The following is a 288358-nucleotide window of genomic DNA, read 5'->3' as shown; positions in this document are numbered from 1 at the left end:
CTGATGAATGAATGAAGGTCTTGTAATAGCTCAAGGCCTATAAAAGGCCTTGTACAAAATAATAATAAATAATAATAAAAAAACTTTATTTTTATCCCGCCCTTCTCCCAAAAAGGGACCCAGGGCGGCTAACAACATATAAAACAAATTAAAACATAATTTCACAGATAAAAACATATTAAAAAACACATTAGCAGAACCCATAAAAACAGTAGTCAGAAGAGTCAGAATAAAAGAGCATAAAACAGCAGTTCTTAGAGGAATCGGGCCTGTAAAAAAGCAACTAAAAGATATATAAAAGATGTTAAAAAGGCCAGAACGTCAGAAGGCTTGGTTAAACAACAAGGTCTTCAGGCCTCGCCGAAAGGACTCAAGAGAGGGAGCCATTCTCAAGTCAAGGGGAAGGGAGTTCCACAACGTTGGTGCCACTACTGAGAAGGCCCTATTTCTTGCCGCCGCCCCACGTACCTCCTTAGGCGGCGGCACTTGTAAAAAGGCCTTCTCTGATGACCTGAGAGGACGAGCCGGATTGTATGGGAGTAGGCGATCTCTAAGATAACCTGGCCCAGAGCAGTATAGGGCTTTAAAGGTCAAAACCAGCACCTTGAATTGGGCCCGGAAACGAATGGGCAGCCAATGTAGCCCCCGGAGAAGCGGGCTGACAGAGTCAAACCGCCTAGCTCCAGTGACCACACGGGCCGCCGCATTCTGCACTAATTGCAGTTTCCGAACCGTCTTCAGGGGCAGCCCCACATAAAGCGCGTTACAATAATCTAACCTCGATGTCACCGTAGCATGGATCACCGTGGCCAGGTCTGCACGATCCAAGTACGGACGCAGCTGGCGCACCAGCCGAAGCTGAGCAAAGGCCCCCCTAGCCACAGCCGCCACCTGGGAATCCAGGAGCAGCTGCGAGTCCAGGTGGACCCCCAAGCTGCGGACCTGCTCCTTCAGAGGGAGTGCAACCCCATTCAGAGCAAGCTGATAATCCAGCACCTGCATCGAGGATTTCCGAACCAGGAGAGCCTCTGTCTTATCCGGATTTAATTTCAGCTTGTTAGCCCCCATCCAGATCCTCACTGCTTCCAGACAGCGCTCCAGGCCCTCAACCGCCACCCTGGAGTCTGGAGGAAAGGAGAGATAAAGCTGGGTGTCATCAGCATATTGATGACACCCCACTCCAAACCCCCGGATGACCTCTCCCAGCGGTTTCATGTAGATATTAAATAGCACGGGGGACAGAATTGAGCCCTGCGGCACCCCGCACCTCAATGGCCAGGGTGTCGAACAGGCATCCCCCAGCACCACCATCTGGGACCGACCTTCCAAGTAGGAGCGGAACCACCGGAAAACAGTGCCTCCAACTCCCAACTCGGCCAATCGGCCCAGAAGGATACCATGGTCGATGGTATCGAAAGCCGCCGAGAGGTCCAGCAGGACCAACAGGGACGCACTCCCCCTGTCCAGTTCCCGGCGTAGGTCATCCACCAAGGCGACCAAGGCAGTTTCCGTCCCAAAGCCCGGCCTGAAGCCAGATTGAAAAGGATCCAGATAATCCGCTTCATCCAAGACCCTCTGGAGTTGGGCCGCCACCACCCGCTCAATTACCTTGCCCAGAAACGGGATGTTGGAGACTGGCCGATAGTTGTTCAACACATTGGAATCCAGGGAGGGCTTCTTCAGGAGGGGGCGAACCACCGCCCGCTTCAAAGCAAGGCTGGCCTTTCCTTTGCTGCTACTACTGCATCATAGATGTGAAACAGCAAGCAGTGGAGGAAGCCCTCATCCCACAGCTTACGCGAGGGGTCAAACAGTCGCTCTCACGCTGAGAGCAGTTGCGTCGGGCCAGTGCGGGCTCCAACACATCTCTGGAGGGCCAGAGCCTCATTGGAGACTGGGGTCTCCCTGAGGGCCGCATTGAGAGGCCTCGAGGGCCGCATGTGGCCCCAGGGCCAGGGTTTGGGCACCCCTACTCCAGACCCTACCAGAGCTGAGCTCCAGTCACTCTGGAGGCTCTTCTGAAGCCAGCAGAGGCCATGAGCACATGCCCACAGCCTCTGCAGGCTTCAGAATTAAGCCCAGACCCATTTAAAGGTGAAAACTTCTGTTGCCTTTAAATACTCCATTCTGAAGTCCACAGAGCAGTGGTTCTCACACATTTAGCACCGGGACCCACCGGGTCAGAATGGGAATCTGTTGGGACCCACCGGAAGTGATGTCTTGACTGGAAGTGACATCATCAAGCAGGAAAATTGTCGCCTCTTACGACAAGTACAGCCAAACTGAGGGCCTGTTCTTCTGTTTAATACACAGTGCATGTCAATTCTGTCATTCCAGCTGGTGTGATGTAGTGGCTAAGAGACTGAATTGTGAATCGAGGTCTCCTTGGTTTGAATCTGACTGCTGCCCTGAAGTCACTCCGTAGCCATCAGCAGGTTGCTCCACCTCAGTTCCCCAGCTGCAATGCAGGGATTAGAATGCCTATGGGAGTAGTGCATTCTGGGCCAATCAGCTCCTTTTTCCTGCCTTTTAGTTAAACAATATATTGTATAGCACTGTTCTACACAGTGCTTGACTTTCTGGAATGGATCTTCTTGTTTACAAGTGATATACTGTACTTAGATGTGGCTTACCTGGACTGAAGTTGGCCCAGTCCTTAGGTTACTAGCATAACCATGGATAAGCCAGTGCCTAAGTTTCTTCTTTGAAAAGTATCAATAACAAGCATAGCAGCCTACCTCACAGGGTGGTTGTCAGCTCAGGATGAGTGTAATTTGAATGTAAAAGACCACTGATTAATAGCCATAGTTTGACAAAGGAGGTTCTGAATTAGGGCACTTGCATGAAAAAATCTCTTCAGCTCATGACTCAGTTTCTTGTTTTAATTATTTTATAATCTTTGGAGCAACATGAAATGTGTCTATTTTAAGTGGTACATTTTAGATTGGATTTTAATTGGGACATATTAATTCAGCAACAAGATGGCTTTTCAGGAACCATCTGGAAAGGGTACGCCCAGTTCTCCTTTTGACATCTGTTTAGTGGCAAAGAAAAAAAAATATGCCTGTGAATCATTACCATGCTACAGATCCAGCCATCCTGGTTCCCACCTCTTTCATTACATAGTGAATGGAGTCAGCAGTTGTTTAGAGTTCCGAACGGACAGACCTTGAGAAGGATGTTGAAGGTGGGGTTGGGAAAATGGAAGGACGATATACAGACTGAGGAGAATGAAAGATTTGAACAACTTCTTGTATATGTCTGTCACTGGTTTCACGGCAGTGAGAAATGTCTTGGCATTTGTCCATCTTTGGAGGATGATGGATCTGCAATGTCCCTTCTTGAAGGCTTTATTATTTTATGCTTCATTTCCTCTAGTGTACAAAAAGACTGAACCTGGCCTGAGAGGCCTGTCGTAAGAAAGTCACCTCTATAACTCCCTGTGGATGAATCATGATTGGCACTTCCAAATTTTATATTCATGCTTGTTCCACAGTTTTGGAAGCAAAACTCATAGCTTATGTGCTGTTCATGGTCATAGATGCACCTGTAATTTACTGTGAATTTCCCCACTCACTGATACCCATGTCAGTCTGCCAGTCACGTTTGCAAGCATTTTTTAACACTTTGATTGACTCTCCCAATGCTGGGCATTCATTATAAAACATGTCATTTGCTATGCATCCATCTTGCATCCTATTTATGTGCCCAATGTAGCAAGGACAAGATGCCTGGGCCAATCTCCCAAGCAATGACTTGTGCAATAGTGACTAAAAGTCTACTTGTGTGTTGCCCTGTGGGTTTGGCTATAGTCAAAATTGCAGACTCTGTGGGTCCTTCTCTAGGCAATTGTTTCCTGCTAACCCTTTTATTAATTTTATTTGGATGTGTGACATGTTTGACTACCCGTGTATGTTGCACTCGGCGCCTGCCGGGAGAGCATGGTTCAGGCTATTACTGTACTTTGGACAGATGGAAGAGGCGTCAGATCCCAAAGGCCTTGAGGAAGGCCATGCTTCTAATTTGTCAAGGCAATCACCTCCGTTTTGCCTCAAGCTGACCTGGGAGAAGCCTTGCCTGCCTTCTTGTTTTTTTTTGGAAAAATGAGTGGCATTGTACGCCTTGCTTGTACATGTTTGTGCTTAAACAGGTTGCTCCACCTTGGTTCCCCAACTGCAATGCAAGAATGATAATGTGTATCCCACATCCTGGGAGTTTCCTGAGTGTCATTAGTGTCATCCTGGGAGTTTCCTGAGTGTCATTAGTGTCATCCTGGGAGTTTCCTGAGTGTTAACAGGAACAGCAACACAAGAGTCCCCAACCATAGCTGCCTTCACCAACCGCATGGCTAAATTCAGTGAAGGTTGTATTGGCAACCTTCAGTCTCGAAAGACTATGGTATCGCGCTCTGAAAGGTGGTTCTGGCACAGCGTCTAGTGTGGCTGAAAAGGCCAATCCGGGAGTGACAATCCCTTCCACACCGGGAGCAAGTGCAGTCTGTCCCTGTTCTGTCTCCCTGGCTGTGGGCCTTGCCTCTTTGCCTCAGACTGTTGGCCAAGTGTCTCTTCAAACTGGGAAAGGCCATGCTGCACAGCCTGCCTCCAAGCGGGCTGCTCAGAGGCCAGGGTGTCCCACTTGTTGAGGTCCATCCCTAAGGCCTTCAGATCCCTCATGCAGATGTCCTTGTATCGCAGCTGTGGTCTACCTGTAGGGCGCTTTCCTTGCATGAGTTCTCCATAGATGAGATCCTTTGGGATCCGGCCATCATCCATTCTCACGACATGACCGAGCCAACGCAGGCGTCTCTGTTTCAGCAGTGCATACATGCTAGGGATTCCAGCACGTTCCAGGACTGTGTTGTTAGGAACTTTGTCCTGCCAGGTGATGCCAAGGATGCGTCGGAGGCAGCGCATGTGGAAAGCGTTCAGTTTCCTCTCCTGTTGTGAGCGGAGAGTCCATACACTGCAATACAGAAGTGTACTCAGGACGCAAGCTCTGTAGACCTGGATCTTGGTATGTTCTGTCAGCTTCTTGTTGGACCTCCTTCAGTGAAGGAGTCCATGCTAATTGAGACAATGGCCTTCAGAGGTAGCTACAACACCCTTAGTGTAAGGTGCAATACAATAGAAGCATCCATGTAGGGCTGGGGATGACCAACCATCTGGAACATAACGCAGAGGGGATTTAATTGATCACATACTAAACATGAACTACTGGCAGGTATTTGCAACTCTCAGACCATGGTTGAGTAACGACCAGTATGCATCTGGAGAAGTTAATTGGAAAGGAGCAGATGCTACTGGGAAATAGGTCATTGATGGTACTGAGGCATTTGAAGAAATTTCTCTATGTCTCTTTTTTTTGTTGAGCAGCAGTGATTACTTTTATCTGCTCCAGTTCTGAAGATGTTAACCAAGTTTTAATAGCTGCCGTATGATGGATTGATGCTTCTGAAGGGCAAAGAGGTAAAAGTTGAACCCTGCAATTAAGCTTGTTCCACAGTGTCAGCCGCCTTGCATTATGGCAGCATAATTAGGGGTGTGTCTACTGTGTGGCAATTAAAAAAAACAAAACCAACACTGTGCTGTGAACAGCGGGATTCTGTGGCCCATATACAATATGTGAATTATACCAATATTATTAGTTTGTAGAATTTATCAAAATCATTCTAGATGAAGACTCAGCAGGCATTGCCTGCACACTCCCAAGCCTCTCTTTCCAACCGCAGGGGCTAGGAACCGAAATGAAATCAAATATTCTCAGCAAGCTGAATTATTTGCCCATGACCGCATTTTGAGCTCCTTGTGGCCTTTTGACTATTACAAATAAAATGTGACTTGACTTGACTTGGCATGTATACGGCCCAGCAAATAACCTTCACAGCACAGCTTGGCAGCCTCACTGGCACGCACCCAGGGTGGCTATTCTCTTTTAAATTTCAGGACAAGCGTTTCTGTGAGTGCCACCTTGGTGGCAAATGCCCAGCAGTGGCGATGCTAATTCACAGGCACCTCATCCGTCATTTCAAAGGAGAGGTCACGCAGATAAGAAAAATGAACAGCATGCAGTAGGCAAAGTGGTGACATTCGATGAGTTCTTGTCTGTGGCAGCCATTAGCATGCAAGTCGGTGTGGTTTATTTCTGAGCAGCAAGCGAATGTTCCTTGACCCAGGCAGTGAGCCTTTCAAGCGACTGATGTAGCAGCTAATATTGTCCAAGTTGTTTTGTTCTTCAGCGCCTTTTTAAAAAAAAACACAACTGCCATGGAGAAACTGCTCTGTTCCCTTTGTGCCTTTAAAATGTTTAAAGAGAATAAACAGATGTGTTACTTAGATGCAGGAGTAATGGAATGACTCAGTAGTATCTGTGCTGGGGGTGTTCCTGTCTCTGAGGCATGAGCTGATTGCGTACATATACTGGAACATTTTACCCAAGGGATACACAGGTAATTATCTTTTGCAACTGCAGGCTTGTGGACTCCTGGAGGATTCAAGCATTAACCCACAGTGCATTGAACTTGTGTTCATGTACATTGTTGCCACGGTTGGAACCACAGCAAGGAAACATAAATCTGTTCCCCCCCCCCACTGTCAGAGCAAACTACCTGTTACATAATTTTATGTGTTTTCAGAACATGAGAAATGTTCTGTAGGATCAGACCAATGACCCCATCTAGTCCAGTATCCTTGTTGCTAGCAGTGGCCGGCCAGAGACTTTGGGATGCTCCCAAGCAGGGCATAGGAGCCACAGCCTCCTCCATGACTCACAGTGTGATGAGAGACACAGACGTGTGTGTCTGTCTGTTTACTCCACCCCATCTTAATTTGTAAACCTTTTACTGAAGAGTGGCCTTGGAGGCTGCACTTGGGAACGGAAGAGTGGGGGGGGGGGAGAAAGGACTGCTCAGACATTTCCTGTTGTGGCATTTGTCTGCTCAACCACCTGGTGGCTGTCTTTCCCCTATGGGGAAAAAGTTACACGTTTCTGCATATCTTTTTCTGGTGAGAGAAGTGACTTGGTGAGGGGCAGTTTTGGATTGATTCACAACTTGTGGGGGAGAATTAAGCACCACTTCTCTGCTACTGCTGTTCTGCTCAAGACTGTAGTTTCCTCCAGATTTACCTTAAAAAGAAAAATGCAACATGTTAGGTGAAAGTTACCAGTACATGAAACTGCCCAGGAGATGTGCAAAGACAAGTTTTCAGGATCGCCTCAAAGAATTCATGTGAAACTAGGCATTTGTTTGTTCTAGAAATTCTGTCTTATGTTGGAAGAAGAAAGAAAGTTTAATGGTGTAGGAAGGGCCAGTTAATGCGCTCTTTATCGGCCAACACAGTTCTGCAAATCTATTCTTGGTCCCATTGAACTTAAAAGTTGGCAAGTGCCATGGTGAGAGAGGAACATTTGTCTCTTTTGATATGTTATATGTTTGAAAATGAACTCTAAGATGTGTACTATAGGCATTTCAAAGAGAATATAAACTGAGGAGGGATTCTTTTTATCCCTTTCAGTTGCGCATATATCTGCTTCTCATGCATCAAGCCTGTCTCTATAAGCTTTTTCAAGTAGGACGTTGTGCCTTAGTAGGAGTGCTCAAGTAGGAGTTGTGCTCAAGTAGGAGTGTTGTCTTCAGCACTCAACCCCCAAATTATTCTGAATTCTTATTTTGAAAAACATTCTCTAATGGTGCCAAGTTCTGAGTTCAGTGTCAGGTACATGCATCAATTACATGCATGCCATCAGTCCTGATCAGAATTGGTTTGAAAGGCTACAAACAGTTCATACAAAAAACAAGAGGATGGACTTCTCCTATATTCTGATACTGGAATCACTCAAATAACATCTTTTAAACCTTTTTATGGCAGTGATTCCCACAAATTAGAGAAGATACGATCCATTGACCCCTGTGATCTTGGTGCCACAACTCTTCAGTATGGATGAGAGGTAACCACTTGCCCTTGGCTACCAGCAGGTCTTTGGTTGAGTGAGGCTTTGAGTCTGATTTCCCATGCAGAGCCCAATATTCACTGTACAGTGCTGACCCCTGAAAGGACTATTACTTGGGCATTTCCTCAAATTGCCGTGTGTTATGCAACCTGGTTTTCTGAACACAGCCCTGTTGATACCTATTTTAGGTATCAAGGTATTGGTTATGTTGATACCTGTTGATAGACCCATGTCTGTTTTCCCCATTCATAGTAAAAAAAAACTGTTAAAACTCTCCAGGTGGTAGAGAGTCCATTCTCCATGCTACTGTGTGGTCAAGTTTTAGTGGCCATTGGTACTGTTCTGATTTTACCCTTAAATATGCTTCTGTTGTAGGTCAGCTGTTGGCTATCTAAACTGGGATTCCATGTTTTCATCTCAGTAACCTGCTGTTTTGGGTGCATGCTATTAGGTGTAGCTCTGACCATTTTAGCATGCTTTGGATGGGTATAGCATTTGGCTGACATACACAGTGTACTCTTTTTAGCAGTGAAAGAGGGAGCATGAAGAGCTGACTTGCTGATCAGTTTGTATGTTTTTATGGGGTGTTTTGCCCATTCTGTGAACGCTGCCCCTTCATACACAATCTCCCTTTCAGATGTATTCTCATGAGCCCTTGTTTGTTCTCCCTGCGCTCCTACATTTTGGTTCACTTCAGTTCATATATTCTGCTCAACTTTCCATGCTGTCTGGTTAGTGGTTGGCTTCCATTGAGGTGTACTTTGCAGAGGAGTCTCTGATTCTTGTTTGCATTTCTCAGGGCAGCATTCGTGAAGGTGAAAAAACACTGATACATATTTTTTAAAACCCGTTTAAAAAAAGCTGCTGAAAAGGAAAAATGAAACAAAACATTTGTTTTTGTGTATTTTTAAAACTATCTTCACTCTCCTCCCTTTCCCTTGAGATAGTTGTTGTTCTTCACTCTGTGTTCTGTTTCCTTATTATTAGTTCATTCTGTGAGTGCTAATTACTTAGGTTGGATGGGAATTACTGGGGAGTATCTCATACCATAGTTTGTATTTGAATGTTTTTTAAGAAGTATGAAACCATTTTCTTGACATGTTAAATGCACTTTACTTTTATTGCATCCACTTCCCTGCGTAGTTTTTCCTGCATGCAGTTTGTCTCTTGTTTATGTTCCACCACTTCCTCGACACATCTCATGACATAAGCGGCAGCTGAAAACCTGCTGCTTTTAATCAGTGGAGTACTTGAGATCTTTCAGCAAATGTGATGCTGGCTGGCCATTTCACCGAAGAGCAGTGACTCTCCATGATTTCAGAGGCCTTTGTGTTGCACAAAATCCTTTTAGTGGGATGCCAATTAGTAAACCTTCTACATGCATATGTACATGTAACCTTTTACCTACAAAGTGTATGCTCTATCACTGTGGTAACATGGAGAATCTCTGTTAAGGAATGATGTGCAAGCTTTCCATCATCCAGTTTCCAAAGGCTGTGAGAGCCATAGCAGTCAGGATTAAGATTCAGTGTGAATTCTAGGTCACGCTCTTTGGTCATATCTTCTTGGACAGGGAAGCATGCACCTTGGAAATACAACTTTGGGGATGTAGGGGATAGAAAGTGTCACCAAGTCCGTGTTGAGCGTTCCAGATTTCACAGTATATGGTAGCTTGGGGTGAACAATATGTTCACTATATTGAAGTAAACAAATCACAGTCCTCTTAGGATCCAGTATAACACTATGGATAGAAAGTTCGCCTGATGTGAAATATTGGGTTTGAAGCCTTGCTCAGCCAGAAACTCACAGTTGCCCTTGGACAAGTTACAATCTTTAGTCTGACCTTCTTCAAAGCATTAGTGCAAGGATATAAAAAGCTAAAATGTGTAAAACATTCCACTCTGATAGCTTTTTTCAATTATTAATCATACTAATGGCCTATTACAGATTTTCCCCTTCTTGTCAAGAGCAAAAGGATTAATGTTCCTAGAGAGAGTTTCTGGAGCAAGACCCTGACAATATTAGTTTAGGACTAGCTGTCGCTTCACACTCCTGAAATCTTTCAAAGAATGGACCACACATTATTGACCCTTAGCATGTGAGAGAGGTATTGATCCAATTCACAAGTTACAATTTGATTCTCAGTAAGCACTTGGAAAGTCTTGCTGAGTGACACTTGCCGAAACAAGTGTCACTCAGCAATACAATTTTACCCTTGGTTTTTGGACTTAGATTTTATGCAGGTAATTCATTTAGAATCCAAGTCAGTTTGTCACTTGTACAGGTGATGATCCCTTTCTATCAATATCATAGCTGTTTGTAGCCCGGTATTTACACCATGCTATGTTCGCTGCATTAGAATTCTTGGAAGTTGCCTTTTTAAAAATGGTTCATTTTGTATTGTAAATCTACTGTAAATAAATTTGACAGTGCTCCTTTAATCTCTGCAGGCCTTTAAAATCACTTCTGTTTTCAAACGCATATTATTACCCTTCTCTGAAAGCTTGTTAAGAATGATTCGTTATGCTTTCCTTGCAATAACATAAAAGAAATTAATGTAATAGACTTGCAGATTTATTTAGAAGTTGGGAAGAATGCTCCCATCATCGTACGACTTTAAAAGTTAATAGGAATACAATGATGATAATAATTAAACATTACAAAAGAGTTAACTGTTCAAGTTGATTGGCATAAGAAGATACAAAAATATTCCCAGGAGCTATTTGTTACAGAACTTGTGGCCAGTTCCACAACGGGAACGGGAACCAGAGCTTTAACTGAAGGAGGATGAGTCTGTCTTTCAGGTATTCAGCTGCCAGTGAAACCATGATCCACTTGACTCTTGTCATGATCCACTTAGAAATCAGTGTAATCTTATGCATGTCTACTTAGAAGTATGCCCCATTATATTCACACAGGCTTACTCCCTGGAAAGTGTTAGTCTTGTCATATGACAGTAGGAGCCCCAATTTTTGTCCCTTTTTTTTGTAGTTTAAATGCCTTTAAACCTGGACCCCAGTACCTTTAGAATCCGATATTTGCATGGGGTTCTGGAACGGAACCCCCATGGATACTGAGCTTCCACTGTAATCTTGTATGCATTGTTATATTAAAATATGCTTTGGTTCAATTGGTCCATTAAGTCATGTGCAATTTTGATAGCTTTCCATTCTACCGTAGGGATGTAAACTCTACAGTAAAGTTTATTTATATCTCTAAGAGGCTATAGACCTTGCCTGTGAAGCTGGGGCCCCACAAAAATGTTTCAAATTGGGCCCCACAGCTCCTGAGGCCGACCCTGCATTAGGTATGTGAGCTCTCTGCAGCCTACAGTGGTATAGCCCAGACACAAGTTTACCATCACATCTGCCATTTGTGAGAAGAACACAAGCCTGTAAAGACTCCTTGCTCATCCATCTTTCAGGCCTCAATTATTTACCACTCAACTAATTAGCTGTGTTTATTAACTTCCATTCCCTGACCCAAAATCTTTGAAACACAAGCCTGCCAAAGGTGGTGAGTGAGGCAGCACTGGCTTCATTTCTGTTCTCCATCCCTCAGCAGAACCCATTCCACAGATGCCGAAATATTGTGGCTATTTATTAAATAATCTTAGTAGCTCAAGTGAGCAGGCTCGCTCGTCTATGTAAGTGCAGCCACATGCTGTTTGATAAGTCACTCCTACAGAAAACTACTTAAAGACTGCGGTAAGAACAAAAGTTTGTTTTGTTTCTATTGCCAGTTAAAATGCTTCTTTCATTGCCCTCTATTTCAACATATTTGTGTTGTTAGAAACATCATCGTAGTTTCTTCCTTCACGACTGATGAATAGAAATAGGAATGAAGAGCAGGTGATGAGAGCCATTTCTTTATGGAGTTTCATTTGCCACAATGTGCTGCATCTTTCCAAAGTGATTCTAGTATCTATATCCTCTATGATAGCCATTTTCAACCACTGTGCTGTGGCACACTGGTGTGCCGTGAATGGTCTGCAAATGTGCCATAGGAGTTTGAAGGAGGGTCATTTATTAGTAGAGCCATTGGGAGATGTAGCCCCCCACCAACAGCATGGTGTGCCTTGTCAATTGTCAAAAAACCGATGGTGTGCCCTGAAAATTTTAGTACCTTTTCAGTGTGCCGTGAGAAGGAAAAGGTTGAAAATCACTGCTCTACGATCTCTGTACCAAACAGGATGTCATCTGCTCTGTTGACACAAGTTCATACATGTATTTACCAGCTTATTCATTGGGAACATGTTGCTGAGTTGAGTTACTGCTGTTTGCAATTCCCAATTTTTTTCTCCGTTGCCTGTGATCCAGAATAAAGTACTAACATTTCAAGCATATATTTTTTTGCTTGGAGTTTCCCATTGTACACAAATTAAGTTTTTGCAATTAAAATGCTGTTATATTTGCCAATAGGGAAGCATCTTCCTTGGTGGAATAAGATTTTCTTCATCCTGCAACTGCTGCTTGATGATTTATTAAGGTACTAGGAGAAATATTGATCAGGCTAATAGCGTCTGCCTTGCTGCATAATGCCTTACATTTTACTCAGCTGAAAGGGCCCCATATTCTTTCTCTCATATTCTGATTGACCATAAATGTTTTGGCCTTTTCCCTAGCAATTATCACATTTAACAAAGTAGTCAGTAAAAGTCAAGTATTTATAGACTAATTAGAGAGAGTCAACATGTCCAAAAAGTGTCCTTTGCGTAAGTAGGATCCCTTGTAAGAGCATTTCCGTAGGGTGTTAAAAACCAAAATGTAGTATAACCTCACTTTCTTCTCCAGCACAGTCTGCTTATGGGAGAAACAACTGGGATTTGACTTCAGCTGTAACAGACTGGCAGAGGGAATAATACCAAGGTGCAAACTTGAATATGCAGTGCCTGCAATCCACTAACTCCATATTCCTTGGAACATAGTAGCGAAATTAGTAGGTAACTTTAAAATAAGAACAGCATAGTGAACCCTCAATTTAATGGACTGCTGTGGAACTAACTTTGAAAATAGTGGACAGTGACTTCTTTCCTTGTTAAAGTAGTTCTGTTAAAAGATCCTTCCTACCCATTGAACCCACTTCCACATTTGGGGCCCAGTTGAAAGCTTCCCTGGTGCCCAAGAAGACAGCAATGCTGAAATGGCCAGCACTGTATCCTGTAGGGCCAGGGAAACTGCTGGATGTCTCCTCGGGGTAAGGGGACAGCCCTTACCCCATGTTGAGCCCTGGAGCCCAGATGGATCTACTTGTATCTGCACCTTCTATGTAGTGGGCACAATTCAGAGTAGACCCATGTTGATGTCCATGGTTCAGGAGGGGGTACTGGATGCAGTGGCAGCCTCTGCATCCCCACCCCTACTGGGCCGGATCCTCCCCTCGTTCCACCCTCTGCCTCATTCCACCCCCTCTTTGCCTTCCCCCTCATACCAAAAGTGGCGCTGACTGGGTTTGGGATCAGGCTGCCTACTACCTTACAGCAGTGGTTCTCAAATGTTGAGGGAGCTTTAGTCCCTCAGTAAGTTCTTGTGGGGGAGGGGCTAGGGCAGCAACATGATCCCCAGGATTGCATCACTAAGGGGGGGCGAGGGGGGTGCTTGTGACTTTGTACAATGTAGGACTGCAGCAGGCTGCGGGAGGTGTGGGGAGCCCTGCACAGCCCTCCGCAGCGCTCCCCGACGCTTGGAACCTGCAATAGAAGTGGGTGCAAAGCACTTCCGTTTTGCAGGAGGTACTTTGCGCCCACTTATATTGCAGGTTCCAAGTGTCGGGGTGTGCTGTGCAGTGCTGAACAGGACTTCCCAGTCCCCACACCTCCTGCAGCCTGCTGCAGCCCTACATTGTACAAAGTAAGTCACAAGCGCCCCCCCTTAGTGACGCAATTCTGGGGATTGCGTCGCTGCCACCCACTCCTTAAAGGGATGAGGGAAGTGTTACACAAACTGGTGGGTTGCTACCCACCAGTTTAAGAACCACTCTCGTACAGGGTTCCCTTGGTGCTGTTGTTCCACACTCCACCTGGGCCTTCCAGGAAGGGAGGCACGTCTCTGTTCCTAGAATGTCCTGGTGGAGAGTGAAGTGGTCGCACCAAAGGAGCCTCTTTGACAGTTGGCAACCTTCAGTCTCGAAAGACTATGGTATCGCGCTCTGAAAGGTTGTTCTGGAACAGCGTCTAGTGTGGCTGAAAAGGCCGATTCGGGAGTGACAATCCCTTCCACACCGGGAGCAAGTGCAGTCTGTCCCTGGTCTGTCTCCCTGGCTATGGGCCTTCCTTCTTTGCCTCTTAGCCTCAGACTGTTGGCCAAGTGTCTCTTCAAACTGGGAAAGGCCATGTTGCACAGCCTGCCTCCAAGCGGGCCGCTCAGAGGCCAGGGTTTCCCACTTGTTGAGGTCCACTCCTAAGGCCTTCAGATCCCTCTTGCAGATGTCCTTGTATCGCAGCTGTGGTCTACCTGTAGGGTGCTTTCCTTGCACGAGTTCTCCATAGATGAGATCCTTTGGGATCCGGCCATCATCCATTCTCACGACATGACCGAGCCAACGCAGGCGTCTCTGTTTCAGTAGTGCATACATGCTAGGGATTCCAGCACGTTCCAGGACTGTGTTGTTTGGAACTTTGTCCTGCCAGGTGATGCCAAGAATACGTCGGAGGCAGCGCATGTGGAAAGCATTCAGTTTCCTCTTCTGTTGTGAGTGAAGAGTCCATGACTCGCTGCAGTACAGAAGTGTGCTCAGGACGCAAGCTCTGTAGACCTGGATCTTGGTATGTTCCGTCAGCTTCTTGTTGGACCAGACTCTCTTTGTGAGTCTGGAAAACGTGGTAGCTGCTTTACCGATGCGTTTGTTTAGCTCGGTATCGAGAGAAAGAGTGTCGGAGATTGTTGAGCCAAGGTACACAAAGTCATGGACAACCTCCAGTTCATGTGCAGAGATTGTAATGCAGGGAGGTGAGTCCACATCCTGAACCATGACCTGTGTTTTCTTCAGGCTGATTGTCAGTCCAAAATCTTGGCAGGCCTTGCTAAAACGATCCATGAGCTGCTGGAGATCTTTGGCAGAGTGGGTAGTGATAGCTGCATCGTCGGCAAAGAGGAAGTCACGCAGACATTTCAGCTGGACTTTGGACTTTGCTGTCAGTCTGGAGAGGTTGAAGAGCTTTCCGTCTGATCTGGTCCAGAGATAGATGCCTTCTGTTGTAGTTCCAAAGGCCTGCTTCAGCAGGACAGCGAATAAGATCCCAAACAAGGTTGGTGCAAGAACACAGCCCTGCTTCACGCTGCTTCGGATGTCAAAGGGGTCTGATGTGGAGCCATCAAAGACAACAGTGCCCTTCATGTCCTTGTGGAAGGATCTGATGATGCTGAGGAGCCTGGGTGGACATCCAATCTTGGGGAGAATCTTGAAGAGGCCATCCCTGCTGACCAGGTCGAAAGCCTTCGTGAGATCTATGAAGGCTATAAAGAGTGGCTGTCGTTGTTCCCTGCATTTCTCCTGCAGCTGTCTAAGGGAGAATACCATATCAGTGGTGGACCTGTTGGCTCGGAATCCGCACTGTGATTCTGAATAAATGCTCTCTGCAAGTACCTGGAGCCTCTTTTGTGCAACCTGGGCAAACAACTTTCCTACAACGCTAAGGAGAGAGATGCCACGGTAGTTGTTGCAGTCACCCCTGTCGCCTTTGTTCTTGTACAGCGTGATGATGTTTGCATCCCTCATGTCTTGAGGTACTCCACCTTCTCTCCAGCAGAGACAAAGGATTTCATGCAGCTCAGTGATGATGATCTCTTTGCAGCACTTTAGGACTTCAGCAGGGATGCTGTCTTTTCCAGGTGCCTTGCCAAAGGCAAGGGAGTCCAGGGCCACGTGAAGTTCTTCTAGGGTTGGTTCACTGTCAAGCTCTTCCAGCACAGGCAGGCACTCAGTGTTGTTCAGCGCTTCTTCGGTGACTACATTTTCTCTGGAATATAGCTCAGAGTAGTGCTGCACCCAGCGTTCCATCTGCTGCGCCCGATCCTGGATGACCTCGCCTGCAGCAGACTTCAGAGGGGCAATTTTCTTCTGCGTTGGACCTAGGGCCTGCTTGATACCATCATACATCCCCTTGATGTTGCCCGTGCCAGCTGCTATCTGTATCTCGGAACAGAGCTGGAGCCAGTAGTCGTTAGCACATCTCCTGGCAGTCTGCTGGACTTTGCTGCGAGCAGCTCGGAGGACCTGCAGGTTGCGCTCACTGGGACAGGCCTTGTATGCTGCTTGAGTTCTCCTCTTTTCCTCAATGACTGGTGTAGCCTCTTTAGGTATGTGAGTATAGAGATTAGGCTTGTAAGGAATGGGAGGGTTTTACAGACTAATGGGGGAAGGGATAGCCAGATTTAACAGACTTTTGGGATTAATCAATGCACTTCCCACTTCTCCCCATTAGTACTTAAATTGAGGGTTTACTGTAACTAGAATTTATTTAACAGGGAGGGAAACCAAACAAGGGGAACAATTTGAATGACACAATTTCAAGGGTGAATCTTTACACAAAACAACTATGAGAAGGCACCCCACAGGTTGGTAATCAACCAATGGGCAAAGAAGCAGATCTTTCAGACTTGTCTCCAGCTTTCAGACCTCAGGACCAAAATACACATCACAAAGTGTGGCCTCTCTCTCCATTTTCTCCTATAGTGCTTAGGGAAAACAGCAGGTGGAGATTGGGGGAATTTAACACTTTGCCCCCTCCACAGCTTTGATCCTGATCAGCCCCTCCAACGTATTATTTTAGTTAGGACATATTTCTGTTGGCTTTCAACAGAAGCTTGTTTTCTAATTAAAATAGTTGCAGCAGCACACATGGAACCATAGAACCATGGTGGGGGGAAAGTGTTAAAATTGTCCTACTCCCCTGTGGTTTTGTCCCATTTTGGATGTACCCAGCATTAAGAAAAAAAGGTCTAACAGACGTTGTTTTTGTGTGATGTGTAGTATGGTCCTGAGTGTCTCCCCTCTCCCCTTTGTGCTGACCCTGTTGTTGGAATGCATGCTATATTTGACAGGAGAAAGCAGCCCTTCTCTTCTCTCCCCAGCTACCTGAGGACTTTGTTTCTTAGTGTCTTCTCTTCTCAAATCCTCCCAGTCTTCTTCCAAATGTAACTTCTCCAGAATCTAGTCCTTTCCCCTCTCTCCTTCACCTGGAACTCTTCCTCAGTCCTCTTGGAATCTCATTTAACAACTTCCTGTAGCAGCTCCAAAGAGTTAAAAAGGGCTGAACCATACACAGGGATTACAGATAGTATATTTAGCTGAGAAGTGAAAAATTCAAATCTTTCTTGAGGTGTTCTGGTGGTATAGCAAAAAGGAATCACTGCAACCTCCCTATAAGTCGACCCCACAGATAAGTCAAGGGCGGGTTTTGAGCCAACAATCATGGAATTTTCTGTGACCCTCGGATAAGTCAGGGGTTAAACTTAGGGGGGTGTCTGACTATAGTTTTGTCTGATTTTACCTGAGACCAGATCCTGAAAAATAACCTACCACTAATTGTTACCTAAGAACTGTAGTCTCTAATTTATTAAAAACACAGTGAAAGATCATAAGATACATTTTTATTCTTTTTTAAATTCTGGTCTTCACCACCTTTTTGTAAACACTATCAGAATAAGTGCACTGTAAACAACATACCAGTGGTTCCCGACCTGGCATTCCTGTACTCCCAGGGACACTCAACAGGACCTTTAGGGGTACTTGAAAAAGAATGGAATAATAGCAGAAAGAGGCAGGCCATGCTCCAGAATGCACGACCTGGAAGGGAGGTAGCTAGTTGGCTGTGAAAGCCCTACCAATAGCTAGTTTTTTGTCATCAATTCATGTATGCACTAGTGATTGAAAACCAGCACATTAAAAAAGCTGAAACATAATATGGAAAGTGATCAATCACCCAGAATTTCTCACCACACTTCTGGTGCAAAACAGTGCAAAGGCAGAGTCTTCTGTTCCTCAAACAGATGAAAAGAGAAAATATGTGATGAATACATGAAGTCTGGGCTTTCACATGGAGGAGATGAAGGCTTGTCTTACTAATTACAAACAATTTGCTAATAGGAAGGGTACAATTTATGCCTGCCGCTTGAAAAAGGAAACTGTTCAGAGTTGAAAGGCTCTGCCCTCTGATTGACCCGGAGATCAGGCAAAGTGAGAATTGGAGCTTGATTACTTGGCAAAAATTTCACGTACTGTACCTGAATATCTACGGTATTGCCTGGTCAGTGGTACCTGTGCAAGTAAGGAATCTGATTGGAAGGGTTTTGTACATCTTGTAGTAATATACCAGACCATGCTGCAGGATGGCATAGTTCTCACTAAGTTTGGTAGACCTGTGACTAGGCCTAACACTTGCAGTGGGGGCTTAATATTTACAACGCCTTGTAATATTTTCTCATTTTAAAACACTGTCTCAAATGTGATCCAGTCAGACTGAAGTATTGAAATTGCCCCCACTTTTTCCCCCCTGTTGACTTCCAACCCCCTGTTTACCCTTGCTAATATGCATCCGATATTCTCTGGGAGAAAAACAGCTAGTGGGGTTATTTGGAAGCAGTTTCTTGCTAATCTTTTGCTCAGAATGCTTCCCAGCTGCTTTTCATTTCTTTAAATTAAAGTATCTTGGTTGCACGTGTTTGCATGCAATACATGGTTTGCCCCTAAGGAGGAACCAATTAAAAATTAGGATTCTTGACAAGTTTCATTTAAGCCTACAAACTGAACCTAGGAACTAACCAGGGTGCTGAAACAATAAAAATCCAGTAATCCGGGAACACAGCATTGACTGGCAATGCAGTGTGCCTGCTTTTATTTTATTTGTGGCTCCTGATTATTATCTCATTTATTTGTGGCTCCTGATTATTATCTCATTTATCTGTTCCTCCTCATGTTCCTGTAATAAATACTGTTGGTGAAATGATTTAATTTTGCAGAAATATTGGTGGTGGACATTGTCTTTTTATGTTTGAGCAAAAAGTTAGTATTTTAGGAGGAACAGTGAAGGAGTTTGTACAGTTATAGCTGACTCTCCCAACAAGGACTGGTTTTCTTACCAGAGATCATAGTTTATATAGCTCAAGTAGCAGTTAGTTAGGGCATGAATAACTGACTCTAGTTGTTCTAGAGTTCATGGTACCTTTGTTAAAGTGGTCTGACCCCATCCAGGGCTTGAGTTTGAAGAGATTCTCTTAAGACAGTGCTGACAATATAAATTCTTCAAATACTACTACTAATAATAATAATACAGGTATTTATGTACCGCCTTTCTTGGTCATCAGATTTCTCCTCAGACTTTAATTCAAGGCGGTTTACATAGGCAGGCTGTTTAAATCCCCGTAGGGATTTTTACAATTAAAGAAAGGTTCTATCTTTCAAGAACCACACAACATTCAGATGGAACTTTTGCAGTCTGTTATCACTGTGTGGCCTCCTCCCACACAGGCTGACAAGCGGCTCCTTCCAAAGAGCAGGTGGAATAACTTGGTTCAGCTTGTCAGCTGCTTCAAGGTCTCGCCATTCATGGTGCCGGTGGCCTCGAACTGGCGACCTTCGGATGTTACCTTCAGGCAAATGGAGGCTCAACCCTCTAGACCAGACCTCCTGCCCTAATTTGTGCAGTAGATAATTTTGATGTGATAAAATCCTGGACTATGCTGTAGGATGAGCTTGCTGAGACTGGGAGACTTGTGTTTAGGTTTTACCACTTTTGAATGTAGGGTGGGGCTCGCATTGCTTCTCCAGTCAAAACAAAACATTTCCTTCCATGTTGAAAAACTAGTGCATCATGGAGAAGGCTTTTAGCCTAGCTTTTGTCCCATCATGCTACTTTTCTATGTGCATGAACCATTTTACCTACAATTTGAAATGATATAGCCCACATATTTATCATCTTAGGGAAAGAACTAAGATATAATATTCATTTTATGTCATTTTATGAAAGCCAGTACTGATAGTTTCAGTGTAAAGGGACAACAAAGTCAGGGCATCACCAGTTAATCAGCTATTTCTTAAGTGCTAGACTGATTCATTGTGGCTGGTGCATTTTTGCATTATTTTATAGCATCAGGTCCTCAGTCCATGGATATTCCTCTGTGTGTCACTTCTGGCATACTTTGTTTTCTACAGAGTACTGAGACAGTCCTCCCTCCCCAATGTATACCTGTGATGCTTGGTTGTGCAGGAAACCAGTAGGAAAACTCACAAATAATATAAAAGTGTGGGGGTGATGATGTGCTTGGGGACATCATAAAGTCCCATAACCCTTTGAGGCTTTATCTCACCTTTTTTCTTGAATGATTCTATCCGTAGATTATATATATAATATGTATTGCCTCTGTTACATTTGAATTAGCTTGAAATATTTTCTTGGTGACCTTTGAAAATTCACCGGAGCAAAATCTGAGACTCAATCTTTGCAGGAAAATGTGCTCGAAATTGCATTCTGAGTTCTTCCCATATATCCACCCACGTACTGTTTCCCAACAAAAATTGCTTAATGGTGTTTTAAGCAGTGGAGGGACATGTGATATGTGCTGGAATGCAAGTAAATCAATTCCCCTAGCAGCAGATGTGATCATCGTTCCCGTCTACTCAATTGTCCAGTGTGGTGTTTTATGAATCGGATGTTTTGAATTTATCATTTAACTTCTGGGAGACGTTCTTTCTCAAAAAGTACAATGTGATAGGTTATCCTGTATACAGATTTTTTTTTAAAGTCAGATCAGAAGTTTTCTGTGAAAGAGGAAAAGAATAGAGCATAGTTCTGTGAAGACAACAACTCACATTTGCCCCTGCATTACACACTTTATTAACCAACAAGTACAGAAAGGAAAATTGAGAAATTATGAGACTTGCAACAGCGACTGCAATTAAGTGACAGTAGCAGAGACGCTGGAACACACCAGAGGCACCAGAAGACTAACCAGCCCCAGACTGGGCATTACCACCATGATTCAAAGCCACACCCCTTGTCAGGCCATACAGGCTTATCTCAATCAAGCGGCAGAGGCAGCCAGACTGCACAGGGCCATCCCGAGCCGCTGAACCTTGGAGATAGCCCCTGTGATCCAGGCCAGGGGCAGCCTGCTTAGCCCCTTGTGCTGCTGGGGCTAATTTGTATAAAAATAAAGACTTCTATTTTTTATAAGTCAGATTAGAAGCTTCCTGTGAAAGAGGAAACAAATAGAGTATAGTCCTGTGAAGATAGCAACTCAGTTTTACTGCTCTTTTCTGAGGTCTCACCATAGGCAAATGTCAACTGTCCTCCAAATGCATGCTGCACCTGCAAAGGGGCAACAAGAATGACCAGTCTTAACTGGAAAAAGAGAGAGAACAATTGCTATTCAGTGGTACACATTCTCTGAAATGTTAGGAATATTTACTTTTAAATGAATAACACTAAATGAAGATTTGGGTGTTCAAAGTCTACACAAGGCTTTCTTTGTTATCCCCTTAAGACTGAAACAAGAAATTGGATTTTCGTGTTTTTTCCCTTGTTTACAAGGCATTTAAAGGAGGATCCTGGTATCAGTTGTGAGTCAAATCAGTGGATAACGAAGCACGACCTATACCTGTACCTTTATTTCAGTGGTTTCTAATGGACCAACGCAATTATCAATTTTTGTAGTTAGAAAATAGTATTCTGTTGTAAGTGTTAAATGAAATGAAAAACCTTTACCTTCACTTTGGAAGTTTCTAAATCTCAGGTCCTTGTGACATATAACTGTGCGTGCAATTTTGACTAATATCAGCCGGTAGTATTGGGAAGGCATATTCAGATTTGTAAGAAATATTGCTGTGTATTGGCTTCTTGGTTCTTAAGTAATCCTTTAAACATGCTGTAAGCAATAGGGGCAGACAAAGGAAGCCTTAAATCTTCAGGAGTAAAGTCTGCTGTTCCTAATTGCCTCTAAGAAAAATCAGTCTATTCTTATTGTTCATAGTTGACCTAGCAAAAAACAACACTTAATTTTTCTAGTCAGATTGAAAGTGGCTTAGAGTTTGTTGTACCCAGCATCTTTTTAATGGACACAGACAGCCAAAAAGGCTTTTAGGCAGGTGTGCTTTGACCCAGAGGCCTTTGAGATTGGCTTCTAATGCATTTAGTGCATAACCTTCTACGTGACATTTTGATTTCAGTGAGCATTCAGAGGTGAGCCTGTCTCTCTGGTAACTGCAAGTAAACAAAAACATTTATTCTCTAAAGATTCGAAGTGCATAAAGATACTGGGCTTTGGGCATGGTCTGTCGTTTTGCATTCTTCCCTTGATTTAAAGGAGAGTTGTGCAGGAGAACTTCCTGGGGCAGTAATGTTGACTGTTCATATCTTGACCAGAAATGTTCTGCTTGCTAAAGGCAACTGCTATTGTGGTATAAAGCAAACCCTGGCCCTGGGGCCACTTGCGGCCCTCGAGGCCTCTCAATGCGGCCCTCAGGGAGCCCACAGTCTCCAATGAGACTCTGGTCCTCCGGAGATTTGTTGGAGCCCACACTGGCCAGACACAACTGCTCTCACCATGAGTGTGACTGTTTGACCTCTCATGTGAGCTGTGGGATGAGGGCTCCTTCCACTGCTTCTTGTTTCACGTCTGTGATGCAGTAGCAACAGCAAAGGAAAGGCCAACCTTGCTTTGTGCAAGGCCTTTTGTAGGCCTTGAGCTATTCATTCATTAATATAAGTTCATCTTTAATATATTCATTTATGTAAACTTATGTAAACTTATTCAAATTTTAAATGTAAATTAATTCTTTTTTTCCCCCTGCCCCCAACACAGTGTCAGAGAGATGATGTGGCCCTCCTGCCAAAAACTTTGTAGACCCGTGGTATAAAGCAACAAGTAAATGCTATGTGCTCTATAAAGTTCTAGTGTGTGTGTGTGTGTGTGTGTGTGTGTGTGTGTGTTTAGAAGGGGAACATGAACACTTTTCAATGTTTGCTTCATTCTGTGGATTTGAGTTGGGAATTTGGAAAGCTACATGTGCTATCTAATGTATCTTGATAACAGTACATGGTCACATTTTGGCTGCCAGGTGCCATGTCAGACCATTAGGTGATCTACAGTGCAGTCCTATGCATGTCTACTTAGAAGTAAGCTCCGCCGAGTTCAATAGGACTTGCTTCCAGGTAAGTGAGTATAGGATTGCAGCCATAGTCTAGAACTACTTGCTCTGGCAGTAGCTCTCCACTGTTTTAGGCTGGGATCTTTCCCAGTTCTGTTGCTTGAGATCCTTCAACTTTAGAAGACGGAGTTTGAAACAAGAACCTTAAGCATGCAAAGCATGTTTTCTCCCATGGTCCCTCCCTCCAGTTTTTACCGTATCATACTGTGGTGTGTCTCCCTCTTTGGGGTTGTCTCCACATTTCAAGGAGTCTTGACAAACTGACCTCTATGTACCTCCTGCTATCTGAGCGGGCCCCAAGAAAGCCACTCTACCACCATCACATGGACAACACAGATCCATCTCAGTGATCACCAGTTAGCCTTTCTAAGGTCCCTGGCTCATCAACAGCTATCCAATCATGCCAGTCTCTGATTTTGGCTGTGCCCTGCTTCCTAACAAAGCAGTGTCTTCATATCTGGTCTATAAGGTGGTGGCATTGGGAACAAAATAAGAACACTCAGCTGAACAAACTTTGCACTGTGTACACTTAGAGCAGCAATTTTCAAACTTTTTCATTTCATGACACACTGAGAAGGCACTAAAATTGTCAAGGCACACCATCAGTGTTTTTTTTTAGAATTCCCCAATGGCCCCACTAATAAATGACACCCCCCCCATAATCCCCAAGCACATCTGTGGACCAGTCGCAGAACAGTGGTTGAAAATCACTGCTTTTGAGACTTAGTGGAACCGTATCTCTTTCAATCTTTTCCTCTTGAAGAGAAAAATCTCAGTAATATGATTTTGTCCACCAAGAAAGCTATTGCTATCTGTTTTTCTTTGAAGGACTCAGGTTTTTTTGGGGTGGGGAGCAATGAGGATGCTTTTCCCTTGACACTAATACTTCTCTGAGAGAATCCAGATATTTTAGCAGTATTATTAAGGTATTACCTTAGTTCAGGGATTTTCAAACTCTCATGGAGAGTTTGCACCACTGTAAGTTCTTGCGGGGGAAGGCAGCGGGGGTGGGGCAGGCAGTGATGCGATCCCCTGGATCGCATAGCTCAGGGGGCTGCAGGGACTGGGATGCACTCACCAGTTCCTGCAGCAGCTGTTCTGGGGTGCAGGGAGTCCTGTGTGAGCATCTGCAGGCCTCCCCAGCTCGTTAGAAGTGAATGTGGAGCGATTGCGCTCCACTTCCACAAAACCGGAAAACCAGAAGTGGAGCCTGGTCACTCCACTTTCACTTCTAACGAGCTGGGGGGCGCTGCAGATGCTCACGCAGGGCTCCCCGCACCCCAGAACGGCTGCTGCAGGTACTGGTGAGTGCATCCCAGTCTCTACAGTCCCCTGAGCTACGCAATCCTGGGGATCGTGTCACTGCCTCCTCCCTGCCTCCGTCACTTAAGGGGAAAGACGCCAGGGCCTTCAGGCTGAGGCGTTGTGACGCCCCAGTTTGAAAACTACTGCCTTACTTGAAACTGAAGTACAGCAGTGAACCAGTTTCCCTTGCGTGGAGCTCAGAGACCTCTTACAGCACCCCTCTCTCTATCATACTGGGAACTTCAACTCTGCTGACCTTCTTTCCATTCATTTAGGGTATTTGTAATCCCAGATATGCATATCTGTCAGAGAGCATATTTTGCATGCAGCATCTTGATCAGTCCATATTTTGTAAGGAAGAGCAGGAAGCTCAAGGTGCATTGTATGTGACCACGATCAACAAGCAGCAAGCATAATGCTGGAGCAGAAGGTGGCAGAACAGTTCCCTTCACTTCTCTCTACCTCCCTGCTCATCGCCAAAGGGGTCCAGTTTCCTAGCTGCTGTAAAAAATCAAAAACATAAAAACCAAATGTTGTTGTTGGCAACCTTCACTATCGAAAGACTATGGCATTGCGCTCTGAATAAAAATCAAAACTCTGCACAATAATAGTGTTCAGAGGGCAGGAGTATTGCTTGCTTCTGCCTGTGTAGTTCCGTAGCAGGAGTAAACTAGCATTAATTAAGCAGGGGTTCTATATGCAGTCTTTAATATATGTGGTTCATGTTGGGAGCCAGTTGCAGAAGGTTAGATTAAGTAGCCTTTTTTAAACAAGCAAGCAGGAAACCACTGGTTTGAATCATAGAGAGTTAAAAAAAATTGAAGACCAGATACTATTTAAAATAGATATACACACACAGAAACCATTCTTTTTTTCCCCTTTGAAAGGCCATAAAATGCATCTTGGCCTCTAGCCACATTCATCAATGTCTTTATAGTGTAATTACAAATCCTGTGAATGTCGGGATTCCTAAATTGAAATACAGAGACACGTCTGGAAAATGGTGCCATGTCAGCACTGTTGGTGCAATAAATATGAGCCGCAAAGTAAACGCAGGCTTTGAAACTGTCTAACCAGGCATCATTTTTCTTTCTTCTTGACATATGGTTCTCTGCCCCTTTTCCTTTTCATTTCAAGGTTGTGGTTTGTCTTGAGTTTTGGAGAGTTGAAGAATTGCCACATCCCAAGGGCAATCTTTTCCCCCTTTTGTTCTGGAGCCATGTGCAGTTTTATTTCTCCTACAAATTCCTCATATAATCCATACCAACATATTGTCATCTCACCAGATATGCTTGACTGGTGGGGTAGACTTCTGGAACAGAAAAAGAGAAGATCACTTATTATAAGAAGTCATAGCCGTGATTCATAAATTGTGTGTGGGTTTTAAAGGGCAAAATTTGGCATGTGGCTCGCCTACATTTACAGTATAAGTCTATACATGTTTACTCAGAAGTAAATCCTTTAATGTTCAATGGCACTTACTCCCATGAAAGTGTGTATAGAATTATGCAGCGTAAGTGTTTTACTGTCAAATAGCTACCTCAGAAAGTTATGTGAGTAAAGGCAATTGAGCTCTCCTTCCTTATGTTGCCCTGCTCTCTTGATTCAGCTACTTTTGTCTCAGCACAATGCACTTCAGGTATTGAAACCAGGTTGTAAGAAAGGTTCTGATAGCAGTGGTTCCCCAACTGCTGGGTCGTGACCCACCAGCCATGTGTCCCTGCTCCTTTATGGAACAGGGAGGGGGGGAAGGCAGCAACGCAATTCCCAGGATCGTGCTGCTGCTGAGGATGGGAGGAGTTTTTCTACTTACCTGCAACCAGCGCTGCAGTCTTGAGGGATCCAGGGGGTCTGGGAGCACTCCGCAGGACTCCCTGTACCTGCAAAGTCTTAAATAAATAAATAACTAAATAAATAAATGGGCACTTCTGGTTTTGTCTCAAACTGGAAGTTCCTGTGGTTTTTAAAAAAAAAAGACTTTTGCAGGCAGGCGGAGCCCTGCAGAGGGCTCCCCCAGGCCCCCCAAGTCTGCAGCACTGGCTACAGGTAAAATAAAATAAAAAAAACCCTCCCATCCCTGACAGCAGCATGATCCTAGGGATTACTTTATTGCCCCCCCCCCCCCCACACACACACACAGTGCTTCCAACTCCCTTGTAGGAGTTTGGGAAGCACTGACTTATGGTGACTGAGCGAGGGAGGTAAAATGAGGCAGGACTCGAATTCTTTCATCAGTGCAAAACTTTTATCCTGAAAATGAGACCCCAACTCCCACTGGACAAACCTGGTACTTGATGAATCATTTCTAATTTGACATACCTAAAAAAAAAAAAAAAAAAAAAAAAAAAAAAGCAGAGATGGATTTTTGGCAACAAATCTATTCTTCAGTCCTTTGAGAATCTTGACCATCCTTAAGAGAAGCAGTATGATGACAGTGCATTGCACCGTTCACAGGGCAAAAGCAGAAAAATAAATTGTCTGTTTGATATCATGGGCATGCTAGTGTCCTGGATGCTTGGTGAACAGCTGCATGAACAGAGGCCGCATGCATCCACCCTCAGTTGGGTTCAGAATGACGATTAGATGCCAAAAAAAAAAAGCAACTTCAGGTTTTTGGCCTAAAGGCCAACAGTGATGTTTTTATGCCAACCACTTATTTGCCAAGATGACAGGAAACATGGGAAAGGGAGATTACAAGGGAAGATCAGGGGAAGGGTGTTTCATCCTTTCTCTATCTGCCCGTTCCTTTCTGCAAATAAGGCTTTCTTCTGTCAGGCACGCATTTCTAATTTAAGAACTAAACATCCAGCTGGTTTGCAAGGGGGTATCACTGGTGGAGAAAAGTGTTTCCTCATAAGGTCTCCCATGATGCTTAGTGTCTATGTTTGTAAGCGTTTCTTCTTTGTGAGCCTTCCTATGCTGGAGTGCATCAAACCTTACAAAAACACACACACACAAATGTGTGGGAAGCTGTCCAGTTATTACCCTGCTTATAGCAGGGTGACTCCCTCCATTATCCATAGATTTGGCAGTATTGCTAGTGGATTAGAACTTGCAGAGCTATCCCTTGAAAATGAAAATGGTCAAGCCTTAAGCGACTGGTTTCCGTTGTCAATATTTGGTCTGGAGAAGAGAATACATGGAAAGAAAGTGGAGCATTTCAGTTAGGATTAACCAAGTGTCCACTTCTTAGAATTTGATGCAAAGGTCACAAAGAAATGCATCTTTACTTCTGATCTGCTAATTACATGCAAAAGCAAACTCAAATAAGCATTTCTCTGTGTGATCTGTCATTCAAGAATGAGCTACCACTGATTTGAAATTATTGTATTTTCCTGAAAGGCATTTGAGCGTCAGTGCTGTTGGCAAGCTTTGCTGGCTAAAAAAGCTGGGAGGTCAGGGACTGTCAGCAGCAAAGAAATATCTTTTTCTGAAGGAAGCAGCATTGTTCCCCCAGAATCTTTTGGAAGTCAGAGAGTGAATTGCTTCTTTCCATTCTTCATATCTCTTCACTCTCACACAGCCTAGGCATTAATTTAAAAAAAAATTGTCATTTCTTTCCATTCTTATCCCTTCAGCCAGCTAGAAGTGCCTCGTGCAGAAAGGGCATGTTTTCAGAACCCTTCTGAAGAGAAAACCAACAATAGCCTTGTCTCATTTTCACACTCAGTCTAATTTTAGGTCTGTGGTGTTTTTTTTTTTTTATCACCTGGGTTTCAGCCTGGTCAGTAGAGATGAAATCATTTTCACACTAGACCTTTAATAAAGTTCTTCTGCTTTTTTATCTGCACACAAATAAAATATACAGGCAGAAAAGTAAAGCTAAATGAGGAACAGCAATTAGGTGTGATAGTTTTATTCTTTGGAAAAAAGTGCAGAAGTTACAGTATTGTTGGTGGGCAGTCAGGATGAATGACAGTCATTTAAAAGAGAACAAACATGACCTTTTTTTAATGGAGCAGGCTCTGTAGAGAGCTTATTCTGAGTCTTAGCAGAGAAGGTCTTTTTCTTTGTCCTTTTAAAAAAAAAAATGCCCTTAATGTTACTTACATGCTTTTGAAAGCTGGTGCGAGCCTACAAAATTGCAAGTAGCAAAAGCCATAGCCTGTTGTATTAATGCAGAATGGGAAATAACTAACACAGAAAGACAAAGCAGTTCACTTTTCTTAAAATAAAAAATTTAGAGGAGCAAGTTTCGCTTTGTTGACTTCAGTTTAGTTTGCCTAAAGATTGAATCCGTCCTTGCCCTATCTTAAAGTGTAGACCAGATGCTGACAAAATACATCACTATAAAAAACACAATTTTAAATTGTGAAGAAAATTAAAAATTAGCCCTCTCCAAAGAACAGTTTTTAAGGTATCAAGAACCATGAAACCAAGTGCATTTAACCTTAAGTTTTTTACATCCCACAATAAGTGTGCACACAAACATGTTTTAGAACCCAATCCTATCCAGTTTTCCAGTGCTGGTGCAGGTGTACCAGTGGGGTGTGCACTTCATCCTGTGATGAAGTCACTGGGGCCTTCTCAAAGTATGGGAACATGTGTTCCCTTACCATGGGGTTGCATTGTGGCTACACCAAAGCTGGAAAGTTGGATAGGATTGGGCCCTTAGTTGGCAATATATAATTGGCAAGTTCAATTAACTTGCAAAGGAATCTGGAACAGTGTCTTTTTGAGACTTGAAAAATCTCACCAAGAACTTGATAAGACACGGGCAAAATTGGCTTACAGGCTTTTTAAAAAAAACTTGCTGAAAATACAGTGTTATAGTATTAGGTTTAGGTTTCCTGGGGCTTGGTTAGATAAGCTCTGGGATTGCCTAAGTTTCTTTCCCCATGGTTTAGAAAGTGCTTTCTGCTTTGTTCAGAAATTCCTAAGATCTTAAAAGTGTATATTTTGCAGGGATGGGGAACTTTTTCTAACCTACAATTGTACCTAATATATATGCTAAAGAGTGTTGTTTTCTAGTTAAAGAACTATTACATTGTGTGTTCTCCTGTTTGTGGCTTCTTTTTTTTCTTTGTTGTTAAAATACTGATTTCATTGGGATGGATGGACTTCTCTGAGATGGAAAGAACTCTAGGGATTTAGAGAGCTTTTTTCCTCTTTTAAGCCAATCTTTTTCTAAAATCCAGTATTGTTTTCTAAACCCAACTTGAAGAAGTTCTCCAGTGTCAATATGGAAAAGGGACACAACCTAAAATATTTAATTGATTCTGGTTTCCTTAACTGTTTGTGTTGCATAGGTGGCAGAGCGGACTGTAGTGGAAGTCTTGTTAACCTTGATTCTTGTTCACAAGCTATCTTGTTCACAAGCACTCCAGCATCCAATGAAGAAACTAAACAATTACTAAACAAGGTCTTGCTAACCTTGATTCTTGTTCACAAGCTATTCTTGTTCACAAGCACTCCAGCATCCAATGAAGAAACTAAGCAATTACTATGCACTAGAACAGAGCCTCAGCAGTAAAGCGTAAATTCAGATGTAGTATAAGGCATTGTGTAAAGGCATTGTGTTCCTTCTGAGGAGACTTGTCAGTTTCAGTTGTAAAGTGTGCTCTAGAATGCTCCCTTGCACATATCCCTCCTGTGTTGAGATCTCGCGTACCATTTGAAAATGGTATAAAAAGTGACATTTTGATAAAGCAAAGACTTCCTGGAGTTCACTGTGCCCCACATCTAACAAAACAGCTCATTTTGTCTGATCAGTTCTGAGTAATTATTTGCAATGCTTCTTTTCAACAGAAGGGCCTGTTGCTACCAGCTGGGATTATTTGTCTTTAAAATGCTGGTGTTTTGAAAAACACAGAGAGAAATTAAGTATTCTTCTGTAAGCAGTGAATTGTGCTGGTCCATTTAGCTGCAAAATGATTGCATGTGATTTAGGCACTTGGGACCTCTGCATCCAACTTAGGCAACATAATGGCCAGTTTACACTTTACATGGCAAATTAGTTTGTTGCTCATCAACTACATATCTCTCCATATGCACCTATAACAGTTGAAGGGCAATCGTGTGTCTGTCTCATAGGGGTACAGAGCTGAACCTGAACCATTATTTAAATTCAGTAAGTTGAATTTGATCCGGAATGGAACTAGTAATAATAAGGTTACTGGTTCAGAACATAGGCTTAGTTTAAAACACTGATGAAGTGCTTCATAAATCCCATGAATAATAGCAGAACAAATATCTGGATGTATTATTAGTTTGTACTCTGTCCTCTTTGAGGGCTGGAAAGTAGCAGGCCGGCGAGAAGGCTCGCTGCTTTAAAACTGCTACGCAGAGCAGCAGATAGAAAATAAACAATCTGGTGGGGGGGGGAGTAAAGGGGTTGACTGTATTTCTGTGTATTGCAGAATGACTTTGCAATACTGAATAGTACTCAGCATGTCTCTCCCACCATGATAATTGTAGTTTAAACCTTTTATTCCCCATGGTTATAGCATTGTGTCCAAACGAAGTTAGTCATGATGAATTTGTTTCAGTTTGGTGGGGCTTAATTATGGCTAATTTCAGTCCTATTAATTTCAATGGGAATTATTCACGACTTGCTTTCTTTGAATGCAACCCCATATAATCAGATTCCTTACAAAATGAGTTCCTTAGAGACAGGTTATATTTGTTGTTTCTGGTCCTACAGAGTATAGCACTTTCCCAGATTTTGGTATCTCCAAATGACCTGCTCTACTGTGTTTCTTCAAATCAGTATGTCAGTTGTGGATGATATTTAAATTTTCCCACACGAACTGGAGCCGAGACAACTTTTGGTTCTGAATCAGTTTCTGAAGTGTTATTGGCCAGAACACAACCAGACTGGAACAACTGCATTAAGCGTTGAACCCAAGTCAGAACAGAACTAAACAGTATAATAGTACTGCCTCTGATGACTTCTTCAGATGGCCAAAAAAGTTGGGGATAGAAGGGCACTCACTTTTCATACGTGTCCCTTATGTGCATCTCTGGTGCTCATGCACCATGCAAAGGGTTCCCCTAATAAGCTCTGTAAACAAAATATTAATAAATTGTAGAAGTTGTCTTATCTTGACTGTATGGATGCCAAGACCCAAAGAGCTGTACCCATTTATAGAAAGAGTTCCACTGGTCTCAACAGAACCCTGATTTTTGCATCTTTCAGTAACACAAATGCATAGGCACATACAGATAACGCAAGAAGGCACTGCAGGGAATGGGAGGTCCGTGTGCATCTCCCATATCCTCATCTAACCCTTCCTTCTCTTCACCATATAATTGTGCTTTTTCCAGAGAATGAGTGATTTACATGGGGCTGCATGTTAATCAGGCAGGTAGGCATCTTCTCTGAAGGCCTGGTATCTGCACAAGGATTTCTCTTAGGTTTATACAAGGGCAGGCCAAAACGTTCTTACCTTCGCTATGATCCGGATGTGGGTAGGGATCTGAAATTTGGTGCAATGGTTCTTCCTTCTCTACGTATTCACCTCCTAGGGCCGCACACTTCTCTCATATGTGGAACAGTCCTTTAATATCATCATTGTAGAAGTCTGCAGATTTGGAGGCAAACCAGCTCTCCACAGCAGTAATGACCTCCTCATCACTGTGGAAGCTTCTTCCCTGTAAATGTTTCTTCATATTTGGAAACAGGAAGAAGTCTGAAGGTGCCAGGTTGGGAGAATATGAGAGATGGGGCAGGAGTTCCTAGTCACAATTGCACACAAAAGTGACTATTCTTGCAACCCGATGTGCAGGTGTATTGTCAGCTAGCACCAATGCACCTGTTGACAGCAAACTATGTCTTATTTCATTGATAACATCCCATAACTTTTGTACTGTGATATGCCCTGGTTATTGTCAGCCCCTTTTGTAAGTAATATTGCACCTTTGTTGTCCCAGAACACAGATAGCATGATCTTGCTGGTTGACCATTGCACCTCACCCTTTTTAAGGGGGGTAACGGGTGACGAGGCATGTTTCCATGTTTTGCTTATTTCTTTGGTTTCAGGATCATATAGGCATACCCAGCATTCATCCATGGATACTGCTCTGTTTTGAAAGGCCTCCTCATTCTTGTGATGTGAGTCTAAAATGCTATGTGCACAATCCACACATTGCTGTTTTTGGAAAGGCATCAGAACCTGGGAATGTACTGTGTGGCCACCTTGCTCCTGTGTAAGATGCCACACAGTATGTTGTAGACCGACTCCCCACTATTGTTAACCTCCCTAGCTAAGAAATTAATAGTCACATATATGTCTTTAAGCACTAGCTGCTCAACTTTGCCACCACAGTTGGTTCGTTAGCTGTCAATGGGTAGCCTTCTTTTGGGTCATCCTGTAGGCTGGTGCAACCACATTTGAATTCCTGTTTCCATCATTTGATAGTCTCATGATGGACATGATGGATAGTCTCTGATGGACATTTCTTGCCACACACAACTGGCATCTCTTTATGAATTGTTTGTGCAGATTTTCCTTGACGATGGAGGAACCCTATCACAGTACTCAATTTTGTCCAGCCTAACACCTTCTCCTACTCTCATGGTTTTAACTCTGGTTTAACAGGACCTGTAATACCAAAACCTGGCATGCATATTATGAAGGTTCCCACTTATAATTGTGTAGAATTACAGAACTCTAGCACACCTACAACATGGTGAGGGTAAGAACTTTTTGGCCTTCCCTCGTACAAGGTTTATTCTGTCCAAGCTTACCAGAGTGTTTTGAACTCAGTGAATGTAACAAATGTGAACATGATGTTTCTGTTCTGAAATGTGTGGCTACATTTTCAAAGATTTAACTTGCACAAAATTGCTTTTCCCTTTAGAGCTTTCTCTTTGAGTTTGGGATGTATTGAAAAACTTGGACTAAACGTGTATACATGGATAGAAGGTATTTTGCTGCTGTAGAGTCATTTGGAGACTTTTCTCCAAGTTCATCACCATATTTTTCAGCACTGTTCAGTTGGGTAGTGATCAGCTAGGTATCGTAAAGGGTGCTTTAAAGGTTGAAGGTGATAATAGGACATTATTCTCTTCTGGTTGGGGGGTACCTTCTGATTCAGCATTTGAAAAGAAGGTATGCACAGTTTCATCCACCTAACATACTTTGTTTTATGTCTCTGGTAAAGATGGTTGAGGGAGAGATGCTCCAATGGCTGCAGTAAATGCGCTGAATTGCTTTCACTTTGTGAGTGCATTGAGGGAAAACAACCCATTTCAGGAGGCCCCGTGCAAAACTCCCTTTGAATTTCTCATTCATTAGAAAAAATGTCCTGTGTTCCTTGCTCTTTTGCTCATACTTGCTAACCAAACTAAAATGTAAAATTCTTAGGTATGTATTGAACATAGTGTCTTGCACAGGAAACTGTACACTGTACTTCTTGCTGGCCATGCACTCATAGTATATAGTGTACACATTTCAGTGTCTCTACAATTAATTCTGGCTATTTTCTTTCACTTTGCTTCTGGGTCCCTTTTAAGCATATTTCTGCTGCCTTCTAGACTCTCCACTCCTGTGCCTGGAACCTATGACATTTTTCTGGAATTGATATTGGATGAACAAATTAGCCCGCACAGATTAGTTCAACAGTTCTTACACTGTTGTTGTTTTTCTGGCCTTGATAAGGAAACCAATTAAAAGCCACGAAGCATGTTTAATGACAGTGCTAAATGAGGCACATCTCAAATTAAAAATTCGCCATGCAAAGAGAAAGTTATTTACTGTGGTGGTTTTTTTTTTACTAGATTGCTTAAAGAAAACAGTATCCATTATTTTTTATTTCTGTTTTAAGGGTAGATTTATATTCAGTAGGAGGGTCAGTGGTCTGTACTAAGCAAACAAAACTGGAAGACAAGAGAATGTTGTCTGGGCAGTTTTTACCTTTTCTGCTTGATCTGTTTGGGTTGTTTTTTTTAATGCTGCCATTTGAAATATCTGAATTGTATCCACTATCTTCCAATGCAGAGGTTCCCCTGTTAGGTCTATGTAAGCAACAGAAGGGCTCAGCTGACAGGTCAATAAGCTCTTAATGATATGGCTGATGTTATTTGATCTGATTGTTTGATCCAGTGATGGTGCAGTAGTACTTTTCAAGGTAGAGATGCTGGTGAACTTCTTTAAGCTCTGATTTGGAAAAGAACTTTCGGACTTTGAAAACCCCGAGATCAAAGAAGGATCAAGCTCTTTAAATTCTCAGAGTTCTTTTAAACACAGATAAGGTCACTAACATTCTTTGCAATAAGCAAAAGGCGGAACATAGTAAAAGGAGGAAAATGCTACCACTGTATTAAGTCTTGATTCTAGATCTGCGTATTAGAACAAGCAGTGGCGCATAGCTAACGATCCTGCTGCACAGTGCAGAGCTCAAGGTGTTGCCCCAGCAGTGAAGTGACATCTGGGTTTTGATTTCACACCCACCTTTTTTAAAAAGTGAAAAATAAAAATTCTGCCACATTCACCAAGCCTCCCCCCAGCACCACCTCCCTCCTACTCACCGCCAAGCTTGCACTGGGCTGCTGCTGTAGCCCCGCCGGGCTCATGGGGGGGGGAAGCAGTCGCCACTATTGGCACATGCCCCACCAACCAGGCACATTGGGCCACAGGGGGCAATAGGCTACATTGAGGAGAGTCCTGTGCGTGTGAGGGGAGGTGGGGCATGCCCCCCGCCGCCGTTTTGTTTGGTGGCACAGCTTGGGTCCCGCCACTGCCTTGTTGGGGGGGAGGGGAGAGGAGGCTGTGGAGAAGCTGCCAGCCCGCTTGCTGGTTCACAGTGATTGTGGGGGAAGGAGAACTCAGGGCAGGCAAGGGGGAGGAAGTCGCACCTAACTGCCTGAGACTCCAATCCTATCCGCACTTACCTGGGAGTAAGCCTCATTGGCTATAATGGGACTTACTTCTGAGTTGACGTGCCAAGGATTAGCTCTGAGTGGGTGAGTGAAAGGAAGGCTTTCCTACTGCGGCTGGGGGGAGGAGGAGGACTTGGGGCAGGCAGGCAGGCAGGAGGAAGTTGTGCCTGACTGACTGAGGCTGCAATCCTGTCCACACTTTCCTGGGAGTAAGTCCCATTGGACACAGTGGGACTTACTTCAAAGTGGGCATACATAGGATTGTGCTCTGAGGCCATGCAGGAGGTGGCGGTGGTGGCTGCGACACACCTCCTCCTCCCTCCCTCCAGCTGCTGGCTCTGGTGGGCGGCTCAGACGGGGCTTTTCCAACCCCCCTCCAAGGACCTTCCCCGCTCCCTCCTGCCTACTGGAGGCTGCTCCAATGTCTTATGAGCATGTGCGGGGGGAGTTGCCCCGATGTTGCCCCCCAGCCCCTGACGTTGCCCCTTCAGCAGCTGTAACCTGATGCATTTGCTACCTCCTGCACTTATATAGCTACGCTACTGAGAACAAGGTAGTCAGAACAAATGTACTTTGAATATTTTAATGCAATTGTGTAGCAATTGCAATTGTTGAAAATTGTGTAGCCTCACTCTTGGACTCAGGTTTTTAAGAGATCCTTGGACAAGCAAAGAGACTCTTCTTAAACCATAGGAGAGGGAGGCCTATGCAGCCCCAGAACTTGGTTTATCACTTAATTTTATTCAGCGCTTACATTTTTAATACAGATTTTAAGGACCATTAAGTGCTCCCAATTATGGAAAATTAGTTAAACAACCAAAATATTTCACAAGTAAGATGCAAGGATTTGAGGGGAGTTCCAGTCCTTTCTCTTTCTCATTATATCCTGCCATCTCTGTTGTTTCAGTCCTTCACTCACAGCCTGCAATCTCCCCAGTACTACTCTTCTGCCCAGATAAGGCATTGTTGAATCTAAATAAGCAGGTCAGATGCCTTATTCATGGCATTGGACTTAATGGACAAAAGGCCATGGGCTCTTTTTCCTATTTCCTAATTTAACTACCACCACTAATATTGAAGTTGTTGCAGCACATGGAATAGTGGGTGGAACTAGGCTTTCTTTTGGATACCTGGCTCTGTCTATAAATCTGCCGAAAAGATCAGTGTAGTTTGCCAGAGAGAAAGAGAGAAAGTTAAGGCGTGCTTTGCACCCCTTCTCCAAGAATCAACGATATGGTTTTGGACAGGGAAACAAAGAATCAGAAATGCATATTCATAATCGCTGCCACTACCAGCACCGTGTTGGTGAGGGCCCTGGGGCTCATTGAGTGCTACCATTCCTACAAGGGTTCAGGGATTGACCAAATCCAGGTGGGCTGTCTGATGGGAGAGGGATTCAACCTGTGCCCCACCTGGTTGACCCATGTCATGCAGGAGCTGATTTCAGAAGTAGACTAAATTACTATGCTGTCTGATGCATTGCCTTTCTCCCTTCCGAATTCAGCTTGTAGGTTAGGGATGCTGGTGAACATATTGCCCTTCTGTTGCTTCTCCATCCCTAAGCTAGGTCCCAGGCTGGGGTGGAGGGAAGGTGTCTTTGACACATTACTCCCTTTTCCTTGCTCAGATAATGCTGAAAACTGATGTACTGTACATAACTAATATGTATAAACACTAGAGCCAAATAAATAAAAGATGTGTGCACATAGTGAAATGTTATTTAAATATTATCTCCAGGATAGGAAATAGGAGAGTTTTTGTTTATGTGTTCTTGCAAACAATTATATATTTGCTACCAGGGCTGGAACGTTATATGAAACATAGTGCCTATTTTCCTTCCGCGAGAAGTAGTTCAGTGAAATTTTTATTTTACGTGCGTTCACCTTTATTTTAATGAAAGTAAATCACCTGCTGATTGGATAAAAATACAAGTGACATTAAGATTCCTTGCACAAAGAATCAAATTACTAAGATGTGACCTAATTACTTCGTTCATTAAGGAGTGTCAATCTTTATAACATAAATTAGAAAAAAATATGAGCAACAGTTTCATACAGTTTCAAGTTGCTGTTGATTTATTTCTTTTGGTAATATTTTGATAGGAGAGAAGCCTTACTCCAGGTTATCAGGCTCTGAGACTGAACACTATCAACTGGGCAACTGGTTTTCTCTAAAAGCAGACCTCTGTTGTAGTTTTTATCTCATCCCATATTCTAAGGAGTGATGATTCTGTTGAATATGGCTTCAGCTTTTGTAGTAATACACATTAAATACCCTTTTCTGCTTAAGAACAAAAAAGGATTCAAAGGAGAGACAAAGAGATTGGGAAAGGCTATGATTATTGGTATTTCAGCTTGGTGAAATTCTCGTCCTTTTCAAATGTCTTTGAAGTCAAATTTAAAGAAAGTAAACAAAAAAAATACTGCTGGTTTTAAATATGCCAGAAACAAGCCCTGCATCTTGTTCTATATTTCTTTATTTAATTTATTTCAAATTGTCTGACTTGTATCACTTCAGTTTACAAGTGAGGGCTTTTATGAATGACTTTTTTTTTCTCAACCCCCCTCCCAAATCGATGCATGCAGAAAGTTAGAATATCGGAGAAGAAAACGTGACATGCTAGTTTTTAGAGTGTTGGAATTCTTTGGTACATTTGAGAATTTATTTTTAATTTGATTTTTCACTTTTAAAATATCAACTTTCCTTCAAGGAGCTCAGGGTAGTGTACATAGTTTCTCCCTTTCTTTTGTCCTCACAACAACCATGTGCAGGTGAGGGATTGTGACTGACCCAAGGTCACTGAGGAAGCTTCATGATGGAGCAGATTTTTCAACCTGGATCTTCCAGGTGTGAGTCCAACTCCAGAACCACTACCCGTCCTGGCTTTCAGCATACATTCCTGTTCCAGTGTGTATTGCATTCCAGATTCCGATTTACTACCTGAGTGAGAACAAGGTCTGTGGTTTTAACTAGAAACCCTCCTTGCATTGTACAGCCATTTCCCTTTTCGTAGTGCCCTCATTTTTGGGACGTCTCCTCTTTTGAGGTCAAAAGACTTCTGCGCTGGACTTGGCAATTGTTTACTTGCATATATGTTGAATGTAATAGCACTAGGGTCCCTGTTTTCTTGTACTAAACCCTGAGAACCACTTCAAATTAAGTCTAAGGTTGCATCCCCAACATCTAGAAATGTGGTCGCTCTGTTATGTCCCGAATATGAACATACACAGTGTATGTGAAGGTAATTGACGTTGCCCAGGATTACAACACTAATGTTGTTTATCCCAACAGTCTTACAATTGTAGATAAAGCATTGTACTGAAAGGTCAAGAAGATTATTTTTTAAACAGGTTCAGTGTATGGTTGTACATTTGAAATGGACAGTTTTCAGAATCCGTCTGCTTTATTTTAAGGGTTCAGAAGGCAGAGTGTTTTGTTTTTCAGCATTGCCCTTTTGTTTTTATCATGTGGTTAATCATTTGCGGAGCCTGGTTTACTAAGCCATTTTTTAATCTTACACACTCTTCTAATCTGATTACCTCAGCATATCCTGCACTCTGTGGCTATCGTTGTTGATTTTGATTCTTTGACAATGCAAGTCCTGCCTGCTTTTCTAAATGAACGTTCAAGACCCCTTTCACATGTGCTGCTAAAGGGTAGACTGTGCCCCTCCCTTCCTCACTGTGGCCATATTAACAGCTCTGTGAGTGACCTTGTGTGTGTGTGTGTGTGTGTGTATATAAATAAAGTAGAAAAATGTAAATATTATAAGCTGTTTTAGGCACCTCTTGAAGGGGAAAGGAAATATGGGATGTGAATATTTTAAATAAATAAGTACTATGATATCATTATGATGATTTTGGACTTGTATCTTGACTATAATTGAATGTGAGAAAAGTCAGGGATGTCACTGGCAGATTTGAGGTACATTCCAAGGATGGCAGGTTTTAAAATAATTTTTTAAAACTTGCCCACTCACTACTGCCACAGCTACTTGCTCTTTCTATCTCTCCAACTATTTTCTTCCAACTGGATGTGTGCTGCTGCTGCTGCTGCTACATCCTTGAGCCCACTTCGCAAGCTGGTTGGAGGAGATGAGTGGCAGAATGGAAAAGCACCAGCATGCTCTCGTTGTCCACTGCAAGAGGAGAAGCAGAGCAGTGGAGCAGCAGCTTGTAGCAGTATGTCCCCAGCAGGCTGGGATTCCTCACGGTCCTTAACTTTCACTGATGAAATATAAACTGATCATTCTGATTCTGCAAGTCATCAAGTTAGGCTGGTGATTTATTAACAAGTTATGCTCTCCCAGCATCCATAGAAGATGAATCCTGGGATTCTTTATATGCTTACAAGATCCTAAAGACTAACAATTTAATCGTAGGGTGCCATGCAGGGGTGCCTGAACTGAATGTTTCAAATCCATTTAAGCCATAGGATTCTTTGCTGAACCACAAGGAGACATAAGCTAGAATTAGGTTGCCAAAGCCTGTACCATCTGTACATGAAAATTACACTTTCACTTTGCTTTAGGAGCAAAAATTTTTTAGCTAATGCCTAAAGTCATTGCAATCCTATTAAACTGGCTGCAGCACTGTACTCCGTTCAATGGGAAGAGGGCCAGCACTGTTAATCATGATTAAGGCGCAATCCTAACCCCTTATGTCAGCGCTTTCCAGCACTGACTTAAGGGCAATGCAGCTCTGAAGTAAGGGAACAAACATTCCCTTAGAGGAGGCCTCTGTGAGTGATACCCAACTGCAGGATGCAGTGCTTGTCCCATTGGCACCGCTATGCCAGTGCTGGAAAGCACTGACATAAGGGGTTAGGATTGCATCCTAAAAGAAACTTTTGCAAATATTGCTCAATTTTTTACAGCAGAGCCAGTGGTTAGAGATCCAAATTCCCATCACTGTTGGCTTTTTGAAGGATGTGTGTCCTTATGGGGGAAAGTCAGAGCCTGTTAAGTGACTTGACTGAGCTGAGCTTTGAGGAGGGATGGGTAATTAAGGGCGCAATCCTAACCCCTTATGTCAGTGCTTTCCAGCACTGACATAAGGGCAATGCAGCTCTGAGGTAAGGGAACAAACATTCCCTGACTTTGAGGAGGCCTCCGTGAGTGCCACCCAACTTTAAGATGCAGCACATACCCCATTGGCACCGCTGTGCCAGTGCTGGAAAGCACTAACATAAGGGGTTAGGATTGCGCCCTAACTCATTTAATAAAAACAATGATGGGGATGAATTAGGGCATTACTATGATGGAAGTACGTCTGGACTTCAAAGTACAAGGTTCCAGGGCAGTGGTTCCCAGATGTTTTCAACTGGTGGCTCCCTTGACTCACTGAAGGAGTGCCCCTGTAGGGCTGCAGTCATGGTGCACCTGTAGGGCTGCAGTTCTATACTTTGTATACGGCAGCAGGTTTTTGCAAGAATTCTGCTGCTCCCCTGGCTGGTTTCTGCAGCTCCCTGGCGTGCCACAACTCACAGTTTGGGAACCACTGGTCCAGGGTTCCCAGATATAACAAAAGGAGAGTTATATCTTCCCCCTCTCATAAATGCTTCAATTTTTTAAATATTTTTTTGAGCATTTAAACATTTATTCTTCTCTCTTTCATTTCCGTTACAAATAACCTACATACCATCTTTACTAATTTCAAATTCTAATGATATAAACTAGGGAAAGGCTAAAGTGCAGGAAGCAGGAGGAGGGGTGCATGAAGAATGAGAAGGAGGTGAAAATGGGTGCTCTGGGAAGAGTTTTTCTTTAGTCAAATAGAGACAGGCTTCTGTGGAGTTTAGAGGTTGAATGACAAGTAAGATTTGTTTGGCAGTTTCTGTTGCATCCTTCCTGGTGAAGGTGATTGCTTCTTTAATGGACAAGCCCAAGATATTCCCTTGCCTATTGTTCAGTGCATGATATCAGTTCTTGACCTTCAGGTGCTGAAATGTCAGGCACTTAGCTGCCTGTTCTGCACACAGGAACTACTTACTGCTCCTAGTTAAGTACTGTAGTCCGTTATCAAGTTGTGAAACATAAAGCTGTGTGATATATTGTTGTTTAAACATAATTTTAAATGCCATAATAATCTAGTTCTCTTTTAGAGTTTGTTCTGAAGCTGTTCCATTATGTGAGCAGATACCACCTCAATGCAAATGCTAATACTATACTTCTAATTGGCTAGAGCCGGGGTGCCCAAACCCCAGCCCTGGGGCCACTTGCGGCCCTCGAGGCCTCTCAATGTGGCCCCAGTCTCCAATGAGCCTCTGGCCCTCTGGAGATTTGTTGGAGCCTGCACTGGCTCGACGCAACTGCTCTCAGCGTGAGGGTGACTGTTTGTCCTCTCGCATGAGCTGTGGGATGAGGGCTCCCTCCACTGCTTGTTGTTTCACGTCTGTGATGCATTAACAGCAGCAAAGGAAAGGCCAGCCTTACTTTGTGCAAGGCCTTTTATAGGCCTTGAGCTATTGCAAGACTTTCATTCATTCAAATAAGTTCATCTTTAATATATTCATTTATGTAAACGTATGTAAATTTATTCAAATTTTAAATGTAAATTAATTTTTTTCCCCCTGGCCCCTGACACAGTGTCAGAGAGATGATGTGGCCCTCCTGCCAAAAACTTTGGACACCCCTGGTGTATAGGACTGCAGCCTTGGCAGCTGCAGTACATGATTGCAACAAATATAGTGCAGGGAATCAGAGGCACTTGTATTCCCTCAACAGTGGCCCTATAGCCTTAAAAGCAGAGTTCATAGCTCAGTGGTAGAACACATGGTGCTCAAACTCTGGCACTTCAAAAGGGTATCATTTAGCAGGCTAGGGAAAGATGCTGCTGAAGACCTTGGAGAACCACTGCCAGTTATGGTAAACAATGTCAAGTTAGATGGATCAATAGTCCGATTCAAGGTCTGTCAGCTTACTATACTCATAAGATGGAATTTAGCAAAAGACTGACTTAAGCAGAAGATAATTATGTGGACAGACTGAGGGCAGTTTATTTTTGGATCATGTTTTGGATCTGACTAACACGGCAGAACAGAGGTTCTCAAACTGGTGGGTCGCAACCCACCATTTCGTGTAACACTTCTCCTGTCACTTTAAGGGGTGAGGGAAGGGGAGGGAGGCAGCGATGCGATCCCCAGGATCATGTTGCTAAGGGGGGCGAGGGGGGCACTTTGCACTTACTTTCAGAAGGCAGGGCTGCAGCAGGCTACAGGAGATGCAGAGAGCCCTGAGCAGCCCTGCAGAGTGCTCCCCAAGGTTTGGAACTTTCGCTAAAAGCGGGGGCAAAGCGCCTCCTGCAAAACGGAAGTGCTTTGCGCCCATTTTTAATGAAGGTTCCAAGCCTCGGGGAGTGCTGTGCAGGGCTCCCCGCACCTCCTGCAGCCCTGCCTTCTGAAAGTAAGTGCAAAGCGCCCCCTCTTAGCAACACCATTCTGGGGATTGCATCGCTGCCCTAGCCCCTCCCCTGCAAGAACTTATTGAGGGAGAAAAGCTCCCTCAAAGTTTGAAAAATGTTGGGGTAGAAGGAACCTGAATGTTTTTTTTAAAAAGGAAACTTTTTTTTAGCATGAACTTTATTAAACAAGTTTTTTTCCCCCAAGAAAAAAGATTAAAGAGAACACTGCAGATTTGGTATATGCTGATTCAGTTTCTCTGCAGTCCTACCACCCCCGCAGCTACCCTATGCCCGTTACCTTCATTTTTCTTCTTACCAGTGGCAACAGGCGAGCATGCCTCTCCTTTTAACAAGAAAGATATAAGAACACAAGTTTATAAAAAGATGAGCAGGCAGCCTGCCTGACATTTGAATGCTAGAGGGACACAGGCACTGAAACGTATCCCCTGTGCATATAGGGGATGCCTGTATAGATTTTGAGAAAGAAAGAGAGCTTGCGTGTGCACAAATACCCCTCTTACTGTAATTCTGCATTAAAATATCAAACAAATGATGGCTGCAGGTTGATAAAGTAAAAGGTAGAAGGATTTCTGTAGCTCTAGCCCAGGGGTGTCCAAAGTTTTTGGCAGGAGGGCTACATCTTCTCTCTGTCACTGTTTCGGGGGCCAGGGAAGAAAAGAATTAATTTACATTTAAAATTTGAATAAATTTACATAAGTTTACATAAATAAATATAGTAAAGATGAACATATATATGAATGCTTGCAATAGCTCAAGGCCTATAAAAGGGCTTGCACAAAGCAAGACTGGCCTTTCCTTTGCTGCCGCTAATGCATCACAGACATGAAACAACAAGCAGTGGAGGGAGCCCTCATCCCACAGCTCCTGCTAGAGGTCAAACAGTCACCTTCATGCTGAGAGCAGTTGCATCGGGCCAGTGCAGGCTCCAACAAATCTCTGGAGGGCCAGAGGCTCATTGGAGACTGGGGGTTCCCTGAGGGCCGCATTGAGAGGCCTCGAGGGCCACATGTGGCCCCAGGGCCGGGGTTTGGGCACCCCTGCTTTTGAGTAATCTACATATATAGGCAGAATCTACCCATGGTTCATGCAAAATATTGGAAAAGTTGCCATATTTTTACTTGCTTTCATAGTTCTGATATAGCTGGAATATTCTGTCATGCCTATTTGTTAGATTTAGAAGGGCACTGAATGTGCAGAAGAAATGCTTTTTGAATCTCAGAGATTTGATGGGTTTTTGGAAGAATCCAAACTGGAGAATTCAAGCCGAGAGTGATCCTGCTGCATCCCTGTTGAATTTATGCTGCTCATACTTCTTTTAGGAAGGCTTGATAATGAGTCTCTGCAAAGGAAGTTGTAAGATGCATTTTTTTTACATGCTAATCTAAAGGCTTTTGCATCACAGAGTAAGTTTAATAGCTTTAGGCAGCAATCCTCAAAATTCTTACTCTGGAGTAATTTCCTTTCACTTTGAAGGAAAAGGTTGGAGGATTGCAGCTTCATCGTCTCTATTGTGCTGCTTTTCATTAGAAAAAAAGACTATAGGAAGCTTTTCTGATTCACAAATTCAGTTTTTAGGCTTTTGTCAGAATAACTCCTTTGATGTGAACAAAACTCCAAATCCTTTTTTATATTAAATTTAAATAGGGACCATGTTTAGAAATGCTTATGTATTAGTTTTAGATTCTATAAAAACGAATGATAGCAAAAACTGTGATGTGGAAAGCTGCCTCAAAGGGTCTTGAGTGCCATGTCTTGCTTTTGATTTTTGCTGAACTGTACTTTTCAAAATCTAATGAAGTTTTATTTTTTTGTCCCAAGCTCGCCTTATAATTCATGAAAAGATTATGTGGAAGAATAGTATGAGCTGGTTCTTACTCTTTCTACTGCAATCCATCAACTACTTACAAACCCAAAGTAGTTAAATATTTGAGTCCAGAAACTCATGGAACTATGTACTATATGAACATTCTGAATTGGTATCTGGAGTCAGTGAAGGGCTGGCAAAAAGGACTGGCAGGATTAGCAAAATTAAATCTAGACAGGTTTTCCTGGTCAGGATAACTACCATGGCTGATGGTGTGTTAGCCTGATCTATTTGGGGCTGTACTCACTTTGAAAGAGCCGGATGCACAGTTTGAGAGCCTTCTTCCTGGATGTCCAAGTGGCTGTTGTGGCCCAGAGTGCTTTGTTTAATTTCACCCAGTGCACCAACTATGCCCAGTTTGGTCTCAAGCAGAATGACCATAGTTACCAGTGCCTGAGTTACTTCTCAACTGGATGACTGTAACAAGCTCTACGTAAGGCTGCTCTTGAAGACACTTGGAACCCTGGGTTTTGGCAGGTGGTGGACTGTACAGTCATGTCACAAAGTTGCTGTTATGGCTGCATTGGTTTCCAGGAATGATTCAAGGTGCTGATTATTACTTTTAAAGGCCTAAATGACTTGGGGTCAAGTTATATGGTCACCTTTCCCATAAAGAAGACATAAGGAGATGTCTGTCCCATAAAATTTTTCAGGGAGTTTGTCTTCTGGGTCCCAGCACCTTCTGATGCTCAGCTGGTTGTGATTCATGAGAAAGGACCTTCTCAGTGGTGGCTCCCACCATTTGGAGCTCCCTGCGATGCGAAGTGTTTCAGCACAAGCTAAAAACCCTACTGTTTCAGCATGCATTTTCACTTTATTTCAAATCGGTTTCTGCTGTATGTCCATCGGTATATGGGAGAGGGTTAAAAAATGTCTCAATAAAATAGGTACACCACATGTATAAAATCAAATCCCTGTTCTGTTTTTATTTGTATTCTATTTTAGCTTTGATTGATGAGACTGAAATAATGTGTGCATGACTCAACAAAAAGGTTCATTTTGAGGTATGTGAGAAAGAAAAACATTTTTGGGGAGATGGCAAAACAGTCAAATAAAATGCTTCTTTGACCTTCACTGTGGATGGTGTTTCATAACAATTCTTTTGAATAAATGAATTACAATGTGTAAATATAGCTTGGATTTCTGCAGTTACATTTGACATGATAATCACAATAGATATGTGCTAACCTGATTCTTTTTCATGGTTTTATCACATGCCAAATCTATCTTTGGTGCAGTGGAGAAGAAAGCGCAGCAGTAGTTGATCACTGTTAGGGAGTCAGAGGAACCTGTTGCTTTGCTTCTTTTTATCTCAAGACTCCTTTCCAGATCCCTCTTACAGGTTATTTTTATTTCCAGCTTGCAGTGCAAATCAAACCTGCTGAGAAGGAGAGTCTTTTGATACCACCATTTGGATACCATTGGGAGCTCAATGCAGTGCACATTAAATTACCAAGGGTCTTGAAGGAAATATTTTGGGAGATAAAAACATCTGACTAGAACCAAACTAGGAAAAAAAGGTTTGGGATGACTAGAAATCACACAAACTTTTGCCTCCCCCCCCCCCACAAATACTAAGTGAGGGTGGAGAATTATAATTTTCCCAGGGTGTCAGACAAATATTTTATGTACATCTTTTCCTCAAAAGAACTTTTTTGCTTTTTCTCAGTTATAATGAGAAAATTGTATTAATATGTATTTTCTTTCATATGTAAAACTTGTGTTTGATATGCCTGATCGTTTCTAATGAGTAAACTGTGCAGAAGAGCATCAGATCTAGTCTTTAACAGGAGTCCCAAATCTGTGCTGTAAAATGTCAGTAGAAAAGAAAATCATTGATGTATTACTTGATTTGAAATTTTTTTAAACAAACGTTTCAGTAAAATAATCCCAAAGCAGAGAATAGTTATCATTCTCTGTTAACTGTTGAGGCACAAAGTAATTTCAGCTCTGATTGGTGTGTTCTGTAATCCATAGCTAGCTAAAGTTTTTAGGACTGACTTAAACATACCAAGCTTCTGGGTCTGGGAGATTTCTTCTGGGAGATAATTTCATAATATCAGGGTTACAACAAAAAAATCCTCTTGACTGTTGCCACTAATTTCATTATGGTATTTGTTCTGGTTTTGGTTTAATTCATTCTAATCAAAGAGATTCAGCAGCTCCAATTCAGCTGTTGTAATGTACCTATATACAGATCCTGTAACTGAAAAATATGAAACTCTTTGGGTATAGTAACCTGTTCCTTTAATATTTGTTGTTGAGGTCCAAATGAGATGTTAATGGAGAATTGGTGACCATATCATGTCCCTATTGTGTGTTTCTTTGATTGCCTGTGCATTTCTGGGCAATATTCAAAGTGCTGGTTATTGCCCATAATGCCCCAAATGGCTTGAGACTTAGTTATTACCCTGTCCGCCAGGCTCCTGCATTCATTTGGGGAGGTTCTGTTGTAGGTGCCATTGCCATGGGAAATGAGATTGGTAGTAACTCATGACAGACCTTCCCAATAGTTACTGTTTAACAAATATTTTTTGTTTTGGCAAGCTTTTAATTGATTTACTTCTCAGCTGTAGTGTTTCTGAATATTCAATTGAATATTTGCTTTTTTGTTAATTATGGTTTTGTTGCACAGTTCATTGTTTTGTTACTTGATTTGTTTAGTTTGAAATGATTTGATAATGGTTTTTATTGCTGCCCAGATTGTAATCCACCTTGGGCTCTGCATATGGAAAGATGGTAAATTTTTTAACAAACAAATGCATTTCATGGATACTTGGGAATGTTCTGAATAGTGTCACTCCCCCCATTTCCAACTACATAGATCTGCAACCTACTCCTTAGGGATATTGACTGAGAGGAAGTATTTCCCATACATTCCTCTCAAGTCCCTTTCAGGACTGAGGTAAGTACTGAGGTAAGGTGATGCTGGTGGGAATTAGTCTTCAAGAACTTTCATGAGGTTCAAATGAGGTTTGGTGCAGTGCACTTTCATGAGGTTCACTTTCATGAGGTTCACTTTCATGAGTGCACTTTCATGAGGTTCAAAACCTGGTACAGGCTAATTTTCACACGTATGGTACCAGTAACAGTCAGGCATTAATAGGGTGATAGTAAATGTGCAAGGGGGAAGGGAAGCCTTCAGTCTGCTGTTGTTTTCCTGCAAAATATGGATGAAAATGAGACAGGTTGATGAAGGTATTCGCCCCTTTGTGATTTTGTAGAGCCAAGACCCCCCTTTTATTTCCTATTTATCTTCCCCAGACACATGTAAAAGAAGGCTTTCCGTCTTGATAGAAAAAAGTAAAACTGCAAGAAATACATCAGATGGACCCAAGATAATATGGTACTCACAGTGGAAAACCCAAATGGCATGACCCCGTCATTTTGGGGGAGGGTCCAGGTGGAGTTTGGCTTACTGATTCGATTCTAAGAGTCAGTATGGTTTGCCTGATTTCAGACTCCTTTAATAGCATCCGAAGTCTGCAGGCCCAAATACCCTTTCTGAAAGTAAAAGGAAAGTTATAATTGAAGATTGAAGATAATGTGACTTACTTCTGAAGAGACAAGTGTAGAATTGTGCTGAAAATCTACTTTTTGAGGCAGCCCACCTTCGTCTTGAGCAAGATGAGTATGGCTGTCTCTGCGTAGATTCTAGCTGTGCTGCTTTCTTAAAAATTTAACACTCTGACTGAACAAATGATGATCTGTGAGTACTGGAGGAGACTTCTGTCAACATCAAAGATATTAGAGTAGATCTTAGAGTGAGAGGACAATGGAGCACCTCCTCTCACACAACCTGCAAACCAGACCAAATTACTCAACAGAAGTGCAGTAGAGAAGAATGTTGGTTTACCTGAGGGAATAATTTTCATGATATGCAGCAATGAAACAAAATCCACCTTTCTAAATCTGTACTGGCCCTGTAACATGGAGAGAAATAAATAGCAGTTAAAGAACAGACTTATGCTTTCTAAGAGGCAGAGTTCCAAATACACTCAGGGGTTCGATCTGTTGAGTACAATGATGCCATATTTGCAACTGCTGCTCAGAAGAGAGCTGCACTTTAAGCAGTGCTTAGCAACAGACATCACATACTCTGCTGCTCCCATCAATTTGACTACTTTGCACACTGACTTTCCCTTTTAAGCACAAAGCAAAGAGCAACTCATTGCATACTTTACTGTATATGCCAGCGTGTGACTCCACAGGTAGAAAAGGAAGACAAAATGCTGTAAAGGCTTAGAACTCCTCTCATTAAATAACCAGTTCAGTACTTATGAACATGTAGGCCTCACTGTGCTTTCACGAAAAACCTGACTCTCAGCTGGGTGATTAGAGGCTACAGCCAATTATGGTCTTGCCCACATGTTCCAGCTGAGCAAACAGATGTTGTGGCTGTACTACAGTTCTTAGCATTACAACAGTACAGTTGGTCCTCATTAACAATAATAATAATAACTGGGTATTTATATACCGCCTTTCTGGTCATCTGATTACTCCTCTCACTTTATTCAAGGCGGTTTACATAGGCAGGCTGTTTCTAAATCCCTCGAGGGGATTTTTACAATCATAGGAAGGTTCTCTCTTTTAAGAACCGCACATTTCAGATGGATCTTTCTTGGTCTGGTATTACTTCTGGCCTCCAGTTGCCTCCCTCATCATATGCATGGGATCTGTTCCCAGACTCCCTGCAGATACCAAAACCCATGGATAAAGGAATTCGCAGGTGCAGACCACAAAGGACCTCCAGAAGTGACTGGATGTGCCTTCTGGTCACATCCATAAATGTTCCGAGGCCCAGAGAAGCTTCATGCAGCCTTTCAAGGCTACAGAACATCCCCCCTGGAGGTGATGGAAAGGCGCTTCTGGTTTTTCCGAAGTGCCTTTCCAACACCTCCGGGGAGCTTTCTGATGCCCTGAGAGGCCTCGCGCAGCCTTTCCGGGCCTCAGAAAGTCTTTGGGATACAACCAGGAGCAGCTTTCAGTCATGTTGAAAAAGTCAGGTGGGGCCCTTCAGTACAGGTTTGGAACCCATGTCAAGTAAAATCTACAGGTTCCAAACCCACAGATTAAAAGGGCTCACCTGCAGTTGGGTTTTTAAAAATGCATTTCAGGAATGGTGATGTAATGCTGACCATGTGCCTCCATTTGAAAATGCCATAAGTTTTAAAATAAGGCATAACTGACCCATATTGCCAAAGCATTATAAATGCTTGTGCAAAACTGGATCTTTAATAACATTTCCAAGAAATACATAAGAACATAAGAGCAGCCCCACTGGATCAGGCCATAGGCTCATCTAGTCCAGCTTCCTGTATCTCACAGCGGCCCACCAAATACCCCAGGGAGTACACCAGGTAACAAGAGACCTGCATCCTGGTGCCTTCCCTTGCATTGGCAGTCTGACATAGCCCATTTCTAAAATCAGGAGGTTGCATATGCGCATCATGGCTTGTAACCTGTAATGGATTTTTCCCCCAGCAACTTGTCCAATCCCCTTTTAAAGGCATCCAGGCCAGATGCCGTCACCACATCCTGTGGCAAGGAGTTCCACATTTCTTCATATGAGTCTCACTGCAGCAGTCCAGACTGAAGTTCCTAACAAGCAAACAGAACTGGGCACTGTTCATACTGCAGAAGAACATAGGAGTATAAAAAAGAAAACCCTTCAGTTTATGATGGGATGAGGTGCTTACAGTTTTCATTTCTGTACTAAAAAGTGTGGAAATCAAGTTAAAATTCTCAGGCTTTTGTGTCTATATAAAGTTGAGATGTCACTGAACATGGACCTCAACAACTTAAAAATGAATTGAACTTTACAGGTATTTTCTGAGTGGTGTTTTAATTTAGAACTGGACAAAAAACTCCTTCCTGCATAACCCACCTTCTTCCCTACTGTCTGTGTGATCTTGAATTGTTTTGCAAACTGCTCTGAGAATCCTTTTTAGATTGAAGAAGGGATATCAGGTTGGAAAATTAACTAAGGTTGCAGTCCTGTGGTTAATTGATTGGAAGTAAGTCCCCCCCACCCCGGGACATGGTCTGAGGCCACATGTGCAGCATCCTCATTGAAGCTAAGCAGGTCTTCCCTCGACTGGGAATCTCAGGTACATCGCCTTGATTTCCATGATAGAGGAAAGACGATGTAAATGAGATGAAGAAGACTAACTTACTGCTCTGGCATTGGTGTTTGCTGCTTCAGTGAGAGCAGTGGGAGGGAAATCTTGCTGTTTCAATCAGGGAATGCCCTTGGGAATGTTTCTTATCATTGCAGACACCAGGAACAGGGAATATGGGCAGGGTAAAATGAGAGAGGGGCAGAAGTGGGGACAGAGATCCCTACTGTCGCACCAGCACGTATGAGAAAGAAAGAGAGAGAGAGAGAGAGAGATGTACCAGCAACCACTACAGCAGCCCCCACTTAAGGGTGTGAGAGCTCAGAAGTGGCAGAATTTAGAATGCTCTAGTTAAAAACTCTTTCTCGCACGTTTGTTCTCTATTTTTGCTTCTAATTGCTGGTCCCAATCGATATCAAGCCTTAGGGAATTCCATTTCTAATAGTAAGATGTTTTGTCTTCATTGCCTTTCTAACTTAGGAATGAAAGAACTGTTAGGGTATTTCCAGACTAGATAGGCTGAATTTTGTCATGCATGTAGCTCCCAATACAGTCATTGTTTAAAACAAAAACCAATAAACCCGCAAATGGAATATTTAATCCCAGTGACTCTTGTGAAATCTGACTCATAGCAGCCAGCACTCCAGTCGGAAAACAATGCAATCCTCATGTACACACATCAGAACTGGTGCCCTGGGTTGTGGTGGTGCAGTGATAGCTAGGAACAGGTATGGGCAAGTCGTGTGCGACTTTATTTGAGTCGCAAGTCTCCACTCCCTGTGACTTGACTCAAAAACTAATACTAAAAAGTAAGCAAGCACACTCAGACTGACTCGAATCTGCATGCGTGGGGGCTGAGTGATGAGTCAGCGGCCTCAGACTCGAGTCAGTGCCCAAATTGTCGATGCAGGTGATTTGGGTCTGCACAAGTCAGCAAAAACACATGTTTTTGCAACTCTGACTGGAGTCATTTGACTCGAGTTCCCACCCCGTCTAGGAATGTAAGAACATAAGTATGTGTCTATATGTGCAGCATATAAGTTGTTTTTTATTAGCACTGAAAGCATTTCATTACAAAATCTCAGCAGTCTCAGCAACTGACCTCTCTAGGTTTAAAAAAAAATGCTGCTAGCATTATTAATAGGAGTTCCCTATTCTTGAATATGCTAGCTAGTTTTTTATTTCATTGCTATACTGACACAGATGATATCCTTTGTTGGATTTGGTTCTTGCAGGTAGCAAGAGATAATAAGCTGGTTGCTGGGAAGAAGTTGAGATCAAGTGATTATGATGTAATGCAGTCTTGTGCCTCTACCATCATGTGAGTAGATATTAGAGATGGTTAGGGAAAGGCTGGATAAATTATCTAAAGAGGTAGTGTTCCTGTGTGAGAACTGTCTTGGTATACCTGGCCCATGGATTTAAGTCTTCCGTTAAGTGGGAGCCCTTTTTACTGCCAAGAAAGGCAGTAAGATTTGTGGGTGAAGACACTTGGCCAGATATAGTACAATAGTTAGCCCAAATTTAACTGGAACTAGAACTGCAACAAAAGTGTCCAATTTTTAAAGACTGAATTACGGCAAGTGAAGGAGGTTAATTGGAAGGGGGAATTGGAGTTAAGGAATGTAGGCAGGATTAAAAAATTCTTTCAACTCATCCATGTGTAGATTATCTGCAATGTGCGCATCAAGCAAGGTGGGGAAATCATTTGCATGAAAAGGATCCACTTCTCACTGCTAACTAATATATGGGCAAATAAGCTATTTGAGCCAAAGCAGTACCTCATTAGATCTTGTGGGCAAATAAGCTATTTGATAACTAATATGTGGGCAAATAAGCTATTTGAGCCAAAGCAGTACCTCATTAGATCTTGTGGGCAAATAAGCTATTTGATAACTAATATGTGGGCAAATAAGCTATTTGAGCCAAAGCAGTACCTCATTAGATCTTGTGTATGGGTCCAGGTGCTGAGTCAGGAGTGTAGATAGATATAAAAATCTGTGGGTAAAATGGAATTGAAAAGGGGGGGGGGTAGAATTAATGGTAAAGCTTACTGGGATGCCTTCCAACCCTTAACAATGATTACCCTATCCAGGGGTCGGCAACCTTAAACATTCAAAGAGCCATTTGGACCTGTTTTCCGGAGAAAAGAAAACCTTGGGAGCCACAAAAGCCTCTTGACATCTAAAATGAAGATAACACTGCATATATAGTTTTTTTTACCTTTATGCTATGTATAAAAAAACTATAGTGTGTTAAAATCAATGGGATTTCATTTGACTCCAAAGTGGAGTCAGGGGAGGGGAAAAAAAACCGATAGATGCTGCTTTGCGCTGAATCGAAGCAATGGGAAGACTTATGCAGGCTTACTCAGAAGTAAGCGCCTCTCTGATTTCCATGGGGCTTCCTCCTTAGTCAGTGTGTGTAGTATTAGGATCGCATCCTCCACCCTCAGACTTCTTTTGGGAAGTCTGCCTTGTCGGTTTCAGAGGGACTGACTTCCATGCTCAGGTGCACTGACCAGGAGAGAAATCGCACGAAGGCCAGAGGGGCTGATTCCAGAGTCGGCTCCCAATCCTAAGCATGCCTACTCAGAAGTAAGTCCCAGTCAGTTCAATGGGGTTTACTCCCAGGAAAGTGTGCACTCCCTGCAGGCGCACTCCAGGGAACTCCAGGGTTGGTCACCCCATCTATTCTGCAGTTGGGGGAGGGGCAACATTAAGGCAAAGGGCGTCACGAAGCCTGCCAGATTCAGAGGGATGGAGCCGAAGGATCCCCCTGCCTGCTCTGTGCCGGGGGGGGGGGAACGGCACCAGGGTGAGAAGAGCCCAGCCCGGGCGCAGGGGAGGTGCACGCGCACCTCGGGCTAAGCACTCCAAGTTGCGGGGAGGGGTCGGAGGAGGCTTCGGAGTGCAGCTTATCTGCCTTGGAAATGCCTTTGTATTTTTACATAGTAATTAGTTTAGCAAAGGGGGTGACAGAGAGGCGCTCTGTCACCCCCTTTGCCACTTTCACCCACTTTCACCCACCCTTCCCTGCTGAGCCCATGCGCCACCAGCTCTCCCTGCCCGGCCACAGGGGTCCCTGCAAAGCGCCCCCCAAACCTGCCACCAGCGGCCCTGTCCCGCGGTTCAGCCCCCTGCCTGCTGCAGGGAGAAGGAAGGAAGGGCGCAGGGAAGAGGTGCCCGGCTGCCCCCCGCGCCTGCTCGCAGAGCCCATGCGTGGCCGTGCCAGCGCTGCCAGCTCTCCCTGCCCGGCCACAGGGGTCCCTGCAAAGCGCCCCCCGCGCCCGCCATCAGCGGCCCTGTCCCGCGGCACCTGCTTGCAGTGGGGCGCAGAGAGCAGGTGCGGGAGAGCGCCGTTGCCCCTGCCTGCCGAAGGAGCTGCTGTGGGCAAGGGCGGCACCCCGACCCCACACTCACCAGCAGCCAACGCCCGCAGCACATCGTGCCGGAGAGAGGCGCCCTCGGGGCTGGGCTGGCTGGGCGGCAGCCACGGAGAACGCACCCCGCTTCCAGCCCCCACTTGGGAGCCGCAGCAGACCGCTGAAAGAGCCGCATGCGGCTCTAAAAACACAGGTTGCAGACCCCAGCCCTATACCATTGGTTTCTAAACTGCGAGCTGTGCATCCTGGGGAGCCATAGAAACCAGCCGGGGGAGCCGCGGAATCCTCGCGAAAAACCTGCTGCCCTATACAATGAATAGGATTGTAGCCCTAATGGGGGGCTGCAGCCAATGGCCCAGTAGGTCAAGGGAGCCACCAGTAAAAAAAGTTTAGAAGCCAGTGCTCTAAACTCTGGGGAAGGCGACAGTAGCTTCTTCCTACTCATCTGAAACATCTTTTGTGAAAAAGAATAGACACAAATATCACTCAGGGACAGACACTTGTGTGGTTGCTGGAAGCCCCTTTTCTCTGTAGGAGGGAAGGAAGGGCATTTGTCAAGACATCAGTTGCCCCTCCTCTGCTCAAGGCTGGGCCGGACTAGTTTTGGGTTCCACCACCAGAGGGCGCATCCCATCCTTCCCAGTCTGGCCCTGCCTTGTACAGAACTAGGCCATGACTGGGCTGAGTTCCTGGGCTCAGCTTCTTTTCACCTTCTTTTTATTTCTCCTTTTCTCCCCCTTCCGCCCCCCCCCCCGAAGTGCAGCCCAGGATATGAATTGTGGGGACATCTCAAGCACTAAGCCACCTACTGCACCACCAGGGTTTCCCAGCCCCTCCCAATGTTAGGGTCCATGTATCTAGTGCCCATTCCTTTGGCTCCCCCCTTGGGGGTGTGGTTATTAGGAAAAGGTATTTCCACTCCAAATGAGGACCCCATGCCCCATTTCGTGTCTTCCTTCCTGGGTAGTCTTGCCTCCGTGTTTCTTGCTTCTCCTGGTGGGCCCAGGCATCCCCTGATAGTTCTGCTTTCCTTTTCTCCCATTTCCTACTCCAGGGCCCCTTGTTTCTCCCTGCTGTCTTCCTCAGCCTCTTCTGCCTCCCTACCCCCCCTTCCTCCTCTCATCTGAGTCTGATCTGCTTCCTCCTATGTTCCTCCTTTCTTCTGTCTTTTTTCTTCCTCCATACGCCATTCCCCCTTCTCCCTTTTGAAGGGATAAGCACAGCTCCCCTATTCAGCCATTCCCCCCTCCAGACTAATATGGATAGTGACTTGATGGCATCACCAGCTGTCGTTACCTGCCCTGTCTGTCAGTCAGTAGCATTGTGTGGGCAACTCCCTAGCCAACTGGTGGCATTGCACAGGGCCTGCTCCCTCTCCTTGCTGTCTTGTCAGGCTTTCTAGAGGCTCACAGGGTAGCAGAGAGAATGAAGGGCAACTACTTTTGGTAACTACTATTTGGAATGAATTTTCACTACTTTTTAACTATTTTAGAACCAATTTTGAAAGAATATAATGTGGCATTTGTGTCTGGGTATTGAAGTAGCATTCTTGGAGAAAAAGAACAAAGAAAAAGATGTCCATTTCTCCTGACTAGTGAGCTGGACTTTCTAACCTAAACTTTAGAGAACACACGAACACATTTACTGCTTCATAATGTCTTGTATAGTCAGTGTTAAAAGTTGGTATCAGATGATGTCATTTCTCATTGCACCAGTGACTGTTCTGACTCACTGTTCCTTTTTATAAAAATAAAAGGCATTTGATAAATGTTTTAAATATCTCTACCCTGCTTCAGTGGGAAGCACAGCATTTTGTTCTGTAATAATTACTGTGTATTATTATTTCACAAAATTCGCCCTGTCATTGGGCTGCATCCACAGTTGTACAGTGTACATATGATTTTCCAAACTACTTGCAGGAAAGTGTGTTTAACTTGTTATACATCCATTTCCCAAAGGAAAAACAGGAATAAATATTAGCTTTATGTGAGTTTTTTTTTAAGTAGCTGAAAAATGCCATGTAATAAATAGATGAATATAAGTAAGATTTAAAATTATAGACAAATATTTTCTTTCCTTATGCACATCTATTTAGTCAAGATGTCATAGCAGCTGGGCTAGATGATACTCATTTGGCTCATAACTCATTTTGTGGCCATGGTATGTATTGTTTGCTGTTTGCTGCTGCCTGTATAATTTAAATGACTAAAGGAGCTTCAAAGGTTTTCAAACGTATTTTTCTCAGAGGAAAAGGAGATAGTTGAGTGTGCTAACCGGTGACATTAGTTCCTCATCTCGATGCGTTATTACACTGATGAATACAGAATAATCATACCACTTTCCCTCTGACAGTCAAGGTTATTTATTGGGTGAAAGAACATAAACATGTATATTGTTAATATCTCACTCTAACGTGGCTGCCATTTGAAGGAAATAGCAACTAAAGACCCAGAACTTCCATTGCCAACGTATGCTTTTAAAAGATAGGGAATAGGAGGGGAATCAGTTACAAGAAGGGAAGAGAAAACTAAGAAAAAACTTGAAAGGGTAGAGAATTTGAAAATGAACTGGAAGAAGGAAAAAGTGCATAGAGACATTTTGTAGGGACACGGTTGTAGGATAAGGTTAATCTAGAATGTTCGTCTAATTCTAGTTTTCCACACTCAGAACTATTGTTGGCATCCTTCAGTCTTGGAAGACTATGGTGTCACGCTCTGAATGGTGGTTCTGGAACAGAGTGTCCTCTCCAGTGCGCGAAGCCTGGGTCAAGTAGGTATGGAGGATAGGCTGTTACCCATGCAGCAAATCCCCCCTCTCCACGTCGCTGGAATGGTCCAATGGAAAGGCAGAGGCCAATACGGTTGGTTCCAGCGACATCGCAGGAGTTGCCAGAACGTGACTGTGTTCAGCCATGAACTGCCTCAGGGACTCAGGCTCCAGATTTTGCCTCGAGGTTGACTCCTGAAGCCTTTTCCATAACTGGATGTAGCCACAAGGCAGTGAATTATTATTAGCCCCCAGGGGAAGGAGAACTATTAATGTCATGGCTTATTGTCTCCTTTTGAGGTGCTTACAGTCGCACAAAATACTGTTGTTTGAAAAGATCTGTTTGGGACTGATACCTTGGAAACCAGTCCACTTTTTCCTGTGAAGTCATAAATATAATTCCAGATGTACTTGGTTTCATTAACATGGTAACCAACATATACTAAAACAAAAAAGTAGAAAGGGTTGGCATAAAATTATAACCAGGCAAAAATTTTAATAAGAAAGTCCCAGATTTAGTCTCTGAGGTTTCCTTTATTTGTTTAAAGGAAAGGATCTTGGGGGCCAGGACTGCCCCACTTGTGAAGTCGGGTGAAGCAATAGCTTTCAGTGACAGACTGGGGAAGTTGGTGAACTAACAGGAGAAACTTGCATACCACACTTTCCTATTGCCTATGGCTTTCTGGCTGGTTGCTTAATGATGCCACCACCCCAATCCACTTTTCTCTCAAGTGAGCAAGAGGTTCAGCATGGCAAAATGCCCCTACCCATCTCCTTGAGCAATTATGGCAGCAGCACTAGAGAAGATGGTCACTGCAATTCTGTTGACAGCATTCTTATTCCAGGAGAGCAACCAACAGGCTTGCACTTAATACCGCCTCCGTTAACCTGGCCACTTCCTTCGACTGGGGAGTGAAAGAGGAATCCTAGGAAAAATTGCTGCTGTGGACATGGTGATGTTGATAGCAGAGGAAGTAGAAGGAAGTTGGAGTGTATGCACTTAAAACAGAAGGAATGGTAAATCCCATTGAGAATTGGTTTTGCTGATGGCAAAAATGTATGAAAATGTACCAAACAGATGTTGGAAGCGTACAAGACAGGAAGGAACGTTCTGTCACATGTGATGAACTTGTACAAAAGCGAAAAATATTGGACTTTGATACACCAGCAAATACAGTTGATATTTAAGGTAAATTTACAAATGAAACCAGAAGCTTTTTTGTTGGGAATATTGGATGACTCGATTCAGAAAGACTATGAAACTATATTTTTATATATGACATCTGCTGCAAGAATATTATAATCCAAATACTAGAAACTTCCGGAGATACCTGCACTGGAAGAATGGTGGCTAAAAGTATTGGATTTGGCAGAAATGGATAAACTTACAATTTTTCTTAAAGATAAGTCAATAAAAACTTTTATGGACAATTGGAAACCTTTCATGGACTTCCTGTGCATTGAGGGGAAAATAGGTCAAATCTATGGATTTGATGACTAGATAGGGGATTTAGCTTTTATGTTTTTCTCATTTTTCTTTGTGTTGAAAATGTACTTTCTAATAAGTGTAGATTGTTTAAGACTTCATAACTAGTTTTATGTATGCTTTTAGAACAAAGAAATGTAGTTTGAGATCTTTGTACTTGCCACGCAACTTGTAATATCTTTATTTTTTAATTTTTTATTTGCTTTTAATAAAACAAAAGTATAAAAATTTTTTTGTTGAGAAGCAGATATTAATATTCAATCAATCAATCAATTAATTGGTAGGAACAATTAATTTCTGGTGGTTGTTACTGAAACTTATACAGTATAAGTATATATAGTATAATAAAATGATTTTCCTCTTTATGGAAGTACGTGCTGAATAGTATCCTTTTTCAAGTAGACTAATAGATGAAAGTTCACTTGTCTCTTATAGGGGGAAATTTGAGTCCAGTAAGAGTCTTAGGCTATGTTCTTGTTCTTCTTATCATAGAAAATGGAGAGAGAAATGGTACCACACTGATTCTTTTCCTGCAGTAATTTCCTGGCCACCCAAACAAAGTTCTCTGTTCTTTCAGGGAGTGGGTTGCATGTTCAGGGAGATGTCTTGGTCATATAGCCAAGCTTGTTCCCTTGTTACTTTGCCTATGGGAATATGAGCATAAGAGTCTGAGGGCTTCTACCCAGGTGAACAAGATAAAACATCACCCTCTGTTGCAATTTTTACCAGTAAAATTTTGTCTGCTGTAGATAATAACTTACTGTGAAGTAGAATTCATCACATGAACCAGAAAGTGAGCCAGTGCAATGCAGAAGGAAATCTTGATTTTCAGGCTGCTGTCTCCAGGCTAACTTGTGAACTGGTGACCTATAAGCAGAAGACTTGAAGTGTAAAAAATGTGAACATCTGGATTTGACAAAGCATTTGATACTAACATATGGCAGTCGTGTCTGGCTGAAGAAAAAGTGACTCAAAATTACCATACTGCATATATTTCTAAATAGCTGGCACAGGTTTAAGTAGACCCATTGGAGACCATGCAGGAGCGGAGGAGGGTACATGAAAAATTCTTTCACTTTCTTCCCCACCCCCACATGGTCTCTGGCTGCCAGAGGATGCAGCTGCACCTGTGTCCATGCTGCTGTGCTCAGCAGAGAGCATTTCATTAGGATTGGGGCAGTTAAAGCATTAATTAACAGCTATATTATTCAAATGATCTTCAGCCCACATTTTAAACACAAAAAGAAGTAAGGGAGAAGCATAATTATTTAAGGTTTTTAAGGGTCCCTGGAAAAACCAAGAACATCTTTGGAAACCTTAGGAGAAAGAACCCTGTGTAACCCAGCAGGGCGTCTGAGAAGAATTTTATCAGGGGGTACAAAGTTTCTTCTGGGCCCCTTCCCAAAGAGGGAAGGGCTGAAACAGTGTGGGGAAAGGATGGTGATGGGGATTTGCAGAACAGAGGCAGGGAGAGGACAAAACAGTGTAGGGGGAGGGTGGCAGCAGCTGGAATAGTCTCTGGAGCCCAGGTCTGCTAGTCTTCCCAATACAGAGTTCAGGTCTATCTCCCTGCCTAACGCTGGCAACTAGATACAGTAATATGGAAAACCAAACACACTCCTGAGTCTCTTTAAAATCTTTCAAATATAGGAAATCATTGCAGGAAATTAGTATCATTGTACTTAGACTCACACTAGAATGGAAAGTGTCCTGTGTACACCAAAACTGACTTCTGCAGCAGCTGCAGTCTCACAGCTGTGTCCCTGAGCTCCTCTACACTTGTTCATGGTTAGCAGATCCACAAGCCAAAGAGCTACTGTAACAGGTCAGTTTCCTCCCAGATGCGACACTGTTAAGGAATGTATGCATTTCTGGGCCTGGTGTGTTTGGTTTGTGGCAGTAGTCGCCGCTACGTGCCCATGGTAATGCACCCAGCATCCTTTATGGGCAGTGAATCTGGTGAGATTGGAAAATGTAAGATCCCAGGAAATTTCTGGTTTCCCTCCTTTGGTTCCTGGGTTCCCTTTCTGACCCTGGGCCCAGGTACAAATTACCCCCTTTACCCCCTCTCCTAGGCCCTGAACCCCAGTACTGTTGGGAACTGGTAAACGCAGACAGCTTACTCTCACTGCCCAAGGTCTCACAGCTTGGCACAGTTCCCGGGGAGTGTGTGCAGCAGCCTTGCTGGAAAACTTGCAGGACAGAAACACAGCACAGACAGCAGGGTCCTTCACCAAATGTGTATTTACATCAGATACATAGCAGTTCAGTACAGGCATTCAGCGTTGGTCCCACGCAGGGAACCCAGAGCTACTCACTGCCACAATGTTTAGAGCACAGCAACAAAGTGCTCTGTAGCCGGCCATCCAACAACCCCACTGGTCCAGCAGTGGCTGCCTTGGCTTTATACAAAGGCTGGCCAATGGGTGCCTGTTTCAGGGCAGGCTTGAGCTGATCAGCCCCATCCATTTCCACCTGTGTCTGTCATCACTCTACAGGCAATCAACTAGCACCTGCTGAGTGACTCAGCACTTCTTGCCTGTAGCAGACCTCTGCTGGGGCCAAACTTTACACAGGCCTAGTGTGTCAAACCCAGGGGCATCCTCCAGCAACTCCCAGCCAAGGGATTGAGCACAAACCCTTGACAAGTACCTGTTTAGCCAAGTTCTGGAACAGCTCCCTCACTCATACAGGTCAACAGTCTTTCCAAGAACATTCAACTTCTAACCTCTCAAGTGTCTCTTGGCAGTTGGTCAGATGTCTTGAGTTGCCAAATATTTTCTCTAAAATCTCTTGACAGGATAAAGAGCTTTACAGTTGCACTGACCTTCCAAGGTACAGGAAGAGGGTTTCTTTTTCTCAGTGTTGTCTCCCAGAGCCCATTGCGAGTTTCATGACTATCACTATCAAGTTGATGTGTTTTAAAGTGCTTGTTTTGTTGTCTTTTTTAAAAAATGCAGCATTAATGCAAATCAAGGGTTAATCAAGGTTTAAAATCAAGGGTTAATGCAGTAGTGGTTTTTTTCCCTTGCCCCCCTCTTTTCTTAACTTTCTACTCTCTTTTTTTGCCTTTTTTTTACTTTCCTTGTCTTGTATTTTACTTAAGGGAGCATACGCTAGTGAATTTTTACAGGCATAAAGAAATGTTTGGAACTTAAAGAGTCTGGTTCTTCTTTTGGGATGGTTTTTTTTGATCCCCCTCAGAATCAGTTCTGTTCTGATTCTGAGCATTAAGAAGTTCACCAGTCTGGAGTTGTTAACTGAAGAAGCTGGTATATGTCTGAATAACATTTTCGTTCATAACTGCAGGTGTCACCATGCCTTGGTCTGAGAGCATGTCAACATGCTTAAAGCTTTGTGCCCACCTTCCCTCCCTTGCCTCTGTTTGGCTCCAAAATAAAGCCATTCTAAACGGGGGAGGGGGGTGACAGGTGCATGTATGGGGGTGACGTCACTACATTGCCCAGCCCCACGTGCCAAGAAGCTTTGGGATGTCACTGGTTTGAGTTGTTCCATTTTAATTATGAGTTATCAGATCTTTGAATACATAATTAATGCTACACCCCTGTCTGAGCATAGACAGATCTCCTTCTTTCTTTTCTAACCAAACTTTGCACTGTTTCCTTTGATTTCCATTCTGCTCTCCTTTGCTAACATTTAGTGCTAGGCTATATTCCCTGTAAGGGAACCGCACAGGTGCATGGTCTCAACTGTGTCATGACATCCTTTATGGACACTTGGCGATCACATCACACAAAATCGCCAAACTTCTGGGTTGCCAAACTCCATGCTATATGGCCGCACAGCTTTACAGGACTCCTGGTGTTGTGCCCATTTTTTTCAGCCACCATTTTCTGCCAGTATTCAATTTTCAGTCTCAACTCCCCCAGCTGAAAATAGCCCCAGATAATGGGTGAAAATGCTTGCCAATGTTGGGGGTCTTACCTATAGGTGGCAGGGGACCAATTTCTTTAAATTTCAAATAGTTACTTTTGAGAGCGATAAAGGTATGATTTCTTGGGATGGAGCCCCATCTGCTACTAGGTGCCATTTTCTGTCCTGGAATACACCAGGATTCGCATGATGCTCTGAAGCATTCCAAGATAGAAAATGCTGCCTGGCAACAGCCGGGCACCCTCTGGACAAGTGGTACTCTTGTTGCAGCTGCTGCCACTCTCAAAAGTAATAGAGAGTGAACCTTTTTAGAGTGAACAGGAATCTCCCAAGAAGGGAAAAAGCCTTAAAGCATTCTCCCTTAATGTAAATGTTTAAAAATACAGAACAAAACAGGAGGGCTTGACTTACATAAAGAGGAGGGGATAACTACCATCCAAATGCATTGTAAGTTTTGTGAAAAGGATGGAGTTAGTTGGATAAAGGGCTGCTCCTTATCACATTAGTCATAGTAGTCTTTAGCAGCAAAAGCAACAAAGAGGCTTGTGCCATCTTAAAGACAGACAAATTTGTTGTGGTCTGCAGTCCCCTTGAGAAATGAAAGTGGCCTAGTCTTGTGATGAGCTGAAAAGATATGCAAGGGGATAACAGACCACAACACTAAGCAGTAATAGATGACAGCAGCTTCCTCCATAAGAGGAGGATGTTGATTCTGCTTCAGGCACCTTTCCACCCAGTGGAGCCAGTGGCAGTCATTAAAAACAAAACAAAACAAAAAAAGCCAAGTTTGTACATCAACCATTTCTTCACAAGAATTTTTAAGGCGGAGAATCCTCCCGCAGAGTAAGATGGCCAAGCCCAGTGCTGTCATAGTGGTTTTCCACTTTGGTGTCTGTGGAAACAGTCTCAGCCAGGATGAAATTGGGTGGGTGGGTGGATGTGTTCAGTGAGAAATCTGCTGCAGTCTGTAAGTACATGTATGGACCGATGGCTTCATTAGCATCTTTGTGCCTCTGTGGGACCTGCTGTCTTTGTGGCATGGAGGAGGCTCAGGCTGTCATTAGCTTGGCACCTTCAGTGTCAGCAGTGGAAAGTTGGAGCACCCAATCTACATTCAGTATCCTCAGAAGCCATGAATGGCTCTGCTAAGCAGGCTTGATCTGACAGAACCACAGGAAATGTTTTCCCCATGGTACAGGCCTGCCAATGTCAGCAACAGCACTAACTTGGAAGTAATGACCCACACCATGCAGATTTAAGTCTACACAAAAGCCTCTTGCCTCTGTGTGGCTGGAATTTAGTGATAATCCAGCTTGTTAAGCTTCCTTCGTTCACAGCTCTTATGAAGGGTGTATTGTGTTTTTTGTCCAGTGGGCATCCTAAATACATAGCGTTGGATGAGCTGGAGAGGTGCCCTAACTCAGGAAGTAGTTTGCTAAAATTAACGTTTAGAAGCAGGCACCTCTACTTATTTCACACATTATTAACTTATATTACAATTCAAATAAGCTTACAGCTGGCAAAAATAGTCTCTTTTGTAAAGTGATCTCAAACATAATAGGCTTAATCAGAGATAAATTAAATTAGGCAGTCATGCATACTACCGCACATTAGCACTGAGTAATTATTAAATACACTTTCTGCTATCAGTTGCGCAAGCAGGGATTGTAAGCAAACAGAAGATAACAGGCACCAGTTAATAAAGTTTGTTACGGAAGCCCCATTCTTGATGGTTCCTTTCTTTTTTCTTTTTTTGGTCTTTCTCAATATGTTTCATGGTCTTTGCTATGAATACTGGCACCAGCTTCAATTTCCAGCCATGCCCTGACTCTTCTGTCCGGCAATTAGCCAAAAGCACAGCAGACAGAACTAATGAATACCTAGACAACAGATGTTCATTGTGGTTTCTGAGGGGAACTTTTTCTACAGCAATGTTTTAAAATGCATGAGTGAGTCATAGCTACTGAAGTGGAAGCCGGCGATGATGATTCATAATTGTTATAAAATGATACAGCATTTAAACCTTTACTGTGCATATATATGGCCCTAGGTTAGTTTACAGGTCTGTCCTCAATACAGGACGTACCAAACAATGTATGGATGTGTGAAATTAGCTTATCCTGCATCAAGCTATTGTCAGTCTTGGTTATACTATCTACTCAGGCTATTTATCTGATTTCTAGTCACTTTTCTCCCAAAAGGGCACCTGAAGCACTTAGACTAGCATTGGCTCCCTCTTTCCCAGTGTTCCTTCCCTTTACTGAAGATTTCAGAGATTAAACCTGGCTTCTTCTACATACCGGTACCTAGTATTTCTGGAACTATCACTATTTATTGTGCTGAGGACAAGCATCAGAAATCTAAGTACTCTGGGAGTCAAAGAGTTGCTGTTTTAAGTCACTATGCACCCTCTCACCCTTGTGTAACCTATGCTGAAGGCAGTTAAAAGAAGAGCTAAACATTTTTACATTTGTGATCATTCCGTGTTGATTTAAAAATCCGTGGGTAAAATGGAATGGAAAAGGAAAGTAGAATTAATGGTAAAGCTGATTGGGACATCTTCCAACCCTTAAGAATGATTACTCTGTACCACTGGTTCCCAAACTATGAGCCATGGCTTCCTGGGGAACCATGGAAACCAGCCGGGGAGCCATAAAACACCTGCCGCGCTATACAATGTATATGATTGTAGCCCTAATGGGGAGCTGTGGCCAGTGGCCCTGTAGGTCAAGGGAGCCACCAATAAAAAAAAAGTTTGGGAACCACTGCTCTAAACCCTGGTGAAGGTGGCAGTAGCTTTTTCCTGCTCAGCTGGAACATCTTTCATGAAAAAGAGTAGACATGAACATCACTCACGCCTTTTTGACAGGAAAAATACTGTGATGGGATTCAGGCAGCATGGCTTAGTTATTCATCCATCTCTTTAAAACCTATCAGTGCTGCACTCGGAGATGGTGTAAGTTCCTGAGCGTGACCCTAAAGTCTTCGGAACACATCTGACATTCTCTAATGCCATGCACATTTAAAACTCAATGTAAGGTGACAAGAACATTAAAGCTGCCCACGAAGCAAATTGTATAACTAATCTTTATCTGTTCTGAGCCACAGGTACAATAATTGGAAAATTAAACTGCTAGGCTGTGAACAGCTAGGCTGGCTGCCTCAAAATGCAACATTTTGAAATGATTAATGAAGACAAAGGCAAGCAACTATTTATGTGGACATTTGTTTCAGGCAGCCACAGGCTTCTGCTTGCCACTTACTTTCCTATCAAATCTACCTGCTTCCCACTTCAGCAGTGGCTATATTAAAATAGTTATATACTAAAAATAATGTAGGTGGTAGCCTGCCTTTTCTGACAATAACGCATTAGTACATCAGTTGGGAAACACTTGAAATGCCAGCAATAGTCTGTGAGCTGTCATTAAGTCAAGGTCAGATCTTTTCCATAGGCCTTTTAAGGCCTTTGCACAGGCGAAATCAATCAATAGCTGCTGACACCAGTGTAAGGCAAGTGGGCCTGGGGATTTCCCAGATTATGATGGCCTCCGTTGCTGTGCTGTTGATGACTATAAGCAGGCACTCCCAAGTAGTGCTATTAAATGTTTCAACATCAACCTGGTCTGAATGGAATGCCACAGGGCTCTGTCTTAGGCCCTATGCTATTCAATATTATTTATAAATGATTTAGATGGGGGGGAGAGAGGGAATGTTTATCAGTTTTGCAGATTAAATGAAGTCAGTGGAGGGAAGATAAACTCTAGAACAGGGCTTTTCAAACTGGGGCATCGTGATGCCCCAGCATGTAGGCCCTGGCCTCTGCCACTTTAAGGGGCGGGCGCAGCCAGGAGGCAGAGAGGAGGCAGCGGCACATTCCCCAGGTTCACGCTGCTCAGGGGCTGCAGGGGCTTGGGTGCACTTACCAGAGCTTCCTGCAGCCACCCAGGGGTGTGGGGAGCCCTGCGCAACCGTCTGCAGGGCTCCCCGATGCTTTAGAAGTGAAAGTGGCGCAATTGCGTTCCACTTCTGCTAAACCAGAAGTGGAGCGTGGTCACTCCACTTTCACAGCTTCGGGGAGCCCTGCAGACAGCCGTGCAAGGCTCCCTGCACCCCCTGGAGTGTGCAGGAGGCTCTGGTAAGTGCACCCAAGCCCCTGTGGTCCCCTGAGCGGTGCAATCCTGGGGATTGCACCACTGCCTTCCCCCTGCCCCCACAAGGACTTAAAGTGGTTTTCAAACTCCTGGAGAATTTGCATACCGCTTCTCTGGAAGGCCAAATCAGGATTCAATATAATCTTGGCAGGCTCAATAGTTGGTCCCATACCAACAAAATGGAGTTCAGCAGAGGCAAACGTCAAGCCTGCATGCAAGGACAAAAAAAAAAAATCAGAGGCAAAAGTACAGAATGGGGAAAGACTGGCAACTTATGTGGAAAAGCTTTAGTAGTATGGATCTAGGAATATCTACTTAGAAGTAAGTCTCACTGTGCTACATAAGTGTATATAAGATGGTCACCTAGGTGTCTTAGGACCCAGTCCCTTCTGTGCCTTACACTGGCAGACCACAAGGCCTGCCAGTATACTGTGTGTGGTGCAGCAACATCTCTGCCATTCTATGGGTCTCCCAACAGGCATTTCCTAAGTTCTCCTGATTTCTGATCTCTTTTATCCCCTCTGATTATTTTTGTTGATGATTTGCTCTTATGGCTTTTTTGCTGGTACTGGATTTTATTCTTTCTTCAATTGTTTTGTAAGCTGCTGCATCCCCAGAGGGAGAAAGATGGGGGCATACATTACAGTGTTTAAATAATAAGAATGCAGTGTCTTGTGCTTAAGAATAATCCTGGGAAACAGCAGAGGTTTTGGAAAGAGGCTAGGAAAAACAGGCAGGTAAAGATGAGGAGACTGTCAAGGGGCAACCAAGAGCATTTAAATTCAGAAAACTTTTTATTCTACTCATAGTTTGGCTGCCATGATAACAAGAATTATGAGACTAGGTTTTCAGGTTCACTGTTCTGGCAGGCTATTTCCATTTGTATAGTAGAACGCTTGTTCACACTCAGCTGTGTCTCAGACAATATATTTCCATTCTCACTATTGACAGGCTATCAAATTAGTCAAAGATTCTAAAGCAGCACCCAAACACCTCCAATTTCATTGTAACACAGTGCCACTTTGATGAATTTTGTGAGCTCTAATCCATGAAAGCTTTATGCCACAGTCAATCTGTTAGTCTTCAACAGGATTTGCCACAGGAATTGTGTTTTTGCTGGAACAGACAAATCTTATGCTTGCTTACCTGGCAGTAAGGGTTACAAAACACAACAGCACTTACTTCTGAGTAAAATGCACAGAACTGCATGAAATTACAGCCTTAGAGCACACTTACCTGGACTTCTGTGTAAACACACATGAGATATTTCCCAGCACTATTACTATAGCTCTGGAATTTAATTTCTTTATTATTCTTTGGTTGGAATAATGAATAAGAATCAGTTGCTGTAACTTAACTGAAGTGTTTATGTAAATTCCCCCTCCTTGCAAGGTAAGCAGCTGCAGTTTCCATTTACCGACAGTCTAACTAAAGCTGTTTGTCATGATATTTCTAGTTTCAGTTTGTGTAGCAGAATATTCTGTTTAACAAAGAGTCCTTTGGCACCTTAAAGACTAATCAATTTATTTCGGCATAAACTTTCATGAGCTACTGTAGTGCAGGAGAGGCACATGTAGAACTAAATGAGTTCATAAGGTCTCACAGGACTCACTTTTGCTGCACAGTTACTCCTCTGGAGCATAATCTGTTTCAGATTTTTGTTAATTCATTTTCTGCTACATCTTGGGCTCTTACTATTCTTTCTTCTTGAGCCCTTACTACTTTTACCCTGTAAAAGAGCTTATACCACATTTTCCCCCATTTGCTACATGCTCAGTGGAATGACTACTTCTTCAGTAAATTTGGATTCAGTTCATATGTCCTGTGCCCACATGCCTCACCAATCTGGGATAAATGTATGGCATGCTGAAATTTAAACATCAGTATCACACTCCTGAGGAGGCTGGTGATATTGACCATGTGATCTGCTTTCCCATGAGGTTTTGCCATTTCAGATCTCAACTAGACAGCGCGGAGTGTGTCCATAGGAAAACATACGAGGGTCGCACAGAAAGTAATGCACCACATTTTTTTTCTCAGCCTACAGTAATGGTACGAATGCAAAACTTTAGATATACATTATTTGAATTTTCAGGAGTGCGCACACAAATTTTTGGTTTCTTCAGACAGATAGCGTAGCTGCAGCAGTGTTTCGAAATGGTGTCTGTAAGTGATGTACGTTACAAGCAGCGTGTCGTCATTGAATTTCTCACTGCGGAGAAAGAAACTGTTGGGAACATTCACAAATGTTTGTGTACAGTTTATGGAGAATCTGCAGTCGACAGAAGTATGGTTAGTCGCTGGGCACAGAGGGTGAGGCCATTAGAAGGCGGTTCGGCAGAGCTCCAAGATTTGCAGCGTTCGGGGCGGCCATCCACAGCTGTCACACCTGACAAGACGCAGCTTGCTGATGTGCTCATTCGCGAGGACCGACGCATAACGACTAGGCAGTTGGTGCTGAAGCTGTCAATCAGCAAAGGAAGTGTGGATGCAATCATCCGTGCTCTTGATTACTCAAAAGTGTGTGCACGATGGGTTCTGCGCTGTCTTACGGTGGACCACAAATCTCTCAGAAAAAACATTTCTTCTGAGTTGCTGAAACGTTTTGAAGATGAGGGGGAAGCGTTCTTGTCCAGGATTGTGACAGGTGATGAAACCTGGGTTCACCATTTTGAGCCCGAAACAAAACGACAGTCGATGGAATGGTGTCATCCTCAATCTCCACAGAAGAAAAAATTCAAAGCAACTGCTTCCGCCGGTAAGGTCATGATCACTGTGTTTTGGGACTGTGAGGGCGTCATACTCATTGATGTGATGCCAAGAGGCAGCACCATTAATTCTGAAGCTTATGTGAAGACATTAACCAAACTCAAGAAGCGCTTCCAGCGACTTCGGCGCCATAACAACCCAGGTGAATGTTTGATTCAGCATGATAACGCTCGGCCTCACACAAGTTTGAGGACTTTGGAACACATCATTAAACAGGGTTGGACTGTGTTACCCCATCCACCCTACAGCCCTGACCTAGTTCCCTCAGACTTCCACTTGTTTGGGCCATTAAAGGATGCCATTCGCGGAAGACATTTTGAGGATGACGAAGAGGTGATTCGCACAGTGCAGATATGGCTTCGTGACCAGAACAAGGAGTGGTACCGACAGGGCATACGTGCCTTTGTGTCTCGCTGGAGGAAGGCCATAGAACTGGGCGGAGATTACGTGGAAAAATAGGGAGTGTAGAAGAAACATCATTCTTTCTTGTGTGTAAGTTTCATTGTGTTCAATAAATAATTGTTGAAGAAAAAAAATGTGGTGCATTACTTTCTGGGCGACCCTCGTACGTCATGTTGCTTTGGTGATGTATGAATCTGCTTCAGCTCACTTCTAATCATATAGTAGCCACTTAACAGCTTATCATGTGGCGGTTCTAACTATCTGTGTATGGATTTAAGTTTCAGGGTATGGTCTAAGGGCACATGATGCAGCCCCCCTCTCTGAAGCTGAGTAGGTATAGAACTAGTCAATGGCTGAATGGGAGAATGCTTGGTAACATATATATTCATCTTGGATTGCCATGTAGAACAAATACTAGGATCACAGAGTTTGAGTTCCACTATGACACAGGTGGCCCACTCATGAAGTACAGGTATAACCTAATTATCGATGGATTTTTTTATCTGAGGCTTTATCTCAACGAGATGATGAGGGCCCTTTAAATTAAAGGGGAAAAGTCATTTAACAATAGCCTTTTTAATGCGAGAGAGGGCAGCCAGCTGACAATCCATCAATCATTCTCTTTCCAGGCACTTAGAACAGCTTCACTCCAAGGCAAGCGATCCCTCCTTCCCACTGAGCATGTGAAAGAATGATAACACAGACCTACAAAATTGAGGGTCAGAAAAATTTTCCCCAAACTTTATGGTGGTTTGATATGAATTTGGGTTGCCGATTCAAAAAATGGCATCCGTTTTGCCCTCTCATGTCTAGTTTGGGAGATATAGTATAACTTCATTAGTGAATGGTTTAGTGAACCATTCACTAAAGAGGCTATGCAGTGTCTCCAAAACTTGATGTGATAGGGCAAAACGGATGCCATTTTTTGAATCATAACCCCAATTATACCCAGGAATTGATGTACATTTAAGGAAGCAAAGTGTGTTGGCCTGTGTAATACTCTTGGTGAAAGGAGGGGTTGCTAGCTCCGAGTGAAGCCTTTCTAAGCACCTGGAGGGAAACTGTTTGATGGATTGTCTGCTTAATGCTTCTGTCTTACATCACAAAGGTCAGCAAGGCTGTTTTTAAATTGCCTAGCAAAAGGACATTGTTTTTGAAATGGATTTGCTTTAATGCGATTTTTGCCATCTGCATGAGTTCTGGAAAGATAAGACTTAACCTGTAAATGATGCCGCTTGCATTGAGTGGTGGATTGCAATGAGTGGCAAGCCATCTCCAAGTGCCCTTTACCATGTATCTTCCACCACCTTCAGCTGTAGATGTAGCCACTGCGATCCTCTCTTTGCTTGCTTTGAGCCAGAAGTGGATTGGAAGGTGGCAGTCTGCTTTTTGATCCTGTGAATTGCTCTTTTCTCACAAGGTCCCTTAAAACAAAACAAAACAAGAAGTGTGCAGTTCTTGATTTGTTTAAAGGGACCATTTGAAGAAGAAGTGAAGGTAGGGAAGTGGATGACCAGGACCATTGCTATACAATTTTGGGGTGGGGGGTGGGGTGTCGCAGCAGCAGCACAGAATTTGCAGCCACTTCATGTGGTGCTTGAGCTTGTACTAGGCCTGCAATGTGATATAAATGGAAGACAGGAACAATAACTGGAGTAAATCATTTTAAGAAATGCATATAACTTTTGATTATGCAATAAGTCTACTGATTCCATTGCCTGCAGTTCCTCAGAAAGCTAAGGGAGTTCAGGGCATGGCAGCACCTGGCTTACTGTGTGGCTGGAAATTACAAATGGTAAGGAAACAAGACTACTGGATTTAAGAAGAATTTATTAATGTTCTAAATTTGTACATGCATGTTGAATATAGTCTTCTGCCTCGGGAGAAACTACTCAAAATATACATTAAGAAATAATATATTCTTCCTGAATTCAGTCTCCTCTCGTTAACTTCTGAATAAGTGTCTTATTCAACAGTTGCATAAAATAAAGTTGTTCAAATTCTTCGATCTTATAGAAGCAGAGTCCCACTCCACTAGGCTAATAATGATTTCTTAATTTGCATGTTAAATAGGTTTCTCTGAGGAAGAATATATTTGTGTTTGAAATACATTGGGAAAATTGGAAACCAACTTGTTAATAAAACATTCTTGCACCTGCTGATTTTCCATTTCATCATTGTCTTGCATAGCATGGTCTTCCTTCTGATTACATTGGAAGCTGCAGATTACTGCTTCTCCATACAGTGAGAGCTGCAAAATAGTATATTTGCATTAGCAACTACCGTATGGTTACCAGTTGTCTGTATTCACCCTAACCATCTGCCTTTCAATCGATTTTCCAACTCTTTCTCATTCCTCCTGCCAGTCTATGCTTCTTTTGCAAAATCATAAAACTGTAGAATCACGGAGTTGGAAAGGGCCTTCAAGGACATCTCATCCAACCCCTTACTTGAAGCTCAAAAATCCTCTCTGGAACACCTCCAAAAGGTGCCCATCAAGCTTCTGCTTGAAGGTCAGGGAGAGGGAGAACCCACCACTTCCCTTTCTAATTGGTTCCACTATCAAACCACTGTTGCTGCTTTAAACCCATTAGATCTAGTTCTACTCTCTGGCCAGCAGAGAACACATTTTTGCCATCTTCCATGTGACAGCCCTTCACGTATTTGAAGAGCCCTGTCATGTTCCCCGCCTTCTCTTTTTGAGGCTAAACATACTAAGTCCCCTCAACCATTCCTCACATGACTTGTTTTCTATATCCCTGATCCATCCTCATTGTCCTTTGAACCTGCTCCAATTTGGCTGCATGCTTCTTAAAGTGTGCCTCCCAAAATGGGACACATTTTGCTCGTTCTGCATTTTGCGACTTGAAAGCTGTGGTTCTACTAATGTAACCTAAAATCTCATTAGCCTTCTTTGCAGCTTCATCTCACTGCTGACTTACATTCAGGTTGTGATCCACTGCAGCATCAAGTTCACTTTCACATATTGCACTGCCAAGTCAGGTATTGTCCATTCTATACCTCTACCTTTGATTCCCCCCCCCCCAAATGTATGACCTTGCATTTGTCACTGTTCAACATCTTTTTGTTAGTATTCCATTATGTCAGGGTCCTCCTGAATGTGTCTGCTGTCCTCCATAGCATTGGCTTTTCCTCCCAGCTTAATGCCATCTGCAAATTTCCTTTTATTCCTTCAACCATTGATAAAAATGTTGAGGACAAACAAGCCCAAGACAGAGCCCAATAATTGTAATAATTACACCAGGTCCACAAAACAGTGTTGCTTGGAACAGCAAGAATCCTACAGCAATGTCTGTGTGATTGCTACGATCTTGGCTAGATACTGAATTGCAGACAAAACCCATCCAGCGTAATAATAATAAATTTGTAAGCAAGCTATTAAAAAGGTTGAACACCAGAACTGTATTAGTGCAATGATTAGTGTAATCATGAACTGTATTAGTGCAATCATGAACACCAGAACTGTATTAGTGCAATGATTAGTGCAATCATGAAATTCCTAGTGAGTTGACAAGATTTTGACCTAAAGTACTTTCTTTTTAAAAACACTTATTTTCAGTTCTAGTGTGCTCAGATAGCCTTTGTGGTCTAAAATAATAATATAAAAAAAAACTTCCAGTATTTATTCTATTAACCGTTCCATTTCAGTGCTTTCTATTTTCATCTTCCAAAATGGAACACCCTTCCTTTGCCTCTTCACTATCACCTTCTTGGGTGTGTCGTGTAGATTTCAAGAATGAGATTCTGTCCCATCCATATTCTGTACGGTGCCTAGCAGTGTTCAAATGTTAAATGTCATAAAAGATTAAAAGCATCCAAATCTTGTCTTACCATTTATATTCCATTTCATTCATGAGATTGGTAAGTGGCTTACAACAACAAAAGCATTTATTTAAAAATCACATGCAATTTGAAAGCTAAAAAGGCTATTTGCACAGCATATAGGACCATTCCAAAAGAGTACGAGAGATTAAGTGGTAACACTTCAGACACCATCTTAAAACTAAAAATGTTTGGATGGCGTCCGGACACTGCCAGTGGGAGAACTTGAGGAACTTTTCCCCCATAGAGCTCCATCAACTTGCATGTTACCACAGAGAAAACCCTTTCCCACATCACTACCAACCAAAACTTTGATGGTAGCAGAACAAAGAAAAGAGCCTTCTCAGTGATCAATGTGAACAGGCAACTTCATTTAGAAGTTCAGTTCTATCATTAAGTATTCAGGTCGTAAGCAGCATAGGGATTTAAAGGGTATTGAGAGGTGTTCATGTTCAAAAATGTAAACAAAATAGATTCTTATATCTGGAAGTACAACATTTTGCTGATGATAGAATCTAAAATACTGCCTTGGCTGAACAGTTATCTTGAAGTATAAAATGGGCCTCCTTAGGTTATGAGAAGGAGAGCAAGAAGTACATGAGTTAACAAGTCTGGAAGGCCACTGTTGTTGCAAGGAGTTAATGAATTTTCATAGTTTCCCAGTCTGTCTATTCATTGGCATGACCTAGGAGCTGCAGACCCAGAGCTTCTGTGTTCTCTCAGCATAGACATAGAGCTGTGCCCAGGACAGGTTATCACCACATAGCTGACAAGGCCCCAAATGGAAGAAAACGATACTTCGGGAAAATGCAGACCTTTCAATTACCAAAAAACTAGATCCTTCTAGAATTTTATTGGGGAAGGGGCTTTATAAACTCCAAGAATGTCAATACCCTTTGGATTTCACCAGTGGGCAAGAACTGCACAGCTGTGCTCTGGTACCTGCTTATTGCAGCCTGACTATTGTTGTCAAAAATCTCTGGTCAGCTGAAGGGATGCTGTTGTAAGCTTTCTTTCATCTAAGGCATTTTCTGTACATAAAAGCTTCCTTTTACCTAATACATCCTCTGTATATCATTCAATCTTACTCTTTCTAACCTGTATTGTGCTCTCTCTCTCTCTCTCTCTCTCTCTCTCTCTCTCTCTCTTTTACCTAGCCAAAGCAGAGTCTGGCTGAACCAGCCTCTGATAAGACAGGGAGATGAAGACAGAAAAAAGGATAAAAGAAAATGGAATAAAGCCAGGAAATGAAAGGGGAGACAGACAATACTAAGAACAATCCCTTGCACTCACTACCCTACTTTCAGGGCTGTTGATGCCCCTTTTTAAAAGAGCCCTGTTCCTTTAATTAAAACTTTCTGTAATGATAGGAAGAACTGTGCTGTTTCATATATGGGTACATGTGTGTCCAGAAGAAGCTACACAACAATGAGATGATTTGGATTTTTGTGCTCCATGTTCCTTGCGCTCTCACTTCTGCTTAAGCCCCCTTCTCTGAGTCGAAGGATAATTTAGTATGCATCCTGGATAGAAGCAATTGTGGGGAACATCAGAAGAGAATTAAAGCAAGGGCATCTGCCATCTGGAGTTAAGCTGCAGTGAGCCTTGCACTGTGTAAAGTAAAATTTGTTCCACACTCCATCCTCCTGTGGCATTATTTTATACAGTTCGAGATAGCATACTGTAATGTATTTCCTTTGCATTTAACATTTAATTTTCCAAAATGTGTATGAGAAATTACTTTTTGCAGTTACATCTTTAATGTCTTCACTGACTTTGTATGAGAAGTGCTTCATCCATGAGTAGAAAGAAATGTTTAACTCTAGTCTTGGAAATGAAGGTGGATCAAATTATTCCCCCCTTATGCATCATCAGGGTTAGTGTGGCGATACAAATCAGTCTTCATGATCTCCAGCTTGATAGTTCCACAAATGCTGTTTTTCAATTTCCAGAACAAAACTATGTGAGCATTAGGAAGCATGGACATGTATAATGGTGCACACGTTGTGTTGCATTTTTCACCCCCAATCCCATGGTCGTTTTTGTATTTTTCCATTGCACAATATGTTTGTTCACTTCTTCACTTTTATCCCACCTTTCACAAGTAGTCCCTAAGCAACTAACAAAGTCTAAAAAATGAACAATTCTGAAAACTTTATACAAAGTTAAAAAATACGTATTTTTAAAATGCATATCATGTTTGCTGACTATGCATAGGAAATTGTCACTGAAAGCAGGCTTGCTGAAGCAAAAGAAACATGCATGAGGGAATCTAGAAGTAGCTCGTGTAGGAGGGACACCCTAAGCAGCTTATAAGAATGGATCAGGTGAAGAGCTAGCAAGGCACTGTCTGTTGTGTTGGAATTGAACACTGCTGACTGGGAAGCCTCACTGCACCTGGATTCAGGTTCTAAAATAAGTGTCTATTTCTAGACAGGCAATGCGGCTATAGTTGAACTGATAATTCTTACTAACAAAGTTCTGTGAGCGACAAGAGCAGCTAAGAGTGAACCTAAGGTCTTTGAATGCTACGTGGACTATCATAGTAACCCCATGTTACTGTGCACAACTAGGGCAGTTGTTCTGCTCAGTACCCAAGCCTGTTTGAATGTGGAGCTAGCCTAGTGGGAAAAAGACTGTGGTGACTCCTAAGTTTGAGGGAGTGGGAGAGAAAGGGGGAACTGATATATTTGAATGAAAGGTGGCTAACACAAGTATCCTGTAAACAAAGGACACAGTGTTGGTTTGAGTGAAGCAGGATGTTGTGTACACTGATGAGAATATAATTATTTCTTTTCTAGGCTTCTCTTCAAAATCCAGAACATCATTTTGTCCTTCTAGGTGTATAATGATGAATTTCCGGAGTATTCAGGAACAAAAGAGTCAGTTCAGCTGGCAACCCTCGAAGTGAATTATAAAATGTTCTTAGACATTCCAAATTGTCTTTGAGTAGTACATGTGCTGGGAAACCAGAAATTACAAGACATAATATAAAGGTTGTCCTTGAATAAAATGCACTTCTGTTTTGACATGCACCTTCAGTTACTACCTCCTGTAAAGATAAAATATGTTTAACTTATTTCTAGCTTTGCAATTTAGGGAATTTATACTTAGTGGGCTGTTTGAATCTGCAGGTGGTATAAATAAAGCCCTGAGGCAGCACATAGTGTCCCATTTCCCTGCTACTTCAACTCCAGGGTTCCTGAAAAATAGGCTACTGTGAAACAGAACCATGTATTATCTGCTATTTTGGGAGAAAAAATGTTCTTGTCTTGATTTGATGCACTCTTGAAAAGCATTGATCTACAAAATGGTTAGGAATGTTCGACAGCAGAATCATAACAGAAAAAAGGTATCCAGAGGCATTTAATATTTATTAGAGTTTATATTGCAGAAGTTCCATAGTTCAAACATTATCATCCAGCCATCTGTCCTGGATATGTTCATGATCATCCTTAAAGAGGTAATTGACTGATGAGTGGGTATACTTTTGTAAAAGGATTAAGTCAATATGGACCATTTTAATCTCTAAAAAGGATTTAATATAGAGAACGTTTGTTTGCCTTCTTGGCAAACGCTACAGATCTTGAAAAGTTTGCAATCCCGGTCAGAGACAACAGTATCTTGAACTTGAAATGGATAAGATTTCCCTGTAAAAAATTTTCTGCTCATTCTGGAGAAAGCCAGGAACTTTACATATGGAATATCATAAACATCAGCAGCCACGGACCTCCGCAGTCCCACGCCCAGGGCAAAGCTCCACGATGGCGCCCCCCACAGGCTATTGCTGCCCCCCCACAGAAATCTGCCCACCCTCACCTGAGGCTCATGGAGCCTTGCACGACCTCCACCCACGCCAGAGAAACCCCAGTGAGGTTTCCCAGCGCTATAAACTGTACTTCTGGCAAACTGAAAGCACAGTTTCTGCCCCCGTCGGGAGCCTCAGAGAGGCATCTGTGGGGTCCTAGCGGCCTGCACCTGGGGCTTTTGCCCCATCTCACTCTATGGTAGGCACACAGCTGAACAGCGAGACCTCTCTATCGTAATAGCACTGCATTGCTGAACATCAGTGAATGAACTGATTGTGAATGTCATGTTCAAGGGATGAAAATGTGACAGGTGTGAAAAGTCATATGAAACATAATGTCTAAAAGAACTGTGTGTCTGTTTCAGACCTGACCAAGAATGTTAAAAGCAAGGGTTGTTTAATGTAGCAAAAAAATGCTTCAGGGTTTGAGTAAACCAGCCTCCAAATGGCATATACCAATTGCTACCAAATTTTCCAGCGGCGTGACCCACCTCATCTTTTGTGGTGGGTTGCAACCCAGTACTCCTCCATGTGCTGCAAATGTCTTCTTGGAAGGCCCTGGAGGCCTCTTCCAGGTTGCACCATGCCGGTGAGCTGCTCTATTGGCCTCTGTGGGTCTCAGAATGGCCCGCAAAAGTGTCTGGAAGTGACTTCTGGTCAAACCGTTGCTTCTAAAAACCAGAAGTTGCTTCCGGATGCTTCTGTGGGCCATTCCGAGGCCTGTGGAAGCAAATAGAGGAGGTTACCAGTTCTCTAAGACCCAGAAGACGCCTCTGGGACTTCCCAATACTTCCAGAATGGCTCCAGTTTAGAGCTGACTAGAAGCAAAGGCGGGCAGGGGACCAAACTCATGACACTGTCTATAATGTCTGAATAGAGTTTTTATCTTTCTCTCTCAACAGCAGCTGGAGTGGGATGAGATGACATTGTCATACGATGAATCTCTGCATACCACAGGGGTAGATAGGTGAGCTTGATTTTATCTCACTCTTTGGCTGTTCTTTGTGTTTCAGCTCATCCTCTCTGACTCGTAGCGGATCTGCAGCTCAGGTACAGAAAAACAGTAACAAAGCAGCCCTTGGTCATGAAACTCACCGACTGAGTTGAAAGCACATGGAAAGGCAGGCCACAGAAAAGGTAGAATTTTAAAGTCGTACCCTGGTGTCAATATATTTAACTGTATTTTATGTGCTTTCACATTTAGTTTGTAGAGTTGCATCTTCAGTACTGTTATAGATCTTATATGAAGCCTTCCTTTTTCAAGAGGAGTGTGTGCATGTGTGTGTGTGTGAGAGAGAGAGATTAATGAAGTGTGTGCAAAGCTCTGTATTTCATTAACTTGCTTTATTTTCATAATTTATTCAAGTTGCAGTGTATGTAATTTTGATGAATTTGACATTTTTTGGCAAGTTGAATTGGCAATGAGAGGTCTGTGACTGAAAATTATGGAGAAGACTGACACCCATACTGCATTTCATAGTCATCGCATTTTCGCGATTTCGAAATTTCGCATTTCGGAAATTACAGGATATTTGAATAGACCTGAACTTGAGTAGCTGCAGATTGGAAACCTGAGTTCTCTCTGACATTCAAAAATCATATATGTGATATATTCAGATGCTGGTTGTTTTGGATGGAAGAGATGCACTGTAAAACCTTACATGTAAAGAATGATAAAGGACTAAAATCCATGTTTATGTATTAAAATTCATTTTCATTAGATAAATGTGCAAGGTAAGGTCTTTGTTTTTGCAGTGTGGCAAAAAACACATGTATTGATTTTAATAGAATATTTTATTGATAGGACAGCTGTAGGGTTTTGAAGATAATACATCTTGTCATTCTCTCTGAATGCCATTGCACATCACATTCTGAGATATCGGAAAATGCAAATGGAGTTTGAGTGTATCTGTAAAAGAAATTGGAGATCTCAGAAGAAGCTCAGCAATCCACTAGACTTCTTTGGAGCTAACTACACCATACTCACAGATGCATCTTCTAATGGTTGATGAGGTGTTGTTTTTAAAAGAAAAGCTATTTCAGGAACCTGTGTGGGAGAAGAAGCAACAGGGCATAATTTTGAGTGGACGAACATACCAAGCGTTAAGCACCACCCCTCATACACACATGTACTCAAGATTTTTGTTAAAAGGGATCAATATGTACACAAATAACTGTGGAAAATATAGTTTCGTCTCTGCATGTCTTTTAAGACACTGGCTCCGAGAAAGTATAATATGAAAAAATTATCTTCATGCTTACTTTGTTAAATGTTTCTTTTCTGCTCCATGTGACTGGGCAGATCCTCAGTGTTTGGGGGAGAGTTTTACAGTGCAATCCTGTGTCCAAGCAGTGCAGGCATACTTGCTACATTGGTGCATGGTCCAAGCCATAACCATTGTATCCGAAAGCCAACAGCATCAGCAATACATGGTATCTGGATCAGTATACATATTCATTGTTTGAGAGAATGGTGCTGTCTGCACATGAAATAGTGCCCTGTTGGGGTGATGGCTTGGTGCCTGAGAGTATTACCTTTCACTCCTGTGATGGGGATTGCAGTGTCGCTGTGAGAGATGACTGTTCTGCCCCATGTGGCCATGCTGAACTTCTGAAAAGCTCCAGAAAGGCTCCAGATGAGTGTTTGGCCTGCAGTGGCCATGGTTGGAGTTCCTAGTATTCACCGAAAGAGAGGAGACGCTCACTGCCCTTCGTGTGGCAAAAGGAAAGAATGGTGAGACAACACAATTTCTGGCAAAGACACTTGACAGCGCTGAAGGACCTGGGTGGGGTAATGGAGACTTGAGACAGATGTGTAGGATCAATATATTTTTTCATGGGAGTCTCTCCCCTCTGTTGCTGACCTTTGTTGGGTTCATCGTTAATGTTCACCCTGTGATGGAGTGGAGGTTCCAGTTTGTGTATGGAGTACTCCTGGGGCAGTTTCTTGCAATAAGAAATCTGAGAAGGCAAAATGCACATGTTGTGAAGGCAGCAGACTGTGCAAAGTGACCCCTTTGTGTGCAAAGTGACCCCTTTGTGTGCAAAGTGCCTTTCCCCTTGGCTCCCACCACCAAGGTTTCTTTCTGAGTGGTGTAAGTGTGCATGCAATGAGATCAGAGAGGCTGAATAAGCTACTCACCTTATTGTCTGAGTTCTAGTCATCCTGCAGGGGCTTTAGTCCTCAGGTTGATGTGGTATGATCGGCTGCAGAGTGTACTTTATATCCTGTGTTACACTGTAGTAATAGTAATAATAATAATACTGGTATTTATATACCACCTTTCTGGTCATCATTACTCCTCTGACTTTATTCAAGGCGGTTCACATAGGCAGACTATCTCTAAACCCCCGAGGGGATTTTTACAATAACAGAAAAGTTCTATCTTTCAAGAACCGCACAACATTTCAGATGGATCTTTCACAGTCTGGTACCACTTCTGGCCTGCAGTTGCCTCCCATGCTGGCTGACAAGCAGCTCCTTCATCTCTCACTTGAAGGGCAGCCAAGACACTTCTTTGCTCACACCAAAGAGTAGGTGGAATAACTCCGCTCAGCTTGTTAGCTGCTTCAAGGTTTTGCCATTCACAGAGCCTGCTGGTGGCCTTGAACCAGCAACCTTCAGATGTTATCTTTGGGCTAAGGGAGGCTCTAACCTCTAGAGCAGACCTCTTGCCCTCTAGGCCAACTGTAGGCTGTTGTGTGTGACGGAAGGGGTAACAGGAATTTTTTGGGGTATTTTTTTCCTTCCCCGTTGTTTTCTATAGGGTTTTTTTTTTTGTTCCTTTGCTAGCTTCAACAAAGGGATAGCATTCCTCAGACATTTGGGGCATGTCCATTGTCCAGAGATGGAAGTTGTCTCTTCCACATCCTGCCCATGTCTCCATTCAATTTTGGGATTTATGTCAGCTGTAGTTGCACTAGCATTGAAGGTATGTTGGTGTGATGTGTGCTAGCAGCCATGGTGATTCATCTCCTCTGTGCTGCACTGGTGTCTGAGGGTGCACGTCATGTTGGTGTACATCAACAGCATTTCTGAGGTGTGGATTGGGCTGTCAGTGTCCTACTTCACCCTTGATTGTGCCCTCTGTCATCTTATCTCAGTTCTCTTTCCCCCCTGTTCACTGGAACCTTTTCAGCTGCCCAGTTGCAAGGTGTATACGTGGGATGAATTACACAGGTGGGATACACATACACTCTCACACACAGCTGGTATTGCATATTTTATTGTAATTCTAGATTATGAACTTCCTCGGTGCAGAATGTGGGCCTTTTTTCTGGATCAGAAAATCTACGACTCAAACTCTTTTATTATCTCACTATTCTGTTCTCTGCTTGTGACGATTTTTTGGCAGATCATTGCACATGACCACTATAAGTGCACAGTCCATCTGGTCTTCATTCAGAATGCTTCATTTGGGAAAGGCTGTTGTCACACTATGCTTTCTAGATCCTGGGTGATCTTTATGAATGATAACACAGATACAGGACAAATATATGGTGTGACTTCAGTCCTGCGCTGACATTTTTTCCCAGGAAAGAGCAGATAATAGAGAGAATCAAATAGGCAAGTTGCATTTGGGGATGACTTTATTATTCCTGTGCAATGTGGTATTGTCTTTACAACAGCATTCATTATTCTTTGAGTTTAAGGAGCCAGGCCTCGTGTAATTGGGATGCCTGAGGATTTGGGCCCCGTTCTTCTCTTCCAATGTGCTGGAAATTAGAATTGCTCAAATTATCTTGTTTTATCAGATGATTTCCTAGGACTATTTCTGCTGGTTCTTCTTTATCCAGAGTAGCAGTTCCTGCATGCCTTTCTGAACTTTTCACAGAGTAAATCTTATTGGCTTATGTACAGCAGGTTTATATATGGTAGGCCAAGAATATTTTGTTCGGTGTTGTTATGCACCTTCAAGATTGGGCCAGAAGGTTTTTAAATCCCAGGATTTGCTTTTTATCATCAACCTTCAAAAGACTCCATTTCTTTTATATATATTTATAAGGTTATTTCTTCTTAGGCAAACTTACATTGGTATAATGTCCTCCCACTACAGCATTTCGGAAGAAGGAATAATAATTTTAGAAAACATCATGATAAATGCAATGCTGTGTTAAACGTCCTGCTGTGCTTCAATGGATGTTGAGTTTTTCTGTCATTTAGGTTGTAAACAATGAAAAATAAGGTGTTGTGCAGGGATGAACATGTAGTTTGATGCAGTTCCTAGCAAACAGAGTGATGATCTGATTAATTGCATGGATGCACCGATTAATCTCTTTGAATCCAGAAGGTTTGTTAGTGAAACCTTAAGTGAACAAATACAGTTATGAATGTTACAACCCAACCCCGTGCATAAGGCTCATGAGTGGGAGACTCATAAGTCTCCCACTGAATTCCATATTATTTACTCCATTGTACGTAGGCTTACAATCTTAAGATGGACAAGACAAAGAACTTTTTTGTACAGCATATCATTAAACTTGTGAGTATTTGCTTCTGCAAGATGTGGTGATGGCCACTAGCTTGGATGGATTTAGAAGAAGATGAGACAAATTAAGGGAAGATTAGTTTTATTGAGGAGTAATAGTCATGATGACCATATTCTACCTCCAGATTCAAAGGCTGTATGTCTTGGAAATCCAGTTGTAGGGAAACAATGGTGGGAGAAGGGATTTGGCTTCATCTGCTGCTTGTTGACTCCAAAGGCACCATTGTGGGAACCAGGATGCTGGACTAAATTGTCCTTGGCCTGTTCCATCAGGGCTCTTCTTTCGTTCTTATATAGAATCCACATTGTCTTATGACATCTTAAAGATGAATTGATTTATTGTGTCATACTTTTTCATGGACTGAAGGCCTCTGTCAGATTCACAGTGTTTCCGTGGATAAATATCTATCTAGGTGCAGAAATGGCTATTGTCAGTGGTGCTGCAAAAAGACCAAAAGGCTTCAATAGGTCTGTCATAATGCAAAGTTTTAGACCCTGTTTCTGGCCGCCATCCCCTTCACCACTTTCAGTGATGGCACAACCAACAGGGTCCCTTCTCTTGACCTCAGAGAAAGGACCTGACTATACGGAAGAAGGCAGTCTCTTAAACACTCTGGTCCCAAGCCGTTTAGGGCTTTAAAGGTCATAACCAGCACCTTGAATTCAGCCCAGAAACTAATGGGCAGCCAGTGCAGCTGACAGAGCAATGGCGTGACAGAGTCAAACCGCCAACCTCCAGCAACTACACGAGCCGCCGCATTCTGCACTGGCTGTAGCTTCCGAACCATCTTCAGGGGCAGCCCCACATAGAGTGTGTTACAATCTAATCTTGATGTCACTATGGCATGGACCACCATGGCCAGATCTGCTCGAGACAGGTACTGCCACAGCTGGCGCACCAGCCAAAGCTGGGCAAAGGCACTCCTGGCCACAGCCGACACCTGGACATCCAGGAGGAGCTGTGAGTCCAGGAGAACCCCCAAGCTGTATTGACTGTGCAGTGCTTTGTTCTGCCACTGCTCCCACTGTGTTATCAACTGTTCTTTTGGTAGGCTTCCTTTGTCTCCTTAAACTTCAGCAAACATACTTTACTAACTTCTTTCAATTCTTCTTTTTTACTTTCTTTGATGCATTCCACTAGGCCTCTCACTTCCTGCTCAAGTGATTGACTTGTGGCGTTCTGCATCCACTTTCACTTTGTGGTAAGTGAAATCAATCAGTATTGCTTTGTGGGTGAAGTCCGTGGTTGATGGTAATTATTTTCCTTTTTTTGTGATCTAGCACATCTAGTTTGGCTTGCATCCAATCAATTATGCCTGCTGTGTATCAGATGACAGGCACTGCCCAAGTGTTTATGGCTCTGATGGTGTTTCTGCCACTGAACTTTGTTGTTAAAACTTTCCTAAACCTCCTGATGTATTGCTTGCTGATCCTCATTTTAACTTCGTCATGCTTGATGTTTTCCACCTGCAAGATGCCCAGATATCTGTAGCTTTCATCTGGTGGTAAACTCCTTATTTCACTACCATTGGGCATTTTGATTCCTTTGCCAATATTCCTTTGTTTATTACCAGTGTTGCACACTTTTCCAGTCCAAAGTCCATTTCAGTGCCAGTGCTATAAATTCACACTGTGTTCAGTAATGTCTCGATTTTGAATGCCAACTTTCCATAGAGCTTTAAATCATGCATGTACAACAAATTTTACAAACTCTTTGAAGAACTTGCAGTCTGATAACTATGCCTTCTTTTATTCAGAATTATTGACAGTGGGATCATTGAGATAATAAAGAGTTGAAATATTCTTCTGCAGATGTTGACTTGGCCCAACTTTTCACCATTTATTACTAATTCTATCTTCCACAACTACGTTGCTGTCTTGACAAATACCTTGATATGATCACAGATTTTAGTCATCTCCAAGCACTGTAGTGTCCACTGTAGTGTTGAACACTTTCTTGTAGCCAATCCAGGCAACATGCAAGTTTGCTTTCCTTTGCTGCAGTTTTCCGAAATCATCTTGTCTGTTTGTACTCACTATTTGTACTTCTTGTCTTCTGTCAGTTTCCTTTCTGTTTGACTGGCAACAAGCTGTTCTGTTCCAAGTGGTCTTCTATCGCATCTGATATTATTCGTGTCAGGAGTTTAAATCAGTGGTGTAGCTAAATAACCTGGCATCCGGGGTCTTTAAATTTCTCGTTCTCGTGCAAACCAGATGTCCTCATTTAAAGGCTCTGGGAGCTCTTCTGAATCCTGGGCAGCCCCCCCCCCCCGTAACTCAGAATACCTGCTGGAGCCTTTAAAAGGGGACTTCCAGGTTACCTGCTAACTACCACTGTGACATAATTACCACTGTGCCCCCCTCATCTCTGGGGAGGTTCATGTGACCATTTTTTTTTCACCACAAGAAACCTCATGGTGTTCTTGAAGACTGTTGTTGGACAGGGTCACATATTTGGCTTACTAGTCAATTGACATCAGTGTAGCCAGTCTTTGTTCACCGGAAGCATTCAGTGTTCAGTGTTTGCTTCAGCAACAGAAATTTATTGGAATTTGGACAGTTGTGAGGAAACACATCCTGTATATACTGCTGAGCTCCAGTGCTTCTTGATTAGCATGTACTAGGACTACAGTTAGGTATGTAGGAGGCTACCTTGTACTTAGTCAGACCATTCAACACATTGCTCAGTATGATTGGCACTGACTGGCAGTTAATTTTTTCTCTGCCATCCCTGGAGATTGTGGGGTTGAACCTGGGATCTTCTGCATGTAAAGCATGTGCATCTGCCTCTAAGCTATGACACTTCCCTTAGTGCAAAATGCAACTCTCCCCTAAATTTTGTCAGTCTGGTCCAGCTATAATCCCTTTATCCTGCTTCACCCCCTCCCTCCCTCATCCTATCCTATTACTGGAAACCCTGTCTTTTGAACCTCCTTGATCAAATGCCATCATCCTCTATAACTGTCACCATCTCTGATTGGCCTCCTGCTCCCATTCTGCGAGAACCGGCAAGGAAAGGGAGGGTGAAGCTGCTTCGTGGCCATTCTTGTCATCTGACAAGATCTTTTGACCCTTGAGGATGCTAATGTTAAACCTTCTTAGTTCTGTAAGTTCATAAAGACCATCTGTGATTTTCTATTATACAATTGTTCCCCAGGTTTAGATCAGTGTTACCCAACCTGGGGGTTGTGACCCCAAGGGCAGGTGTTCATGTTTGCTTTTGAGACACTTCCCCCTTAAGGAAGGATAGTGATCCAATTGGGGACCTGTAGGTGGTGTTAGTGCGGAACTTCTGGGTCTCACTTTCACCACCACCGAACACGGGTTTTTTAACTTATTCCCACTGAAACTTAACCCACTGAGAAGGGTTTTTTAACTTATTCATATTCAGTAGTGGCAATGGTGGCGAAACTCAGAAGTGCTGTACTAATATCATCTACGGTTCCCAGACAGATTGCTACCCTCCTTAAGGAGGTAGCACCTGACCAAGGGTTGGGAACTTCTGGTCTAGATAGTGGTGTTTGATTATGTACTGTGAGAAAATTATTTAGGTTCAGATACATGTTTTAAATGGAGGTTCTCTTATATTTAGGGAAAACAGAGGGAAAAGGGAAAGCAGAGGGAAAACAATTGCCTTTATGAACCTCAGCACAGTGGCTTCTGGTGGTTGTTTGCTGGTGTGCCTCTTGTTTTAGATCATGAGCCCTCTAGAACAGGTTTTTTTTTCTTTTCATTTATTTTGCTATGTAAACTGTCTACTTTTTTTGTTGAAACTCAGTATATAAATATTCATCATCATCATAATTTGCTGATGATCTCAGTTTAAAACAACAGTGAAGCCTGACTAGATATATTTAGAATTGTCTTAGCTGTCTTCCCCCTTTGTGTGTGAGTGGATGAATGCATGCCTTGTATGCTTTCTGAGGATGTTTGAGAGGGAACATGGTTTTATATTTTTTAATTATTGTAGCATATATTTGATAGCACTTAACAGCAACAACAAAAGCTGCCATAAACGCTTCAAGGAAACAAAGTTTAATGAGGTAGATGAAGGTAGTGTTGGGCAGCAACTGTATCCCCTGCATAGCAGCTGTTGGTAAAGATAAGAAGTATGAGTCGAATCGAAAGAGACAGGTTGGATTCCTGCTGTGGGTCCTGGCTGTTGCATCAAAGGATTATGGTAGATTTGTGGAGACGGGAGAAAATGGGAATGGGGAGAGCTAAATTAAACACATGGCGAAGTCAGGGTGTGTGGCCTGAAATCAAATCAGCCAATGTTTATAAAGTCTACCAATGTCAACTTTAGGTTTCCCTAAATGTATCTATTTATGAACATTTGTAAAAGAATCACATAGGCCAAAATGCATTAGGGATTTGGCATATGCAGATGAATTAATCTTTTTTTTTAAAGAGTGTAATGAACTGTAAAGTTGATTATATACCTATTGGTGAAATGTCTGCTATTTCTATAGACATTAGTATCCCATTTTTTTTCCAAGAAGTCAAGGCCCAAGAAGTCAGAGGACCCACCTGGCAAGGCCTTGAGCTGTCACTACTAGTGGCAATCGTGGCACTCAATGTGCCAATAGGGGGTCTTTGGATGTGCCATGAGGAGCCCAGTGCTAGGCCTGGACACATGGCCCCACCACTACGAGGCCCAGCCTGGACTATCTCAAAACTGTTCCTGCAAACTGCACATAACTGCAAGGTTGATTTTGCTATATTCAGAATGTACATGTTTAGGTGTATACAGGTGAGCACTGCTTAACCATGCTGGTGTGTTCTCCTGTCTCCATCGTTAAGTGATGCTGTCGTTAAACAATGTCACCTGTGAAGGTTTCCTGTGAAACATCCATAGCCGTGTTCCCCTTGCCTCCGGAGGCTTTTCTGAGCCCTTCAGAGGCTACTCAGGGCCATCTGCAGACTCTGCAGGGTTCAGAATGACCCTGTTTATTCAGTTTAAGCTGAATAAACGCTACTTTCAGTTTATGGAGGGAAACCAGAAATGATGTTTTTATGCCTTATAAGGCATTCTGAGGAAGTAGATTTTTGGGGGCCGAAATGGCCATTCTGAGCCCCACAGAGGCCACGGGCAAGTGTGCATGGCCTCTGCAAGGCTCAGAAAAGCCTCAAGTGGTGAGGGAAGCTCAACTCTCCTCACTCTAGAACAGTGTTTCTCACACTTTTAGCACCAGGACCCACTTTTTAGAATGAAAATCTGTCAGGACCCACCGGAAGTGACATCATCAAGCAGGAAAATGTTTAACAATTCTAGGTTGCAATCCTACCCACACTTATCCAGGAGTAAGTCCCATTTACTATCATTGTTAAAAGCATATACATAGTAGCTTGTTAAAAGTGCAGGTCTGTAACATTTCCCCAAATGCAGTCACATACCATGGTAGCATCAAGTCTAATAGATTAAAAATAAAATATTGAAATGAATGGGGACCAACTGGAAATTAGCTTGTGACCCACCTAGTGGATCCCGACCCACAGTTTAAGAAACACTGCTCTAGATGCTTCAGGTTGGGGAAGCAGGGATCAGTTACAGAACGTCATCTATGCAGTCTGTCATTGATTGGAACATCACTAAGCGATGTTTACTTATACTTTCAGATGTTAGGTGTACAACTAAAAATGTGACATATGAAGTTGCCTTGTGTGGAGATTTGAACATGGGTTTTCATATTGAATCCTACTTTCTGGCATCACATTGGCTGGCATAAACTAAATTAGAATTCTTTTTTTCTCCTCCTCCTTTCTTTAATGGAAAAGATAAAGGCTTTTTCCTATCGTGTTGACTTTGCTTTGACTCTAGTTACTCTCTATTCGAAACCCTGGGGGTTGCAACTAGTAATGTGTGAACCTTCTTAAGTTGTATTTGAGGCATGAATTTTCATCCCTGCACAACAGGAGGAGGAAGAATCCTTTGAAAGTTCACTAATACTAAATCAAAGTATAATTGTCTTGAAATGTTTTGCACATGCATGTTCTCTCAGTCTTCTTGAGAACTTTAGGTCAAAGGTTGAAAGGAAGCAGCATGTTGCTTAAGCAGCAGCTGCATGATAGTGCTGTGTTTCATGAGTCCTGACACTGGCCAGCTGCTGGAATACAGGGTGGTGGGGGGTGGCGTTGGATCTCCTGCCATCAGTGATGCCAATTTGATGCGCTGTTGTTTATATGACAGTCAATCACAGCATCAATTATCAGCATCACTACTTCCAACTTAAGAGCATTAGAAGATTCCTGCTGGATCAGGCCAAGGGCCCATCTAGTCCAGTTTCCTGACTTGTAAACGTATCCAATGCCACTCCCTTGCATCTGGCATTCTGAGATAAACTACCTCTAAAACCCAGAGGTTGTATATAGTCATCATAGCGTGTAACCTGTGATGGACTTTCCCTCCATAAAACTGTTCAATCGCCTTTTAAGCCATTTCTGCCCAATGCTGCATATGTGCAACAGATCAAATGTGTATACCTGTGGGCTGGACAAAATTGGGTTAAAGGCATCTAGCCCAGCTGCCATTATTTCCTTTTGTATGTTGCAAGTCTCCTGTCGGATGACTCCACTAAACACTGGTTTTGGTGTTGTGCACCGAAAAGAAATTCCCTCTAACCACTGTAACCATCCCATGCACAATTTTATGTCTCAATCATGTCCCCATTTAACCAAATCCATTTATTTGCTCTCTCATTGAATATTATCTATTTGTCCTAACTCAGTTAAACACCTGAAATGTCTCCTCCAAACACTGGCCGTTCTGTACGTTTTCATCTTTCAAACCCATCCAGAAAATCTCATTTCCCAAAGCCTTCATTTAATTTTAGCCAACCTCTCTTTCCCTTCTTGTTAATGTAGTTGTGCTGAGTGATTGTGGAAATGACATGTTAGACTCAGTTTCTTCTTTTCTTTTTTCTTTTTGAATGCCCCTAGCAGTGAGCTCTCACTGATGTCCACACTGGACATGTGGCTCCTTAACATTCATCTCAGTGTGGTTTGAGGAGAAGTGAGATCAGAAAGAACTGGTCTTTGGTTTTTATGTTTTCCTGTGCCTGCCTATAGGGAAAGATTGGAGATCCTGCCTTTATAAATGACAATTTGAGGTTTATTACCCCCATTCACAGATCCTTGTGTGTAGCAGTAGACTGTGGGCACAATCCTATGCATGTCTACGCAGAAGTAAGTCCCGTTGTATTCAGTGGGGCTTACTTCCAGGAAAGTGTTATAGGATTGCAACCTGTAAGTATGTATGCAAGCATCTCTATATACTGATTTATGGAACACATAGGGGCCCAGAAATACCAGGCATTTAGAAGTTCAAAAAAGTTTTAAAAAATAGTAGGTGACACTATTGCATAATATTAGTTATAAGTTACAGAAAGTTCATCACTTGCTGAAGGCTTTGCTGAACTAGCAAGCATCTTCCCACAAAATACGTATATTAATCAAGTCTACCTATGTATTACTAGGTAAGACGTGACATTTTCTAAGTCTTGCGGCAGTTAAGGAAAGGAATGCTTAAAATACCATTTAAGTTACTCCCTGTAGCGTAATTATAGCCTTTTCAGTAAGTGAAATAATTTTTAAATTATAGATTAGTCCAATCATTTAATTTGATAGGAATAATTGTGGTTAATTTAACAATTCCTTGTACTACCAAAAAAGTGACAAAAATTGTTTTCCATCTGTCTGTCTGTTCCAAAGTGTCTAATGTTGCAGTTGAAGAGTTTGGGTTTGTTTTTTAAAGCAAAAACATTGTTATCAAAGTTTTTTTGGTATTTTTGCTAAACTGATTAAGGAAGCATTGTGGTGGATGTGCAGCCCTGTAAAAACTGAGCAGCATATACAGCTTATCATGCTGACAAGAAACTGGCATTGTGATGATAGAATTGCTTCTATTTTAAAAGAGCAAAGCTCCTCTTCGAAGACCGGGCAGTTCTACTGGTATGTGTGCCCATCACCTGTGCAACAACTGAAGTGATCAGGTCAGATCCCCCCAAGAGGGGTCAGTTAACCATTTTATTTGTAGAATTCCCAAATTAAATGTTCAGTTTATATGAGGGCAATCATGACCAACTCAGTCCTCATTGGCCTAGGAATATTGCATCATGAACATCAGCCATATTGTTACCAAACCTGGACTTGGCTTGTTTAAAAAAAGATCAGCCATTCCATTTCCATTTTCTGCTCTCTTTGTACCTGATGTAGACATCAGAAGAAAGGTGAGCTGCTCCAGGCCTCAATTCAGACCAGCCTATGCATGAGGCCAACTGAAGTGGCTGTCTCAGCAGTAGATTGGTGGTGCAGGGGGCACTCATGTCTTTCCACTTGCCTCCATTCTTCTCTGTCCGCTTCCTGGATTGGAAAAGGAATGGGGGGAAGCGAAGAAAAGGAAATATGGAAGGGAGGAGAGTACTGAACTAGCGAGTGAGAGAAGCAGAGGCTGGCACGTCATCAAGTACGAGGGGGAAGGCAGCATTTGACATGCCGCCTGACGCATCAGTGGGTCTTGGGCCAGCCCTGGTCTCAGTAGCTAAGGGACCAGTTATTTCATGCCATATTGAACTTGCTTGATGGTGCCACCCATTATATCTCTTTTTAAAAAATTGAGTGTTATTTTTGTCTGTTGCTTCTGTCTAATGAACCAGTGGCTTTTTAACTTATTCATAAAGGATCTCAAGCAGAGCTGAATAGGGAGGTGGCCAGTTTCAGATGACATTCAAAGAATGTGGAACTGCAGTAAAATTAGATGTTATTGTAATCATATTTGGGGCTATCATATCTGCTTTGAATTAGTGAATAGCAACTTGGATCAGGTCTCCCACCCAGTGTATGGGACATTCTGCTCTGCCGTATTTTTCCCCACCTTGCATCTGCCCCTGCAAACAGGGTAAAGTCGTGGTTCTTTTAAATTTACAAGGAGAGAGCATCAGTCCCTGTTCATCCCAGCATAGGGCAAGGAATCCTCTTTTTGTTTGTTTTGCTATGTAAACTGCCTTGTGAATTTTTTGTTGTTGTAAAGTGGTATACAGTGGGCTCGGTATCCACAGGGGATCTGTTCTGGGATCCCCCATGGATTCCAAAATGTGCCAGTGCTGGAGTCTGCATGGGGTAGGGTCATAGCACTGCAATTAGTCATGTTAGGCCACACTGGGTCCGCCAGGGGCCACATTGGGTCCACAGCCCACTCCAGTGGCCTCCCTGCCTCATCGGAATGTCTTCAGAGCACAACTGGAAGCATCTTCCAGTTTGCGTCCTGAACTTCTGGTCACATATGGGAGGCCACTGGTGGGAGGCCACCATATGGGTCACATATGGTCACATATGCAAAGACTAGTAGAAAAGAGCTAGATCCTGTTTTAAGAGACTGAGATATTATTTTACTGCAGGAAACTTGGGCAATTAGACCTATTGAGTTTGATGGGTTTGTTTCTATATCTTTACCTGCATGGAAGAATGCAGTAAAAGGCCGCCCAGTTGGAGGCCTCGCTGTATTAGTGAAACCTGTTTTCAATCATGAATTGCTATTTATGGCTGATAGTTTTTGCAAAATACAAGTGATCAAGGTGAAGCTAATGCCCCAAAGCATAATGATAATTAACATATATATGCCTCCTTTAAAAGATAAATCTGCAACTGAAACGCAATGGGCATATCTTAGTGGTATAATCAATAACCTGACTGGTAAATTTCCCTCTTATAAGATTCTGATCGCAGGAGATTTCAATTCCAGGGTGGGGCATAATTCTGACATCTTTCATCAACTTTGGGACTTACCTACTGACATGATATTGCCAGAGACCTATCTATTCGAAAGGCAATCGAAAGATAGAACAATTAATGCTGCGGGGCTGCTTCTAGCCAAATTTTGTATTACTTATGGCCTCACTTGGCTAAACGGCTTAGACGCATTGGGGGATAATGGAGAATTCACTTACATCTCATCTAGAGGTGCAAGTGTCATTGATTATATCTTGGTTCCTCCTCAACTCCTTCCCCAGATAGCAAACTTTTGTGTTGGATACCCTCAGTCTAGTGACCATCTTCCTCTGCTGTGTGATTTAGACTATCTCCCAAATCATTATCATAACACTAACACCCAGGAGGAAGAAGGTTACCCAAACATAACAAAAATAATTAAATGGGACCCAGACTCTAAGGACTCATTTTATACATTAATACAAGCCAAGGAAATCCCTCAGTTATCCACTCTGGATCAACCAGGGATTGTCCACTTTTTCGAGGATTTAATATCTACTCTCTTGAAAGTATTAGGTAAGATCCCCTCATCCCGAAGAGCTGAGGGTGGGCAAGATGACTCTAAGATTGATCAGATCTGCTTATCTCTGAAAACTGCCGTTCGCAGCACTTACAAAAAATTTAGAGACTCTAACAGTAAAGCACTTCTACGCCAATATTTCAAGCTGACTGCCCACCTGAAGGAAGCTGTCCGAGTCTTGATCCATCGTATTGCAGAAGCAAGATGGTCACTGCTAATCAATGCTGTCAGATCAAAAAATGTTAAGAGTTTTTGGCAAATTATATCAGGCTGTTTTCATAAAGAGTCAATTGGTACTACCACAATCCCTGCCAAATTGTGGGAATCACACTTTAAATCAATTTTCTTTGATGAATCCAAATCAACCTCTGCTTTTCAGGCATCCATCCCGCCAGACCTCCCAGACTGGCCTCATCTCAGAGGATGAGATCATTTCAATTATTAACCAGCTAAAACAGGGTAAAGCAGCTGGCCCAGATGCAATCCCCTCAGATATCTATAAAGCAGCGCCAGACTGGTGGGCACCAATCATCGTGGAACTATTCACAAGAATCAATAAATTTGGAGTAATTCCAGAATCCTGGACCAGATCAATCTTGGTCTCTATTTTCAAAAAAGGAAATAAGAACTTTCCCTCTAGCTACAGGCCAATAAGCCTTTTGGATGTCGCAGGGAAAATGTATGCATCCCACTTATTGGAAAAACTTTCTTTCTGGATATCTGAGTATAACATCATAGGTCCAGAGCAAGCAGGTTTTAGACCAAACAAGTCCACAGTCAACCACTGTGTGATATTGTCCCACTTAATTTTCAAACAGGTGACTCAAAAGAAATCTCGACTCTATGTGGCATTCCTGGATTTAAAGTCTGCCTTTGACTCTATTGATAGGGACAGACTCTGGGAAAAACTTGAGAAGATGGGACTTGACAAAAGACTATTAGAATTAATTCGTGTCCTCCACCTAAACACTTCCTGTCAAGTGAAATTATCCCCACAGGGTGATCTTTCAGCTCCAATCCCGATCAACAAGGGGGTCAAGCAGGGTTGTGTGCTGGCACCCACTTTGTTCATCCTTTTCATCAATGATTTGGCCCCCTTCTTAACAAAGCTTGACTCGCATTGCCCCAAACTGGGATCGGTGGATGTCCCTTTACTTTTATATGCTGACGACATGGCTCTGATCTCATGTACAAAAATAGGCTTACGGAGACTGGTCAAAGCCTGCATTGAATATTTTACAACAAACTCTTTGCAGTTAAATTATGAAAAGTCTAAAATTGTAGTATTTGGGAACTCTTGGAAACCACAATCTTGGCTTTTCAGTGGAAAATTAATACAGCAGGTCAAGGAATTCCAGTACCTTGGTCTTCGATTTCATTACAAGCATTCCTGGTCCTCTCATTGATCAATTGCAATTAATTCATCTAAACCAGTTGTCCAAGCCATAACTCGCTTTTTCTTCTCCTGGGGCAACCGGTTTGTACCAGCTGCTTTACAAGCCTTTAATGCTAAAGTTATACCACAAATTTTATATGGCATCCCAGTATGGATGCCAGCATTAAATAACACAATTGAAAGGGTCCAATCCAAATTTCTTTACAAAATTCTCGGCTTACCGCATTGCGTTCCCTACGCAGCACTCTGCCTGGAATCAGGTCAACACAGGCTGGAGTTACATGCATGGTCACGTTTTTTAAAATACTGGGCCAAAGTCTTTTTTAGGGCTGATCACGACTTGCTGCTAAAGGGGCTGTTGACTGATTCAACGTGATCCCCTTGCCTAGTACTATTCTATAAAAAAACTCAACAGATGGGCCTTGAGGTCGATCTACAAGGAGCTCCTTCTCCTGAGGTTATCATCAGACTTGTGAAAACCAGACTATTTGATATAGAAAGGCAAGAGATTCTAGGCGCAGCACAGAAAAAATGTTCCCCTCTGAATTTTCAACTTAAAATCACAAGTGGTCAACAACCAAATTATCTGTCCCTCCTAATACACCCCCTGGAGAGAAAGGCTTTTACCTTGGCACACTGTAATGTGACCCCTTCTAATGACTTGCATGGCAGATTTAGAAACGCCTCCAGGGAAGAGCGTTTATGTTGCTGCAATTTAGGCGAAGTAGAATCATCCACACACATCATGTTGCACTGTCCCAGATATCAAGTACTAAGGCAGCAATTTCTCTCTCCCTTGCTCCATCCCAAAACGGCATTCTGAGAAAGATATAATTCAACTCCTTCTAGCAGGTGATGTAGAACATACAACCCACCCAGTCGCACAGTTCCTAAATTTGAGTATTCTGAATCGAGCCAAGCTTTCTGTACCAAGTAATCACTGAGTAGGCTACATACTGGCAAGATCTGCAGAGTAACTGATTGTTTCTGTCTTTTAAATAATTCATGTTTGTTTGTAAAATGTAATGTACGTTGTATCTGGGTGTACACATAGGTATGCACTTATTATACATATATTTGTGTACTATTTAGGTTTATACTCTCTACGATTTCTGCACAGAGTTCTCACCTATCAAATGTTTATGCCTAATAAAGGTTTTGTTGACTGTTGACTGACATATGGGAGGTGTTATAAGGCACAGGGAGGCCCATGAAGTGGGCCCCAGGCCTCATAACACTTCCTGGGCATGACAGCAAGTGGGGAAGACAGTGAGTTGGGGGGGGGTACCTTGAACCCATATGCTGCCCTCCCTACCTGCCATATCCATGGAGTCTGGACCTGCTTCATCCTCTTCTTGTGCAATATCTCACCTCTCTCCCTCAGAATCCAGCACCAATGTGTCTCCTGATGCCTGGTGGAGGGAATGCTGGGAGCTCACCATCACCACTAGAAAAAGTTATACAACAGCACTGGATAATGAGGGAGAGAGGTAAGTGAAGCTGGCAGTGGTCAAGGGGTCAATCTCTCTGTTACTCCAATGAACCACAACAACAACAATGCTGAAATTGACAATACTGGAATAAATAAGAAATGATACTTAACCTTTCTCCCAGATCCCTTTGCAAGTTAAACTTGCATTGTCAGGAAGAAATAGCAATTGAACTTGCAAAGAGGGACTTTCTGAGGCTCAGGGAAAAAAATCTCACTTTGAATTGAAGGGACTCAGGCAATATAGGCGCTGAATTGGCGACCGTGGCATCCAAAGGGTCTGGGAAGCACTGCCAGAGCTACTCAGATTAAGGGAGCTTATGCTCCCCTACCCCATGTAGCAATCAGGCAACCCTAATGGGTCTCCTCGGATCTGCACCTGCTATTGATCAGGCGCAGATTCAAGGAGACCCGTGTCAGGTCTCCTGGGCCCGGAGGGGGGTCAGGATATGGTGTCAGGGCCTGCGTCATCTCCCCCCCCTCCTGCCTTATTCCCTCCCCCTGTCAAACCTTCTCCCTGCCCTTCCCCTGCTCCAGAATGCTTCTCCCCATGCCCCCACTTACTTTGCTGCCCAACACTCATCCAGAACTCTGAGCAGCAGTTGCCCATCCTCCACCCAGTGTTGGCTCAGTGTGGGCTCTGTGCTGGCTGGGCAGTATGTGTCGCAGATGTGCCTTATGGCACATTTATGACACTGAATGCTAGTGGTGAGCTGGTGCACCAGATTTAGAATCACAGTACCAGACAAGTGAGCTAGATTGAGGATATGGCATGGGGAGGTGAGAAAACCCTGGTCCCTGCCCAAGCAGTTGGCCCCAAACCCCTGCAGATGCATTTGTGATTCAAATGATTTGACTGTATCCAACTACATTTATAGTACAGTCTGACCCTGTGTTTGCAAGCTATGATGCTATTTGAAAACAAGCATCAGTAACATGTTTATTTTTATTCTGCCTTTGTGACATGTTCGTACACATGTGCATGCTCACACACTTTCTTTTCCCCTCTCCAGCTATTTTCCTGTCCCTCCCTGTTGTATTCTCTTTTCTGATGCCAGCAGTGTCCATTCTGTGATGATAATACAAAGCTAACAGCAGGTGCCTTGTTTGTAGCCTGATTGCTTAAAGCGTAGGATGTAAATCTCCAATGTAAATTTTACTCACCAGGAATCCATTTCCACTGTATCTGCAATCTCATGAGGTGATAGTAATACCTGTTCAGACTACATCAGATGATAATTCCTGCTCTAAATCACCATCTGCTCTTCTATGGTACATTGAATGCTTGCTTTGCATCGTACTTTAATTGCAGTACATTTAACTTAAACATGACCTGGTTCAAGCCATTGCAGCCTTAAACCAATTAAAACGGCAGCACAATTTACCTACCTGTTTGTGCAGCCTGACATTTGCGGTGCTCCACGTCTGACTCTCCCCCAATTCCCTGAACTTTTACAACTGCAGCTTGTGTATAATGGGCTGAATTATGTTAGTGGAACAGAAGAAGAGCCCTACTGGTACAGACCTAGCTTTCATCTAAACCAGCATCCTGTTTGTAGCAGTGGCCTGCCATGTGACATTATGAGATGTTTACAGGCAGAGAGTACAGGGTGCAGCTCTGTCTTACTCTTTGTCCCTCAGCAGCTGAAATGCAGAGGTACACTGTCCTTGAGCATGGATGTTCAATTTAGCTGTGATTCATATCCTATCTTCTTCCTTGAATTGGCCTAATCCTTTCTTAAAGTAATTACTGCACCTTGTCACCGTGCATTCTGTAAGTTTAACTATGCATTGTGAAAAGAAGTACTTTTCTCCTGTCTGTCAGCCCTGTATAAGAAAGGTTACTAGTTGTGTTTTAAATAGATTTTTAGCTTTTATCTTCACAATGGCATCAAATTGAGCAAGGCATGAATGAAATATAATGATCTTTTTTAACGTTCAGAATTTGTTGGAGCAAAGAGGACATTTATGTAGAAGACATATTGGAAAGATAAGTTTGGCACTATTGAAATCTTTGCAGCCATGATACTTGCTATTGGCAACTGAAAAGTGCCTTTTCATGTCAGCAAGACAATTGCTCCTGGGATATGCCTAGGTGGCAGAAAGTGATAGCGGGAGTGAGATGGGACTGCTGGGAACACAGAATTGGATCTTTCCTCTGATATGCAAATCAGGCTGCTGTATAAACAGTTCACAGCGGAGGCAGCAAGAGGTAGCTTAAATCATTTAATCAAGTTCCAGGCACAAAATTTCATCACTATAAATGGGGGGGGGGGGAGGAAACACAGAGGAACTGTGAATTTCCGCCCTATTTATAACTGTTGAAATTGCATTCTAAGCCTAAGCTTTTAATTCTATTAAAGAATGCCTGACTGATGATTTATCAGATACGTTGAAATCTCAAGCTCAAAGCGATCCTCTGCATGTAATTTATACCTCCAGGAGCAGAGAAAATTCTTATGAAATTAAAAGGCATATTATCATAACTCAATATACCTACCCATCTGAATTATTGTGCAATCCAGTAAGAATAGGTGTGTCTCCACAAAGGATATGAGTTGGTGACATATGACCACTGGAACTGATTGAGGTTATGCAAATTTGTGGTTCTGTACAAGTGAATGTGGATCAAAGCAAAGCCATTGTGCAGCAGGAACTGCAGATTGTATCTTTGCAAGAGTCCACACCTGGCTATCAAACACATAATGGCCAAGCATTATGCAACTGTTACTTAGCACTCTGACATATCCTAGCCTAGGGAGGTGTTGGAGCTTATTCACATGATCAGTTTAGCACTTGGCAGGGATGGGAAAAGTCTATCTGCACTGCCTACTTGGCACAGCTGGAATGCCACACATTGAAATGGTCAGTATAAGCAACCTTATATCCTATTATGACAGCTTAGCCCCCCCTACATCCTTCTTCAGCTGTGTTTCTTTTCCCCATTTACTTTCTGGAGCAAATGTGTTTGTCCCCTAGAAAACAAAACAAACAGCACAATCTTCTGCATGTCTACTCAGAAGTAAGTCCCATTCAGTTCAGTTGACTTACTCCCAGGTAAGTGTGTATAGGATCACAGCCAAAGTTGAATCTCCAAAGAACAGAAGCTGTGTTTTGCTAAATTTGCTATCACAAAGTGTATGTCACTTTGCATTGGCATTAATACTTTGTTTTTTCTATTAACCAAAGTAGATTAAAATATTATAAAATTCATGTGGAATACATAGAGGTGTTTGAAAATGTTATTTATTTTACTGAGAAGTAAGCCCATTGTGTTCAGTAAGACTTGGGCTTTAATCCTATCTTACTCACTGGAAACAAGCACCTTAGGAATAAGTGCCTACCTCTGCAAGCATGCCTTGTGTATATGTCATTCCATTTCTTTGTGTGATGTTATATGAGCTTCAGGAAGAACATGATAAACATAGATCAAGAGTTTTCTTCCCTCTTAAAGGTGCCACTCAATTATGGATGACTCCCTTATTAGGCTGATCAGAGAGACAGTAACAAAACCAGGGCATGCTTTGTTTTGGGAAAAAAATAAAGGTATCAATGGTGAAGCTCAGACACTTGTATTCCCTCGTCTTCTTTTCTTTCATGTTCAAATTGAGGCTTTCAGTTTATAGAAAGGGCCTCAACCAGGATTCCAAACCATGTTTGGATTGTGGTTTGAGGTCTTATTTTGAAGCAAACTATTTGGACACAACAGAAAACTGTGGTTTACTATAATCTTCATTCATGCACACACAAGGAGACAAAGGGAGAAAGGAGCACTTGAGCCTGAGGCTTGTTGCTGCTCATTCATGTTCTGGCATTCCATGGCGTGTTGATGGACCAGATGAGACATCACCTGGAGCCATGGTTTATCTTAACTGTGGTTTGTTTAAGATATCAGGATTGGTGTCATGGACAAGAACTAGAAGCTCCATCCCCACCATCTATCCTCCTATATAGCTCCCAGATGAAATCCAAAGGTCCTTGTTTCTTCTCACCTGCTAGCAAACTAGGTCTCATCAGCTGTATGTTCTTGCTATTAGTGGGGAGAAGAAGGGAGCATTGTAAACCATTCAGTACCATCTATATACATTTCTGCACAAAGCACTGTTCTGCTTCCATCCTGCTTCCAAGAATAGCTAGCTGTTTCTGGCCTATTCCTGCAATGAATACATTAAAAGCATTCTGATGTTGATGTTAAAAGGAAAACTTTCTGATGTTCTCTCTACAACTTTATTTGCAAGCCATACCCTCTCATCACTTCTGCATCTGTTTGGTTTGAAAGAATAAGACTGGGGATGAGATGGCTTTGATCTCTGTCTGTGCTTGGCATTTGTTTGCTTGGTGAGGAACAGCAAAGCAGAGAAGCTGCCTGCCTTTGCATTTCAATGGGGGGGGGGAGATTATGAGCAAAGCTGTTGCCATGCAGAGAAAGAAGGCAGGGACTGTTCAATACCAACAGGAGTACCAACAGGAGTAGCTCTCAACCTACAGCCAGGGCTGGCTAGCCAATGACACAAGTCAAAACATTTGCATAGAGCTGCAGATTTCCTAGGTGGCAAATGCTGCTGCTGCTACTGGAGTAACAGGTGCTACTCGACCGCTGTTCCTGGCCTGGTCATGCTTGCTGAACAATGAAACAGTCCTGCGCCCCTCTGCAGCCAGATCCTCCTGGGAGCTCTGTGCAAGTCTCAAACCTGCCTGAAGGTGGCAGCACGAGAGAGCAGTGGCTGCCTTGCTCTGGGGCCTCCTTTGTATTGTTGTCCCCTTTTCCTCCAATGGACAGCAGACAGTCTGTGGCCTCTTTGCATCCCCAGACTAATTGCTGAGACCCAGCTGAGACTGGGTTCGATCCTTCAGCTGGTGAGTATGCGCTGATTTTCAAAGTGACTAGGCAGGAAGATGGAGTGTTGCTCTCCTTCTCTACTGCCTTGGCATATCAATTCTCAATTGCATTCCCACTATTGCAGTCTTCTCATCCCCCTTACCTGTACTCTCCCTTCTCCCCACAATTTGTTCAAGTGTTGCCCATTCTCTCCTCCCAAATTTGCCCCTCCTCACTTACCCCAAATTATAATCCAAATCAGTTTTGCTTCCTCTCCCCCGATCCCTGCATTGGTAAGAACCTATGTTTCAAGTTTGGAAAGGAGCCTGGACTGACAGTGCAATCCTGTTGTAAACCACGCCCCCAACACAATCCTGGATAGGATTGGGCTGTGATTCTCATTGAATTAAATGGGATTTCCTCCTAGGTGACTATAGGTTTGCAGCCTGAATTAACCTGCAGCCACAAAGTTTATATTTCAAGAATGGATAAGAGAAAGGCTTGACCACTGTTGAATTTCTTCCTTTGTCTAAGCCAGCAGTGTCTCAAACTGTGGGTCCGGGTCCTACCAATGGGTTGTGAACCCAATTTTTGGTGGTTCACAAAACTGACAGGGCAGATTAGGCTATGTGCATCCAGGGTTAAACAAGCTTTTACTTGGGAAAAGCACTCCTGCCTGTTATAGCCACACCCCCTGGCATTTATAAATCAGGCAGCGGCCTCTAAAATGTTTGAGAACCACTGGTCAAAACAGTCGTATTTTATATTAAAACTACGTCATGCCTTTTGGGGCTGATCCAAGACTACAAGTACTGCTTTTTATTTTACAGCCTGCAGACTATTGGGGCTCCTATTACATGTGCTCCCATTGTATTTTGCTAACCATCCGCCGCAGATGAAGAGTTGGTCATCTCAAAAGCTTTTTCTTGATACAGTACCTTGTTACTTTTTGTTAGTTCTAAATAAAAAGTTCTCCATTTAATTGTAGATACTTTTTCTTGTGGGCCAAGATGGTAATCTAGAATTTTATTTTGTACCCTGAGGGGGGCACCATCCTATCCTTCGCTTCAGATAGAAGAATGTTTTGGGCTGGCCCTGCCTTACAGAGACTTTATTTCACTGCTGATCTAGACTGATGTCTCCATAAATGTTGGCACGGGGAGAGCAGAACCTGCAAAAAAAAAAAAAAAAAGCAGGAATTCTCAGTTTGAACATGGGAACATCATTAAGGGCAAACATTGTTTAACAAAGCACTACTGCCAGAGGAAAGACTCAGTGTGTATAGTGAAAAGGTGGGCCCATTATTTTTGAACCAACCACCCTTTTAGCTGATTATTTGTTGTGCCTTTTCTTTGAGAAATCTTCCTTTTTCCCTTCCCAACTCATGTGGAGAATCAATTCTGCATTTACAGCTGAATGAATGGCAGGTGGCTCTCCAGCCTGAATCCAGTTTCACCCTCATCCTGAAATTTCCAGGAGATCATTCTTCTGAATAACCAATAATAAGAGTTGATTTGTATGAGACACTAAGAACAGACAAAGCACTTAAGCACGCAGGATTCTACATGACTCGGCTTCTGTTAAAAATGCTTTCTGTTCACAACATGCCAGTTCCTTTCCAAACACAGCAGCAAGCTGTGGCCCAGCAGGAAGCTGAGCTGAGGTACTTGCAAAGCTTGTGAAGGGGCTGGTGCATGGTTAAAATCTTTGTAAATGAAATGCCCTGATGTGTGGAGTTCTACCTGCATAAGGGCTTTGCCTGCTTTTTGCATCTCATATAAATCAGTTACATTTTTTCCTTTTCAGCCGCCTGGCACCATTTTGCCCAAAGGACTGCCATTTGCATTGAGGACTGAGATTATCAGCCTAGTCTAGATACCTGGCTGGAAGTGAGATAAGTGGTGACCAGGGCCAGGGCCTTTTTGGTAGTGACGCCTTCTCCCCAAAGATTTCCTCCTGCCTGCCTCACCCTTTATTCTTTCAAGTGAGCTCTGAGCTCAGAAAGCAGTTTTGCCCAAGCATGACTTTGAAGTATTGAGGAGAGGGCGGGGGAGTCTATCAGAACCTGTTTGTTGCTTTGCATTGATGTATTTTAATTGAAAATTAGTTTGTTGTTCCTTGTTATTTGGAATTAATTTTTGTTAGCTAACCTTGGGCACTTTCTGGTGCCAAAGTACTACACAGTAGGTTCCTGACTAACATAAGACTTAACTTACGTAACTTAAGTTTTATGTAAAGAGGAAACACTCGCAGCTCTCTACCCCTTGTCACTCATTTTGCTCTGTAAACTGGAATCGCTCCCAGGGTACTCCACATTTCCTCTTTCATTTAAAGAGCCTGGGTGGAAGAAGGGTGAGATCTCTGCATTCTGATCCTTGGAGCACAGTGATCCAGGCTTCTCATTTTGCACCTTCCTCTACCAGAAAGGCAATAGGCCAGATCACTGGGCTCCAAGGATCAGAACTCCGGGATCTCAGCCCTTCCTCTGCATATACTCTTGACTGAAAGAGGAGACATGGAGGATGCTGGCAGCAATCTCAGCTTGTTTACAAAGTGACAAATGTGAGTGGCTCTTCCTGCACAGCCCAGTTCTGACTTGCGTCAAAATTGACTTATGTAAGGATGCCTGGAATGAAACCCTTGCATAAGTTGGAGGCTGCCTGTATCAATAGTTGAAATAAATAACATGAAAAGGAGGCTTGGACAAACTTGTGTGAAAAAAGGAATAGAATGTAGCAAGGTGGGTGAGCCTTACAGATTGGACCATTGCGGGATGACTTGGAATATTATATTTCCAATTTATGAAGATGGGCAACTGAGAGGGTTAAGTTACAGAAGATAGTTGCATCTTCAAGTTTCTTCCTTGTTTTATGCTGGGATTGCCAACCGTTTGCCAGAAGTTTAGCAGCCTAGCGAAGCACCCTTCTCCCTACCTGTTGAAGCAATATTCTTGCTCCATATGAGAGGGCTATGGGATATATGGACCATTGAAGTACCTGCCTTGTCCTTTCTCACTATCAGTTGATAGACATTGCATGCTCCCTGGTTTTAGTTTTATTCTAAAGAGAGCTTTTTCCAAGACCTTTGTTTCCTGGCACTAAAAATCAGCAAGTCAAGAGGTATTGCTAGCTACAGGCCAAACACTTTATTCATAATACTTCAGTATGTTTGTTTAAAAAGTAACTAATATACTGCTTGTGGCACTCAAAATATATGTCTTAAATAGAACAAGACATTATAACCAGGCTTACGCTGGTTATATTCTGCAGTACATTCGCCTTGAAGGCAGTCTGACCCTGTGTGTGTGTGTGTGTGAAGTTCCATAATTGTAAAATGCAGGTAACTAATTTACCAAGGTTTCTCGTAGTTTACTTCAAGGCTAACAACTTATCCTTGTCAATTTAACATTTATATGAAGTTGGTTATCACCTCATTATTGATGCTGTGGTCTTGTTGCTGGTGTCTTTTGTAATAGAAAGATAGTAAGTGCATGTAGATTAAATTACTAGCATTGGAAAAACTAATTCTCCTTTGTTGTTGACCTTCCCCCCCCCCCCAACTCCAGCTGATCAGTTAACAAAGAACCAAGGACAATGGAACCTGTGTGATTTATAAGGCTGGCAAATATAGTGGTCCAGGTAACCAGCTTCTAGTAAGCAATTCCATTGGTTAAATAGGGTCCCCAGGGATGCAGGGGTACTGCTTAATCTCCAACAATCTCCTTAACTCACTGTCCAAGTCCCAAAATAATCCAACATATCTTGGACATAAGCTGTGATTCCTAAGAGGAGGACACTAGAAGTTCTGATTTGTGAGGAATAAAAGCTGCAATCCAGTCCCCACTTCCTTGGGAGTAAGTCCCATTGAATTTAATAGCACTTGCTTCTGAGTAAACATGCATAGGATTGTACTGCAAGATTCCATTTTCTCACTAGAGGACTGTATGCAATCAAATTCTACAAACAAACAAAAAGAAAACTTCCAATGCAAGTTGACTACCAGTGTAAGAAACTCAATTTTATAATAAATAAATTTAGTAGAGCGCTATATCAGAATATCTCAAATAAAACTCAACTATGCATCCTTGACCAGGCAGCTTCCATTTTACACAAAAGCCACAAAATCTCATATTCCTCCATTCAAGTGTCACCATTACTCTGTTCATACTTATTCATGCTTTTTCTGACTCAGAATTTTTGTTTCTGAATTGGGAATTGAGTTGTAAATCAGATGCATTTTTGTCCATCCACACTGTGTCCCTTTAAGGGGATATGCATTTTTATGCTCATTTGCATTCTGGTGTATCTAATCATATATAACTATGCATAACTAGAGCTGGATCAAAGATGTTTATTTATTTATTTGCTGCAAATTCAGTTATCTGTTTCTGTTGCTTGAGCTTTGTATTCGGCAAGCATGGATGTGCCATTCAGAACTTTGATGGAAAATATTTACATTTAGAAATGTAGAATCTCTCTCTCTCTCTCTCCCTCTCTCTCGGTTTATATTCCATAATAATTTTATTAAAAGAGTTTGGAATGGGAAGGGGAAAATGCATTATTCTACTTGGATTCTTTTGAGGGCTCTTTTGTTAAATGACAAAACAGTGTAATTTATTCAGTGAGCATCCTTTTCCTTCAAGATAGGAGAGTGATTCACATTTCAAAATCAACTTTTAGGCAGAATGAAAAATGGATACACAGTCTTTGAGATATGGTGGTACTCGTATGTGAGCAATGGGCAGATCTGGTTTTTATCGCCAGCGCAGCGCACCACAGCCTTGCAAACTTGCTTCTCTCTAGATGATTTTTCTGTAGTGCATATGCTTTTGTTATCACTCAGCTGGACTTTCATAATGCCTTACTTGTAATGCCTTGCTTTCCAGATTCTCTTTCTTGTAGATGTGGGTTACATCAAACTGTGGATGCCAGTACAATCTAAAAAAGAGCTAACCTTCTTGTACCTTCTTATAACCCTGCAGAGGTTCCAGGGTCCCCTCCACTCACATTTCTCAACCGTCACTCCTATGAGGAGTAGAACCATCACTCCTGTGAGGAGTAGAATAGTTTTGTGTGGACAAAACTGTTAAGAACATAATGTTGGTTGATCTGCATTCAGTGCAAAATACTGCTGGAATGTTTGACCCTCAACAGATCAGCTGTTTATCTTGCAGGTGCTTCTTGTTTTGAGATTTATATGCCTTTTTGTGTTCTTGAAGGATGTCTAACTTTTATGTACATTTTTTGTTACATTCAAAAACTGCTGGTGGTGCTGGGACACTAAAAAAAACAACAACTATGATTGCGGTCTGAGAGTTTCATTTTGAATTTTTGCTTCATCTGAACCTGCATCATCTCCTCTGTGTTTGCATGAGATTCCTGCTATGCAGTGTTATTAAAGCACTCCCCATAACTCAGCCAGTTTCTGTACTCTTGAATCATGCTGATGTCCTTTGAGGGAAACTTTGGTGCCCCCATGAACCCTCTTCTGTTTTTGGATTGCATCTGGCTCAGTCCCGCAGGGCTCAGCCTTCCTGGAATCTCAGCCAATGAGACTTTGAATTCCCCAACTCCCTCCAGCTCAGCATCTCCAGCCAGTCAGCAGTGCAAGGAAGGTGATTCTGTTTACCAGTCTGCTGTACCTCATTTCCAAGCATATCTGCCTCCCTTTCTACATTTAAACAACGCTCTGTACTTCACACTCATGATCAAAGGAGAAGGCAGGTTTTGCTTTGTCTTCTATCTACATCAATTGGATTTTTCTCCAACTTCCTTTTGGCTGACTTAAAGGAAGGGGACCCAGCTCTCCCCTGCTTCCAGGGACAGCAAATCTCTTCCCCTCTTCCTTCACTGCTTTGGTCAGCAGCAGAGCACAACCACTACCTTTACCTCTTCTTTGTCAATTGTAAAACTGGGGTGTTTTCTGAATTTATTGCTTTTGCTGAAACTGTATATAATCCTTCAATAAACTTGTTCAGTTCCTCAGTTAACCCCTTACATGCCAATACACAATGTTGGTGCACCATAGGCCAACAGCCAAAGACAGGAGTGAGAGGCATGTGTTTATATCTCCATACTTGTGCATCCTTAGTGGTCAACATTTTTCCCTGGAAGCTGTGTGGCCATGCAGCAAAAAACCAAGCAAAACTGAGCTCTACACAGCTTGGAGCTTGGTGTTCCTGGAAGGTGTTCCTAATAAAATACAACATCACTGAAATGCAGCCAAGCTGCTGCACAGATGGCAAAAAGGACTGCATGATGGCAAGGACTCCTTAGGGGGAATATTGATGGTATCAGAAGCCACTGAGAAGTTCAGCAGAACCAACAATGAATCATTTTCCCAGTCTAGTTTTGGGTATAGTTTATCAGCTAGGGCAGCCGTTTCTCAGTGTTGTTGAAACAATGTACCATTTAATGTGTGCCCTCCTATCTTGCGTACCAAGTAATCTCCAATTACTTCCTGGATGGGAGGCCTGCCACAATGCAACAAACACTGGTTAGAGGCTTGGAGCAGGCAGGAGGGCATTTTCAAGCATGTGAAATTCGCATGCTGGAGCTCTGCCCGCTGAGCTGAGCCTCCTACTGGTTTTTTGCTGTTTTGCATTCTGGTCTTGCTGCCAGGTGGCAGGTGGCTGCACATACCACTGGACACCCCCTCAAGTACCACCAATTGAGAAACACTGAGCTAGGGCAACCAAGGTTGTTTCAGTTTCAAACCAGACTTGAAACTGGATTGGAAAGGATTGAGGTCATCTGTGAACAATCTCTATATTAAAGTGGACAATCTTACATACCCTTATTGGCAGAAACTTGTGTTTTATTCAGAGTTAAGACTCCAATACAAATATAACGCTTCTAAATCCAAACCCACAAAAGGAATAAATGCAAGTGAAAGTTCGACTATTATTGTGCATTGCCTAGTCAGCTGCTGCTTATACACAATGGTGTTCATTAGTCTGCTTACTCTTGTGCTGCTAACTGCATGTCAATGGGAGCCTGCAAGCAGCCTTGCAATACAATTCTGAACTCATAATTAAACTGCTATTTTCTTTGGTCTCTTCAGACTGGGTTACTTGGTCTGGAATATTAAACCAGTTTTTTCACGTAGATCAATTTTGCTGAAATATTAAATGACTGTTCCATTTATATCATTAATGACTTGATTATTTCAAAGCTTTATTATGAAATTACAGTCAGTTCTTGTTATCTGCTAGGGTTAGGTTCCTGGAAAACCTAGTGAATACCGAATTAGCGGATACTGGATCATTGAGCCTATGGGAAAAACAGGGGAACCTCTTTACCATACACTCTATGAACTTTATGAACCTGAAACTTAACTTGAAGTCTATGAGGCTGGGTGATAGTGACGGATCATCAACATCTCCAACATCTGATGCTTCCTCCTCCTTGCTGGATATCCCTTGATTCATTGAAGGTTGCTGGCCCAACACCAAGGCCTCAGCAGTGGGGAAGAGATTGTTTCTCTCCTCCTCCTCCTCCACTGGTCTCTTGGCTCCTTCCCTGGGCTTGTTCAGCCCTCAGGTAGCCTTCCAGAGACCTCATCAGCCTCTCATTATCACCAGGATTGTGAAGGTTCAGTGGAGTCTCTGAGATGGTGCCCAAGTTGGTGGGGGCAAGTCTGGAAGAGGACACAGATATGTCAGATGATTCTCCGTGGGCCAATACCAATGTCCATTTGTTGTGGAAAATTTACCCAATCCAGACAACTTTCAGCTTACACTGGCAAAGAATTCATGGATAATGAGAACAGAGTCACAGATAATGAGAATAGGTGGCAATTCTGCTTATTCACAGATAAGCGAGTTTGCATATAAAGAAAGCTTAGCTGCTATGTTCTTGTACCAACAGCAGGTGAAGGTATAAATTGGGGAGGTAATAGTGGGAGTCCAGAACTCAAACAGACCAAATGTCCTGCTCTTTTGCTCAGGTCAGGTGAAAGCTTTGCTAGGAGACACACTTGGGGGAAGCAAAGAAAGTCAAGGACCAATTGGAAAAGGAAGTTCATTAGTTTCTCTGCCCAGCCAGGGAAAAGAAACAGTAGAAGAATCCCAAACCGACTGTCACTGTGTTCCTGGACAACCCTCATACTATATGTCATATTTGCAGTAGCACTCTTTGAGCACTGCTGATTTTGCCCGTGCCCCACTTGTGTGAGCTGAGACACAGTTCAGCTGAAACATAGCTCAACAAGCTGTGGGCTTGCAATCAAGTCCTCAGAATACTGAATTAGTGGATACTGTGGGGGGGGGGCATGGCTGGCTGCATAAAGGCGAGCACACATGCTCACCTTTTCAGTCCATCCACAGCTGGCAACCCCACGCACCCTTCCCAGTTTATAGTCGGAGACTAGCTGGTTGCTTGAATGGGTTGGGTAGGAATCTTTTTGCCATCAACCAGATTGGCCTGGGTTGTTGGGTTTTTTGCCTACCGCAGACTGTACAGGACAGTGGTGGAGGTTTCTTAATATGTTGGATTCGGTTAGTAAATGACATTATTGGTCACTTTATGCAGGTAGTGTATGGGTTGTGGCTAGCTAGGGTGTTTTGGTGTACACATGAGGCACAAGTCAGGTGGGCAAGCCAATATCACTCTAATGATGCCTGACCAGCTCGAGGAAACAGGCTGGTAAACCCTCTGGCTTGACTGGGATGACTAATTTTGCCAAGTGTTCTCACAGTCCAGCTGCCTCAACCCTTAAGGACAGGCAGTGACAGGTGCACCCCATCTCTGACAGAATGCTGCTTGGAGCCAGGTGGTACGCCATATACTTAATACGTATATACTTAAGGGGAGGTAGACAGCTAGAGCCGCTTCCCCCGTTTTAGTTACCTGCGTGCTTTTTAGATTTAAGATTAAAAAGTTTGTTGCTGTAGATGAGAGTTTAATAAAGTGACCCATTTCATCCCAAGCTTGTGTCTTGTGCTCATTTGAGTCTGCAGGGGTAATTGTGTATAATGTTTTGAGATTATGCCGAGTAACTTGCTAGTGATATAATTGCACGTGATGCTTCGGGTTGAGCATCTTGCATTTGTAACTGTTTTTTTGAAACCTGTTTGCAGGCATTCATTGAGGCATCAGCAGTGGTACAGAACTATTAGAACTTGCACTTCACTTTCAGCCTGCCTCTTAGAGGCACAGTGCATAACACTCTCCACCCAAGGAGACACTTCTACTACTACTTAAGAAAAAAGATTATTGCACTGCAGTGACTTTGCCATTACAGACCTGTCTTAGCAGGTAAAGTGTACGGTTGTAGGTCCAGCTCTGTATGATCCTGGATAAGACATTCTTCCATCCCTATCTATCTATCTGGCATGGCTTTGGGACCAAGACTTATTGGTGGCCCTGGTGGGGAAACAGCTCTTCATGAGTTATTCTTTTGACACTTTGTACTGCTGGATCTTATTAAATGTTAGGAAAACATGGACAGCTCCTGAGGGACAATTTCTCTCTTGGTGTAGCAAGAAACTGAAGTCCAGGTCATGAATAAGTGCAAGCCCAGTGGTCACACACTTATAGAGTTTGCAGTAAGAAAAGTGGCAAGGACTCAACTAATTCCTATTAAGTAATTTGGACAAGAGACGCCAGTTGTCTGCATCTGCTATAGTATTTGCTTTTTAAAAGGTAAAAAATGCACTGTTAAGAACACACCTTAATTCTTAAAAGTATAAAAAGATTTCTTAGCTTATTGCTTAATTATTAAAATTGTCCCAAGGTTGTTTTCCTTGCCAATCTCGTCTTCCTTTCAATGCATTTGGGAATGTATTTAACAAGCAACTGTTTTCTTCAAACTTACAGCATAAATTAATTTTTAACTTTTTAAAAAATTCATCTGCAGCCTCAAGTACGTCCTTCCAGTGTAAGCTAGTTTGCTAAGGCATCTGTGCAGGAGCTGATAAGACCTCAACTGCGAAGGTTGCTTAGCCCAAAGGCTAGGTATTAGCCAGGTTCCTATATGGCTCTGTTTATTTGCTATGGCACTGAATTTGTTCTCAATCAGCAAGAGCACTGGTTTGTTTAATTCCCTTTCCAATGCCTAGGGAATGCAAGACCCAACTGTGAGAGATGATTTATCATCAGAATTTTTGGGGGAAGTGGTATTTTAAAACAATGTTTTAAAATGGTGTTTGATTTCTGACTGTTTTTCTTTCAGAACAGAATGTGCTAAATGTGGATCCTACATCTAGCAATGGAGAGACCTACTCCCATTTCAAGATGTTCATACAGTAGCAAATGAATTTCTAGTCGAAGAAGTCAAAGGGTGACCAGAAAAATCTACTAGAACAATGACTGCAGGTGAATATCTGTCCTGTAGTTTTGATCACAAGTGATGCGCTTAATCAGTTTGTGTTAATTGTGGCAACACTGGTGTTGTGTGTGTCTTTTCTCAAACTGAATGTGGAATCTCTCTGAGATATGCCATATTGATCTTGTATCTTGCTAATGTCTTTGTTTCAGTGCTAAATTGAAATTCATTCTAAATTTGTTGCTATTGCAAATGTACAAATGTCCTTGGGAATTGGTTTCCATAGGAACCTTTGCCCCTTATTGGATTAGGTTTCTACAGATACTGTGTGTTGGATTTTTGTTTGTGAGCTGCTCTAAAGCAAGTTTTCCAACAGATGATCAGGAGAGAATGACACATCAAGTCATAAGACTCCTGTGCTTTAACCATTTAAGAGATTATTTCCTGTTTGTGTTTGTAATCCTTCCTTCATAAGCTTATAATGTGCTTCTTTTCCTACAGCAGCGGATGGCTTGGGAAGCATAGCGATAGATACTACGCAACTTAACATGTCGGTCACTGATCCAGCAGCTTGGGCAACTGCTATGAGTAACCTGGGTATGGTTCCAGTAGGATTAGCTGGACAACAGCTTGTGACGGGTAAGGTTCTGATTGAGACTGGTTGCACTGATGTATGGAGTTATATAGAATCCTCAGATAAACAACTTATGCTTGTTGCAGATGCATGAATTTTTTATTCTTTCAGAGGAAACTTTTTCCAGGTGCATATTCCCTTTATTAATCTTGGGTAGTAGGTATTAATCTCCTGGTATTACCAGGCATCTAATCCATAGTGTGTTTTACAGTCATGGAAGCAGCCAGAAATCCTTGGGGAAATTTGAGCTTTTAAAGTCACTGAATGATCTCTGCTGTGTTGAATCTGAAAAGGAGGTCTCATGACAGATACATTTAGACTTTTTTTAAACAAATGGTTTTTACCACAAGTATTTTCTGATATTCTTCTAAGGAGCAGCATGGGAACCTGCCTAAAGGATATGTTGTTTTGCTGACAAAGAAAGTACAGCTTTAAGTAGGCATGATTAAAAAAACAACAATAAAGTAAAACCCTGAATCCCAATTATATCATCTGCCAGCATCATCAGCTAACTGGACGTGGGAAACTTTCTTCTCATCTGCTCTCCCCTGGGATTGCACACATTATACATTACATAATATCCTTGATGTATCTCCTAAAGTTTGCTGCAGTAAATACAAAGCGCATCTCCTAACACATAGCACACAATTGCCAGGGACAGTGGCGTAGCTAATGATTGTGTAACCCGATCATATAGCCCAAGCTCCAGAAGTGACATTATGCCCGGAATTTTTAAAAAGTGAAAATGGGGGAAAATCCACCTCTTCCCCTTAGCAGATCACCCCCCACTTGCTCTGCCCCCAGCTAGTGGCTTAGCTAAACCATCTGTTACCGGGGATCATAGAAGATTTTTGTAGGCCCTCCCCCACGACGAAATCAAATTTAATTAAGTCAATTAAAAAAAGTGTGCCCCTAATTGGTTAGAGACACTGTGCTGGGGTGAAGAGGGACGGTTATTCTCTCCCTGCTGAATATAAGAGAAGCACCACTTGAAAAAGTGCCTCTTTGCCCAGTTAGCAGAAGTAACTGTATTATGATACATGGAAATGAGAGCTGACTCATATTAACTCCTTATTGGTTCCCTGCTGTATTATAGTAACATCTAATTGGCTCTTGGAACAATCAGTCTCATTGGTCACTATTCAGTTAAGAAAATCCAGTTTTTGTTACATGATACAGTTGTGTTTTTATTTTTATTTTTTGTTATTTGGCTATAACCTTTGATAGAATTATTCCAATAATTCCAATATTAATTCCAATATTCCATTAATAATATTGGAATAATATTGGAATAATAATATTCCAATAATAATTCCAATATTTTGGCTTGTTTCATTGCATTCTGCATTAAATTCTGCATCAATGGTATATACCAGGGGTGCCCAAACCCCGGCCCTGGGGCCACTTGCGGCCCTCGAGGCCTCTCAGTGTGGCCCTCAGGGAGCCCCCAGTCTCCAATGAGCCTCTGGCCCTCCAGAGATTTGTTGGAACCAGCACTGGCCCAACACAACTGCTCTCAGCGTGAGGGTGACTGTTTGACCTCTCGCATGAGCTGTGGGATGAGGGCTTCCCCCCACTGCTTGCGGTTTCACACCTGTGATGCAGTAGCGGCAGCAAAGGAAAGGCCAGCCTTGCTTTGTGCAAGGCCTTTTATAGGCCTTGAGCTATTGCAAGACCTTCATTCATTCACATAAGTTCATCTTTAATATATTCATTTATGTAAACTTATGTAAATTTATTCCAATTTTAAACGTAAATTAATTCTTTTTTTTCCCCCGGCCCTCGACACAGTGTCAGAGAGATGATGTGGCCCTCCTGCCAAAAACTTTGGACACCCCTGGTATATACTATGATTGTATAATTTGAAAATACCAAGGTTTTCACATTTTTGGCCACTAGTGTCAAGCTGAGGTTGTTGCCTCCCCAAAGTTTGTGGCTGGGTGCAACTGCTACTCTGTGCACTCTCTTAGCTACACCACTGTCCAGGGATCTGCAAGCAATCACCACTGCATTTGGCAATATGTGTCTCCTTCTTTACACTTGATACTACTACTGGAGCAAACAGCTGGTAGACAATGTGCATTCGTAGATTTTATCCAATAAAATATGAAGTGTTTCTGAACTTACTCTCAAAACAGGAAGTTTCAGAAGGGGATTTGCATTTTTTTGTTTGGTTGAAGTTCTCTGAAATAAGAAGCTCTGACTTTATGAACACTTGTGCTCTTGAGGATTATTTGTGGGAGGTTAAACATACATGCTCTGCATGCAGATTGTCTCAGGTGTAGTCCCTGGTAGAATCTCTGGCAACAGACCTGAGACCTTGGAGAGCTGCTAAAATGTTATCAGAGCTAGGCTAGATGGACCAAAATTCATATGGACAGCTTCATATGTTCCAATTAAGGCATGAACTATGTGGAAGTATGGAGGGGAGAAGGATGCTCAGGAAGTTTAAGCTTGAAGAGAATAGGATCCTTTTTGCTCAAACCTGCCTGTGTATTAATCCATACTATAACAGACTACTGGAGGGATCTGGTTTCATCAGCTGGCTGCATTTACCCTTTCCCTTGAGCCCTCCAGCGTGGGATAGCAGCAGTGGCACAGCGCATGCATTGTGTGGAGTTAGGACAAGCAGCTGACCACAGAATCAAGCAACCCACCCACCCAGTCTCCCAAAATGCACCCCCTGACCCTAGAGACATACTTGTGGAACCCAAATCTGTACCAATGACAGCTACTGAGAAGTTGTTCAGGGTTAATGCTCTAGCTTCTCTACATATCTGTTGTTTTTAAACTAGCCTAACAGAGCTTCCTTGTCCACCATTTGAAACTGACTGCCATATACTGGTGCCTTCCTCTTATGCAAATATTTTACATGCTTTCAAGAAACCAGGCCCATAGGATCTCAAAACACATAGACGAACAGGCCTTGCTGAGGGAGAGTCAGCATGGCTTCTGTAAGGGTAAGTCTTGCCTCACGAACCTTATAGAATTCTTTGAAAAGGTCAACAGGCATGTGGATGCGGGAGAACCCGTGGACATTATATATCTGGACTTTCAGAAGGCGTTTGACACGGTCCCTCACCAAAGGCTACTGAAAAAACTCCACAGTCAGGGAATTAGAGGACAGGTCCTCTCGTGGATTGAGAACTGGTTGGAGGCCAGGAAGCAGAGAGTGGGTGTCAATGGGCAATTTTCACAATGGAGAGAGGTGAAAAGCGGTGTGCCCCAAGGATCTGTGCTGGGACCGGTGCTTTTCAACCTCTTCATAAATGACCTGGAGACAGGGTTGAGCAGTGAAGTGGCTAAGTTTGCAGACGACACCAAACTTTTCCGAGTGGTAAAGACCAGAAGTGATTGTGAGGAGCTCCAGAAGGATCTCTCCAGACTGGCAGAATGGGCAGCAAAATGGCAGATGCGCTTCAATGTCAGTAAGTGTAAAGTCATGCACATTGGGGCAAAAAATCAAAACTTTAGATATAGGCTGATGGGTTCTGAGCTGTCTGTGACAGATCAAGAGAGAGATCTTGGGGTGGTGGTGGACAGGTCGATGAAAGTGTCGACCCAATGTGCGGTGGCAGTGAAGAAGGCCAATTCTATGCTTGGGATCATTAGGAAGGGTATTGAGAACAAAACGGTTAGTATTATAATGCCGTTGTACAAATCGATGGTAAGGCCACACCTGGAGTATTGTGTCCAGTTCTGGTCGCCGCATCTCAAAAAAGACATAGTGGAAATGGAAAAGGTGCAAAAGAGAGCGACTAAGATGATTACGGGGCTGGGGCACCTTCCTTATGAGGAAAGGCTACGGCGTTTGGGCCTCTTCAGCCTAGAAAAGAGACGCTTGAGGGGGGACATGATTGAGATATACAAAATTATGCAGGGGATGGACAGAGTGGATAGGGAGATGCTCTTTACACTCTCACATAATACCAGAACCAGGGGACATCCACTAAAATTGAGTGTTGGGCGGGTTAGGACAGACAAAAGAAAATATTTCTTTACTCAGCGTGTGGTCGGTCTGTGGAACTCCTTGCCACAGGATGTGGTGCTGGCGTCTAGCCTAGACGCCTTTAAAAGGGGATTGGACGAGTTTCTGGAGGAAAAATCCATTATGGGGTACAAGCCATGATGTGTATGCGCAACCTCCTGATTTTAGGAATGGGTTAAGTCAGAATGCCAGATGTAGGGGAGAGCACCAGGATGAGGTCTCTTGTTATCTGGTGTGCTCCCTGGGGCATTTGGTGGGCCGCTGTGAGATACAGGAAGCTGGACTAGATGGGCCTATGGCCTGATCCAGTGGGGCTGTTCTTATGTTCTTATGTTCTTATGTTCTTATGTTCTTATGTTCATTGACGCAAAATTATCAAATCCTTTTGACTCTAATTATGTTGCTCTTATTTTCTATACTTCTTAATTCTTGTTTCAGCAATGTCATTTGAGTTCTTGTTTTGCCTTCAATTCATTTGTACACATTATGTAAGGAACAAAAGAAGCCCTCTAAAACATTTTTACTTCACTTGTAATCCGTTTGCAATAGGGAAATAGCTACCCTTTGTTTTCGTCTTCTTGGAGTGCAGACCTACTGTACAGAGCTGCTGAGAAGATAGTATCATGGGGTTATGCCTTTGCTGGAGTCTCAGTAATACTCTTAAAACCCCATCTCTATTCACAATCAAAAGAAGCTTGGCTTGTTTGTTCTAAAATGTGCTGGTTCTTTCAACCCCATTGCAAGATCAAAAACCTGAGCTAACTATATACAGACTTGTAACTCACTGAATGTTGGAATGAAGCTTAAAACCATGTGCAGTGAAGAGACACCAAATTAACAGCAGCCATAATCCAACATTTAAGGCATACTCAAGGCTTGGATGTGCCTAGTGGGATTTTTCTTTACTTAAATAGCAAAGCCCAATGCAATATCACAAGCTGTTCTTGAAAGTTTTCTCTACTTTAAAAGTAACTTGTCGTGTACTGTTTAAGAGACATATTGCTGACTTGAACCAAGAGCCCTGTCAATCAGGAACCAGCTCTGTTACCTGTGCAACCAGCTGGGAAGGAAGTCCATCCATAGCATAAAATTCTCATAATTCTCTTGATCATAGTTGTCATGTGAGGCTGGAGTGGCAATCCAGTGCCAAAGGCTCTTAGGTCTGCTAATTGCCTCAGTCTGGGCCATATCATTGAGAGAGATAATTCAGTTTTCCTTCTGCACAATTAGTAGTAATAGGTGTTACCGCAAGCACTCTGATACCTGTATACCAATGATGCAGATTTTCCACAAGTCATGTGTCCTAAATGACCTTCAAACTGTTGGCTGTGATGTTAAGGGCAGAATGCTATGTGTGATACATGACCTACAGCTCTCAACAGAATGGAGACTGTAACAGGTTGATTACTTGATTGGACAGTGAACACAGTTCCATTGACTTCAGTGAGGCTTGCTCTCAGGAAAGTATTTATAGGATTGCAGCCTAAACAAATCTTCAGTGAGGTTTCACTGACTACCTAGTTGTGTTGAATCTGTTGTTCTATGTTATCCATTGGTTTTGCATACCATGTTTGCTACTCAGTAACATGGTAAGCAAGCCTTCTGTGTGTGTATCTTTTGGGATGCATGTAAGATTTCCTGTAAATATCTTACATAAGACATTTTACAAGTAAGTTTGAGAATAAAGGGGGACCCCCGTGTTCTAACCAGCAGTAAACATCCCCATTCTTTCAGACAAGCTTGAGAGGTACTTTTCTGGGTGCCCCCATCTGATTAGGGGTGAGGAAAGACATCTTAAGCAAGATTTGTCTTCTCGTTGTCCAAAACAGAGGTACTTATGCTAAAGAACAGAGGATAATGTTTATTATGTATCAGTTGCAACATGTCCCAAAACACCACATGATACTGCTTCAGGTCCTCCACCTCTATGCTTTTAGGAAAAAATATAGTAGCCATTTACCATGCTCCTCCTACAGATTTTTCAGTTGTCAAAAGTGCAGGACTTCCTCTTTGGTTTTAGAGACCCTGTGCTAATGAAGATGCTTGAGTAGTAGTTTGTAGTAGTAGTATTAGTTTGCACAGTCCTTGTAAATCTTACTGGAAGTCCTGAACTTCTGTTTTTGAAGAAACCATGTGAATTGCACAGTAAAGGAGGTAGGTGATCCACTTTCCACTTCCTGTTAGCAGGCGGAAAATGGATCAGTATGGGTTTCACCTGCAGCTGTCTGGAGGGAGGTGGCATTGGCAGCAGCAGACTCAAATCCCAAACCTAAACCCTGAATCTGCTGCCCTCTCTCCCCCCCCAACTCGCTTCAATATGCCACTGAGGCAACCTTCATCATTTTGCACTATGGTTGAGCCGCCCCAATATGTATACTGAATGGGTTTGGAAGTAAAGAATAGTATCAGGCTAGACTGTCCACTCTGAAAGGGTGAGAGGATAAAACATTCTCATTTCAGGAGGATAAAAACTGGAGTGAAGGAAGACTGAAAAGAAGAAAGCAAGACTGGGCAGAGGGAGTAATCTTTTATATAAGATGTTGAATGGCAAGCTACTCATGACTGGGATGACTCACAGTTGTAACCAGTATCCTGGGGGCAAGTCCAGAGAATAACCAGCAAGCTCCGGAGAGAACCCTACCACTTGCTTCCCTTTCCAAACAAGAGTATGAGAGCCCAATCCTGAGCTCGGCACTCCAGCTTTCCGCCCGAGCACACTGTCGCAAACATGCCATAAGGCACGCCTGCGAGGCTTACCGCCGGGCCAGCACCCGTGCTAGCCCAGCACTGGCTGGCGCTGGGCTAGTGCCGGGCAGGCACCTATCCTCTGCTGCTCAGCAGTCTCATGGACCGCTGAGCTGCGGCATAGTAAGCAGGGGCAGGGAGGGGGTGTTCCAGGGAGGGGGGAGGCAGGTGGGGAGCAGGTGTAATGGGGAGGCGGGAGGCAGAGAAAGGGTGGGCGGGACTTTTGTTCCCTTCTCCAGAGGCGCCGCCCACAGCAGGCTGAGGCATGCAGGATGCAGCGGGAGCAGTTCTTGGCAGCGCTGCAGCTGTGCGCCCTGGGCAGATCAGGATTGGGCTGTGAGTTGGGGGAATTGTGTGGACTGGAAACAGGCTAACATGTTACATAGGAAGAATGGCTTGACTGGTCAACCTGACACTGGCCAGGCTCTTTAGAAGACAGATAAGGGTGCCCTCCTGTTGTGGCCACATTGACCTAAGCTAAATGTTGCTAGTGTTTTTCAAGGAAGTTATTACTTTTTAAATCTAAACTTATGTTTCTGCTTCTTCCTTTCCCCATAGCATCAGCATTATTCTAATTGCTGCCTGCTCGCTCACCCCATGCTCTTGTGATGGTTTTGTAAAATGTTGTTGCCTCTGTACCATGATATAATCTATATTTTATAAATATATAGCAGTATATCCTGCTTTTTCATTATGTGCGCCTCAGATGGCTCTCAATATCAAAATTTGCTTTAGAATTATGCAGTTAACACCACCAAAGGCAGAAAACAATAAAACTCATATAACAATAACCAGTTTGTGAGGTTAAGTCATACACTAGCCCTACATGGTGCCCACATCTGCCCCCTGATGTCACATTGGGTGTTACCACTGCTGCTGGCACTAAGGGCTCAGGAGTCAGCCCAGTCAGATGGCTCTTCTTTTATATATGGATCCTTAGCCAGTACCTGACCTGCCTGATTTCTGAAGCAATATTCATAGTTGCCACATATGAAATTATATCCCTTACACTTTTTGTAAATACTTTGTTTGGCAGCTTTTGTGAACATTTTATTTTATTTTGTTGACAATAGGATTCTGGATTACATGGGCTTTTAGTATGATCCAGCAAGGCTACTGTTACTCTTTATTTTTAAAAAACTGTTTCATTAGTGGGACTAAGGGCACAATCCTGAGTGCACCTTGGGCCGGCGCAAGTCTCTTGTGCCAGCCCAGGAGGGTCGCAAAAGTGCCGTAAAGCACGTTTACTCCTCTAGAGTTGACTGGGCTGGTGCAGGGATGCATACTGCTGAATCCAGCCTCTGTGCCGGCTCTCACAGGGAGGTTTCTGTTGGCCGAGCTTGGCCGTTGCAAGGGTCTGGAGGAAGCAGGAGGGAGGTGTTCTGGGGCAGGTGGAGGGGAGTCTTGGGGGTGGGCAGGGAGCAGGAGGCAGGGCTGGGACCTGGCTTTTATGCCAGATCCCAACCCCTTTCCTCGAGTAGCGCAGAGCGACAGCAAACCGCTCCTCAAACGTATGCCACTTCCGGAGTGACCCATTGGGGCTGCGGTGGTTTACCCAGGGGTAAGAAAAAGAGTTTCTCCTTGCCTCTGGCTGAGCCACTTTGGGCCCCTATCTTGTGCTGGATACAGCGCAGGCCTCCTGGCTGTCTGTTCCAATGCAAGATAGGATTGCGCAGCACGAGGTTTTTCTCATTGCTTATAAAATCAGCACATTATTGAAATCACTGAGTTGCACATAGAGGTAAAAGATACATGGTTTCTTAATATTAAATTATTGTGTGCATTCATAATTCTGAAGTGCTAACTAATGAGACAGTTTTGAAAGTTGCCAAAAATTAGAGAAAATAGGAACATTATAGTAGTAAAACAGATTGTATGAAAACAAAAGAACAGCTTTTTGTACTTTAAATTGAAATATAGGGGTGTGGGTGCGTGTGTAATGTTACATTACCAAGTTTTGGCACTAACTGACGAAAAGCAAAACTAATTTTAAATTCTGTATCTCAGTTATGTTCTTTTAAAATATGCTGCTCAGTCATAAAGCGAATGGTTGTCCCTTTGAGAAGAATAAATAATGGAATTGTTCTTAGTTAAAATGACAAAACTGCTGCATTTTCAAGAGGAGATATCCTCCTTCTGGCTTACCTTTCAATTCCATTGAGGATCCTAAAATGTACTTTGGGTGAGTCATTCCCTATTTTTATAGACCATTATCAGTTTTCCTACGTAAAGGAAAAATGCTGTTTTTGTTCAACAGCAGATGATACGGATGGCCTCAGACCTCGTTTTTAAGATACAGAAGTGACGTTTCCTTTGTGGCGTCCATTCCTTGTCTTCACTAGTGCAGCCTCCTCCTTGCTGGCCCTCCCATCTGTCTCTCTCCTTTTCAGCCCATTCAAAGTGCTTGATGTGGCTTGTCATATTCCCACTCATAGGAAAATGTTTTTGCATACAGCACTGCATGAGCCTTTGTACTCATCCCCGACAATGCAAGGGCTGCTCTCAACTTGAGGTTAAAACGCCTTGCCACATTACAGTGGTGCCTCGCATAACGAATGCCTCGCGCACCGAAAAACTCGCAGAACGAAAGCGTTTTGCGATTTTTGGTGACTCGCACAACAAATTTTTATGACCCGTGCTTCGCAATACGAATTTGTTTTGTTTTGTTTTAAGGGGGGGATCTTCATGCCAGTTTATGCTCACATTCACCCTAAGGAAGGATGATGAGTTCTTGGGGTTTCCTTGTACAGCAGTGGGTCAGTCAGCATCCCTCCCTCTCACACACACACTTACGCTCTCTTCACCACCCCTAACTCACTCACTCACTCACTCACTTGGCCAGGCTCCTGAGTGCCTGTCAGGGGTTGCACGTTCTTGCTCCCGTCCGTTTTTGTGCCCCCCGCAAGCCTGGAGCATCACAGCCTCTCTCTTCCCCCCAAGCCTGGAGCATCGCAGCCTCTCTCTTTCCCCCCCCCAAGCCTGGAGCATCGCAGCCTCTCTCGTCCCCCCCAAGCCTGGAGCATCGCAGCCTCTCTCTTCCCCCCCAAGCCTGGAGCATCGCAGCCTCTCTCTTCCCCCCCAAGCCTGGCGCATCGCAGCCTCTCTCTTCCCCCCCCGCAAGCCTGGAGCATCCCAGCCTCTCTCCCCCCAAGCCTGGAGCATCGCAGCCTCTCTCTTCCCCCCCCCACAAGCCTGGAGCATCCCAGCCTCTCTTCCCCCCAAGCCTGGAGCATCGCAGCCTCTCTCTTCCCCCCCCCGCAAGCCTGGAGCATCCCAGCCTCTCTCCCCCCAAGCCTGGAGCATCGCAGCCTCTCTCTTCCCCCCCCCGCAAGCCTGGAGCATCACAGCCTTTCTCCCCCCAAGCCTGGAGCATCACAGCCTCTCTCCCCCCAAGCCTGGAGCATCCCAGCCTCTCTCTTCCCCCCCCCCCGCAAGCCTGGAGCATCCCAGCCTCTCTACCCCCAAGCCTGGAGCATCGCAGCCTCTCTCTTCCCCCCCCCCGCAAGCCTGGAGCATCCCAGCCTCTCTCCCCCCAAGCCTGGAGCATCGCAGCCTCTCTCTTCCCCCCCCCGCAAGCCTGGAGCATCCCAGCCTCTCTCCCCCCAAGCCTGGAGCATCGCAGCCTCTCTCTTCCCCCCCCCGCAAGCCTGGAGCATCCCAGCCTCTCTCCCCCCAAGCCTGGAGCATCGCAGCCTCTCTCTTCCCCCCCCCCCGCAAGCCTGGAGCATCACAGCCTTTCTCCCCCCAAGCCTGGAGCATCACAGCCTCTCTCCCCCCAAGCCTGGAGCATCCCAGCCTCTCTCTTCCCCCCCCCCGCAAGCCTGGAGCATCCCAGCCTCTCTACCCCCAAGCCTGGAGCATCGCAGCCTCTCTCTTCCCCCCCCCGCAAGCCTGGAGCATCCCAGCCTCTCTCCCCCCAAGCCTGGAGCATCGCAGCCTCTCTCTTCCCCCCCCCCGCAAGCCTGGAGCATCCCAGCCTCTCTCCCCCCAAGCCTGGAGCATCCCAGCCTCTCTCCCCCCAAGCCTGGAGCATCGCAGCCTCTCTCTTCCCCCCCCCGCAAGCCTGGAGCATCCCAGCCTCTCTCCCCCCAAGCCTGGAGCATCGCAGCCTCTCTCTTCCCCCCTCCCCCCGCAAGCCTGGAGCATCCCAGCCTCTCTCCCCCCAAGCCTGGAGCATCGCAGCCTCTCTCTTCCCCCCCCCCCGCAAGCCTGGAGCATCCCAGCCTCTCTCCCCCCAAGCCTGGAGCATCGCAGCCTCTCTCTTCCCCCCTCCCCCCGCAAGCCTGGAGCATCCCAGCCTCTCTCCCCGCAAGCCTGGAGCATCCCAGCCTCTCTCCCCCCAAGCCTGGAGCATCGCAGCCTCTCTCTTCCCCCCCCCCCCGCAAGCCTGGAGCATCCCAGCCTCTCTCCCCCCAAGCCTGGAGCATCGCAGCCTCTCTCTTCCCCCCTCCCCCCGCAAGCCTGGAGCATCCCAGCCTCTCTCCCCCCAAGCCTGGAGCATCGCAGCCTCTCTCTTCCCCCCCCCCCACAAGCCTGGAGCATCCCAGCCTCTCTCCCCCCAAGCCTGGAGCATCCCAGCCTCTCCCCCCCCAAGCCTGGAGCATCCCAGCCTCTCTCCCCCCCCCCTGCAAGCCTGGAGCATCACAGCCTCTCTTTCCCCCCACCCCAAGCCTGGAGCATCACAACTTCTCTGCAACACAAACACTTTCCCCCCTCTCTCACACACACAGGCTGCCCCCTTCTTTTACACACACAGATGCTCTGCCCCCCCCACACTCACACAGCAGGGGAGGGGTGCCTTCACTCACCTCATCCAGCACCTGAATGTAAGCCCCCCAGCAACCTGCCATCGCAGCCTCCCCCCCCCGCAAGCCTGATCCCATTCACCCTAATAAGGGGGGTTCTTCATATTAGTTTATGATCCCATTCACCCTAGTAAGGGGAGGATCTTCATGTCAGTTTATGACCCCGTCCACCCTAGTAAGGGGAGGATCTTCATGTCAGTTTATGATCCCGTTCACCCTAGTAAGGGGAGGATCTTCATGTCAGTTTATGATCCCGTCCACCCTAGTAAGGGGAGGATCTTCATGTCAGTTTATGATCCCGTCCACCCTAGCAAGGGGAGGGTCTTCATGTCAGTTTATGATCCCGTCCACCCTAGGGAGCGGGGGATCTTCATGCCAGTTTATGATCACATTCACCCTAAGGAAGGGGGAGGAAGACAGCGAAGAAAGTGATGTCAGTGATTGTGAGCAAATGAGCTTCATAAATTCTGACTCTAGTGATGATGAGTTCTTGGGGTTTCCAGAAAACTAGAGTATTCAAACCTTTAAGTCTCTCCATTTGTTAATGACAGTGATAATGGTTCTTAATGCCACTGTTGACTGCTGTTCACTTTACATGGAGCGAAAAATACGGTATGTCTTTAAAGAGCACTTAATAAACACTTTGTAAACCAAATTTGACTTTGTTCTGACTTTTTTTGCCCATAGGAACGCATTAATTAAATTTCAATGCATTCCTATGGGAAAACGCGCTTCGCAAAACGAAAAACTCGCATAACGACTCGCGGAACAAATTAATTTCGTTATGCGAGGCACCACTGTATTTAAAAGCCTCCTGAGCGAAAATGTTCTTGCTTTACAGGTTTGCTATTAGCCTACAGGCTTATAGCGATGCACAGACTAGAACGATGTTCACAAACTAAAAGGCTAGAATGATGTTAACAGGAAGCAGTTAGTTTCCACTTCCTGTTAATGAGGCAGCTTGCACGTCCCTATAAGTTTGTATGCTTATAGCAACCTATAAAGCAAGAACGTTTAAACTCCAGTAAGCATTTAAATAATGTTAATGGGCGTGTGGGCCATGGAAACAGGGTTCCCCATATCCATGGTTTTCTTATCTGCAGGGGTTCACTGGAATGGATCCCACATGGATATGGAAACACGCCTGTATGACTGGTCTCAAAAACATTCCCTCTCCCATCCCATATGTACTACTTAGTATTTTGACTAAAAATAAATGTCACCTGTAGCAGAAGTAACAGATCTAACTGCATTTAACTATTGGGTACTATTAGTTCTCAGTTCAGTTTCTGTCCAGCTATCATCTTAGTCTTGGGCCATATATTCTTCATCTGTATGCATTGCATTTTGCATTTGTCCTTGCTGAGTTTCACTTTTTTTGGGGGGGGGGGGCTACTGCTCAGTTCTCCAATTTATTGAATTACATTTTCAATTTTTAGCATATTCCTTCTAGTTGATGTAACTGTGTAGGCCCTTGGACAAGATCCAGGCCCATGAAAAGTATTCAGAGGTCTAGATAACCCAGGAAAAGCTCAAGACCTCTTGGTACCTGAGGCAGCATGCCAAATGGTGCCCCCTTTTACCCAGCGTTGTGCCAACCTCTGCTTCTTCCACTCTCCGATGTTATAGCTCAGCACTCTCCTTCCTCCACACCACCTCTCCCTCTCTTCCTTTTCCATTTCAGGGCATGGAATGTAGAGAAGGGGCTGTGTACACAAGTAGGTAGAAAGAGATGAGCCATCCCCACCAATCTGCTGCCTGAGAGCACAGCTTCAGTTGGCCTCATGGATGGGCCACCTCTGAAATAACCAGTTTCTGAGCTGCTCCTTCATGATGTATTTTTTTTTACTTCTAGGCCTTGTTGTGTTACCCAGAGGCAACTCCCAGGCATCATTACAAGTCTTATCAGCTGACTTAACACCCAGTCAGATGGCTCAGGAAGCCAATGCAGTGTCATGTGAGCCTATTATGCCCCAGTGCACTTTCTGTCACGCACAACCAATGTACAGCAACCAGTGACCTTGGATACAGATGTATATCCCCGTCCACAACACAAGACACATCCAGCCAGTTCATTTGTGGCATAAATGAGCATTGTGTAATGTGCCAGGTCTCTCAAACTGGGATTCTTGGTGGCCAAGCTCCAATGCTTTATTTTCTGCACCATCAAGTTAGAATATCTAATCGACCAAATGAATTCCAGGTCTTTCTGTGTTTTCCAGAAGCAGCATTTAGAGAGCGTTACGAACTTCACCAGCTAATTCAGCACCCAAGCAGAACCTTGTAGTTCCACCTGCATAAAGCCTCAACTCTGAAACTGCTTAGTGAGAAGATCTTGCCAGGGTAAACTGCTGCTTGCCACTCTTCAAGCACGCTGCCTCTTGAATCTGATCTTCAGACTTCGCTTCTTGCCTATGGGCCATTTGTTCATTAGTTTTCACCTCTAGAATTTGACCAGTTGCTTGCCTTGCACTGCACTGCACTACACTGCACTGCACTGCACTGCACCTAAATCTAACTTGCTCCCTCCTGATATTAAGGTTCTGATCCTGATGCCACTTGGGATGCAGATCCTTGACACATCATGATGCATTCTGATGTGACCATGTGCAAAAGCAGAAATGAAATCTAATTTCATTATATTGTGCAACTTCTGATTATTAATTTACCAGTATCTCTAGCCTGCATATATTTGGAAAAAAACGGTTCTTGGAATGTTGGAAACAACATCTAGAATTGAAGCTCTCAAGTTCTCAATCCAAAAACTGTAAATTGATTTGGATTCATAAAGAAGTTTCCAACAACACTGAACTAAATATCTTCATATCAAGAAACTGTAACAGTTGCAGAAGAAAACAATCAACCATCTGGAACTGAGCAGCTTAGAGTTTCCTTTGTTGTTTTTGAGTAGAAAATTCGTAGGCAACAATGTACTATAAGTACTAGCAAGACTGAGAATTTGCCATGTTGATATCTTTCTCAAATGAAAAGGAAACAGCCCACGTTATTTAATTGCTTGCTCAATATGTAGTTTTGCAAAATTATTGTTGGAGGAACACATATGGAATAGAAGGAAAAAGTTGGAGTTTATAATTAGAAACAATTGCAGATCAGATCAGAATGAGAAAGTTCTGAATGAGAAAGTACAGTAGGAGCTCAAACTGTGTTCTCAGTTCTGCCCCAAATGAACCCAAATTTTGCAATGCAAGTAAATTATACAAGTGAGTAAAATGCAATTGTGACTGATGTAAGAAGGTATACAGGTGTTGATCAGCAGATATCCTTCAGGCTGCTGCAGGATTTAAGGTTCAAATAGTTGGATTCTCCATAACAGCTCACAAATTGCTCAAGGTTGCTATGCATGTGTGAACTTGTGTTAGGCTTTGTAGGCCCCTTGATTTCTCCAAGTTTTAACCCTTGACTACATGAAGGGGAAGGGGGTTTTCTGCTATCAATAGTTCTTTCTCCCTGCTGCTGGTTTGACTTTTGGCCACTTCCTCTCCTGGAATCAAGGCCAGCACTCATCTGTCATCCTCTTTTACTGGTTTTTCTCTCCCAATCTCACAAGGTATCTAGGTTTTCTCTAGTATGGTGCAGCAACACCATAGTTATGGAAGTGCTCTGGTTGCCACTGTCACGTCCCCATGCCTTCTTCACTAGTGCAGATGATTGGATGAAGCCTGGCTGCAGATTTGAGGGAGGGTCCTGCAACTTTCCACCCCTTGAAGGGTACTCACATGGAGTCATTTTGGTTATCCAGGGTTTAAATTTGGCTGGGACCATTTGCTGACAATGAAGATGATTTTATTTGTTTGAGTAGAGATACTCAAGTGCAAAACATACATTGGGTACAATCCAACCAAAACTGGATTTGGTTCCATTGATTTCCTAGGGAGCATTAAATACCTACAGTGTTTAATCCCACAGATGTGCTTAATTCTGGCTGGATGTCCTTAATTCTGGCTGGATTGTGCCCAATGTATATTATGTCAGTTATGATAAGCACATTTGTGAGTAACTAATGACCCAGTCCTAATGGGCTGCTGGAACTCGCATTCTGGCAGTGCAGCATGCTTTGTGGCTTTTGCAAAAGGTGACGTGCCATATAGCAGTGGTGCCCAAAATGCTGACTGCTGGGCATCGAAAACGGCTTCCCCGGCATGACTAAGGCAAACCCTTCCACTGGGGAGCCTCTAATCTTCCATCCTGTTCTCCCCAAATGGTGTACCTTCCAGCCATATCTGCCACTCCAGGTGCACAGCCAACAGGCACAACACTACATAGAAGTGGCTGGCCAGCATGCAGTTTGGGGGAGATTGGGACAGAAGATTAGCAGCTCCCTGTAGAATGGTTTCCTCAATCACACAGTGGAGGGGCAAGCATGTGCGCTGGATCCAGCCCTCGGGTTGCGGTTTAACCTGCCCTGCCATATAGCACAGCCTAGCTGTGGCTGCAAGTGGTGAGTGTCCGGGGCTTCATGCCAGCATCTCATCCAGCACCAATAAGTCAGCAGGGGTAGGAGGGGCATCAGGGATGAGCAGAATGAGGCAGGGAGGGAGGAATGGGAAGGAGATTGGAGCAGAGAGGGAGGCAGATCAAGGTCGGGAAGTAGGAAGGTGTTGGTGGCAGCAGTGCTGCCAATATCTTCTCCTCTTTCCTGGTCTCAGTACCCCTACCTGGGTCCACTTGGACTTGTGCCAGCAAAGTAGCTGGTGCAGGTCCAAGTAGAGCTGTTGGGGCAGTGGAGGCTTACATCAGGCCAAGGGAACAAATGTTTCCTTTCCTCAAGGAGGCCTCCAGGTCTCAAAACCGCCGCACGGAATGCAGTGAGTGTCCCATTGGTGCTACTGTGTTGGCACAGAGGAAGTTAGGTAAGACTGAGCTATAAGGCTACCAATTCTTATAAGTACATGGAGTCCTTGTAACTATTTTGTTTAGTAGATTGTATAATGAAGAGGGTCAGGTTTTATTTGTAAACATGAATGCTGAGATTCAAGGCAGCATAGAAGGTTACATAAATATGAGAAATTAGAGCTGGAGGCAGATTGGCCACCAAGAGCTGGCTCCAGCTGTAGAAAGAGACTTAATCCTATTGTAAACTATTCAGAAAAAAAATGTTATGATTTTTCTGGGCAACTATGTAAATTGCTCACCAGCACAACATTATTCTCTGACTTGCAGATTGCATTGCTGCGTATTCCGGATCTGAACTTATAGTCAGATATTATATTTTCCGCTGTTATTAATTATGGGTTGTGCAATTTCAGAGCCACATAATTTTCTGTTCAGCTGGAATGAGACACAAAATCACAAAATGATTGTTTTAGCTCCCTTCTCAAATAGCCCTGTTAAAAAATAGGAGTCTGAGGCATAACAGACCCAAGGGGTGTTACTGTTTTTCCTAAACATTTTCCTGAAGTTTTACCCCTGCCCCAAATATGCTTCTCTCTATCAGTTGTGCTGCAAATAAAACAATGAATGTGGGGAGGTAATCCTTGTGCAGAGTTGAACTCAGTGGTCTGATATGGCTACAATTTATCGGATGATTTAAATAGAAAGGATACACACATAAACTGTTAATTAAAAGTTGTAGAGGGAAGCCAAGGTGGAGCAGAACTGACCAGAACTGTGCCGACACAATTATAGTGGATAAGAATTGCCCCCCAGCATAGTCCATGAAATTGGCTGTTTCCAGTGTGCATTAGGATTCAGCCTGAGTCTTCTGCCACTGGCATCCAGACACTTGTCCATCTGCATTAGGTCCAGGAATCCCATCACTGCTTTGGCAATGGTCAAGTTCCCTTGTGTAATGAAAGGCTCCAGGACATGAGGCAGAGCTGCAGGGAACTTGAGTGTAGAGTGTAGGAAAGCTATAGTACAGGTATAACTGTACATTCTTAACAGAGCAATAGTCATGTTAGCCAGCTACTGCAAAAGAAAACAAAACCCAAAGAGTTCTATAGCACCTGAAAGACTAAGCAGCTTATTTCAGCTGAAGCTTTTACTTGTGGGCTACAGTCTCAGAGCCCAATCCTGTGGTCGGCAGCATGGCTCCGTGCCGCAGAACACAGTTGCAAACATGCCGTAAGGCACATTCGCGAGGCTCACTGCCAGGCTCCCACCTGTGCTAGCCCAGCGCCATCCCGTGCTGGGCTAGTGCGGGGTAGTCACCCAGGTTCTGCGGCTTGGCGGTCTCACGGACTGCCAAGCTGCGGAACGGTAGGCAGGAGTGGGAAGGAGGCGTTCCAGGGAGGGGAGAGGCTGGTGGGGGGAGGAGAGAAGGTGGAGGTGTGGTAGGAGATGGGCGGGAGGCGTGCTGGGGGGAGGGAGGGAGGAGGATCCGCAGAGCTCTGCTCTGCAGGATCCAGGGTGCTCGTGGAGGGCTGTGTCCCCTACATGAGCGCCTTTTCCTTACCTCTGACCTTTTGGTTGGTGGTAAAGTGAGTAACCCCATTGCGGGACTGCTTACCTTACTTGGGGGAAGGGGATGAACGTCCCCTTCTCCCAAGGCACCTCCCGCAACAGCATGGGAGGCACTGGATTCAGCAGCAGCCCTCCTTGGTGCCGCCGAGCCTGGGCGCCCTGGACAGCTCAGGATTGGGCTGCCCTGTGATAAAGTGGACTGTGGGCCACAACAGCTTGTGCTGGAATGTATGGGTTAGTCTTTCAGGTACTGCAAAACCATTGGCTGCAAATTCTTAGTTGACCATTGGACAGGTAGGACTATCATGAAAACATAACATAATGTTCAACAAAATGCACCTGCAGTGGAAGGAAGAGTAGAGAAGAGGTCAAGACAGGCACGATGTCTACCATTTAATGATGGCCCTTTCTCTCAAGTCCTTCTCTCTTCCTTTCACCTGTCAAACTGGGCTTAATGGGAAATGGGTAGTAGGCATATTTCATTGCCATCATCCAAGGCTACAAGGAGATCTAAACAAGGACTTGTGTCGCTATATAAATGTATTTACTCTTGGTGCATCCTTCAATGCCTTGTTCGTGGAAGTGTCACTTTGTGCAGAATGCCATCCTTTTCCACTTTCTCCTGCTGTCCCTCATTCAGTAGGTATTTGAGGGTTTGGTGTCATATTGTGTAGAGATTTGGAGTGTGAAGCAATCAGTGACAATCATGCAGAGTGAAGCGAAGCGGAGTGGGCACCTGGAGCAACAGAGCATTTCATGGCTACAACATTGCCAGAAGCGATCCTTTTCTAAGAGTTAAGGAAATGCCAACCATGTTTAGTATGCTGGGCTGGCTGCCTCAAAAACTTCTGGCAGAAAATCACAAGTAGGAAAAATTTTGTCATTTTTTTGGGAGCGTGTCATACATAACTTGTTGACATACTCCTTTTTTCTGATTTTTTTAACATAGTCTGTGGGTTTATGGAAGCCTGAAGTGAGTTCAGGGTGATTTTTTAAAAAGCAGTCCTTGATTTGCTTCGATTTCCTTATAGGATATTCCATGTCTTTGCATATAACAAATATAAGAGAAGCCATATGGGATCAGATCTGTGATTAGAGGAAGACTATGAACTAAGGAGAGGGGAGGCAGTGGGAGCTGATTTCCTCACTGTCAAGACAATGGAAGTGGGGCTCTGCCTGTCACCAGATGATATTGATGTTGGCTTTCCCAGAAAGATGCTGGCTCAGATTATTAAGCGGAATTTCTGAGAATACTTAGGAACTGGTGGGGTGATTTCTGGGAGCCAGCATAAGTTTGTCAAGAATAAAACATACCAGACTAATCTCTTCTCTTGTTTATAGAGTGACTAATCTAGTGGATCATGGGAATGCTGTGAACATTGTGTACCTAGATACCAACAAAGCATTTGACAAAGTATCTCATGATATCCTTGTTGATAAAATGGTAAAATATGGGCTAGATGGTACTACTGTTAGGTGGGTTCAAAGCTGGTTGAACAGCTTTTCAACATTTTCATAAATGACCTGGAGGATTCGGAGGTGACAAGAATAACACCCTGAAAGTCAGATGATTCAAAATTATCTAGACAGGCTTGTTCATTGGGCCCATAGCAACAAGATGAAGTTTAATAGAGACAAATATAATGTCCTGAATACAGGTGAAAAAATCAGAGACACAAGTACAGCATGGGAGAGACATGGCTTGGCCACAATATGTGTGAAAAGAAGCTGGGTGTCTTATGGCCCAATCCTGTTCGAGTCCCAGCAGTGTAAACCCTTTATGGCTGTCAGCAAATGGGATATGCTATTCAGTGCAGCCTGGCTGCTGTTGCAATTGGCTAGTGGCTGGGTCCACACACCAGTGGATAAAAATCACATAACAGTGCCAGTAAGTCAGCTAAGTAGATGTGCTGAAGCATGAAGAAGGGCAGATCGGGACTGAAAAGGGGGCTATATCAGCAGCAGCAGCAGTGCACGCTGATATCTCCTTTCCAGCCATGACTCCCCAAGCAGAATTCGTGCAGACTTGTGCCAGTGATATCACTGGCACCGGTCTATGTAGACCCAGTGCGCCAGTGTGGGCTTACCCTGTGGCAAGGGAACAAATGTTCCCTTACCTTGAGGAGGCCTCCAGATGCTGAAACGCTCCCACGTGATACAACACGTACCATGTTGGTGCAGCTGCATTGCCACATGGGGAATTTAGTAGGATTCAGTTGTTAGTGGATCACAAGCTGCATGTAAACCAGAAGTGTGATGCAGTTGCAACAAAGGCTAATGCAATGCTGGACTCCATTAGCAAAGGCATAAATTCTAGATCACAAGAAGTAGTAATTTCACTCTATTCTGTACTAGTCATACCTCACTTGGAATCCTGCATCCAATATAAACACATTTTAAAAAAGATATTGATGAGCTAGAATGAGTTCCAGTGAGGACAGCTAAGATGGTGAGAGGTCTGGAAACAAAGTTTTACGAGGAATGAGGAAAGCTAGTGTGTTTAACCTGGAGCCAAGGGAACTAGAGGGAGATATGATAGCTACATATTGTAAAGTATTTGAAGGGCTGTCATGCAAAAGAAGTAGAAGACTTTCTGTGGTTTCTGAGGGCAGGACTAAAGCTACTGGATTAAAGCTGCAGGGAAGTAGATTCAGGCTATTCATGACGAAGAATTTGTTAACTGTAAGAGCTGTTACACTGGAAGAGCCTGCCTCATGCAGTATTTGACTCTCCCTTGTTGGAAGCTTTCAAGCAGAGGTTGGGTGGCCATCTGGATTCAGGATGCTTTTGCAGTTACCTATACTGAGCAGGGGGTTGGATTAGATGACCCCTAAATTGCTTCTGACTCTCATTCTATTTTTCTGTGGTTCAAGGCCATCCCATCTTGCAGCTCTGTGGAAGCTCTGACAACCCTTACCCCTACTAATTTCCAGTGAGGGAGGATGAGGGGGAATGCCCTAACCTTCTGTAATTTATTATCAAAAGAATGTTGGTTCTGTTTCTAGGCAACAGAGACATCATTGCCCTCGTCTTACAAGATGTGGCTGTCATGAGGGAGCAGAAAGTGACAGCTTGTAAAGGTTAGAAGCAATCAGGCCAGGGAGAATTCTTCCTGAGCTTAGCTGGAAGGTGGTTTGAGGAGGAAGAGAAGGAAAGGCAGCACTTTTTTATCCCCTTACTGAGGTCTATTATATGAGACATGAGAACTTAGCACTCCCTTCCAAGACATGCTCTGATACTCCACAGCAGGATTGTTGTGAGGGTGTAATAGAATAACCTCACTTATACCATCCTGAGCTGCTTACACAGAAGTAGTGGAGGCACATGTTCTCACTAGGAAAATATTTGTCTGCATGACTTGTCTTTTACTGGAGTTTGTATAAATGACTTGTATAACTGCAGCATGTCTGAATCATCTTGATACTTGTATTTTACTGAAATGGGTTAAGGAAGCATAACATTTTTTGTTGTATTTAAAAAATCATACCTGAATTATCTTGATACTAGCTTATGAAGCTGCTTATTATGGAGTCAGTCTGGCAGGAGCAGTCTTGAGTTTCAGGCAGTACCTGTTCCCAGTCTTACCTGGAGTTGCCAGGAATTAAACCTGGGACCTACTGCATTCAAAGCTTATGCTCTGACCCATGGCCACTGTGATAAATCTTAGGCTCATACAAGGTCAGGCAAGCAAAATCAGAACAAGTGCATATTCAAACCTTTCCCTTATCCCCTTCACACCTACGTTGTGCAATTAGGACAACTAAACACAACAGAAGACGGGCTCCTGTACCTTTTCTGTCTGCATCAAAGAGAGAATTTTTGCACAGTGCTGCACTGGCAAGAAAAGCTGCCTCTGCCAAAATTCTATCTTCTATAGAGTTGTTAAAGTTGCAGGAGGCCTGTCCTTGTTTGGTATGCATTTATCCAATGTGCAGATATTTGCTGCTAAATGAAGGAAGCTTTGGAAAGGTATGCTCATTACTCTTCTTCTGTTCAGTGCTGTTGAGAGTCCATCCCTGCTGCTTCTCTCTGCCTCCAACACCCTATAGCTGATACTTAGGCATGTGTGACCTAGCCCACGCTCACATCACATTAGCTGCTTAATGATAGAATCTTCAAAAGTGCAGGGGAGAAAAAAAACCAACCATTTAACAAGTGAAAGTGAAGCTTGGAAAATTCACCCTTTTAAAAAGACAGCCATAAAAACACATTTAAAAGTTTTAATGGTTATTAACGTCCACACTATTTAAGTTGTCTTTAGCCTGGGTTTTCAGCACAAAAGAGAAACCATGGCAGAGAGAAAAAGCACAGTAAGAATTTAGGTTTTTAGAATATTTGTGAACAAGTGAAGGAAAACTTTAACAAGGTGAACTTGCAAAAGGTTCTGGAAAGTTACATTTTGAGGCATAAGAACATAGGAACAGCCCCACTGGATCAGGCCATAGGCCCATCTACCTGTATCTCACAGCAGCCCACCAAATGCCCCAGGGAGCACACCAGATAACAAGAGACCTGCATCCTGTGCCCTCCCTTGCATCTGGCATTCTGACATAGCCCATTTCTAAAATCAGGAGGTTGCGCATACATATCATGGCTTGTAACCCATAATGGATTTTTCCTCCAGAAACTTGTTTAGTCCCCTTTTAAAGGCATCCAGGCTAGACGCCATCACCACATCCTATGGCAAGGAGTTCCACAGACCAACCACACGCTGAGTAAAGAAATATTTTCTTTTATCTGTCCTAACCTGCCCAACACTCAATTTTAGTGGATGTCCCCTGGTTCTGGTATTATGTGAGAGTGTAAAGAGCATCTCTCTATCCACTTTATCCTTCCCATGCATAATTTTGTATGTCTCAGTCATGTCCCCCCTCAGGCGTCTCTTTTCTAGGCTGAAGAGGCCCAAACGCCGTAGCCTTTCCTCATAAGGAAGGTGCCCCAGCCCCGTAATCATCTTAGTCGCTCTCTTTTGCTCCTTTTCCATTTCCACTATGTCCTTTTTGAGATGCGGCGACCAGAACTGGACACAATACTCCAGGTGTGGCCTTACCATAGATTTGTACAATGGCATTATAATATTAGCCATTTTGTTCTCAATACCTTTTCTAATGATCCCAAGCATAGAATTGGCCTTCTTTACTGCCACCGCACATTGGGTCGACACTTTCATCAACCTGTCCACCACTACCCCAAGACCTCTCTCCTGATCTGTCACAGACAGCTCAGAACCCATCAGCCTATATCTAAAGTTTTGATTTTTTGCCCCAATGTGCATGGTCCGGCTAGGCAGGCGGAGATCAGGGGTCTCAATGCGTGGATGAGACGGTGGTGTAGGGAGGAGGGGTTTAGATTCGTTAGGCACTGGGGAACTTTTTGGGACAAGCGGGGCCTGTACAAGAGGGACAGGCTCCATTTGAACCAGAATGGAACCAGACTGCTGGCGCATAACATTAAAAAGGTGGCAGAGCAGCTTTTAAACTGATCCCTGGGGGAAGGCTGACAGGAGCCGAGGGGCATCCGGTTCGGGACTCCTCATCCCTATGGGATGAGGATGGGGAGCTTAGAGAACAACAAGACAAAGGCAGGGTCGGAGAAGAAATTGGGAAAGGTAGGGTGATGGGATGTGATAGACGGTTTGGCACAATGAGAGGATGCGGGGACAAAGGAGCGAATAAGCAGCCCATCCTGGGGCATTCCGTGTATAAATGCTTTTATGCGAATGCCCGAAGTCTACGAGCAAAGGTGGGAGAACTGGAATGTCTGGTGACAAGGGAAAACATTGACATAGTGGGCATAACGGAAACCTGGTGGAATGCGGAGAATCAGTGGGATACCGCAATCCCGGGCTATAAACTCTACAGGAGGGACAGGCGGGGCGTGTTGGAGGTGGGGTGGCCGTTTATGTTAAGGAAGGGATAGAATCCAGCAAAGTAGAGATTGAAGGTGGGTCCGACTCCACCGTAGAATCTCTGTGGGTTAAATTACCAGGCTTGTGCAGCGATGTAATACTGGGGCGTGCTATCGTCCTCCAGACCAGAAATCGGATGGGGACCTTGAAATGAGGAAACAGATCAGGAAGGTGTCAAGGAGGGACAGGGTTGTAATCATGGGGGACTTCAATTATCCTCATATTGACTGGGTCAATTTGTGTTCTGGTCACGATAAGGAAACCGGATTTCTTGATGTGCTTGATGACTGTGGCTTAGATCAGCTAGTCACGGAGCCCACCAGAGGACAGGTGACTCTGGATTTAATATTGTGCGGTACGCAGGACCTGGTTAGAGATGTAAACGTTACTGAGCCATTGGGGAACAGTGATCATGCTGCGATCCGTTTTGACGTGCACGTTGGGGGAAGAATACCAGGCAAATCTCTAACAAAAACCCTTGACTTCCGACGGGCGGACTTCCCTCAGTTGAGGAGGCTGGTTAGAAGGAGGTTGAAAGGGAGGGTAAAAAGAGTCCAATCTCTCCAGAGTGCATGGAGGCTGCTTAAAACAACAGTAATAGAGGCCCAGCAGAGGTGTATACCGCAAAGAAAGAAGGGTTTCACTAAATCCAGGAGGGTGTCCGCATGGCTAACCAGCCCAGTTAGAGAGGCTGTGAAGGGCAAGGAAGCTTCCTTCCGTAAATGGAAGTCTTGCCCTAATGAGGAGAATAAAAAGGAACATAAACTGTGGCAAAAGAAATGTAAGAAGGTGATATGGGAGGCCAAGAGAGACTATGAGGAACGCATGGTCAGCAACATTAAGGGGAATAATAAAAGCTTCTTCAAATATGTTAGAAGCAGGAAACCCGCCAGAGAAGCGGTTGGCCCTCTGGATGGTGAGGGAGGGAAAGGGGAGATAAAAGGAGACTTAGAGATGGCAGAGAAATTAAATGAGTTCTTTGCATCTGTCTTCACGGCAGAAGACCTCGGGCAGATACCGCTGCCCGAACGGCCCCTCCTAACCGAGGAGTTAAGTCAGATAGAGGTTAAAAGAGAAGATGTTTCAGACCTCATTGATAAATTAAAGATCAATAAGTCACCGGGCCCTGATGGCATCCACCCAAGGGTTATTAAGGAATTGAAGAATGAAGTTGCTGATCTCTTGACTAAGGTATGCAACTTGTCCCTCAAAACGGCCACAGTGCCAGAAGATTGGAGGATAGCAAATGTCATGCCTATCTTTAAAAAGGGAAAGAGGGGGGACCCGGGAAACTATAGGCCGGTCAGCCTAACATCCATACCGGGTAAGATGGTGGAATGCCTCATCAAAGATAGGATCTCAAAACACATAGACGAACAGGCCTTGCTGAGGGAGAGTCAGCATGGCTTCTGTAAGGGTAAGTCTTGCCTCACGAACCTTATAGAATTCTTTGAAGAGGTCAACAGGCATGTGGATGCGGGACAACCCGTGCACATTATATATCTGGACTTTCAGAAGGCGTTTGACAAGGTCCCTCACCAAAGGCTACTGAAAAAACTCCATAGTCAGGGAATTAGAGGACAGGTCCTCTCGTGGATTGAGAACTGGTTGGAGGCCAGGAAGCAGAGAGTGGGTGTCAATGGGCAATTTTCACAATGGAGAGAGGTGAAAAGCGGTGTGCCCCAAGGATCAGTCCTGGGACCGGTGCTTTTCAACCTCTTCATAAATGACCTGGAGACAGGGTTGAGCAGTGAAGTGGCTAAGTTTGCAGACGACACCAAACTTTTCTGAGTGGTAAAGACCAGAAGTGATTGTGAGGAGCTCCAGAAGGATCTCTCCAGACTGGCAGAATGGGCAGCAAAATGGCAGATGCGCTTCAATGTCAGTAAGTGTAAAGTCATGCACATTGGGGCAAAAAATCAAAACTTTAGATATAGGCTGATGGGTTCTGAGCTGTCTGTGACAGATCAGGAGAGAGATCTTGGGGGGGGGGGTGGACAGGTCGATGAAAGTGTCGACCCAATGTGCGGCAGCAGTGAAGAAGGCCAATTCTATGCTTGGGATCATTAGGAAGGGTATTGAGAACAAAACGGCTAGTATTATAATGCCGTTGTACAAATCTATGGTAAGGCCACACCTGGAGTATTGTGTCCAGTTCTGGTCGCCGCATCTCAAAAAAGACATAGTGGAAATGGAAAAGGTGCAAAAGAGAGCGACTAAGATGATTACGGGGCTGGGGCACCTTCCTTATGAGGAAAGGCTACGGCGTTTGGGCCTCTTCAGCCTAGAAAAGAGACGCCTGAGGGGGGACATGATTGAGACATACAAAATTATGCAGGGAATGGACAGAGTGGATAGGGAGATGCTCTTTACACTCTCACATAATACCAGAACTAGGGAACATCCACTAAAATTGAGTGTTGGGCGGGTTAGGACAGACAAAAGAAAATATTTCTTTACTCAGCGTGTGGTCGGTCTGTGGAACTCCTTGCCACAGGATGTGGTGCTGGCGTCTAGCCTAGACGCCTTTAAAAGGGGATTGGACGAGTTTCTGGAGGAAAAATCCATTATGGGGTACAAGCCATGATGTGTATGCGCAACCTCCTGATTTTAGAAATGGGTTAAGTCAGAATGCCAGATGTAGGGGAGGGCACCAGGATGAGGTCTCTTGTTATCTGGTGTGCTCCCTGGGGCATTTGGTGGGCCGCTGTGAGATACAGGAAGCTGGACTAGATGGGCCTATGGCCTGATCCAGTGGGGCTGTTCTTATGTTCTTATGTTCTTATGTTCCCTTGTCTCAGGGCTACTTTGTGGCTGCATCAGTGCTGCAAAGTTGTATAGGATTGGGCCCTGAGTTGCCAGTCAGGATTTCCTGGTATGTCTTAACTCTGTCTGAATGTATTAGGTGAGGTTTTAGGCCAGTCTGTCACTCTCAGCCTCAGCTCTGGAGATAACAATACTTACCAGACAGGCTATTGCACAGTCAGCATCATGATCATACTGTACATACGTATACAAATACTAATATCGCCTAAGGTTTAAGAAGTTTCACTTGGCTTATCCAGGGATCTCTTTTACACCTTAAAAACCTGTTTGTGGCTAAGCTTTGGCAATAAGATTGGTAGTAATACTCACTACAACCTCTTAACTGTGTTTGTTTTGGTGTCTTTTTTTTTTTTACACACCAAAAAGTAAGGGTTAATGTGTAGTTGTCCTTTACTTTGTTCTGTGTTTTGCTTTGGGGAGAGAATGCCAGTGAAGATCTCCAAGCCTTAAAGAACCTTTGGGATTTGAAAAGCTCTGTTGTTCTTTGATCATAGTATTTTTGAACCTCCAAAGTTCTTTTTTTCCTAACACAAACTTGGAGAAATTCACCGGTATGTCTGCTGATGTGATCTGTGCAAATTGCTTGTAGAGCAAGGCTGTAGCGTACTTATGTGCACATGTGTACATATTTCACATGTCATGCACAATTGAATCAAATTGGGTGAATTAGCAATAAAGTACTTCTAGAGCAAATGGTAAAATTCAGCAGTATCTAACAGTTTTGGGATCATTTGGGAGCTTTATTCACCACACCCCAATCCTAACTATCCAGGAGTGATGCAGCTATATCAACAGGGCATGTGCTGCATCCTGCAGGGGGGTGAGATGAAGTCACAAAGGGCCTCCACAAGATAAGGAAATGTCTGTCTGTAGGGCTGCATTAAGATTGTATAGGCACTGGAAAGTTGGTTTAGATTGGCCTATCACTGATACAGTGGCTAACACAGATGGGGCAGCATCAGAGGTTAACCACATCAGACACTCTCTGTAGCCCAGGCCCACCTAGCTGGACTGACACCTAAATGCCCCCAGTGCTCATGGTAGCAGTGGTATGTGTCAGTCAGACAAGGTGGTAGCTGCTCTTCTTCTTCTGAGATTTCCTCACATTCCCACCATGTTGAATGGGTGGGAGGAACTGCCACCCACCAGTAAGCTTGGAAGCACCGGGGGTCATTGCAGGTTTTTTGTCCCAGGGCTCCCATCAACCTACTGCCAGCAAGGAACATGGGGTGTTTTTTGTTTTTTTGTTTTGTGGATTACTTAATGAAGCAGAACAATTTTGATCATGATAAATCCACCCTGAGTCAAAGGAAGGAAATCTTGAATCAAACCTATGCAGGCCAGGTGGGTAGAGTGGGAATACTTTCTGCATTTTGCAAGGGAGAGGCATACCAGCTGCCACAGATCTTTTTTTAAAGACAATTACTCCTGTTCTCAAAACAAGCTCTTACACTTTAAATGGAGGCTAACATGTTATAAATTAAAAAGTCTAAAAATCCTATGTGGGTGAAGCAGTCTTCTAGGTAGCCACATCACTGGCATCATCCTTACTCCAGCCTTGTTATAAAGCCACAAAATCCCAAATGATTTATCCATCTCTTGGAGGGGAGGGGCACAGACGAGGCCTATCCATGGTTATTCAGTACAAGCTTTATCATTGGATCACAAGGCACAAAAGCTTTGTGAAATGAAAGGCTTGGAAAACTTGTGTGTCAGCTCCCATAATTGGTGTAGAAGGATTCTGCCCTTAACTACCATATTATTTTGTTGTAATATATATTTTTTTCTCATTGTGGATTAGAAAGTGGGTGCAAGCTGCAGAGTGGAATTGTAAATTGGACAATTATATTTCAGAGAAGCACCAGTCCTCCTAGTGGAATGTTTTATGCTTCAATGTGCTCAGTCACACTAATATCTTAAATTATATAAAGTTTTCTTCTTTATGCATCATTTAATTTTTTTCCAGAAGGAAAGCTTGGCTGGAATGCAGATTTATTTATTCATTTTTGAACAGCAATGCCTAGAGCAAGACGATCTCTTCAAGAGGACAGTAACTGAAAGTTGTTCCAAGGCTTATAAACCCAAAATTGTCTTCTATGTTTACAGATTCAATCTGTGTTCAGGGCTTTGATCCAAACCTCAGCATGATGACAGGAATAACTTCACTTAACCCCATGTTGCCCAGCATGGGATTAGTACCTCAACCGCCACCAACAGAGGTGCCTGTCATCAAAGAAATAATTCACTGTAAAAGCTGTACACTCTTCCCTCCAAACCCAAGTAAGTTGAGGCTTGTTTGCTTGCTTATTTATTTTATTTCTCACACTTATAAGCAAAAGTTTACACATATCCTCTTGTCTTATTAGCCAAGCATCTGTTTGTTACCTAGCCCCACCATAAACCATGTCCAAGCTGCTTCCCAACTCCATCACATTCTTTAAGCAAACACATACCTACCCTAAACTTTTTCTGGAGCACACTGTCAACACTGCCACTTTCTAGGGCCCAGTCATTTTGTGATTTATGTTTCATTCCATGGAAATCAGGCCACTATGTCCCATTGCAAATTGCTTTTGCATGTCACCTCACTTTCAAATTCATCTTGCTATTCAGCATAAGGGGTTTCCTGAATGAGACACACAAGCCCAAAGTCCCCTTAGATTTACAAAACTAGTAGTGTGTTTCTTTGGATCCTGACCAGATCCAAAAGAACTATGGAAGCCAATGTCCATAGTTCCTGGAGGACACGATTGATGTATCAGTTATTCAGTTCTATATTTGCTTTTTAGAATTAGAATATTTTATTTTCTATCTGAAATGAATTATGAAGATAAATAAATAGGAAGATATCATCTACAGCATGCTTCTGTTTGTAGGGGCTGCACAAAAACTAAGAAATGCCTTTTTCCAGGCAAACCTGGTAAATTGCCAGAATAGCTCATTCACCTGTTACTAGACATAGAATTTTATGTGATATGGTTTTATTCCATTTTACTGAATTTTTGCTCTCTGTTTTTTGCTCATCATTAATTTTGATGAGCATTAGTTGAATAATAAATGCTTTGATTGACTGAAACTGATGAAACAAATAGCACTGACAGTAAAGTTAATATTTTAATGGCTCTGATAGACAAAACTCTGAAGTGTCAACTAACTAATATTTGAATACCAAACTGCAACTTTAATTTTCAGGACTGTCAGTGTTTAATGTGGGATCATGTGGAAGCCAGTGTCCGTAGTTCCTGGAGGACATGATTTGATGTATCAGTTATTTAGTTCTATATTTGCGTTTTAGAATTAGAATATTTTATTTTCTATCTGAAATGAATTATGGAGATAAATTAATAGAAAGGAAGCAAAGGTGAAGCTGCAGTGTCTACCCATGTGTACTTTCATTTTTCTTTTAGATCTTCCACCACCTTCAACAAGAGAGCGACCCCCTGGATGTAAAACTGTGTTTGTTGGAGGATTACCAGAAAATGCTACTGAGGAAATTATCCAGGAAGTCTTTGACCAGTGTGGTGACATCACGGCAATTCGGAAAAGCAAGAAGAATTTTTGTCACATTCGTTTTTCAGAAGAGTTTATGGTTGATAAAGCCATTTACCTTTCTGGTACTTATCATGTTCTTTAATAGATTTTCTTCACTGCTTCACTTTTCTGTTTTGCAATAGAAGCATTTCAGTTCAATATTTTATTTTTAATATATTAGACTTAATGCTACCGTGGTATGTGACTGCATTTGGAGAAATGTTACAGACCTGTACTTTTAACAAGCTACTCTGTATATTCATTTAACAATGATAGTAAATGGGTCTTACTCCTGGGTAAGTGTGTGTAGGATTGCAGCCTAGAATTGTTAAAAAGTATCCTGCTTGATGATGCCACTTCCGATCAGGACATCACTTCCGGTGGGTCCTGACAGATTTTCATTCTAAAAAGTGGGTCCTGGTGATAAATGTGTGAGAACCACTACTCTAATGTATTTATTTAAATTTTATATTTAATTTTTTTTTCCAGCCCTCGACACTGTGCCAGATATTTGATGCAGCCCTTTGGCCGAAAGGTTTATAGACCCCTGTGTTACAGCAATGTAATAATTCAGTGGAGACTGCAGTGTGCTACCAGGAAATATTTGTTTTCATATGGTTCCATATTCTGAACCTGTTCAGACAGAATCATTATTTTATGCGCAGCCCAACACAGATCAGAACAGTCTACATTAGTGAAAATGGCTATTTGGCCTATTTATCATGTATGCCCCTTGATCTTTTTCAACCATATTAATTTTATCTTCTTTGTTCTCAACTTACTGATTTCTTTCTATTAGAACAGGGTTGCATCAGTGAAGAGACTTCTTAGAAATAGGACCAGGCAAAATCTTTACAAGTGCTGTCTTAACAACGTCTAAGGGTGCAATCCTAACCCTTTATGTCAGTGCTTTCCAGCACTGACATAAGGGCAATGAAGCTCTGAGGTAAGGGAACAAACATCCCCTTACTTTGAGGAGGCCTCCGTGAGTGACACCCAACTGCAGGATGCAGCACATGTCCCAAGCACTAACATAAGGGTTTAGGATTGCGCCCTAAGAATACAGACTGTTCCAATACTGTGGCCAGTACTGATGTACATGTGTGTTTGGATTAACAACCTAGTTTTGATGTATTATCTGCTTTCTGTTTTTTATGTTCAGCTGAGAGCAGATAATATATCAGAATTAGCAACAGATAATACATTAGAACCCAAACGGACCCATAAGGACATAATAGAACATATTAGAACCATTAGAACCCATAAGGACATATGTACACAGTATTGGGGGAGGAACAGTTGACTAATCGTTGTGCTTGGAATAGACAAGACAACAGAAAAGATGAGACAAGGCTGGGACATAGTAGTTGGCAACCTTCAACCTCGAAAGACTATGGTATCGCACTCTGAATGGTGGTTCTGGAACAGCGTCAAATGTGGCTGAAAAGGCCGATTCGGGAGTGACAGTCCCTTCCGCACCAGGAGCAAGTGTAGTCTATCCCTGTTCTGTCTTCCTGGCTATGGGCCTTCCTTCTTTGCCTCTTTGCCTCAGTCTGTTGGCCAAGTGCCTCTTCAAACTGGGAAAGGCCATGCTGCACAGCCTGCCTCCAAGCGGGCCGCTCAGAGGCCAAGGTTTCCCACCTGTTAAGGTCCACTCCTAAGGCCTTCAGATCCCTCTTGGAGATGTCCTTGTATCGCAGATGTGGTCTACCTGTAGGGCGCTTTCCTTGCACGAGTTCTCCATAGAGGAGATCCTTTGGGATCGGCCATCATCCATTCTCACAACATGACTGAGCCAACGCAGGCGTCTCTGTTTCAGCAGTGCATACAAGCTAGGGATTCCAGCACATTCCAGGACTGTGTTGTTTGGAACTTTGTCCTGCCAGGTGATGCCGAGGATGCGTCGGAGGCAGCGCATGTGGAAAGCGCTCAGTTTCCTCTCCTGTTGTGAGCGAAGAGTCCATGAGTCACTGCAGTACAGAAGTGTACTCAGGACGCAAGCTCTGTAGACCTGGATCTTGGTATGTTCCGTCAGCTTCTTGTTGGACCAGACTCTCTTTGTGAGTCTGGAAAACGTGGTAGCTGCTTTACCGATGCGTTTGTTTAGCTTGATATCGAGAGAAAGAGTGTCGGAGATTGTTGAGCCAAGGTACACAAAGTCATGGACAACCTCCAGTTCATGCAAAGAGATTGTAATGCAGGGAGGTGAGTCCACATCCTGAACCATGACCTGTGTTTTCTTCAGGCTGATTGTCAGTCCAAAATCTTGGCAGGCCTTGCTAAAACGAATCATGAGCTGCTAGAGATCTTTGGCAGAGTGGGTAGTGACAGCTGCATCGTTGGCAAAGAAGCAGATATTTTAGCTGGACTTTGGACTTTGCTCTCGGTCTGGAGAGGTTGAAGAGCTTTCCATCTGATCTGGTCCGGAGATAGATGCCTTCTGTTGCAGTTCCAAAGGCCTGCTTCAGCAGGACAGTGAAGAAAATCCCAAACAAGGTTGGTGCAAGAACACAGCCCTGCTTCACTCCGCTTCGGGTGTCAAAGGGGTCTGATGTGGAGCCATCAAAGACAATAGTTCCCTTCATGCCCTCGTGGAAAGACCTGATGATGCTGAGGAGCCTGGGTGGACATCCGATCTTGGGGAGAATCTTGAAGAGACCATCCCTGCTGACCAGGTCGAAAGCCTTTGTAAGATCTATGAAGGCTATAAAGAGTGGCTGTCATTGTTCCCTGCATTTCTCCTGCAGCTGTCTAAGGAAGAATACCATATCAGTGGTGGACTTGTTGGCTCGGAATCCACACTGCAATTCTGGATAGACGCTCTCTGCAAGTACCTGGAGCCTCTTTAGTGCAACTCGGGCAAACAACTTTCCTACAACGCTAAGGAGAGAGATGCCGCGGTAGTTGTTGCAGTCACCCCTGTCACCTTTGTTCTTGTACAGCATGATGATGTTTGCATCCCTCGTGTCCTGAGGTACTCCACATTCTCTCCAGCAGACACAGAGGATTTCATGCAGCTCAATGACGATTATCTCCTTGCAGCACTTTAGGACTTCAGGGATACTGTCTTTTCCAGGTGCCTTGTCAAAGGCAAGGGAGTCCAGGGCCACGTGAAGTTCTTCTAGAGTTGGTTCACTGTCAAGCTCCTCCAGCAAAGGCAGGCACTCAGTGTTGTTCAGCGCTTCTTCGGTGACTACATTTTCTCTGGAATATAGCTCAGAGTAGTGCTGCACCCAGCATTCCATCTGCTACGTCCGATCCTGGATGACCTTGCCTGCAGCAGACTTCAGAGGGGCAATTTGCTTCTGCATTGGACCTAGGGCCTGCTTGATACCATCATACTTCCCCTTGATATTGCCCGTGTCAGCTGTTATCTGTATCTGGAAACAGAGCTGGAGCCAGTAGTCATTAGCACATCTCCTGGCAGTCTGCTGGACTTTGCTGCGAGCAGCTCGGAGGACCTGCAGGTTGCGCTCACTGGGACAGGTCTTGTATGCTGCTTGAGCTCTCCTCTTTTCCTCAATGACTGGTTGTAACTCCTCAGAGTGGGCTTCAAACCAGTCTGCTGTCTTGTTGGTTTTCTTGCCAAATATGGACAAGGCGTTGTTGTAAACGGCATTCTTGAAATGTTCCCATCTGTTGGATGTGTTTGCGTCAGCTGGGCCTGGAAGAGATTCCTCAAGTGCTTGTGCAAATTCCTCCACTTTTCTCTGATCCTGAGTCTTGCTGGTATCAATGCGTGGTCTTCCTTCCTTTTTCGTGTGGTACAGTCGCTTTGTTTGCAGTTTCACTCTGCTGCACACCAGGGAGTGGTCTTTGTCGCAGGCAGCACCCTGATAACTGTGTGTGATCTTGATGCTGGGAAGGCTGGAGTGTCTGGTGAGAATCAGGTTGGCCTGCTTTGATCTTGGGTGTCTCCAAGAGACTCTATGTTGAGGCTTCGTGTTGAAGAACATGTTGCTGACACAGAGACCATGATGACAGCAAAACTCTAGCAGGCGTTGGCCATTTTCATTCATCTTCCCAGTGTCGAACGGACCTAAGCAAGTGGGCCACAAACTGTTATCAGCACCGACTCTAGCATTGAAATAGCTGAGGATGAACAATGGCTCTTTTACGGGGATCTTCTTGATAGTGGTGGCCAGGTCATCGTAAAATTTGTCTTTGGCTTCTGCTGGAGATGACAGAGTCATATGCACTAATGAGAGGTCCTGCTGATGACTGGAGCTGCAGGGACAAAATTCTTTCACTTCCCACAGTAGGTGGGATGATGGATTCCAGCAGGGTATTTCTTACCGCAAAGCCAACGCCATGTTCCCTGGTTTTGTTTGGTGGTTTTCCCTGCCAGAAAAATGAGAAATTTCTCTCCTTGATAGATCTGGAATCCGGCAGCCTCGTCTCTTGAAGGGCGACGATGTCCATCTGCAGTCTGCTGAGCTCCATGTCGATGACAGCTGTTTTGCGTGCGTTGTCTATTTCTTGCAGGTCGTCAGAGAAGCCAGTTGTCATTGTCCTTACGTTCCAGGTGCCCAGCTTTAGGGCAGGAGTTTTCTGTTTTCTGTTGCATGGTGCAGAGTTGTCGATCCACTTGTTGGTTTTCACCCTAAACCCCACACACCCCGTGAGGTTAACGGACCGTGGCAAGGCAACACCTTACTGGCTGGGGACTGCCCAGCTTAAGGCGGGCGGTAGCTGCCCAATGAGATGCAATGATCTCTCCCACCGTCGGAAGCAGCCCCTGGCGTCACACTCTACGCCAATCAAGCGAAGACTTATAACCGGTAAACTGCTGCTTCCTGTGCTGTGCCGACGCCATATGGCGATATTGGAGTGTCCTCTCCAGTGCGCAAAGCCTGGGTAAAGAAGGTATGGAGGATAGGCTGTTACCAATGCAGCAAATCCCCCCTCTCCACATCACTGGAATGGTCCAATGGAAAGGCAGAAGCCAATACGGTTGGTTCCAGCGGCATCGCAGGAGTTGCCAGAGTGTGACTGTGTACATCCGCGAACTGCCTCAGGGACTCCGGCTCCGGATTTTTCCTCAAAGTTGATTCCTGAAGCCTTTTCCACAACTGGATGTAGTCACAAGGCAGTGGAGGTTTGAGGTCAGAGTTTCCTTCTCTTAGATGAGCTGCCTTCCCAGGCTGATGAGTCCTATCTATGTGATAGACAAGGCTGGGACGTAGTGGGCAAATATATAACCATTTTAGGATATATTTAGGAACAATATTTAATACTGCATCTGTTATTGTTTAATTGATTACCAAGAACATAATCCATTTTTTTACATGTGTTATTGATTGGGCTAAACTAGATAATGCATGAATGTGCAATACAGTAATACAGTCTAGTGGATGATTGCAAGGGCATGTGACGTTGAAAATGCACTGTGTACAGATAATATTTCCTAATGTCATAAAGACTGTTGCACAAATAGTTCTAGTTTTAATCTTGAGCTGTGCCTTTGCACACAAGGCACTTGGATACATTATGTTCTGGTGCTGACTTACGTAGTTGTAAAATGGAGGACTGATCAAAATTGCTCAGACTGAAAAAGCCTGAGCTGCAGCATACTCCCTGACAAGTTCCTTTATTGGATGTGAGGGCAGAGAAGGGGTTGTGGGAGCTTCCATAGAATTGCATGACAGGGTACACTTGAATCACATAACATAGAATGTAATAGTTGGAAGGTACTATGCAGGTAATCTAGTCCATGGGTGCCCAAACCCCGGCCCTGGGGCCACTTGTGGCCCTCGAGGACTCCTAATCCAGCCCCCAGTCTTCAATGAGTCTCTGGCCCTCTGGAGACTTGTTGGACCCCATGCTGGCCTGATGCAACTGCTCTCAGTATGATGGCCAACTGTTTGACTTGTTGCATGAGCTGTGGGACGATGGCTCCTGCCACCGCTTGCTGTTTCACATCTGTGATGCAGCAGTGGCAGCAAAGCAAAGGCCTTTATAGGCTTTGAGCTATTGCAAGACCTTCATTCATTCATTCATATAGGTTCCATCTCTAATATATTCATTTATGTAAATTTATTCAAATTTGAAATGTAAGTTAACTTTTTTTCAGGCCCCCAGCACAGTGTCAGAGAGATGACGTGGCCCTCCTGCCAGAAAGTTTGGACACCCCTGATCTAGTCCAACCTCCTGCTCAGTGCAAGCAATTGCCAGTGATAGGTGGCTATCCAGCCTTTTCTTGAAAAAACTAACAATGAAGAGAACATTCCTACATGAGGCAGGCTGTTCCAGTGCCAGACAGCTTTTAGGAAATGATTCCTCATGTCTAGCCTCAATTTACTTCCTTGCCCTGTAGTTTCAACCCATTTTTTTCTAGCCCTGCTCTCGAGAGCCAAAGAAAGTAATTTTCCATCTTCTTTTGTATGGTAGACTTTCAGATACTTACAACCTAAACCTGTTTCCCATGGCCAATGGTGTAACTGGTGTTGCATTGGTGGAGGCTACTTTACAGCAGTTGCAAAGCAGTCTCCACTGGCATGTACTACAGGGCCATTGCTAGGGAGACCATTATGATCTCTCACACACCAGTTGACAGTCAAAGAACCACCAGCCCAGGTAAGTCAGAGCAAGGGGTTGGAGGGAGTTGAAAAAGGTGGGGGTAGGCAGATCAGGGAGGATTGGGCCTGGGAGGGGCAGATTCAGCTGTGGTGGTGCACCCCAAATCCTGACCCCCTTCCTGGACCTAATCCACCTTCCCAGGTGAACTTCCCAATGTGAACTTGCAGTAACAATTGAGCTGGTGTTACTCCAAGTTAACCCATAGTGGCTGCTGGGGCTCAGAAGTAGAGCTAGAGGGGGGAAGCACTGTAAGTACAGCATGCTCTGCAACTTGCTGATTAAGTGCCCCCCCCCCCCTGGCATTGGAGTCATTCAGCGCAGTAATGGAGTCATTGGCATTGGAGTCATTCAGGTGCCGAGGGGGAGGGGTACTTTCACTGCATGTTGTGGAGCGTGCTGTACTTACTGTGCCGCCCCCTAGCTCCACTTCTACTGGGGCTTATCCCAGAGCAAGGGGACAAATTTCCCCTTACCCCAAGGAGACCTTCAGCAGCCAAAAATCCCTTTGTGGGATGCAGCAGAAGCCACACTGGCACTGCTGCATTGCCACATGGCAATTTAGGATTGGATTATTAGTCTGCAAATCCCCTTAGTCTTCTCTTTTCCAGGCTACACATACTTGGCTCTTTCAGCTGGTACTTGTGGGACTTTATTTCCAGTACCTCACTATCTTTGTTCTGCAAAAGAAGCCAAGCATTAGCTTTTTTGGCAACCACATCACACTACTGGCCCATGTTCATCTTGTGGTCCGCTAAAGCCCTAATACTATTGCGGCCTTGTGCTGCCAGAACGAGTGTACCAGAAGGCACAAAAACCGGGCTGCTGTTGTATGCTTCTGGGCTGTTGATGCAAAGGGACTGCAGTATGGTGCATGCCACAGTGGCTCCAGAAGTCTCTGTCAGTGCCAGTAAGTTAGTGGCAGAGGTGTGTCATGGGTAGGGGGGGCGATGGCAGAGGGAGTTTTGGGGAGGATTGGAGGGAGGAGGGGGAGGGGTGGAACTTTGGGGCATGGTTGTGCCCCAGATCTTATACCTTCTTTCTCAAGCCTCCCTGCCCCTTTTCTCTCCTCAGACATAGGTCAGCCAAATGGCTGGCATAGGTCCAAGAAGACCCATAGGTGACCCATAGGCTGCCTACTGAGCATAAGTAAAAAAATTAAATTTTTCTTTACCTCCTCCAGGCTGCCCAACTGCTGCTTTCACCATAGCATGTGGCGCAGCCTCCATTATCATGGCTGCATGATAATGTGGTGGGGAATAAGATTGGGCAATGTTTTTAATGGTTTTATTTAAATGTTTTTATTGTATTTTTTATTTTTTTATTGTACACTGCTTTGAGCATAGAAAAAGCATTATAGAAATCTTTTAAATAAATAAGAGCCTATGTCTTCACACATGCTGCTGCCAATGCAATCTTCTCCCCCCACCCCAATCCTGTACTTGTACCTCTGGTTTTTTATTCCTACATACATACATTCCTCCATTGAATTTCATCTTGTTGATATGGGATCACTAGCCTGTCAAATAATTTTGGATCCTAATTCAGTCTTCTAGGGTGTTAGCTATCCAACCACCCACCCAGATTAGTGTCATCTGCAAATCGATATGCATTCCCTCTACCTCCTTCATCCAGGTTATTTACTGTACAGTACTGTGAACAGCACAGGAAACAAGAGAGAGTCTTGTGGCACTCCACTCAGTGTCTCCCTCCAGTGATGTGAAGCTGTCTAATAGTGCTTGCTGGGAACAGTTGTTCAGCCAGCTTTGAATCCACCTAACAGTAGTAACATCTAGCCCACATTTTATCATCAAGGATATCTTGGGAGACTTTGTCAAATGCGTTGCTGAAATCTATGTACGCTTTATCCATGTGTACACAGAGTCTACCAGACTAATCTCTCTGTCAAAGAGAATATGAGATTAGTCTAGCACAACTTGCTCTTGACAAACCCACGCTGGCTCCTAGAAATCACCCCATTATTTTCTTAGTGCTCACAGACCTTCCTAGATTTTTCCAGGTATTGACATCAAGCTTACCGTAGTCTCCACACTGCCAGTGACCATTTCGTGTACATTACTGACACGGGGTAAGGTATTACAAAGCATGGGCATAAGAATTGTTGCCTAAAAGCTCTGACATGTGAAAGACAGCCAGCACACATGACAGCTACAGCCATGGGCACCAACATGTGGTAATATGATTGTGTATTTTAATCCACAGAGCTGAATGCATTGGAACAACTGATGCTGACTTATGTGATGAGTCAGATCATTTGTCCACGTGGCTCAATAGTGTCTACTCTGGCAGTGGCTCTTCAGGGTCCTTCCAGGAAAAAGCAAACTAGATGTGTGGTTTGTAAGTCAGAGTGCTTAGACTTGAGCTTACAGATGCTGCAAAATGCCCCCCCCCCCAATTTCAAACTGTGGACCACAAGAACATTCTGACTAGATAGGACAAAGGCACCTTTGTATAGACAGTATAGAAAAAAAATGACTTGAGGCAGGACATGATTAAAACATATAAAATTATGCAGGGCATGGGCAGAGTGGATAGCGCTGCATGCTGAGTGTTAGTCCCCTTCCCCTAGGTAAGGGTGCAGGCCCCGCAATGGGGCAACTCAAGTTTGCACCGGCTATTTTGCTGGCGCAGAGTAGAGAGTCCTGTGACAGGCCAGAAGTCCCAACACGGGATTCGGAATACGGTAGAACAGAGCTCTGCTCCCTCCAGCCCTCGTTCCAGCTGAGTCATGTTGTTGGAAATGACAGCATCCAGGGAGTGGAATTCCCTGCCCTTAAAGTGTCCCTTGCCTCCTCTTCAGTGGGCTTCTGTTGTCAGTTAAAGTGTGTGTGGTCTGGACTCAGTTAGATTTTATTGATCGCTGACTGGTATTTTAAATTGTTTGTTGGCTCTGTTGTTTTTGTTCAGTGTTTTATGGAATACTTTTATGTTATAAACCACCTTGAGTGCTCCATTTGAAGTGAAAAGGTAGGATAGCAAATTCATAATAAACAAATAAATAACGTCATCAGGATTCTCCCAGGATTCATTTTTGCGATAATCTGTAGTCAAGTTCTGCTCCAACTGTGTTTTAGCGCTGCAGAGGAGCTGCTTTCAGCTAGGTGGATGTTTTGTTTTAATTGCATTGATTTACTGTTTTTCTAGATGATCTTTATTATGTTCTCAAACATAAGGCACTCTGAAATGGCAATAGAAACACATAATTTTCCAAGCCCATAATAGACAAGAGACATAAAATTAGAATACATAATTTAATTTAATTTAATGGTATATCATGCCTCAGTCCTATCAGTGGTTTGTAGCACGTCCCACTCACTCCGCTGAGGTTTATGTGTTGTTAAAAGTGCTACATGGATAGAGCTTCCATTCCATCTGTTTTGTCTTCTTTGCCATTTTCTGCCTATGTACTGTATTTATTAATGCACTCTTCAGCAAACAAAGAATTGGAGATATTTCTCTAAGCAAGTTCCATTCCATCTCTTCGTACCCAAAGATTTAATGACTGGTCATCATATGGTGAAGGCGCTGTTGCTCATCTTCCTGAAAATTAAGAGGGACCCTGCCAACCCTGGTTTTAACTTAATATAAACATTAGGGGATAGGAGAATGGTATAACATAATGTAAATCTCCCCTTGATCACATAATTGTTCAGTCTGAGACAACTTGATTGCAAGCAATCCCAAAATCATTAAGAAACATGTTTTAGAAATATTGCAGTGGGGCTACCTTTTGGAGGTCAAAAATAAGTTGGCAGATGTGTTGAGAGAGACAAGTAATTTCAGGATTTTGAGACATAATAGATTGTGTTCTACATAAATAGATTTTGATGCTCTGTGTGTGTGTTGTGTTCCAGCCATTTTCAATCACTGTGCCATGCCACACTGGTGTGCTGCGAATGGTCCCCAGGTGTGCCGCAGGAATTTGGGAGAGGGTCATTTATCAATAGGACCATTGGGGGATGTGAGCCCCCATTGACAGCACAATTGTCAAAAAACTTGTCAAAAAACCGGTGATATGCTTTGACCATTTTAGTGCCTTGCCAGTGTGCCGTGTGATGAAAATGTTTGAAAATTACCATGTTAGGCTATATATAAATTTGGAGCTTTTGAATCTAGGACCTGACAAATCTGTGGAATCTGTTTTTGCATACTCGGATAATGTAATGCACCTTGCAAAACTTCTGTGAGTACCCTAAGCCTTACAATTCTTCATTTTGTTCCACCACTGACCTGAAGCACCATCTTTGATTCATCACAATGTTCTGATGCTCAGAATATGGATGCAAAATTTGTGAGGTTAATAGTTCTTTTGGCCCATAGAATGACGTGATCTGTGATTTAAAAATGTAAATGGTAAAGGTGTGAGTGACTTCTTTTTTCCGACAATAAGCAATGTTAGGTATGCTTCAAGTAACTGTACTGAATATCAATTAATTGATGTGATTGCTTTTGAAGGAGAAAAAAAACTGATTAAACTATTTTTCTAAGGTTGTAATCTTATACACACTTACCTGTGTGTATAAGATTATTAGTTCCCATTGAACTTAGAAAGACTGAGTGCATCTGGTGCACTGTAAAAATGTTAACATGAAGGAAAGAGGAGCTACCATGGCTTTGCTTGTTATTTTCAGGTTATCGCATGAGATTAGGATCTAGCACAGACAAAAAGGATTCAGGTCGCCTTCATGTTGATTTTGCACAAGCAAGAGACGATTTTTATGAATGGGAGTGCAAGCAAAGGATGTTGGCTAGAGAGGAACGTCACAGGCGCAAAATGGAAGAAGATCGAATGCGGCCTCTGTCTCCTCCGGCAATAATGCATTATTCCGAACATGAAGCAACTTTGCTGGCTGAAAAATTGAAAGGTAATGGAACATTTCCCAACTCTGTTTGTTGTCAGAACATTGATAAAGCCGCAACTCTATCACAATAGAGTTATTGATATTCACAGTAATGTGCAACTAAACAGTTCATTCCTTACTTCCATTTCTGGTGTATAACTTTGGCATGAGCTCCCTGAAATGTTGAGTGCACATCTGTCCTTTTTTACTTCAACAATTTGCTTTGAAACTTTACAAATGCTTTCTTGTTGTCCCTGAAACCTAAAGCATGTGAAAGCTCAAGGGATATTCAACTATTTGGCCTTATAGAGCAGTTCTACCTACCCCTTGTTCTCTGAACCATTAGTATTTCTATCACCTTTCTCTGCCATCAGTACTTCTGAAGACCTTGCTGCTGTTTGTGACTCTGCTCATGTATCCATGGTGTCTCAAGCAAAGGTGGGATCCGTTGGTTGTTCAGGAGGGAGTGATAATAAGAGGGCGAGATTGCCTAATCTGGGCTGCAGAGCACTGAGTGAAGAATTGGCTAATAAGGTTAATTGACCCTTCAGGATGAGACTCTACCTTTGAGAAGAGCTCTGAAGTCCATTTCACACATCATGCTTGGCTTTGCTGCTGAATGTACTAATCTAACATTTTTCACAAATGCACCTATAGAGTACACGTGTTTGTAATATGTGAAGTGGCCATTAATCTGGCTTTTCCCCATACAGATCTGTTTGGAATGTGGTTCCTCTCTAGAATAGGAAACAATGTTCTGACTATTTTTCTTTTAAGGAATTCTGCCACACTGTTTGTTAACGGTGTTGGCCTGTAATTTAAAACAGTAATATGTGGATCATTCTGTTTCAGCATTTTCTTTGCAATCTGTTCTGCCTCTATTCCTTTCTGTTTGCTTGAGTATATTGTATTCTGTAGCTACTATGTTATAGGATGTCCTAAATAACTGGAATTCTGCTACTGTGGTTTGGGTTGCATTGTCAGCCACAAGTTCATATGGAACTCCAAAGATAGTGGAAATATTCTTCAATTATACAACAATAGGTAGTAGGTAATAGTAGGTAATGTTAGGCAAAGGCAATTCTAGCTATACCTAAAGTATCAGCGTATGACAGGCCAAACGGTGTTGAACTTCGAATTCACTCATGTCTCCAAACACCCTATAATAGTTGTTCCCAAACTTTCCAGCACTGTGGCCCTCCACTGCAGTGGGTTGTGACGTGATGCTCCTGGTCGTGTCAGAATGCCTTATTGGGAGTCCCAGGAGGCCTCTTCTGAATCACACCAGGCCTGCAACCCATTCTGTTGGCCTCCACAGACCTCAGAATGGCCCACAGAAGCGACTTCCAGTCAAACAGGAAGTTGCACCCACAAACCAGAAGTTGCTTCCGGTCACTTCTGTGGGCTATTCTCAGGCCCAAAGTACATGTTTGGGAAGTGCTGCCCTACAACCTTTTCTGACTGATCTCATTAGCCTCAATGGCAGCCACATCACAATTGTATCAACGTAACAAAATTGTGCAGAAAAGTACATGATGTTTTGAAGTGTGAAGAAAAAAAAATATTGTGGAAGGTAACTGTGAGCCACAGTTCAGGGAAGTGTAAGCAGACTGATTTAAGAAACGAAAGAACTACTCCATGTGTGCTTTAGAAGTGACAGCTGCTGGCATTAGCTTTTGTGGAGCTTAGTCCCTTCATCTGACGCGTGAAGTGAAATCCTCCATAGACAGGTATATATATATTCACAGTTAGCTTCCACAATACATTTTTTTCCTCGCACTTTAAATGAGCAGCTGTTCATATTTTATGCACAATTTAGGTACACTGAAACTTAACACTTTGATTAATTCTGTTTGAATTAATTCAGTAGATTCTGACTTGGGGCTGAAGAATTGAATTAGGTGGCCCTAGAGATTTGCTCCATCTCCCAATTATACAGATTTGGATGTTCTCAGGTAGTTTTTGTGTTGCATAGACTGTAGTCTGCAGTCCTCCAGTGGTTGCTAGTGCAGTTTCAAGTTGCTTATGAGACTGTAACAAAATTAGAAGATAGTTCAGGCCTTTTCCAGGCCAGTGATAAATGCAGAAATAAAGCACAATTTTATTTTTGAATTGGTTTTGTATAAACCTAAAAGATTGAACTGCAAATCAGGACTTTATCAGTATCAGTAAGACCTTTATTGGCATAGAATACAGAGAAAGAAACAAAACAAGACACAAATATACAACGACATCACAAACATAACCATCAGGCCTCTCCTCACACACTGCCCAGAGTTCTGCCTGGCTATTACCCCAGATAAAAAGGAAGCAAACTTATCCAGGGACTCAGGTTCAGATGTGGAAAGGAGAAACTGGAGCATGGTTGAATCCTCCCAACCCTGCATCCTAGCAAACAATGGGCCTAGATATTTCATGCGTGAAGCATCATGTAAAGGGCAGTAGAAAAAGGTAGGTAGAAAAAGGTAGGTAGTAGAAAAAGATAGGTAGGTTGATGCAATCCCTACCACACTTGCATTTCCTCTCCGAGTAGGGGATACCACTAAACCTGCAAGTTAACAAGGCCGATGGAAGAGCATTACATCTTGCAAGCACCTGCGGGCATTCCAGGTGATAAAAGAAGGAGGCTGGTTTCCCAAAACTAACCAGAACATGGAGATAGAGTGGAGAGCATGTGGTTTTGGCAGCACTAAACAGCTCTTGTTGTTCAATATCAGGAATTCTTTCTTTGACAAGTCTGTAAGCTACATCACGGTGCATCATGCCTAGCCCTGCGGTGCCCAGCCCTATTGACTTAAGTTTAGTTAAAAGATCAGCGATCTTCAAAGGCAGGACTGAATCCGACAATAATTGGTCGTTAGACCAGTAGAGGTAGGGTTAAATAAAATCCTAAACCAAACTTTCAATAATCCTAGCCATGCAGTGGTCTTTAACTGAATTAACCCCACCTCAAGACACAGAACCAGGTAGGGAACGGACCTGGGTAAACCCAAAAACTTCCGCAAAAAAGAGACTTGAACGCGTTCTAACAATTGGTTAATAGCCTTATACCAGACAGGAGAGCCATGAAGAACCTGGGGAGGACTTTCTCAGTTGGCCCTTCACCACTGCTATGAATTCTCAATAGGTAGCTTAAGTAAGTTCCTTCCTCTCAGCCTCAGCTCCCAATTTCAACACAGGGATAATAATACTTGCTTACCTTACAGGGTTGTTGTAAGGATTCCATCAAGTTCCGGGATGGCCTGTCCATGAAGCGAAATGAAGCAGACACCTCAGTTAGCAGATAGGAGGGAGGGTGCTGATCTCTGCTGCCTCCACTGCTCCTGCTCCTCCTCCTCCTTCCACTCCCTGAATTGGAAAAAGAAGAGGAGGTTGGAGAGGCAGAGGAAATGTGAAGAGATGGAAAGTGCTAAGCTAGAACATCTGGGAGGAGCAGAAGCCAACACATCATCAGTTGGGAGGGAGCATTTAGTATCCTGTCTTGGGCTGGCCCTAATGAAGATAATAAATAAGAAGCACTTTGCACACTCAGAAAGAACTGTACAAATATTGAATATTAATTTCCTCAGAACATCACTGAAGCTGTACTAGGCGTTTTGGGAAGGTGGCGGAAAAGGGGAAGTGATAGCATTTCTCCCTTTGCACTTGCTAAATATAGCTGAGATTTTTTCATTAAAATATTATTATTCAGTTTTAGTGACTCAGAGCACGAATATTTGATATTGAACACCAACATTTCACATGATTCTGCAGCAACAGTTAAGCTCTGACAGTATTTGACAGCTGACATGCAGTTGCAGTCGGTGTTTGACTCTACTGGGCATAATAGTCAATGTTTGATAGTAAGTGAAGTCTGGCATGTAATGGCAGAATTTGACCCGTATCTGACGGCTGACTTCCCGTCATGTTTAGTGCAGATTTAATTCATTAATTTTGTCATTCAGGAAATAATTAACCTTTGACTGTGTGACAAAACCCAATACAGCTAGTTTTTAAATTTTTATTCTGAAACTTCATTTGGGGGAGGGGGGGACTTAGTAAGAATCATTGTTTTATATGGTGCTGACCCCAAACAATATACGTGTGTTTCATGAACATTAGTGCCCTCATGAACTGTGCTTCTCACTTTGGCAGATTTTTCACACCCCTTTGCAAAAGATATCCTAAGGCAACTGGGCCAACATTTCCATGCCCTGATCTAATCATACTTACAGCCCAATCCTATCATGGATTTGGCTGCTGTGTGGAGGGCTTTACAACAGTGGAATCCAGTTCCACTCTTGTAAGATTATCTTTTCCGGCAGGCATTTTAGGTGTGCTTCTGCACTGGGTAGCAGCACTGGAGGCTCGCTGTTGGACCTACAAAGGGAGTGGAGCGAGGTGGGGAGGGGTGGAACGGGGGGGTGGAGGGAGGCGAACCGGGGGTATCCGCAGATTTGTGTGTGCTGATATTCTATCCTCATCTGTCTCCCCTACTGCTGCCATTATACATCTCAAATCTATGCCTGCTAAACAGGTTTTTCCCAAGGCAAGTCGTCAAATGTTCACTTATCCAGAGGAGACCTTTCAAATAGCCCCCTCCCATAGATACAGCACACTCTCCATTAGCTCAGCTGTATCGACAGGGGTGGGTTTGGGTAGGATTGGGCTACCCTGTTGTAATCCTATGCACTTTGAATCTGACTCCTGAGTAAACATGCATGAAATTGCAGTGTGAGTTAATGAATTGTATATGTAAATGTTTAAATTCCAACTAGTCGTGTGTCATTTGCTGTGAAACATTGGGGGGCAGTGAAATTTCTAACACAACAGGGCAAGGTGAGTTCTGTTGACCAGGGCAGTTAAAATTTTATCTCCCCGTATACCCCGAACAGCAATGCAAAATGTGAAAAAGCATTGAAAGTAAAGTGCTTTCCCCCCAAGCATTCTCATACCTCCCTACTAAATGGCAAGCTCTACAGCAACAATTGTGAATGTTCAGCATAGCACTAGTTCTAAAGTTAAAGATGTAACTTCCAAAATTAGCAACAGACATTTCTTTTAAAATACTGTACCTGTCCTGTTTTTATTAGGTAATTACATTGTGGAACTATTTACTGAGGTTAAGTTACAGTGATGAATATGTGTGGTTCACTGCAATCCTCAGGGCTTTTAGGTTTGTAATTCTCAAACCATTTATTTCTGGAAGAGTCTCTTTGGCACAACTAACGGTGTTCTAGAAAATTGTTTATTTTTTAAGCTGCCACCTGTGAGATTTCAATCTTAATGTATTTTTATATTTTTAATATATAAAGTTCTGCAAGTTATTGCAAAGTCCTTCACGTTTATCTTTCTTTTTTATGAATTCCACAAAATACAGTAATCCAAAAGTGTACATTTTTACAACTCAGAACCTGTCTCTTTGCCAGATACTGTATTATCCCCTGAGGAGCGAACAGATTGGAAATTTAAATAAATAAATGGGAGCTACCATAAAATTAGCTATGGATATTGCTTATCTGCAAGATTCGTGTCACAGTAAGCTTGATGAGAGACACAGTTTGAAATTCAAACACTTGAAAGCCAGAGATACTCCAGTGTGGGTGATTTTGAGCAACCTATATGAAGCTGACATGGATTGATTTCCTTGATTCTCAGGAGTCATTCAGCATCTGTTGGTTAACATGTCAGGCTCTTTTCTATTTTTTTAATGGCTATTGGTGACCCAAATTTGTCTCACGTCAGGTAGAAAATAATGCCGTTCTTAACAGTGAATGGAATAGGCTGCAGGAAAAGAACCTAAGAAAAAATGTGATGAGGTATTCCTTCTCCCTCCTCCACACCACAGCCACCTGGTGTTTGGGATGGAAACCACAGGGGGCCTTATGTCCATACATGAATGGGGACCCTAAAAAAAAGCACAAGCGTCTGACACAGCCTATGTACCAACTGGGGCAGTGGTACTCAAACTTTTCTGACCTGTGGCTCCCTTGACCCCTGTGGCTGTTGGCCATGACTCCCCATCATATTCCTGAGGGCTGGAAGTGACATCATTAAACAGGAAGTGGCCAGAAATATTAACTATATTAATATTAATTATATTAATTATATCATTAATTAAATGCAGATCTTAAAAATATATTGTTAATACACAGCAATATACGTGCTTTATAAATGATCAGCTGCTGATCACTGCTGGAGACAGGATTCTCCTGACAGGAGAATCTCTCCTGACAGGAGAGTAGGTAGATTTTGTCTGGTCCAGGAGGACTTTTTTTTTTTTTTTTAACTTTGTAAGCATACCAATTGAATTGTTTTATCAAATGAACTTTGTGAACACCCAGTCTGACTAACATTACACATACACACCTCTGTGGACCCCAGTCCAACTAGTCATTTCTCCCATTCTCCATGGATAGGATTGAACTCTTATTAATTAAATTACATTAAATTTTTCCAGCAGCTGGGGGGGGGGGAAAATAAATTAAAAATAGACCATGAAAATATATCAGAGCTGATAAAGGTTTGGTTAGGAAGCTGATTTGTCTCCTATACTAGGAGATGCACAGCTCAATCCTATGAATGTCTATTCAGAAGTAAGTCCCATTACAGTCAATAGGGCTTACTCCCAGGAATAGGATTGGGCTGGCAATCACTCCATCAATGGCTGATAAGTATTCCCTTCAAGTAGCAAGATTCATCACTTTAAAAATACAGCCTCTCCTCTTCAGTCAAACAACAAGATTTATTGTTGTTTAAACAACACTTTAAAAACTGTTCCCTTTTTCTGCTCTTGGCCAAGTAAAGTGTGTGCTTGCCTTCCCCCCCTCCTTGCCAACTGCATGGAAACAACTTTAAGAGCCCTGGTGACTGGTAAAATAGGAAGCGTTTTATTTGGGGACGGAGGGGCTCGCATTCTGCCCAGGAAAGTTAGTGTGACTATATCGCTGTGAGAGGACATCTCGCGCCTCTCCTGTGTGTTCGTGGTGCTTTCCCAGGGAGCTGCGCCTCACAGTTTGAATAACACTGAACTGGGGATATGCAGCTAATCTTGGCTTCCTGATATATATAAAAGTGCAGTTTCACATTATTGCACACCATTTTGCATACACATAAACATAAAACATAGGGCAAGGCAAGAAAGGAGATAAGCTGGACAAGAAATACAGTTGGAGCTGGGCAGCTTAAATGGAAGCAGGCTAATCATGGAAGTGTCATGAAATTTGGAGAAATGAACATGCTGAATGTAAAAATGCATCAATTTTGCTCTGCTTGGCCTACAAAGGCCTCAATTATTTGTGTGTGTTCTAGTTAAACATGCAAGTTGCATTATCACAGCAACAGTCTATATTTTTGAGTAATTTTGGCTGCTGTGAGCTATGTGCAGCAGCTCCCGTTAGACTGAATTTTTCTTAGATGGCGTCATGAACCCACACCCCACAAAACCCCAATTGTCCCTGGGAATCCTGCTCCACTGAGGCCTGAAGTACCTACAGTTGCCGATGTTTGTTCTCCTTTCTCCAGGGTAAAGTTTTTGAGAGCTCTAGGATAGAGAAAAGCAGGGAGGTAACAGGGTGGCTGCTTTGCAAGTGGTCACTTGCTGCAGAGCTTCATGGCTTTGTGCATGTTCAGTTGGAACACATGCCAATCACTGGGGCGTGTTCAGGCCAAGCAGAACCAAACTTGTGTATCCCTATACAGTTGGCTCAGTTTCATACTTGTGGTTACGTTTTTTGTTTTTTTTTTACAAAAATAATTATTAAAAATAGACAGGGATAAGACCAGGTGAAATTGATCATCAACAAAGTAAGCAGAGTAAGATGATACAGCGGACTTGGAAATGTATTCAAGGGGGGGGGGGAACTAATACTCTACAGTATTTTCAACAAATAGAGCAGAATTAAAGAACTGAAATTAGATCAAGAGATAACAAATCATAATTAATGCTAAATGAACATTTAGTATAGTATACTAAATGTAAATACTTATAGTATTCCAATATTGAAAACCAATCTCGATAGAAACAGTCCCAAGGCAACAACATCTACTCCCATATTTGCTTATGTGCATTAATTTCATTCAAAAACACAGTATGTCAACTTTGAAAAAGCTAGTCATGCATAGTTGTTTGGAATTATTCCCACATTTTGGTAATTAAAAATCTGGCTGTAGTTCAAAGATCTCGCATGATCAGCTTATGCTCCTTTCTCACATCAAAACTCAAGTGAGCCTAATAGAATGGGAGACAGATTCAAAGCTAAAGAATGCCTCAGCATTCCATTCATATGAACCAAAATATCCTTCCAAATTCTTTAAGGCAGGGGTTGTCCAAATGATTTGGCAGGAGGGTCACATCATCTCTCTGACATTGTGTTGGGGACTGGGGGAAAAAAGAATTAATTTACATTTCAAATTTGAATAAATTTACTTAAATGTAAAGTACATAAGTGAATATATTAGAGCTGGAACTTACATGAATGAATGAAGGTTTTGCAATAGTTTAAGGCCTATAAAAGTAAGTAAAATAAAGTAAAGCCTTGCACAAAGTAAGGCCATTCATTACTTTGCTGCCACTGCTGCATCGCAGATGTGAAACCGCAAGCAGAGGAGGGAGCCCTTGGCCTACGGCTCACATGAGAGGTCGAACAGTTGCCCTCACTCTGAGAGCAATTGCATTGAGCCAGTGCAGGCACCAGCAAGTCTCCAGAGGGCCAGAGGCTCATTGGAGACTGGGGGCTCCTTGTGGGCCGTATTGGGGGTCCCTGAAGGCTGCAAATGGCCCCTGGGCCAGGGTTTGGGCATCCCTGGGCAAAGGAACCTCTACCTGCCTGGCATCTCCAGGACTGATAAGGGATGCAATTTCTTAGTTGGAATAAGTTACTATACATCATTTTACAGAAATTATCCCACAAGTTGGTGTCAAGAGTGTTATACAAATTGTTAATTGAGGCTTAAGGGTAGCATTCAGATTAAAATATATTCTCTACTTTTGTTTAACATTCAAATCCAAATCCTCTAGTTCAACAAGCATCCTACACATTTTTGTCAAGAGTTACTTATGATTGATAAGAATTGATAAATGTTTGAAAGAGGTTAACCATCTATAAATGTCATGACTTGAAGAGAGCAGTTGAATATAATGTCTGAATTGTAGATATTAAAACAAAGGACAGCACACAGTACAATATAACTGGTGTACTGTTGCTGGTGTAACTGTTAATAAGATGTTATGGCACTTTTGTGTTTTAATAAGATGTTATGGCACCCTGAGTCTAGAGAGACAGACTTCTAACTAAAGGCTAAAATCTCCCATCTCTTGAATGCTATCAAAATCAGGATTAAAAATGATAATGTGAATGGAGAAATGTTCAGGTGAAATGCAGTCTTATTCCATTCAATAGATATTGCTTTAGAAATAGAATTAAGTCTAAACTTCATCCCTCTGGTGTCATCCATAGCAATGTTGATGTAGGTTTATTACAATGAGATTTCAGTTACCCAGAAGGAAGATTCATGCACATTATTGAAGACATTGGGGGGGGGGGGGGGACAGACACAAAACAGCAGCATGATAATACTTAAGTGATGGATAGAGCAAACATTCTACCTCAAACCGCATGCTGTTGCAGCCCATTCATCTTAACCTGGACAGGCCTATATTTCCAGATAAAGTTTATTAGTCCTGCTTGTATTCTGTTCAATAATTTCTGGCAGATCAGCAAAGGAAGAGCAAGCATTAGAAAAAGCTATTAAGGCAATATTTTCCACTTTAACAGCAGCTATTCTTCCAGACCATGGAATTTGGTGTTCTGTCCATACTTCTTTTATATCCAACTGATTTTTGTGAATTGGGGTTCAATTCAGGGCAGTCTCAGGCACATCATCTGAAAGAATCACACTAAGTTATCTCATTCCTTTCTTTTGACATTGAGAATGGTTAGATGTCTCCCTTTCCATGGAGATATCTAACCATTCTCCATATCTACACTGTTATGAAGTAATTTGGATTTTGTCAGGTTAATTTTTTGTATATTCTTGAATATCTTGTTTCCCTTTAAGTTTCCTACTCCCAGCTAAACTGACTTAGTCTTGCCTTCTGTTTTAAGTACATCTTTAAAATTCTATGTAGGTATGCAGCTTGCATAGAGGTGAGGATGTACAGTTGCATCAAAACTCTACATTTTAAAGTTATATGCTGGTGTGACTTGTGTAGCAGCCAATCACTGGGCTTTCTCCCAGATGGCCCTGCAATAACACCGGGCCATGTGGGAGAAAACCTGATTAGCCAGCGTATGGGGAGGAGAGGAATTTCCTGCACAAGTTGACTCTCATGCAGACATTTCTTCCCCACTAGCCAAACAAACTTTCTCCCAGGTGTCCTTGCATAATTGCAGGTCCACCTTGGAGAAAATCAGCCATGACAGAAGTTCCTTTTCCACTGCCTGGGGGTGGATCACAGAGAGAGGATCAAAATTATTTCTACCTTTCTCTGAGTCCAGAAAGCCAGGGGCCTGGGTGGATGGATTGCACCCACACATGTGCAAGGGTTCAGATCCAACTCTTGTCTTAGGACCTGGCATAATATAGCGGTGACCCTAATGATTCCCATTCTGTATGACAGGAATTGTGGTCCACATCCTTACAGAGCACCGTTTTTCTTCACACTGGACTGGGACTACACATTATGTGTAGTGACATTATGGCCACTTTGGAAAAGGCTGCCAAGGATGCTGGGTTATACAGTCCCTGTTCAGTCCCTGGAAAGACAAGATACTCTTCTGGGGAGCAACCACAGCCATCTCTGTTGCCTTCCCTGTGCCTCAGGGTATGTTTTTGGGCACCTTGGGGATGGGAAAACTCCCTGCAGGTTTCAATGCCTTTGACCATTATATTCTTCTAGACTGCCTGATTGGGTTGGGACTGGGGAGTCCCATTTTGTGCTGGATCTGGTCCTACTTGGAGAGTAAATTCTAGAAGGTGGTGCTGAGAGTAAATTCTAGAAGGTGGTCTTTCTTTCTTTCTTTCTTTCTTTCTTTCTTTCTTTCTTTCTTTCTTTCTTTCTTTCTTTCTTTCTTTCTTTCTTTCTATTCAACAAACTGGGAAGATGTCTTCATGGGATTTGGAAGACGGTGCCATCAATATGCAGATGACGCACCTAGCTCTACACACCTCTCATTTCCATTGGATTCCAAAGATAACTTTTGTCTGGAGGTAGTGATCAGCTGGCCCTTGTCAGACACATATTACTCATATGCTGTTTAGACGACAGCAGTATGCTGCACATGGGTCTATCCTTAAAATGTCTTTGGAAACTACAGTAAGAATGCTGCTGCCAGATTACTGATGGGGGGTGGCTGTGCTGAACTTGTTGTTCTGTTCTTGCTTGATCTACACTAGCTTCTGCTTTGTTTCCAATTCCAATTCAAGGTGCTGGAAATCATCCTTTAAACCAGGGGTTTCCAAACCCCGACCCGGGGGCCAGATGCAGCCCGCAACAAGCCTCTGTCCAGCCCGTGGCAAGCCTCTGGTCCCCTTCAAACATCTGGCCCACTCAACCAAATGTGACCAGAGCTGTGCTCCAGTTCCATCTGGAGGGTGTTCTGAGGGCGGGGGGGGGCATGCACCTCCCCTCAGAATGCCTTCTAAAAGCCTAAAAGCATTCACTTCCTGGTTTTTCTGAAAAAGCAGAAGTGATGTTTTAGAGCCGTTGAAAGTCTTAGGCTTTCTAATGTATTTATTTAAATTTCATATTTAAAATTTATTTATTTTTCCGGTCCTCTACACCATGCCAGATATTTGATGTGGCTCTCTGGCCTAAAGGTTTAGAGACCCCTGCTTTAAACCCTAAATGGTTTGGTTACAACTTACTTGAGGGACCACTTTCCTTTACACATTTCTGCCCTCCCATCATTGGGAGGATCATTGGGGAGAATCATTGAGATCGTTGGGGAGGATCATTGAGGTCACGGGGGGGGGGGGCTCCCTGCCACCATATGAGTTGAGGTGTATGGAATACTCAGGACAGAGTTTCTCAGTAGTAATGTATAAGCTTTGGAACTCTGCCTTAGAAAATCCATCTAGCCCCTTCCTGCCTAGTTTTAGAAAGACAGTAAAAAGAGCTTTGTTTCTATAAGCCTTTGACCTGGCTTAACAGCTCCCTTGCAAGATTGGCCTCAGCGCTGTGGTTTTTCTGTATTGTATTTATTTTCTTTAAGGCAAAAAGGCAAAAAAGGAAAGCTCGTCAGCCTGGGAAGGCAGCTCATCTAAGAGAAGGAAAACTCTGATCCCAAACCTCCACTTCATTGCGGCTACATCCAGTTATGGAAAAGGCTTCAGGAGTCAACCTCGAGGCAAAATCAGGAGCCGGAGTCCCTGAGGCAGTTCGCGGCTGTACACAGCCACGCTCTGGCAACTCCTGCGACACCGCTGGAACCAACTGTATTGGCTTCTGCCTTTACACTGAACCATTTCAGTGACGTGGAGAGGGGGGATTTGCTGCGTGGGTAACAGCCTATCCTTCATACCTTCTTTACCCAGGCTTCGCACACTGGAGAGGACACTCCAACTTCACCATATGGCGTCGGCACAACATGGGAAGCAGCAGTTTACCAGTTATAAGTCTTCGCTCGATTGGCGTAGAGCGTGACGCCAGGGGCTGCTTCCGACGGTGGGAGAGATCATTGCATCTCATTGGGCAGCTACCGCCCGCCTTAAGCTGGGCAGTCCCCAGCCAGTAAGGTGTTGCCTCGCCACGGTCCGTTAACCTCACGGGGTGCATGGGGTTTAGGGTGAAAACTGACAAGCAGATTGACAACTCTGCACCATGCAACAGAAAACAGAAAACTCCTGCCCTAAAGTTGGGCACCTGGAACGTTAGGACAATGACACCTGGCTTCTCTGAACTGCAAGAAATAGACGACACACACAAAACAGTTGTCATTGACATGGAGCTGAGCAGACTGCAAATGGACATCGTTGCCCTTCAAGAGACAAGGCTGACAGATTCCGGATCTGTCGAGAGAAATTTCTCATTTTTCTGGCAGGGAAAACCACCAAACAAAACCAGGGAACATGGCATTGGCTTTGCGGTCAGAAATACCCTGCTGAAATCCATCATCCCACCTACTGTGGGAAGTGAAAGAATTTTGTCCCTGCAGCTCCAGTCATCAGCAGGACCTGTCACTCTCATCAGTGCTTATGCACCAACTCTGTTGTCTCCAGCAGAAGCCAAAGACAAATTTTACGATGACCTGGCCACCACTATCAAGAAGATCCCCATAAAAGAGCCATTGTTCATCTTCGGCGATTTCAATGCTAGAATTGGTGCTGATCACAGTTCATGGCCCACTTGCTTAGGTCAGTTCGACACTGGGAAGATGAATGAAAATGGCCAACGCCTGCTACAGTTTTGCTGTCATCACGGTCTCTGTTTCAGCAACACGTTCTTCAACACGAAGCCCCAACATAGAGTCTCTTGGAGACACCCAAGATCAAAGCACTGGCACCAGCTCGACCTGATTCTCACCAGACGCTCCAGCCTTCCCAGCATCAAGATCACACACAGCTATCAGGGTGCTGCCTGCGACACTGACCACTCCCTGGTGTGCAGCAGAGTGAAACTGCAAACAAAGCGACTGTACCACACGAAAAAGGAAGGAAGACCTCGCATTGATACCAGCAAGACCCAGGATCAGAGAAAAGTGGAGGAATTTGCACGAGCACTTGAGGAATCTCTTCCAGGCCCAGCTGACGCAAACGCATCCAACAGATGGGAACATTTCAAGAATGCCGTTTACAACAACACCTTGTCCATATTTGGCAAGAAGACCAACAAGACGGCAGACTGGTCTGAAGCCCACTCTGAGCAGTTGACACCAGTCATTGAGGAAAAGAGGAGAGCTCAAGCAGCATACAAGGCCTGTCCCAGTGAGCGCAACCTGCAGGTCCTCCGAGCTGCTCGCAGCAAAGCCCAGCAGACTGCCAGGAGATGTGCTAATGACTACTGGCTCCAGCTCTGTTTCCAGATACAGATAGCAGCTGACACGGGCAACATCAAGGGGATGTATGATGGTATCAAGCAGGCCCTAGGTCCAACGCAGAAGAAAATTGCCCTTCTGAAGTCTGACACAGGCGAGGTCATCCAGGATCGGGTGCAGCAGATGGAACACTGGGTGCAGCACTACTCTGAGCTATATTCCAGAGAAAATGTAGTCACCGAAGAAGCGCTGAACAACATTGAGTACCTGCCTGTGCTGGAGGAGCTTGATAGTGAACCAATCCTAGAAGAACTTCACGTGGCCCTGGACTCCCTTGCCTTTGGCAAGGCACCTGGAAAAGACAGCATCCCTGCGGAAGTCCTAAAGTGCTGCAAAGAGATCATCGTCACTGAGCTGCATGAAATCCTCTGTCTCTGCTGGAGAGAAGGTGGAGTACCTCAAGACATGAGGGATGCATACATCATCACGCTGTACAAGAACAAAGGCGACGGGTGACTGCAACAACTACCGCGGCATCTCTCTCCTTAGTGTTGTAGGAAAGTTGTTTGCCCAAGTTGCACTAAAGAGTCTCCATGTACTTGCAGAGAGCGTCTATCCAGAATCACAGTGTGGATTCCAAGTCAACAGGTCCACCACTGATATGGTATTCTCCCTTAGACAGCTGCAGGAGAAATGCAGAGAACAACGACAGCCACTCTTTATAGCCTTCATAGATCTCACGAAGGCTTTTGACCTGGTCAGTAGGGACGGCCTCTTCAAGATTCTCCCCAAGATTGGATGTCCACCCAGGCTCCTCAGCATCATCAGATCCTTCCACAAGGACATGAAGGGCACTGTTGTCTTTGATGGCTCCACATCAGACCCCTTTGACATCCGAAGCGGCGTGAAGCAGGGCTGTGTTCTTGCACCAACCTTGTTTGGGATTTTCTTCACTGTCCTATGGAAGCATGCCTTTGGAACTGCAACAGAAGTCATCTATCTCTGGACCAGATCAGATGGAAAGCTCTTCAACCTCTGCAGACTGACAGCAAAGTCCAAAGTCCAGCTGAAATGTCTGCGTGACTTCCTCTTTGCCGACAATGCAGCTGTTACAACCCACTCTGCCAAAGATCTCCAGCAGCTCATGGATCGTTTTTGCAAGGCCTGCCAAGATTTTGGACTGACTTCAGCCTGAAGAAAACACAGGTCATGGTTCAGGATGTGAACTCACCTCCCTGCATTACAATCTCTGCGCATGAACTGGAGGTTGTCCATGACTTTGTGTACCTTGGCTCAACGATCTCCGACACTCTTTCTCTCGATACTGAGCTAAACAAACACATCGGTAAAGCAGCTACCACGCTTTCCAGATCACAAAGAGAGTCTGGTCCAACAAGAAGCTGATGGAACATACCAAGATCCAGGTTTGCAGAGCTTGTGTCCTGAGTACACTTCTGTACTGCAGCGAGTCATGGACTCTTCGCTCACAACAGGAGAGGAAAATGAACGCTTTCCACATGCGCTGCCTCCGGCGCATTCTCGGCATCACCTGGCAGGACAAAGTTCCTAACAACACAGTCCTGGAACGTGCTGGAATCCCTAGCTTGTATGCACTGCTGAAACAGACGCATGCGTTGGCTCGGTCATGTTGTGAGAATGGATGATGGCCGGATCCCAAAGGATCTCCTCTATGGAGAACTCGTGCAAGGAAAGCACCCTACAGGTAGACCACAGCTGCGATACAAGGACATCTGCAAGAGGGATCTGAAGGCCTTAGGAGTGGACCTCAACAAATGGGAAACCCTGGCCTCTTAGTGGCCCGCTTGGAGGCAGGCTGTGCAGCATGGCCTTTCCCAGTTTGAAGAGACACTTGGCCAACAGACTGAGGCAAAGAGGCAAAGAAGGAAGGCCCATAGCCAGGGAGACAGACCAGGGACAGATTGCACTTGCTCCCAGTGCGGAAGGGATTGTCACTCCCGAATTGGCCTTTTCAGCCACACTAGACACTGTTCCAGAACCACCATTCAGAGCGCGATACCATAGTCTTTTGAGACTGAAGGTTGCCAATAACATTTATTTTCTCCACCATAAGTTTTTAGGTAGTGTGACTTTTAACGTTTCAATTTTTTTTTAGTTGTATATCTATTGTCAGTGACGTGCAATGCCCTGGAGGTCTTTTTTTGGCAAAAGGACAGCATGCTCATTTTGAAATGGATAAATAAATAATGTAAGTGTGAATGAGGTTAATATCTTCCTTGATTTCCTTGGTGTCTGTGCAAAGTGAGAGTGTCTATCTACAAATTTGAACAAACCCTCTGTATTTGTCGCCTTGAGGTACAAAAACTCATAAAGGTAATTTACAATGGATAGCCAGCTGGCTGACATTGATAAACGGATGGTGTTCAAAGGAATACATCACAGCTCTCAAGACAAATCCTGTTCTACAAGGTATAGTGCAGCTTCACATAAGTAGTGTGTATGTTTAAGTAATTGACGAGCTGTCATCGCAGTAGTAATTTCTTTAAAACACATTTTAAAGTTTTTTAAAACTGCAGGAAAGTGCTTCAGTGTGTACTGGATTTTTAAAGAGTAATTATGAAAAGAGACATAGCATAAAGACATAGCTCTTTATATTTTTATTGTTGTTTCCTCAAAGTAATACAAGGAAAGCCTTCAAAGGGCTGTAAACCAGCCTTGGTTTTTAAACTGGCTTATATTTGACTTCACCAGACAAGAGATAAATTTATTGGCTAGGATCCAGGTGAACTTGCAAATGTTTAGAAGTAATTCAATGTTCTGCTCTTGACAAAGAAGATGAATTTCAGCATGTAAGCCACTGGGCAGTTAGCTCATCAATTTAGAAAGCCAGAAGTGACAATGAAATTAGGATTTAAAAATAACCCACTGAGAGAGCATTATGATGAGTAAAACCTTTCTGCTGTGAAGAATTTCCCTGTAGCACATGTAAAATTGTTAGCCACTTGTATTTCCTAATTATACAACCAATGTAGTTGGTTGTAGAGAACCATCAATTAATATGCTGCTAATAGGCTCGTGCCACTCGTTGGAGTTTGTGATCTTGGTTTTTTTCATTCATGGAGGGAAACACCTGTCAACTGTAAGGAAAAACATTGTGATCCCAGATGTGTCCATTGAGGTCCAGACTTCTGCAATTCTGCCGTTCATGAACCTCAATGGACTTTATGCAGCCTAAGTGTGTACACAGCTGCAGCCAAAAACACAAACAAAAATCGTGTTTGCTCTTTCCCCTTGTGTCCTGTTTCCCAATTATTTACCTTTGGATGGATTGTAAGTCTGTGGGCACACTTGGTGGTGTTAGCATAGCACTTGATTGGGTAGGTACTTTATAAGAAGAAAAAGAAGAATTTTTTCTGTTTACCTGAACCTCACTCTCACTGTTAGCATGTTATTCTGTAGTGAAGATGACCCATTACATGAAATAAGTATGATAGAGCAGGATGGTTTTTTAATAATTTAAGTAACCTCAGGAGACTGTGATTTTGAGATGAGAAGGGCTCTTTGTTCATCTTCATCAACCATTCTCCAGTCAGAATTGCTCCCCAAACTGCTTTTATTCTCATAGGATTCCAGATGAATGTTTACAAGAGGCAGACCTCAGGGCAACACTGTGCCATCCAGTTTAACTATGACCTTGTTATTCCCTGCCAAATTTCAGTAAGATTGAATGGAGGATTCAGAATTTATAACTGATAGAATATTAAAATGGTGGGATTCTATTATTCTGCCTGTGTGTGGCTGTTATATGAAAGGCAGAAGATCTTCAGAAAATTTGGGGTGCGTGAGTGGGGATGCCATGTGTGTTTTGCTTTCTGCTGTGCTTACCTTAGCTTTTTCACTCTTGTATTGTGGCTAATTTTTGTGGCTAGGCTCAATAATTTCCTTTGCATAGGTTTTGATCAATGATTCCTTTTATTTAGAAAAGGTGTGACTTGGCTCACTTCTGTGTGCAACTTGTTTTATATGAATTAGAGCCCAATCCTATCCACACATTCCTGGGAGTAAGACTCATTGACCATAAAGTGATTTACTTCTGAGTAGATATGCATAGGATTGGGTTATCAGTTATTCTCTTCATGATCCCTCAATGTGACTTGGCTTGCTTCTTTGAACTTTATCCTAACTGAGTTGTCTCCGTAAACTGTAAACTTCTTAGTGGTCATTGTACCTCTTGAATTTCAACAAGCTTGAGTTTGAAATACTTGGACAGTAGAATGTCAGGCTAGGAACATGAAGATCTGGACCCACAAACACATTTAGGAATGAAGCTTACTGGACATTCTTGGTTCAGTGATGTCTGTATAATTCATCCATTAGTTGTATTTTTAGCAAATGATTGGGGAAGGTTTGGCTGTTGGATTTCTATATAGACACAACCCTCCCTGGTCCAGTGTCAACCTGGAACATCACGGCAAAGTGTGGGTGCATTGAACCTAATTGATAAAGCCACCATAATATGTGAAACTGTACAACATTTTTACAGCTAACTCGGGAAGGAAATGAAGGTAAACATCATAATTTCCCATTTTCCATGCTTTTTGGAGCATAAGGGAAAATTGTAAGCACCCTACTGATTTGAAAGTGAAGGGTTTTTTTTAAAAAAATATTTGAACAAATGGTTTATATTTAAAGGATTATTACTCTAGCTGTGCAGGGAAATGCCCTCAAAAATATTTATCATTTAATTATTCCCAGAGCAAAGTTGCTTCTTGTTGCTAGAACAGTATAAAGAGTAAATGAAAATTCAAGCCACTATGTTTTACAAGACTCTAAATAGTCAGACCTTTGGAAGCAATTTATAAAACTTCACGTAAGGGCGTTAAGTGAGGTCTAGTGTGCCATACATCATAAACATTGTTTATGAGACTATTAATTCATAAGAGCAGAGGTGCATTCATTGCAAACAAAAAAAAACCCTTGTGTTTTTAATTTAAACTTATTGGTTTGCTTGCTCTAGATGACAGCAAATTTTCAGAGGCCATAACAGTGTTGCTGACCTGGATAGAGCGAGGCGAGGTGAACCGTCGCACAGCCAACCAGTTCTACTCAATGGTGCAATCCGCAAATAGCCACGTCCGCCAGCTCATGAATGAAAAAGCAACGCATGAAGAAGAAATGGAGCAAGCCAAGGAAAAATTTAAAAATGCCTTAACAGGGATCCTCACTCAATGTAAGTAGCCATAGTTAGTCCTGCAGTGTTGTTTTTATATTAGTTAGAGGTGATGGTGTTTTTGTAACCCTGAGGGTAAGTAGTTGCAACGTAGTCACTTTCTATTCATATCCTATGGCACTTTGGAAGATCAAGGACCATTCTTAAGACTTTACTTTTCAAAGTGAGGTGAGTTGTAGCAGCGTTTGGTGTTTTTTTTTTCCCCCCAATAGACCAAAGCTATCTAAAACATAAGAAACAGACCAGTCAAGAACCTTCATCTGGTGTGAACAAGGCCAGTTGTTTTCACATTGGGATTCATTAATTGGGTTATTGGTATGCTGTACTATTGATCTGAAAAATTCTGGTTGTCCCTTGGGATTTCACTGCAAGCAGCCTGTGGTGTTAGTATTGTTTTGGGATTGTGACAAGATAGACATGAGTTACAACATATAAGTTGTGCCTTGTGTTCAACATACAAGTGTGCCTTGTGTATTAATTATCTGAGGCAAACACCAGCACATAAGCAGAATTTGCTGCAGAGCTTTTGGCAGGAGGACCATTCAGCTGATTTCCTGTAAATGCTCACGTGCAGATGAGCTGCCTCCTATAGTCAGCAGGGGCATTTTTAATTTGTAGATAATACAATCAGTCCCGTTACCTTAACGGGGTTTCAGTATAAAACAATAATTACATGATGGGTTTGTTTTTTGTAATAAAAATTATTTTTTACCAGTTTAGTCATGAAAGGGTACAGTACACATTCTTACAGTCAAGCTAAAAGAAAATAAAAGCCATCTTTACTTTACTCAGGCCATGTGGGAAATGGCTTGGATCCAGTAAATCACGAGCAATGATGATTAGAGCAGTTTTTTATGCCAGCTGAAGCATACATTTTAGAACCTAATGTGCAAAAATTGTACATGCCATGATTAAATATAAAATATTTACCAGTACCCAAGAACAGAATGTACACAAGAACATAAACTAACAACCAGATGAATAATAATCACCACTTTGAAAATACTAGGTGTCATAAATTTCCAAAATAGATGTCTTCTGTGCGTGTTAGAAATGCATATTTGGACAATTAGTTCTAATGCATTTCATAAGAAGTTAATTAACTGCTGATGTTGCTGAAAGACTGAAAATTCAAGGTACATAGACACAGATAGAGGTTCCCCTGCAGTCCTCCATAAGAAATGAGGAACATAGTTAAGTACAGATTGAGCCTACTTATCTGCGGATTTGGATCAACGTGGGTCCTTCTGACCCTTAATGAGCCACATTCAGCCCAACCTGAAGCCTCTGGTCCAGTTGCATCCAGAGGCTCTTCTGAGACATGTGGAGGCTGTGCACAGCCTCCACTTGGCTCAGAAAGGCCTCTGGAGGTCCTAGATGGGCACTTCGGGAAAACTCCAGAGATCCAGTCCCCCCTACTCAATTGCATTGTTAATCATATTTTATTATATAAATTGATTTTCATTTTTCTGTCCTTTATGTAAGCCATCTTGGATACCTTCCATAGAAAGTCAACCAACACATTATTTAAATAAGTAATAATTTATATGGTGCTTGTAAATCGTAACTAAAACATATATTTCCAAGCATAGTTCAAATTGGACTGGGTTATCGGGCACCTGTGACTCAGTCTATAGAACCAGAAAATAATCTTACACTGAGCCTCTGTATTACCAAACAGGGAAGGGGTCATCCAAGACCCTATGTGGAGGCTTGCCATGTTATCTGACAACCAAGGTTTTTCCCAGATTTTAGCTTTCCTGCCTGATGCCCCTTTAGTCAATTACAAGTCCTAGATTGCTAACTTTCATTTAAAAAAAATAAATATTAATCTTCTAGCTCTTGTACAAACTGAACTAGAAAACTCAGTGTGCAAGGAGCAAACAAAATCCCTGTACAGCTGCCTACTCTTTCTCCACATGACACACATGCCTGAAAGCACAGCACGTGCTAGCAGCAGCAGCAATGTGTGCACATGACATTCATGAGAGAAAGGGGGCCCAGGGTGAGATAGGTGTGCCCAAGTTGTTGCTAGCGGAGTATCTCTCTGTCTCTCCCACCCCTCTCTGTCTCTCTATGTGAGCAATGCTAGCCTCAGAGTTAGAACAGAGATGCTCCCTGAACTCTAGGGGAAACAGAAGAAAAAATGAAACCAGTCACCACCAGAGTAGCTTAGCACTATTGTGTTAAGGTATGTGGTTCCCAGAGACTTAATAAGAGATCATTGCAAAATGACCCTCCCAGCTGTGTTGCCTCTGCAAAGTGGGTGCATCGCTGTCAAAAGCTCCCTCAAACCTCATCTACTTAACTAACAGCATATCTGACCAATCACTGTGCTTGCTTGGCACCTTGGACAGCTCATGAAGGCAAACAGACAGTAAGCCCCTGCCTCCTATAGGCAGGAAGAGTCCTACTGTGACATAAACACAATAGTAACAGTGTGGGAAAGTTGGATTGGTGCTTGGCACTGTGCTCTGTTCCCTGTAGTGGATTTAGGCACCCAGTTTCCTGAGGAGGGGTTAATTAAGAAGAAACAGCCCCTGATGCCCACCTGCCTGCCTAGCTGTACCCCAACCATCTTTCCACTTGCCTACTGGAATGTAGCTCAGCACAGTCTTAGTGGACTTAAGTATCTTTTACTTGTAGCTCTTTTACTTATAGTTTTCCTATGTTCTCAGAGAATTTCACCTGTATTATCTCAGTAATCTTTACCACGTTCCTGCCAGATAGGCCAATGCTAGCTCTTCTTTACAGATTGGAGGCTGAGAAATTGTGACCCACCCAAGACCTTCCAGTAAGTTCATTACCGAGGCAAGATTTCAACTAGGTACTTCATAGCTCATGTTGTTAATCATCTTGCTACAGGACATATCTAGAAAGATTAATGATTCTCTTGGCATTCACTTAGAACTAGTTTAATAGCTATTAAGACATAAGTCCCAGTTGTACTAATGCATTCCGGTTTTAATTCAATATTGTTGCACATGTCTAATTAATGTACTTATCCAGGTCTGCATTACAATGCTGTACCTTATCTTTGTTCTTTGCATTGGTAAATGGAGAATTTTGTTTGATTTCTGCGTTCAGTGGATGATTCTTCTTCTGTAGTGTTGTAGACACTGTAAACAAATACAGCTATGTACAGTGAATGAGAGCCAATGACTGGGCAGACTCTTTTCCTTTGTTGCTTGGGGTCTATAGCTTCCTGGATGGGTGTGAAGTTCCAGGGAGGGAGATCAAGGCAGGTGGTACTTTTCTCTTCCACCAGCCAAGGCCTGGTAAATTGAATGCCAGCCCTGGCATTGGACCCAGATTGATCCACACAGAATTTGTAGGGAGTGGCTCCATCCTAACTGGTTGATCCATCCTTATATGAACTGGGGAAACAGAGCTCCTGTCAGAGCAGGCCCTTTCAAGAGACAAGATGCCTAAGGTAGTGAACACAGGGGAAACTGAGGCAGCTATCCCACTCCTGCTGCTGTGAGTACCATCCCACCTGCCTCCTCCCCAATCCACACTGGGTCATGCCTCCACTTCTTCCTTTCCTACCCATCACACCCACATTCTTGACCAGCCACCACTGTCCCTGCAGTGGCTCCTCTATATTTGCTCTAACTTCTGGCAAGTTGAAGAGGGCATAAGGGGGCAGCAGCTTGCTCACCTGTGTCTTGCCTTTTACTTCCTCTTTGGGAAGGAGGAGATTGCTGCTGCAGCTGTCTCAGCAGTGGAGAGGCTCTGGCAGCCCTGTCTTCTTGTCCTGCAAAGTCTGCAAGAGTTGAAATGGGAGCTCCAGATTTTACAAGGGAAGGAGCTGCCAATCACCTCCTCTTTCACCCTGAGTCCTCTTTAGAGCCTGGGTGGGGTGTGTTAGTGTTTGGTGCCTTGGGTCAGGCATATGAAGACCTTGAACGGTCCCTGGCTCCTTTGTGGTTTCCTTGTATATGAATTAGAAAGGGATTATCCGGTCCTATTTTTCTTTGAACGCAGTATCGTCATTAGTACCCTGATCCTCACACTGCACACCAGGATCTGCGCATTCACCTGTGGAGCAGATCACTGGTGGTGCATTGATGGTTCCCAGAAGTAAATAAGTTAACCCATTTTTGCCCGGCCCACAGGTGTACACATTTGGTCCCTGTTGCATATATGCAACGTTGGGCAGAAATGGCTTAAGAAGGTGGACCCAAACTCAGGAAACTTGAGCAACACTGACTTAACTGCAGTGTTGTGTCATATCAAACATCTGGGAGTAATTGCAGGCTTGGGATTTAAAACTTGCATATGCTCAGTCTATCACGAAATAATCTCTATTGCAAAGCAGTACTCTTTGGAAAACATCACCCTTTTGCCTCCCAACTTGACTCACAAACTCCAGCCCATTAATTATAACATCTTACCTTTACTATAATTCTTTCTGTCAAATCAATTGTCAGGTGTCTGCTTTTTCAGAACTTAGCTGCCAGGCTTCTGATCAGAATCACATTGGCCGTGTAAATCCTCCCTTTCATGGGGCTTGATTCTGTACTGCAAGGGAGACAAGAGCCTGAAACTGTACTAGGTGAATGGAGTGCTAACATTGCAACTGACTGTCATTCCATTTGAGTGAAGCCCTATTCCTTACTATGTCTTGAAGCATAGCTTAGAACAGAATAAAAACTGTGGTTAAAGCTTCGTAACAGAAAAAACAGCCTAATCGCACTTGAGTTTTATGCAGGAGCATGATTCCACTACCCAGTCTCAGATAAGCTTTGAACATTTAATCCCAAGACATCTGCAGTGTTTTGAGAGATTCTCTCCAACCCTCTTAATGAAATTCTGCAGAAATCTATATGCTACTGTTATGCACAATTAAATGAGCCTATGTACTAAGTATCCATACCAATTGCACAAATCCTTGTTTGTGCTGTACAGTATGCTTGATAATATTGTTATAGTTATGGTGAGGTTTAAAAAAATTACCTGCTCTCAATGTCCACAACTTTTTCTAGATATTCTTGAAAACATGTAAAAGAGAACCTTAGAAATTTGAAGTAAATTTAAACCTTTTACCATTGAAATCTCAATTCCAGCCTCATTTTTTGGGACAAAATATGCAGTTTTCCAGGATCAGGGAAGAAGACAAATCTTACCCATGTTTACTGCTTAACATCAACTAGAAATACTTTGTTGTCTGTTATTACAGGTAATCCCCAGCTTAAGGTTGCCATGTCATGCTTTCATACATGTGCAGCCTGTCCACTCTGAAGTGTTCATGCATGAACAATAATGCTGGTTTTGGATGCTGACTTTTTAGAGAACTTAACCCGTCCTTAAGCAAAGGGCTACCTTTCTGTTGATGTAACAGTGTGAACTCTGATAATATTTCAAAAATATGTACTTAATAAAATGTGTGAAAGGGTTTATTCATGTGTCTACCTCATTCATATAGAAAGTTTGCTGGGATGCCTGATTAGGGCCTTTGAGAGGAATTATATCAAGGGTACAAAGTTTCTTCTGGGCCTCTTCCAAGGGGAGGGGTTAAACAGAGTGGGGGGAAAAATGCTGATGGAGATTGGCAGAACAGAGGCAGGGGGGCAAAGTAAGGCGGGGTAGGGGCCACAAATAGTCTTTGGAACCCAGGTCTACCAGGCTTCTGATGCAGAGCCCAGGTTTACCCACCCATGTGGCCTCAGCAGCTAGTTACGGTAATACAGGTTCAACCTTATTATACACAAATTTTGTATACACGAATTTGACTCAACATGAATGGTCACTGCAAATGAGAAGGAATGTGCTGGTCCCTGAAGAAGGGGAAAAATACATTCCTTTAAAATCACAGTTTAAAAAAAAACTACTTTTCTTACTGTTGTAGGGAGACAGTCATGCAAGCAATTACAGGTATAACCTAATTATCCATGGATTTTTCACCTGTGGAAAAATCCATGGATTTTTCTATCTCAATGCAATGAGAAGGGCCCTTTAAATTAAAGGAAAACAGTTGTTTAACAATAGTTTGAGAGAGGGCAGCCTACTGACAATCCATCAATCATTCTCACTCCAGGCACTTAGAACAGCTTCCTTCCGGGGGGGGGGGGGGCAGAGTTAACATTCAGTGCAGTAGCAGGGAACCTTGGAGGACTCTGGGGGGGGGAACTGCTAAATAGATGTGTTTCCAGAGGACCTCAGCAATGAGGGACTCTTCATTGTCTAAGAAGAAGACATGAAGGCTGAGAGCTTGAACTCAGGAGGGACGGCGGTCGCAGAGGAAATCCCTAGATATCACTCTATGCTGGATCACATTGTATACCGGACGCCATCTTCGGAGAAGATTCGGAGAAGGCAGATTTGGATAGCTGGATCCCCCCCCCCCCATGGCTTAGATTCAACAACATGACAGCGAAAAAAGCTTTGAACTGTGAGTAACCAGTTCATTAAAAGGCTATAAAAAGAACTGCAATCAAGAAGTTCGAAGGAGGGAAAGATAACTTTAAGATTATTTACGTTGGCTTATAGCCACCCAGAGGGGAAAAGAGTGAACCTGGATTTAAAGAAGCCCCTGCTGGAGTCGTTTTTTCTTTTTTCTTTTATGTAATAAGGGTGACTGGAAGAAAAGGCGAGAGATAAGACAAGATAAATAAGGGAAGATAAAAGATCACCCTGCTGAAATGGTATGCATGGAAAAGGAATAAATAACTAACCTTTAACTGCTGCAATAACTTTCACTTTCGCTTTCCCAGCAAGAAGACGGAATAAGGCTGGACTCAGGCCTGGTCATTTAAAGGCATACTAACTTAATTTGACAGTGTTATTAACCTGAATTGGATTACTGATCCACCCCTTTTGGATATTAAAAATTAAGGATTACCTTGGACAAGAAGGGATGCAAGATAATAAAACTTGGATGACTCTTTAATTGTTGGACTGATTTGACATTGTTATTGACTGGAAGTGGAATATTGACTTACCCCTTTTGGATATAAAACTTGGAAATTAGCCTTACAAGAAGGTGAAGCAAGATAATGAGAGTTGGTTGATTTTTTAAAATTGCTAGACCATTTTATCTCTGTTTTTTATAGCCAGAGGTATATTGGCTTGATTTGTTATTGATAAGAATGGCATCCAAAAATTTAAAGGATGTTAGTAAAAGCCAGTCCTTATTAATGGATATGTTGTGGGATTTCAGAAGTGAAATGAAGCAAGAGGTCAGAAAATTATCTGAATAAATGATGCAAATAAACTCCTCCCTGACAAGCATGCAGGAACAGATTACAAATAACAGACAAGAAAAAAGAAGGGATCAAATGTCGGATGAAACTAAAGAAGTGGAGATTTTTGAAATGAGACAGGAGATGGAAAAAGCAACAGTTATTATCAGAACTAAGAATTTTTTTTTTTAAGGAAGAAAAAAGAGAGAACTTTCAGAGAAAGAGAGCACATCATTTCAAGAAGAAGAAGAATCTTTGGATTAAATCCAAAAAGAACAGAATGAAGAAAAAGAAAGAAGAAAAGAGAGGGATCAAGAAATACAAGAGAGTTAAGAAGAAAAAGAAGAAGTGGGAGGAGCAGTGGGAGGAGCAAGAAGGAAAACACCAACAAGACAGAGAACAAAGAAAGTACTAAGACAGAAAGTGAAAATGGCTGAACAACAAGTAGACATTTTCTTTGTAGATATTAATGCACTGAATTCTCCTTAGAAGTGAAGAGTATTCCATTAATTATATCAGATCAAAGGAGATGTAAATGAAAACAAATTTGGAACACAAATATTGCGATAATTAAAGTGGTATTAAGATAACAAAAAGAAAGAAAATCACTTAGCTCTGGCTGAAGGGAGGGGTCGCTGGCTCGGAGTGAAGCCTTTCTAAGCACCTGGACAGAGACTGATTAATGGATTGCCTACTTAATGACTCTCATCATAGAGGTCTGCAAGGCTGTTCATCATCTAGCAAAGGGACATTGGTTTTTAAATGAATTTGCTTTAATGCAATTTTTGCCATCCACATGAGTTCTGGGAACAGAACCCTTGCGAATAACGAGACTCAACCTGTATAGAAAACCAAACACACTCTTAAATCTCTCTAAAATCTTTGAAATATGGAAAATCATTGTGGAAAATTAGCATCATTGTATTTAGACTCACGCTAGAATGGGAAGTGTCCTGTGTGGACCAAAATGTACTCCTACATCTTTAGTTCTGCAGCAGTGTCCCTGAGCTCCTATATACTCCTCCATGGTAAGTGGATCCATAAACCAAAGAGCTACTGTAGCAGACCAGTTTTCTCCCAAATGTGATACTCTATCAAGGGAGTATCACGAATGCATTCCTTGGTCCGGTGCTTATGGTTTGCGGCAGCTCCCAGCTGCCCATGTGGGAACCAAGTTCGAGTGAGATCCCAGGGTGTAAGATCCCAGGAAATTTCTGGGCCCCCTCCTTTGACTCCTGGGCCCCCTTTTTGACACTGGGCATGGTTACAAATTGCCCCCTTTACCTCTCTCTCAAGGGCTCTGGGTCTGATCACAACTTTTTGAAAAGTCAAAGTAGAGATGTTTTAAATAAATGTTTTCGTTGAAAGTATGCATGCAGCTAAAGGATGGCTGCCTAAGTTTTGCCATCTTCCAGAGGAGCTGTGAAGATTGAGACCTTCATGAGGACTGATGAGCAGAAATGTACACAGTATTCCAAATGCAGCTGCACCATAGATATGTGCGGGGGCAATATAATAACAGTCCCATTTTTTAATCCCTTTCCTAATGACCCCAGCATGAAATTTGCCTTCTTTATCACTGCCATAGTACCTCCACTGTACTGGGTAGACTTTTTCATTGCACCAGGACTCATGACCCAACGATCTCTTTCTTAGTTCATTACCAGCAACTCAAACCTCATCAGTGTATATGTGAGGTTAAGATTTTTCTGCCTCGATGGACATCACTTTACATGCATCTCATCCCCCGCCTTCTCAGAATGCCCCACACCTTTGAGAAAATTGCTTTTTAATGCTTCTTCTATCGATGGCAAAAAGAAGATGGTTGCATCTGGCTAATGAAAATTTTATACAGCTTCAGATTAATCAACAGATGTTTGTTGATGAAGATGTAGCAATGCTTATTTCATAGCGCTTCTGCTGTACAGTGCTGTTCATCCACAGCTTTGCAAGAATGATTAAGCTCTTCTCAATTGTGAAACTTGCTTATGTTCATATATGTAGACATTTTCACTGCCAAGATACTCCCGGGATTTCTAACTGGTTCACATAGTGTGAGGATGTATTGTTATCTCACCCCTGCCAAAGTGTTATGTAGAACAGGTGCTACTGTGTATCACAATAGATACTGTGTATCACAATCACTGTAGTTTGAGAGGTAGCATTTGAAGAAGCGGGTGAGGCAATCAAGTTTCTCTGATAGAGGAAGGAGGGCATTCCTGATCCTTTGGGATTGCACCTTTTACTCAGTGAAGGCAGAGCCAATTAATGGAATTGTTTCCTTCTGGGTGGAAGGTCACCCAATCCTGGCTGGACCTGGCTTGATCCAGGAAGCAGTGTTTTTAGCCGAGATCCACAGAACTCATTTCTGACTTTAAAGTAGACCTTTATTTTTAACTTTTTCTCTCTTCTACCTTCCTCCCCCCCACATCCTGGCTAGGGCTTTTCAAAGATCAGGCCTAAGCCACTTTTCTCCCAACATCATAGACTAGCAAGGGGAAGTACCAGAACATTATTTTATTGTGTATGTCTATTACATTTTTTCATATTTTCATGTTGTAAACTGCCTTGAGCACCAGATTTTGTTACCCAGTGTAAGATAAGTAATCTTCAAATAAAATAAATAAACCATGCTGATTCCCAAGCTGATCTGATCCCAGCTGATCAGATACTAAGGCTGATCCCAACAAAAATGCCATGCTCATAACTCCAAGGTGACTAAGAAAAGCTTTTTTCCTAAACTGCTGGTATTGTTGACAAAAAAAACTACTGGTCTTACCAGGGCAAGGGAATCTGCTGTTAGTGTGTTCAATTATTCTGACTGACAGCATGGCACTGGCTAGAACACATAGGCTATTCTGACAAAGTGCTAAACACCCTGCTATCTTTGAGGCATCCATTCACATAGGAAATGTATGGTTCCACATGAAACTTTTCTACAAGGGTGCATGGATCTGGTATGTTTTTGATTTTTATTAAGATTCGTTGGACAAGGACTTGAGCATTAGCACACCAAAAAGGGAAGTGATAATGCTTAGTAGCATTGTAAGCATTGTAATCACAGGCATGCATTTTTCTCCCACTCACATTTAAAGCATTTCTTGAAAGGTGTTGCCTTACTAAATTAGCAACAGGTTTAAAGTTTCTCTAGCTTGAATTTTAACTGAGTGTTCACAGCATTCCTCAGACCTTCATTTGAGTCCATGACTAAGATACTAATTGTGTGAGCTGATCTTCAAAGACCGTTTTTCTTAGGGGCCATTATAAGTGAGATGGGAGTCCTCCCTTCTAATGTAGGGATGTGCATTCCTTAAAGAAAGGTGGTTCTGAGGCCAGACCCAGCATTCATGCCCATAGTCAATTTCAGTTCAGTGATCAGGAATGCCTCTTCATACCAGAATAATTTATGGAAAGGATTTCCCATTTTTTCAAGATGGATGACTTATTAGTAACAGAATATCAAAAGAAGCATTCCACAAGTATGACGACTGCTAAATAATTATGAATTGTTTGGCCACTCTTCATACTTAGGATTGAAAGTAGCATGATGAGCTGGATCCAATACAAACCTACTCTCCCAACCATGCAGTTTTCACAATAGGCACACTGCTGCTCTGGATGTTCTGTGATAGGCCATTATGTTGGGCTGAACCAGGAGAGGATCATTTTGCAGAAACACTGACTATATTCTCAGAGAAGGCCTTGGTTTTGCTTTTTTTGTGGGGGCTTTGTTGTAAGAGGGCTGCAAAAGTGTATTTGTGATCCCTGACTGGGTAGGAGCACAGTATGGTGTCTGTAGGAAGCATAAAAGGTAAAGGTTTCCCCCAGTGTTAAGCCTAGTCATGTGCGACTCTAGGGGCGGTGCTCATCTCCGTTTCTAAGCCAAAGAGCTGGCATTTGTCCATAGACAGTTTCCATGGTCATGTGGCTGGTATGACTAGATGCCTAAGTGCATGAAATGCCCACTGAGGTGGTACCTATTTATCTACTTGCATTTTTACATGCTTTTGAACTGCTAGGTTGGCAGTTGGAAGCATTGCATTCACCAAAATAAACCTCGTGTTTCATTAGTGATGCAAGCAAATAGTATAGTCTGATTGACATCATGATGTTGTGAGGGTTCATGTTCAGTATGTGATTTCTGATCGAATGAAACCATTTGAGAAGGAATGGGGAAAAGGTATGGTGCTCCAGCAATCAAGAATGGAAAGTGGATGTAAACAGCCATAGTAAAGGATGGGGGGGGGGGTATTCCCTGTTACTAATTGCTATTTTCAAACTAAAAAGCAAATTTGGAGAAATGTTGCATGAGGGACCCATATCAGAAAATAGGCAGTGTCTCAAATACTTAGGGACAGTTGAAGCAGCAAGAAAATGAAAAGAAGCAGAACATAAGACACTTGTATGCTTCATCTCCACAGTAGTCAGACATTTGCTTTAATATGGGGAATGTCAGTTTATTGTTTAAGTCTCAGAATGTATAGGTTCAAGGTCTATATATTGAAAGAGAAAATACCCTGCTGACCATTTGTAGCACCTTAGGCCCAAATCCTAACCAACTTTCCAGCACTGGCATAGCTGTCCCAATGGGATGTGTGCTGCATCCTGCAGTTGGGTGGCAGTCACGGAGGCCTCCTCAAGGTAAGGGAATGATTGTTCCCTTACCTTGGAGCTGCACTGCCCTTATGTGGGTACTGGAAAGTGGGTTAAGATTGCACCCATAGTAAAGGTGTTGTGGCCAGGCATCCATAAATTCGCTCTCCAGGGACAAGTATTCTTACCCCGCTGGTGGGAAAGATACCAAGGCTGCCTCTTGCTCTGAAGGCCAGAAACAGCACCTCTCTAGCTATTCCTTATAGCTATTCCTTATTCAAGCTGCCTGTATTCCCAGACTCTCTGAGTTCACCAGAGGGCTTCAGAGAGAGATGGAGCTTTCTATTGCTTGCAATGATCTTATTCTTTAAGATGAAGAAGAAACAGCAGGAATCTTTTCAACTGTCTTGGAGAAAACATACCTCTCCCTCAAGCCCTCTAGAAATGGGTTTAGGAGAGAGATAAAGATTTCCCTCCTTTTCACTGAATAGGGTTGCCTCCTTTGAAGCTGTTCCTAGAGATTTTTGCTTTGTTTGATCCCCATCAGGATGTAATTTTGGAAATTCCTGGAGGTCCTATTAAAATTTCCAAGAATACTTTCAGTAGGCACTGTGTCTAGAATCATGTAAATTCTCGGAGATTCCATGCCGATCCTCATGGGTTGCAACATTAGTATTGAGAACTGGAGAAGACAAAAGCAAGATTCTCTTATAGTCAGACCTCAGCACAAGTAAGATAAGATTCCATCTTTTGTCAGAGCACAGAAGTGGAGAGTGAGACAAAGGTAAAGATATGGCTGTGCTGGATGGAGTTCCTGGTTGTGACATACCTCAAGATATGCTGGTGCAGATGAATTCTGCCGCATCCTAAACCACCCCAAGAAGTATACATTCAGCATAGGATTGCTTCCTTAATTATTCTCATCTAATTGTAAGAATCCATTGCTTACATTCTGTATTCCATTCTGCATGTATAGAATTGCACAGACATTACCTTCAAATAACCAGCCTGCAGTCTTATGCTTGTTCAGTGCTTTCATTATTACATATTTGTTATTGTTTGTCATTCTTCTTTCAAAAATTTCATTTCCAGAATGCATGATTTCTGAGGACAATTAACAGCCCAGTCCAACCTAAATCCCCACATTGCAATGCAGTGGTTCCAGCAAGGATTCTGCTGCATCCTGCAGGAGATTTTTGGTTACTGGAGGTCAATCACAAGTTGGTCCAATATCATCTCACCCAACCTATCTCTCTTGTTCTTCAGGATAAGCATTAGCAATAACCACCTGTCTCTAGTAATTAGAATGCAAGCATATTTTTTTCTACTTTTCATGCACTGCATAAATCTTCCTGAGTGATCAGATAAGGATTATAATTAATGCTAGCACCTGTAGAAATAACTCTCAAACATTTTCACAAGCACACTTCAAAGTTCAAGGGTTTCAACAGAAGAATCCTAATGTACCTTTTTGTACCTTTTCAGTCTGAAGATGGTAAAATTCCATTTCCTTGCAACTCCAGGAATATTTTTGACTTGAGTTTTCTATCACTAATTTAATTAGACACTGATTGTTGATTAAGTTCAGTACTCTTTGCACTTGGGATTGGTTCAATAGAATGATTAGAATCTTAACTTCATTAATAAAATAGATTCATTAAATACAATGCTTCTATATTTGCCTATCCTTCCTCCAATTAACAAGGATATGAAATATAAACAAGTCTCTGAGTCTCCTAAATAGATGCTAATTGTTACACTTTTTAGCAGTTAAATTTACTCTGTCAAATTCTGCAAACATTTATTATTTGTTTAAAAGATTTATACTTTGCCTTTCAATCAAGTGGTCCCCAGGATGGCTTATACTGCATAAAAACAAGAGAGAACCCACCTAGTGCTCTTTTTTCTTTGAACAGTGAGAAAGGCAAAAGTCTTACAATGATTTTAATCGGACTCACTTCTAAGAAAGTGTGCATTTGATTGACACTTAATTTAGCTCTTTTCCTTAAAGGCATCTTAGATAAAACAAAGCAAAAACATCAAAAGAAAACAAAAAAAGCAGAAAGACAACACAGTAGTATTATTCAATACAAAACCACAGGCTGTAATGCTGATTTCAGATATTTGCCTCTGTGCCCTTGGTTTCAATGAAGGTTGTGTGATAATTAGTTCATATTTGACACTGTCCCCTATTCAAGCATCTCATAAATACGTGAGGTTGTCACTAGTCTCATGGCTGTTCCAAACTCACCCAGAAACACTGTTTGTGTTGACCAGCACTTCAGTGTGGGGATTGTGTACATAGTGAGATCACAAAAATGACATATCTTTATGAGCATGGCATGAAACAACCAACTGTATGTGTCCATATTGATAATTACTTCTGTGGTGATTACTTTAGCAGAAGCAATACAGTAGAAGCATGAGCTGTTAATCTATTTATTAATAGAAATTACCAAACATATATAGAGTCAGACTAGATGAGATAGTAAAAACATAGTTTTTCCTTGTGTTTTGTTTTGTAAACCACACAGGAGGGATCTCAACTAGGACCATGGTACAGGTGAAGGGTTCCTGTGCCATTTTCCCATTGAGAGTTATCCTCCAGTTAAACAAAAGGACTTTGATTTACTCCAGAGTGAGCCCCACTGATTTTAATATTTTGAATCCAAATATTTGAGATAACTTTCCTTAGTTAATAATCAGACCATAAGAAATGTGATTAAACCTGGAGACCTAGGCACACTTACTTGAAAGTGAGTCTCATTGAACTCAGTTAGACTTGCATCTGAGTAGAAATAAGTAACATTATACTGTAAATATAAGATGTCCTTCTGTTTTCTTTAATGGTGGAAGATTTTATATTACTGTTGCACTAATAATATATATTCTGATGCATTTGGTACAACTAAGAGACAATAAATTTTTTAAAAAAGAGATCAAGATCTTACATTTTCAAGATACAAGTTGATCCTCATGATGGATTTTTAAGCTTCATTACAAGTGCAAGCAATTTTGTGGCATGGTTGATATAAACAATGGTTTGCATCTCCAGTGCATCTGTGAATTGCAACATTCCGGAACTTGATTACCAGTATGTGTGTTTCGTTGGTAGCAAGTCATATATCGGCTCCAGCGACAATACATTTAATTATACACAATATTACTTAACATTTGCATAGCACTTTCCGAGTGCTTGATGTTTTTTACAGTAGTCCTTACAACACCCTTTTAAGGTAAGTATTATTATCCCCATATTGCAGATGGGGAGCTGAGGTTGAGAAGGAGTGGCTTGCCTAAGGCCACCTAGTGAGATTTATTGAAGAGGCAACATTTGAACCAGGGAAATGCTTAGCCACATTTACATTTGTTAGATAGGTACAATGTTATCCATTTATTGTAACATGTGAATTACCATAAAAGAAATGAGAAAGGAAATATGAGGAGGGGAGATTTACTTTCAAAACTGGAGATTTAGGAAAGCTTTTTGACTTTCATTTTTCCCAGTTCTACAAATGTCTCTTGTGTGAATTAGCAATACACACATTTGCTTCTTAATGTTACTGTGAAATTCCAAATTCATGAAATAGCTCTGCAATTGGTGAATTTCTTGTGTGGAATTATCAGTAAGGATGACTGTTCCACACAGGTTGTTGATATAAAAAACAAAGTAAGAAACCATTCTTCAGATGCACAAATAACAAAATGTTAGCATCTCAGGTTTCAGTGTAAAGGAAACACTTTTTGAAGAAATTTAGAATATACTCTAGTTGTTGGCTGATCATCTTTGCCCCTTGTGGAACCTTTCTCACATTAGAGACCCATCTACAAATGGTCATTTAACAGAGAATAATGAATGTACTTAGAAAAATCGCATGCAAAACTGTCAGTATTCAATGCATAACCTGTGTAAAGTTATGGAGACAGACTTGAAGGGGAGACATCTCCAACAATTCTAAAATGTAAGTATAGAAAGACACATGATTGGATGGATATTGATGATGTTTCGTCAGTGACATCATCCATAGATTCCTAGTGTCTTTGTTTTGATTTTCTCTAGTGATCACAACATAAATTGCTTGTCTTGTTTGACTTCCTTGTTCACCAAAGTTGAGCAGATTGTGGCCGTTTTCAACGCTTCCACCAGACAAAAAGCTTGGGACCATTTCTCGAAAGCTCAGCGCAAGAACATAGACATTTGGCGGAAGCACTCTGAGGTGGGTGAATTTCTTCTTTTATCCATCATACCACAGCTGGACTAAGAGGGAAAGCAAGTGTGTGTGTAGCTGGTCATGTTTTCTTCAGCGATACTTAATAGCTGCAATTTCAGAATTTAGAAGTAATTAAGTACTGTTTATGCAACCGCTATTGGAGTATATATGGTTCCCTTTTGCCCCATAATAATGCAAGTTGAACTGAAACTATGACGGCAAGCCATATGTGGTCTTCCCCCTCCAAGAACCTAGAGCTCCTTAGAGAAGCATATCCATTATACTAAAATATTGACATGATGGAATTAGCAAAGGCACTTTAAAATTCATGGATTGCATCTAAAGAAAGTTGGTCCTGATCTGAATACCGTTGAGATAAATGAGACAAGTTAGTCATGATTAACATCAGTCCCATTAACTTCAATGAAACTTAGTAATGTCTGACTTTCTTTGGATACAACCCCATATATACTGCCTTGTCTTCATGCTGACATATAAAGATAAAATTTTTTTTTGAGAAAACAGACTGGGATTTTTTCCCCCTGTCATTTTATCATCAACTTTTGTCCAAAAAAAAGAAAAAAAAAGAAAGGTTTTTGTAGCCCCGTTGAGGCATTCTAATAAACATCCACACTTTCAGCCTGAATAGGGGTATGCTGGTTACCCCACAACTCATGCCAGTGTGCTCTATAGGTCTGCCCGCCCCTGCTCTCTCCATGGATAGTGTTTGTCAGAAGAGGCAAATACTGTACCCAGGGCAGGTTTGCCCCCATGATGTGGAATGCTGGCTGCATTATTTGGGTAAGTTACCTCTCCCTGATGCTGAACAAGGCAAGGGAAAACTAGCTTTCCTGGATCCATCCAGTTTTCTTGTTCCCATTAATGTTGTCTATTTTTATTTTGTGTCTATGTGCGTTGTATATATATGTATGTGGGGCAAGGAGGAGCCTCAAAAAGGGTGTGTACGCATTGCACTAGCCCACGTGGACAATGTTAAACTAGCTACTTGTATCATGATCTGCCTGGGTGGGTCTCCTCATTGAAGAGGCACTGAGGTGAGGAGGAGTCTGACTGGCTGCCTCACTCACTTGGGTCAGTGACTTGAGCAGTGACAGGCATAGTGGAGATAGCAAAGGAGAAGGATAGGCAGTGAGGGAATGGGGAGGAGCCATAGCGGCCAGCTCTGCTCACTGAATCTTCACTATCATTAGATCAGCTTTGCTACCTTGACCACACCTTCCCCAAAGCCTGGCTGCCAGCCACAGCACCAAGCTGTTCATATGCCCAACTATCTGCATTGGCCTGTTACTATGATTGCAGGTTATACTTGACAGCCAGCAGGATAGAAGTGGCAGAAACAGTGGGGGAGGGGGGAACAGAGTCAATTGCAGCAGTGGGCTTCCCCAGCCCCGCGCCCAGGGCAGAGGTCCACAATGGCCCCCCCGTGGGCTGTCGCCGCCCCCTGGCAAAAATCCAGCCCCCCAACTCACCTGAGGCTCACGGAGCCTCACGCAATCCAGGATCATGTCGGGGAAACCTCTCTGAGGTTCCCCGATGTTCCCCGGGAAACCGAAAGCACAGTTTCCCCATTAGGAGCCTCAGAGAGGCTTCCATGGGATCCTAGTGGCCTGGGGCTTTTGCCCCATTGGACCTAAATGGTAGGTCTGCAACTGGTCAACTGTCTGTGTGAGGGTAGGGTCAGTCGTAAGCAGGATCACCTGGGTCCTGTCCTGTATGTGTGCATGATGAGAAACTGAGAGTGAGAGACCGTTTAGAGTTTCTTAAAGACAATACTTAACTCCGAGAGTTTGTATATAGTTACCTAGATTCCTTTGACCTAAATGTGTAAGTGGCTAACCTCAGTAGGTTATTTCCTGCTTTCTGATTGTAGTGCAGTGGTAGTCTGGATTGCGTTGTAATCTATTGAGGATTGATATCGTGTATGGATTGTATTGCTTCGGACAAAGAATTTCTCACACTATACACCTTGGATGAATAGAGCATTTTTTGTGGGCTGTCTCTGGGTGCGGGATCTAACTTTGCACCCATACTGGGTCCAGCTCTGTGCCATTCCTGCACTTCCAAATATTCTTACATCAAGAGTTTATCAATCCTTTTTTTTACCTGTGTCTATTGGGCATCTGAAGTTTTGAACATCCATGATAAATCTCTTCTGAAGCCATGCTTCATATGTGGATTGGAATGTGATAGAGCTGCTGTTGGCAAGAAGAGCCCAGTTAGGCAAGCCAAGTTGAGGTTGTGTTTTCTTATACAGGTTCATCCCTTGATGACTGTAATGTTCTGTGACATTACAGAGCAAACACTGCACACAGAACTTGCAAAAAGCTGTGGCACTGATTCACACATTCATCCGGCAGTCATCATGTGTAGAGAAATCAGTGATTGCATATGCATGAATAAACTAGTCCATATGGTTCCGTCTACTGTGGCTGAAATTGCATGGCTTTTAGAAGCAACAAACTCAGGTAAGTGTGTACAGTGGCATCCTGCGCCCCTGTGCCACCTGAATCCCTACCACATAATGCTGCCCCTGCCTAGCCCCGCCTTAGGTGAGGGATTTGATGAGTGAGCAAGTGAGTGGTTAGAAGGCATGCAAGTGGGCAGTTGGGTGACCAGGTAATTGAGCAGGCAGGGGCAAGTGAACAAGTGAACAGGCACAAGCAGTGGCAGCTTCCCCCCCCCTTTTGCTCCAGCGCTGGAGGAAGAAAAGAGAAGATAACAAAGCTGTCACAGCTCCAGATCTCTTCTCCTTGCACACCCGTTGCTTTTAAAGCACCATGTAGGAAGGAACAGGCTACCTGGAGCCTGCTCATCCCCTTCCATTCCCCTTACCAAGAGCACATTGCACATTCTCCCTTTTCTGCATCGCTTCTTTTTCAAATGAACAGAGGCAGTGCATGCTGAGAGCCCATTATATATTGCTTCTGTTCCTTGGAAAGAGAAGTGGCACGGATGAGAAGGTGCACACCATTGTTCTTGGTAAGTAAATCAAAGGAAAAGGAAAGGAAGGGTGTAAGTTCCAGATTGCCTCTCCATGCCCACATGGTGCTTCGTAAGTACCACATGGGCAGGGAAAAGTGGTTTGTAGCCGCAACAATTCTCTTCTGACTTGCTGAAAGCAACTCTGAAGATGGTTGGAGACCCCCATTGGAGTGGCAGGCTGGAGAGGGTGGTAGACAGGCTGGGGGCTTGTCCATTTACTGCCCCTCCAGTGGTACTGCTCCACACAACCATTTCATGTTGCTCCATGGCAAGTTTGACTCTGAGTTTCTATAGGACTTTAGACTTATGTTTTTATTTTGTTATTTCTGTAAGCCGTGCTATTATACACTTAACTGAGAGTAAGCCCCACAGAATACAATGGAACTTACATCTGAGTAAATATGTATAGGGTTGTACTATAAGATTTTGATCCTAAACACTTCTTTTTTTTCTGAAAGCAAGTTCCATTAAAATTAGTGGATCTGCTGGTAGAACCAAAGGAATGTCATTCATTCTCCTATAAGCCCCAAATTTAGCATTGCTTAAGGAAAAGTTCCAGTGAAACCTTTTTGGATACACATGGAGAGTAGTGCATGTGATGTGCACAGCTGAAGAGGCAAGTCACTTCATTAAAAATATGGCTCACCTTTTCAACACCATGATAGATTGAACTGTAAGCTTCAGATGAACTTCTGGCTGCAGACATGTTTGTGGGGCTATATCTTTAGTAGATAAGAAATCTGGTTTAACAAGTAATTTAATGGTGACACACACACCCTTTTGCTTTAAATTCAGTATGCAAACATTATGAAGGTTTTTGTATTGTAAAGTAAGTACAATTGTCTTTATTTTGTATCTTACTTTCCTTTTAAAATTTAAGTAGTACACATCCCTTTGTTGAGCATTCTGCTATTTCAGCTGATTGTTAACATCACAGTCCTCTTAATGTTCCCTTGCCTAACAACAAAAAAATCTTTTAGAAGGTAAGATGAATTTAATTAATTATTTTGTAGCATTCTTGTCAAAGGAGTGTTTGTATTCTGAAAAAGAACTACATTGTGCTGTGTTCTAAATAAACTGGATAACATTTTAAGTGCCCATTAACAAATGCTAAATTGAACAGCAATGGCCCTGGATGTAACATCTATGTGAATACCAAATGAATATTTTATTATCCCTTCTGTTATGGTGCATACCAGATTGCCTCATAATAATAGGGCCCTTTCAATATAATGTTAGTCTAATTTATTAGTAAGGGCAGCATTTTGTGGTTGACTCACAAATAGTTCACAGGAGTAGCAAAAAAGGCAAAAGATTGTGTTAATCTGAAAGATGTTGTTGGTTGTTTTTCTAATCTGCTACAGATACATAAACTTGACAGTGTGTTTGTATGTTTTTCATATTAGCTACATTGAAGATATTCAAGAGGGAACTAATTTGTTAGCGTTTGAATTTTTAATGTGGCAAAATGCACTGAAAAAGGTTTTCCATTAATGTAAATCTACAAAACATCTTTGCTTAACTAACAATTATTACTTTCCTGTCTTTTGCTTAAAAAAAATAAAAGCAATAGAGGATAGTAAAACTTATGGGCAGTGGGTCCCAAACTTTTTCAGCTGGCAGCTCCCTTGATCTACTGAGCCATTGGCCACAGCTCTCCATTAGGGCTACAAACCTATACATTGTATAGAGTGGCAGGTTTTTCATGAGGATTCCATGGCTCCCCTGTCTGGGAAGCCACAGCTAACAGTTTGGGAACCACTGTGTTAAGGTGAGCCAAAGGCTTTGATTCAAAGATCTCACTTGAGGAGTGGAAGGCATTTCTTTTCACATAAGTTGTAGCTCCCCCAGTCTTCTATGGCATCATCCCTTCTGAAAATCTGATCTGAAGGCACTGGACCCCCTATGCCCACCCTGTCCCTTGTTTTTAAGGCTTAATAGAGGGTGAAATTGTTGAACTCCCTCCCAAGTGAGCAAAAGTGCTTTCCAGTTACACAGTGCAATCTTTTAATGAGAAGCAGTGTCTCTGAGCTTTGTTTCAATTGATTATTCCTGACTTGCTGATATATCCATCAGTATCCTGTTTGTTATACTTTCCTTACTTTCTTCTCAGTATAAATGTTCATGGCCTAAGGTTGAGGCCAACTATACCAGTATATGATCCAGCAGATCTCCGTTTCCAATGAGGTCCTACCAGCTGCCACCTGATAACCCAGCCAGATTGAGGCGAACTCTGCCATACATTGTCTGTTCTCAATCATCACTAGGAAGTCATTGTTGGCAACATTTTGTTTTGCTATGTGGGCTGCATGAAATAGTTTATCCGTCTTAAACTCATCAAACACAATTTTTTTTTTTTAAAAAGTAGCTTACATTATATTTTTAGGACGGCTTCTGACATTAAATGGGTTCCAAAGTGAAATTTTGTTGAATAGCAGACCCCAATCCCAATGCTACAAACTGCTTCTCAAAAGTCTTTCCGTGGGAAAGATGGTGTGCCATTTGGCCTAGGGACTACAGGTGGAGTGTCGTTTTTCACAAGGGATTCCTGGAACCTGCGCAAATGCCAAATTTCATGTGAAACGAAATCACAAAGAAATTCAGGGCCCACCAAGCCCCGAACACGACCAGAGCCTTGCACGCAGTCTCCACCGGCCTCAGTATGGCCTTGGGAGGCCCTGGAGAGGCCCTTCCAGTTTTTGGCCGAAAACCAGAAGTGCCTCTCTAGGACCTCTGGAGGCCTTTCTGAGACTTGTGGAGGCTGTGCACGGCCTGCACCAGCCTCAGAAGAACCTCCAGAGGCGACTGGAGCATAGCTTTAGTCACCTCCAGAGGGCTCAGGTGGGGCCAGGTCTGGCTCCACGCAGGTCCTGGGGACCCACATTGAGCCAGATTCGCAAATAAAAATTTTGCAAATAAAGAGGCTCCACCTGTACTTTTCTGGGAAACTCCAGATTTTCTTTGGGGAGAGCTTCTAACAAGCAAAAAAACCTGTGTTCAGTCCCTAGCACAGCAATTTTCAAACTCTTTTCTTCTCACAGCACACTGACAAGACACTAAAATTGTCAAGGCACACCATCAGTTTTTTGACAATTGACAAGGCACGCCACACTGCCAGCGGGGGGGCACACACACCCTCCTCCAAAGTCCCTCGACACACTTGCGGACTGTTCGCAGCACACCAGTGTACCACAGCACAGTATTTGAAAATTGCTGCTCTAGCATCTCTCATTTAAAGATTTCAGTAAGGATTATACAGACCAGTGATTTTCAGCCTTTTTCGTCTCATGGCACACTGACAAAGTACTAAAATTGTCAAGGCACACCATCAGTTTTTTGACATTTGACAAGGCACACCGTGCTGTTGGTGGGAGGCTCACATCCCCATTGGCCTTATTAGCAAATGACCCTCTCCACGACTCTCACGGCACACCTGCAGACAATTTGCAGCACACCAGTGTGCCACGGCACATTGGTTGAAAATGGCTGATACAGACCCTTAGCTAAGACCTTGGAGACGCTGCTGCCTAATTGAGGAGACAGTATTGGCCTACCCAAATCAATTGTCTCACTCAGTACAAGGCAGCCTCAGATTATTAATTCCTGGACATGACACCATTATAAGGAGAGGGTTAATAGCTCAATGGCACAATATTATGGTAGTTACTCCCCTGGGGGATGGGGATAAGAATAGGCCCTCAGTTTGGCTGTACTTGTCGTAAGAGGCGACTAAACAGCCACCGGGTAGATGGGACTCATCAGCCTGGGAAGGCAGCTCATCTGAGAGAAGGAAAACTCTGATCCCAAACCTCCACTGCCTTGTGGTTACATCCAGTTATGGAAAAGGCTTCAGGAGTCAACCTCGAGGCAAAATCCGGAGCCAGAGTCCCTGAGGCAGTTCATGGCTGAACACAGTCACGTTCTGGCAACTCCTGCGACGCCGCTGGAACCAACCGTATTGGCCTCTGCCTTTCCATTGGACCATTTCAGCGATGTGGAGAGGGGGGATTTGCTGCATGGGTAACAGCCTATCCTCCATACCTACTTTACCCAGGCTTCGCGCACTGGAGAGGACACTCTGTTCCAGAACCACCATTCAGAGCGTGACACCATAGTCTTCCGAGACTGAAGGATGCCAACACATGGTAGTTAAATTATTGCGCACAATCTCCATTTAAGGAATCTTCGGGCTGGGAAAGATTCTGTTCATGAGAGTAGTGCAGAGTAGACAGCACTGACATAGGTGGCTCAATTATCCGCTGTAGTATAAGGTGCCTTATATTTTCTCTAGTCCAGATCCTTCTTGGGCATATGGAATTAGCTAAGTAGTTCTTTGAACCTAGGCTATTTTTATCAGATCTAGTGCCCTGCAAGTGTCAAACTCATTTTCTAAGAATATGTGTAGCTTAGCTATGATGAACGTTACTGTGGAGGTGCTTGCAAAATCTCTTTGAGATGCACAGAGCCCAGTCCTAGGTGTGTCTACTCAGAAGTAAGTCCCATTATAGTCAAAGGGGCTTACTCCCAGGTAAGTGTGGATAAGATTGCACCCACAGGTGTATTGCACTGAAAACGTTTACAGATCTTAGGAGACAGATACAGTTCATTAAAGCACCTCCCCCTACCCTCACAGTTGAAAAATGTGAGGAATATTCTTGAATTTCCAACAATTCTCATGTAAAACATGCATTAATCAACTTCAGTGCCTTTGCAGTGATTAAGGGCTGCATGCACCTTTATTATAATGGATTAGATTTATTGATGAACTCCGGGTGCATCTCTCAGAGGAATATTTTCAGTCTCTCATTAATTGCAAGGAATAAATACCATGTTCTTTCAGTAGCATTTATTCCTTGGAAGTGACTTCTTTCCATGTTTCAAAGATTTCAAACCACCTCTGTGGGAATTGAACTCTTTGTCGATAGAAAAATTAGCTGTCTGCAGACTCAAAAGCTCTACACTAATCACTGTGCTGCATCCTTGTGTTTCACCTGACAGTATTATTAGGATAAAATAGATTCCCTCCGTGCTACTGTTAAGAAAGGCAGCCATTACACTCTGCTTTTCTGTGAGAACAAAAACGATCAGAGCTTTTCTAAAGCCCACACATTTGCTGATTGCATTGCCTGGCTGCCTTCCTTCCAGTGATTTCTCTTAACGATTGGCTGTTCAGCCCCCACATTTATTTCCGAAATGCACGACTTTACACGGAGGTTTCACGCTCCGTCTTTCTCCTTGTGGCACAGTATAATCCGGCTAGTAAGGACTTATCTTGAGATATGCATTAGGTGTAAGATTGAATCCTGCTTCCTCAGTGTGGTGAATGTTCAAAAGTAGTAAGGAAATAGATTTAATTGTCAGAAGTGAATGCAAACTTTCCAGTTGCACAAAAGTTCCAGCTTATGCACAACTAAATTTTTGTGCATATACATGCATGCGCACATATACATTCACAAATAAAACTAAGAAATGAAGCTATGATATCTGACACCAAATGTGATAGCTGCCCCACAGTATGCTAAGACTTTTTTTTTTTTTTTTTTAGCAGAATTTGCAGCCTTCGTGCTGAGCTACACCTGAACTGCACTGGTCAATTTTACTTGAAAGTAAAAAGTTTCCATTTCTTCGCACACTCATCCACATTTAGGGTGGTTTGACTAAAGAACTGAAATAAATTATAATTTCAGATTGGCTACATAGGCAACCAAGCTGATTATTGACAACTGACTTGCACCCATACATAAATGCATACATGCTGCATAGGAAACCTCAGTGGGAGAATTGGCATAGAGGTCTTCCCCCCCCCCCTCAGGCATGCTTGAATTAAAGTCCACCAGCCACAATTCAAGCAGATATATCCGGTATAACCATTCACAGTCCCTCTTCTATTCAGGGCCCCATCTTCCAAGTTATTTCGGCTCCTATTTGGGAATGGTTTTTGCCCAATACTTTTGTAGCAGAAACCTATCAAAATAATTTTTTTCTCATTATCTCTCCAAATATTAAAATGTATTTGGTGTGTAGGCTTATGTATCTAAAACTTCTAAATGTATCATTGTTTGTGGTAACAATTAATATCTTCTTGAAATGAAAATAAATCAGCTTTCAACAGTATTGAAACGTTAAGACATAAAGCTACAAAACTAAGGCTGCAATCCTCATCACACTTTCCTGAGAGTAAGCCCCATTGAATGAAATAGGACTTACTTCTGAGTAGACCTGGTTAGGATTGTGCCCTAAAAGTTATTATCAGAAACCACTTATCTGTACTTATATTTCAATATAAACCATTAAAAGTGTTTACAAACAGCAAAACCTTCCTCTTCCTCTTCCTGCTCTTAATTAATGAATTGTTCTTCTGAAATCAATGCAGCTGTTTATAAATCAAGACTAACCAAGTGAGGGTTTGGTTTTTGTCATTTTCAGGAACTCAGGAATGCTCACAGTGAACAGCTCATGGGGATCCGGCGAGAAGAAGAAATGGAAATGTCTGATGACGACAGTACTGACAATCCCAGTAACAAAAAACTGAGAGTTGATGAATCAGGTAAAGCTGCTAAGCTCACCATTACACACCTGCTGTTGCTTACAATGCCAAAGGAATCTGTTCAAACTGCGGATGATTATCTTCAACTATTTAGTGATGTATTACTTTTACTGTGGTTACTGTATGTCACTGCTTTTATGAGGGTCCTGTTGCCCAGTGAAAACTTACTGGATTCATCACAATCTCACTCTGCAAAAGTACAGATTGTTGGCATTTTTTGGCCCAGTGCTTATGCCCATTGGTAAAAATCTAGAAATAAACAGATAAAAGGGACAGCTTTCTGAAAATGATCCTTTAATTTCCTGTGTATGATTGCAGTTGCACATTCACAGATGTGCAAACTAGAAAATGGATCTTGGGCCAGTCCATTTATTTATACTATTAATAATTATTATGAGCAGCTATTTGAAAGGAAAATGTCTTCATTCTTCTTCCTTAGGTTCCTGTACACTTGCACTTCATTGGCTCCCTGAGTTATGGACATCCTAGTTACGAACATCAGAGTTACAGATGGTTGTGTCAGCACGTTTGTGCAGGCACATTATTATTATTATTATTATTATTATTATTATTATTATTATTATTATTATTATTATAACAACAGTATTTATATACCACTTTTCAACAAATATACCACTTTTCAACAAAAAGTTCACAAAGTTTACAGAGAAAAATCAAATAACTAATGACTGCCTGTCTCAAAAGGGCTCACAATCTAAAAAGATGCAAAAGAACCAGCAGACAGCCACTAGAAAAGACACTGCTGGGGTGAGGAGGGCCAATTACTCTCCCCTTGCTAAATAAAAGAGGAGCACCCACTTGAAAAAGTCCCTCTTACCCAGTCCTTTATGGTGCTTTTGTGCAGGTACAATAGTGCTGGGCCAGCAAGGGCTGGCTTTTTTGAGGTATGTATGTTCCAACTTCCGACCAGACCTGCAGAACGGAACCAGTACATTTGTTCGGGACTTAGGGCGCAATCCTAACCAACTTTCCAGCACTGGCATAGCTGTGCCAGTGGGGCATATGCTGCATTCTGCTGTTGGGGGGCAGTCGTGCTCCTCAAGGTAAGGCAATGTTTGTTCCCTCACCTTGGAGTTTCATTGCCCTTACCTTGGAGCTGGAAAGTTGGTTAGGATTGCGGCCTTAGTGTATTATTTCTTTATTGGCTTGTAAGAGATTTACCAGTATATTGAGCCTTCTGTCTTTCAATAATAAAATATACTTAGCTGAAACTTATTTCTGTGCTTCCCATCAAGAACTGAGATGTGTTCAGGATTCCATTTTGCTGAAGGTGAAAACATAAAAGAACTTAGAGCAGTGCAATGCAGTCATCAGACAAATGCACCAAAGTAATTGAAAACTGTAAAGTGAAAACCATTATCTTAATAGATAGGTTTGGCTTATGTTTGACCTGCAATTCCATAATCCGATTAATTCTTCTGTAGTGAGAAAACATGCTTGTGCATACTTTCCTATATTCAATGAAAATCAGAAAATACTGTACAGCTGCCCTGGAATGGAGGTTTATAGATAATTGTTAAGAAAAGTGTTAGCGTGTTTGAAAAGCGTGTTAACGATGAACACATGATGAAGGGAGGAAAAACCTTTAGGTACTGGCTTAAGGTTTGTAGAAGTGAGCTTTAATTTCTGCTTAAGTTAACTGTTCTGATTTAGATGTTCAACAGTTTATTAACAGTTGAACCACTCTGATAGCTTCCCTTCAGGCAAAACACAGAAGGCAGTATTCTGGCCACATAGCAAATTTCTAGACTGTTTTTGTGGTAAGGAATATAATGAACAACCATGAGCTATTCTAAGAACATAAAAAGAGCCCCACTGGATCAGGCCAAAGTCCCATCTAGTTCAGCTTCCTGTATCTCAGAGTGCCCACCAAATGCCCCAGGGAGCACACAAGACAACAGACACAACCTGCATCCCTGTGCACTCCCCTGCATTTGGCAATCAGAGGCAGCCTGCCTCTAAAACCAAGAGCTTGCACATACCTACTATGACTTGTAACCCGTAATGAACTTTTCCTCCAGAAATTTGTCCAATCCCCTCTTAAAGGCATCCAGGCAAGTTTATTCTTACTGGATTAATACTATTTTCAAATTAATATGTAGTCCTATATTGACACTCAGGTTACTCCTGCAGTCATTTTTTCTCTATTTTTCTGTTTGCATTTTGTCATTTCTCTAAGGAAATTTACAGCACAATCCTGTGCATGTCTACTCAGATGTAAGCCCTGTTGTGTTCATTGAACTTATTTCCAGGAAAATGTGTATAGGATTGCAGCCTTAGCCTTATAACAGCCGTATAAGAAAGGGTGTGTGTGTGTGTGTGTGTGTGTGTGTGTGAGAGAGAGAGAGAGAGAGAGAGAGAGAGAGAGAGAGAGAGAGAGAGACTCTAGCTACTACACTGGACCATGTTTACTGGGTGTGCTTTTTTGAACATGCATAACATGCACACAGAGAAAAGTAGCTAATGGCATAGCTCAATGGATTGGCATATAAGAACGAGAGAGGTAAAGGTCTAAGAACAAAGTACTTTTGTTGTGAGAATAAATACAATAGCAAGACGGGGGAATCAAAAATAGAAAGTGATGCTATGTATTCACTCATCATTCATACAATTATGCCTTACATGTAAGTAGTTCCTAGGTAAAAGAAGAAAGACAAGAAAACAAAGGGGGAAGGAGGGATGTGATGGTGCAAGCCAGGAAGGGAAGAAATACATAGGGAAATCAGGAGGTTTACCCTAAGGGAACTGGGGCTAGAAAACTGAGTTTTGTGCTAGCAGGAATAGAAAGAACATAAGAAGAGCCCTGCTGGATCAGGCCAAGGCCATCTAGTCCAGCTTCTTGTATCGAACAGTGGTCCACCTGATGTGTCAGGGAGCGCGCAAGACACCAAGAAACTTGTATACTGTTGGCCCTACCTTGTACCTGGCATTCAGAGATAGGTTACTTCTAACACCTGCAGAGGGAGGTTCAAAAATTCTACTGTGGCAAAAGACTGTGGCTAAGTTTCAGCTCACTGAAACAAGATCTATACGTAACAAGTGAGTCCCACAGTGGACCACTTCATCTCCTCCTTTTCATATTTTCAGCTGTTGGTCCAGTAAAGGAAAAGCAGAGAGAAAAAAGGGATGTGCACATGTTGGCCACTAGGCATTACACCCTTCGGCCAGCCTGCCTTCCCAGTGCCCCTTTCTGAAGCTGTATAAACCACTTTGTGAAATTTTATTGAAAAGCAGTATATATAAATATTAATAATAAGAAATATTAATCTTGTTTGTGATATCCGATCTGACCATTACAATGGATGTATAATACGTAAAGGATACCAGATACAAACTAATATTATGTTTATTTAGAAAGAAAAAAATAGTAATAGTAACAGGCTACTTTGGATATACTAGTCTAGGGGGAAAATCTAATGTGGGGGAAATTCTTTCTGGATTTACCTATTTTCATTACTGATTTATAGAAGGATTCTTAACTATTTGATCTGGATTTAGCTACAGCACATGAGAGCCTTGTAAGACATTGCCAGATGGACAACTAAGGAGTAGCGACAGTACAACTTGGAGAATTAGGGCGCAATCCTAACCCCTTATGTCAGTGCTTTCCAGCACTGGCATAGGGGTCCCAATGGGACATGCACTGCATCCTGCAGTTGGGTGTCACTCACAGAGGCCTCCTCAAAGTCAGGGAATGTTTGTTCCCTTATCTCAGAGCTGCATTGCCCTTTTGTCAGTGCTGGAAAGCACTGACATAAGGGGTTAGGATTGCGCCCTTAGGGTGTTTCACTTACAGAGTAGGTAGGGCTTACAAGTCAGTAAGTTCCCTGAGGAAGAAAATTCCCAGAAGTTCCCAGAATGAATGAATGAATGAATGAATAATTAATTAATTGATTAATTAATTAATTAATTAATTGACAGTATTTATATACCGCTTTTCAACTGAACATTCACAAAGCGGTTTACAGAGAAAAATCAAATAACTAAATGGCTCCCTGTCCCAAAAGGGCTCACAATCTAAAAAGATGCCAAGGAATACCAGCAGACAGCCACTAGAATAGACAGTGCTGGGGTGAGGTGGGCCAGTTACTCTCCCCTTGCTAAAAAAAAGAAAAAGAAAATATTCCATTAATGGTATTTTTTTTTTAATTGCCATTGACTTAGGACACATCTAAAAGTGTGACTGTAGCAACACCAACATTCAACTCAAATGCTACCTTATTTGCATTACACTTGCTGGAATAAATAGAATGAAAAACAGAAACGTATTTTCTAAAGTAAAACCAAAAGAGGCTTTTTAAATGAATGGGCCAATGGCTACATTTAATAAAAATATGAAAATTAAAGTCTAGTCATTCAAGAGAGAAAAACCCATTCTCTTTGTAATATCTTTAGATCAAATACCATCTTGCAGGTTCTAACTCCCCTTCCTACTGGTACTGATAGCACAGACCTGGAAGTAAGAGACTGCAGTGATTTTAAAAATCATTGAAGTGCAGCTGTGTGCATGCAGCTAGCTGGAAAGATTTTTACCCCTAGGACATATTTGTAATTTCCCATGTAATGGAAGGGTGGTATTTTTATGCTCCTAATGCGGCAGTGGCACGCAGAGGTTCCCTATTACAGCTCCAGTGAGTTGAAGGCTTTTGCAGGCTGTGTATAAAAGGGAAAAAATGTCTTTCGTAACAATGGACCACAAAATGAAGGACCTTATAAGACCATGACTAGGTATGTGTTCACTTGATTTCTGTCAGATGTTTTGACATAAGCAGAATCCTATGTATCTACACTATTGTTCCATAATTTACTCATCTTGTTAAGTATAGATTCTGGCTAGAGCCTCTTTTTATACTCTGCGCCTTCAGCTGCGCATATGGCAGGGGCAGCATTACTGCAACAGGCTCTGTCTGTGCACATTTTGTTGCATATCTGCAATGTGCAGTACATTGCACAACACTGGCATGTCACTGAATGCTTGAACCTCAAGAGTGCCACCTGCTGGTGCCACCCCACATGTATTCCTTCAACATGCTGAGTCCCTTCCTGAACATGCTACTTTTCAAGTGAAAAGTATAACAAAAAAAACTGAAAGTGGCTTTTCTTATATACATCACTTGATAAGTCACATGTGTAGGTTCTGACTGTTGAGCATTCTCTCAGAGATGTGCAGAAGGGATTATGAACAAACATGCAAGGAAACAGGAATCAATAGCCCCCTCTCTCCATTTGTTCTCTGCTTAGCTTATCTCTCCTTTGGTGAGTACCTGCTCATGCAATTCCCTTTTTAATGTACGTTTTATTCAATTTTCAAAATAAGTTTAAAATGTTACAGTTAATCCCAACCTGCCCCCTTATTTCTACCCCTCCTTGTACTTAGAAAGTGATCCATCCACCACTTTCAACACTACAAAACATAACTCTTGCCAAATTTTAAAAAAAGGACAAGACAGAACAGAAACATATCTTTCCGTTTTCCTCCATACCTCCTCTCTCTATCCTGTTTCTCCTTGTTCTCTTCCTCATCTTTCTTAAGTCTCACTTCCTGTCCTGTCCCCATCCTCTCCTCATACAGAGATCAGCAAAGCCCTCCTTTCTCTGCTGGCATTCTTTGTCATGCCACATTAAAGAAACACATCACTCCTCAATGTTTCTAGGCACAGCAGAATGCCATGGCAGCGTGGGCCTCCATAGGACCCAATGAACCAGTCTGTCAAGATAATTTTGAATACTGATTCAGTCTTCTGTGGTATTAGCAGGGATGGGTACACATCTCTTGAGCACATCCCTGGGTAATAGCTATCCTCCCAAGCATCATGCCATCCACAAACTGCCCCCCCCCAAATCATTTTTAGGTGTAACCTAATTATCCACAGATTTTTTTTTTTTTTGCAGTTTTATCTCAATGCAATGAGAAGGCTCCTTTAAATTAAAGGGAAAAAGTCGTTTAAGAATAGCCTTGTTAATGCAAGAGAGGGCAGCTGGCTGTCAATCCATCAGTCATCAGTCATTCTCTCTCCAGTCACTTAGAACAGCTTCACTCCAAGGCAAGCAACCCCCCTTTCCCCTGAGCATGTGAAAGAATGCTAAATGGCAATGATTATCACCTCCTCCGTTCTTCCCCCCTATGCTGTGGCTCCTGCCGAAAAGAGGGATTTCTGCCTCCAAGTGAAGCCTTTCTAAGTACCTGGAGAGAGACCCATTGTCTGCTTGATGACAAAGGCATTGCTGACAAAGGTCAGCAAGGCTGTTTTTAAATCACTAAGCAAAGGGACATTGTTTTTTAAATAGATTTGCTTTAATGCAGTTTTTGCCACCCACATGAGTTCTGGGATCAGAACCCTTGCAAATAATGAGACTCAACCTGTATAAAAATGTTGAACATCTCAGGGCCCAAGACAGATCCCTATGACACTCCAATCAACACCTCCCTCCTGGTTGATCTACAGCTATAGTTTGTTGGGAATCGTCGTTCAGCCAGCTTTGAACGAACATAGAGGTAGTGTAATCTAGCCCACATTTTACCATTTTAACCACAAGAATATCATGGGATATTTTTCAAATGCCTCACTAAAATCTAGGTATGCTCTGTGTACTCACAGTCAGCCAGACTAGTCACTCTATCAAAGAAGGAGAAGAGATGACTTGATCTTGACAAAGTAATGATGGTTCCTGGAAATGGTCCTGTTATTTTCTGAGCGCACCAAGACATTTTATTTAATAATATCTTCCAGGATCTGATATCTATCTGGCCAGTCGGTAGATTCCCACGTCCTCCTTTTCCCCTGTTGTTTAGCTTCCTTTTCTGTGCTAGTGCATATGTTCCATATTGTATTTTCTTTCAAAATTGGTGCATTAGGGAGCATGATATTGCAGCAGTAAACATGAGATGATAAAACGTAGTAAGCAAATTCTTTTCTGCTGTAGTCTACCAAAACTTTAGTCAGCCAAAATGAAGAGGTGCATTTGCAAGCTATGGAAGGCATTTCCCCTTTCAGCAGTTGGAGAAAAGAATGTACATTCATTGCTGATTCAGCTAAGAGACATAGGGCCCAATCTTATCCAACTTTCCAGCACTGGTGCAGCTGCAGTTCAGCCACAAGGTAAGGACACAAATGTTCCCTTACCTTGAGGAGGGCTCCATGACTGCCTCCCCACCACAGGATGTAGCACACACCCCATTGGCATGACTGCACCGGCACTGGAAAATTAGATAGAATTGGGATCTTAGAGGCCAGTCCTATGTATGTCTACTCAAAAGTAAGTCCCATTATAGTCAGTGAAGCTTATTCCCAGGTAAGTTGGGATAGGATTGCAGCCTTACTTGCTTATCTAATATTTCTGTCCCACCTTTCCTCCACTGATATGGGCTGCTAACATATAATAGACCAGTGGTTCCCAAACTCCTATAGGGGAGTTGGGAACCAGGTACGTATTTGTAGAGGCAGGGAGGGGGGCAGCAATGGTGCTGTAACAATCACAGTGTTGCTGCTGCCAAGGGGTTTATTTCTTACACTGGGGGTTGAGCTGGCCTCCTGCAAGGTTCTGGAGGCTTGTAGCCCCTTTCGATGTCCCCTGAGGCTTCTGTAAAACAGTCCTTATCTCTGATCAGCAGCTACTTCCCTTTAGCTCCAAAATGGAAGTATCTACTGTTAGATAAGGACCGTTTACAGAAGCCTCAGAGGAGGGGTCTGAAATCCTCCAGGACTCTTCAGGAGGCCAGCTCCGCTCCAATAAATAAGCCTCTTGGCGGCGGCGGCGCTGCAATCTCTGCAGCACTGTCCTACCATCAGAGCAGGGCCACTCCCCTTAAGGAGGAATGCCTTGTTTCCAGTTCCCCTGGTGGGTCATGACCCACCAGTTTGGAAACCATTGAAATAGTAATAAAATAGAACAATAACACTACACATAAAATAGCCAGTCAGGAGCAACAGACAATATTAAACAAAATATATAGATACAAAAACAACATAGCATGAATAAAAAACATCAGCAATAAACAACAAAGAATCATAAAACAGTACACAGCATTAGCATCAGTAAAAAAAATAAAAAGCAATGAATGATAAAATAATAAAATAGCAGCAGAAATGTTAAAGCACAGTAAAAACAGCAATAAACAGTAAACAGCAAAAGTCTTTTTGAAACTTGATCAGCAAGCAATATATTCTGATAACTCTAAGGCGACTATACTGTTTCCCCATAGGACTCTATCATCTCAAATTCTACCAACAAATAAAGGCCTAGCCTAATTAGAGCCATTGTCCCTTAAAAAAGAAAAATCTTGATTGTGCTTCTGCTGATCAACTGGCAAAAACCTGGTATCATTCCATGAAAAGTTTGTCGTTTTTCCAGTATGGCAACTTAGACACACTAGCGAATCCTAATGAATGGTCAGGTACTAATACAAGCTCTTAAATAATATGGTTGCTTCAGGTGGTACGTTTCATTTCTCCGTTCCGCTTTCAAAAGTCAAAACTTGTTCAGTGAAGCAAGAAGGGCTCTGTTTGTCAGCTTTTGATCACTTTGCTCCACTCATGGGAATTGTGAACTCACAGAAGCTGCCTAATGAATCACACAGGAGCTCAGGGATATCAGCAGCAGCTATTTCCAGAATGGGAAAGTGACTCAGATCATGCTGTGATGGATCTGTGGGCTACTAGCGCCTGACATTCAGGAGGACTACTTTCCAAGTAGGACTACTCCCGGTATGAAGAAAGCAGCTAAATGTCAGTTGTGAATCACCTTATGTCATGTGAAAAAATAGGTATGTGCATCCTTAAACATGAGGTACTTTCTGTGGAGAACTATGCCACAAACCATGCCATCACTGAGCACTTGGTTTAAACATTTAGGGTTAAGCATGAAACATCTGGTCAGTAAAGTTCCTATATTGTCTAGCAAGGTTCCCCTGACGTCAGTTTATTAAAGGACATTGTCATGCTTCAGTTCCTCACAAAAATGAAAGGTTTATTAACTTTTGTTTTTTTAAACCTTTTTTTAAAGGGAATAAATTTTCAGTGAGACATTCTTAATAAGGGCTTTGGAAAAATGACTGGCTAACTACAAACTGTATGGAAATGTCTGTAGTGCTTTGATGCCTTTGAACTGCCAAAAAAGCCATTATCTAGATTACAGTTTATTATGTTTTCTGGTTTTTCATCCTGATAAGGTTTAATGTGGGATCATTACATATGAGAATAGATTTAATCCTGTTTTCTTAGTAGGCTTCAAGAACGCCGAGGGGATTATTTATATAATAAGATGCAAGGTTGCTATGGAAAACTCTATAGCAACCTAACATCTTCACAAAAGCAAGCAGCCACTTGTGACAGCAATCTAAATTTACATTTATTTTAGTGTCATTTTTATCGACACTCTTAGTCTCTCATTTTGACAACATGCTAAAATTTGTTTTGGGGCTTGCACTTGAACAGAATTATCAGTGTAGAGTTGGAATTAAATCAGTTTATAAAAAATATTGGAAAATAATGATACAGTTGTTTAGCCTGTACAAAATAACATTTTAAAGAAGTGAAAAAGAGCCAGTCTTTCCACAATAAAATATTGTTTCTTTCTTCGCAAACATTATTTTTTGATTTCGCAGTAGGATACTGTACTTGTACATTGAGACTTTTCTCTCAGTTGACATGCATAGGGTTGTGCTGTGAGAGCCCCAGTGGCTGGTGCACTGCTACAACTGAACATTTATTGATGCACGAAGCATTAGAATTGGCGTGTAAAAGTACATACACAGGGCATGATCCAATCAGAACATTGAAGGCCTATTGATGTCAAATGAGTTGCTAAATATATAAACATTCTTAAAGTTCACTGAATCATTCCCAAACTGAACAGCTTATATTAAAGCAAAACAGTAATAATCTAATGAAGAAGTGCGTTTAATATTGCAATGTATTTCACACACAATCCTTTTGAAAAATTCAAAGCTTTAAGTATTAAATACCATATTTTAAGTGTTCACACCTTCTTCCTTGTTCTGTGTTACTAGGTTTCCCAAAAAGTACATGGAGTTCTCTTGAGATTTTGATGCATTTTTGTTCCCTAGAGGCAAGTTCCCTCTCCTGTGGTGGAATGCAGTTAAACCTGGAATCTAACCAAAAGGAGTTTAGAACACGCCTGAGGCTATTCTGCACCTTCTTGCTGTGTGGAGATATTGTAGTGTTGGCAGTGGTGTAGTAGCAAAATTTTGAAGTGCAGACTTTCTTCATGACAGTCCCGGAGCCACATCAGGACCATGCCCCCATAACCACATCTCTCAATGTCAATACGCAAACACCACTTTAACATTTAAAATGCAGGGATCTCTCTAGTACTTTTACCATTCTCAGCCTGCCTCTGTGTACTGTCCATTTATACTCTTTATCCATCTATCTCGCAGACACAGACTGCTCTCCCCCTTCACCATCCATCAGTCATATACACACACATTCAGTCTGACATTATGACACACAAACATGGATCTTAAATAGTGAGTCCTCATGATTTTTACATGGAACAGAGTGGTGACAAACAGGCTGGATCGCTGTCTGATATCCCTATGTCCTTGTATGTCATCTCCCTTCTATTGTTTCTCTCACCTATGGATAGTGAATTCTAGAGGAGGGCATATTTTATTTTCTGCAGGTTGGTCTGGTCATAGGAACATTTCACCAAAATAAATAGGAGGAGGGTAATTTTGGCCTGCAATTCGCTTTCATGTAATTTACTTTCAGGGTAATATATTCCCTAACCATATTTGAGACCAGATTCTGAAATGTCCCTTTGAGGATTCACCACATAACTTAAATTGGCGGTAAATGCACCTTTGTTGTGCCTTTTTAGCTTCATTTTAGAACTTATTCCTTTCTTTTATCTCTGTCTGTTGTCTTTCTTCCTTCTTGCCCACCCTGAAAAAAACAGAACATCTTTATTATTGTGCCATCAGTGCATTTGGCACTTTAGCAAGAGTGAGAAGACTGGTCCTTGCCCTGAAGTAACTCAAAGGGTGAGAAAAAACTGAGAGAAGAAAAGAGAATGAGTGAGAATTTCTTGAATTCGGCCCCCATCCCTGGGATGACAAACCTCTTTTGAAATTGGGGGAAGTTTTATAAGCAAGTTGTGATATGGCTGGATGTGGGAGAGCTCTCCCTTTCAAAGGAAAAAAAACACAATTGGATTGATTGGTTAAGGTTTTGAGGGGAGACTGCTTCATGTGCTATCACTGAACAAGGCATGCAGGACAGAGCTTTCTGGGTGTCAGTCCCCTGAATGTGCAACTCCCTGCCTCAGTGTTCAGGAGTCTCCTCTGTCTTTTTGAAAAGGTACTCAAGGCACACTTGATCTGGCAATATTTTGGCTTGTGAGCTATTCCTACACTGCTGATGCTGGTGCATTGATGTTTTCTTTGTTTTGTTTTTTCTTTCTTTCTCTGATTATTACTTCATATTGTTTGAGTTTATTGGAAATTTTTCTAAATATTTTTATACCCTTGTTATCTGCCTTGGGACTGTCTAATGAAAGATGGGATAGAAATGAATAAATAGGTAAAGTAGCTTTAGCTCTCATATCTATGACTTTTGTGTAAAAAAAAATGGTCCTATTCAGATGGGTCAGAGCACTTTTTTTTCTCATGACAACTGTTTACAGCAGTTTAAGGCGTCTCCTGTCACACTTGGAGAACTATGGGCTTATGATAACAGAAATATAATAATTAAAGCAAAATATAATATAGGCTTTTTTGGTGCTGTTATTAATCACATCATGAGATGGCCCCAAACAGCTCCATTTCTCAGCTGAAGAGAGGCGAAGCACTTTGCGTTTGATTAATGGCACTTGAGAACTTGAGGAAAATGTTCATGTAATTTCAGGGCAAGAATAAAACATTCCCTTCTGATGAATTAACCTTTTACAGAATGTTTAAAATCATTATTAACAAGTGTGGGAAATCTCTGTCTCTCTCCCTTTCTTTTACTAATCATTGAAAATTATATCAATTATAAGGGACTAATGCTTCCATACTTAATATCCTGTCAAGTAATTTTATTACCCCCAGCTGTCTGATGTTCTCCACATGTAATCCCAAAAAAAGCAAGCAAACCATGGCAAAGAAGCAAAGTAGAAAAAGTCTAATGTACAAGCTCAGGCTTCTGTGGTCAGAATTGTCACCCTAAGAAGAATTCATTTGTGGGTTCTCAGGCCACATTCAAGGATAGTTTCCTGGTGTTTCACCCCAACTATGTGGGGCTTGCTCAAGGAAATGAAATAACTACACTGACACCCCAAAAACTCAGAACAAAGTATCATGCTCTACTGCCTCATAAACCAAAAAACTACAGCAAGTATCCTAGCCAAAAGCTCAAAGGAGCCTTAAGCATAGGTAAATGCACCTGCATTCAGCAGAGCTTACTCCTATCTGGAGGTAAGGACAAAAAATAAAGATTTTTATAGTGAGACTTCTTCAATCAACTAACTGCTGGTCTACTCCCAGCTCCAATTACCTCATCACCACATTCATCACCTGGTTGATCATGTCCAGCTTCCTTAAAGGCACCTATTCCTTCAGTCTGTTCCTTATTGAATCTTAAGTTCTTAGTTTTGCTGAGCACAGGAGTTCAGGTGTGGATGAGGCAAAGCATTTGCTCTTTTCATGTTATTACAATGCTTATAGATTTCGATGACTTCTATGGATTTTTGCTCAGTATTGTTGTTCCTTTCCAAGGCATGCGTCTGATCAAAGCTGATCCAATCTCCTGAATTGCAAGTATGCTCAGCTATTGCTGAATTATTAACCTGTCCCAGACTACAGTATGGTGTTCTTTTATTCCAATATTATCCAACCTCTTAGCGTTGCTGATGTAAATGTTGCCACACTTGCATAGGATCCTATAGAACTGCAGTAAGTTCTTGCAAGGGAGGGGAGGGAGGCAGAGGGGGTGGGGGGAAAGCAGCGACACGATCCCCAGGATAGCACCGCTCAGCGGGGCTGCAGGGACTGGGATGCACTCACGAGTCCCTGCAGCATTGTCCTGGGAGTGTGGGGAGCCCTGCGCGAGTACCTGCAGAGCTCCCCAGCTGGTTCGAAGTGAAAGTAGAGCAATTGTGCTCCACTTCCGCAAAACCAGAAATGGAGCGCGATCGCTCTACTTTCATTTCGAACCAGCTGGGGAGCCCTACAGGCACTCGCGCAGGGCTCCCTGCACCCCGGGAAGGCTGCTGCAGGGACTTGTGAGTACATCCCAGTCCCTGCAGCCCCGTTAGTGACGCGATCCTAGGGATCGCGTCGCTGCCTTCCCCCCTGCCCCCGCCCCTTAAGGGGGCAGAGGCCAGGGCCCTCAGGCACCCCAGTCTGAATACCACTGCTAGACCAATGGTTCTCACTCATTAGCACTGGGACCCACTTTTTAGAATGAGAATCTGTCAGGACTGGAAGTGACGTCATCGAGCAGGAAAATTTTTAACTATCCTAGGTTGCAATCCTACCCAGACTTGCCAGGAATAAGTTGCATTTACTATCATTGTTAAAATAATATACACAGTAGCTTGTTGGAAATACAGGTCTGTAACATTTCCCCAAATGCAGTCACATTCCATGGGAGCATCAGGTCTAATATATTAAAAAGTAAAATATTTAAATGAATGGGGACCCACCTGAAATTGGCTTGCGACCCACCTAGTGGGTCCTGACCCACAGTTTGAGAAACACTGCTATAGACATTTAGATGGGAGTAAGCTCTGCTGGAGACTGGTGCATTTACCTATGCTTAGGGCTCCTCTGAGCTTTTCGCTAGGATACTTGCTGTAGTTTTTGTTTATGAGGCAGCAGAGCGTGTTACGTTAGTCTGAGTTTTTGGAGTGTCAGTGTAGTTATTTAATTTCCTTGTGAAAGCCCCACGTAGTTGGGGCGAAACATCGGGAAGCTATTCAGACTTCTTGGCCTGAGAACCCACAAACGAATTCTTCTTTTGGTGAAATTAAAGAAAGTATCACATGAGAGAAGACTGGAAAATTGAACTTTAGGTTCAATTCTGGATTCAATTCCAGATTCAATTCAATTCTGAATCCAGAATTGTTGCATAGAACATACTGGGGAGGGGCAGCAGAGAACCTGGATACATTGCCTGCATACCTGCCTCTTCAATTAAAAAAACAAACAAACATGAGACAACATGGAAGTTGAGGTCAGAGTCAGCAGACTCCAGGTCATCCTTCATTCTACCAAAATGAATGCCTGAATGGGCTAGTGTAGTGTTGTACAAATAAACATTCCAGGTAGAATGAACATACATGATTTTGAACCTCCTGGATTCACTCCTGATTTCCATATATTCAAGGTAGAATTTGCACAGGAACCCTCAATGTTAATTATGCCTTCCATTTTTGTAAGGTTCATGTGTCTGCTGTTGTGCAAGCAATACCTTGGATACATGGAGTTTGGGATGGGAGAGTGTAGTGCTGATTCTCTCCTCTTTCATGAGTTCCTGTGTACCTACCATGAATATTCACACAAGTTCTGAACCAGAAATATGAGACACAGGGCATAGGGACAGTAGGGTGGTATTAGAAGAGAGTGGGCAAGGGAATATGAAGATTAAGGGCATTGTTGTCTGTGGGGTCAAAGAAGTGGTAGATGTGCTAATATCAAGTCACATATTGATTTGAAATAACCAGCCCAGCATAATTAACAACTCATATACAAATACAAGTAGTATTTAACACAAAAAAATGTGTGTATGTATTGCAGGATTAACCAGGAATGTCAGAATGCACCAGTGGTTCTTTTAGTTCTTTTCTTTTTACTATAACTCATCTTCTATATAGCATTTGTACCTGGATAGGACATCTCTGACCCATTGTTGTACATTATTTAGTACTCATCCTAGCACTGTAGATCAATTGCCTCTTCTGACACCATGTTACATGACATTATGACACTGTGTCTTTGTTGAGACTGCTATTGTATATTAAAGTGTCATCTCTGTAGTCACTATAAATATTTATGTATGTTAGCTTCTGGACATTTTCCCTTGACTGTTTTCTCATATTCTTTGCCTGTAAACACCTTCATTTCACTCTTTATTTATGGCCTAACTCTGATGTTATTTCACTGCTGTTCTAATCATAATAGAAGGTATAGTGCACATCCTTGGATATTTCTGGAGGAAATTGCTAAATCAGGGATTACTCTGGATGATGTTCATGAATATTTCAGCAGTCAGATCTCAGACCAATGGATCAGTCAAGTGGATTTTGTGCCCCTTTTACCTGCTCACATTACCTTGTCAGTGCAACTATTTGATGTACAATATGATGTCTCAGCCTGTCCCTGGGATAAAAACAAAAAATATCACCTCGGATCACCCTCATGCATCAGTCAGTCAAAGACTCTTTTATACATATTCTCCTGTGAGTAAATCAGTAAATGGAGCTGCTCTTCTCCCCCTTCAAAGTTCTTCCTGAACTCAAGTTCTCAGGAAATTGTCTGCTATTAATGAATTAAAATAAGGAGGAATAATTATGTTTAAAATAGTTTGAATCTTCACATTCACCTCTGTAAATAGCCGGGGGGGGGGGAACAGGGACTGAGAGGTGGTCCCTCTCGCACCTTCTGTTTTGCTGGGAACCTGCACGCCTCATCGCCGTACAGAGGACGAGGGGCTTCTCTGCATAAAAAAGGTGCCGGAACACCGTTCCGGTGCGTTCTATTGGAAAAAAAGCCGTGTGTGTGTGTGTATTTATTTATTTATTTATACTGAGTCAGGCCATTTGTCTATGTAGCCAAGTATTGCCTACTCTGACTGGCAGTGGATCTCCAAGGTGTTCACCAGGATGTCTCTTTATTCATATTAGAAACAGGAAATGAAGCAAGGAGATGGAATAAACTTTTTTCCCTAGTAGATTTGTCTAACAAGGAAAAGCAATTTGTATAGATTATATTGATTAGGCTTAATGACCCATTATCTGACCATGGAAGGAAGGCATAATAGATGTAGCAAGCACATTGATTTATTGACTGGACAGACTTGATCAAAGGCAAGGAATAGATTATTGGATCCGTCACATTGGCAGCTTAGCTAAATAAGGTCAAGCAGAACTAAAAAAATGGCTTTGTGGAATAGCAAAAAAGCCTTCAATGTCAGCTTGATACACAAATATTAATGCTACCAAAAGTTTCTGTCCATTTCCATCACAAGGGTTTGTGTGTTTGAAACAGATGTGTGCACCTGGTGTGAGCATCAGAACAACTTATTTTGTGCCTTTTTGTGACTCTGCCCATTTGCAGCCATTGTTTTCTGAGTTGCCTTCAGTGAATATGGGGAACTATCTTCTTATGCCTGGTGTTACATACTTATTGAATTTTGTTTAGTCTTTCTCCATTCCCCCACCTTCTTCTGCTCAAGCTGAATGCATGTAGTGTTGCCAACCTTCCATTCCACAGCCTGTCCTCAAGGGCTCCTCTTCAGCATTTCCAATTTGTCAGTCAATAGAAGATTGGATCAGCAAATATTTCAGCATCCAGACTTCATGATTTGCATGAAGAATGACTTTTCTTAAGTATGTTCAAGTTTGAAGTTCAGAGTGTCTATAATTTAACTATATTGCCCCTGTCAAGTGACAATTAAAAACTGCAGAAAATTGAACATGAAAATGATATAATCAGTAGTGTGAATGTAGCCTAGGTTACAAATGTTCACAAAGTTGGTTGTGGTTATGAATCTAATTACAGCTGGTTTTTTGTGGTATGATTTCATTATAGTACCAGAATAAATACTTTATCACATACCTGCTAAACCAAACAATTCTTGTTGTCAGAGCTAGGAACTAAGAAAAAAGTTTTCTATAGGACTATGTCAATGTGTCTAAATTGCTAGATTCCACGCTATTTATGTTCACATCATTTATTTAAATAATGTTGCCAATGTGGTCTTTATAACTTCCCACATTTTGCTACACAAATTTCAGCCTACATTGCAGACGGTGCAATTCATTTGCTAAATGTAATTTCCATCTCTGCATACTAATCGATTTCTCCACAAACACCTGCTATCAGTTATGATAATAAAACTGTCATTCTAAATTGAAAAGGGGCCAAATGGAGTTTCCTAAGGAAATGACTTAAGTATCTTTCAATGCTAGTAATGCAGTAATGTTTCTGTGGTGCCAACAGTTTTTCCAGGCATTTGCATTTTAGATCATTTTGTTCTACTCTCTCATTTCACTGCCTAACCATAACCAAAGCTGAGAAGTAATCCAGAGGGAACATCTTCATTCTACAAGCGTTTAGCATGATGAAATTAAAATGCTGGGAGGGGGGGGGGCAGGAATGTAAAAAATGGACCGTATTGACCTAGACAGGTGGGTCTGCTGAAATATAAATAATCGATTCAAACTGAAATATGCATCAATAGACTTGATGTTTACATTATGGCATCTTTGAGTAGCTTGCCAATATAAAGGAAGAGACCACAATTCAGAGAACCATGACTAGCTTAGCTCTGCATGGGATATGGGCCAAGCTTATGTAATGCATTAAGCAATCACTAGCTGATTGAGTTCTGCTTCTCATATTTGATTGATTTGTGGGAAGGGATGGGGGAAGATATTTTTTCAAGCTCTATCAGCTTCTACCCAGAGGAATTGGTATCATGGGGTAGCATATGACATTGGCAACTCTGTTTTGAACCATCATTCGTCATTTTTTCCCAATCTTATATTTTTTCTCCTAGAATCTCTTGCTAAATTCCAACATTGACATCAGACCATGGTTAAGGAATCTTAGTTGTGGTTTAGCACAGTGTCTTTTTGGAAGAGTTCTGTGCGCTAGATCTGTGCATTAATAGAGAGTGTGGATATGTATATTAATCTCCACCAATAGCAGGAGCTGTTACCTATTCAGTTCCTATTTTAAAGTCTTGTGGGTTGCTCTTTCCTACTTTGATTAGACTTTTCATTCAATTATTTTTCTGTCTTCTTGTTTTAAGTCACCGTGCCCAAATGACCATGACCAGTTGCTTCTCTTGTCTTGCATATATAAAACATGTAAAACAGGTCCACTGATGTAGTGAATGAGTTTGTTCTTTTCCACAGCTCTGCTAACTTGTCTGAGTTGAGAAACAGTGGTTTCTACCATCAGCCAGCAAACCAGGAACCAAACCTGTGATTTGAAATGAGTTTCTAAACCATGGATTGCGCTATGATTTTAGTCCAGTACAATTAGAAAAATGTTATGCCACACCAAAATATTTCAAATAGAGCCAAAAATTTTGAAATACATTCATTCGATAGTTGTGATAAACATACTGAAAGTTCAAATAACACCATTTTGGAAAATGACATTTATTTGTTTGGCTAAAAGTACCCATATCTCTGAAAATAATGAGACAAATCTGAAGCTAATCAATTGAATTACTGTAAATGTTTTTGAACTCAAAATAGTCAGAAGCTCTAAAAAAAAAAAGTTAGTTTTATAATCTAGGAATTTTGCTTTAATTTCCTGTGTCACTTTCATGACTACAAAATTAACATACCATGCAAATTTTAACATTTTATTCCACATATCCAGGTCAAACACAAATTTCATTAGACTAGGTAACTACCTTTAGTTTGAAAGCGAAGTGCACATTACTGAATTAAAGTACTGGATTCTTTCACCAAGTGCCTATACAGAATAATAAAATGACATAAGGACAGTTTTGTTTGTATCCTGCAGGGGGTGGTACAGAGAGTAATATCGCTGCCCAATCTTATAAGTTGGCTCTACTGCTGGAACTAGTAGCGGAACACATTTTATGGTGTTGCAAATGCTATTGCAACCAAGCATGTTGTTGTTCACTTCCAGGCTGTCACTAGAGATGGTATTCAGCAGTGGCCAGGAGAAGTTCTCCCAATTTCAGTCCATGGGGGGGGGGGGTGGAGAGCATTCCTAGCTAGACTGGAGGAAGGGGAGCATGGGATGCATCTCAGCATGAGCACTGTGCACTGGGATGCTATCTCCTCCTGATCCTCTGAACAAATCCTCCCTTTTTCTCCTCAGACTTGCACTAGCTATATAGCTGGCGAGATGCAAAGGCGATCAAGCGGCATTTGGAGGGGTAAGGGAAAATGTTTTTTCTTGTCCCTCCCATGCCTCCTGATCACCCCACCTCCACTATAGCATACAGCACTGTTTGTTTTGGTTTATCTGCATGCTATAGGCAGGGGCAGGATAGCACTGGGCTGTCAGTAAGTCACTGTTTTCTTATTATACTGCAATTTGACTTGTGATCATACATTTTACTACAACTAGATATTCTCTGTTTATGCATCATGCTGAAGGTTTCCACTCTCAAAAGTTTCCACTCCCAAAAGTCTGCATCACTTGTTAGTTAGCATCACAAGGTCACTGGCATCACCTTCACTACTGAGAGAATCAAGAAGCTACTGTTTAAATTGTTCATATCTGCAGATGTATGGTTGTTACAGCTAAGTCCAACATAGTACCCACACAAGGTGGACTCTTAATGCATTTGCAGTTCTGTTTGCATCCAGATAACAGATGCACACAAGGAGTTGCAGAAGGTGTTATGGTGCAAGGTCTTTCAGTTTTATGACTAGTTGTAGATTTTCTAATTTTGATCCCAGTCCTAAAGCCACCAAATTTACATTGCTTTCTGGCTCTGATAAAAGACTTCCTAGAGGAATGTTGTCATGCTGCAGCAGATGCTGGAGGAACTCTTGGATGCACAGGGTGCCCTGTGACTGTTTTCATGTATAGTTAGTGTCTCTTTGTGTCTTGCCTTTTCAGTTGTCTTATCTCCATATGTTACAAGGAGAAAAAGCTTTTACCTCTGCTGCTGTGTCATCTGCAGAGAAATTTGAATGGCTGACAATGTCACTCTCTTTGCAAAAGTATTCATTATTCTAGATTTTTTGGGGAGAATGGTAGTTTTTTGGCTTGTGTTGGGGATGCTGAAGTGGAATCACACCAGGTCTGCATACAGGAGGTGATGAGGTGGTGCATGTCTCCAAGGCTCTCCTGCATCATTCTATTGCTGTATAATACGTTTACATGGTTCTTACTGGGAATAAGCATGTGGATATGAAAATAATTTTAGGCAAGGGCCATCAGTAGGACAAGGAGGCCTGTATCCTATCCCATAATTACTGCATTTCAGCCAGGCTTAGCAAGCATAATCGCTTTTGATGTACCATTGTAACATCAGATGTGGAACACTATATTTCCCAAATCAGTGACAGGTAATGGCAGAAGTTTGATAAACTTTTTATTTGTGCTTGCCAAAAACTGCTGGTTTTTGGTTATTACCAGGACCAAGTAGTCAATAACCTCTGTTGATGAAAGAAACTTTTCCTGTTCATCTCAAGTATTCCTTGTAATCACCAAAATCACGCTTGATTGTTGCATATGTTGCTCACAAATTTGGCCGGATGTTTCTGGCCAAACTTACCCAATATGATGACGGAGGTTTCAGTAATCAAGAATGAATATCAAGCCAACAGGAAGATCACTTTCACATTTAAGAAATGTGTCAAGGGGCACAATCCTAACCAGGTCTACTCAGAAATAAGTCCTACTTTGTTAAATGGGGCTTACTTTCAGGAAAGTGTGGTTAGGATTGCAGCCATAGACACTTACCAGGGAGACACTGTTTTCCTTCCACGCAAGCATTGGCAAGGTTTGTCAAATGTATAGTGAAAATGCAGTCAGAACAGAATCTTCATGGTGTCCTCGTGGGACTGGTGGGATTCCTAAATCACTACAGTGCTTCAGTCATGAAGACACAACTCTAGCATCACCAACTATAGTTGAAGCAGGCATAGCGTGAACATAGTGTGTGATCATGGAGCTATAATGCCATCAAGTCATGCTTGCATCAATAGCCATATTGGACTTGTCTGACCTCCATATCATGAAACAGGTATTGTTGTTTCTGATTTCTTCATTTGCTATAGGCACACAGGTGCTGGTCTGACATAATTTAAATGATCTGCTGTGTGCTTTCAACATACTGAGACTGGTGTAACACTATGCTTATAAGCAAACTTCTTTTTGGTTTTGTTTGTTTGTTTACTATTCTTTGTTGTGATGATGGAGAGACATGCCATGTGAGATGATGTTTCTCATACACTCTCAGGTTCCTCAGTGAAAGACTGAGATATGACATAGCAACCTGTCCTGGTTGTTATGTCCCAGCCTGACACATTAGGAGGTAGACTGGCTGCTATCAGAGATGAGTTTCAAGGTTTCACCTCAAACCTTTCTTCCTGCCTGTGGCTCACTGATATAGGCATCTCACAGTGAGGAGAGAATGGGATACCATATGACCCCTATTCTGAGCTCCTACTCACACACTACTCCAGGATCTTGTAGCATCTGACCAAAGCCATCTGTCAAAAATCAAGAAGGCAAATAACTCTAAGCTTGTATCTGTTGGCAGGCAGGCAGGCAGGATGCTTTTGGAATAGAGGGTCTGTTGAAGAAAGAACAAGACAGAAAACAGGGACAAGAGAGAGTTGTGGTCAGAGGCAGAATACAGAAGAAATGAAAAACAGTTTCTAATGACATGGTCCATGCACTAAAATACAACGTTAGGCAGATTGAAAATGCAATCTCATGCCTCTATGTTTATCAGAGGGGTGTTCATCTTGAAGCAGTTCACCCTGCTCTCCAAAGCAAAGCAATTCTTCCAATTGACCCTCCCTTTTCATGGGTTGTTGCAGAATTGGGTTTCAGTCCATTGCATTAGCTAGTTTAGAGGTGAGAAAACCTAGCCCATCCCCTCTGCCTTCCCCTAACCCTGGCCAGGGGGGTAGACATAACCAAAAACCAGTGCAACAGATATCAGTAGTGTGTCAATTATATCATTCTCTCCTCTTATTATAGATGGTCTAGGTGCTAGACTGTTGTTATTTTGTAATCTGTTTTCCTGCTGGGCAATCTAATGGTGTTTTTGGGCGACCTGGTCTGAAAATATGGTTGTGAAGGCCAACAGAGTCATAATGTCAGTTACAAGCACCGAGCAGACACCCACCCACCCACCCACCCATTACACAGTGTGCCCATGAGCAAAGAAGGAAGGGGGGCTGTAGCTGTGTCCTTAAAACACCTCTGCTCCCCCCAGCCACAGCCCTCCACCAATCCCCTCGCAGGGGAAGGGGCTCGCGTGTTCCGGCCAGGCCATACAAACTCCGATCTCCCTGCTTGTAATTGGGCGATCAGGATTACCAAAGGGGAAACTATCCCATTCACCAGAACTAAAAATGCTTGAAAAACAGTCCTTTAATAACAATAATGGGCACTTTGTTTTCAAAGTAAAGCCAATTATATAATCCAGTGAAATTACCACTTGACTTTGGCAACTAGAATAAAAAGTTGAAAATTGCAGGAAATGTTCATTCATTTATTGCAGGGAGTGTTCATTTCTTTGTAATTTTGCACAAACAGCAGTTTGCTATGAAACGATCTTCTGTCATGGTGGAGTTTACATTCTTCTGTGCTGTGCTGACATTGTGCTAATATGAGATAATTTATGTTTCAGTAGCAATGGTGTCATCTTTGTTTTGGCTAAAACTAGGATGTTATCTGTTGGTTCTATCATATTAATTCCCAGAATATTCTCTTTTTCTCAGCTTTGGCTGTCCAAGCTTATACCCTTAAGGAAGAGAATGACAGTCTCCGATGGCAGTTGGATGCATACCGAAATGAGCTGGAACTCCTAAAACAAGAGAAAGGACAGTCCTTTCGAACAGAAGAAAGCCTTACCAAGGACCAGCAGCTGCAGTTCCTGCAGCAGACGCTACAAGGCATGCAGCAGGTACCACAATCCAAATCGTAATGCCCTGGAGCTCAATAACTAATGGTTAAAATTGTTGTTGCTGTTGAAAAAAAAAATCAACAGCACAAGAACTGTAATTTTGGGGTTTCCTGGGTGGACACAAAAGAAAGAAGATTGGATTTTGCTAGGCTCAGAGCCCAATCCTAACTCCCCAAGTGCTGATGCCACTGTGCCAGTGAGGAACACACTTCATCCTGCAGTGGGAGGGAGAGGCAGTCACATAAGTCTTCACAGTTTAAGGGAACTTTTGTTCCCTTACCTTAGGGAAAGCATCCACATCCCTGATGTGTCTTCTCAGACCTATATCAGCTCAAGAGCTGGCATAAGTCTGAAGACCGTGAGGGAGACGGAACAGGCAAAGGGATGTAAAGGATCCTGGCATATGCCAGTGCTGCCAGGATCCACCCCATTCCTCCCCAAACCACCTTGGAGCCCAGAAACTCCTTCATTCCTTCCCCTGCCCGCCCACTGACTGTCTCCTTTGCCACATTGCCAGTGCCAAGAGATCTGGGACAGCTGCCACTGCTTGGCCACAGCAGTCCGCCATTTGCATCAGTGGCTCCAAAATGGCCACCAATGTAAAGGCATTTATGACTGCGGAACTCTGTTCCTCTGTCATACACAGCCCATAGGATTGGGCTGCCAGTTATATTGATGAGCATTGACCACAGGTCAGTGGCAGACCATAGGCTTTGCATACAGAAAATCCTAGGCTCAGCTAGCTCTAGCTGAAGTATCTCAGGAGTGGGAATAGCCCTGGCCTGCCTGCGAAGAGACATTGTATGAGTATTCACAAAGCTGGGAAAGCTGAATGATTACTTTCCTCTTGATTAAACAAGCAAAGTTAGTAAAGAATGTGATTAAGGCTGCAATCCTATCCACACTTACCTGGGAGTAAGCCTCATTGACTATAAATTGACTTACTTCACAGTAGACATGCATAGGATTGGGCTGTAATTTATTGAACTCAATATACACCAGATTAATCTTGAGTTACACTATTTGAAATCCATAGCATGTAGAACTTTGAAACCAAGTGGCTCCTGAAACAGTCTCAATTTTAAAACAGTCCTTATAATTAAAATATGCTGGGAGACATGTGCAGATACTAGACAACTAATCTATGGCTCCTCCCACCATGTGTGGAATACATGAACTTATCAAGGCCATGCTCTGATAAAAAGCTTATTACCTCCCCGCCAAAGCCCAGTGAAGATGCTGCATATGCTCATTGTCTCTAATACAATTATAAACCTGTTTGACAATCCCTCCTCCACATATAGATAGCCCAATATCATGCAATGTTGCCTTTAAAAATTGCAGAGCCTGCAGGTGACAGCTCTGAAGTGCGTGGCAATGACTTCATCATCATTGCTGAACTCCAGAGTGCCCTAATGGACTGCACTGAGTTCTAGTTTCAGCCATGTGGCCAGGCGGCTTAGACAGAACAGTGCCCACATGCATTGATTCACTCAGAAAACCACCAGAGCAGTTGGTGTGGGCAAAACCCTCAAGTTTGAAAAAAACCAACAAAAATAGCAATGTGCATGGGGCCAGCTGACTCCCTCACACCAAACCCACAGCATAAGATTTAGCTGGCTAGGTGTGAAATATCTTTGCACCATTTAATGCAACATCAGAATGTTCAGTCTTGCTGTAGGCATCTAACTATAGTTGCCAAAAACAACTGTGTAACCATGTTCTGAATGGCAATTTCAAATGCAATGGCAAACTGGCTTGAGAGCAGGGGGAGAATTCTACTTTTCCAAAAACAAAATATTGAGGCTTGAGTTCAAGAAAAATGTGGTTTTCCCTGCAGTCAAAGTGCTAGCTAGGCTAAATACATTTTAATTCCTCTACATTGGGTATGCTGGGGAAAATATGTGTTGATCTACTGAAACAACTGAGTAATGACTGCACAAGGAATATGCATTGAATTAATCTTTGGAAAAGCCCTATATGAGAGAATGAAATCTGTCACAGAAAATAAGTACGTTTTCTCCACTGAAAAAATAATGTAAATAGTACAACACTAATATGTTTTCAAATTACTGCTGCCATCTCTTCTCTGTTATTTTTGGGAGGGGCAGGGAGCATTTCCACAGTTACGGGACTAGGAAATAAAAAACAGAATTTTTTTCCACTTTACATTTTAGCACCTTATAAATAGCAGTAGCAATCTGCAACTGATATTGTATGAAAATCCGTTAGGCTTAATGGCAGTTAAGGAATTGCATTTATATGTTTCTGAGATAACTATCCCTATAAAGCTATGTTATATTTTAATTTCATACCCAGTATGAGGTCTATCACAAACAAATGGAAATAATGTCCTGTATCCATAGTAACAAATAAGATATCACCTTTGTTTTTTCAGATTTTCCCCCCTCCTGGCCAGTGTTCTAGATTCTTATATATTTTAGATAATCCTTTACTTTGTCGTGTTTTCACGCTCGCCAGATGTAATGTTTTCCCTTCTTGGGAACTGGATCTGAAATTTAATAAAACCATCAACAGCGATTGACATGTCCCTGTGAGCTGGGATACAGGGAGTCTCTGACCCACACAGTGCTCCATTGCCCGCTTCCAGATCTATGCATTTGGACCTGTTTTTTGCCAATCATTCTGACTGTCATGATGATTTCAAACTACAGATATTACTTACAAATGGAAAAATGGTAAAACCAGTGGCGGATTTTTTATATGAGATTTTAACCAAACATAAAATGGAGGGAAATCGTATTTAATCTACACCTATTTCTGTTTTGATGACCTGCTTGAATGCAACTTCTCGTGTAAGCTGCTCAGGCAACTGTTAAGTTTTATGCCTAATAAAGGTTGATTGTGATTGGGCTTTACTTGATCTTGATGGAATTGGATTATAAAACGAGTATTTTAGCACTGAAAGAAGCCTTTGACTTAGCCCGCCCATTCCCTTTGCTTAAAAAATGCTTGTGTATTCCATGGTTCTTGCATCTTCATTTGTACCTCTCACATTTAAGCCAAACCTGATTTATCAAACCACATTTTTTAGCTGTCCAGAACACAGATTCATACTGGTGATGCCCAGGTGATTTTTGAGGCCCAGAACCAGGGGCAGCATGGCTCTGATTTTATTTAAAGGGACCACAAGAACAAAGAAGTACCTTCATTCACCCGGCCTCTTTAATAAAACTGCAAGTCCCATACTTCCAGGTTTGCCAAAACTGTGTAACAGAGCATGGTAAAGAAGCATATAATCCACTTCCCACTCACTTGAGCAGGAAGCAGATCAGCCTAAGTTCTTATGCTTGAATCTGCTCTTCAGACTGAACAGGGGATCAGGATGACAGCAAAAGATCTCATCCTGACACTCATTCTCTGCTGATCGTGATGGAGCTGGCCAGCTGGGAAGTTGAAAAGAATTAAGGCAATTTTTATCTCCTCAGTATGAACTGTCAGCACCCAGAGGATGTAAAAAGTGGCACAGATGATTTCTTTGCTTCAGATGCCTGGAAATTTTGGTTGGGTAACTGCTGCATCAGATAAATCTGAGTAGGAAAGAGCAAGCTGTGACTTGACTGTGAGATTAAAATGGAAGAGTTGCGGCTGTTTGGACAGGGATAGCAAAGAACCCTTCTAGTTTGCTCTCCCATTGAAAAAGATAGGTGCAATGTGGGAGGGATGCTATTTCTACCGAAGTCAATTCCTAGAAAGATTCTGGAACAGATTATTAAATGGAATGTGTGTGAGCTCGTACCAAACGATGGGCTGATTTCTAGAAGACAGTATCGGTTTGTCGAGAACAAGTTATGCCAGACTAATCTGATTACCTTTGATTAGTGATCATTGGGAATGCCATGGACACAGCACACCTAGATTTCCGCAAAGCATTTGACAAATTCTTCCATAATAGCCTTATGAATAAAATGGTAAAGAGTGGTCAAGATGGTGCTGCTGTTTGGTGGGTTCAAAGCTTGGTGAATCATTCCCAACGTATTAATAAATGACTCCACATCGAGCTGGAGAGAGGTTTCAACTGGAGTGCCACAGGGCTCTGTCTTGCCCAGTGCTGTTCATATTGTTTAAATGATCTAGATGAGAGGGTAGAAGGAATGTTTTTCAAATATGAAGATGGCACAAAGCCAGGGGTGGGTGGGGGGATAGCCTGTAAGACTGAATCAGGATTAAAAGTGATCTTGACAGACTTGATCATTGGGCCCATTTCAACAAGATGAAGTTAATGAGAAATAGATGTAAAGTCCTGCATGAAAATACAAAAAATCAGAGACTGATTTGGGTGTGTGAAATGTCGCTTGACAGCAATATGAGTGAACTTCATCTTGACAGCAATATGTGTGAAAAGGATCTAAATGTCTTCGCCCTCTCCAATTCCACTCCAGCCCAGACCATGCAGTGACACCAGTGGGGCATGCTCTGCATACTATGGGCCGGACTGGGATCAGACTGCCCAGGAAAGATAAGTAAAACACGTTTTTTAACTTACCTGTCCCTAGACTACCTGTCCTCTAATGGGCCTCACCCAATCATACATTTAACATCTCATTGGACTTTTGAAATGTCTGCATATACTGGACAAGATGAAGCCATTTTTAAAAGCCCTGGAACTTTCTACATAGACTGCCCATGGTCGTCCAGCTTGCACCTTTTAATAATTCTCATCAGCTTTTTTAATCTGCTGATGCATTGATTTGCAGGGCTTCAGTCTCTCTGATCTAATAATCAAAGTCTGCAATTATAGCTCAGGAAGAAAAGATGTATTTTGCCTTCTTGGCAACTCAGCACAAATACATTCCAGATTATGGCTTTGTACAAAATGAGATGGCTGTGGGCCAGTGACTAATTATATTAAAGGGCCATGCTTGTAAATTATTTATGGGCTGATGTGTTTGCTCCAGTATTATTAAAACCAGAGGGGTGTCCTCTTACAAATAAGGCTTCAAATTGATGCGACATCTCTGCAGACGGTATACTAAGCCAGGAGTTTGCTTTTTAATGTGTGGTTAAGCCATTCATTGCATTAAGAGAAATGCATTTCCTTGCTGAGAGAGGAAAATGCAGACACATATAATTTATGTTTTGTTCAGCTTCGAACTTGAAAAATGTTGTTTGCATGAGACTTTGTAATCCTGGATATTTATTCACTGGTACTCAGACATCAGTAATCGGAAAAATCTCTTTTCTTCCCCCCATGAAGCAACTGTTGAAAATGCAAGAAGAATTGAGCAAGAAAAAGTCAGAAGTGGAGCAATCAAAAGAAGAATACACGCACACACAGGCCTTGCTGAAAATTCTGCAGGAACAGGTGATTTGACCATGGAAGTAGGGTTACCCGCACAGTGTTTTGATATTGAAAGAATTGCTCTGTAGCGTTTGACATCAACACAATGTTGATTTCATCAGTTATCATTCACTTGTGATACATGTTCAAACAGCATTTGCATATGCAAATGATTTTAAATGAACACACAGCATAATTAAAGAAGACATAAGGATACTTACCTTTTGGCAGCTAAAGATCTTTCATCCATCTCTTGTAGAACATTTTCCTCCACACAGATACCAGTGATGGTTCTGTGTTTTTCTACCTGAAGACAAATGGATTTGGGGAAACTTAAACATACTGAAAAAGTGAACATATTTCAAACAAAATAGCGATTCCTTTGAAAACTAGCAGTGGAGAAAATGAGTTTAGTGTCTCCCATCTTATTCATGCAGATGCACACATGCAGAAGAGTGAATCATGATGACAGTAAAAGATCCCTAGTGTTTCTGTGCACTTACCCAGTAGTGACAGGAAGCAAATCTTTTGCGCACTTGACAGTCTGTTGGATTTAGTTTTCTTTGATACCATGTGACACTAAAGGGCATTACCCATACAGCAGCATGAGGAAGCTAGATCTGCAATAAAGGATCTTTCCATTGATTCTGGAAATGTAACAATGTATTTGCACAGCTCCATACCATGTAGACATGATGTATTTATGCTGGTAGTTAAGAAGTACATATTCTGTTCAGGTAAGCTTACCATCATTCAAATTCTCTTTTATCTTCCAATCACAGCACAAAACTAAACATGCAAGGAGGTAGCCATTTTTGTACGTCTATGTATTCATGTTCAGAGCACAATGGGGTTTAATTTTTACTACAAAATATATTCTTGAAGGGGAGCTGACCTCCCACTTACCCCACCTTCATCTTTAAAACTTTCTATCCCTTTCTGGCTTGCTTCCAGCATCAGATTAGACTAGGAAAAAAGTATGCAAGAAGGTAAGACAGAGGAAAGTTCATCTCCCCTCACCCATACACGCCTTTTGTTAAAACAATTAGACCCTACCACTGTTTTAGACATGAATGGGGCAGACAAGTGAAGAACAAACATGGCTGTGCCTCCTCATATCTAGTTTGACTCATGTTGTCTCATCAGCCAAAAACAGATATTTGGTGTTGAGAAAATTATTCTGGTGGTGCAGCTATTTATAAAGTGACCATCTTTCCTGGTATAGCTGCATCTTTGCCCATTTAGCACCAGAATTTTTTCAAATCTTTCCTCACAATCTAATTTTTGGATTGCAGTTGCCCAGCATTTGCCTGGCAAGCATTTCTCTTGTGTGAAAGTCTCTTTCCCAGCACAAAACCTCACTGTTAAGTCCTTAACAGAATGCAACAGAACCTTTGTGAAGTACAATAAAGGCCATGCAATCAAAAATAATGTGGTTCATTTTCCAGGATTCTCAGGTCCTGTGTTTCATAGGAAAATATATAATATTGAAACCTAAGGAACAGGATAGGTGAAGGCAGACTTAAATTTGCAGGCAGGCAGTCAGCGGGTCTGGTAAGAGTGGTATAGATTGCCTGCATTCTGAAGTAGAGAGTTTTCAGAGCAGAGAATGTGTGTTCACTTCTACCATGCTTAGAATATCTCTCTTTACCCTGAGATGGCAGGAGAAAGAAGTGAGGGGACCAGTCTAGATTTATGGCTCAAGGAGGCTGACAAGGGCCTGCAGGCACAGCTGGCTCAGCCATGAGACTGAGTGAAGCAGCTGCTTTGAGCAGTGGGCTGGAGAGGAACAGCAAGCTGACAAGCTTTTCCCCTAAGCAATTGGCAGGTGAGAAGGGGGAAGCAGGGGGAAGCTGCCGCACCCAACCAGTTGATCCTCTTCTTCCAGCACTGTGCTGTGTGCGATTGTGGCAGTGAAGCTGCAGGAAGAGGGAGCAGGACCATCATGTTCTGATCCATGAATGATCAGAAAAAAATTACTCTGCTTTCTTTGTCTTCTCTTTGCCTGCCCAACAAGAAGGTGAAGCTAGGCAAGAAGGAAAAAGAGAAGGTGACAGAGCCCTTACCTTGAGATCTGTTGTTACCTCTTCCTGCTTGCTCTCTGCCTGATCCTTTTGAAGCAAACAGACTGGGTGGAACATGCTAGGAACAGCCCCAGCATATTCCACCCATCCTGTTTGCTTCAACCCCCCTAGACCAGGGGTGTCCAAAGTTTTTGGCAAGAGGGCCACATCATCTCTCTGACACTGTGTCAGGGGCCGGGGGGGGGGAGAATTAATTTACATTTCAAATTTGAATAATTTTGGGTTTGGGCACCCCTGGACTAGACTATGGAGAATTTGACAGGGCCCAGGTCAGCGGCAACAATTTACTGCACAGTCCTAGGCATGTATGGAAGTAAGCAATACTGAATTCAGTGGGGATTTACTCTCCAGTAACCATGTGTAAGGTTATGGCCTTACTTACATGTTGCTCTTCTACATTAAGAAGGTCCTCCCAGTGTCTTGTAATGCTAAAATCAAGCATTACACAATATGATATGTACACGAAGTCAAAGCATCAGCATAGAAGGCAGAATACAGATTGATTGTTCATCATCAGGCTAACACTTGCTAAACCTCTTTCCAACCAAATAATTTCATTCTGTTCATCTACATTGTTGTCATTCAATCAAATGTCAGAAAATTGTAAATTATACTGAAGGCTGGAAGCTTGAAGAAGAGAGAACAGTCTGTAAGCATTCTTGTTCTGGCCTGTTAATTTGAGAATAATGGAAGTTGCTCATCACAGAATAAATTTTGCAACCCTAAGTGGATCAATACGAATGTTGACTGTTACAAACATTTCTGGTCTGTTGCTGTGTCATTCTAAGCTCCAACATAACAAGATCTTCCCAAAGTAGTTCATATCTCCAGGGCCTCATGAGGAGATGACAGCTTCTTTAGGGCCATTGCCAAGGCCAGGAACTCTCCGTCCTGCAGAGAACCTAATTGCCTCACAATGCAGTAGTGGTCTCAGGGAAGCAATAACTGGCCAGCTGTACAACTGACTTGCATAGGCTGGGAATTAGACATTATATCACTGAGGCCGGAATGCTTTTAACTGAAGCTGATAAAGCTTTGTAATGTTCAGGTCTAACCGAAGTTAATTCATTTTCAATTGTAAAGGGATTAAACAGCAGCTTGAATTGAAGCGTGAGACTTTGTTTGGCTACTTAAGTGATTGAGGACTCCTGTAGAGTTAAATGTTGATGTGGATAAGCTGCTCATGACATCCCCATTGCCGCACCCCTGTGGTCAAGTCATTCCCCCATAACCAAGCCAAGAACAAACTCAAGAATGCAAAATTTAATCAGAAGCCCTGGTTTTATGGAGGGAGGCTGAACTTCCCCAAAGTTAAATCCCTTCCTCTTTATGCCCTGCTTGACAGAGCCCATGGGATGGGAGGTTGGAGTGCTCATGCCTGACAGTAACTTAAAATGTTACAGTGCACACAGAGGCTTGTTATTAGAAACACAAGGCATACCCTGAAATATTTCAAATGTGATTCAGTTTTTCCTGTTGCTGCTTTTATTATTTTGTAGTCATACAACAGCCCTGTAAGTATTACTATTCCCCATATTGTATCTAAAAATGAGACACAGGGGCTTCTCTAAGGCCATCTAGGGCCATGGTTCCCAAACTGATGGGTCACAACAGCAATTGGAAGCAACATGATTGCAACGATTGTACTGCTGCCGGGGAGGGAAGGGTTTTTTAAACTTACCTGGGAGCTGCTATGGCCCTCTGGAGGGTCGGGGGAGCCTGCAACCCCCTCTGTGACCCTTCTCAAGTCTCCAAACGGCTGTAAAAAAAATAAAAAAATAAAACAATTTTCAGTTTTGCAACAAAAATAGGAAGGTTTTTTTTTTCCTTTTTAGTGCAGTTTGGAGCTGCTGGGAGGGCTGCAGAAAGGGTCATAGGCTCCCCAGATCTTCCAGAGAGGCATAGCAACTCCCCAGATAAGTTTAAATTAAGTTTAGTTAGAAACTGTTACCACAGCCCTGAGAAACTATCAGTTCTTAATGTTTATACAAAAGCATGTTGCTTTGTTGTGTCCAGGAGCAAAGATTCTCATCCTCAAAGAGGCAGGTATCAGAACCCATAAATAGCCGTATAATGCTGTAGTGACATAGTTGAGGAGGGGCAAGGGGAACAATGCCTTTGGTACCACGACTTGAGGGGGTGTCTTCGAGTCCTCCAAAAGGCACTTCCAGTTTTCGGCAAAAACCAGAAGTGTTTTGGAGGCACTAAAAGGCCTTCTGAGGGCCAGGGGGGCTGTTAAAAATTTGGGGGGTGGTGGTATTGGGGGTATGGGGTGCATCACCCAGGATGCAGGTTTCTTGTTGTCTTGTATGCTCCCTGAGGTATCTGGTGGGCCACTGTGAGATACAAGTAGCTGGAATAGATGGGCCTATGGCCTGATCCTGCAGGGCTCTTCTTATGTTCTTAAAAATTTTTGTGCCCCCAGGTGCCATATTTAATCCACTGGTTGGAGCTCCTAGAGGGAGAAAGGGGTAATCTTTTATCCATTCCACCCTCCCGTAACATTCCCCTGCCAAGCTAAAGGGCTCAGATTCAGAACTAGCTGAGCTTGTCACTGAATAGTGTGCATCTGTGGGGGGAGAGGGGTTAGGTTGGGTTCTGAAGGGTTGGAAAAAGGAAAGCATTCTTTTTCTTTCATACTTCTTGAAATCTTCATGTATAATGCAGGAAGAAACTGCATGCATTTCACCAAATCTAAAGTCTGACTTCAGGACTCTGTAAACCAGTGGTTCCCAAACTTACCATGGTCATGGCACTTTTCTTTTGCAGCAGTGTCTTCTTCCCAGCTCTTCGGTGCTCTGGGCACTACCACCTTGGATCTTGCACAATCCAAGATGGTGGCAGCTGGGAGAGCCAGGAAGAAGAGGCTGTTGGGGACATCCCATGGCACCTCTGTGAGTTCACCATGGTGCACAGTTGAGGAACCACTGCTATAAGCTGTGCAGAACAATTCTCATATTCCTTTTTTTCCCAGCAGCCGCTCTCAACATTCCATTAGTCCTGGAAGCCATCCAGTAACTCTCATTAGGACATTTTTGCTTTTGATCATCTTTTTTTGATTCATCTTCTTTTAATTTAATTAATGGGGATCCCCCTTCACAAATATGCAGAAACCTCTACCACGTTTTGGGTAACACTATTTTTCTGGCAGCCAATAGGCACTCAGGGCCCAATCCTATTCAGTGCATGCTGGTTTACCACATTTACAGGCCTGAGCACCGGTGCTAGCCCAGCACTGGCTGGTTGCTGGACTAGCACCGGAGGTCTGCATTTTCCGAGCCACTGCAGCCCCATGAGCTGGGCATCACCCAAGCATTATTAGAAGGAACAGAGGGACCTCACATTGAATTGTTGCTGTCTGTGCATGCTCCTGGGGAATAAGTGCATGTGGTGTAATCACATTGGCAGCACCACCGTTCCTTGTCGTGTTCCCTGAACAGCATCCCTGCTCTCACAAGATATAAAGCTAGATTTTCTTTCATTCTTAGGAAGATTTTTTCTCTCAGATCCTTTGTAGTCACACGGATACAATCCTAAAACCACTTAGGAAGTAAGCCCTACTGAACAAAGTGGAAAAAATGTTTGAGTAAACATGCAAATAATTTAACTAATAGAATTTGAGAAGTCAGTTTTACTTCAACCGTTTGGGACCTAACTACTCTTTCTTCTTCAAGACTTCTCCTGGAAGAAAACCTATCAGAGCAGCCTTTCAAATAGCTCAAAATATATCATTTAAAACAATCATTAGCCAACTGCTATTTTGCTAACAGCCACTTACAACCACTGCAAAGCATGGGAAATGAAACCATTTATTACTCCTGAAAGCCAATTTTATACTCTTCTTATGCCTTGACACTGCTTTTTCTAATCTTATTATTTAAAAAATAATGATGCAGCCTTAGCATTTTCTTCCTGTTTATTTTATTTTTATTTTTTTAATCAAACTATTGGGCCTTAAGTATGTTAGTTTCAAACTGATTTCAGCAAAAACTCATTAGAATTATATGCTCCACCTGTTTTGTTTATTGGAACCTTATAAAACGTAGTTCTTTCAATAAATCAACGATAACAATGTGAAATCTCCTAGTGATTTTTTTTCCTCTTTTTTGACTTTGTAGTTGAAAAAAAATGGCAGAGAGTTAGCAGAGACTAATGGCCATGATGAATCTCAAGCACATGTAAGTACATTTTTGTATTTCCTTGTGCAGTTCCTATTTTTATTATTTGCACTATGAAATAAAAGTTACTATAGGGCAGGAGGTCTGGTCTAGAGGGTAGAGCCTCTGTCTGCCTGAAGGTCCACAAGGTCGCCAGTTCAAGGCCACCGGCACCGTGCGACCTTGAAGCAGCTGACAAGCTGAAGCCAAGCTATTCCATCTGCTCTGAGTGTGGGAGGATGGAGGCCAGAATGTGAAGCCAGATCGGAATGAAACACCTGAATGTAGTGGTTCTTGAAAGAAAAAACCTTCTTTCAAATTGTAAAAATCCCTATTTAATAAGGGATTTAAATAAAGCCTGCCTATGTAAACCACCTTGAATAAAGTCTTGAATAAAGACCAAGAAAGGCGGTATATAAATACCTGTTTAAATTAAATTAAATTAAAAAATTATAGCAAATTGACCGTACTTACTGAGTAAAGTAGCACCTTCTCAAAGTAGTGACTATCTTACACAGTACAGTATTTTATAGTTTATGGTATTATTCAGTGCAAATGTATTGTAGCTCTGTCTATTTACTTGTTTCTAGATGTCTGTTTTCTATGCCAATAAAGGTTCTAAAAGAAAGTAAGTATTTAGCAGAAGAAGAGCAGCTGCCTCTGTTCATCCTAGTACAACATCTTTTCCAGTGACTTTTTCCTATTGCTGCCTTGTATCTTCTTTAGATTGTGAAACTTTTTGCAGGAGGGAACCATTTTATTTTTATTTTGTTATAAGCAGTGCTTTGATAATTATCTTATGAAACATCACTATGTAAATATTATTATGAATAATAGTAGCAATAGTAGTAATAATAATTAATGATCTAGGAAACCTTTTCTTTAGATTAATAGGTTTATATCCTGGCGTGCTGTTTTCAAGATAAGGCAGGATAAGATAAGACAAGACAAGATACCATTAATAATTATTATTATCCTACGTTTGTAGCTGTGATCCATGCCAAAAATTCCTGTGGCTGTTTGTTTTGTGATCAAGTCTCTAGTTAGGAAAGGAGCCAGACAAAGACCTCGGTTCCAAGGGTTCTTATGGAAGACCTTGTAACTTCAAAGAGGAGGAAAAAAGTAGTCAGCATTGTGTGTCTGAAAGAGGCAGAAAAGTCCTGAAGATAAGGTGGCTGCCACATGTATGGAAAATGCTGTGAGAGGTGGGAAGTTGTACACAATACGGAATGTGAGTGAAAAGAGAAGGCAAGGGAGGAGCAGATGGGGGAAGCACATGCACAATGCAGCTACTCCCTTTCTTCTGTTCTCTTTTTCTACACAACCCCAGCGAGGGGCAGGAAGCCACCACCAACAGGCCTTATCTCCATGCCCACCCCATCCCCGGGTGGAAGCAAACCTCCTCCCGTGATGCCACCACTAACTCCATTCTCTGAATGCTCTGCATTCGCTGAATGCTCAACCAGCATTCACCCAGTAGTGCTGTCTCTCTCAGTAAGCCCTGTTTCTGCCCCATGCAACACTCTGTCCCATGTCTAACACCAGTGTACTATTTCTAGTTCTGTTTTTCTTCTGCACTGATTGTGTCAGCCACAAAGATGGCAGCAGATTTTAATTTGCTTTGTTTTGTGATGATCTCTGCTTGCGGAATAAATGTGAACCAAACTGAATATGTTTATCAACCATGATGTCTACATGAAATGCACACAGCTGCTGATGCTTGAGGTTAAGACAGGTCCCCACCAACCATATAGCTTTTCTTTGTACTGGGATGGGAGGTGGGGACATAATCCAGAGAGCAAGGAAGGGAAGGCAGATATGGGATCCAAGCACTAACTCCACCACTTATTACCAGAGCATGCTGTGCTAGGAAACTCTAGAGGCCTCTTTTTGTTCTGTGCAAATAAGCACTTAGTCATGGATTTTCAGAAATGATTTCACAAAACTATCAGTGAGAAATGATGTAAACTCAAATAGTAATATTAATAAATAATGTTGAAGATTTTATTTGCTGCAGTTAATGAGCATTATTGTTGGATGAGGGCTCTGTAAAGAGCATATTATGATTAATACTTCTTTTTAAATAGTGGGTATTTAATATGCAAGAGTGACTTGCAAGGGAGAAAGCTTTCAAAAGAATGCATTACTAAGGAGAATTTACAATTCTTCTTTTGAGGCTACTCTCTAAATCTGAGCAGATCGAAATGCCCTAAGAGGGAAGGATTTGGTGGCTCCTGCTTGGTTATTAGCGGTCTGTGAATCATTTAATAGGATTAGCACCTATTTGATACAGTTGACAAGTTGGATTTAGCAAATACGGTCATATTCAGTGCAAGATTGGTTTGGGGTTGGCAAGGAAGTCCAGAGATGCCTATTTTGTATTCTGGGATATATATGAGAGAACACTACATTCAAGTGTTGTAAACAAGCAGATTCCAGACAAGACTGAAAACCAAACCTTGTCATATCATGCATGGCAAAGATATACTTTGACAAAGACACTACCATTTTGCAACTGCTATGTAAAAAACAAATCTTGCTAAGAACTCCTTAAGTTCTGGTGGAATAGTGGATTTGCCTTTGCTACACACTGTCATTTTTCCTTTTTCTATTTTTAAAAACAAAAAACGTTACAGTACAGTATAGTCAATCAAGAGATTAAATGGCATATAAATACTGGATTAGACTGGTTTAGACTACTGAGCCCTGGCTCAAAAAAACTTGCAAATTAACTAATGCAGTTTTTCTCAAACTGTGGGTCGGGACCCACTAGGTGGGTCGTGAGCCAATTTCAGGTGGGTCCCCATTTATTTCAATATTTTATTTTTAATATATTAGACCTGATGCTACCCTGGTATGTGACTGACTGCTTTCCGGAAAATGCTACAGACCTGTACTTTTAACAAGCTACTATGTATATTCATTTAACAATGATAGTAAATCCCTGGGTAAGTGTGGGTAGGATTGCAGCCTAGGATTGTAAAATATTTTCCTTCTTGATGATGTCACTTCCTGTCATGACATCACTTCCAGTGGGTCCTGACAGATTCTCATTCTAAAAAGTGGTCCCAGTTCTAAATGTGTGGGAACAACTGATCTAATGAAATGAAAAACTGAGAATTATTATGTCCACCGTACTTACTGTGCATGTAAGCACTTGTTTGGTGTTTGGCCATGACATACAGTCTTGCTGCTAGACTATTAATGGTAGCATATCCCTGATGGAACTGTCATATGTTAGGGGGATTTTTGTCATCCCATGAATGATGTGCCAAAATAATTTAGTTTAGGGATATGAGTTAGACTTTCCTAGGGAAGCATACTTTTGCCAGGAAAGATGTAGCCTTTGCATCTCTAGCCAAAGTTTTGTCAAAAGTAATATAAAAATAGTGATTGTCCTTCCCTTTGTTTGGTGTTCTGACTGATGATACTAAGGACTCATGTAGCAACCCATCATAGACTTCTTTTTCTTTGGAATCTCAGATCATGATGTTCTGTTCTCATCTCAATGTTCTCAATTTCAGACAATGCCATATCTTTCTCCCTGCCTTTAGATTTTGGAGACAAAGAAGGCTTCCTGCCAGTGCCAGCACCAGGTTTCTTAGGGCCCTGTACAAGGCCTTGCATTGGGATCACTGTGGGATTCCATACCTGCCCCTCAAGGCACACTCAGTGCTATCATTGGCACTGGTATTAAGGACTCAGGGGTCCACCCGACCAGGTGGCTCCTGTGATCCAAAGTGACTGACTCTGATGCTTAAGGCAGTAGCATACCCAGGGCACCCAGGGCAACGCCTGATGTCATGACACTACGCAGCATCGTGATGTCATTGGCACACTCGCACTTCAACTACTTCCTGACAGGGAAGCAGTTGGAATGCAAGCACGCACTTGGCAGCTGGCAGGGCAATTTCGCCCAACGGGCTCCCAAGAGAGATGGGGAAGCAGTTGGAGCATGAGCACCTATTCGGCAGCCAACCGGGCAATGGCTGACTGGCTGCCAACAGGGTGCATTTGCTCCACTTCCCCAAAGGGGAAGCAGTTGAAGTGCATGCTCTGGCACACACACCCCCATGGCACCCAGGGCATTTGTGGTATGCCCTTGCCTTAAGGACATACCTATCCTTAACATCTTCATGTTTTGGAAGCCTTTTGTAATCTAGAGTAATATTTCATGCTCTCATTTGTTTCATGATCAGCGTTGGCATCCGTAACTGTAGATTAATAGTTTTGGTCCTGCAAGATGATAGAGAAGGAAGAGATAAAAATAGTATTATAGAACACTATAATAAAGGAAAAGGGAAATCTTCTGAGTTAAGCATCGCTGTCTGTCTAGTTCCATTCTGGTATGCTGTGCTTCTGTAACTAGACTGTAGACTTTTTACCATAGTCTTGCTTTGTGCTCTAAGGGACCATATGAAAAAATCATAAGTGTCTACAAGTATGGTGTATGGGCTGCTTAGTGGGTGATGTTGTGAAGACCAGGCTTAGCTAAAATATGTCATTATCACATAATAATTGTCCATGAACCTGCAAAGCTCTTTCCACTTGTTAACTTAACCACTGAAGCACAGGACAAAAAGCAGTGGGTTTAAACTTTACGAAGATGGATTTACATTAAATGTTAGTAAAATAACATTTTCAAGGCCAACTTAATTTTCAGTAAAGCTACCTCTCGAGATAAGCAACCACACCAGGCTATAGAAACTCTTTCTGACATACTGACAAGTTAGGTATAGAATATTCAATGTTTGGACAAAAGATTGATTTTAATTTTTATTTAAAGAATTTATACCCTGCCTTTCTACCACAGTCAAGGAAACTTGAGGTAAAATAAAACACCTATACAAAATAAAACACCTTACAAAATAAAAACACCTATACAATTATAGATAAAACAATATTAAGATATAAAACACAAAACCAAACAAAAGATTAAACAAGGTGTCCTTCTACTCTTTAACCAATCTTTAACCAATTTGGACCTGGTTTAACTGCCTTAAATAATCCTAGGAATCATATAGTATGCTGAGGGTGGTGGTGATCTTTTTTTAGAGAGTTTCTGCCCTTTTTAGAACTGCAGTTCCGAAGACACTGTGAGTGGAAGCCAAAAAGTTATAAATTGGTTTAAATTTGTAGATACAGTGCCCTAGATATTCACAGAACTGCTTCTCAATTTTTTGATTCTTTAATTCAATGTATGAGGTACTTTATTATACATGCTGCTCCCCCCCATGATTATATTTCCTTATTTGAATTACATAACAATGAAATGCTGTATCATTTCATATGTGTTGTGGAATCCTGATCATTTATGTGAAGCAAATGGAGGTGCTTTTGTGTTCCTTTTGGGGAGCTGGGGGATTATCTCTGTTATCTGTACCAAAAAAGCACAGTATCTGGCTGTGATACTTTTGCACCACTATCATTCATTTCAGTGGAACTGTAAGAACATCTCAAAGGATGTACCAAGTAGGGTAATGTTGCATTCTTCAGTGTTAAAATTCATGAGCAACAATGACACTGAAATGGAGTTCTTTGTTTGCTTGCTCTGTATTGTTTGCAGCAAAGCGGGAATAATGTAGGTACAAGAATCTGCCTGGTGGCCGTGAAGGCATTTCATGAATAGCTGCTCAGGTTCATATGGAAATATTAGCTACAAACAGATTCTTTTTCCATGGTTTGAAGTAGTTTACCATCTGTTGCTAGGGTCTATCATGCTAGCACAGCATTCTGTAGCACGTAACACTAGACATTAGGTGTTCATGCAATGCCAGTAACATCTCTAGTTCTGTAAAAAAGACACTTCAGAGTAATCTCTTCTGACATAGTGCAGGTAACAGGTCTTATTGCTATTGCTTCATACTCTATTTTGAGGATGAACGGGCAGTTACAAAAATGACTCATTCTTAATGTCAATCAAATTGCAGCTGTTTTAGTTGGTTACCTCTGTTGGAACTCAGTACTGTACTGTACCACTGCTATGGGAGATCTCCTGTTTAAATGTTTCCCTATGTAAAAATAAACTCTCCTAGAATATGGAAAACTAGTACATCAGTGAAAGGGCTAGACTGTTACCCTTCCAAGATACAGCACTAACTTTCTATGAGTAGGGAGTTTTAAACTGAGGTGAGCATGCATTAATATCTGTCTGCATTTTGGACTTGCTCTGACTGAAAGTAAAACTTCAAGGGAAGTTTGTCACATTCTAAAGTCTAAAATTTTAAGAGGTCAAGAAACTACGTGGTTCACTTGGGATCATCTGTGTAGCTAACACATCATAAAGTTTTCATGATTTTATTCTTTATATAGGTCATGCCTTGTTGTCCACTGATTTGACTCACCACTGATACCGGGGTCCACCTTTAAATACAAGGAAAATAAAGCAACAAAATTCAATTTCCTACCTTCATGCTGTTAAACCACATTGGTTGCAAATTTCTCAGGGTTAAGGATAGGTTTAAAGACCCATTTCTGCGTTTCTTGCTCCTCCATTGTCACCCCAGAATGCATCAGTAGACACTGCACCGCATTCAGCCATAATTTCATTCCATTAGATTCCATTATTCTATTATTCCATTATTCATTATTCAATGGCTGAATGCAGCAATGCATTCTGGGGCAACAATCGGGAAGCAGGAAACCTGGAAGTGGGTCTTTAAAACTATTTTTCCACTGATTTGGTGTCCTCTTTTTTTATCCAATGAGGGTTCCAGAACAGATCCCCAATGGATAACAAGGTATTGAGGAGTATCATCATCCAAATGGTAGTAGCTCTACTATTGCTTCCACTCTAAATTACTTACTTCTTCCAAAGTATTTCAGTTTTATTCCCTATTCCAGAAGTGATTTATGACATCTTTAATAGTGTAGTCATTTTGTAATTCAGACTTTTAGTTTGCTTTAAATGACCTCTAGATTTAAGCAATCTCAAAACTGGTTAAGAATTACAGTCAGTTCTCATTATCCGCTAGGGTTAGGTTCCAGGAAACCTTAGCAGTTAGCAAATCCACAGATAATGAACCATTGATGGGGGGGAACGGGTGCCTTCCCTGCCATCAGAACAATCCAGTAGAGATCCTCAAGTAGCTAGCAGAGTGCAGCAGGAAGTGCCAAAATATCTTTGAATGCTGCAGAAACCTTTTGGAGGCTACAGGGACATTCAGAATGGCCTCTTCTACTGGCCATTTTAAATGGGTCCACACTAGTCACAGGTGCCATTCTGAAAGTCCCTGCAGCCTCTGGAGGGTTTTTGCATAACAGATAATGAGAACACAGTCATAACAAAGGAGGTCACAATTCTGCCCCTCACAGATAAGCAAATTCACAGGTAGTGATTTCGCATAGAAATTGAACTAACTATACAAGCCCCACTTCACATCAGAAAGAAAGATTTGTAAGTCATTTCTGTGGTCATTCCCCCCCCCCCTTCTACAGCACAGTTGTAATCATGATTACTCAGAAGCAAATCCCACTGTGCTTCATGGGAATTACTCTCAGGTAAATTGTACAGAGGATTGAAGCCCTAGGAAACATGAATTATCTTACAAAAATGTTATCACTGACTTCCCAAACTATGTGTTTGTGACAAAAGAAACACCAGACTTCACAGTGATTATGCATATATTCATATCTCCACAGAGACAGAGATTATCTTCATGCCAGAACAGTCATGTGTGACACTCATTCTTTTCCCCAGGTGAAAGGTTCTTAAGATGTCGTTAATAAAAAAAACTCTGTTAGTGTTTACAAAGTATAGCATATTTTGTACTAACAGAAAAAGAATAATCTTTTTCCTACACTACACTACACTACACAATAACAAAAGTAAAATATAGATACATAATCTAGAATGTTCAGGTCTGCGTCAACAGAAAGCTGGAATATGTTAATTATTTAAAGCAGAGGTTTTCAATCTTTTTAGCACCGGGATCCACTTTTTAGAATGACAGTCTGTTGGCACCCACTGGAAGTGATGTCATTAACCTGGGAGTGATGTCATGGCCAGAAGTGACATCAATTTAAGACTCGAATCTAAGCCGTGATTGGCCAAAGATCCCATTACACAGCGTGCTCATGCCTCATTGCATAGCTCAGAATTCAAACATTCCAGGTTGTAGGGTGTGAAACCACACCCTGAGGAAGTGGCTCCTAAGCATGGAAATGTGGTCTTGGATGAATGGAAATGAGGGCTCCTCAAAGTAGTTTCTGAATCAAAGCCCTTTTGGATTCTGATTCAGATAAAGTTTTGTCAGCAGGGCAGATGCTGAGTTCTATGAATACTGAAGGCATTTGATCTGGGGTTTTATGTTGGCTGATGTGCTTCAAACTGTGTATGCATTATTGATTGAAAAGTTTTTACTTATACAATTATTCACAATCCCATTGGTATTTTCTCCTGCTGTCAGAGCACTGAATGGAATAAATCTGATAATGTGTTTACCATTAAGTTGTATTATTCATATTTGTCTTGCTGCTGGAATTATCTGAAGTATCTGTCCAATTTTAGTTTCATTTGTTGTGAAAATGACAGCTCCTAGAGTCTTTCCTTTATTGCTCAATCGGAACCTTCCTCAGTCATTTTCAGTAAAGGTGGGGAACGGATACTACTGACATCTTTTTGCAGCTCAGAATACAGAGCTCCTGTTAACAGATCAATAAGTTATAATTGTCTTGCCTGTAAGTTGTAAATTAAAGTAATGATCTTTTTTAATAGACATGAAAAACACCAGCAATAGCTATTGAAACGGATGAAGCCTACATAGCACCTGTTTTGTTTTGTTTTTACACTTTATAGGAAATCAATGTGTTGACGGTACCATTGGTCAACCAAGACAGAGAAAAAAATTCTGAGAAACGAACCCAGCCACTAAAATCCGAGAAAGAGGCACTATTGATAGGTAAGGTGACTCTGCTCCATTTCCAGGCATAAAATTGCCTATAGCAAACAAAAAGTAGTTGTGTAAGGATAAACGTCTTGAGATTATTTATATATCAGTGTGTTGAGAACTGTAGGAAATGAAAGCATTTTTTTTTTTGCACTAACCAAGGTAAATAATTAGTACAGTAAAAATTATAATCTTTAGAGTACAAGTGTGTCCTTAATGTTTCTCCTGAGCACTTTTCAAGATTTTTATATAATACTTTGAGGGGTGTTTTTTTAAAAATTAATGTTTAATTAGATGATGCTTCAAGGTGCTTGACAAAAAAAATGCATCCCAACTGAAACATGGGGATGAGAGGACATAGGGAAAATCAGCATTGGGTTTGTATTAGGAGACCTGCTGACTGACTAAAGTGAGTGATGGCTGGTGGTAGTGCTTGGTGCAGTGGTATAGCTAAGGGGGTGCAGGAGTTAGCTGACGCACTGGGCAACAAGCTTTAGGGGGGCAACAAGCTGAGTTTGATACTAGTGGCCAAATTGTGAAAATATTGGTATGTATAAATAACACCATCATGTTATATATCATTGGAAAGCTAATTTAATGCAGAATGCAATGAAACAAACCATATTATAATATCTATATTCAAAGGTTATGGCCAAAGGTTATTAACCAGAAAACAAAAACACATCTGCCTTAAAGGAAAAAAGTGGATTTCTTTAACTCAAAACTGACCTATGAGACTGATTGTTCTGAGAGCCAATGAAAGGTTGTTATGACAGAGCATGGAACCAATAAGGTGTTAATAGGAATCAGCTCTCATTTCCATGTATCATAATACAGCTACTCCTGCTAACTAACCCTTGCTAATTGGGTAAGAGGCACTTTTTAAAGTGGGTGCTTCTCTTTTATATAGCAGGGGGAGAGTAACTGGCCCTCCTCACTCCAGCAGTGTCTTTTCTTGTGGCTGCCCGCTGGTGTTTTGCATCTTTTAGATTGTGAGCCCTTTTGGGACAGGGAGCCATTAGTTATTTGATTTTTCTCTGTAAACTGCTTTGTGAACTTTTGTAAATAGTGTTAATAATAACTGGTGAAGAGGCACTTTTTCAAGTGGTGCTCTTCTTATATTTAGCAGGAAGAGAATAACCATCCCTCTTCACCCCAGCAGTGTCTCTAACCAATAAGGGGCACACTTTTTATTTACAGTAGAACCTTTTTAAGTTGACCACCCAAGGGACTGGAAGAATTGGTCAACATAGGGGTGGTGTCAATATACGGGGAAAAAAGGCTATAGAAAATTAGGTCTAGAAACACCCAAGGCTCTAGAAAATTAGGTCAACTTAAGGAGGTGGTCATTATAGAGAGGTGATCAACTCTGGAGGTATTTACTTAATTACATTTTATTTTTGTCATGGAGGGGGGCTACAAAATCTTTTATCTCAGGTAACAGATAGATGCCTTAGCTATGCCACTGGCTGTGGGAAGGTGGCAGACCAAGTGGGTGGTGAGCTGCTGGGGGAGAAAGTGGGTTCCCCCCTAATTTGCACTTTTTAAAAAGCCTGGGCATGATGTCACTTCCGGTTGTGACATCACTTCCATTGCATCATTTTGAGCTCCGCATCGGGCTACATGTTCATTAGCTACACCACTGGCTCAGTGCATGCCTCTTGCTCTCTGCTTCACTCATTACTGGGTTAGCAATGAAGGGGGGGGGGGAAATTGGAATGTGTGTCCTCTTCCACCATCCCAGGCTAAGGAAACCAGCAAGAGAAACGCCATTGGGCAGGTGCCCGTGAGCGATCAGACATTATAACATGCCAGTGACCGTGAACTAGACAGGCAAAGAGTCAAAATTAATCAGTTTAATAAACATCCAAAAGAAAAGAAAGCTAAAAAAAATAAAGAGGTAGAGAAAAGTATAACAAGCAGGATGGTGAAGAATGCCAGAACCTGACTGGAGTGATGCAAAGAGGTTGATCAAACTGGATTGGAAAGTGGTCAGAAGGAAGAGCTGAGTGGCTATTTAGGAAAAAGTATCCAAAACTTCAATGCACAAGATAAGTTTGCAGCCTGGCTGGAGGTGGAAAGAAGAAACAAAACAAAAATAATTCCCTCAACACATCTAGCTAGCTATCCAGTCTCTAGTGCTAGCAACATACTCCCAGGAATGCTAATTTCTGTTCCTTTGAACTTTGGGGATAACTGAACCATTATAAAAGACTTCTAGAAAAGCTTAATTGCCTTGTTTTATTCTGTTGCAAGGAATGCAGAGCGACCTACATCAGGTTATCGCACTGCCAATATCTTGCTATTAGAGCAGTAACAGCAGCCACCTTCACAGGAACAGAAAGGACGTTCTGTTTGGGAGAAGCAGCCTTTGAAGGTCTGCTCCCCCCTCCCACCGACCTGCCAGGCAATCTACTGGTTCATTCTCTATTCTTGCTTCGTGCAGGATGGAAGATTCAGCAAATGTTCTCCCACCCAAGGGGCAGAGGATTGATCTTGCAGGCACCTGTACTGCTCACACCCTTTTACTACCATCCCTCTCCCTTACCAGATGTTCAGACCCAAGCAACCTGTATGTGTGTGTTTCATAACTTGTAGCATGATTTTTGTTTTGTTTTGTCAAAACATATAAAGGAAATTAAACAAAATTACCTGGGAAAAAGTGGAGGTTTTGCTCACTAATCTAGATTAAACACAATCCATGCAGAAATTATTAAGAAAACTAAAAGCGATGCAATTTGGATACAGTTGATAGTTAATATTTTCAGGACGAGCCAGTCAAGCAGAAAAACAGCAACAATTTTATCAATTCAGTGACTACAACTTCCTATTGGTAAATCAAGCATAAAACTGGGAGCTGAACAAAATGCTTCCAGCAAGATTTTGTTTTGAAATATCTCTCTTCAGTTCGGTTGCAAACTAATGCTGTTTCTGAAGATATGTTGTGTTAAAGTGTGTAGTTCTGGTTGAATTATGTAACCAATATAAGAATTAAAACACAGATGAAAAGCATACTTCATAAAACTGAAAATTTATTTTGCTTTAGCATGCTCTGTTCTTTCTAAGGAAATGTTAATGATTTTTTTGTTTGTTTCAGGTGTCATATCTACGTTTCTTCATGTTCATCCTTTTGGAGCAAATATAGAATATCTCTGGTCTTATATGCAGCAGTTGGACTCCAGGGTAAATTGAATTCATTGCTATGCATTTCTGTTATACTAAAAACTGTAATAGGCTTTATTGTTAAAGCCTCTTTTTATTAAACAGTGTTTAAGAAACAGGGTTGGAGGGAAACCTAGTGTCCTATGCTGAAAGGAAGAATCCTACCTTAAGCTACCTTCATGAAAGAACTATCCAATCTCATCTTCATTAACATAATTCAAACTACGTTATATTAAATCCAATTCGCTACCATTTTTGCAATGCTAGCAAAAGGAACAAACACTCCCTTACCATAGGAGTCATCTGGAACTTGCCCCCTCCCTGCAGGATACTGTATTGAATCTAGATCCCTTATCTAGACAAGGTGATTGAGTGGTGGTGTCATGAACAAAAAAAAGTGGAGGGAACTTGTTTAGCCTGGAGAAGAGAAGGCTGAGAGGGGATATGATAGATCTCTTCAGATATCTGAATGGCTGTCATATGGAAGAAGGGACAAATTTGTTCTCAGCTGACTCAGAGTAGAACTAGATCCAGTGGGTACAAACTGCAAGAGAAATTCTGATTGGATATCAGGAAAAAATTCCTGATGGTAAGGGAGGTGATGGATTCTCCTTCACTGGAGATCTTCAAGCAGAGGCTCAACAAACACCTGCTGGAGATGCTCTAGGAGGATTTCCTGCTACAGCTCGCAATGGACTAGATGGCCTTGTAGGTATCTTACAACTCTATGATTTTATGAAGTCTTGTCTCTGGAGGTATCCTAGAGAAAATGGATTATCTGGATGCCTTTCAATCTGACTTCAGTCCAGATTATGGGACACAAACAGCCTTGGTTGCCCTAGTGCAGTGTTTTTCAAACTGTGGGTCAGGATCCATTTGGTGGGTCATGACCTGATTTGGGCTGGGCCTGACAGAGCCTCCATGGAAAACTGAGTGATGGAAAAATCAGATAACTAATTAATTGCCTCAAGTCCTGAGGCTATTCAGAAATTAGATAGCTGCTAATTGCCCAGCAAACAGCTAAATTCCTGAAGTTTGCAAGCTTATAAACATAGGGAAGTAAACACTGAAAGTGCTTTTTTGTGGTGTGTTTTATTCCAAGTCCATCAACAACAAGTAGTGGGGGCACATAAAGGCTGGATCACATACATAAGCCCCTCGCCTTGAGGCTTTCCATTAGGACTGCCTTATTATGAAAAATTGATTGAGTTTTTTTTGCAAATAAAAAAAATATTAATAGTTAAATAAAAATATTATTTCTTTCTAGACCACTTTTTTAAAAAGACTTGTAAAGCTAGGTGGGAAGTGTCCTTATAAAAAGTTGGTCCTTCTGCTAAAAAGATTGAGAACAACTGCCCTAGTGGATGACCTGAGCTGGAAACTGAACAAAGGGAGTGTGTCCCTATTGGTCCTGTTTTGTATTGTTCTCTTAGGGCGAAGTCCTAACCAACTTTCCAGCACTGAGGTTGCCAGTACAACATGCATCTGACATGAAACCCACTTGACGTCTTTTCTTCAGATTCAGGATTCTGAAGTGTTGGCAGGCCTATATTTCGTATTCTATACCTGCCTCACATTTATCTTCTCCATTTCATTGCTTGTAAGTAATATATAAATATATGTCAGCAGTTAGGTAAGGGCAATGCAGCTCTGAGGTAAGGGAACAAACATTCCCTGACCTTGAGGTGGCCTCCGTGAGTGACACCCAATTTCAGGAAGCAGCACATGCTCCACTGGCATAGCTGTGTCAGTGCTGGAAAGTTGGTTAGGATTTTGGTCTCATGGTGTTATGCGTGCTGATGGCTTTGTCTTATGTGTTGATTTTAGAAATTATTTTTATGAAATTTTAGAATGTTTTTTGGTTAGCTGCCTTGGGCGCCCACATAAGTGGGGAAAGGTGAAACAAAAATGTTTTAAATGTATATAGAATATGATGCTGCTAACAGATCCAAACATGATCAATTGTTTAAAAATATAAAAAGCCTTGGGTTCCAGTTCTGTGGGCCATAGCACCAGTGGTACGTGCATACTGCCCACTCTGTGTAAAGCACATTTGCAGCACCGGTGCTGGGCCAGACGCTGTGGAGGAGCCGCCAATGGTAAGTATCACCACTAGGTGGCAGTGAGGCTTTCCAGGATGGGGGGAGTATTGGGCCAAGAGAGCAAACATCCCTTCTCGCGGTAGCTGCCCTGGCCCCACAGGATACAGTGACAACTATTTCAGTGCCACTGTAGCCTACATTGCTGGGGTGGATAGGATTGGGCTGTCCGTTTTGTTTTGTTTATTGGGTGTGGTTATCGGTTCTTACAAGTTTCCCACAAGAAGAAAGGAAAGAAACAAATTGTACGTGGCAACAATGGTGCATATGAACAGGATAAACCATCACTGCCTGGATAATTGAGCATGTCACTTAAACCTGAGATCATAGAAATGGCTTTTGCTTTGTTATTCTTGTTTCCTCTTTTCTTAGATCTCTGCAAATGAAATAGAAATGCTTTTGATGAAGCTTCCACGCATGTTTAAACAAGAGTTCTCCGGAGTTGGAGCCACCCTGGAGAAGAGGTGGAAGTTCTGTGCCTTTGAAGGAATTAAAACAACTTGACTGTGGATTGGAATGGAGCCTGGGCAGGGGAAAAAGGTCTTCATGGGGCATCTGAAGTATTAAAGGGAGACAATTAGGTTTGGCATATACATTTTTGGAGTGCTCCAAACCTGGTTTTAGTTGCATTTGTGATGTCTTCTTGTGAAAATGTAGTTGTGTACCAGTTCCAAAAGAATAAACCTTCTAAAATGTGACAGGTCTATTTCCTATGAAAATTTCAAGAAAGATACTACCATCATAATGATGTCATTATTATTAAAAATGTGCTCCTTCTAAAATTAGCTCACTGAGCAAATGAGAAGAGTGATTTCTGGTTGCTAAGCTCCAGCAATGTATATGTATAATAGATCTTCCTCAAGTTCCATTCCTGAGAGTTTTTCTGTTCAGTAAGAAAACAAATGTGATTTTACAGTGAAAGAAAGCATACCAAAAGCAAACCTGATGTGAGTGAACAGTTACCGTATTTTGTAAATTTAGTTTTCTGCCGTCCCAGGGACTTGCCTTATTGTGAGAGAGAGGCCTGAAAAATCTGACTGGATTCCTTGAGAATGCTTTATCCAGAATATTATTTTTCTAATGTAACTATTCCCCATTCTGAGTTTGTTTTAACATGATTGCATATGGATTTTCATAAACATGTAAATAAAGAGGAAGCCAGTGTTACTGTATTGTATTTGGTATGTAACATGCAGGATTATGCATCAGCAAATAAGTATCCAGATTTTATAGCAAATATATTAAAAAAAAATGAATAAATAGGACTTCTATGTGGGTTGTTTTTTTTTACAAGCTGTTGTTGATTATACACCCGCCACAAAAATCTGTGTGTTCTAGAAGTAATCTCATCAGGTGAAAGAGCCACAGCACCACTACAGAGGAGGAGGACTAGAAGAAGAGCACTTCATCTTTTAGTGTTTTTTCTTACAAATCTTAAATCAGCCTGCAGGGTACTTTCAGCAGCTTAATAATAATAACAACTAGGTATTTATATACTGCCTTTCTGGTCATCGGATTACCAAGAGCAGGTGGAATCACTCATAAGAACATAAGAACTGGATCAGGCCACTGGATCAGGCCATAGGCTCATCTAGTCCAAGCGCATAACATTAGAAAGGTGACAGAGCAGCTTTTAAACTGATCCCTGGGGGAAGGCCGATAGGAGCCGAGGGGCATCCGGTTCGGAACTCCTCATCCCTATGGGACAAGGATGGGGAGGTTAGAGAACAACAAGACAAAGGCAGAGTAGGAGAAGAAATTGGGAATGATAGCTTGATGGGATGTGATAGACAGTTTGGCACAGTGAGAGGATGCAGGGATAAAGGAGCTAATAAGCAGCCCATCCTGAGGCATTCCATGTACAAATGCTTTTATGCGAATGCCCGAAGTCTCCGAGCAAAGATGGGAGAACTGGAATGCCTGGTGACAAAGGAAAACATTGACATAGTGGGCATAACAGAAACCTGGTGGAATGCAGAGAATCAGTGGGATACTGCAATCCCAGGCCATAAACTCTATAGGAGGGACAAGCAGGGGCGTGTTGGAGGTGGGGTGGCCATTTATGTTAAGGAAGGGATAGAATCCAGCAAAGTAGAAGGCAGGTCCGACTCCACTGTAGAATCTCTGTGGGTTAAATTACCAGGCCTGTAGTAGTTGGCAACCTTCAGTCTCGAAAGACTATGGTATCGCGCTCTGAAAGGTGGTTCTGGAACAGCGTCTAGTGTGGCTGAAAAGGCCGATTCGGGAGTGACAATCCCTTCCACAACGGGAGCAAGTGTAGTCTGTCCCTGGTCTGTCTCCCTGGCTATGGGCCTTCCTTCTTTGCCTCTTTGCCTCAGACTGTTGGCCAAGTGTCTCTTCAAATTGGGAAAGGCCATGTTACACAGCCTGCCTCCAAGCGGGCCGCTCAGAGGCCAGGGTTTCCCAATTGTTGAGGTCCACTCCTAAGGCCTTCAGATCCCTCTTGCAGATGTCCTTGTATCGCAGCTGTGGTCTACCTGTAGGGCGCTTTCCTTGCACGAGTTCTCCATAGAGGAGATCCTTTGGGATCCGGCCATCATCCATTCTCACGACATGACCGAGCCAACGCAGGCGTCTCTGTTTCAGTAGTGCATACATGCTAGGGATTCCAGCACGTTCCAGGACTGTGTTGTTTGGAACTTTGTCCTGCCAGGTCATGCCGAGAATACGTCGGAGGCAGCGCATGTGGAAAGCATTCAATTTCCTCTCCTGTTGTGAGTGAAGAGTCCATGACTCGCTGCAGTACAGAAGTGTACTCAGGACGCAAGCTCTGTAGACCTGGATCTTGGTATGTTCCGTCAGCTTCTTGTTGGACCAGACTCTCTTTGTGAGTCTGGAAAACGTGGTAGCTGCTTTACCGATGCGTTTGTTTAGCTCGGTATCGAGAGAAAGAGTGTCGGAGATCATTGAGCCAAGGTACACAAAGTCATGGACAACCTCCAGTTCATGTGCAGAGATTGTAATGCAGGGAGGTGAGTCCACATCCTGAACCATGACCTGTGTTTTCTTCAGGCTGATTGTCAGTCCAAAATCTTGGCAGGCCTTGCTAAAACGATCCATGAGCTGCTGGAGATCTTTGGCAGAGTGGGTAGTGATAGCTGCATCGTCGGCAAAGAGGAAGTCACGCAGACATTTCAGCTGGACTTTGGACTTTGCTCTCAGTCTGGAGAGGTTGAAGAGCTTTCCATCTGATCTGGTCCGGAGATAGATGCCTTCTGTTGTAGTTCCAAAGGCCTGCTTCAGCAGGACAGCGAAGAAGATCCCAAACAAGGTTGGTGCAAGAACACAGCCCTGCTTCACGCCGCTTCGGATGTCAAAGGGGTGTGATGTGGAGCCATCAAAGACAACAGTGCCCTTCATGTCCTTGTGGAAGGATCTGATGATGCTGAGGAGCCTGGGTGGACATCCAATCTTGGGGAGAATCTTGAAGAGGCCATCCCTGCTGACCAGGTCGAAAGCCTTCGTGAGATCTATGAAGGCTATAAAGAGTGGCTGTTGTTGTTCCCTGCATTTCTCCTGCAGTTGTCTAAGGGAGAATACCATATCAGTGGTGGACCTGTTGGCTCGGAATCCACACTGTGATTCTGGATAAACGCTCTCTGCAAGTTCCTGGAGCCTCTTTAGTGCAATTCGGGCAAACAACTTTCCTACAACGCTAAGGAGAGAGATGCCACGGTAGTTGTTGCAGTCACCCCTGTCGCCTTTGTTCTTGTACAGCGTGATGATGTTTGCATCCCTCATGTCTTGAGGTACTCCACCTTCTCTCCAGCAGAGACAAAGGATTTCATGCAGCTCAGTGATGATGATCTCTTTGCAGCACTTTAGGACTTCAGCAGGGATGCTGTCTTTTCCAGGTGCCTTGCCAAAGGCAAGGGAGTCCAGGGCCACGTAAGTGAGGCGATATAATACTGGGGGCGTACTATCGCTGATTACTTGCTCGGCTTGTCAGCTGCTTCAAGGTCTCATTCTCAGCCGTTCAGGGAGCTGCTGGTGTCCTCGAACTGGTGACCTTCTGATGTCATCTTCGGGCTAACGGAGGCTCTACCCTCTAGACCAGACCTCCTGTCCAGCTTAATTATTATTATTATTAAGGTAGGGATTCATCCTTGGGCCATGTACCAACTGCTCAGAGAAGTATACAGTACTGTAAAGTTAACCAGAATCAAAGTACTTAACTATCAGGAACTTTAGGATACAGATAATCTGTATTTGCCTTAGCTAAATTTGCAGTTTAACTTAAAAATCTGTTTTGAAAATACTCACTAGTTGAAGTGCTTTCTAAAACCCAGCAGAAAATCTGTGTGTTCTGGAAATAGCAAATGTGAAAGAACCACAGCACTGCTACAGAAATGTAGGACTGGAAGAAGAAAGAGCATTTCCCTTCTGACCATTTTAAAATCCCTGATTGCCTAGGGTCATCTACTAAGAGTGTGCTTCTCAACATGTCTACTCCGAAGTAACTCAAAAAGTCAAGTTCAATGAGTTCAGGAAAGGATTACAGTCTAAATGACAAATGGCTTCTAAATGGACTTTGTAATGTAAAGCAAGTATCTAAATCCAGCTAGCATAGGAAGTCATCCTATTCATTATGTCAGTGCATATCAAGCTAGTTCATGTGTGGGACTACCCATTTTTTCCCCCAGTGCGCCAGGCATCAGTACCATGTCTGTGCCCTATGATTACTGTTATTTCTTTCCTGGAAATTCACCACAGGCTAAGGACTTTGCTACTGGACTGGCCCCAATCTTCAGACCACCAATTTAAGTAGCACTGCATTATGCAACTCCTGATTACCTGACAAATGAAATGGGGGTGAGAGGAGAAAGAGTACTGAATAGCCATGCAAAAGGGTTTCAGGGAAGTCTTTTTTCCCACTTCCCCAACATAGTGATTTTTGAACCTGAAAAACAGATCTGGCGAAATTTGGCTCATGTGGCTAAATAAAATACAGGCATTGTCAAGCACTCTAGGATGAACCTGGGAGGAGCCAGGAACCTCTGCATGACCCACAAGTGGGTCTTTCAACCCTAAAAATAGCACTGGATGCTTGGAAACCGCACAATTTCACATGCCCTTTTTATTTTGTTTAAATTCCTCTAAAACTGGGACTCCACAGGGGATTTTGGAACGGAAGCCTTAAAGATACCAAGGTTCCTCTGCATATAATACACACACAGGCTCTATAAGGGATAAGTAAACATTAGTGGATCCTGCAATGGGCTCAAAGGGCTTCCAAGCCTCAGCTCCAGAGCTGGGGTGAAAGACGTTACTACTGGGTAGAAGAGGTTTCTCTTTCTATGTCTAGTGCAGCTAGCAAAAGAATTTTATGGGTGCTGAGGGCTGCTCCCCCAAAAGTCATATGACAAAGGCAAAGACTCATGGCTGATTTCCACATTTAAGATGCAGGTACATTTTAAGAATGATAAGATCTTTTGACTATAATCCTAGGCACACTTACTTGCGAACAAACTCCACTGAGTTCAGTAGGAACTCATGAGCTTGTGCTCAGGGCTGGCCCAAGATTTCCTGAGGTGACATGCCAAATGCTGCTCCCGCACTCAATGATGTGCCAGCCCCTGGTTCTCCCACTCTCTAATGTACTACCTCAGTACTCTCCTCTCCTCCACATTCCCCCCCTATCCCCTCTCTTCCTTTTCCATTCCAGGAAGTGGAAGAAGGAGGAGGTGAAGAGGCAAACAGGTGATGAGCATGCCCTGCTTCAAATTGGTTTCATGGATGGACCAGCCCAGCTTACACTGGGTGGTAGAAATTATTCAAGTATGCATTTCATGTCCTGCAAAGCAATTCTAGAGACACATAACAAATAGAGACACATAAATTGTCTCTATTCTTATAAATATAATCACAAATATATCCCATATAAATTGTCTCTATTCTGAAGTCTTGCCAGTTTCATTATGATTACTAGCTCCAGCCCTGTAATCCATAGTAATCCAACCCAGTTGAATGTTGTACTGCACCCATCCTGCACTGGTAGATCGCATGCTTGCTAGTTTCTGTAGGCCAAAGAGGTTCAGTATGGTCTACCCCCATAGCTATATAGAATTTTGTACTCCCAAAGTTTTAAAAGTGTTTTAAATCGGCAAATTAAAATTATAAAGAGCAGTTTTGACAGCTAATTATAGTACATTAATTCACTCACCTTGATTTTTTTTCAAATTACATCTATTTGGAGAATATATCTTACATTAAAAATCAAATGGTTGTGATTTGGTTTCAGTGATGACAGGCAGCAAAATCTTGTACACAGTAGGTAATATTTGATTAAATGAAGCCAGATGGTGGCTGGGAAGCAGATCTGTATTCATTTTTCCAATGTGCAACTTGAAAGCTGAAATCTATAAATCTGTGGCATGTATGCAGTGTATGTCCTGTCCTCCACCTCACGCACCTACATTATAGGGTACTAGTTGCCGTGGAATCCTTGGCGTCATCCATTGTCAAACATATTTATTTCTACCCAAGAGAGTCAGAGATACTGTTGTAGAGATCATTTCCTGACTTTAATCGTTTAATAGCTAACAGCATTATTCATGTCTGTGTTCATTCTGTAAACAATATTTACCCATTTTTGTTTGTTTAATTTGTTCCCCATTTGGTTCCATTGGAGAATCAGTTCCACTTTTCATGCTTCTAACTTTGCAAATTCCAGCCACTCTGCATGAAATTTGCAGATATTTTTGACTCCTCCAAAGAATAACTTTGCACAGCATTGATAAATGGGGCCTGGTTTAGATGAAGGTAAACTGGACTGACACACACTCTGGCTGAACAGGAAGTAAAAATTTTAGGCACAGTAACCTCTTAATAATAATAGCAATTTGTTGAATGCAGAGTGTATAAAATCTGATGGGTGGTGCCGGATTAGCTGGATATTTATATGCAGAATTTCATTAAATAAAGTGCTCCAGAATAAACCAAGACAAGAGTGCAGACACAGTAGACTCACAAACCTAGTTGCTCCCAGAAGAAATGAATGCAAAGTGTGCATGGTGGGGGGAGGGGATGAAATAATAATGTGATATAACACATACCCCCTGCTAAATGTTAAAATACCAGACAGCATCTCAAACCAGGCCTCCCAACAGTCCAGGAGGCACCTTTCCTCTTGATTCAATATCAGCAAGCTGGAGAGGTGAAAACCTTGCCATCTGAAGTGCAAGGGTGGGCTGGGCATTGTCAGCTGGTCCCAGTCGGGTTGCAGTCAACTTGCTCCTATAAAACCATAACCTCTAGGCAAGCATGGCAACTTTGGCATCCTACTTGGCCTATTCTTGCTCAGCCTCCCTTCACCGGGGCTTACCTCTGACTCTTCCTCTGCTTGACTGACTCCCTTAGTGCTCATCCCTAGCCTGGGCCTGATCACTCTTTCCACAACTCTTCCTCCTTTCTCATCTGTCCAGGTCAGAACAGGACATGCCTAATTAGCAGAGCTGCTATTAAGGAAGGAACATCCCAACTAATCACATTTGTCCAAGGAAAGTAGAAACAGCCTCACCATCATAAATGAACAACCTGTTACCAGGTGTGCTTTTTAAACAGTCCACAACAGATAACTGTCCAACCTGTGGTGGCTCAGTAGCTTCTGTTGCAATCAGGAGAGAAAAGATGGAAAGGGAAGCGGGGGGGGGAAGGGAAGTAACTGAACTTGGGTGCTGGTCGCCATGGTGGACAAAACACAGGACCAAGAGGCTGAATACACCACAGACCAACAGCAAGGCCAAACGATGGCAAGGAATGAAGAACATCAACTGATTGAAAGGCAAAGAGCACCACCATGAGGGTCTAGAGCCCCAGGTTTTTATAGTCTTTTCACCCATAGGATCCTAGGGAATCCTCAGTCAAGTGAATCCATTAAGGAACCTTTCTTTGTTTTTGTAATCTGGTCCTGTATATTTGTCAAAGACGTATTTATCTGCTTCATTTGGTCGGAGAGACTGCTTATCTGTTCTTTCATCTCATTTCTAAAATCTTTCATCAGGTCAACTAATGACGTCTGACTTTCTCTCCTTTGCTCCATGGCTGCGTATGTAGCAATTTGTGATCCAACCAATGGTGATGTCTTCAATGTAGTCTTACTAACTTCTTTTTTTGATGTCATTTTTTCCTTTTTACTATTTTTCTCTTTTAATCCGTCTAGTCCTTTAAACTAATACTATCGATATCTCAAATATCTCAAAACAAAACAATAAAAAACACCATCATAATCAAAGTTCAATAACTTCACAAAATTACCAACACACCAAAAAAAAAATCATTAATCTGACATTAAAAAACCACCCCCCCCCAGTCTTTTTTCTTCCTTCACCTTCTTCTAAGGCAAATCTCCAGTTCTATTTCCAAAAAACAACAACAACCAAAAAAAATATTTTACTTCACCTTCTTGCTAGGCTAGTCCTCAAACTTACTTCAGCTTATTATAAGGCTAAGCTCCAAATTATATCCAAAAAGGGTGCTTTAGTTCACCTTCTTGCAAGGCTAATCCCCAAGTTCGATATCAAAAAAGGGGGGGGGGAGAAAAAAAAATCCATAATCCACTTTTAAACAAATCAATGTCAAAATCTGTTCCAATATCAACTCAGATCCATGAATCTTTAAAGGCTCTGTCTCAAATCTGAGTCTTATTCTTGCTTCACCTTCTTGTAAGGCTAATCCAAATTTTATAATCCCAAGACTTCTCCACCAAATAAAAAGGATCCAAGTCTTCAAAAAAAAAAAAAAATGGACTCTCAAATCAAGTTACTGTCTCTTTAAATACACAGTTCTAAATCCAGCTCAAGCATCTTGCAACAGCAGGCCAGAATCCAGTTCCAATTCCAGTCAATAACACTATCAAATCAAGTTACTCTTTAAATGCTCAGTTCTAAATGCAGTTCAAGCCTCCTGCAACACCAGGCTGCATCCAAACCTCTTGCAACGAAAATGAAAGTAAAATCCTTCAAGCCATTGAGAGTGTTGAGATGGCAGAGAAATTAAATGAGTTCTTTGCATCTGTCTTCATGGCAGAAGACCTCGGGCAGATACCGCTGCCCGAAAGGCCCCTCCTAACCGAGGAGTTAAGTCAGATAGAGGTTAAAAGAGAAGATGTTTCAGACCTCATTGATAAATTAAAGATCAATAAGTCACCGGGCCCTGATGGCATCCACCCAAGAGTTATTAAGGAATTGAAGAATGAAGTTGCTGATCTCTTGACTAAGGTATGCAACTTGTCCCTCAAAACGGCCACGGTGCCAGAAGATTGGAGGATAGCAAATGTCACGCCTATTTTTAAAAAGGGAAAGAGGGGGGACCCGGGAAACTATAGGCCGGTCAGCCTAACATCCATACCGGGTAAGATGGTGGAATGCCTCATCAAAGATAGGATCTCAAAACACATAGACGAACAGGCCTTGCTGAGGGAGAGTCAGCATGGCTTCTGTAAGGGTAAGTCTTGCCTCACAAACCTTATAGAATTCTTTGAAAAGGTCAACAGGCATGTGGATACGGGAGAACCCGTGGACATTATATATCTGGACTTTCAGAAGGCGTTTGACACGGTCCCTCACCAAAGGCTACTGAAAAAACTCCACAGTCAGGGAATTAGAGGACAGGTCCTCTCGTGGATTGAGAACTGGTTGGAGGCCAGGAAGCAGAGAGTGGGTGTCAATGGGCAATTGTCACAATGGAGAGAGGTGAAAAGCGGTGTGCCCCAAGGATCTGTCCTGGGACCGGTGCTTTTCAACCTCTTCATAAATGACCTGGAGACAGGGTTGAGCAGTGAAGTGGCTAAGTTTGCAGATGACACCAAACTTTTCCGAGTGGTAAAGACCAGAAGTGATTGTGAGGAGCTCCAGAAGGATCTCTCCAGACTGGCAGAATGGGCAGCAAAATGGCAGATGCGCTTCAATGTCAGTAAGTGTAAAGTCATGCACATTGGGGCAAAAAATCAAAACTTTAGATATAGGCTGATGGGTTCTGAGCTGTCTGTGACAGATCAGGAGAGAGATCTTGGGGTGGTGGTGGACAGGTCGATGAAAGTGTCGACCCAATGTGCGGCGGCAGTGAAGAAGGCCAATTCTATGCTTGGGATCATTAGGAAGGGTATTGAGAACAAAATGGCTAGTATTATAATGCCGTTGTACAAATCGATGGTAAGGCCACATCTGGAGTATTGTGTCCAGTTCTGGTCGCCGCATCTCAAAAAAGACATAGTGGAAATGGAAAAGGTGCAAAAGAGAGCGACTAATGATTACGGGGCTGGGGCACGTTCCTTATGAGGAAAGGCTACGGCGTTTGGGCCTCTTCAGCCTAGAAAAGAGACGCTTGAGGGGGGACATGATTGAGACATACAAAATTATGCAGGGGATGGACAGAGTGGATAGGGAGATGCTCTTTACACTCTCACATAATACCAGAACCAGGGGACATCCACTAAAATTGAGTGTTGGGCGGGTTAGGACAGACAAAAGAAAATATTTCTTTACTCAGCGCGTGGTCGGTCTGTGGAACTCCTTGCCACAGCATGTGGTGCTGGCGTCTAGCCTAGACGCCTTTAAAAGGGGATTGGACGAGTTTCTGGAGGAAAAATCCATTATGGGGTACAAGCCATGATGTGTATGCGCAACCTCCTGATTTTAGGAATGGGTTAAGTCAGAAGGCCAGATGTAGGGGAGAGCACCAGGATGAGGTCTCTTGTTATCTGGTGTGCTCCCTGGGGCATTTGGTGGGCCGCTGTGAGATACAGGAAGCTGGACTAGATGGGCCTATGGCCTGATCCAGTGGGGCTGTTCTTATGTTCTTATGTTGCTTATTCTTTTTGCACGTATACCATTACAATCGGGTGATTTACATTATCTTCCCTTATTTTTTCCTTCTTATCTCTCTTCTTTTCTTCCAATCACCCTTTTTTTAAAAAAAGGAATACTCCAGACGGGGCTTTTTAACCTCCAAGTTCGCTACTTCCCCCCTCTGGGTGGCTGCCAGCCAACGTTAACGATCTTAAAAATATCTTTCCCTCCTTCAAGCTTCTCAATTAAAGTTTAATGATCTGATTACTCACGGTTAAAACCTTTGATCACTTTCATGTTGAATCTGGTGGGCCGTGGGGGGGAGTCTTCTCTGTTTTCCAGAACTACCGAAAATGGCGTCTGGGATGGAATGCGCTCCAGCACAGAGCAAAATCAGCATATCTTTGAAACTGCCGTTTCAAAAGATAATACTGGTTCACGCTCTCAGCCTTCGTCCCTTCTTCTTGGGAACGAAGTATTCCTCAATAATGAGGAACTTTGGAAAACACATCCATTTAGCAGATCACCGGGAGAAAAACTCCAAGTTCCTTGCTACAGCACTGAGTAATAGCTCCGCCTCCGGAACCTTTCTTTGTTAGTTGACCCCCCTCAGTGGGTGCTGCCTGTCTCTCTGCACCTGGCTGAATTATTTTAGACAGGACACCTTTGCTTAGACCTGCATCAAAGATACGAGAATTGACCCACCTGTCATTGTTGCTGTAAGGATTTCTTGCTAATATACATAAAGTGTTCTGCCAATGCTAAAAATCAATGAATCAGTGCACTATGGTTGCCATCCTATGAAAATCTGCTAGGAAGTACATGCCATTGAACAAAGTCTTACTGCTGTGCAAGCAGGTGTATAGCACATAAAAGTATGATCTGAAAATTGTACAACAGTGGGCCCTAACTTCAGATGCTGGTAAGACCTATCAGCATGCCAGTACAAAGCAGTGACACACCACCAAATCCCTCCACAAATCAACAAATGGTGGTTTAGTTCCCATTACTTTTCTTTGGATGGCATAAGGGATATATTGCAGCCCCAACCTTCTGCAGAAAAAACTTTCCCTCACAATCCTATGCCTCTGTCTCCCTTCTAGGTCACAGAAATGGCACCTTGTCTCTAGGTTCTATTCTACAGCATTCTTATCCAAAGAACTTTATCCTTGCCAATTTCAACACACACCATTCATGTCTTATTTCCCTGCAGAGTTTGCTTCTCTTTGCCTTCTCCTCCTCCATGCTTAGCTACAGCCTCCCACCGTCTCCACACAAGCAGATAAACAATCCACCTCCTCTCATTTAGCCTAAAAACCACAGCTTCCTTCTCTCCATCTCTTCTTTCCCCCACTTCCCACACTTCACAATGCATCTTTTCATACATTTGATCAAGAACAGAGCAACAGGAATTTCTAGTCACCTAATCAATTGCAAACATAGTGAGATCTTGTTTCACTTGTTTCTTGTCTCCCTTTCATTTTGTGATTCCCCCACCTACTACTGTAAATAATTCCTTTAATAAAACGCTTGCAGCCCAGTCCAATCCAATGCATGTCTAATCTGAAATAAGTTCCACTGAGTTCAATGAACTCCATGAATTGTGATGCAGCAGAGCCAGTGACACTGGAAATCCTTGTCTGATTCTATGCTGCAGCTGTACTTGCCTAGTTAACCCCTACTTTTGCCACAGAATCTTTGTACATCAAATATAAAAACCACCTTACTATGCCAACTTTGGCAAACCTTTGCCCAAACACATTATGTTTAGTACCATTATGTTTAGTATCTTGGTTCTCACCAAGATTCATGTTAATTAAATGCAAAAATTGGACATATCAGGGAAGAACAAATCTTATAATACAGGATAGCTGATGTACCCAATTACCTCTTCCTGATGGATGCAGCCTCTAGAAAAGTTCAGCCTGTGTCATCTCAGCTTTCTGAATGTATCGAAAGGTGAAAACTTGCTTCTTCAGTACTAAGAGCATCCCTTCTAATAGGACAACCAACTTACGTGTGTTATCCTTAACAGTTGCAAACAAGAAAATCATTGCAAGTCACTACCATTAAACGCCTCCCTCCATCTTCCAACCTTCGGTTTCATCCCCAATCCTTAGTGGAATAAGCACCTCTCCCAATAAATGGTCAAAATATTTACCTTATGGAATTCACTCATGTGGTACAACCCAAACAAATTAGTGTGGAATTTGAACCATCCAACCATCCAAACCATCCAATTGAACCATCCAATACAGGAGTACAGTACTTTGTTTTGTAGTAGTACAGGATAGATTTGGATGTGTACTGTGACCAGCAGTTGACTAGCAAACATGGAAATTGTCTACTGGGAGTCCATTTTAGGTTACTTTTCCTCATTTCATCAAACTTATTCATTAAACTATCGAGAGAGTAAGGCAGAGTGCAGTACATTTAATGGTGTGTAAACCAAAATGTCAACAGAAATTATGCAATAGATATGCAGATAAGTATCTCCAAAACAAATACAACTTGTATTTATATGCAGACTTATTAATGTAGTCCTAGAAGCTATCTTGGGAAAGAGTATTGTTTATATTAGAAAATCCTAGAACCTAAACCCCTCTAGTTTTTGCAAGCTTCTGTGTCATCGCTGCTTTCCGTGACCCCTTTAAAAAGCAAAACAATCTCAATAATTAAATGAAACTGTCTTCACATGGTTCACAAGAGGCAGGCCTCTCTGCAGTTTGGCCTCTCCTCTGCAAAAACTGCATCCTTTTTTACTGCACCTTAGCAGAGAGAGAGGCAGGACAAACCCCCACTACCAGTCCCACAAGGACTCAAGCCTAAGTCCAGTCAAACCTTATTATCTGTGGACTCTGTCCCCACAGATTTGCTTATCTGCAGCAATAAAAGTGTGGCCTATGTTGCCACATACTCTTCATGTCCATTCACAGTAGCCAAGAGAAGTCTAAGAGGCCTCAGGCAGTTCTCACAGCTTAAATCTCCATGTGTCCTCAGTGGTTCTTGCTGGCTTAACAAGTTGCAGTTAAATGCTAAGTGCCAATTGAAGTGTTAGCTGGTTTATGCTGTTTCAACAATGGTAACAAAGCCTAGTGCTAATGAAATTGTGCTACCAAGATGTTGAGCTGCCTCACTGTCACCCAGCCCAGCAGAGTTCAAGGTAAGATTCAGGTTCATGAAGTTTCTATAGTGTATAGTGAAAAGGATTCAAAGGAACCTAACCCCATTTTTCCTACAAGATCAATGATTCAGTAACAGCTGTTTCTGTAACCAAGAGGCTTTCCAAGAACCTAACCCAGCAGTTAATGAGAACTGACTGTACATGAAATAATTGGGGATTCTTCCTCTCAACTTCCTTTTTCTTCCTCTATGCCTCTTTTTAGATTGTCCCTTTGGGACAGGGAACTATTGTAGCTTCTCATTCCCTTGCTATGCAAGCCACTTTTTATTTTATTTTAAATAACTGTTAATTTTAACAGTTTATTTTAAAAATTGTATATAAGTATGCTTAGAAAAACAAACAAGAGTCATACCCATTTTGTTAAAATAGTACAATTTTCTTCCTCAAGCAGAGGTTCCTTATGTAGCTTGGATTGCTCCTAGCTCTAGAAATCAAGAACTGCACTAAATCCTTAAAAAAAGAAATCACACAAACTCTTGTTTTTACACAAGAGGGTCCATCTGGGATGTTGTTAGTTTTTTTTGTTTTTTTTAAACCACAGAGATTATTTAATACGTGGAGATTCCTGCAATGGGCAAGAAGCTGTAGCTTGATTTCACTCCAATTATAGAATTCTGAAGCCAAAGGCTCCTTCAGTATCTGTTGGTATGCAAACATTAGTACGAGATCACAAGCACATTTCATTTTTCCAATTTTCTCTTTTCAAGAAACATCATCGAAGGAGGTCCAACAGTTCTGACCACTTTTCAAAAGATTGCACCCATTTTTTCATCACTTGGAATCATCCAGTACTTGAATGTGCCATTAAAAAAAAGTCAGCATATTAATCCACCTTTGTGCCCCCAGTCAGTCATGTTTATTGCTTGCCTCTGGTTCACTGGCTCTTTTTAGCGCCCACAGGCATCTGCTTTCCATCTGCAGCCTGGACAATCCAACTGTCCTTGCTGTTCTGTCTTTCTGACCCTGGGCTAGAAGTCTACATCATGTCTACAAGCTGCTACCCTTCCCATGCGGTAAAATATCGCTTAAGTCTAAGAGCACATAATGCTGCAACTTTTTCTGGACTTCGCCTGCAATCATTGCCTTTTATATTAAAGTAAAGGCCAGGCTGTTCAGATTATCGTTTTGATTACCACCACCACCACCCCCATTTTTCTTTGTTCGACTTGGCTGCTAGGTCTGACATAATTATAAGGATGATGAAAGAAAAGTGGCACACTGGCATTTGTGTTCACATGTACAGACATACACGCCTGTGCCCAGAGTCAGAAGACATTGTTTCAGGGTCCATATTTTATTTCTACTTATCTATGTTGAATGCAAGATGTGCAGGAGACATGCATTCAAACATGCATACTTGGTGCTAGGTGCCTGCCTGGAGAGCAAGGACCAGACCAGTAACATGATTATTTATAGGATTTATTGAAAGAGGCCACAGATCCACAGGATTGGGGGGGCACCCTTTATATGATTCAAATGATATCACCACTACCCCTGGTGCATGGAACTTAATGCTGCACATTTGGAAGGAGACATGTTTGCTCCTTAAATGTAAGTGGAGTTCTCATGCCTCCAAAATGTAGCTGAAGCTTCCCAGCAGAACATCCTGCTGGGAAATCATATTTGATGGTTTCTGACCAGAGCTCCTTCCCTGAAGCTGCCAAATGCAATCTGATGTCACAAACCAGTAGGGAGTTCTCCAAGTCCAGCATCGCTCGCCTACTTTTTTAAAAAGTAATTTGCTTAACAGCTGGGAAGTCAAATGTTCATGAGAGCAAAGTGAAATAGGCTCTCTCACCCATTAACGACCACAATGTGTTATTTGGCTTGGCTCAGCTCTTTAATTATTTCACCACTTTTTTCTACTTTGTATTATAAGAATTGGCAGTTTTTTAAATTGCAAGGAAACAGTAATCAAGTCAAATGTGACACAACTGCTTTTATAGTTAAGCATATAAAATTATTAATGTAGGAGACTAAGGTTGTTCTTTAGAGATAACAGTGGTTGCTATGGTGAAGAAGTTCCCTGTCAGTCACTGAGGGAAGATGGCACCCGTGCCACAATACAGCTGTCATTTGCTAGTGAAATAAGTAGCAGTCATTCATCTACTGAAGGCTGTAAATGGTATGCTTAAAAGGCAACATACAAATATGGACATTTTGTAGGGGAGGATCTAACTGGCACTTTTTAAAATGAGAAAAGTTTTTTTCCCCACAGTTCAATCCTGTCTACTCAGAAATAAACTCTACAGTGTTCAATGGGGCTTACTCCCAGATACGGGTACATAGGGTTGAAGTCTTAGAGAGGACTAACAACCCAATCCTTAGCTTCCCAGAACCTGCTGCTGCAGCAATGCCAAAGTGGCTACTACTGTATCCAGCAGGTACTGAGAAGCAACCAGAGGTCTCCTTGGGAGACTTTCATTCCCTTCCCCGGGGAAAGCTGGGCTATTTTGCCTGCGCAGACATGAGAGACTCAGTGTTGGGCTTTCTGGACTGACACGAAGTTCAGGACACTGCCCCTCCCGCCCCAGATGCCACCCCTCCTCCTTTGCTGGTTCTGCCCTCCTCCACCACCTCAGAGGCTGCACTGCTGCCCAGCGATTTCACTTACCCCCCCCCCCAGCAGCAGCACATCCTCTTCCTGCCTATAAGGTTGCTTACGATAAAATGTCACATCTACGATGTCATAAAAAGAACTGGCGAAGAAACACGAGGAGCAGCACAATAAATGCAAACCTTTAAAAAAAACTATGCCCAATTCTTAAAGACCTGCGTAGAGAAGACTGGATAGGTATCTCTAGAGAGAGAAACCCAAAGGATAGGTGCCATAACAAAGATGGTTCTAGCAGTATGCCAGCTAATATAATAACATTCAAATGCAGAAAAGTTATGTAGCAAAAGAGTCTTACTTTCTAGCAACTAACATACCCAGACCCAAAATAAATCTGCATAACTAATACACATACACTTTGTTTTTTTTCTATATCTGAAAAGGAGAGGAAAATAAGATATGTCAGTATTAGCATTCCATTTGTGATGTGATTCTTTATGATGCTTTCCTCAAGCCCTTAAACAGGATCATTAGAACCAGAGCAGACTAAAGCGCATGGATGAAAAAGCTCCCTGGGGGGGAGGGTGCACAGAGCACATTTGCAGGATGGTCCTGTATTATCATGTATGTGACCTAAACCAATATGCTGTAGAGCGAAAAAGCTTAATTGTGTATCATCAACATATGCAGGTTCCAACTGAGCATGAAAACAACTTGCAGATGTTACATCTTCCCTTCACACCTGGTTTGCATCTACAAATTCCCAAGGCCTATACTGAAGTGCTGTTTTCACGCTAGAAACAGTACTTCACCAATCCTCAGGGACCAGAAACAACAAAATGCAGTGGCTTTGTCTCCTGAGCGAACAATTCTGTGAACCAATTCATATTTTTGCATTCAAGGAAAGATGTATTTTCTGTGAATTCTTTTAGAGGACCTTTTGTGTACCTTCCTTTTCACTTACTAACACATGCCACGTTTGAGTCATACGGGTCTATTTCTTCCATTCCCAATTGTGCAGTTTGGAATTGTGCATTAAAAGTCCTCAAACACAAATCACAAAAATGCGAATTAGGGCTGCATGCAGAGGCATCTCAGTGTGCCAACAACAAGCCCTTGGGTTATCTTAGGGACCCTGCAAGCATATTACTGTCCTCTTCCACCCTGTAAGCCTCCGCTCCACAATGGGTCACCTCGGACCTGTACCAGCTCTGTAGCTGGCATGTCCGAGGAGAAAAAGGGGGCAGAATCCATCATGCAAAAGTGGGGATAGGATCCATCATGCACCTTCACTGCTGGATCCACCCCTCCCACGGCCTCCCTGCCACATCACTCCCCCACTCAGTTTTACCCCCCTCCCCACCCACCACTGCCCCTGCTGCAGCCTTACCTTTTCTGGCGAGCATGGTGGGATCCATCAGTGGTGCTGCTTCCTGCAGCAGTGTTCAGAAAATGGTTGCCAACGGAGTGCTGTGCACTGCATTGGCAGCCATTTTAAACAGCTGTCATAAATGCCTCCACACAACAGCCCAACACACTACAGGACTGGGCTGTTTAAGTCTTAAATATTGATATAGGGCACAATCCTAACCCTCTTTCCAGCACTGACATAAGGGTAATGCAACTTCGAGGTAAGGGAACAAACACTGCCTTGTTGCAAGGTTGAAGAAAGCAACTCAGTAAAACTCGGTACCCAGGAGTGAAGGTTTGCAGGCTATTTATTTATTTCTTGCATGCAATGGCGGCCCATGGGACTAGTGTCCAAAGCACGGGAGCAGGCTTTCTATATTGTCAAGTCCATTTATACAATTTTCGGCTCCTTGTCCTAAAACCTAGACATCCCATTGGTTGAAATTTTATATCAGAGATGGGCCAAACACCTAATAGGTTACAGATAAGCATTAAGGTTACATTTCAGGTTACATTTTGCATAAACATAATGAATGAATGAATGAATGAATGAATGAATCTTTTATTACGGTCACTGACCAATACATAAAATATAAAACTGTGCACTTAAAAATGTCAGTACGCAAAATATAGAATTTTACAGTTAAAACATTGGGCTAAATAATCTCTATCTTCAAAAAAGCCCAAACCCAGCACCCATTCTCAGTGGCAAACTTCCCATCATAGGCAGCAACTCTACTGAATTTAATCCACTTTCAGTCTCAATGGACTGAGAGCAAAGTATCAGTATCAATGGACTGAGAGCACTTTCAGTATCAATGGACTGAGAGCAAAGTCCAGCTGAAATGTCTGCGTGACTTCCTCTTTGCCGACGATGCAGCTGTCACTACCCACTCTGCCAAAGATCTCCAGCAGCTCGTGGATTGTTTTAGCAAGGCCTGCCAAGATTTTGGACTGACGATCAGCCTGAAGAAAACACAGGTCATGGTTCAGGATGTGGACTCACCTCCCTGCATTACAATCTCTGCGCATGAACTGCAGGTTGTCCATGACTTTGTGTACCTTGGCTCAACGATCTCCGACACTCTTTCTCTCGATACTGAGCTAAACAAACGCATCAGTAAAGCAGCTACCACATTTTCCAGATCACAAAGAGAGTCTGGTCCAACAAGAAGCTGACGGAACATACCAAGATCCAGGTCTACAGAGCTTGCGTCCTAAGTACACTTCTGTACTGCAGCGAGTCATGGACTCTTCGCTCACAACAGGAAAGGAAACTGAATGCTTTCCACATGCGCTGCCTCCGACGCATTCTCGGCATCACCTGGCAGGACAAAGTTCCTAACACAGTCCTGGAACGAGCTGGAATCCCTAGCATGTATGCACTGCTGAAACAGAGATGCCTGCGTTGGCTCGGTCATGTAATGAGAATGGATGATGGCCAGATCCCAAAGGATCTCCTCTATGGAGAACTCGTGCAAGGAAAGCGCCCTACAGGTAGACCACAGCTGCGATACAAGGACATCTACAAGAGGGATCTGAAGGCCTTAGGAGTGGACCTCAACAAGTGGGAAACCCTGGCCTCTGAGCGGCCTGCTTGGAGGCAGGCTGTGCAGCATGGCCTTTCCCAGTTTGAAGAGACACTTGGCCAACAGTCTGAGGCAAAGAGGCAAAGAAGGAAGGCCCATAGCCAGGGAGACAGACCAGGGACAGACTACACTTGCTCCCAGTGTGGAAGGGATTGTCACTCCCAAATTGACCTTTTCAGCCACACTAGACGCTGTTCCAGAACCACCTTTCAGAGCGCGATACCATAGTCTTTCGAGACTGAAGGTTGCCAACAGTATCAATGTCCTGATATGCATAAACATATTAAATTACAAAGTTTTCAGAACCAGCAGGGTGTGCTATAATACCATTTACCCAGTGCTGAATCACATTCACATAAATCAAGTCAATTATACAGATTGTTTTGACAAAATTTAGAACAACAACATTAAAAGAAAAGATACTGTGTGATCTGCCTGGCACTCCTTTTCTTATCTGCATACCTTTCCTATGTGTTAATATAGACACTAAGCAGCAGCTGTGGGGCCTCTCTGCTATATCAAGGCTTTTGTCTTTTATTACGTGTCTCTTAAGACTTTTCTAAAATCAAGCAACTTTGGTCTCCAATGGCCTACTTCTATGATTATTATATGATTATGATATCCCCTTATATGTGGGTTACAGATTACCTTGTCCCTATATTGCATATATGTGCTTTTGCTCTAAAAGTAAAAAAGTGTAAAGTTACAGAGGTTTCCTAGTGGATGCATGCATAAATCAGTGAGTGAGTGTCTTTGCCAAGACAGGAGGCTCATCTCTCCTGGTACTTGTTATCTCAGCTACATTCCATAGTGTAAACATAGCCTTTGAGGCCTCAAGTCCAGCTTTAGCCAGCTTTTAATCAGACTCGCAAAATGATTCTTTATTAACACCAAGCAGCTTTTACCACTGTGTGTTGCTATGCTTTAGCAGTGCAGGCTTTTACATATGGGCTACAGTTTGGGGGCAAGGGCTACCGTGTGGGCTACAGTTTGGGGGTAAGGGCTACTGTGTGTTAGCCTTACCTTGAGGAGGCCGTCATGACTGCCCCCCAACTGCAGGATGTAGCACATACCCCACTGGCACAGCTATGCCAGTGCTGGAAAGTTGGTTAGGATTGCGCCCTTAGCCTTTGTTTTGCCAGATTCTCAGTCCAAGCTTCACATAGACAACTTATGCCCACTATAAGCTAATTAGCTACCCTTTGTTCCCCAACAACGGCCCTAGTTCAGCACTGCTGTACCCCACCATCAGGGTAGCTCACCTGTTCAACCTGCAAAGGTTCTCCTTCCTCCCTTCTCCTGCTAGCAGCTTCTCCAGTCACCATAGCCACACCTTGGTCCTCAGCAGGTCTTGGGCATGGCAGCCACAAACGAGTCTCCAGTGTCTCTAGCAGTCTCTGTTCCAGCAGTCTCCAGAAGTTCATTTGTCCATCTATGCATTTGTCAGTTAGTGTACTGATCAGCCAGCAGGTCCAATAGTCCATCAGCCAGTCCATTTGTTCCCCAGTCCATTAATCCATCAGTTTAATTCTCTCTCCTTCCTTCCTGGAAACTCTACTACCCACAGCCTTTTCCTTCCTGCAGGTGATGTTTTTAACTCTGAGGGCCTTTTTGCCTCCAAGTGGCTGCAGCTATGCAGCCCACTCACTGCAATCTAAGGCCCTGGTGTTAACCGTATGCTTGCCTGCCAGAGCAAGGGGCCATTGTTGACACCACACCCTATCTCCTTGTGCATTTCCAGTACAGCCTGTTAAGACTTCCAGTTGATTGGAATAGTCAGGAGGTGAGGTGCAGTGTATCACCATCTCCAAAAGGTGAATTTTTAAGTAGGAAACAGAAGAATCAATAGAAATATGAAAGTAATTAGCTGATGATATTTTTCTGTAGGAACTTCTGTCTGGAGCAAATAAATCTTTTCTTGTTTCCGGTTGTGCTTTAGAGAAAAACCATCCACTCCATCATTTAATTGTAGGAACTTGAACTATAGGCAGTAACCTTAGGGCTTAAATCTTCACACCTCACTTACTGGATTGGTTTGTCTCCTAAGGCAATTTTCACTACAGTAATTCCCAATAATGCCATGGAAAGAAGGATGTAAGGTCAAAACAGACATGACATTAAATGAATTGCTTGTCATCTCACCCCCCCCCCCGCCCCCCAGTTACTAACCCTGCAAACTCTTCAACAGTTGTGAGATATCCCATACTGCATTCAGTTATGCAGTTATACTGCATTCAGCATCTGGTTCCCTTCTGACATCCAATCATGGATAAGGCTATCAGCTGATTGATAAATTGAACCACAGAGAATACTTATACAAATACAGAGACGTTCAGAAATGTAATCATTTTTTGTCGGACAAAAGCAAAGCAAGGTTATCAAGGTATGATTGTTCCAAGACTCACACACACTGAAGGGAGGTCATGGCTCCCATGTTTTTAATACATTAATACTGGTAGTCCCCTACTTAAGGATATCCAACGTACATATGTTCCAACTTAAGGTCAATTGCATCACACTTTCATGCAGGTACAATCCATGCTGTCTGATGTCTGCGCAAGTGCAATAGTGCTAATTGTGGAGAAGAAGAAAGATGCCACTTCTAGAAGTGGCTTACTGAGGCTTCTGAGAGCCATTCTGAGCCCTGTAGAGTGGATCACTGGGCGACCAGCACCACCCAGAAAGTCTTAACCCATCAAAGAGGACAAGGTGGATCACAGCACTACAGTATATGTTTAGAAAAAGGGCCCCATTAGTCCAAAAGTATGAGAAACCTTGACTTACATAAAAGGTATTCTGCCAGCAGACAAGATATTTAAAAAGACAATTATCATCCAATTCTTGTTACTTGTAATAATAATAATAATATCATAATAACTGAATTTCTATTAATACTTATCATTAATTTAAGCATATTTGCTTAGTAATTGCTTACTGCTTCCTCCAAGGAGCTCAGGATGGCTTACACATGGTTATTTAATAACAAAATTAAATGGTTCCATAGGATTAGGCTGAGAAAAAAGTGACTTACACAAGGCCATCCAAGAATATGATCTTAATGGAAGGGAGAAATATGAACCCAAGTCCAGCACTCTGTCACATCATGGAAGAATAACCATTACAGTCATAATTAAAGGATAGCACATGAGCAGCCCAATCCTATGCCAGACTAGGCTGCTATCACTTTGTGATAGCAGAATGGGCAAGCCCAATCTTAAATTGCCCCAGCACTATGAGGAACACCAGTGCTGAAATGGCTGCTCCTGCAGCTACAAATATTCTCTTATCCTGTGGCAAGCTCCCTGGATGCCAAGGGGTCTCCTTGGAGCTGTGTCTGCTATTTACAATGCAAAATCAATGAGGCCCATAGCAGGCTTTCAGGCTCGAGAGGGGGCATAGGATTCGGTGGCAGACTCTGCCACTGTCCCCACCCCCCTTCAAAACCCAATCCTCCCCTGGGTCTGCCCTCCCTTTGCCCAGTTCTGCCCTCCCCCCACCACCATACCCGTCCTGAAATGCCTCACCACTGGCTGGCGGTTCCACTTATCGGCCAGAGCTTCTGCGGCGTGTCTTCCTGGCACTGAGGCCTTATGCCAACTGGTGCTGACGTACGCACTAGTGCTGTGGGCTTACTGCCAGCGACATGCCTTACAGCACTTGCATGATGGTGTTTGCCAGGATAGTGTGCTGGCCGCCGGTGCTACCCTGGCTTAGGATTGGGCTCTGAGTTCTGCTATCGCAAAACGGCTATTGACAGAGCATGGAGCCTCCCGATTTAAATCTCCTTTACCCTCCAAAGCCTCCTGATTCACCCCCTTCCGCTGGATACAGAGCATACCTTTTCATTGTGGCTACATCAGTGAGGGGGGGAGGATCGGAGTGGCTCTCAAGCTTCTTAAAGAAAAAGTACAATCATTTTGCTGAAAAGAACATGTAAATAGAGGACTAAGAAACTCTGGGAGGGTGTACTCTGAGCTTCCACGATAAACATATGGCAAGAGGAAGGTCAGCCTGGCCCCATGCAATAGCCAGAGAATGAACAGCTGCAGGAAGCTCTCTCTCCCCTTTCCCAAAAAGATCTCTGCTCCAACTGCTACATTGTCCGCAGAGTGGAGAAGCAAGTGCATATATAGTATAAGCCGTGTTAGGGATAATTTTAATCAAAAGGAAAGACATAAATCTATAAATAAATACAGATTCCATTATGGAAAAAGGAAGAAAGTACTTCATTAAAAGTGCCAGTCTTGTAACTAATTTGCATGATGGTGTTTTCACTTCAAATTCAATATCCATATGACATACTTTTTCCTATGAGAATGACACAACTGAATTCTGCATTAAGAATCTCACTTTTATTATGAAATGCTTGAAAATGCATCTTCAAGTGTTCTTGGAATGTTATTAATGAGAACTACAACTTAAGATTCGTTTTTCTAACATTGATGTACAATATAGAACAGAAAACAGCTATGCACAGAGGCATTTCACAGACTATTTGAAGTAGAAGCTGTGAATTTCTCATCACTGAAATTGTGGGGATTCTAATATTCATTGTTGGGTTCCAACAGATCTTTTGCTTCCATGATTTTTATTGCTAAGTACAGAGAACCACCTAAATAAAAAGGGAAAAATGAAGTGAAAGCCACATGATACTTGATCCTTTACCACAGTGGCAGTGATGAAATGGTAAATTTTGGGCTGCAGGAGTTCTTCATGATGCCCTGTTACAAACTATGCCTTCCAATTGCCAAAACCTAACCACCAAAAAAATGTGAATATACAAATATGAATCATCAAAATATTTTTGTATAAGGCATAAATAGCCAGGGTGAAAACTCAGCATTAGAATTTTGGGAAATAACTGACAGCCACTGGACAACTGTATTTATTTATAAGGCCCACTGAGCTGAGTGGGACTTACCTTTAGCTTAGCACAGGGGTGCCCAAACCCTGGCTCACTTGTGGCCCTCAGAGACTCCCAACTGAGCCCTCAAGGAGCCCCCAGTCTCCAATGAGCCTCTGGCCCTCTGGAGACTTGCTGGAGTCCATGCTGGCCCGACACAATGTTCAACCTCTCATGTGAGCTATGGGACAAGGGCTCCCTCCACTGCTTGCTGTTTCACATCTGTGATGCAGCAGTGGCAGCAAAGGAAAGGCCAGCCTTGCTTTGTGGAAGGCCTTTTATAGTCCTTGAGCTATTGCAAGACCTTCATTCATTCATATAAGTTCCATCTCTAATACATTCAATTATGTAAATTTATTCAAATTTGAAATGCAAATTAATTCTTTTTTCTTGTCCCGCCCCCCCCCCCCCCCCCACACACACAATGTCAGAGAGATAATGTGGTGCTCCTGCAGAAAACTTTGGACACCCCTGGCTTAGCATTACAGCAGCTTTCCTGTTGAGCTCAACAAGACTTACTCCCCAATAAAAGTGCTTAGTTCTTGTCCATTCAGTATTCCAAACCTCCTCAGGCTTTCCTCACCCACAGATTTCATGGCAGTAAGAACAGCATGAATGCACTGAAAATCAACATCTGGATTAATCTACAGATACGTAACCAGCAGAGAACCTTACTCATTCTCCCCTCTTCTTCCTTGCTCTCATTCTGCCCCCAGCTCCACCCCTGCGCCTTCTTTTTATCACTCCACCCCACCCCCAGTCTATCCTTTTTTGTTGTGGAAGCAGTTGTCATCACTCCCCCAGGGCTTGGCTTGCTCCTCCTCCTTCCTACATTCATTGCCCTTTGAAAAGATAGAGGCTAAGATGGAAGATGGAATGAGGGAGCAGAGTCTTGCTCTAGGCCACTACTCTCTACCGCTCCCCCACTTCCTTTTTCCATCCTGGGAATGTAGGAAAGAGAAGTTAACCAGACACAGTTCAGACCAGGAGCAATGGCCAAGTGATGTCATTGCTCCATCTGCACAGGAAGTAGCGGAGTGGCTACCCAACACAATGCAATGCTTAACAGCAGCATGTTTTTTATTTATTGGACATAATTTTTATAAATCATACCACAAATTAAATTCCATTAATGTTTGATCAAGAAAAAGACATCAGTATTTTAGGGAAGTACCTTCTTAGGATAAGTTTTCACAGGATAACTCACGTGATAACATCCACAGGCTAACATCTTGTATGACTGGGGGGTTTTGCAAAGAACTACAAGCAAGATTTCATAGTGTTGCATTTCAGAACTAAAGGTTGTCTAAAAGTTGTCCACATTTTACTACAAGATTGTTACTGGCATCTGCAGGCCTACCAGCTGCTTTCAAGAATCACCAATGTGAAAAAAGGGACTAGGAAATTATGCAAACTGTTTAATGTCATGAAACTAGAGTGAAATGCTAATGGTGCATTCAAATACTTCCAAGTCTAGCACTAGGTTTTAACAATAGATATTAGGACGGTGCCTTCTACAGTAAGAAGAATAGTGCATTTTTCCCCATGTTCCAGGTTAGCATCAACACCACTGAGCCCAAGTCACAGGTAATTTTGAAGATACCTGATTTTTTAAAATGTATTTCGTTCTTCAGATGAAACAAATGCATGCAGCCAGCATATCCCATTCCTGAGTCAAGGCACAGACATGCCAGCTAAAAGCATCACATCTAAGCTATTTAGACGTGGAATGCCCTTCCTCTTCTCAGACCTCAATACTGTCATTGCTTTACAGTTCATCTAACAATCTGATTACATTTTAGCAGCTTTGATGTTTTGGTTTTTTATTCTTCCATTGAGTACCATCCACCTGCCTCCTGCTGCTTGAAAACAACTTCTAAAGGTCTGGTGTCACAAGCTCACCATGCCCTAGCACATACCTCAAAGCTTGCCCATGAAAATGTGTTTTCAACAGTATGATCAACCTTTAACTAAGCATCTGTTGTGTTCACTGTGAAAGCTCCAAATACAAATTATCAGTTTTACAGCAGATTTATATGAGAGATGGGGTGCATAAAAAGCACCAAGTAAGAATTCCACATGGCCTAGCATCTTTTCTGTGCCTGTCAACCCCTGTGCATGCAGCAGTTGTAAGCCAGTTGTTTAGGATCTGAAGAGAAAGACAGCAGGGGTGCATATGCTGCATACATACAGGCTACAAAGACACAGGGTAAGAACTCTTTCAACACAATCCATACATATATGGAACCTAGTGCAAGCAAGTGCATATTGTACACCAAAAATCATGCAGACACTGCTCTCAGGTGGTGCAAAGTGCACTATCTGTGCTAGTCCTATCATCACCAAGGACCCAGACACTACACATTGGTGCTGGGTAGCTTGTGCAGAAGTGAATTAGTACACTACAGCCATGCAAATGCTCTTATACAGATTGTGGTTTGAAAAACTATTCCTGTTTTTGAATACTTCAAACCCCTAAGGGTTTCTATTATGCTCCAGTCTCCTAACCAAGACTGAGGAGACCAGGGATGGGCAAGTTCAGCACGGCTTGAATTAAGTCGAGTCACCACCCCCTGCGACTTAAGTTAAAAACAAGTCCTAATGGGCAGACTTTCCAAGTCATCCAGAGCAGTGGTTCTCAAACTTCTAGGGAGATATACTCCCGGGGTATGTCTTTGCGGGGGCGGGGATAGGGGTAGCAAAGCAATCCCCAGGATCGCGCCCCTGCGGGGGGGGGGTAGGGCTATATTTTCCCCATACATGCTCCCAGGGTCCAGGGGGTGTGGGGAGCCCAGCGCAGCACTTGCGGGGCTCTCTGCGGCTTGTAAACAGTGAAAGTTCCAAGCACGGCAAAACAGGAAATGCCACTTTCGGTTTCGTTGCGCTTGGAACTTTCACTGTTTACAAGCCGCGGAGAGCCCCGCAAGCGCTGTGCTGGGCTCCCCGCACCCCCTGGACCCTGGGACCATGTGTGGTTTGTGAAAATATCGTCGTCCCCCACAGGGGTGTGATCCTAGGGATCGCTTTGCTGCTTCCCCCCTGCCCCCGCCCCTTAAAGGGAATGGGGTAGCTTTACACAAGCTGGTGGGTCATGACCCACCAGTTTGAGAACCACTGATTCAGAGCATTTTGACAAGTCTTTCCCTTTAAAAAGCCAGCCGCATCCCCATGGGAAAGAATGGAGCTGCTGCCAGGGTGTGTGAGTGTGTCAGAGTTCTCTTTGCTCACTCCCCTGCTGTCCCCATCCCATCTGTAAATAAGGCGGGAGGGGATTGGGTGTACTGCATGGGAGCAGGGACAGAAGCGGCAAGAGGGAGGAGGGTCATGTGCAGCAGCTGGGAGGCTTACCAGTATGACCCAATCCTTTGCAGGTCTACTCAGAGTAGTTCCATTTGCACCAGTCATTCAATGAGGCTTCCTCCTCTCAAGTAACAATGGAGCCATGAGGTTGGAAAGCATGATCGCTTTGAACCACCTTCCCTCTCTGCCCCCCCCCTCCCACCAGCTTTCCCATCTCTTTTTTTCCTCTCCCTGGGCTTTTCCAGCCAATTCTAATGCAAAAACTTCCTTGAGGTTCCTCCTTCTGCCCTCCCTCATCCAAAGTAAAAAAATCAAACCGCCCATCCTTCGTCCAATGATCATCGGTTCCTTTAGAGATGAACAAGAGAGTTTGCTCCTGCCTTCCCCCGCCGCTTGATGCAAAAGCAAAACACTAACCCTTCACTTCTCCCTGGCTGAAACTTCCCTGCTATTCACCCGGTGTGAATGATGGCCCCATGAGGTCCTTCACGCCGCAAAAAAAAATGTAATCCAGTACACCCAAACACAGAGAAACTCGAGTCTGCATGTATGGGGACTGAGCACAAAGTCAGTGGCCAAGTTATTGACATGGGTGACTCAAGTGTAAACGAGTCAGCAAAAAACACATGTTTTGCGACTTGGTCTCAAGTTCCCATCCTTGGTAGAGACATTCTGCTGCAAGAGCCTCTCTGAATTCTGTGTCGTTACAGAACAGCCACATGTCAGGGTAACTAGATCAGAATGCATACTTGCCGTCTTCTTGTCACTGTGTTTTGATACACCATCTCTTGTTTGTTTTGATTCTTCAGCTGTTGAAATAAACTTTTATTTTGTTACTGTTCAACCTGCTTGGCCTCAGTTCACGAGAAAGGGGTTATCAGGCCTACCAAGCCTGCCCCAATTTTTCTGAATGCTCAGATCCTAGAGTTCCTTGGCTATCCATAGAGAGGGATTTTGCTATGGCATCTGCTTCCTTATCTTTCTAGTTTTGGATGGTGGCAGTGGAATGCTACCAATTTCCCATTAAATCCAGTTTGACTAGTAAGTGGGAAGAGAAGGAATAGCAAGAAAGGGCTGGTTAACTGCCAAGCGTGGTGCCTGTCTTGCCCCTTCACACCTCTCTTCTTCCACAAGACGTTAAGGAACAGCATGGATTAAGAAACTGAGTACAATACAGCTTGACTCAAAGAAACCTAGATATGGAGACCACAATATAAATACAAAACAGACTAGACATATTAAATATGGTATACCTACTTTTGTCAGCTAAATATTTTTAACTGACTTATGTCTGAATCAAATGTTATTTCCTATCATGATGCCTTCTTATCAAGTTAAATCCAAAATTCCAGTGAACAGACATTAAAGAAGACTCTGTTGCTCCACTGCCAACAAGGTGCCCTGAAATCTCTGTGTGTCCAGTGGTGGCATTGCCTGATTCTCTTAATCAGTGTGCCCACCAACTATCAGAACATGTCATCCTTCTTCAAAAAACAAAGATGGAATGAGACCCATGTGGCAGGTCACTTAGGTTGAAATATTAAGCCCACATGCGATGGAGTAAGCACCAGTGAGCTCAGCAGAACTGACTTCTGAGTAAACATGCATAGAATTGTACATTTAATTGAATTAAAATTTGAAATGCTAAAACTTAAACCTGGATGCTGGGTCTAGGAATTTGAAAATTTCTCTCCCTCTCTCTTTCTCTGATGCTTGGGAATGCTTGATGGGGCTGGAAAGAGGCTTATGCCCAGTGCTGCTCAACAGTATGTGCAAATGGCTTCTGGAAAGCCACACAGCTACACAATTCAGTAAAAACAAACAAACAAACAAACAAACAAACAAACAAAAAACCACCACCTCTTGCAGTGCAACTATTTGAGTGGGCAAAAAAAAAGGAATCTGATGCAAGCTCCATCCCCTGCTCATGTCTCCTCACAGGGCTAAAACCTAATAATACAGAGTGACTATGAGAGGGGATGTACTGGAATGCAGTGAGACCCAACACAGTTTTCTTTTTACATCCAAATGTGTTTTTGTTTATGAATCTGTCTCAATCTGGATCAATACAATGAACTGCAGTTTACTCATTAAGTAAGGGAAGTGTGGCAGGAAGAAAAAAAGCTCTCTGTGTTCACACCTTTCACCTTAATCAGGTCAACATTGATTTTATTCTGCTGATTTGAGAAGGAATAAACAAGTCAACCAGAAATAACAAAAAGCTTCACTTCCCCCTTTTTGGCTGTTTAAATACTGTGCAACTCTCTCCCATCTGTTGTATCAAAGTACAAACAGCAATGAACATATGGGCTTTCTTTCTCAACCAGCTGTAGTGTAGTTAACGTTATAATAAGCACTTTTGGGGGAGATATGTTTACATTAAAAAACCTTGCTAGTCAAAACATCTGTCCCTGGCTTTATAGTTTTTAAGAGCACTAAATTCTAGTGCACATATTTGTCATTTGTATGATATTCTACTCAAAACTTTATCTATTTGCCTATATATGGCTGCAAAGCCTCTGTTATACCAGGGATGAATATTGTCACAGCTTCATGGCTAACATTTCCTCTTTCTCAAAAGCTAGCAGCTTGACACAGCAGTTCCTGAAATTCACTGCTTGACAGCTAGTTAGCTTGTGATATAGTGACCAATCCCCAAAGGGAGTCATTACATTCTTTGCTGTGGTTCAGAGAAACTGGATGTTATCCATTTTTAAACATGCTAAACATGAATGCAGATGAACACTTTTTAAAAAAAATACACTGCACAGAATTTGTGGGGTTGTATTTGATAGCTAAAAATGATCCATAAGTAAAGAGCAAGGACTGGCAGCACATTACATGTCACCGATCTATTCAGACATATGAAAATCAAAGCATACCTTTATTGGAATGATTCAAAATCATGATTCATCCATGAGCGGTTTTAATCCTGGCCTTGCCAGCAGATGGACTGTAAAAATAAATTTAGAGTGCTTACCATAAATAATGACTCTTGTAGACTGTAAATTAGCAGTTTGTTTGCTTCTGGAAAACATATAAAAATCTAGAGATCTTTGCCATCTGGTGGCCAAAGTATGATATTGCACCCATGAAGAAACACTTTCACTTTAAAATACAGTATTGTACTTCAACATTTTGTGTTTAGGGGCTTTTTGGTGGAAAACACTAGCATGCAGTTCCAACAGTTGTGGAGAGACCCATCCACAGCATGAGTGAGTAAGAACAGGCTATGATTCCACAATCAGCAGCACGTTCCGAAGGTGCACATTTCACTGAGGGCAGCTTTATGCTTCCTTAGAGGGATGTGGTTTGTACTGGTGGATTCAACACTTGTTTTTATATTGCAGTTTGCTCACAGCAGAGGTTTTTTCCCCCCACTCTTGGCGCTTAGCAACACCTGAGTGTGCTACTTAAGACTTTTTTTAACAAGTAAGAATTGGTATTTGAACCGCTTGCTTTTCCTCCTCCCTTGCCATCCCTTTTGTATTGTCTATTAGAGTGTAAATCATTATTTTATACTGCAAACTACCCTGAGTATACTGGCAGAAAGGCAGTATATTAAACTAAATCAATATAACTGGTTCTTTTAAAATAGCAAAAAGTAGGTTAACGGTGACAGCAAGTGCTGCATAGCTGTTTTGTGTGCCATTTATTTTAGTGAGCTTTATTCAAAATAAAGGCAATAGCTGGGTGCTTCTACTCTATATTTTGTAACTTATCATTTTTTTCAGACTGGGGCACAGAATAAATTACGTATTAACACAGCCAACAATTACCTGATACCTAAACTAAGACAAGATTCTTCTCAATTCACTTTCCGTTCAAATCTTCCTTTATAATAGGATCAAAGACTGTGTATGAGAGAGACAAGAGAAAATAATTAGATCTGTGTGAGGTGTGATAACCTCAGTTAAATTGTGTAACTCCAGCAAGGGTGGTACCTTCATGTCAAAGTCTCAAAACTGCAACTCAGCAGTAACCAACCCTAAATACATGTAACTGCATCTGCTAGTTGTTTGCTTCCCTTGTTTCCCTTGCCTCCTTTCCTTCCCTTGTGTTGGCGTCCTCAAGGTCATAATTTAGCACCAAGAGCAAACTAGATACGATATAAGATATTCATGATCAGAACCTGTTGTTTTGTCTGGGATTTTTCTCACAAAAAACAATTCCAGATGTCAGTCTCAAAGATCAGAGAAACAGTGCTCTGGGATTGGGTGTTCAACCCTTTTCTCCTATATCCCCCAAAACCTAGTGGCTCTGCACAAAAAGACAGGTCTAGACCTGGCTTTCTTTTCCTATGGAGCTGTGGGGTGGAGGAACTGAAAAAGACACACAAAGAAAAGGTTAATGACCTTCTTGCAGATTCCCTGGTGTTGATAATTAGCATTAAAATAAAATAAGGGAGGCTAATCACCAATCTTCTATGTCATGTTCTGATCTGGCCCTTACACTGTAAGCTTCTTGGCAGCTAGGAGTCTATCCTTTTTTGTTCATGTACCAATGATATGTTTCAAGTCACATCAATGGATGATGCTAAAAACAGTAAGCGTGATTTAGGAAAATGGTTACCTATGTAGCATGCTCAAGTTTAGCTTCCAGCAAGTTTCAGTTTCTATTTTACTGTAGAGCTTTGGTTAGCAGATGTGAATGGCATACATTTAGAGCTAGAGTACCTGGACAGGGCACAAAATAAAATTTATTTCAGACATCTCATTATCACAGCCCAATATAAGCAATCTTTCAGGAGTTCATTATAAAATCCATTTTTGGACATAAGAAATGCCAGTCTTAAGTGTGGATGATGAGTTGCATTATGAATTGAGAAATACATTTTTCAGTATAGGAAAATATATGACTATATTTCTTACAGTAGGCAAAGTTGTCGGCAACACAAAAGAAGGGTCCCCAACCTTAGCTGCCCTCACCATAGTTGGTGACTCAATTCAATCAAGGAGTCTATGTTAATTGAGACACTGTCCTCCACCACTAGGCAAAAATTCATTGCAGCAATTCTGCAAGGTACACAACAATAAAGGCATCCATCTAGAGCCAGGGATGAAAAACCTTCAAAAGAAAGGTTCCTGATGAGTTCCCACTACAAAGGTCCTAGAGGCTCCAATAACAGCGTAAGTATAAAAAGATGGGTCACATGACCCTCACGTCTTTTATTTCCCCATCTGTCTGCCTTGTTGCTGGTGGTGTTGATGGACCTGTCAGTGCTCTGTTAGGCAACCTTATTCCTTCTGCTATCCAGCTGACACTCTGAACCAGTAACCAACCACTCTCTTTTCTGATCGTTCTTCCCTCTTTCCCCACTTTGCTTTCCTGAGTGCAAATGAGAAACTGCTGCTCTAGCACCTGCTGAGCAGCCATTCTTTTGTGGGCCTTCTTGCAAAGGACCTCTTCCCCTGGGAAAGCAGCCTCATCTCCTTTGTCCTGCTTCTCTCTTTGAAACTAGCCAGGCTACCGCCTAGCCTCTAAGTTTGCTTTCAAGCCCTTTCAGCCTTTGGACCCCTCTTTGCAACAGGAGACCACTTGATTTTGGCAACCTAGCCCTACAATCACTGAAATGCTTTGCACCCAAGCCAACAGATATGGATAGGCAAACCTTGGTCTTTGGCAAAACCTGAACATTAACCCAACCCAACCCCCATCTTCCTGCCTGATGTGCATCAAATTGACGGCATGCTTAGTACCTCTATTGCTTCCTCTTTAGTGGGCGTGTTGTGTGTATATGCTTGTGATCCATTGTTCACCTATTCAGCTGCAGGCCTCATTTTTAAGTGGGCACCCTTAAAGGGCTCAGCAACTACTCTAACAAGTGGGAAACCCAGTTATATATAAACCCCTTCAAGCAGAGGCAGTGCCATTTGAATTGAATAGTGGGAAAGAGACTAGCCCTCCTGGAACAAGAAAATGAAGTGATTTCATGACCTGTCAAGAAGCTCAGTCCTCGCCTGCAGCCCTGGTTCAGGTCACAGACAACTACAATGCCAGCGCAGTATTTTGTAGCAGCCTGAACCTTGGAATCTCTCTAGCTTCTCTCCCTCTCTCTCCCACTCTTCTCTTTTACCTCTCCGCAAATGTAAAACATTGGTATTCCAGCTCCCCCTGACTAACCCTTCTGATTTATCTTCCTTGTTTTTACCTTTATGAGCTTCTTCTCCTTGTACAGATTTCCTCTCTCTCTCTCTCCTATCTTGAAAATGATTGTGTCTAGGATTCAGCTTTTATACCGATATTGATTGCCCTTCATTTTTTATTCAGCCCCCCTACTATTGTATTATTATCTTCATAATAAAAATTCTTTACTGATGAACCTTTACCTTACCTCTCTCCTTCTCATATGCCATTCCATTGAATGGTGCCATTGGCCACCATACTCTGTGCCTGCATACATAATAGATTTCTCCCATGTGTTCATGCTACTTATGCTGCCCTGGCAATGCACAGACATGATAGGAAAAGAGAGAGAGTGCTGTGTCTAGAGTTTTGTGCAAGGGAACTACCCATCCTTTCCTCCCCACATTAGGTCCTTGTGGCTCTCAAAGTCTCTCCTGAGAGTTGGGGAACCCTCTGGAAGGGGTTGGGATAAGGAAAATGGGGGTGAATGGGGTGGAAGTGAGTGGAGGCACCTTCATGAATTGATGTAACTCTGCATAGAACCCAATTTCCTCAGTAACTTTACATATAAATCACACCACCTGAAACATTTGAGAGAGGTAGCCATGAATTTGTTGCAGGAGACACAGAGCCTTGTATTAACTAATGAACTATGGCATTTTTGTAAGTCAGTCTCAATTTATCAGATGCATGAAAAGGTCATCTAAGAGTATCTATACCCCAAGTATAGAAATACATATCCTGCAAAAGATACTCAAGCTCTAAACTTACAGCAGTTGAAAATTTTCTTGCTGTTTCTGTAATGGCATTTTCTAGTGGATTCCAGGGTTGGAATGCATAACTACCTATCAAAAATTGAAACAAAGGCAGCTTAACATCTGTTCATCTGCTAAGCAAGCATACAACAACAGTAGGAAAATAAAGGAGAACAGGTTTTTTAATCTCGTTTGTCTGAAGGTTCAAACTATAGTACTGCCCTTTCCTGAGTCAAGCTGTTCTCTTGAGGGGTTGGTTTTGAAAGCAAGCTCAGCAGAGCACCACAATGAGTTGGCAGGAACATACAACCCTCACCCTTTACAGCATGACAAGATTAATTATATTATATAAAAATACTTGTAAATCATAAAACTACTAGGCTCAAGTTCCCTCTGCTATCTCTCTGCTATACTGTTAGAAGCCCATCTTCTGACATTCAGGAAAAACCACAATATGCACCAATAGCTTCAATTTATTTCACTGGTTGTGAACTTTAATTCTGTGTATGACAGGACTTATACAACTTCTCTATGAGATACCTTTGCTTTTTTCATCCTGTTCAAAAAATAATTAACGTTCAACATAACTGTAGCGACTGTAAACAGAAGCTGGCTAGACCCCTGTCCAAAAGCCATTCAATGCTACTGCTAAAAAACAATAAAAAAGGCCTGAAAGGAAAACTTCTAGTTTAGCAATAAGGTCGCAATCCTATGCGCACCTATCTGGAAGTCAGCGCCACTGAACACAATACGTCTTATTTCAGATTTTAAATATGCATCAGATTGCCCCATTAAATATCTGTTTTATGAACATTTACTTGTGGAGTAAGCTTCACAGGACACAGTGAGGCTTACTTCTGAGAAAACCTATCTAACAGGCTGCTAGGATTGGAGCCTCAGGGCTATGAATTATACCCACTTACCTAGGAGTAGGCATCTAGTGAGGCCTATTTTTGAGTAGACACGCATAAGATTGCACAGTAAGAACATTTGCTGTAAAGCGAGTCCAACTGAACTTTCAGTGCAATCTTATGCATGTATGCTTAGAGGTGAGTTCCACTGAGTTTATTGGGATTTATCCCAGGTAAGGATTGCAAGCCTACGCACCAGTATTTCCAAAGAAGCATGTTTAAAATTGGGCTGCATTCCGCAAAGTGGTGTTTTGGGGGCTTAACCTACATACTGCATTTTAATGAGATATTATGCGAAGATATTATATGTTATTATCTGAAACTTTAATTAACTCAAAATGTGGCCATCAGTACGTTGCTGGGCTGAAGTGCTCTTCATAAAGTGCACCTATTTCATAGTAGTTGCACTGATTGCCAATTTCTGCCCAGGTCCAACTCAGAATTCTGGTTATGACTTTAAAGACCTATGTGGTATGTTCGGCAGGTATCTTTGTAGCAATGAAGCCACAATTCTGGAATTTCCTCTTTGAGGACATATGGTTGGTTGTTTTTAGATGAGCTATACCAGTGTTTCTCAGACTGTGGGTCAGGTCCCACTAGGTGGGTCGCAAACCAATTTCAGGTGCAACCCCATTCGTTTCAATATTTTATTTCTAATATATTATACAGTGCTACCACGGTATGTGACTGCATTTGGGGAAATATTACAGACCTGCTCTTTTAACAGGCTACTATGTACATGCAATAACAGTAAATGGGACTTACTCCTGAGTAGGTGTGGGTAGGATAGCAGCCTAGGATTGTTAAAACTCTTCCTGCTTGATGATGTCACTTCCGGTCATGACATCACTTCAGGTGGGTCCTGACAGATTCTCATTCTAAAAAGTGGATCCCAGTGCTGAAAGTTTGAGAACCATTGAGCTATACAGACATTTTAATTCCACCTAGCTTTTAACTGTGTTTTTTTTTATGGCTTGCATGGTCTGATGGGTTTTGCCCTGCTGTTTAATGTTTAGCGTGGTTTGTCCTCTTTTCATGTGCATTTTATAGTTTCTTATTTTTATTTCTACTGAATACCACCTGGTGGGCTATTTTAAGAGCCAGTACTGAAATAACAATAATAGAAATAAATAAATAAAATTTTATTTTACTTCCAGTGCAATGGCTCAATGCATTACATAAGACAATACATAAATACATAAAACCAAACTGTAAAAATCACACTAGAAAAAGCACACTTTATCAATAAAAAGATGTCCATTTGCCTTTCTATCAGTGGCCATTAAATTTCAAAAGGAGAATAAATAATTTTATATGGTCTGCAGAATATTGCTCAGCTGAGGCTCAGACGAACAGGGTTCCAAGGGAGGAATTCCTTAACCTGGGAGCTGTAGATGTGAATGCCTCATCAAGTTCTAATGGAGTACAGAGCATATTTCCAAAGCACCCCAGCAGATCTCAAGGAATTTGGCAAAACAGTGGTGATTCTTCAGACAACAGGGCCCCAAATCATTACAGATTTTATAAGTTAGGGATGAGTGGATGGTAGATAATGGTTCACTGGTAGACCACTTGCCAGTTTCTGGTGGATCACCTGTTACTGCCTGCTAGGCTTGTGGTGTCTTGCAAAAAAACCCCAAAAAACCGTATGCTGGAATTTTTTACCACAATTTTAAAACAAAACAAAAAAAGCCCCCACAATTTTTAAATTGGGGTACTTATAGGATAAAATAGAATACTCAGAATGATCTAACACAGATTAGCCATGTCTCAACTGTTAAGTAACTATGGGTTACTAGCTTTCCTAATTTATTTTTTATTATTATTATTAACAGTATTTATATACCACTTTTCAACTAAAAGTTCACAAAGCGGTTTACAGAGAAAAATCAAATAACAAAACACAGTTGTAGAACAAGGGTGGTTTATTATTTTTTTAACAGAATACACAATAGTACGTTCAGCCCACACTTGTCATAGATAATAGCCACCATTATGAACTGCATACCCATAAGTTTACTGGCTGCCCCCCTCCCCAAATTAATGGCAGCCAGTGCAAATCTTCACAGGAAGCCTTCTGGGGACAGCACATATTGTAGAAAGTTGTCTTTTTTGCTTTTAGGATACTGGGACATCAAAGATGCTTCTGGAACTTAGAAAAATAAAAAATAGGAGCAAATATTCAGAAAACATAGGAGAAATCAGGATTTTTAATCTCACCTTGCTCTATTAATTCCTCATGAAATGCAGAAATACAGCCTGCAGACTTTTAAAAAATGCATGAATCTAGGAATTCTAACTCAAAATTCATTACACTATTAAGGTTACTAGACTTGTCATGTACGGTGCCTACCACAAAGCTAACAGACTGTACTGATTCAGAGCTTGCTTTTGTTCCCTAAGAAATCACATTAATATTCTTTAACACCCCAGCAGACGCACCACTTCAAGTGATTACAGTTCACTGTTGGAATTCTCGTCATGTTTTGCCTGTTACAGAAACCCAACTCATCATTTTCAAGAATAATTCTTTCCACTTATATAGCATCTTTAATCTAAGCCTCTTGAAGCAGTTTACAAACATTAATTCTTACAATATGAGACACAAGGTAATTAGGCTGCTCATTTTGCTAGTGAGAGAAGGCTATGTTTGTTGCCCTTGCCCTCTAGTGTATGACAAGAGAAAAAAAAAGGTACTTCATGTTAAGCAATAAGGACATTCACAAGCCAAACTAATCACATAGGTTGATTGGGAAGACATCAGTGGCTGGATGGTTCTGCTTGGTGGCAAGCAATTCAAGCAGATGGCGTTTTGCCATCTTTGACCAGCTGTATTATTGTCTTTAAAAGAGTAATTTACGTGGGCTACAATCACAATTCCTCACTTTCTCCATATGATTTAGTAGCTTCATCACACACATTTTCCTACAACAAAATACTTCTAAACATCATTGAATAGACATTTTTATTGAGTACAGTAGAATTAGCACTGTTGCCTGCTACTGTTAAGGTAGGCCTAGATCAGGCCTCACAGTGGTACAGTTGCCCGGTGTAGTGCAGAGTCAAATGACAACACCGAGGTGGAAAACAAAGCACAAGTTTTATTTGAGGGCTCAAACGGCTTCTTGGAGACAAAGCCTCAGATCAGACAGGCGCCCCAATATCCGGAGCAGGAAACCTTTTATACTGTTCGCATAAAACACCACTACATAACACTCAAAATCACAAAGTAATGCCCCTTTATCAGAAAGCAACACTCTTAGTACTTTTCCATCATGCTCCCTGCATGAGCTAGTCATGCAGGAGGCTTGCTTGTGAACCTTCCTCCCAGCCATCTTATCAGCCAAGCAGCATTGAAACTTTGCTTGGAATGTGCACACACTGCAAGATATGCCCTGTTTTACTCTTTCTCTCACGTTCTCAGCCATGTGGAGTCGCTTACCCGCAATTTCATTTTATTCCCTCTGTTGAGGTCTACCAACTCTTTGAGCCTATTGAGGTCAAGCGAGATGGGCCTAACAGGTCTAACACAATGATAATATTATATTTGCATAGAATAGAATGTTAGAGCTGGAGGTCATCTAATCCAACCCTCTGTCCAATGTAGGCCCTACAGCATCCCTGACAGGTGGCTACCCAGCCTCTGCTTGAAAATCCCCAACAAGAGAGACCACTGCATGAATAGCACTGCACGAAGCACACTGTTCTAGTACCAGACTACTCAGTCTTATATTTAGAACATTCTTCCTCATGTCTAACCTAAAACTACTTCCATGTAGTTTCAGTCTACTGGTTCTAATCCTGCCCCTGAAAGCTAGAGCAACAGCCCAATCCTACCTATATCTCCACACAGCAATGCAGCAGTGCCAGCACAGCTACTGCTGTATTCCACAGGAGGATTTGTGGCTAGTGGAGGTCTTCTTGGAGTAAAGCAGTGGTTCCCAAACTGTGAGCTGTGGGATCCTAGGAAACCAGCCGGGGAAGCCACGGAATTGTCACGAAAGACCCACCACCCTATACAATGTATAGGATTGTAGCCCTAATGCCAAAGCCACAGCCAATGACCCAGTAGGTCAAGGGAGCTGCCAGTTTGAGAACCACTGGGGTAAGGGGACGCTTGCCCCAGGGTAAACCTCAACAACCACTGTGGAGCAATTCAGATCTGTGCCAGTGATATCACTGGCGCTAGTCCATGTTGATCTGTGAAGGTAATGAAGGGGGGTTAGGATTCAGCATGCACCACCACTCAGGCCCAATCTACCCTCTCATTGGTCCACATCACTGCTCCATCCCAACCACCCCCACCCCATTCAACGCCCTCCTCACCAACCCTCTGCATGCTCCACCAGGTCTTTGTGGATCCTCCAGCATCCCCACCAGTGGGTCTCCAGCCAGCAGAAGCTGCCATAAAGCAGCCTCCACCAGCACAATGCTAATTATGCCAGCAGGAAAGGGGGATAGGATTGAGCCATAAGTTATCATATTCTTCTATATAACAGCCCTTCAGATACTTGAAAATGGCTCTCATATCTCACTCTAGTCTTCTCTTCTTCAGAATAAACATATCAAGCTCTTTTAGCCTTTTCTCATTGGAATTGGTTTCCAGGCCCCACACACCATGTTTGATGTCCTCCTCTAAACCCATTCCAGCTTATCAACATCCTTTTTAAAATGGAAGGCCCAGGACTGAATGCAGTATTCTATATAAGGTCTGATTAGAGCAGAACAGCATATGAACTATTGCTTCTTGGGACCTGAACCATATGCCTCTGTTAACACAGGCCACCATTGCATAACCTTTTTTTGCAGCTGCAGCATAATACTGGCTCATGTTCAGCTTGTGATCCATTAAGGCTGACATTTACCACATATTTACCTAGGAGTAAGTTTCATTAAACTCAGTGGGACTTATTTCTGAGTAGACATATTTAGGATTGCAGTGTACACATCTAGATCATTTTCACATGCACTGCTGGGAAGCCAGGTGTTCGCACTTCTTGTACTTGTGCCTGTGATTTTCTGTACATACATACAGGACTTCACACTTGCCTCTGTTGAATTTCAACTTGCTAGTATGGGCCCAATGACTGAACATGTCAAGATAGTTTTAAATTCCAATTCAGGTCATCCATAATGCTAGCTCCCCCAACCTAACATCATCTGCAAATTTAATTAGTAACCCCTCTATCCTCTTGTTCAGGTCATTTATAAAAATGCTGAACAACACAGTGCTCAAGTCAGAGCCTGGACTCTACCTCTCTGTAGACAGATATAGAACCATTTATTAGCACTCGGGAATGGTTGTTCAGCCAGCTTTGAACCCACCTAACAGAAGTACCACCTAGTTCACATTCAACCACTTTACCAGTAAGGGATATTAACACGTTTGCTCATGATCAACAAGATTAAAAATCAAACAAGATTAAAACAATTCAAAATGTATGTCAAAATACAGAAATCATGCTTTAAAAAAAACAAAAAAAACAAAACACAACACAGTACTATGGCTATGAAATTCATATCACTGATAAATGAGGCTCTATCTTCAGCATAAACTCAGCATGCACCTTCAGTTTTAACCTTAAACAAATGCGTTCATCTGGTGCACACAACAAAATAATTTGTTCCTATGGCTGGAAAATGTTGGTAGTCCAACACATTTGCTTCTTAGCATTTATTCAGATTTTTAACTCCCCAGAAAAGCCATAGTGTCTTAAGGTCAAGATGGGAGAGATGGGGTAATATGACATGGGGGGTAAGGTTTTAGCCCTTTATAGCCCATGTTTCTTAGAGCACAATCCTAACCCCTTATGTCAGTGCTTTCCGTGCCAATGGGACATGTGCTGCATCCTGCAGTTGGATGTCACTCACGGAGGCCTCCTCAAAGTAAGGGAATGTTTGTTCCCTTACCTCAGAGTTGCATTGCCCTTATATCAGTGCTGGAAAGCACTGACAGAAGGGGTTAGGATTGCGCCCTTCTACTACTAACTACTACTACTAGTAGTTAGCACTACTAACTTAGTAGTTAGCACTACTAGTAGTGAGTAGTAGTAGTGTTAGTTAGCACTACTAACATCTAAAAAAATTGGTTTGGTCAGCGATCAGAGTGGGACATACATAAAAAATGAACATTTGTACCATGAAAAATGACAACTATAAACTATATTGCCTCCAAGTCTCTGTAAACCTGTCGTTCAAAAGTTCCCAACTACAAGCCCTCTTTTTCAGAACACAATAATGTCTTGAATTTCTAAGGCATGTGGAAAAAAGGAAATATAAATGGATTATTTTAGAAATACAAAATGCATAATGTTTGAATAAATACCTCAGAGAAGCCTTTCAAAGGGATCATAACATCATTTTGACTATACAGGTGGGGCCTCAGTATCTACAAAGGATCCATTCTCTGACCCTCCCCACTGATACA

General features: G+C 42.6%; 1 protein-coding gene across 1 annotated transcript; it reads left to right on the top strand.

Annotated features, from left to right (window-relative positions):
• Nucleotides 1–110840: 110840 nt before the first annotated feature.
• ENOX1 (ecto-NOX disulfide-thiol exchanger 1) lies at nucleotides 110841–247610 on the top strand. The gene is made up of 14 exons (XM_066620142.1): nucleotides 110841–110920; nucleotides 111375–111509; nucleotides 140306–140479; nucleotides 141607–141813; nucleotides 152959–153192; nucleotides 172120–172332; nucleotides 188220–188326; nucleotides 197750–197870; nucleotides 220515–220699; nucleotides 225918–226025; nucleotides 232204–232263; nucleotides 241040–241142; nucleotides 244228–244313; nucleotides 246764–247610. Exons 1-14 carry the CDS (start codon nucleotides 110911–110913, stop codon nucleotides 246893–246895), a joined length of 1875 nt encoding a protein of 624 aa, XP_066476239.1. The 5' UTR covers nucleotides 110841–110910; the 3' UTR covers nucleotides 246896–247610.
• Nucleotides 247611–288358: the final 40748 nt, after the last annotated feature.

Source organism: Tiliqua scincoides, chromosome 3, assembly GCF_035046505.1.
Source record: "Tiliqua scincoides isolate rTilSci1 chromosome 3, rTilSci1.hap2, whole genome shotgun sequence".
In the NCBI taxonomy this organism is placed as follows: domain Eukaryota; kingdom Metazoa; phylum Chordata; class Lepidosauria; order Squamata; family Scincidae; genus Tiliqua; species Tiliqua scincoides.
This window is presented reverse-complemented; position numbering and strand designations above follow the sequence as displayed.

Excerpts from the sequence above, each read along its gene's own strand:
- ENOX1 (XM_066620142.1), top strand. Across the intron at positions 140,480-141,606 it reads ACTCTTCCCTCCAAACCCAA|ATCTTCCACCACCTTCAACA; the intron begins GTAAGTTGAGGC and ends TTTTTCTTTTAG. Across the intron at positions 232,264-241,039 it reads ATGATGAATCTCAAGCACAT|GAAATCAATGTGTTGACGGT; the intron begins GTAAGTACATTT and ends TACACTTTATAG.